The sequence below is a fragment of the Magnolia sinica genome, chromosome 13 (genome assembly GCF_029962835.1).
Source record: "Magnolia sinica isolate HGM2019 chromosome 13, MsV1, whole genome shotgun sequence".
NCBI classification, from domain to species: domain Eukaryota; kingdom Viridiplantae; phylum Streptophyta; class Magnoliopsida; order Magnoliales; family Magnoliaceae; genus Magnolia; species Magnolia sinica.
Genome location: NC_080585.1, coordinates 31016702 through 31283258, shown reverse-complemented (window position 1 = coordinate 31283258; position 266557 = coordinate 31016702). Strand labels below are relative to the sequence as shown.

Here is a 266557-nt window from a genome sequence, read left to right as displayed (position 1 = left end):
CATATGTCTTTCCACACTTTCCATCCATTTTACCCCACTCAAGTGGACTGCATAATAAGAAACACTGCAAATTAAGGGGGGTATTAGATAAGATTAGGTGGGATAGAATTACACTTGGTCCCGTGCAATTCCATATGGTGTTTGGAAAGGATGGGAAGGTTCGGATTAAGTGGAATGGAATTGCATTTGTTCAGGTGTAGGATTTCACATGTGAATGCCATTGACGCCATCCATATACACGGTTTAAACATGACATTTTGGTTATATCTATTTACAAAGGAACGACATTAGTTGTGAATTTGGTCGATTGATTACAATTCCATGGTCCACTAAACATGATTTTGCTTAATCCAATGTATATCCATAGCAAAATATTTATCCCAAGCATGAGATTAAATGGCTATATTTTCAGACATGCAATCATGGTATGGTAATGATGTTAATCCCATCTAACACAATTCAATAACATTCAATTCCACGGATCAAACATGCAAATACTTACTATGGAAGACTTCTCGGGGCTATGGAAGTAATGGATCTAGCTGACATTTGTGTTTTCCCTTTATCTAGGTCTGTGCCAACTTTTGAACCGTTTCATGACAAATAAACATCAAAGTGGCCTTAAAAAGGTAACTGGACGGTCTATCAAGGGCTCTGTTGGATCCATTGTGGTATATGTATTTTATCCATGCCGTCAGTCCATTTTAAAGGATAATTTTAGTTAATGAGTCCACAAGGAGGCAGATTGAAGGATCCAGTGGACCAAACCACTGGAAATAGTGGGGATTGAAGGCTTACCGTTGAAAACATCTTATCCTAGTGCTAGTGCCACGAAAGTTTTGGATCAAGCTTATATTTATGTTTTCCGTTCATTCATGTCTACCTGACCTTGTGAATAGGTTGGATGGCAAATAAACATCATCGGTGGGCCATAATAAGGTTTCAACGGCGAGTATTATTTATGGTGTTTTCCACTTAAGCCTTTTATCTGCCTTCTTTTTAGGCTCATGCCCTGAAATGATATGTAAAAATGGATGGAAGGAGTGGATCAAACACATACATCATGGTGGGCTCCACACATCCCCTTTGAGGACCGTCCGTCTCTAGCTAGGTGCTAGTGGGGTAGTACCCAATCCATGCCCCTTTTTCCTGTGGTGTGGTCACTTGAGCTTTTGATATGCTTCAATTTTGGGATCAGGCTGTAAAATGATCTGGAAAAACGGATGGACGGCGTGGATGAGATACATATTTCCATGGTGGACCCCACGTTGTTTACTAACTCATTACGCAATATAAACCAACCATCACGGTGGGCGTACAGTGCTTGGGATTCTCGTGAAAGAAAACGACGGTTAAAATGCAGTTTCCGCGCCCAAGTTCCTGCCACGACATCCTCGACGTGGAACGCCCTCAACCACAAACACCTTCTCTGCACTCTTCTTACGTTAAATAAACCCGCGAAATTCCTGCTTTTCTCTTGAAAACAGCTAATCTACCGGCGATTGCAATGGCGTTCTCAGCTGTAATTGCATTAAGAGCACTGTTCACTACCTTGGGTTGCTTGATGCTCCTCACTCTCATTTACAACATCTCCATCGACGGTCTTCCCTTCCGTAGAGAGCTTTTGACACCGTAAGCTTTCCTTTCTTTGAAGAGGGCTCTTCCAGAATTAACATCTACACCCACTCTGTTTGATAGATACACCCTTCCTTTTCTACCTTCTGCAATACGATAGTACACTTTTTTACTACCACATGACCAAAACGTGGTAAAGAAAGGGCGTATCTAGAAAGCAGTGGTTTCTCAGTTTCAGTAACTAAGAACAAGATTATTTCATTTGTGACGTCTATTTTGGTGAAAATTGTGGCATTGGCCATGATGTCCTACGTATCATCAAGATGTGGTATAGGAAACCAGTATTTAATGGTAATCTTGTTGATGACCTATCCACACACATATGCCACGTGTCATCCTTCTTGAGCGTCAGAAGGGTGATCACCACACATGGACTCATGCTCTCCTAAATAAAGCCTTTCCTACGAAGCTCATCAACTTGCTTCTTGAGTTCCGCATACTCAGTGGGGTTCGTTCTTTAATGAGGAAGGTTTGGGAGAGTCGACTTGAGGACTAGATCAATGGCATGTTGGATGTCCCTCATAAGTGGAAGTTCATCTGGGAAGTCGTCAAGAAAGACATCACTGAACTCATCCATCACCGAAATCACCTCACTAGGCAACTCTATACTAAGTTGGGGGTTAGCCTCTCTACTCATGAAGGCATACACCTCTGAATCTGCCCTAGTCTCTCTTTCAAATTCGTTTGCATTAATGATATGAAGAGACTTAGGTTTAGACTTTCTCGAAGTTCCAGGATCACCCTTCTTGGTGATCTCCTTTCCCAATATGCTCTTGGATGGAGGACTCAATCTAATTTTCTTGCCATCAAACATAAATGTACAAATATTCGAGCGACCAAATATTGTAACGTTCAAGTCAAATAACGATGGCCTACCCAAGATGATGTGGCCGACATCCATGGGAACTACATCACACCACAACGAATCCTTATACGACCCAAACTGGATGGGGATACAACATCGCTATGAGATTAGAATGGAGGACTTATCAACCCACGACACTCTGTAGGTCCAAGGGTGAGACTCGGCTTTCAAGCCTAGTCGACTCACGGTGCTGGTAGAGACCACTTGGCACAATTGCCACGGTCCACGATCACTTTACAATTCTTTTCTCCACACTTGGTATAAGTGTAAAAGATTGTGTTCCTACTCCATTCATCATTTTCTTTAGCTTGGGAAAATGCACATCTGACTATTACGAGAGTCTGGGTTTTCTGATTATCAAACTCCTCATCACTAGCACCAATATTAGGCTTATGTTCCTTTTTCATCACAATTGTCCTCATCATCCTCATCTGTCTCATCTATCATAAGGGCTTCCTCTTCTTTGTTTGGGCATTCATTTGCGAGGTGACTATAACCATTGCAACAGAAACACTAGATGTGCTCACTTCCCTTCGAACTAGTGCTGACTAGACACTTACCTTTAACATCTCTGTTATAGGTGGGATCACCGGTTGAGTCTTTGGTCTAACATCCAAGGTTAGGTTTGGCACCCTGAGGAGTAACTCTGCCACTGTAATCACGAGACCCAAACCAGTTCATGATCGATTGCACTAGGTATCATTCAAGCTCATCTACCCTAAGGTAGGCCTCTTCTAGTGTACCAACATCATGAAGGATGAACTCACACCTAATCTCAGAGTGCAGGCTCGTCCTAAAATGAGACAGGGTCACAGTAAGAGACTCATCGATATCACATCGCATCATGTACTCCTCGAATCTCTCGATTTAATCTGATACAGACATCGATCTTTGCCTCAAGGACGCCACTGGTCCAAAAGGTGATCACGGTAGGAGAGTGGGATATATTTTTCTTTAAGAAGTTTTTGCATCTCCATGTCGCTCTGCCTTTCGTTCTGTATTGGTCCAGAATAATTTGGCTTGACCCATCAACTTCATCTTAGTGAACCTCGCTCGACATCGATATGAAATATCATGCCACTTGAAGAAGTGGTCCATGTCAGCTAGTCAGTCAAGGAAATGCTTCGGGATCAAGTGACCATAAAAACCGGAAGCATTGACTTTGACGATTTTCATAATCCTTTCCTCAGGGTCATAACGATCCCACGACTCTTTATGGGACGCGTGGGCTTGCAGTCCTACATGACCCACTCTTTGACCAAAGTTTCTAATACGACTCCCAATGGGTTTTACTGGGACTGGACCCTGCTCAACTGGGTCCTCACCCACTAGCTCTCCTGCCTGAGACTGGTGGTCTTCCTCGGTGACAGGGGTACCATGGGAGGTAGCCTCTAGCCGCATGACATGCTGGTTACTAGCAGTCAATTGCTTGGCAGTGGTCTTATTATGCGTCTCAATAGCCGTCAAACGGTGGCTAATCTTTTCAAGAACCTCGGCAATCTGATCCGGGTTCATGGTGGGGAATAGACCAAAACCACGACCTGTTCACATTTGCATACACTAAACGACCCTAATGAGAGATAACCTAGCTGAATGTGTACTATATGATGAATGCAGTGTAAAAATCGGATTTGAAGGCGCTCAATGTGATGTTATGTGATGCACATATGTTCTATGTATGATGACCCTTAGTACCTTAAATCCTATGGACAACCCTAGAATGATTCTAATAAGGCTAAAATTGAAAATTCAGCAACTAGGTGTCTTAAAATCACTAAATCTAAAAATTCCAGCAATATAGGACTTTGAAAATACCCAAGCAGAAAATTCAGCAAGCCAAATCAGAAAATTCAGCAAGCTATATGCAACTTATATGCTCTACTATGGGTATAAGAATTTTTCGAACACCTATCATATGCTAGACCGAGGCTCTGATACTAAATTCGATGTAGGATGATGAAACTATCCTAGGATGCAAGATGAGAGATCAATTTACACATTAATTTCACCAATCAATGTGTAAAATCAAACATATCTACATGAATAGATAATGATGCAATCAAAATTCTGATTTAGGAAAAAAAAAATTAAAAAAAACTGATTTTCAGTAGGGTTTTGGATTCATGGATGAAGATTTAGGAATGGGGTTTCCAGGGATTCAAAGGATCTAGGAATTAGGGAGGTTTATAGAAAAATTAAAGAGGGAAACACCAAATGGGGGCCCACACGTGGCTGCTCGTATGAACGCACATGCATGCGTGTGTGTGCACGTGTGGGTCCACACGTGGATAAAAAAGGGGAAAGAGAGAGAAGGTGGATTGGGTTGAGTTTTGATGGGTTGAGAAGGTTGTGTGGGAAGGGGAAAAGACGATGAAAGAGAAGAATAAGAATATCTTGTTGGAGAAGAGAAAGAGGAAGAATGCACCTTGGAGAATCCACCACTAATCAAGCCTCTACCCTTCCACAATTCAATTAGAATGGAGGGTTTATTAAAAACCATAGAAAACAATGAGGAAAATTGCTTCACACAAGAGAGCTTCTTCTCTTTTTTTCTTTTTTTCTTTTTTTTCTTTTTTCCTTCTTAAATCTCCACTAGGGTTGGACGCTCCCTCCTGTGCTTTTATAATAAAAAAATCGAAATAATGACAACTATGCCACTCACTTAAGTGAAATGGCTCATTTTCTAAAATAAGGAAACTAAAACACTCAATATCAATCTCAACCATCAAATAAATTATAAAAATAACAAAAAAAAAAAAAAACCTATAAAGGAAGCAAGATCAGAGTCCAATGGGCCCAAATCCGGTGGCCTAATGGCTTGATTGGCAAGATCCAACAGTTGGATCGATACGAAATAAAATTCTATGACTTAAATGGTCTCCTAAACAACCCACATGCATCATCGCAAAGTGGGGTCTTCCTACGCACGTTCAATGCACGTGGAGTCTTCAAAATGGCTCGGCGGGCCCCATCTAGAACTCGTCTCCCATCCTCAAAGAAAGTTAAGTTGATGTGGGTGGTTACCTCTATCACTGGTACACCTGAGTAAGTCCTCTGATGTCCCCATCAAAACAGTTACCATTTCATGTTAGTAGTAGTACCAAAGCTGTGCAAGACCAAATCGTTCGAGTTCATCTAATTTCTAGTTTGTTTGTGTAGTCATATATGCATATCTTTGTTCACTTGCACATGTATATTTATAAACATGAGCATTTCAGTGCCTCAATACATTTGAAATTTCTAATTCTAATATATTTTAATTGAATTAGTGGTAAAACTGTAGAAGGCGTGATGGTTTACATGTGTCTAGGCAACCATGGCTGCAATCATGTATATGGGCATTTCTCCTTGCATATACTATCTAAATTGATGTTTTGCAAACTTCTGCAGGTGGATGGCGGCAACCCTCGTTGATTTTTATGTTAACATTGTTGCTATAGCAGTATGTCATGATGACCTTATATTTTCTTTTCCATTTAAAGAAAGCAATGGGAAGAGGTTAAAAGTTCTTCACAATGGAAGAAACCTCTCTTCATTGTATTCATTTTAGTAGTGATCATAAAGGGTTCTTATGCACTAAGGAAAACAACAATGCCATAATCTTATTTTGTACAATCTTTTAGAGCAATAGTGATTCAAAAAAAAAAAAGGATTAATCTGGAAGTTGAATGGTCTACAAGCGTAAGAATGTTTGCAATTTTCTTTATTATTTTGATCTCCAACAGTTTCAAATTGGGTCTCCAAGTTCTTTTGTCTACTGCTGAAATTATGACATTTAGGGTCATAATGTCGAGAAGTGTAATTACTCTAAACACTCTCATTTCATAGATATTAGAACCGTGGTCCTGACACATGTTGGTTGTTGCAAGACATTATCCAGGACATGAAGGACCGCAACCAAGTGGATCATAACAACTTGAATGCCCAAGGGAGCCCGATTCCAAATACTGGGTTCCACATATACCCATTGCCACATCCCTTAGCTGAAGAAGAGATGAGAACTCAACTAACGCGAACATAGTGTACCACCAAGCACTGGCCACCACTCTTTCACCCATCAAAATGGGTTAAAGTAATTTGTCATCGATCTCTAAATATCATGGATATGCAATAAAAACTGTACAGACACAGGAAACTACCTCTGTTATTAAGCAAGAAGAAACTACAACAGTTGTTGTTGATGCCATCTTTTACGACCATGGATAGTACTTGGTTCCTTGGGATTGTGAATCAAGGGTCATCCTCATTCGTCCCCAACCTTGAATATGTGATAGTCAGAGAACCAACAAAGTCACTATATTTGAGATGAAAGGATAAAGAGGGCTTAGTGATTGAGATTAGATAAGGAAAGAAGAGGAAGAAGGAAAGGTGGAAGAAGCGGAAGAGAAAAGTAAAAGAGAAGTAAACAGGGCATAATTTGTTTTAGTCTAATATGAGTATATGACTAACATTATCTTATTAATAACAAAAAAGGAGTATGGTGCTCCACATTTTTTTATGACGTTAGGGTGTCCCCACCCCATTTTGAGGCGAGACTATTCCCTGCGGATGCACGCAATCACCTGCAAACCATGCACATATGGGACTCCACATGACTACTCTATCCATGGTACATGACTCCATATATCTCTATGTATGTCTTTCTGTACTCTCCCTCAAGTTTGAGCATGAATATCGAGCATGCCCATCTTGTGACGTCTAATAAAGATGATGGTTATCAATTCCCTTGGTTAAGAACTCATCAAGTTGATCTTCAGACTTTTAATATGGCACATGAATCTCCTTTAAAGGCACTTTTTCATGAATAAAATGACAATAGACTTAATGTGCTTTGTGTGTTCATCATACAGTTGATTTGTAGAAATATGAATTGGGGCCAAGTTATCACAATCAGGCTCAATCAGAAGATTGACTAGAATGCCCAACTTTGCTAAAAGAGACTTTAACCAAAGCAACTTGCAACCCCATAAGCCATGGTGCAATGCTCAACCTGAACACTGGAATGAGCAACAATCAGGTGCTTCTTACTTTCCATGTAGCCGATACCACTGTTAGTGGTAGATCTTCGATCTATATTTGATCCAGCCCAATTAACATCTGTATATGCCTCGACATCAAGATGACCATACTTGGATAGAGTAAGACCTTTGCCAAAAGTACCTCAAGATATGGTTAACAATATTTAGATGCTTGAGTGAGGAACATGGATAAACTGCTTGACGACACCAACTGCATATGATATATCTGGTCTAGTGCTTGAAAGTTATATGAGTTCACCAAATAGCTCTTGATTAAAATACTATGTCACATTTTGGAAACACTGTCTCCACGATCTAACTGAAGTTGATTTGTTCAATTGGGGAGTCTCATTTAGTTGAGCTCTCAACCAACCAGCTTGATGCAATAGATCTATGATATATCTACTGGAATAACTATCCCCTATTTTGACCTAGCCACTTTAATCCCCAAGACAGAACGTAAAGGATAAAGGTCTTTGATATTAAATTTCTGATGAAGAAACCTTTTTAACTATTGAATTCCCTTTGTTCATCTCCAATAACAACAGTGTCATAACATAAATAATAGCAATTGTGAATTTGTGATTCCAGTGATCTAAGGGCCTATTTGATAAGTGGGAATCTATGGAAAAAGTAAGAAAATGTGTAATCGCTAGTGTTTTCCCTAGTTTGATTTGCAATTGGAATCATGAATTTTGTATATACTTATTGCACTTCTGCACTTTAAAATTATCTAGCACAAAAACCAAGGTGACCCTTGTGAGATGGAGAGGAGATTTCCACTTACAAATCGAACATATCACTTAAAATGGAATTTCCTGGAACTCATGTCTCAATAGTAGCTTCGGAAATAATGATTATGAATTCCTTTGTTTTTCCATGGATTCCCACTTATCAAACAGGCCCTGAGGAACAAAGTATGATCATTAGGATTGTGATTGTAACCAAACTTCATCATAACATTACTAAAGCAATCAAACCATGCATGCAGGGATTGTATCAAACTATAAATAGCTTTCTTGAGCTTGCATACTGAACCGGATCTAGATGATGGTATAAAATCGAGTGGTGTAACATGTACCGTATTGCTGTGAAGAAATGCATCTTTGACATCAAGATAATAAAGGGGCAAGGAATCATCAACAAGAGATAAAGCAAATGCAAAAGATTCAGTTTTGTAGAGCAAAATTTTCATGGAAATTAACTCCATCAGTTTGGGTAAAACCCAGCCACTAATTGTACTTTACATTGCTCTCTTGCTGCATCTGGTTTATACTTCAAGGTGGTTACCCCCTTACATCCTACCACATGTTTCTGGGGTTATAACTACAAATTTCCATGTCTGATTATTATATTAATTTTTTTCTAGAGCTGGCATCCCATCAATCATACATTCTCTCCATTTAGCTTGCGATAAAGCCAAAGTGACCCTAGAAATCGTAAAGAGATATGTTGTCATGTGGAATATTTCCCCAACTCATCAAGTGAAATTTCTTCTCATCCTTTGCTCATTGCCATAAAAAGTCCCACCTCAATTTCTCAAGACAAAAGAGCACCGAAGCCAAACATTGGAATAACGACATGAAATATAGAGGTAGATTGGAAAGGGCCACTTTAATAAGCGTGATGCAACCGCTAAGCGAAAGGTACCAACTCTTCCATCTAGCAAGTTTCCTTTCAAATCTTTCAACTTACCAATTTTGCCACGCAAAGGTAAAGGCCCACAAAAGTTGCCGGGAGAGACCCGGCTGCACACCCAAAAACCTCGGCTAGCTGACTTCTTCAAACTCCATTGGCACCCCATACATTTTGCTATTAGAGATGTTAACTTTAAAGCCAAACACCACTTTGAAGTATTAGGTAATCGTTCTCAATCAATTCTATCCACATGGGAGATGCATAAAAATAAAAAATAAAAACCACAGAGTATTGTATACAAATTCAAGATGAGAAATAGGAGATGGCAAGCCCTCTACACTAAAACCATTGATGAATCCCTCCTCCTACCCTTTATCAACCATTCTCCCCAGAGCTTCGACCACCATGCAAAAAAGGAACAGCGACAAAGGATCTCCCGAAGGTCCCTTGAGCTTTTAAAATAACCCTTCGGGGAGCCATTAAGAAGAACTGAGAATATAGTTGACTTCACGCATTTGTCGATCGAACTTCACCACTTGCTACTAAAACCCATACACAACATCATATAATCAAGAAATCCCCAATCAACATGATTCCAAGCCTTCTCAATATCCAATTTGCAAACTAGGTCTTTCCTTCACCCTTTGTGCCTTGAATCGAAACATTCGTGTGCTATTAAAGCACTATCTAAGAATTGTCTGCCTAGGACTAAGGCATTCTAATTATCTACTAGGGGAAGAGGGAGAAAACGCACCTATAAGTTTGGTAAGTGGGAAAGGTGGTGTTTGGGGGAGGAAATTCACCTGTAAGTTACTTCCAAGCAAAACTGCCAGGAAACTTCCAGGGGCTGGCAGTGAGAAGTCACTTCCCTGTAAGTGACTTACAGCCACAGGCCAATGATTTGATTTTTAAAAAGAGAGGAAGAGTGGGAAAATACACCTCCATGACAGCAATGCTCTAGTAAGATCTCTCTCTCTCTCTCTCTCTCTCTCTCTCTCTCTCTCTCTCTCTCTCTCTCTACAGTTAGGGTTACAAGCTTTTTTTTTTCTTATCTTTTTTAACTTTTATTTGAAGTGGGCTTGATTCGGTGAGGTTGTGATAGTGGGCCCCACACCTTAATGTATTTTTGGTATATCCACGCCCCTCATTAGTTTTGCCATTTCATTTTAGCACTTGGGCCCAAACATGAAGGAAATCCAAATCTCATGGGGGCCACACCACAAGAAACAATGGTGATTGAATGCCAACCATTAAGAACTTCCTAGGGCCCACCATAATGTTTATTTGTTGTCCAACCTGTTGATAAGGTCACACATACCTAGATGAAGGATAAACACAAATATCAGCTTGATCCAAAACTTTTGTAGCCCACAATAAGTTCTATTGGTGAGCATTCATTCACCATTGTTTCCTTGGTGTGACTCACCTAAGATTTGGATATGCTTTATTTTTGGGCCCAAGCCCTAAAATGAGCTGTCAAAACTAATGGACGGTGTGGATCTAGAACTTGGGCCTTTTTTCTTGTAGCCATTGGTTTTCTAATCTATGGATGATATGTTTAAGATCATGAGTTGTTTACAACCATAAGCAATCAACTATGGTCCCTCCAAATGGATGTTTGGAATTCTTGATTAGACCTATTATTTCCATAAACAAACTTTAATGTCCATTTTCTAGCAATTTTTTGGCTATCAACTGGATGGTTACAATCATTTGACTGGTGTGATTTTTGCTTAATGGTTCATTAATTGTGGGCTGAACTTGATGGATAGGTTCGAATCAATTAATTGGACTGTCCATGTGTCCCTATGCAACCTTTTGTTCTTCAAGCAACTGATCTTGTCTCATTTTACATGCCTTTTACATGAATCTATCTGAGTGGGGCCCACCAGGTCAATAGTCTACATTATAGAGCCATGAATTCTAGTTGTAGCATCTAATTATATAATCTAGCGTTGTTGTAGGTATTTTGAATTCGTGGGCCCATTTTTATGACCCACTCAATGATTGGTTTAGCCTAATAATCGGCTTAAATATCCATCTAGATGGACTTAATAAAATGGCATATTTGGTGTCAAGCTTTCTTCTATGATTATAACATTTTGTAATGATTTCCTACTCCAAGCTCTACTTGGTGTGAATAAACAGCTTCTCCTGTAACTAACTTACATGTTACCCAAACACAAAAACCACCTTACCCATAAGGGCCTGTTTGGCCAGTGGTATTAAGTTGTATTAAATGGGATTACATTACTAATCCCACTTTGAAATTCGGAATGGCATGTTTGGACGGAGTGTGAGATGGGATTAAAATTAACTTTGTAGGCTTTGGAAAATGAGCCTTGTGCTGAAAAGTGTGAGATGGGATTACAAATCCCATGGATGATGAATTTTTGCTTCATCCAGGTTCAATCCAAATGCAATTTGAAAGTAAATCCTAGGATTTACTTTTGAATGTGTACATTCCAAACATGGTATTAGAAAACATGGGATACACCCAATCCAGGAACAATACCTTACACATGCATTTATTGTAACATTTACAATTCCATCCACCTTAATCCCACCTAATGCGGCTGGCCAAACAGGCCCTAAGTGACTTACAGATTACATCTAAATAGGATAACTGATAGGTGACTTCCACGTACAACTTAAAAAACTTACAGGCATCCAAACAGGTCCACCAAAACCACTAAAAGCCAGAAAAAGTAACAACATTAACACCGAAATCCTAAAAAGAGACAGAGAGAGAAGTTCCTGACCTTCTTGGGCGTTACTGTAAGTGACGTAGGCGCATTCGAGGGAGGAACGCCTGGTCTCGTCCCTGCAGACCCTGAAGGATTGTATGGGACCGAACCGGCTGAAGATATTGAAAAGCTGACGTTCCGTTACGCTGGGGTCCAGATCTCCAACATACAGAGACGGTCCGGGGATTTTGGACAGTGTCGGATGCAGAGGACGGGCAGCACTTGCCATATCCGTAGCAGAGATCGAAGAATCTACGAAAGAAAATGGCAGATATGGAACAATCGACGAAAGAAAAACCAAAAGCAATGGAAGAAAGGAAGAAGGTCATTTTTTTTTTTTTTTTTTTTTTGGGTTTTGGGTATGAAATCAAAGAGCCTCTTGACCGAATGAAAGCAACTGGAAGTGTTTACAGTGGAGACTGCGTTCGTTTTGATTAATGACGCCCCAGTTTTTCTGGTTCCACACGCGCGAGTAGCAGCGCTATGCCATCCACATGTAAGAACACGTGTGGAAGATCGGAACCATTCATATTATTGGGAATAGTTTCCAGATCATATAATTTAAAATTTAGCCTGTTTCATTCCTTATATGGGCCACAGTATATATACAAAGTAAACTGACGGTTAAAATTTTCTAGCCGTTCATTTGATTTGTGTGCTGTGTGCCATCTACGAGTCCGTATCAAATAGCCTCGTTTTAAGAACGGAAGATGTAGATGAGGGTTTGGGAATTACACGTGTTCCATATTCGCATGTGGGATGGTACGTCTACATGCGAGTGGAATTAGTAACATTCGAATGACAGTTAGTTTGGGAACGCGGTACGACCCGCCATTCCCGCGCTCTGCTGGGGCTCTGACGTGTCAACTTGATGGATAAGTTTTATCCACACCGTCCATCCATTTTTCCATATGATTTTAGATTATGGGCCTAAAAATAAGATGATCTAATACTTAAGTCGACCCACCGCAGGAGTAAACAGTGATAATTACGCTCACCGTTGAAACCTTTTAAGGGCCCACCGTAATGTTTAAGGGCCCACCGTAATGTTTATTTACCATCCAACCTATTCGTAAGGTAACATAGACATGGATGATGCGAAGACATAAATATCAACCTAAAACTTTTGTAACCAACGGCAGGCGTATGTTCTCCACTGTATTTTCCACTTGGGCTTTGGATATACTTTATTTTTGGGCTTTAGCTTATATCCAGGGATGTACATTGAATCCAACAAGTCGAGAGGCCAGCTTGACTTGGCTCGGTCACTAGCTGACTTCAGCTTGAACTCGGCTCGGCTTGATCATCGAGCCTGACTAACACGCTCTGCTGAATTTGGTTAGCAGTTCAGCTCCTTCGAGCGGTGTCCGCCATTGCGGCATTTTCACATACACTTGGGGACCGTCAAAATCTCACTATATTGAGAAAATTACCACTGTAGACCCTACCTTTTATCCAGCATCTTTCTTGAAGGATCCAAAGCTTACCTTATCAACTTAGACCTTATATGTACGGCTAAAGCATTTGAGGATGAAAATATCCCTGCTTTCTATATGTATGGCTACTGTTATAATTTGTAGCCATAGGTCTACAGAAACGACAAATCACTTTGAAAAGTAGGAGCATTTTCGTCCTCAAACGTTCTGTCCGTAAATGTAAGGTCTAAGTTGGGAAGGTAAGTTTTGGATCCTTCGTAAAAGACGCTGGATAAAAAGTGAGGTCTATAGTGATAATTTTCTCCACTATATTTGAGACATGGTTTTACAAGTATTTTATCAAACACCTTCTAATCAACATAAAAATCAAGAAAAAAATGGTATTGGTTTCATATACATACCTTCCTTGCCACCTACCACACTTCTTTGAGTCATTTCATCAAACACTTGGTGGGCAACATCAATATCAAAGTAACTGAGTCACTAAACTGGATCAATTTGAGTTCAATTCAAGCTGGGTTCGATCCGAGTCGAGTCCAGCTCAAAAATCAGCTCAACTATGCTTGAACTCAGCTTCGAACCAAGTCGAATCAAGCTTTTTTGAATCGAGTCGAGTGAGCTAGGTTCATGTACACCTCTACTTATATCCTTCAAATAATTTGACAATGTGTGGACTGCGTCGATAAAACCCATACATAATGGTGCCCCTCGCAGCTCTGGATGAGCAGTTCTTATCTCACGCACATGCGTAGTGTTTCCCACTCAAATCCAAATTACGTACACCAGTTCTTTTGGTCCCTATCAAAATAATAATAATAATAATAATAATATATCAGATTTTTTAATCATTTCTTTCAATTATTTCATCCTGAATATACTGGACGACATATAAATACAACAGTGGATCCTGCGCAAAATTAACGGTAGGAAATACCATCCCAACTGTTTCCCGTCGTATGGCCCACCTTCAATTATTAAAATGACTCGGCATACCAGATGGACAGGGTGGATCTCACGAAAGTTCCAACTCATCCGAATCTTCAATCAAAGATATGCCAGAACTTCAGCAATTATGACTCCTTTAATTTCGATCACTCCTTTAATCCACTCCCAAATCAAGAGAGTCGGACCTATTCACCACGTTGTAGGCGAGTGGCAACTCGATTTGGGCCCCACCAAGTTGGAACGAGTCATCCATACCGATAACCATGACTATTATATATTGAATGGTGAAATCCATCAATTATAAATTGTAAGAGTACATGGTATTCCACTCTCTGACTTTGGACGGGGAATCCTATCAGCTTTAGGACTCTCTTTTGCCCCCAAGAAAACGACTCTAATCTCTCTCTCTCTCTCTCTCTCTCTCTCTCTCTCTCTCTCTCTCTCTCTCTCTCTCTCTCTCTCTCTCTCAGCTGAAGCGAATCTGGCATTCAACCTTTCCTTTCCTTTTTTGAAAATAGTCCCACCTTCTCAATCCTCATATAGCATTCCATCGGAATGTAGAAACCCTACGAAAACCGACCTCCTCTCCAACCCTCTCTCCTTCAATCCTCTCTTTCCCTCCATGGCTTTGGACGACCACATCGAACGAATTCTATGGACTGAGCAAGAAATCTCTGACCGAGTTTCCCAACTCGCTTCTCAGATTTTCGACGATTTCAAGGACTTCTCATCTCCCCCTGTCATCGTCGGCGTTGCCACGGGCGCGTTTATGTTCTTGGCCGACATCGTAAGGAAGATCAAGCTTCCCGTAGCTGTCAATTTCGTTCGTGCCAAATCCTATGGTTCTGGAACGGAATCGAGTGGGGCTCTGAGGATTTCTTGCGACGTTAAGATGGATATCAGCAGAAAGCATGTTATTTCGGTATCAATCTCAAGCTCCCCCTTTGATTGCTTATTGAGATTTTTGTATTTACTTCTATATGGTTTTTTTATCGGTTTTCTGTGATTTACTTTCACAACACAAGTAGCAGATATCCTAACCTTGGTTTTTGTACCTGTGTCGTGGTCGATTGGAAGGGGGTGTGGCCTTATCTGCCCGAGTGAGGAGGCTGTAAGCTAGGCTGAGTTTGACAAACTCACAAATGGGTCCACTATCAATGAGCTGGGTAGGCAATGGTATACTGCTGACAGGCGGGTAGTGAGGTCTTTTCCACTCACTGGGTTGCGCGGTCGGCAGGGGCGGCAGCCAGCTTAAAGTGTACTAGACCCCGATGATGATCTTAGAGATGTACGGTACTGATATATGGACTTATTGAGTAGGAGTTGCATACTCAGCATTTTACTCATTCATTCATTCATTCACTATCCACTCGGGTTAGTGGTGCGCAACTAACTGTTGTGTACCTTTGCAATGGCCATGATTTCGGTTGGGGCGCGCGACTAACATGAGGTTAAGAGTTTACCACATTGAGTCTGATTATCTAAATTTAGGTATGAGACTGCTTTGCATAGAAGTCCCTTGTAATGGACCCCATAGCCTACGATACTATATACTATCATCCCTACTTTACACTCGAGTTTGGTCATTTCTTTCACACTGCATATTGCATTACATCTACAATACATGGCATTTGGTTTACCATGACCTCACATGACATAGCCGATCTGCATTGCATACTCTGTTATTATATGAGTCATGGACTTGTCAGTATTTCAGCATACTCTGATATTATATGACTCATGGACTTGTTAGTATTTCTGCTTACTCTGATATTGCATTCTGAGCACGCTTATACTGCGCACACACTTATACCACCCTCTAAGCTTTTTATAAGCTTATGCATGATAGATGCGTGCAAGTGTCGATAAGACGCAACCAAGCTAAGGTAGGAGCGTGCGGCTGAGCTTGTGGCAATATTTCTAGAGACTTGTTATCTATATTGTATTTTCCTTTATGTGTTGTACTCAAAGTTTTTATTATAGTGGATATGCAATGATGTTGCCTTTGTAATTTGAGTAAACTTGTGGTTATGCTTCTTACGAGATAAATGTACGTTGAAAAATTCTACTTGTAGGATCCCAAGATCGGAATCTGGCGTATGGGCGCTGAGAGCCGAGAATGAGGTACTACGGAAGCTGTCGGCACCGGATTCGACGATCGGGAATCTTGTGAGACCGGTTTTCGAGTTTAGGGCGTGACAGAAGTTGGTATCAGAGCATAATTTGGGAATACCTGAGGATAACATCACATATCTACTCATAATTACCCTACACTGTGTGATTGTTTCAAACTTAGAATGATTAGATTCCCGAGTTCGAATAACTTAGAAACTTTCTGATATATCTCCATACCATTGAGATTGTGAGGTTGCATAAGATCCATGTTTCGATCGTTTCTGATCCGGGATCCGAGGTTTAGTAGGGGTCACCATAGTATTGATGATGCGTCTTGGGAGCGCGAGGTTGATATTAGAGAGTACTATCTTCATCCTTTTGTAGATTGATTATGCCTTGACATATATATATGATGATGCTTCCTCTTCCCTTGTCTGTTTTATAAATTTTGAGGATGAAATTTTTATTAGGAGGGGAGAGCTGTAAGGCCCATATTCTAGTCTGTACCATTCCGTTGACTCTCGCGATCTTCCCCATCGAATTTCGATGACCTGTGGTGCATAGATAACAATTGCGAGCGACTCTCAATTGTGGTCTGTGAACCCGAGTCGGCTTGACTCGAGACCTACGCTATTGCGACCGCATCGTCGTTGTGGTTCCAATGCCGTATCTTATGCGTCAATGCAACGCTAAGATCATAAGATGTGACCCACGCATTTTACTGGCAGTGAACCGCACGTTGCGGGACCTACCTACCTCTATGCACCATTCCCTAGGTGGGTGATGTCATGTCCTTACATAAGTCATGATGGCCCTCTTCTTAAGTCAACACCCCCCTTACCTAGAAATTAATGATGGCCTTACATCATCATGTCAAGCTATAACTTCCCCCCCTCTCTCTCTCTTATCTCTCTCTCCATCCCTCTTTCTTCCTCATTCTACATTGCAAGAGCCATGGACGTCCAACCCATCCCAAAAATCCAGCCCTCTCCCACCTTAGATCCTCACCAATCCAACCTTTTGTTCGTCATCTCCATCGTTGAGGAAGCTTTGTAGGAGCATTAGAGCATAAGGGAAGAAGAAGAAAGTTATGTGGGTCTCTCTCTCTCTCTCTCTCTCTCTCTCTCTCTCTCTCTCGCCCCCTAGTTTGATGGCCCCATTGATGTGTATATGATATCCACGCTATCCACAAGCGGGACAGCCTTGCTGCCACCGTCCAAGGCCATCTTGTTGCCCGTTTTTTAGTAGGCTAGGACGGTTGGGAGGACACAAATATCGGCTTGATTCCCAGCCGTGTGGCCCACCTATGTGGACCCTACCATGATGTACGCCTATTATATTCACTCCGGCCATCATTTGGCCGTCCAAAGCTTGGTCAGATGGCTGTGACCTGCTAGACGAGTTGCTGTCCAACAACAGACGTTGATGAGAGGGAAAAAATATCTACTTGATCTGGTAGTGGGGTGGCCCATTGACGTGGACCCCACCTTGATGTGCATGACCTCTATCCACACCGTCCCTCTTCAATGGTCTAGATCCACCATGTGTGGTATGCACCGTAGCAGCAGCAAATCTAGGCCGTTGACTGTCTGGATGAAGGGATGAAACAAATATCAGCTTGAACCAAGGTGGTGGGCCACACGTGTGGACCCACCTGACGTATGTCTTTTATCCAGGCCGTCCATCCCTGGACGTGGCCCTGTTGGGGAAGGGAATCCACACCGTCCAGTAGGCTGGACGGTGGGACCCAGCTCGTTGTATGTATTCTATTTCCAAGCCATCCGTCAGTTTTGGGGCGCGTGGACCCCACCTCGATGCATGATGCATCCACGCCGTTCATTTGCGTGACCCACCTGAGATATGTATTATATCCACACCGCCCCTGCACGTGGGACGGCGTGATCCACCATAATTTTTGTTAGCTTCACAGCTGCTGTAAATTTTATTTTTATTTTTTTAAAAGATGAAATCAGGGTTGTGGCCTTCACTGGCATATTGTGGATGGCTAGATGGGATACTAAAAATGTTTGGTTTGAGCATATGGGCACTTTGGATGTCCATGGGTGAAAGTCCGTAAATTCTCGTGACCAAAGGATGCTCCAACGTCTAGACCGAGTGGATATACATGACCGCCCGAGTGCCGAATACTAGTAGGCTGCGTCTCCCACTGTATCGTGGTCGGTTGGAACGAGTGTGGCCTTATCCGCCCAAGTGAGGGGGCTGTAAGCTAAGCTGAGTTTGACCAGCTCACAAATGGGTCTGCTATCGATGAGCCGGGTAGGCATTGGTATACTGCTGACAGGCGGGTAGTGATGTCTTTTCCACTCGCTGGGTTGCGCGGGCAACAAGGGCGACAGTTAGCTTGGAGTGTACTAAACCCCAGTGATGATTCCAGAGATGTACGGTGCTGATATGTGGACTTATTGAGCAGGAGTTGCATACTCATTATTTTACTCATTCATTCATTCATTCACTATCCACTTAGGCTGGTGGTGCGCAACTAATTGTTGTGTACCTTCGCAATGGCCAGGATTTCGGTTGAGGTGCGCAAGTAACCTGAGGTCAAGAGTTTACCACATTGAGTCTGGCTATCCAATTTTAGGTATGAGACTTGTTTGGATAGAAGTCCCTTGTGATGAACCTCATAGCCTGCGATACTATATACTATCATCCCGACTTCACACTTTAGCTTGGTCATTTCTTTCTCACTACATATTGCATTACATTCTCAATACATGCCATTTGGTTTACCACGACCTCACATGACATAGCCGATCTGCATTGCATACTCTGATATTATATAACTCATGGACTTGTCAGTATTTCTGCATACTCTGATATTATATGACTTATGGATTTGTCAGTATTTCTGTATACTCTAATATTATATGACTCATGGATTTGTCAGTATTTTCGCTTACTCTAATATTGCATTCTGAGCACGCTTATACTTCGCACACACTTACACCACCCTCTAAGCTTTCTATGTACGATAGATGTGTGTAGGTGTCGATAGGACGCAACCGAGCTAAGGTAAAAGCATGCGGCTGAGCTTGTGACGATATTTCTGGAGACTTGTTATCTATATTATATTTCCCTTTATGCGTTGTACTCCGAGTTTTTGTTATAATGGATATGTGATGATGTTGCCTTTGTGATTTGGGTAAACTTGTGGTTATGCTTCTTACGAGATGAATGTACGTTGGAAAATCCTCCTTATAGAATCCCAGGATTGGAATCTGGCGTATGGACGCTGGGAGCCGAGAATGGGGTACTACGGAGGCTGTCAGCACCGGATTCAGTGATCACAAATTTTGTGAGCTTAGTTTCCGAGTTTGGGGCGTGACATAACATGTCAAGCATAAACAAGCTACTTTCACAAACCGGAAAAGAGATGTGTCATGTGTGTCATGTTTACATGCAGGTAACATGTCTTCCAAACACATTATATATATATATATATATATATATATATATATATATATATATATATATATATATATATATATTACAAGAAGTAACTTTGGATATTGATTCATGACATTTAGATAATCAGTGAAATTAGAACCATCAATTCAAATTATTCAAATTCATCCGGTGGCACCTCATCTCCAACAGTATAGCACATGATATCTGAATTGGCAACCATCCAAGGCGTCACAGTGGAATTTGTTTAAGCACATTATATCTGAATTCATCACGTGACACCTCATCTCCAACTATTCACATCCAAGTCCTTCTTTTTACTTGCTATTTTGCAATCGTAAGCCTGGCCATAGTTTTGGTATGCATTTCCTTGGTTTGAGAATCTTGTTACGCTAAAACTTACTGGATTAATTTTCAAAATGTTAGCTTTGGAATATATGCTTATGCATCAAGAGCAGCTGGATGTGATGCTTGTTATGGAGCAATAATGCTATTTTTTTTTCTTATTTTTTGGTAGGTCACAATGTATAAGAGATTATATGAAAAGGAGCTTAAATCTCGTGCTTTGGCACTAATCTTTGTGCGTCTTCATTGATCCTAAATGACAATTTTCATTCATGTGCAGGTTTTGTTTCATGATACCAAGCACAAGAAAATTTATGCAACTGAAGGTTTAATGACTGAGATTTGCTAGGTGCACTTGCAGGTATGAGGCAGCTCATCTTAAACTTTTAACTCTTTTTTTTTTTTTTTTTTTTTTTTTAATGTACAGATGTTGTTATTTGGTGCCCGGCAGAAATGAACTAATTTTTGTATATATTTCAAAGTAGTTGCTTGGGGTGTATTTTGGTAGAATTCTTCTTCTGTTGATAAAAAAAAATTATACAATCGGTTTCTGTGATGCACGTCTTTGTAGGAACTTTGTTTTACTGCAATATGTCATAGCATGTAGTCTGTGCTTCTAAATTCATCATATTAGTTTTCACAACTTTGAAATAAGTTTGCATGAATTTCTTATTCCTTAATTCAAATTCATGAGGGTCTAATAGACAACAAATGACATTTTCTTGTTGTTTCAAGTTCCTGAATGCCTACATCTGCATGTTTACTAGTTTTTCTTTTGAAAATTTGTTTATTTGGATTTCATCTCTGATCAATCCCAGGTGTAATATATTAGCCAGCCAAAAGTCTGTCTGGATGTACTTTGGAATGAGAATTGAAGAGAATGAGGTCTGACCCATGTGCAATATGCTTGAGAAATACTAAGACAGTTTAGCATGACTCACCAATTTTATTATTTATTATTTATTATTTTATTTATTTATTATTATTTTTTTGAGTTAGATATGGTGGGATTCCATAGCACTTCTTTGGTCAGTCTCTCAAACAGTATTGCGCTCTCCCAGTGATTGAACCAGGGAACCATGTCCTTGTATTCATCGAGGAATGCAAGGAATGTGTCCACTGCAAATCTGAGCTACAGACGGGCTGAGTGTAGAGGCAATTTGCTTTCAATAATTTGTTATTTTTTTCAAATGAAAAACGCCGACGGCTTTTAACCATTGCGTTGGTTAGAAGACCCATCGGAAAAAAGAGTGAAACCGTTGAAGATCCCGACGGTTTCAAACTGTCAGCAAGGAACGCCGACACCCCCTTTCCCGATGGCCCTTACAACGGCTTTTAGCCATCTGAGAATGTCTTCGCCGACAGTTTCCACTTGTTGGCATTCCCTTGTTTTTTGGTAGTAATCAAGAGTTAAACCCAAGATGTTGATGATCTATTTGGATTTGGAATGGCATGCATCGGATTCGGTAGTAGATTCACTTGCTCAGGTACCTGTTAGATCTGCAACTCTTCCTCATGGGCAGGAGGTTCATTAGTTGTAGCATTAGTTGCTACAAAAGCATTTCGACCACCTCTTTGACTCATGATTTTACAGAAATTTTTCACCAATAAGTATTATCAATGTCCCATAAGTGCATTAAAATTGTTCTTTTTGTATGGCCGGTGAAAAATGAATGTTTATGATAGTCAAGTAGTTGTTTGTCCCATTATGTGTGTCAAAAATCGTTGGCACTCAATTTATTTTTTGTCACGTAAGATGTGTGTGGGCATGCCATAATCAATACAGTGACTCGATTTAAACTGATCAAGTTTGACCCCGATCGCCAAAATAGGCAGATACGTTAAACTTTACAGTATATAACCAAATCTGAGGAGATTGGTCACCTACTCAACTAATCACAGGATATCTGTAATGATCAGGTGATAATTAGAGGGTGAAGTTCTTCATTCGAAGATGGGTTGTGCCTTGCCTTTTATAAGAAATGACTTTTCAATATACCGGTGCAATCAAATAAAAGGAAAAACTTACATTTGGTCACTGAAAACAAATACAAGAATGTCTCTTGAAAGAATTGCTTGCATTGGATAAAGATCAAGTTCGACGTATGAGCATAAACTTGGCCTTCAACTAAGAATTTACTGCTACTGGATTATCATTACTCCAAGAATAAACTGCACTAAGATAAATTGTTAGATTTGATTTGTTTGTTGAATTTGGTTCTTGCTCCACTAATCTTCTAACTATTTATATATCTCTGCCACATCTATACCCCTGAACGTTTCTTCTTCTTCTTTTTTTATTTTTATTTTTTATTTTATTAGACGATTATGGCAATATAAAAGTCTCCATCTAGATCATTTTCTTATGTTTTTTCTTTTTGATTGTTCTTCTCTTAGCTAACCTCTATTCTTCTCGGTCATGGCTTGCTTTTCGACTGCGTTCCGCTCTTAGATGTCTCCGCCAAACCACTTTGTCTGTCACCTGATGACATGTAGCATTAAATCAATCCAAGCTATGATTCCGTAAAAAGCGTTCTAAATATCTCTGAAAATCTTTTCATACACCTATCTCTTGTATACTGCCACATGTCACCCTTCTATTGGCTTTTCTCAAAACGGTGAAAAATATAGTACAATAGTTAAGTAATGAAATAAGTATATATATATTTTTAATCTTCATATATCTACGATAGAAGCATACTTTGAACACTTTAATTTGATTTACTTGCACTCCAATGTGCAATTAATTAATTAATTAATTAATTTTTTTTTCTAAACATATGTATCATCACACTCCGTCAGAGTAGTTATAGTTTTTTTTCCTTTACTCTGGGGTGGTTGACTGGCTTGATTAGTGCTCTTTATTTTATTTTTATTAAATAGGTAACCTGGATCTCAAGACAGACTGATAAATAAAATAAGTTAAAATATATGGGACGCTTGGTAAGAGGGGGAAGCCGACTGCCTATTGAGTAGCTCAGCTGTCCGGCCCACCGAGAATTTATGTCTTATCCAAGCTGTCCATCTGTTTTTTCATATCATTTTATGGAATGAGCACAAAACTGAATCATAATCAATTTCTAGTGGACCACACCCCATGAAACAATGGGGATAATGACATCCACCGTTAAAACCTTCCTAAGGCCAACGGTGATGTTATTTTGTCATCCAACCTCTTCATAACGTCATACGGACATGGATGAAGGGGAACTAGAAATATCAGCTTGATTTAAAACTTCTGTGGCTGCCCCCGCTTCAAAGTTTTTGAGGGTAGGCGTTCAATTCACACTGTTTCCTTTGGTATGGTCCACTTGAGCTTTGGATATGATTCGATTTTGGGATTATGTTCTAAACTGAGCTAATAAAATGGATGGACGGCGTGGATAAGACACATACATCACAGTGGGCCCCACAGACTTAGCACGCAGTCCGATTCCGTTTAAAGCCTTGGAGGCAACTGTCATGAAGGTTTTGATAGGTTATGGTGCCACCTTACCACGGTATGGCATACCCCGATTTGCACCCTCAGTTCATCTCGAGTGATGATCTGAACCGTTAATGTTCTGGACTCTATTCTACCCAGGCCAGTTGAATGGCTGATCGTGTATGAAGATGAATAATTAATGGTTCACATTCAAAGCTCAGGATCATCAATGAAGCATGATTTTAATACCATAACTTTTATATGTTAACGAGAAAATGAATGGCTCAGATCATTATAAGGATGCAACGTGGTGTGGAAACAACCACCGCACAGTAATGGATTACGATACACCATACCTTATGGAAGCCTAACGGATTAGGGGAGTCAATGGGCCGGCCTCGGGCCTGTAAAATTAGAATTTAACATAAGGTGTTTTGTTTAAAATTGGAGCAAAGATCAACCCAGGCCCGGCCCGTTGACAAACCTAGTTAGGATGCTCCCCAGCCACTAAAACCATCCAGACATCATCCTTCCTTCCATCTCTGTTTTCGAGAAACTGGAAGCCGCTGTTGCTGCAAAACGAGGTAAGATCGTTGATATCCTCTCTTTCGTATGCGTGGTTGTACTAAATATCATGAAATTTCATTTCCACCATACCAAACTAATTAATTGTGAGAGATCATATGGGGCAGCTTGGATGCCAATTATGTTTTATTAGCTGTAAAGGGTTATAGTGAATTACAAGCTATATAAGCAGCTTACAAGTTTTAGTGTATTTGAAATAATTAGGAAAATTAGTAATTTTACTTATATATAAGTCACTTACACCTGAAATTCACTTTCAAATATAACACTTGTTTATTAACTTGAAAAGTTACAAGCATTCAAATGACTCCTAAATTTCATAATATTTGGTGCTACCAACACCCAATCTAAGTCACTGTTCTTAACTAATTAACACTTCTTCTTTTTCTTTCCATTTCTTTTCAATTCCCAAAATAAGGAAAAGGAGGTATGAAAATCAATCTTTGTGGTTGCCATCTAGCTCTCCAAAGTTTCGTTTGAATTATATTCAAGTATTTCTTTTTCTTTATGTATTCTTACATGGGATGCATTTTCGTATTTATAAGTGTTTTTTGAGGTCATGGCTGTAAATATCTCTATCTTTATTTATTTAATTATATATCAATTAGTTCAAAGCTTTTACCAACAATTATTTATTTATTTATTTATTATTATTTTAATTTTTAACCCAAGGAGACTACTAAACTAACTTTATTGAAAATAAAGATGCAGACGGGCATCAATTGGAAGAAAAAAAGAAAAAAAATTCCTTCACTAAAGGGAAAAACCAAGTTTCTACTTGTATAATATGTAAGGTATGCACTTCATTTATATCATATTATTCTGACATAGGGAAGGGCATAATGTCATGCTTCAAACTCGGAAACCGGGCTCACAAAATTCTCGATCACCGAATCTGGTACTGACAGCCTCCGCAGTACCCTATTCTCGGCTCCTATTGCCCATACGCCAGATTCCGATCTTGGGATCTTACAAGGAGGATTTTTCAACGTACATTTAACTCGTAATAAGCATAACAACAAGTATACCCAAATTACAAAGGTAACATCATCATCACATATCCACTAATATAAACAGTTGAATATAGTGCTGAAAGGGGAATATATATATATATATATATATATATATATATCAAAAATTAAAGCTCCAGAAAACAGATACATACTCCAAGCTCAACGCTGCTGCGACCTGCACACATCGTACAAAAGTTTATAAAAAGCTTAAAGGGTGGTGCAAGTGTGTGCACAAGGTAAGTGTGCTCAGGATGTAATATCAGAGTAATGCAGAAACATGCTGGTAAGTCCATAAATACCATCAGCCTTATCCAGGCTATGTGATGTAAAAACATACTAAGCCAATATCATATACTGAGGAAGCAATGTAGATCAGCTATACAATGCGGGGACATAGTAAACTAAATATCCAATACTGAAGAAGCAATGCAATATACAAATCTGGACGAGTCCACGAATACCGTCAACCTCATCTAGGCTATACAATACAGAAGCATAGTAAACCAAATGTTATGCGTTGAGGATGCAATGCAATATGTGGTGTGAATGAAACGACCAAGCTGGAGTGTGAGGTTGCGATGATGGTATGTGGTATTGCAGGCTATGAGGTCCATCACAAGAGACTTCTATCAAAACTAGTCCCATACCTAAATTTGGATAGTCAGACTCAATGTGGTAAACTCCTGATCTCAGGTTAGTCGCGCGCCCCAACCGAAATCCTGGTCATTGTGAAGGTACACAATAATTAGTTGCGCACCACCAGACAGAGTGGATAGTGAATGAATGAATGAATGAGAAAAATGTTGCGTATGCGACTCCTGCTCAATAAGTCCACATATTAGTACTGTACATCTCTGGGATCATCACCGGGGTCTAGTACACTCTACACGCGATCGCCGCCCACTAGACGTGCAACCATGTAAGTGGAAGAGACCTCACTATCTGCCTGACCAGTAGTCAGTTAATATCTATCTGGCACATCAATAGATGACCCATTTACGAGCCAGTCAAACTCAGCCTAACTATGCCCCTTCCCTTGGGCGAGTAAGGCCACACCCCCTTCCAACTGACCATGACACAGTGGGAGACCTGGCCTACTGATATTCGGCACTCGGACGCTCATGTATCCACTCAGTTTAGATGTTGGAGCGTCTCCTAGCCACAAAGGTTTAGGGACTTTCACCCAGAGACATCTATGACACTCCATGTAGAAAAAGATTTCTGGTGTCCCATCTGACCATCCACGATATACCTATAGAGGCCACGACCCTGATGTCGCTATGGCGAACAATAGTCATATCACAAAATGCAAGATGCATGAGTCATACAGTCCAATCATGCATCAATCCTGCGCATACTATGCGCTCATGTGGGCAACTCTTCCTATCAGGGAGTCCCATAATAATCCACCCTACGACATATGCAATGGTTAACCACATCTCATAACAAACATGCAGATGATGCGTATGGGCATGTATCATGATGTTATGCTATCATATACTCATAATCGGTATCGATAACTGGCACCTATAATCGGCCTTGATAATCGGCCTACATGCAAGGCAAGGTCCGTAGATGAACAGCCGATCTAAACCATAATATAAGGATCGGCCCTCGGCCGTCGATATGTCAAATCCGGTAGTATGGAGCCATCCGTCTACAGAGATGACGGACCATGCAACATCAATGGGGCCTAAAGATTTGGGTTAACCCACTTAGAGAATAATAAGAATGGGCCTAACAAGGCTTATGAGAAGGTCACAATGTGGACATTTAACCATCATTGCCCATCAATGTAGACATTAAACCAACATTGCTCCCAAGGAGTGGCCCTCATAAGGCCAAATATATAGTGGGGCCAATGGCCTCACATACAACATAATGGGCCTCACATAAGGGCCACATATACATCACATCGGGCCTCACCATATGGGCCATATATATATCACATCGAGTCTCACACATGGGCCACGTATACATCGCATCGGCCTCATCATATGGGCCTCTTATTCATCACATCGGGTCTCTTCCAAGGCCACAAACACATCACAATGGGCCTCATACGCGGGCCGCATTACATCAAGTGAGCCGCATTGCATGGGCCTCATATGCATCGCATGGGCCGCATCGCATGGGCCTCATACACATCACAATGGGCCACAACCCATGGGCCTTACACATCACAACGGGCCGCATCTCGTGGGCTTAATACACGTCACAATGGGCCCCATCGCCTGGCCCTCAAATGCATCACAATGGGCCTCATATACATCAAGTGGGCCACATCACATGGGCCGCACCAATGGGCCTCATATACATCAAGTGGGCCGCATCCACGGGCCGCACCAATGAGCTTCATATACATCAAGTGGGCCGTATCACATGGGCAGCACCATCTACACCATACATCTATGTTAGAGATCATTTAGAGCATTACCAAAAATGAATCTTATTGAAAGATCATCTGGACCATACCATAAATAACAGTGGAGATAATGTTTTTCACTATTTAAACCACACAAGGTCACCATAACATTTATTTTCCATCCAATCTATTCATAAGGTCACAAAGACCTGAATTAAGAGGAAAAACATATTTCATATTGATCCAAAACCTCTGTGCTCCCAAAAGGGTTTCAATGGTAGGCGTTTACTCCTCTGTTGTTTTCTGCACTGTGGTCCCCCTAATAGATCTATCTTATTTTTAATCTCAAGCCTTAAGACAAGCTCACCAATTAGATGGACGATTGGATGTAGCACATACATCAGTGGTGGGTCCCACCGTCCAGCCATCTGAACGGTGCAGATAGACCCATACATCACGGTCCCACAATAACTTGCTGCCTTTTAGCAGCTAGATTGATGGTGTGTGGAAAGCTAGCCAATCCGTATCCACTGTCCATGGATTGGACGGTGTCGATGCAACATATCATCACAAGGTGGGCCCCACACGCTGCCATGGTGGGGTCCACGGAATTTGCTGACGTCAATTACATCAGCTATATAGCTGGTGTGCGGGGTCCACATAGATGGATGGACGGTGCGGATATGTCCCACATACATGAAGTGGGACCTACAGACCTTGCTAACGAAATGCAGCAGTTATATAGCTAGTGCGGTACACTAGCTAGATCGATCCCCACCGTCTAAGGTCTAAACGGTGTGGACGCAAAATAGATGAATGACATGGAGGTAAAATACATACATCATTATAGGCCGCATGGGTGGCTGTGCAGTTACAACCCACACAGCAAGTGGGGTCCACGTCCAGCTAGATGGTGGAGACCCCACATGTGCAAGGTGGGTCCCACCATCCAACAATGGACGGTTGGGATATAACACAAATCGTGGTGGTCCCACAGGACTCGGTGACGTCAATATAGCAGTGGTATAGCTGCTGTGAGATGCACCAGCCAATCGTCTTCACAGCCTGGTGGCAGCTTGGTGGGTCCCACGTGTGGCCCACTAGGTATGTATATAATATAAATATATATATTATATTATATAATTTATTTAAACGTCCAGCCCTAGACGTTCATTTGGCGGACGGTTTGGATATGACTCCAAGTGGGACCCACTATCCTTGCTGCTGGATGGTGTTGTGTGCCATACGTACTGATCAAGGTGGGTCCACACCATCTGAACGGTCCGGATATCACACATACAATCATGTGGGCCCCATGTATGGGCATTTTGGATAGAACATGTACATCATAGGTCGGGTCCACGAAATGAGGGAGAGAGAGAGAGAGAGAGAGAGAGAGAGAGAGAGAGAGACGGTGTAGTTGAGGGACCCCACCACTATGGGCCCCTCTTAGATCACAACACATACATCAAAGTGGGTCCCATCATAAGTGGGCCCTAAATCAAAATCACGACCTAGAGCTATGAACACCCACTAATTCTGCTTCTTCTTGGCTCCTTGGACTCCTTAGCTCTTAGGCTTTCCCTTTGATGGAGGATGATGAGATTTGAAGGGTGGAGATAGGAGATAGAGTGGTAGGGAGTGGGCCACACTTGACTCTCTCATGGGAGGCTTGGACGTTGACTCTCCCTTGGTGCTTGGGATGGATTGAGAAATGAGAGAGAGAGAGAGAGGATGGGTTGTTGTAAGGGAGATAGGATGGAAGGTATGGGTTCTCTTGACTTTTGGGATGAGATGAATGGGCTAAGCATAGGTTGCTTTAACTTGGTGAAGAGAGGTATGGGTTGTACTTTGACTTGTGATTGATGTAATTGATTGTAGAGATTCGCAATGGGTTGTGTTTCCTTGAAATATACAGGGGCCTACAACTCTTAGCCTGGGTATCGCATCGGCGCACGAGACACAGGTTTGGAACCACGGCGACGATGCGGTCGCAAGGGTACAAGTCTCAGGTCGAGGCGACTCAGATATATGGTATGCCACTCAGGGTCACGCGCAAACGCCAGTTACAAGTCGCTGGTTGTCGGAATTTGACAGGGAGTATCACGGAAGTCTATGGAATGGTACGGTTTAGGATACGGGTCTTACATGTGATGAGGACGATCACGACTTTCTTCGAATGATAAATTCCTTGAATCAATAAGGCCCTTTTGAATCCATAAGAGAAGTTTCTCGAATCCATGAGAGGAATAAGGAAAATTTTGATAAATTTATTAAAAAAGTTATCTAAAATAACGAGTTTGCATGCTTAAATACCCTTAAACAAACCCAAGGACATGATTAGAGAAGATTTAAACAAATAAGGAAACAAAACTAAAAACATGCACAATTTTTGCATTTCGTTGATCGATCAATCGGAAGGGCGCAAAAATGTCCAAGGACTAAAACCTATAAAATCGAATTTGTTTCGATCGATTGAATGGAGCAAAAAATGCCTAGCAAGTATTTCATCTAAATCTGAATTTCAACCAATCAGTCGACCTGATCGATTGATCGATCGATGGACTCGATCGGCTTGCTCGATTGACCTCGATCGATCGAATTAGTTGAAACTTGTTAATGTTTGAACTTATTCCGGTCCATTTGAGATATGCATGTGCTTGCTCCACAGCCTACATCAGATCCCCTCCACTTGAAAAGAACTCATCCTTGAGTTATCCTCCGACTCTGGTTTATGATACTCATACATGTCCCCCACATTGAACACGCTTGAGATCTCTATACCTTCAAAAAGATCAATGGCATAGGCATTGTCAGTGATCTTACAGAGTATGAGCACAGGTCCTATCTTCTTATTCTTCAGCTTGTTATACATTCCGGTTGGAAATCTCTCCTTCCACAAGTGAACCACAATGTTGTCACCCACATTGAACACTTTTAGGCGCAAATGTATGTAAGCCATTTCCTTGTACTTGTCATTGGATGCTTGCAACTTGACCTAAACTTCAGCGTGTACACTTATGATTCAGTCTGCCATGTGTTCTACAGCAACACTCGCACCTAGCAGCTTGGGTAATGGAATCAAATCAAGAGTATGTTTAGGTACTCCTCCGTACACAACTTCAAATGGGGACTTGCTGGTGGAATGATTTTGCACATTGTTGAGTACAATTTCTGCTCGAGCCAAAGCAAAATCCCATTTTTTTGGGCTTATCACTTGAGATGCATCATATAAGGTTCCCAAGTGTATGATTCACCATGTCGGTTTGCCCATTGGTTTGCAGATGATATACATCGCCGAACTGTAACTTCTCCTTCTTGAGTAGTCGCAGCAAGTTTCTTATGAATGTGGGTTTCAGATCATGATTCGTCCCCAAGTTGATTTCAACCAAGGGATCCTGGACCTGTGGTCACATCCGCTTTTTCTTCTGAGAATTCGTTAAACTCAAAACCATCTTCCTTGGCCGATTCCTCTAATTCGACCAAGTTCACAAAACAACCCCTCATCGGTTTCCTGTAGGCTTTCTTCAAGCCTCTTTATTCTAGCTGTGAAGTCGACCCCATCTACTTCGCTCCTTGATGTCTTAATCATGGGATCTCCTCGATGACACAGTGACCAGCCAACCGATGAGGGACAATATCCTTTGGCCGAGTGGCTCAGGTCACTTTTGGGATAGCCTGCACGATACTGTCCAGGTTCTTTTTCATTGTGATCCAAGTAGGAAGACCGAGCTTATTCCTCCTGGTAAATCTAATAGGCCTCACTTCTTTGTCATAGTAATAAGCCTCATTGGCATTTGACGTGACCAAGAAAGGTTTATTATCGGCAATGACTAGCTTGACCTTGTCCTTGTTACAGAAAATCACGAACTGGTGGAGAGAAGATGGGATGCACACAAAAGAATGGATCCAATCTCTTCCTAATAATGAATTATATCTTAATGACGTGTCTACTATGAAAAATGGTGTCAGAACTGTCTTGGTACCTATGGTCAAATCGACTGGTAAGACACTGTATGTGTTCATAACATGTCCGGGAAAATTACAAATTGTTACTTCTAATGGGATCAGATCGGCCATAGTTTTTCCTAACCTAGTCATCATTCTCTTTGGTAACAAATTCACCGCAGCTGTCACGCCCCGAAATTCGAGTACAGAGTGTGCACCCTCAGACCTAAGTTTCGAGTCGTAACTTGTACACAAAGTGTACAAACTTCATTCCATTATACGATTATTCAGAGGCAAAAGTAATATTCATTTTTACATTCCAACTAGGTCCATTCACAATCATTCATACAAAATGATTTAAGCATCAACATTTGTCAATTCTCAGCATCCATAAACATTCAATCAGTATAGATTAAGCATCATTCATCAGTTAATATAACTTACCAATGAAAACTTGCTACAGACCTAGAATAATTCAATTAAATAAAATCAATCAAATGTTTTTTTTTTTTTTTTGGGGTTAGCTTGTTAGTACACACACTACATGTTAGCCAAAATCAATCAAATGCTTAAAATAATACAACTAATAAGATTATCATAATAAATAAAATTCTAATTAAATAATTAGGAATGATCCAAATGTGGCCTATTAAATCCTCTTCTGATAGGTACAACTACATCTCACGTGTGTCGTGTACCAGTTCAACAACAACTTCTTATTCCTGTGCCAACTCATCAGCTAATTGCTTATCTTTACGATTTTTCCATCAATAAAAATATAAGTTGGCTAAGTTTAGTGAGAAAACCCAGTATGGTTCATAATCATAGCAATTAAAATAATACAAACACTAAATACAAAAATGTATGCACAATGGTATGGATGCAAATGGTGTATGAATGCATTAGATGGGATGATTATCCACCTACTTGGGTTGGAGATCGTCAACCCGCATCCACCCGTTAGGTAGACTTCCACCTTTTGGTAGGCTTAGGCATAGCCCGCATCTGGTAACGCTCTACCAGAATCGACATTTCTTCTAGGGAGGGCCCCTCGGATCGACAATGCATTATGCAAATGCAATGAATGATGGATAATGTATGAATGTATCATTTTCATAACTATCATAGATACTTGTTTTGATAAAAACATTCATATGTGAATGTAATATACGATTATCATAGTTATGTAATTTAGCACAAATTAGCAAGTGATTTACCGTATCATACATTCATAGTAGTTGAATCAATAATATTGTAATAAAACACTCTAATCAGTACATCAATCAATCAAAACATCATAAACAATTTATTTTAATTCTAATAAATCATGAGACATGTTGGGTCACTTACCTGAGTTTAGTAGTGTAAAATCTATAAGGTAATTAGGTTGGTTTGAATTCAGAAATCTTATTAATTATATCAATGATATTGTTATTCATCTAGTTATATTACACGGTGGGCCCCACCTTTGATATACATCTTAGGTGGCCAAACCCTAAATGACTAAATAAATGAAATAATATGTTCATTAAATTAATTATCAAATTTTAGATTTTCTTTTTTAGATCCTGAGATTGAATGACAAATGGTTGATCAAGGTGGCCCACCAGATGATTGGATCATCCAGATTCTTGAGGTCTTAACATATCCTACCTCTACACATTGGATGAATGGTATGGATCTATCCACACATACACCGATGGCCGATCTCGACTTTCTACGCTAAGTGATACCAATCGGTTGCGCAGAAATCTAACCTTTCATTATTAAACATTTCTAGATTTGACTAGTGTGGCCCATCCGATGGTCAGATTGATCTAAAAGTTAGGGCCCTTATATATTTTGGCCTTAGGGATCGTATAATCCATACAGATCTAATTTGATCAACCAGTTGCACATCAATCAATTTCTGTGATAAAAAACTTCGCATTTAATTTTAGATTTCCGTCATCTTTACATCAGATATACCCATAGATCAATGCAATGAATGTGTGATCGATCTACACCATTCATTGCATAAATTGAGTCAAATTACATTACATGCATAAAAAAATAATGAAAGAATAGACTATAAACTTACTAAATATAAGCTCTCTAAAATCCTCTTTATTTCTCCCTTTCTTAGTTGTCGCAGGGTGCATTTTTGCTAATATCTAAGTTGGACCGTAACACCTCTTACAACACACTCCGTAAAAGGAAAACTTATTTGAGGGATTAAGACTTGAGAAATGCAAGGAGGGTTAAGGGTATATATAAGGGAGAAGGATTATGGATAGAGGTAAGATAAGGATAAGATAAATATAAGATAGAGATAAGATATGATAAGATAGAGAAAAAGTAAGGTAAGATAGATATAATATAGAAATAAGATAAGATAAAAAAATCTTTTATTATTATTTTATTATTAATTTTGATTTTTTTTTCACAGGCGTTACAGCAACCCCATTATCCACTAGTATTATAGTAATGGCACATCCATCTAGATGAGCCGATATAGATAATGGCTTAAGGTGTTGTGTCATATCACGGGTAGGTTTATCAATAATTACTCTTTCGGATGCACCGCCGGTCGCAACAGTGACCATGTCGACATGTGATGCTTTGTCAATCTTAGTTTCATCTTCCTTACCTTTTTCAAACGAAAAGGATGCATGTTGTATGATTACTAGGGGATCATATTTTTCTACATCCCCTTTCATTGTGTTTGGTTGAGTGGGGTGTGCCTGAAAGTTGTACGGCAAAGTAAAAAACCATGTTAAAATGGAATGTCACTGGTGGCAATGAACCAAACATAATTTTACCACTTAAACCTTGCCCCCCTAGTGTTTCAGATTCGACTTCTTCGATCTAATTAGGGTGTTCATCAGCCTCAGGTTCAGCCGAGAGGTTGACAGTCGGGGAACTCTTCAAAGCGTCTGCGGTCAATGAGAGGTCGTTGGCTAGCCACTCCTCTGTCGAAAAGTAGTCTTCGCTAAGGTAGTCTGACAACCATAACTATACTCCTCTTTGAAATTTCTCGACCAAGTGGTGTTATTGAGGTCATCTTGGCCTTTCTACATTGTAACTAGTATCATAGTTTCAACCGTATTCACTACCACTTGTTCATCAAGAACGAGAACTTTCCAAAATGGGTTGGGTAGCCTGACCTCTGGTCGAGGGAACGTCCCTTCCTCTTCCCTTTCCCTTCTTGCAACAACCCTTTGTCTATGCCATCGGTGTTTTTGGGTCTTTGTCAAAGTTTTCAATACTACTGGAAATTTTAGATGGAGAACTCGTCTCCATACCCTCTCTTGTGTAGTAGGAGGCTTGTCACCCTTGACAAGGGTGGTCCCCATCGTGAACGGCTATTAGAGGTCAAGTGCATAGGCCGATAGCAACCTCGACCGTTGATATGATGCTCTCTTCCTCTTTCAGGGGAATCTCCCAACTGAGACGCAATGTCCTGACTGCACTGACCACAAATTTGAGGACCGCAGTGTCTTCTTCGAATGGCTTTCGATCGATCATCTTGATGGCGAGGAACCCAACGGCGCTCTCGTTAGGGCGGCCAAACATTCTCCACAGATCATCTGAGTTGAGATCGATCTTCGGTTTCGGGCGATCCCTTAGATTGGTAGTGACCATATTTACCTCCATATGAGCTAGAAAGGGATTGATGTCAATCAATATCATCTCTTTGTTCTTTTTCGAGAACTTCAATAGGCCATAGTTAATGTGGTCCTAGATGACGTTCTTGAAAATAACACACTTTTTAGTGGAGTGGGACCGAGATCCATGCCATTTGCAGTACTCGATCCTCTGTAATTCATCGGCCAGAGATACTTTATGATTCATAGAAGCTTTAATGAACTTCCCGGCCAACATGATATCAAATATTTCTTCAGCTCGAGTGATATCAAAGGTGTACACACCTTCTGAGCCTTTTGTGTAGTCAAGGCGGTCGATTCCGCTTCGACTAATGTTGAGCATACCATTGGCTTCTAAGCCACTACTTCAACAATCGCAATTTCATAGTTAGGGTCGTTGTAGTACATCCCTAATGATGAATTTATTCGTCGAGCCTCTTCCTTAAGAAGTTCGTCATAGAGAGAAACTTTTTTATTTAGGTCGTATAAATTAATAAACTCCGTGCCTATGAATTTTTTGCAGAGCTTAAATTCTAGTCCGTCTTTTGCAAGTTGCACAAATTCAGACTCGGTCATGACCACTTTACAGTGGCTCTTTGCCCACTTGAACCATATAATATAACTCTTGCATGGTTCCCCAGGAAACTGTCAAAATCGTGCGAGATCGGCCATGGTTATTGGCTTGTTTCTGGAAAAGAATTGAGCATGAAACTTCTCTTCTAATTCTGGCCAATTACGTACTGAGTCCGGTAGTAGGTTTGAATACCACGTGAACGTCGTAGCGGTCAACGAGTGATCGAATAACTATAGCTTATGATAATCATTGTTGGCTAACTCGCCACATTGCATGGTGAATCAACCGACATGTTCGATAGTCAACTGACCGGGTTCACTAGAAAATGGAGCGAAATCCGATTGATAATTCATCGGCAATGGATATTACTGATCTACCTACTCGGGGTATGGTTTGTGATACATGGGGATAGTGTTGCGGCCCAGTACTTGGCCATCAACTTCTTACATAAGTTGTATTATCTAGTTGCAATTGACCCGTAAAGGTTTCGCAGCTGGCAGATGATCCAGACCAAATCGATTAAGATTATCTTGAAATCTAGGGCCCTACAGTGGATTGAATCTAGCTGGCAATCCATGATTTCTGTTTTCAGGTGCGAAATCCATAACCTTTTATTCAGGTCACCTGATTTCCATAGGAGGTGGCACATTCCTGACCTCCAAAGGAGGAATCGATGGTGGATTATGTTGTAACGGTGGCATAGGTGGTAATTCACTGCGTAGCTTCAGTCTAACGAGCCATATAATGATTAGTGCTCTCGGCCTGGATACAGAATTGCTCCACTTGGGCCCTTCCATATTCCTGCACCATCTGGATGCTCATTTGGACATCTCTAAGCGTAACAGATACCTCGTCTGGGAGTACAGCTCGGGACGTGGACGGTCAAACCTGATTTTCGGTTTGGTTATTATGCACATTCGATGCCTCTGGGGGTGCATGAATCGTCACCTCTTCACTCGGAGGTGGTGCGGTCGGTGTTGAAGGTTCAACCCCTGCAATTCGGGCATTTCTCCTCTGCATTTTTAACAATAGTTAAATCGGTAGTTAGTATACAGGGTCCCACTGGGCGTGTCAAAAAATTGTTCGACATTGTCTTTCTTACACTAAGTATGCGGGCATGCTAGAATTGGTTTTGCGGCTTTAATTCGAACCAAACAGCAATGACCTCGAGCGTCGAGGTAGGCAAACACGTAGTGTATGATTGAGATCTGGTGAGATCGGTCGCCTATTCAACCACTCGCTCAATGTGTAAATTAGATCAGGCGATAGTCAAAGGGTGGAATTCATCCTCTGAAGATGGGTTACTCATTTGTCTTCCATACGAAAGGACTTTTCAATACAGATTAAATGAAATGAGAAGGAAATTCTTACAGTCAACTGCTATGAACTGTTAAAGGATACCTCTCCAATGATTGGGCGAAGTCCAGCGTTTGAGCGTAAGCTCCAATTACTACTAAAGATTAGATTGTCGCTATGGATTATGCTACGGAATGTAAATCAGCAAACTCGAAAAGTAAAGGTTATGCTAAAAATATAAACTTTCTTGAAAAAGTAAGGGATTACACTAGGAAATGTAAATTTTCTTAAGAGAGGAAGTGACCAATTATGCTACGGAATGTAAATTGACAAGATAATTAAAAGATAGTGTTTGGTTTGTTTAGGTTGGCATGAGACAATTTATTTTATTGCAATGTCCTTCTATTTATAGCTCTAATCCAGCCATTTTGGACCATTCCCACATTCCGACGGTTATGGTAACCTTTTTCCATCACTTGGATTTTATATGCTTCCCACGATCTATTCCCTTTAGTTATCCTTAAGTCATCTGTCAAGCGACCATGCAATCTCAATCGCTTAGCACCTGTTGTTTGATCGTCTAAACTCGATCGCTACTCCTATCAACCGCTCAAATGACGCACGATAGAAATATTGATACGTTGTGGGTCCACTTTCCAAGATGTAACCGTACATATCTATAAGAAATCCTCTGGACGCACAATGCGTGTCCGTATAGATCACACGTAACCAACTCTAATTGGTCGAAACAAGATTCGACCGAGACGGGTACGAACACTTGCCTAACTTCTATTCAAGTATAAAATGCACTTTTGTAGATGGAATTCAAATAAAAAGGACCTTCCTTCCAATTCCCTCCTAGAGATATTCTAATTTCCCATCTGGCTTGGAATCGTCTCCAACAGTTATATTGTTGACCAATGGAGAACTACTGAATGGAGAACCAAGAATCGCAACTTGCTTGCTCTCTCTCTCTCTCTCTCTCTCTCTCTCTCTCTCTCTCTCTTACTTGCTCCATCTCTCTCCAGGTAGCAGTCATGAAGCTCCTACCCAAAGGAAACACGCACCTGTTACCACCTTTGGGTAGGAGCTTCATGACTGCTACAATGGAGGTCTGATAAAAAAGATGACGTGAGATAGATATAAGAGATGGTGGAGATGCGCTGAAGAGAGAGAGAGAGAGAGAGAGAGAGAGAGAGAGAGAGAGAGAGAGATGGACTGAGTAAGAGAGAGGGAGAGAGGGAAAGGAGAATCAGGGTGGAGATTAGGAGAGAGAAAGAGAGGGAAAGAGGAGAGAGAGAGAGAGAGAGAGAGAGAGAGAGAGAGAGAGAGAGCGCAAATGAAGGGGCTAGTTAGGGTTTTTGTTTTGTTTGGGCCCTTTGCTGGCGGCCTGTTTAGTAAAGCGTCGGTGAATGATTTCCCCAAACCACGGAAACCTCTATTGGGACGCTCGTTTCTTTTGATGGCTGGCGACCACATGAAGCGTCATCGATTCTTATATATGCTGGCGCTACGCATTGGGCATTGGGAAAAAAGTGCCAGCAATGGCACACTTCGTTGTGTGCTTGAGTTTTCTCAATCTACCATACTAGTCCACCGAAGCCTTCTTGCTACCCGGCTTAACTAGCTTTACACCTGACCCAAATTTTCCTCAGCTTACCGAGTTATACCTGCATGCTGGTCCAGCCAAAGTGGATATGCTGGATCAGACCTTTCCACACAGATCAATATCTAGAACAATACCACTCTCTCCCATAGGGAGATCTATCTGCTGGGAATCCGATACCACAGAAATATAATCAGTGTTGCTGTCATTGCCCCATAAATGTTTCCTGACGCTGCTGCCCCGAAGCACTTCCTGGTCCCTGACTTGGGATTTATCCCTAAAGAAGGGAGATAGGTCTACTGCAAGCTGCAATCCCTCTGCACATTCTCCCCTCTTATCCGGCTCAACGGTGCAAGAAGAGAAACCCGAGTTGAGTAGCTCCCTCCGTGAGTCAACCAAAACCGAAGATGGTGGACGACCTGCAGGTTGCACCGACCAGAAATCTTCCCTGACTTTCAATGGACTGCTACCTACAGACCATGCCTTCATGCCTCTACCCGGGACAGGAGAGGAAGGGTGGTCGATGCAGGGCCGCATCCCGCGATCCCAAAGAGAGGGCTCTTGCCTAAAAAGCAACTGCACATCCATGACAGTGTCCTCCCAAACCGAGTTGGGCCCTAAAAGGGGATCAGGGTCAAAGGCTCCCTGATCAGACTCAAGGTATTCAGCCCTACACGTGAGCAGCACAGGGTCCCAGAGGGTGGGAAGGGGGGAGGATTATGAAGGAATTCTCATGCCTCTCTAAGGGAACCGACCTCAAGAACTAGTATTGACATGGTACTTTTATGACAACACATCTCACATTTCATCCTTGTTACAAAATCTAATGCGTACCAAGATATCCTAGGGTCTGTTTGCGGTGGATATGTATCAGATGCACACTCAAAGTCTGTTTTATACGAACTATTGTTCACAAGAAAACTTGACTCAGGTTTCCCACCCACAATCAATGGACACTAAGAAATGCTTGGCACACAACTTCACATGGAGTCAACCAAGTCTAGTGGCTGATTCCTAATTTTTTTGAATGATCAACTTGTTAGTGAGCTAAATCTAGTAGCCTTGAATGATCTTCATTAATTCTCATCTTGAAAAATGATTCATTCTTTCTTCTCATTATTGTTGTTGTTTGGTATTGAATAGGCGATGGAAGCTGCACTTTTAGCTGTTGTTGGAAAGTGTGCATGGAATCCTCTTAAGAAACACATGGGCTATCTGATTCATTTTAATGACAATGTTAAGGATATGAAAGACCGTGTACAAGAGTTAGTGGCCAGGAGAGGAGACATAGATCGACTGGTAAGCACGGGCTGCTCCAATGGTGAAGAGATAATCGGAGAAGTCAGTTTATGGCTAATACGAGCTGCTGACATGAAAGAAGAATCAGAGACGATAGAGCAGAGAGTGGCAGAAAACAAGAGATGTCTATTTTGTCCAAATTTGAGCTGGCGTTACCGTATAAGCAAGCACGCGAAGCAAACGATGGAGAATATGGTTAAGCACCACAATGAAGGAAATTTTGAGAGGGTAACAATGCCCCCACTTATTCCGAAAGTAATAAACCAGCCAGCTCCATCAATTGATGGTTTACCATCAATGGAATCATACCTGGTACAAGTCATGAATGCTTTAGGTGATGAAAATATCAAAATAATTGGTGTATGGGGCATGGGTGGTGTTGGCAAAACGACCCTTGTGAAAATTATGAAAAATAGGTTGGAAGGCACAAAACAATTCAATAAAGTCATAATGATGACTGCTTCAAAGGATGTGGACATCAGAAGGATTCAGGGTGACATTGCGAAGCGATTGGGTTTCACCCTCAGGGATGAGGCTGAATCCTCACGAGCAAGTGACCTGAGGAATAGGTTGATGAACGAGAAGAAATTTCTCATAATCTTGGACGATTTATGGGAGCGACTTGATTTGGCCGATGTGGGGATTCCCTTAACTAATGAGCTTGGGGCTTGTAAGATCATATTCACAACCCGGTGTGAAGATGCATGCAGAGGAATGGAAAGCCAAGTTAATATTAAAGTAGATGTTCTCTCAGATGATGAATCGTGGAAACTATTTAAAGAGAAAGCAGGTGATGTTGTTGATGATGCTTCATTGCATGCAAAGGCAAGGGAGGTTTTCAAGGAATGTGGCGGTCTTCCACTCGCGATTATAACACTTGGAAGGGCACTCAGAGGTGTGAGAAATCCTAATGTGTGGGATAATGCACTGTCCCAACTGAAGATGTCTATGCCAAGAGATATCAAAGGCATGGAGGACAAGGTGTACCAGTCTATCAAAGTCACCTATGACCATTTGCGACCTGAGTTGAAACCGGGCTTCTTGTTTTGCTGCTTGTTTCCTGAAGATTATGATATTCATGTGGACAGGATGATCAGACTATGGAAGGGTGAAGGCTTTTTAGAAAATGTTGGAAGTTTGGATGAAACAATAAATAAAGGGCACTCTTGGATTGAAGAACTCAAATCTTCTTGTTTGTTATTAGAAGGTAGAATAGAAGGCTATGTGAAAATGCACGACATTGTTAGGGATGTTGCCATTTCAATTTCGTTAAAAGAAGATGAAGGCTGCAAATCTTTGGTGAGATCTGGAGTTAAACTGAAAGGTATGCCACAGGGGCAAAACTGGAAGGAATACAAGAGGATTTCTCTCATGCGGAGCGGAATTCATAAACTACCAGAAGGGTTGCAGTGTCCTAAATTACTGACAATGATGATGCCAGAAAATAAAGAGCTGACCGAAATACAAGGTTGGTTTTTTGAGGCTACAAAAGACCTTCGGGTTCTGGACATAAGAGAAACGACTATCAGTAGGCTACCACCTTCGTTGTCAAAGTTGGTGAATCTACGGGTCCTTTGCCTAAGAGAGTGCATGTTTGATGGGAGTTATCTATCAGCACTTGGGGGATTGAAGCAGCTTGAATCCCTAGATCTTTCATATAATAGTAACTTATGTAAATTGCCAACTGAAATCGGAGAATTGATCAATCTACAGAGCTTGGACTTGACAGAGACTCGGAGTCTTGTAATGATTTCAAGTGGTGTTATATCAAGGTTGACTCACTTGGAAGAATTGAAGATGTGGAACAGCTTTTGCGAGTGGGAGATTGAAGAAGAAGATTCAGGCAGTAGCATCAGCAATAAAAACAAAAACGCTACTTTGGGTGAGGTGGCATCTTTGAAAGAGTTATCTTATTTAGACATTTGGATTGGGGATGTAGAACGTTTCCCACAAGACTATCCTCAGATTAAACATTGGGCAAAGTTGAAGAATTTTCGTTTCTACCTATACCCGTCTGGGCATGAAGGAATTGTATTCGATTATTATCCTGGATTCATCCATGGTTCCTTAAGATGGATGAAGCTTGTTGGTTGCAATGCCATTCCTGGATGGGTTAGAATTCTTTTACCACATACTACCATTTTAGAGTTACTAGATTGCAAGGGTCTAAGAGCACTTGGTGGTCGTGGAGGATTCCCAAGTTTGGAATATCTTGAAATTTGGGAATGTGTTGACATGGAATTTGTTCTAAGTGCAAAGGAGTCTAATACATTTCGTAATTTACAGCGGTTACGACTAGAAAACCTACCAAATCTATATAAAGTCGTCTCTGTGGATGAAGAGGGATTGCTTCCAACCACATTCCTTGATAACCTTAGGAACCTGCAAGCGTATAAGTGTCATGGACTAAAGCATCTACTTCCAACTTGTTTATTGCAAGGAATGGACAATCTAACCGAAGTCGAAGTGTGGAGTTGTGAAGCAATGGAGCATGTGTTTGCTGGACCGCCCATGACGGTGCAATACCATCATGTTCTCACCAAACTCGAAACCTTGTATCTTCAAGATCTAACAAGCATGACAAGTATTTGGGCAATGGGATTAGTGGTGAAGCTCCAAAACCTCACTACCTTGACACTTTGGTGGTGCCATGGCTTGAAGAAGACCATTCTAACGTCGGCGCAGATGAAGGACGGGCTTCCTAATCTTGCAAACCTCAGCGTAGGCTATTGCAAAGGAGTAGAGGAGATCATTTCAGATGTGGTGGACAAAGAGGGTCTCCTACCTAAACTAAGAGTTCTGAGATTACACGCACTACCGGAATTGATGCACATCTGTGGAGGAGAGGCTGCTACCCTGCTGCAACTAGATTGGCATTCATTGGAAGAAATAGAAGTGGATAGATGTCCGAATCTTAAGAAGCTGCTGCCTCTGCAAGGTGGGGCCCACAGTGCGCCTTTGCTGCGAAAGATTAAGGGGGAAATAGAGTGGTGGGAGGCTTTAGATTGGGAAGGAGATGACACTGTTTTGTCCCATTTCCATCCATTGTTTATAGAGGTATCATATCGTAACAACATATATGATATAATTTTCTTTTGAGGATTGCTAATTGCACGAGCCGTATCCATAGATGCACGGGAACACGTGCAAGTTTAAAGCATGTCTATGAGATATGAACTTTCATCGTCTGTATTTCACTCTCCCTTATATTGGGTCGCTACACAACTCAACTCTTAACGTGTGGAATTTCTGTAGACCCATCATGATTTGTTTGTTAGATACACACCATCCCACAATTTTTTCAGATAGTATATTCTAGAGTATGAGCCCAAAAATAAATTACATCCAAAGCTCAAGTGGACCACACCACAGACAGCAGTTGGATTGAACAAACCACCGTTGAAAGTAGACCACACCACAGACAGCAGTTGGATTGAACAAACTGCCGTTGAAATCTTCCTAGGGCCAGCTGTGAGGCTTATTTGCCCTAACCTGTTCATAAGGTGACACATAGCAGGATGAAGTAAAACACAAATATCAGCTTCATCAGGGCCTTCTGTGGCCCCAGAAGCTTTGAACAGTAGCATCAATTCCTCTAGCTGGCCCCAGCAGCCCGCTCCTACCCCAGCTGCCTGCTTTGCACGTTCAGTTTCTTCAGCGGCCTGCCCCAGCTGCCTGTCTCTGTTTCAGTTTCTTCAGCGGCAGGGCCTGCTCTGCTCGTTCTCTGGATTGTAGCAGGATGGTGCTGCTCTCCCCTGCTCTTTTCTTTGCTGCAGGAGGTGCTGGTCCTCTCAGACCCATTTCTTTCTGGCTGCTTGTCCCTTTTCGTTGGCCCCCTGTCTTGCTTGTCCCCGCCCTGTTTTTTGTTATCTTATTGTCGTCCAATGTGCATTTCTGGTTTAGGAGTTCAGCATAATGATAGATGAGGCCCAGATCCTTTTTCTTCGGGCCTACCCGAATGGCTGTACATCCCCTGCTTCTTTTAATAAAATTCTGGTGTTTTGTTAAAAAAAAAAATGTTTTGTGGTCCACTTAAGCTTTGAATTTGCCTTGTTTTTGGGCTAATTTTTTAGAATTATCTGAAAAAATGGGCGGATGATGTTGATATAAGAAATACATCATTGTGGAGCCCATGTAAATTTCGCACACAAAGAAATTGGGTTGCTTGCTATGTGGTACAGCACATTGCAGGGAGAGAAGAAAGTGGAAAGCGTTGATACATGGAACTTCCATGGCCCCACCATGATGTATGTATCATATTCACAATGTCTATCCATTTTTTCATACTATTTTATGGCATGATACCAAAAAGAAAAAGAAAATAGGCAAATCAAGCTGAGAATTGGACTCCTATTGAAAACTACTTGGGGACATAGAATAATCAAGCTGAGATTTATGTTTTCCCTTTCTCCAAGTGCCCGTGATCTTATGAAGAGGTTAAATGACAAATAAACCTCATAATAGACCCTAGGAAGATTTCAACAATTGTAGTTCAATATCCACTGCTTTATGTGGTGTGGTACATTTGAGTGTTGGATGTGCCTCATTTTTTTTGTTCATGCTCTAAAATGATCTAAAAAAATTGACTGACGGTACGGATCTAACACATATATCATGGTAGGGCCTAGAGAAGTCCCATGTGATAAAAGTTGGTTTGTATAATACAAAATCCATTTAGGAGAGAAAATTGGTGTGTTTTGTGAAATGGTGTCATTAGTGATGACATGGACTAATGAGAAGTGATGACACCTAATTTTCCTGTGCCTTCAAGGCAAACATCCGCAGTGTCCATTTATTTGTTCTAGTGTGAGTATGTGTGGGGTGTGAGTGTGTGTGTAAAAAAAATAAAGAATATATATATATATATATATATATATATATATATATATATATATATATATATATATATATAAAAACAGTGTAGCACACTTGAGGGAAAGTTCAGATCTCACACTCAGGGAAAGCGGCCACCATGACAGATCGTGTGTGATACCTGAGTTTCCCTCAAAATGCACCACACCATTTTAGTTTCATTGTTTTTGCATTGTACCCCACTTGAAGAGTGAAATGGCCAGGTCATTTAACCACAAGATCTAATCAGTGTCGTCCAGCTGATGGATCAAAGCTCGAATGTCATACACATATATGATATTGGCCAATGTGGCTGGGGTCCTGCATACGTGGAGGCTTAGCAAACCTCATCAATTCAATTTATATTGTATTGTTATTACTCTTATTATTTGAGTTGGAATACGATGCATATCAGACATCAGCTAATGTTTATTTACTAATTTTTGCTGCCAGTTTTAGTGGAATTTCTATCATTCAAGTAAAAGTTTGGTAACTTCAAAGGCTATGACGGATGATGCGCAGGTACTAAGTGTCAAAATTATGGGTCCCACTTTAAATGTGTCATCAATCAAATATTGTACTTTTTTATTATCTAACTATCAGATTGGTTGCAACAGTTGGAAGTGCAGTTGACAGGAGTATAAGGGCCATGATTCCAATCCAGATGCAGAGGGACAGATGGTCTGGGTCCTAACCATTCCCACACAGAGTAGAGGAGGCAGCCGGAGGATGGTAACAGTCAAAGAAGAAAAGACCCAATTGCATGTGGGTGCTGATGGGAGAAGCCAGGTCTAAGTAACTAAGTAGATGTTGAAGGCAACAACGGAGAGGAAGCGCAATAGTATCAGCAGCTCGTGCACGGGGAACCCTCGCCCACCATAGAAACCTGCCAACATGATACACGTGTCATGTTATCTGAACTTCTAACAAGGTGTGCCACACTGTTTATTTATTATTTTTACACTGTGGCCTATCTAAGTGTGAAATGGCCTGATCTTTTAACCACAAGATCTAATCAGTGCCCTCCAACAGATGGAAAGCTCGAATTCATGAATACACACGCAGACAACATAATTGCCCATGCATGTGGCTGCATGTGTATGTCAATTCTCGCCATTTGCAGGCACATATCATGCCTTGTAATTTCAATGTGCTGTTGTTCTTATTATTATTATTATTATGGGTAAAATAAAGCTAAACAAACGTATGAGAAAAATGAACCACGCAGCGAGTTCTCGGTGATTTTATATATTGCTTGAGTGGCGGAAAATCACTCCACCTTTGGTATCGGCTACTTTCTACCTTGCCTTAGTTGTCACTTTAGTCCCCGACCCGACCCCAGGTACCTATCTCGACCTTAGATACCAACTTCGACCTCAGCTACGAAACTCAACCTTGGAATAAAAAGAAGAATCCTCTCTCTATATGGGCGGGAGTACCTCCCGATATCTCCACCGAAAATCACGCTGATCAAGGTAAAGTCGGATATATTCTTGAAATTAGAGTCTGACTCCAACACGGCCCCTCCAACAAATCAACTCAGATATGCAGACCGCCTAGAAAGTCTATAAATACATCTCCTGCCATGGATAAAAGGTACAGACAACTATCCCCTGATTCTATTATGCCTACTGTGACTTCATATGCCTGACCTAGGCATTTGAGGGTCCCCGGCCTTAACCACCACCCCCATGTAAATAAATAAAGAAAGACTGGCTTCAATTGATGCAGCCGTGTATATTGCTTTGTTTATATAGATTTACAATAGGTGAGTTTGAAGTTTGAATTATACTAGAAGATATATACAAAACAGATATTCCTATATATCAGGAGGCATAACGGATGGAGTTGTTGCATATGATAAGCATTGAGTTGTTGGTATATGAGATAGCTTCTGATCTTGTAATGAGTTATCTTCGGAAGTGGGTGATCTTTGGCTTATCTATCTAACATCCCCCCGCAAGCAAATGGGGAGAGCCATCACCAGAAGCTTGGAACGCAGCATGCAGAAGCGCACAGAACTTAGACCCTTCGTGAACACATCGGCCAGCTAATCAGAGGAGCCAAGAAATTGGAGGGATACATCTTTGTTTACTATTTTCTCGCGAATGAAATGAAAGTCAACTTCAATATGTTTTGTTCGAGCGTGGAAAATAGGGTTGGAAGCAAGTGCAATAGCACCACTATTGTCACACCAGATCGTGGGGACAGTTGGAATGGAAACATGCAAATGCTTGAGTAACATGCGGATCCAGTAGAGTTCAGCAGTAACCAATGCCAATGCCCGATATTCAGCTTCGGTACTGGACTTGGCTACCACCGATTGCTTCTTTGCAGACCAAGAAATGAGAGACGAGCCAATAAAAATTGCATAACCCGTAGTGGAGCGACGGTCATCAGGATCGCCGGCCCAATCTGCATCACAAAAGGCCTGAAGATGACAGTTATCTTTAGTGTACCATAAACCGATATCAATTGTGCCCTTTAAATAGCGAAGTACTCGTTTAGCTGCAGTCCAGTGTGAGGAGTTAGGCTTGTGCATGTGTTGGCAGAGTTGATTAACGGAAAATGCAATATCTGGCCTGGTCAATGTACAATACTGAAGAGCCCCTACTGTTTGGCGATATTCTGTGATTTGAGCCATCGTGAGTGGCTCACCTGAGTGAGAAGAAAGTTTCTGTCCCATGATGCAAGGAGATGGGGCAGGTTTAGCACCTGCCATTTTTGTTCGATGGAGGACATCTGAGATATATTTGGACTGTCGAAGATGAAGTCCAGTAGTATCTCGTGTAGCTTGAATACCGAGAAAGTAACCAAGTGGACCTAGGTTCTTCAACTTGAACTCAGCTTGCAATTTGTGAATAAGGGATTCAATCATTGAGGAATCTGTTCCTGTTACAAGGATGTCATCAACGTAGATGAGGATAAAAATGTGAGAGTGTCCATCATGATAGACAAACAATGAGGGATCTACGTGAGATGAAGTAAATCCAAATTCAAGAAGAGCAGTTGACAGACGCATAAACCAGGCTCTTGGGGCCTGTTTAAGGCCATAGAGTGATTTATGAAGCAAGCACACGTAGTCCGGATATTTGGAATCAATGAACCCCTTAGGTTGTTCCATGAAGACCTCCTCCTCAAGAATGCCATGAAGAAAGGCATTAGAAACATCAAGTTGTGTAATAGCCCAATCAAACTGGACAGCAAGAGACAGCACTACTCGAACAGTGGCAGATTTGATCACTGGGCTAAAAGTTTCTGTAAAATCAACCCCTTCCTCTTGATTATATCCCAGTGCAACTAACCGAGCCTTCAGATGTTCCACTGCGCCTGTGGGAGTTTGTTTGGTCTTATAGACCCATTTGTTGCAAACGACATTGTGGTTTGTGGGCCGAGGACAGAGTGTCCATGTATGGTTAGCCATAAGAGCATCATATTCCTCCTTCATAGCACTGCACCATTCAGGTATGAGAGCAGCTTGTCGATAAGAACAGGGTTCAAGTGGAACAGCAACACTAGATAACGCATGTAGTGGATATTTGGTAGAGTAGAGGTGATAGTCAGAAAAGGTTTTGGGTTGTAGGGAACTTGTTTGAGATCGTGTGATCATATGATGGGAGGGAAGAGAAGCATCGGAGATGGGAAGACGAGGTGCAGCAGTAGATTGATTTGAGGTACGGAGTTGGGTAGATATATGTTCTGGATTTATGGGAGGGGTGGATGAATGTGCTGGAGGCATGGGAGAGGAGATGGGGTCGGGTAAAGATGACGATGTGTCACGAAAATCTGGATCTGGGGAAGAAGATGATGTAGTGAAAAACGGGTTTTGAGAGGCAGATGTATTAGAATTTGTAAGAACTGAAAAGGAGGGAGTAGAAAAGATGATACCTGGGGAAGAGACGACTGGCAGAGGTGTAGGTGGTTGCAGTCCATTCTTAGCAGGAAACGAGCCTTCATCAAAAACAACGTGCCTGGATATATAGACTTTTTGAGTGACAGGATCCATGCATCTATAACCGAGATGATTCACACTATATCCCAAAAATATGCAACGTTTAGAACGAAACATTAATTTGTGAGAGTTATAAGGCCGAAGAAGAGGAAAACATGCGCATCCAAACGTGCGAAGTTGATTATAATCTGGTAGTTTACCATACAGTTTGAGGTAAGGACTTTGATGTTCTAGAGTTGGGGTGGGGAGATGATTGATGATGAATATCGATGTTAGAAACGCATCTACCCAGAAGGTTGATGGTAAGTGAGACTCGGCTAAAAGGGATAATCCTATTTCTACAATATGGCGGTGTTTACGTTCGGATACCCCATTTTGTTGAGGCGTATGGGGACAACTGATACGATGAATGATACCATTGCTTGTGAGATAAGATTGAAATTGATGTGAGTTGTATTCTCCTCCACCATCGGATTGAAATTGTTTTATTTTGTGAGAGAACTGATTTTCAACTAGGAGTTTGAACTTAACAAAGCATGTATAAACATCGGATTTATTGTGAATAGGATAGAGTCAAGTGAATCTAGAGTAATCATCAATGAAGAGCACATAATAGTTGCAGCCACCAAGTGAGTTAGTAGAGCAAGACCAGACGTCTGAGTGAATTAACTCCAAGGGGTACTTTGAGACACGGCTCGAAATAGAGAAAGGAAGTTGTTTCCCTTTGCCGAGTTGACATGAATCACAAAATTCCATTTTTCGATGTGAACCTTGAACAGGTAACTTGTATTTATTCAATAAGTGAGATACAATTGAAATAGATGCATGGCCTAATCTAGAATGCCAAATGGCAAGTGGTGCTTTTACTCCTGATACAGCAGCTAAGGCATGCGGTTTATTGAGAGATTTCGACTGCATAAGAAATGGATATAAACCACCTTCACTCCTGCCTTCTAGTAGTGTCTTCCCCGTTGTTGTGTCCTTCACAAAAAAATGAGAGTCGGTTAATACGAAGAAGCAATTATTATCTATGCAGAATTGATTAATAGAAAGGAGGTTGGCAGAGGCTTGAGGACAGTGTAAGACACGGTTGAGTTGGAATTGATGAGTAGGTGTATGAAATGTTGCATTACCAGTGTTTGCAATGTTTAAACCCTGACCATTACCAACTGCTACATGCTCTTGACCTATGTATGGCTGTGAAAGATTAAGTTGCTCAAGGATGCTTGTGATATGCTGATTTGCCCCACTATCTGCAAACCATCTCTCATTCTCGTTTTCAGAGTTGGTGTGGGCCACCATTGCTGCTAGTTGAGCAGGAGGATGTCTTCCTTGATAGGCATAATCCATGCGATGAAAACAGTCGAGTGCTCGGTGGCTGGACCTGCCACAGATTTGACAAGGGGAACGAGGAGAAGAAAAATGTTGGGAAGATTTGGAACCTGTGTATGATTGCTGGTGTGGAGTTGTGTTGGATTGAGGTTTGCTGCGGTGGGAAGAAAATTGTGAGTGTTGATGGCCAAAGGCTGAAGATTGGTTAGGCCTGTGAGGATATTTTGGCTTGCGGTTGAATGATTGTTGGCTCTGTTTGGGTGCAAACAAGGCAAAGCTGTTTGTATCTGAGGAAGCTGACTTGTATTGTGATTCCAAGAGAAGTTCATTGGACAGTAGTTCAATTTGAAAATCATCAAAGGAGAGGAGGTGATCTCTGGTGGCTAGAGAAAGTGAAGTCATAAATGACAAATAGATAGGGTTTAGGCCATGAGTGACATAGGTGATTAGATCGTCATCATCGATAATCTTGCCAGCAGCACTTAACTCAGCTGATATTTCTTTGGCCTCATCAAGATAAGCAGAGCAACTACGTGAGCCTTGAGTTAAGGCTTGTAGTTTGCGTTTCAGATGGCTAATCCGAGATCGGGATCTGGAAGCAAATTTCTTCTCCAATGTTTTCCAAGCAGGTTTGGCAGATGTGATGCCAAAAACCGAGGGAGCTACTTTGTTGGACAGGGTGGCATTGATCCATCCTAGCACAAATTGATCCTTCTTGTTCCACAGAGTGTACTGAGGGTTGAGTTCAGTAGTGGATTTCCCTTGATCATCAAGGAGAAACGGTGATGGGCACGGCTCGGAACCATCCACGAAACCCATCAAGTCATTGCTTTTTAAAATGGGAACCATTTGAGACAACCAAATTAGGTAGTTTGAACCATCGAGTTTGGCTGAAACCAGTTGGTTGAGATTTGGTGCAATAAATGCAGCAGCGGAATTTGAGGAAGAAGAAGCCATTGAATTGAAGTGATCAGGATCAGGATTTGCGTGAGCAGAATATCTCTGATACCATGTAAATAAATAAAGAAAGACTGGCTTCAATTGATGCAGCCGTGTATATTGCTTTGTTTATATAGATTTACAATAGGTGAGTTTGAAGTTTGAATTATACTAGAAGATATATACAAAACAGATATTCCTATATATCAGGAGGCATAACGGATGGAGTTGTTGCATATGATAAGCATTGAGTTGTTGGTATATGAGATAGCTTCTGATCTTGTAATGAGTTATCTTCGGAAGTGGGTGATCTTTGGCTTATCTGTCTAACACCCCAGTGTCTTCTCTTGTTCTTAATTAAATTGCAGGTACTTAAGAGGTGAGGTAGGATTAACCAGATTTGAGCATCAACAATTAGGCGTTGTCTGTGGGAACGATAGCAAAGCCACTTTAAAAGTTCCCTGTATATTAAGAGAATCATCAGCCTTTCATCTACTCAGTAATTTCATCTACTCAGTAATGGATAAAGGAAAGAAAAAGGCTATGGTTACCATTACTGAGTCAATACCCGTACCAGAAGACTAGCCTGAGACCTCCCAAATGCTGCAATCAGATCTTCATGCTGACCTCCATTCACCAGTGGTTGTGCAGAGGTCCTGAAATCAAGGAGGGCAGCTCGTCTCTCTAGAAAACCAAGTCGAAACCCTGACTGAAAATGTCGATTGAATCATGTGCATATTAAAACGACAACACCCCCTCCCCGACTAGGGCGCGACATCGGGAGTAGCTTCCACCCAACCTTGACCTCTATAATTGCCTCACGAATCGCATGTGGTGAAGGATCGACCGGCACGAAGCAAGTGCATCCATGTGCAAACCGTGAAAGCAACTAAGCTCGCCAAGTCCGATACGTGCCACACCCTGGAGAAGAAAAGACGTGGAAATGCTCCCGAGGCCACAATAGAAAGTGAAGTCTCATGGGAAGTAGAGATAAGGGAGATTCGAAACCAACTTGGAGACACCTAGCAGTCATATAGAGCAAAGGCCCCTGCCTCTGTTGACGTACTGCTGGAGGAAGTCGAGTCCCCATTCATTAACGACATCATGAAGTCTCAACTCCCGTTAAGGTTCCAGATGCCCCATATCACCCCTTACTATGGATTTAGAGACCCGACCAAGCATCTGGAGTCTTTCAGAGCCTGGATGGATCTTTACACAGCTTCAAGTTCAGTGACGTACCGAGCTTTCTCCCTAACTTTGTCAGGAGTTATATGAAAATGGTACAGATACCTAAAGACAAAATCCATCAATTTCTTTACTCAACTCAGCAAGGCTTTCATCACTCAGTTTATCAATGGGAAAGATAAGAGAAAGCCATTAACTACCTCCTTATGATCACTTAGAGGGAGGACAAGTTACTAAGAGATTACATTATCTGTTTCAACGCCGAAGCTGTCTAGGTCATTGGTTACACCAACCAAATAGCTCTAGCTACCATAGTAGCCAGCCTTAAACAAGGAAAGTTCATCTTCTATATTGGTAAGAACCCCCGACTACCCTCGCTGACCTACTTAACCGAGCTCAAAAATTTCTAACGCCTAGGAACTCTTCAGTTTACGAAAAGCTGCTCGAAGATGAAGCAACTCAACTAATGATAGGAAGTGAAAGAAAGAAGGGGGAGCCTTCTTCCACTAACACTAAAAGAAATAAGGAGGACAACCAAAATCGACGCCAACATACCAATCGACATCTGGAAAGTCGCTTCCATTAGTACACTTCCTTGAATCCTAAGCCAGAGCATGTACTTAGGGAAGTTGGGTTGAGCAAGAAAACTTGATGACCAAGATGAACCGGTCAACCAAACTCTGTGATAAGGCTCATCGGCCAACCTAGACCTCGACCTCATGTACTGAGGGACATATTGACTAGAAGACATGGATGCGTTACGAGGGACGTATCAATTAGAAGATATAGAGGGTAAGCTCTTACCTCACCCATATAACGCAGAGCACTTGAAGAACTACTACCCATGAAGAAATCCGACAAGTGAAACAACTATGCTCGACTGGTCGCCTCAGTAAAGGGTACTTGTATTTGACTATGAGGCACCTCTCCCAGTTTAGGGAAAAGGTCTCTTTTACTTCTATTGTCTTGCTTATCATCTTTTTCTACAAGCTCGACCATAAGGAAATCTCCCCCAGTTAAGGGGAAAAATATTTCTTTATTTATACTATTTGGTTTGCTAGACCTGCGTGCTCGACCATAGGGAACCCCACTCTGTTGAAGGAAAAATGTCCCTCATCCTATCTATTATGTGCTCGACTGTGAGTGACCTCCCTCAGTTAAAAGGAAGAAGGTGCTCTTTCTCGTTCTTAATTTTTTATATACTAGCTACATGACCTAAAAATCTAAACTCTCGATTATCGACTATAAATTTACATGCTCGACTATCGACTAAAACCCTATAAGCTTGATTATCATATCTAATAAGTTATCATACACGACCACCCACACATGAAGGCAAAACGATGCTCACCACACTGTGCACAACTCCTCGTACAGAGATATTGTCGTAATATCCTCCTCGATCACCGCAACAAGCCCATCCCTTTCTAATTCCTATAGCAACTACTAGGTAACAAAATCAAGGAACATACATGGAATGAGCTGACCTTTTCTAGTTAAAGAATCAAGACTCCTCACTCATACATTAGTTCAAAAGTTACTTCCCGAGCTCATAAAGTATAAAGTTCGAAAGTAGGTAGCCACTGTTATGGGTAAAATGCAGCTAAACAAATGTATGTGACAAATGAGCTAAGCAGCGAGACTCAGTGACTTCATATATTGCTTGAGGGCCAGAAAATCAACCTGACCTTTGGTATCGCCTACTTTCTACCTCAGCCTCAGTTGTCACTTTAACCCCCGACCCGACCTAAGGTGCCGACCTTAGGTACCGACCTCGACCTCAAAATGGAAAGAAGAACTCTCTCCGTATACAGGTGGGATTACCTCCCAAGATAATTGCAACCCTTATCATGGGCCCACCTTGATCTGTGTATTCTATATCCATTTCATCCATTTATTTTTATGGATCATTTTAGAAAATTTTAAAAGAAATTAAAAACATCTAGTTATCAAGTGGATCATAATAGGGGAAATGGTGGTAATTGAACACCCTACCAATAAAAACTTGTTAGGGCCCACCTTAATGTTTTTGTAGGTTTTTAGAGCTATACACGATTCGAACTTAGTCGAGCTTCGCCCAACTCGGCTCACCTCGGCCAACAAGCTACCTTAGCTCAAACTCAGCTCGGCTCGGTCAATAGCTCAGACCAGCTCGAGCCGAGTTCGAGTTCGAGTTCGTGACTACAAGTCGAGTCCGAGTTTAGGTTTTAGAGTTTTTAATATAATATAATATAATATAATGTAATATAATATATAAAATTTATTTAAATATATAAACATTCACAAAATATTTATATTAAGTGAACTCGATACGATTCGAATCAATTTGAACTGAGTCAAGTTCGAGTTAAGTTCCGAGCCAAGTTAAGTCGTGCTTGGTCTAGCTTGAACTCGATTCGAAATTTTTTCAAGCTCAAAAAATCAGCTCATGTAACACGCTGAACTTTTCAATACCCGAGTATTGAAAGTTCTCGAGTGTTACCATGAAATTTAACTTAATATATACATGTGTACGATACCAATCTAGCTATCCTGACCTTACATCTATTCTCCAACATGAATCTATTGAGAATAATCTTCATCCATCGATCAGGTCATCTAATTGTTGATTGTAAGACAAGATCACCATATGTCCAAGTAAACCCACTTGTGATCATCTGTTTACAAAACTGACCATACACCCACCTACAGACATGACTAGATTACTAACCATCAAGTTTTCCTATTTTAAATATGTCATCTAACCATTCATTGTGTGGTTTTGATATATGTACGTTCCTTAATTAATTTGGTGAATAACTTTTTATTCATAAGGATTTAGATATAAGTCCTTTTGTAAGAATTACTTTAAAAAGTGCCTATAACTATGCAGAATCATTTTATTTCCAAAAATCTTATATCAGCAACAATTACGAAAATGCCATTAACCTAGACCCCTGAATTCTAGATCACATGGTTCCCACTATCCATTTAATTTGAAATTTTATATCATGCCTATGTATCATAAATTAAACATACACATCGAATTTTGGTCCTTAGATCATTGTAAAAGTGACCCAATTGACAGATTAACCCCTTAACGGTTGATTTTAGTGTCCATCGAGTGAAGAAACCTCGTGAATAGTCGTAGTTAGATATTTCCCTTCATATGAATGACTTGGATTGCCCATCATATGGACCAAATGTGAAATATGAAGACCATTAAAACCCAAACTCAAACTTGGAGGCTTATCAACTCCTTATAAATCTAGATCTTCAGATCTAGCCACTTCTCGTCGTTTGTAAAACGCGGACAGCTTCCGGTTTCCACGAACAGAGCCGCAAGAAATGGAATTTCCATTTTCGTGGCTGAGGGCAGTGGGGTCCACACACTCTGTTGAATGAGAAATCCACCCTGTCCACCGGATTCTTCTTGAAAAACCATTCGGGTATGGTCTATTTTGGTTCAGATTTGATGTGGCCCACAGGCTCTTCAAACCACCGTCCATCCTTCGTTTTTCGAAGATCCTCTTGTATACGTGCACAACGGGCCAAACGGCCACCTAGGCAAGGGTCAAGCCCGACCTCTGGACACAATGAACGGTCCAGATCTTCCGAACGGATGCTAGGTAGGGCCCACTAAGATCGAACGGCAGTGGCAGCATTTGAACATTGTATCATGGGTCGAGTCAAGGCAGTCAACGATGCCTTTATGTTTGGGTGTGGCGGGAGAGTGCATAAGCTATACACACACATCGCATGTGTGGGTCCCACAGTGATGTATTTAAGAAATCCGCGCCGTCCAACCATTTTATCACCCCATTTAAGCGGTTGAAACCGAATTTGAAGCATATCCAGATATCAGGCAGGCCCCAAATTGAGGATTTATGTGCTGATCTGTTTGTTGGGCCACTTCCACGAGGATCTAATGGCTGAAATTTAACGTGTACGGTTCATATATAGTCCTTAGGTTATGTATGAAGTTTCGAGCCGAACGGATGGTGGGAACCTTGTGATCTTGCATTTTGGACGGTTTTCAGGCCACTTGAGCTTTAGTTTCTCGATTTTCTCGGATCTATGGCATGTAAATCTATCAATATTGGTCCCCTGGGGTCTGTCCCTTGCCTTTGGTGTTATTAGAGCGTTAAATCCATGCTTTAAGCATCCTGTTTCAATACAAGCTCGTAAATACACATTGTAGCATAAACACAGTTAAAATGGGCCATTAAACAATACCATGTTCGTAAATCCAGGCAATAACTGGGGTCTGATATGCAATATTTGACCCTCAACATCCATCGAGACTCAAATTTGGACCACACCTTGGCCTCATATGACTACGACATCATACAAAATTTGGACCACAATCTATGATCCCACACCATTGAACGCTGAAGCCAACTCCTTCCTTTTGACGCAAAAGGTGAAATTTCATATATAGGCATTTCTCACCATCGATCAACCACCAAAATTTGTCCAACTATCTGCCTATCTTGGTTACACACTTCCTTCAAGATTGATCCTTGATCATTAAGCGTGGGATGCTAATTGAAATTAAATTTATTTCAACGCCGCTAGGAGAATTTCAAGATAAGCTTATGTAGGTCCCGAATTTACTTCATATTTGGGCTCATGGGCCATCATGACCTAACTAGACTGATGAGTTGTAACGCTTTGAAAATCGAGGGTCGAGCATAGACTTAACTCTCGAGTTCCAATGCATCACTTATGCAACATAGAAAATGATGATTTAATGTTGTCCATATTAGTACATTAAACATGAGTGGGATTAAGCTAAAACAACATGTCATACTCCAGAGACAGTTAAATTTTGCAAGTGGAAGACTGTGATAGATATATAAAATATATAAACGTCGTAAGTCTCCAGAGTGTGAACATGTTACCAGGTTAAATATATACATGTATACTCCAAAAATGGATAAAATGAATATACATGGTGTTGTAAAAGTACAAAATAACAAGTGTAATGACACCTAATCAGCATCCCTATAACCCCGTCGATCAGAACATGGTCTACATAGACTTGCCTGATAGCTGCATATAGGAGAAACCCTCCTCATCATCATAAAAGTCCAGCTCCGTCTCATACGCATCGCCATCATCTGAAACTAAAACAGGGTCTGGTGGGTGTTTAAAACACTATCCCATAATGTGGGAGTGAGTGATCAACTCAGTGGAACAGTAAAGCAAATATTAACATATTATCAATTCAGTCAAGCAGTAATGATAACGCAATACAACAATTAGGTCCTAAGTACTCTTATTAATGCAAGAATGATATGAAATAATGATGCATGCCCTCGCCTGCGCTCCCTTAGTGACTTCATCTCACGATCGCGGCATAAAACACTTCCTCAGTGCTTGACCTGCTATGCCAAATGCACACGTAATGCGATGTATGAGCGTGATTAGCCAGGTTGCTTACTTAGGTTTATTCATACAACAGGATTGGGAAGCTAAGGTACCTCCCTTATATCAATTCCCAAACAATGATCCATTCTAGGGTCGTCAGTCCTAGCAAATCTCATACGATGTTACGGTTTTAGGTCACTACAAAGGGCTCGTCACCTGATCAGTGTAGGCCTAGTTTGTACTCTGGTTGCTACGGAAAGACTCATCACCTCAACGCAGTCTCAGAGTACACTCGAGGTCACTACCACCCACACCCTACCAACTAGCAGTCTATTTTCTAAGGCTCGTCACCAACTCGATTGGGGACCACAGCCAGGCTACGCAAGGGTAGGCCGACAGCTTGAATACAGTGTCCCATACCATCGTATTCGGCTCACGAGTTTGGGTTGCTCACTGGTCACTACGGGAAGGCTCGTCACCTCAGCGTAGGCTGACAACTCGACTACGGTGTCCATACCACCATGCCCGGCTCATGAGTCTTAGCGGATCGAGGTGCCAAGGTGAAAGGGGCCTTTCACCGGTAAGTTTGGTACCTTAGGTTCAAGCAGTAGCGTCCATACATGGTGAATATACATTAGGTTAATCGGGTTACTTGATAAGCTCGACTGGTACGAGCATACGTTGAATTAATCGATATAGAATGCATATGCACTCCTCGTGGCCTACCCACTGTCGATAATCAGCGTACGACTTAGATTCCTTGAACATATCCGTTGTGGCTAAAACAGTTCGGCCATAGATCGTAAACCATTACCGATTGCCTGGACTACATCGTAGCCCCAATCACACTTCAAATATAATAGGCATTCATATGTGCTAGTCAAAATAGTATGTAGTAATAAATTCAAATATAAATCTCATATAAGCATTTAAATGAACATCTGAAGTACATGTTAACATACATAGATATTCATCTATAAAACACGTAGTTGTAAGATAGGTTATATGAAGGGAATTGTAACTATAGATAAGGGAATTGAGAATCATATCTCAACACCCTAATTAAAGACATTTCAACAAGCATTTTCTCATTCAGGCATTTTAACAAACACTTAGACTACACATATTACATACTTGAAATAAATTAGTTAAAACACATATCGTGTCAAATCCTTCCACATAGGAATTGCCACACGTACAACCATCATGTAGCCTCAAACATAAATCATGGCAAATACAATTCATAATTCCATACTCATTCAAATATTTCAACAAACACTTGGAATGCATTAAAATCAACATAGTTTACATATATGTATAATATATGGGAAACATTGTATTTAAGCATATGAGATAGCAATCGAGTCAGTCATAAATCATTACTGACATTGAAAGCCTTGAAAACCATAACCTAAACATTTATAGTCCGCACCTTTCGCCGGTAGACTCATATCGAACTCAGTTTAAAAGCTAAGTCTTTGTCTACGGCACAACGGCTACCTGATTCATGAAATAGGTTAGTTATTTCACCTATTGCTCTATTTGGATATCTATATCAGTTTAGGGTTAGGATTTCTTACTCAAAAATGGAGTTAAAATTGACGGTGTAGCGATGTGGGAGGGTGAATCGAGGCGTGGAGTAGCAGAACAGAAGGACGGTAGCAAACTACAAGGATCTCCCTTCGATCTCCACTCTTTTCTCTCCATTTCTCTCTTCTCTCTCCTAGGGTTTGGAGAAATTCGTATGGGAGAGAGAGAGAGAGGTGGGTTTAAGGACTTTATATAGGCATAAAACTGATACAAATGGCCCTAAGGCCATGGTATACTTAGGTTATAGCCAAAATGCGTCCGTTTCGGTCCAACGGAGCTGATCTGGAGGCCACTTTTCTGCGTGCGATCGTACTTAAGCTCTCTGATATTGGATCTAGGTCGAGTTAAGTTTTCGGCCCGATCGAATTTATAGACCGACTGTGGCGGACCCATTTCAGTTCAACGGTTACCGGCACTCGATCAGGGCCACAAGTGCACTAACATGTGTTGAAATTTTTTCCTGATCCAAGGGTGTGATTTAGTTAGATTTTGACGGTCAGAATCCTTAGATTTGGCCTGCAAGTGAATGACTCAATTCACTTAAGTTTCAGTTCGTTTTCTAAAGATATTCGCGTTTCTCACACACTTCGCTCCGGGCTCTAGTTGTGCTTTTCTGGTTACTATTAGGACTTGATTTCTGAGATAGTAGTCAAGTCCATCAAGGTGGTCATAACCGTATAGTTTCGCTGTCATCAAACTTTCGACGCACGATCCAGGTCCGATACGGAGTTTCAAAGTGCTCCTGAGAGCAACTGGGTTTAGAGATTGATCCTAGGTTTCTAGGTAATGTAGCATTAGCGGTTCTACTCATTTTGGGTCTTGTGGTTCATATTTAAAGTGGTTCAAGTTAATTCTACTGAGTATTCAGTTTAGTACTTAACTAAATTACGCCCTAATTATGACAGAATATGGTCCTAGGGTAGTTCTACGCCCTTTTCTGGCACTTTTAATCAGCATATTATTTTAATTATTTTTTTAATAGTTCATCATCAAGTTTAGTTCATCTCTACCAAATTTCATTAGATTTTATTCGTAAAAAATTTCTAAAAATTCTAGAAGCAGCAGCTGTCCAAACTAATAATTTTCAGATAGTTGTCACAATGACCTATATTTAACTATATTAAAATTTTTATTATATTATTCACTTATTTTTATATGAAACTAGAGTTATCAATCTTCAATCTGGCTTTTGAATCACCTAAATCGGAGTAATAATGAGGGAGATATGACTTTTTGAAGTCGGACGAAATAACTGCAGAAAATGGCAGGAAACGGGCCACCCGGCCCGCTGGCCGGCGAGGCCTCGCGGTTGCGGTGAGGTCATCACCGCTCGCTGTCCTATTTGGGGTAGTTTCACCACCCAATATTTGAAATGGGTGTATTTTACAAACCGGAATGAGTTATTTGACATGCAATATATGTTTTTGGGGTAGGAGAAGCTTATCTATCCAAATAGCCTACTTATTTCATGAGATTCCAAAAGTTTAATGGTTAAAAACCAATTTTATGTATTTAATTATTATTCATAGAAATTTTTAGTTTAAGTATTGTTCTTCATCACCTAAACTTTAAGATTTGAGTCTAATATGAAAGTACTTAGAAAAATTTGAAGATTAAGGTAGTGAAAGGTAAGATTTTTGAAGGAAATGAGAGATTTTGAAGGAAATGGTTGAAAGGGGATTTGAGACTTTGGGATTGAGTTTTTGAGAAGTAATTAAGGTGTTAGGATCGACCCATTGCCTAAGTACGTCTAACTCCAAGTTGGAAAAAATCCGGGGTGTTACATGAGTGAAATGGATTCTCCAAAAATTCATCATAGTGGCCCCACTGATTTTGTAAAAGCCAACCAAAGGTGTAACTTTTGCATGCTAACGCACAAGGATTCTGTTATGTAATTAGCTTCTTAGGAAAATTACACCCATATGTTGTTGCATCGTGTGGCCCACCCAAAACTTGAATCCACCCCATATTTTGGCCCCTTGCCTAACATCACCTTGTAAAATTGATGAAGGGAGTAGATTTCCCAAAAACCGATCAGAGTGAACCCCACCTATTATGCACAACACACTCTTTGTCAGTTAATGGCTAAATCCATGAGTCCCGAGAGGAGTCGATGAGAGGTAGGTAACCCGCGAGAAGGGATAGGGCTCCCTATCACCACCGTCATCAGACTTCTCCAAGACATCCACCACCCGTAAATACTTCAAATCCAGATCTGATTTTAGCCTATTCGATGGGAACATCCCCTTCGATTGCACCAAGGAGGACATTTGGGACATTTTCAGCAGACATGGTAGGTTGTTAGACGTATACATCCCGACCTTTCTGGGCATTTCAAAACCCAGGGGTTTTGCATTTGTCTGTTTCAGGTATGAGCAAGATGCACTAGTGGCAAGGGATATCTTAAACGATCGTAGGATTGATGGGAGAATCGTTTCAGTTAGATGGGCAAATGCTAAGCGATACCATACATCTGGGATCGATAGGAGAAAACCCCTCCCCAATTAGGCCACTTCGGTCAGGCGAGAGGGATTTAAACCTTCGGGTTCATATGCAGCAGCAGCCTTGTTGGCCATTCCGGAGCAAAACCTCAAGATGAAACAGGGTCTCTTGTATGATGGTATCCCTTCAGATGCTGAAATCACCTCCATTGCAGACCAGACAGCGATTGCTCGTCATCTTCAAGTGTTGAGCCTTGGTGTAGTGGGTATAGTGACTGGCCCGTCTGTCTCCGTCTTGAGAGTTACGACAGCTATTAGGGCATCAGCATTTAATTCCTTTGCTATTGATGTCGCCAGAATTACTCCCACGAAATTCCTAATTACCTTCAAATCGAAAACGGAATATACAAATTTTCTAAATGACGCCACCCTTCACACACGTATGGGGTTACGTTCTCTTTTTCCAAGGTGCTCAGATGAAGTTATAGGAGGAGAAGGCTTCTGGCTCAGACTATTTGGGATCCCAGCCCACGCTCGAATGGAAGCTGTCATCCTGGACCTAGGTAGCTATTTTGGCATGATTATCCAGATTGACACAAACAGCAAATATGGCCTATTCCAAGTCCATGCTCGTATCTAAGTAATCCTTCACCCAGGAGTCAATCTGAAGTAGGTCTTGAAGCTTCGAGTGACAGATAGAACCTTCCCCATTTTTTGCAGAAATGGAATCTTTTCTTGCCGCTGGGCCCTCCCCAACCCCACATAAAGCTCCTAATAGCCCATCCATAGTCTCTGAAAGAATGAAGGATTGGGTATTAAAGAAGTTCCATGATCCCTCTGTAGGAACCATATCCTACCCAGCCAATGTTCGAGAAAATGACGTCAGTACCATGGAGAGGATGAAAGTCTCTTTTCTTTGCCTCCTAGATGCTACAGATTATACAGTTGAAGACATTCAGCCACACCCACCAGATGTTTGTTGTGTTGTCTCAAACGAACTCAATGCCTCTGAGAGGGAAAATTCTCGACAATCAGAATTACCATCATCTAAAGGGCTGACACTGCATATTCCAGATCAACCGACAGCCCTTGTTAACTCACCTTCCCTACCTCAGAACCAACCCACTCAGTTAGCATCACAATCCCTTAACCGCAATGGCACTGCCAAGGGAGATCGTGTGCAAGGTATAGGGATACACCAAGATTCCAATATCCCTCACCCAGAGTAGGCCTCCCTGGCAAGCCAGGTAGCAGCTAAAAGCATAGATAGGGAGACTCACATCAATCTGAAATTGATGAGGCTCTGATCTAGATCGGCATGGACAGAGAAGTCCAAGAAGTGGCAAAGAGGCCAGATCTTTTCTCCTTATCTCCAATCAGAACTGAGGACTTCACTCTGTTGGTTCCCCCCCCCAGCTGTGCCAACTTCGGATAAGGCATCCCTCGGAGGATCTGTTCTAACAGGAAATAGAGAGCAGCCCTTTACTTCTCCAGCCCAACCTATTGCGTGGGAAGGCAGGGCAGAAGTTGAAGTCGACCTCTCTCCATTTTTCTCCTCTACTATTAGATCAGAGGATCTAAACGTGGCCAAAGAACTTTCTGATCACGAGGCAGTCTGTATCAGGGAGTAGACTTCTTTTGGGGATCTAAACGACCCCCACGTTTTGGTTGAGCTAGAAAACTCCTCAACCATTGACTAGAGAATATGCAATGGGGAGGAAGCTCTCCAAATTTAGAATTAGAACTCATCCAAGCATACTGAGAAGAATAAGCAATCTACCCCCAGTGAAAGACAAGTATCTAGGATGCTAAGGAGATGCAAGATCCATTCGACTAGGGGAGATTGGGAATGTAGGCTATGTAGGCGAAAGCAAAGGGCCGTGAACTCCAGATGTGTCACTGATGGATAAGATCATTGTTCGGAATGCTCGGGGCATAGGAAATCAACGGACCATAAGAACAACCAAGAGACTTATTAGAGACCATAATCCCTGGATCGTATCTATTCTTGAGACAATGCTTAGAGAGGATAAAAGAGTGGGAGTTGGCCTTGCTCTTGGCTTCCACTCCTCTTGCTCTAATGGAGAGGGAGGGGAAAATTTTTTGGGTGTTCTTTAGGAACACTATCTCTTTCTCTATTTTTAATATGACTAGTCAATCTATGTCAATAGTTGTAAGTCTACAGAATATTCCTTTACCTATATCTCTCACTTTTGTTTAAGCCAATTGTGCTAGGATTCTTAGGAGAACCCTCTAAGATGATCTGGCGTCTTTGTCCTCATCCGTGTGGTATATGGGCAGTGTGTGGAGACTTCAACGCTATTGTCGACGCTTCAGAGAGGAGAAGCCGCAGACGAGCAGACAGTCCTAGCTCCTTAGAATTCTCTGCTATGATTAATAATGTTGGGCTGATCAATGAGAGCTTCTCCGAAAATCGCTTCACTTAGAGCAACAACCAAGCTGGCGCATCCCAGGTTTGGGCAAGATTAGACAAGGTCCTTATGAATGCCAGTTGGTCCTCCTTCTTCCCCGCTTTTCAGGTCCAACACCTTCCCAGAATCAACTTTGATCACGCCCCGTTCCTTCTGTTATTCCCGTCTGGCGCTTCCACCAACCCAAAGCTGTTTAGATTCCAACGAATGTGGACTGATCATGATTCGTTCCATCAGGTCATCAAGACAGCTTGGGACAAAGAGGGTTCCCCTCACCCAATTTATAACATGTTGTTGAAGCTCAAATCAGTTAAACAGGAGCTAAAGGTCTGGAGTAAAGAAGTTTTCGGTAACATTTTCAAGAAGGTGCGACAGGCTGAATGTGTTCTAGCAGATCTTGAGGCTAAGACACAAGATCCATCAGTTATTGCAGGGCCCGCAAGCGAGCTTTAAGATGACTTAATGTCAACTACTGACAATGTCCACCATCTAAAGCTTATGTAGGAAATATATTGGAAGCAGAAGTCAAGAATTAACTAGCTAGCGGACGGTGATAGAAACTCTCATTTCTTCCACGCTTCAGCCACTGAGAAGCAGCGTAGAGTGGTCATCCGTAGTGTGCTGCTCGATTCGGGGCAGTCTTTAAAGGATCTGGCAGCTATTAGGGAAGCTGCGGTGGCCTTTTTCAAGCAGTAGTTCAACACTGTGGATGTTTTTACAGACAACCAGATCCTATGTGTTATTCCTCAGTTTGTCACACAGATGGATAACAACATGCTCATGGCTCCTCCTGCTCTCTTGGAGGTCTAGAGGGTTGTTCAGTCCATTCCCATTGATAGTGCCCCTGGCCCAGATGGGTTCTCCGGAGCTTTCTTTGCATCCTACTAGGATGTGGTTAGTCAAGATATTCATAAGGTCGTGTTGTTCTTCTTCATGGGTGGAAACCTTCCTAGGGCAGTTACAACATCTTTAATTTATTTAATCCCCAAGTCACTCTCGCCCAAGAGGTTCTCTGATTTCCGCTCGATTAGTCTCTGTAATTGCTTATACAAGATTTTTTCAAAAATCCTAGCTTCCAAGTTGAGCCAAGTGCTTCCTTCACTAATCTCGCCGAAGCAAGGGGCCTTCATCCCGGGCCATTCCATATCGGAGAACATAACTCTTAGCCAGGAATTATTCAGGGAGCTGCCCAGGAAAGTTCGGGGTGGGAACATGGTCCTTAAGCTGGACATGGAAAAGGCATACGATAAGGTGGATTAGGGCTTAGGCATACGATAAGGTGGATTAGGGCTTTCTCAAATAGGTTTTGCATTAGTTCAAGTTTAGCCTTTCCTGTGTGAACATGGTAGAAAAATTTTGGGCCAAAAATTGGTTCTCAGTGCTTCTGGATGGGGAATCAATTAGATTTTTCAAGTCTTTAAGAGGCCTACGTCAAGGGGATCCACTTTCCCCTAGCCTTTTCATTCTTTCAGCTGAGGTTTTGAGTAGGAGGCTCAAATGTATGATGGATCAAGGGCTATGCCTCCCTTTCAAGATCTGTAGAGGTTGTCCAAGGGTTTCCTACCTTCTGTATGCGGATGACACCCTCTTATTCCTTAACGGGGGCCTACCTTCGCTTCACGCTACTAAAGAATTCCTTGATTCCTACCAAGTGTTGTTGGGCCAATGCATCAACCTCTGTAAGAGCTCCTTTCAATGTTCTAATAAGATCCAGGCCTCCAGAGTTAGATCAATTGAGAGAGCCATCAGCATATCCAGGTCTCCATGCCCTTTACATACCTAGACATGCCTATGGCAATGGGCAAGCTGAAGTCCTGCACTTTTCAGCCATTGATGGATAGGATTGAAGGCTAGATTAGAGGGTGGTAGCCAAGGATCCTCTCTTAGGTTGGCAAAGCAGTGTTGGTGAAGCATGTTCTGGGAAGCATCCCAATCCACTCCATGGCGGCAACTTATATTCCATCTCAGGTCATGAATTCTCTAGAAAGGAGTTTTGCAAATTTCCTTTAGAGCTGGTCAGAGGGTAAGAGGAAGACGCATTGGAAGAACTGGAAGGTGATCGCATTGCCCAAAGATGAAGGCAGCCTGGGTGTGAGAAGGTTAGGGGACTTCATGAAGGTGTTTCACCTGAAAATGGCTTGGGGTATTTTCTTCAGTAAATCTGATAGCTTGTGGTGCTCATTTATGTCTGCCAAATACCACCAAGATGTAGTCTCGACTGGGACAGCTTGTTCTGTTGGGTTTTCATCTCCATTGTGGAAGAGAATCCTCCTCAAATTCCGTTCATGTCACCCCATGTTCAGGGGAAGATTGGAGAGGGTAGTTACAACCTATGGAGTGAGAATTAGACAGGGTTGGTCCTCTTTTGAACCTTGCAGTGACGCCCATTCCTGTGATGCTGATGGAGATGTCAGTTAATTAGTTTTTGGGTTCCAACGGTCCCTATCCTCCTTCCTCCGTTTTTGGCTTCTTACTGCAGGAAGTGGTGGACTATATATTCCAGGCAGGTTTCCGCTTATCAGAAGGCCCAGATGTAGTTTTCTGGCCTCTTTCTCCCTCAGGTAACTTCTCAATAAAATCAGCTTGGGACATTTGCAGATCGAGCCATCCTATTCATGATTGTTCCAAGTGGTTGTAGAATGTGAAGATGCCCCCAAGAATTTTTCATGTTGGCTTGGAGGGTGCTGCAGAACACAGTCCCGGTGGATGGGGCGATCCAGTCTCGCAGTATCCACTTGGCGTCTGCATGCATTTATTGCAGGAATGTTGCGGATCAGTCCAAATCAGTGGAGCCCGTCAACTGCCTGTTCTTGGATAGCAAGCTGGTGTAGGCTGTTTGGGAGCAGGTTAGGGCCATCTTTGGCATCAATGTCATGGCAGCAATGTCGTTGGAAGCAAGTCTTGCGCAATGGTGGAGCTCGTACTCAGCAAGTGTGAGGAAGACAAATCTACAAAAGCTAGCACCTTTTATCATTTGCTGGGAGATATGGAAATCCATAAATGTAGCAATTTTTTACGACAGACCGATCTCATTTCCAGCTCTGTTATCAAAGGTGAAGTGGTGGATTGCTTATATCAATGGGTAGTGCAGGGAATCTTCTGCTCTAGCGTCTGCCCTGTTCAATTTAAGAGGTCCTACGGGTTCAGCAGTCTCGAGGAATCTTTTCTCTCAGCCTGCGGTGATTAAGTGGACCAATCTGTGTTCAGATTGGGTAAAGATTAATGTTGATGTCTCCTCTAGAGGGAATCCAGGTTTATCAGGCAGAGGAGGTGTATGTAGGGGTGATATAGGGGATTTTATCTTTGCGTTCTCGATCAGTTATGGCAATGGCACTAACACATGTGCAGAGCTTCATGCCATACATAACGGCCTTTCCTTTTGTTGGTGCAGGGGCTTGTCTAAGGTAATGGTTGAATTAGATTCTCAGTTGGTAGTTAGCATTTTGAATGGGGCATCCCGTGGAGCTATTGGCTCAAAAGAATTGAGAACCTCAAGCTTTTGGGTCAGACTTGTTTTGTGTATATTTTTAGGGAGGTAAACTATCTGGCTGACGCTTTGGCCCGTTTAGGAAGTGACATGTTGAGGGTCAAATATTGCATATTAGACCCCAGTTATTATCGAATTTTATGAGCATGATATTGTTAACGTCATCTTTTAAGCGTGTTTGTATTGCAAGGTGAATTCACGAGCTTAGACTGAAAAAGGATGCTAAAAGCATGGATTTAACGCTCATGAGTCACTAAGGTAAGGGATGGATCCCAATGGACCAAGATCAATGGATTTACACGCCAGAGATCCGAGAAAATTGAGAAACTGAAGCTCAAGTGGCCTGAAAGTCAGCCAGAATGCAAGATCACAAGATTTCCACCATCCATTCGGCTCGAAACTTCATGCATGGCCTGAGGACCATAAATTTACCGTACACTTCAAATTTAAGCCATTAGATCCATGTGGAAGTGGCCCAATAAAGATATTAGAGGGCGCTAGCTATTAAAGAGCATCTTGACAATCCATAAGCGATCAAGGTTCAAACTTAGGTGTTAGAAAGAGCGTAAAAGATAACAAGTCTTGGTAAAATTTTGTCTCATTTGCATGGTGTAATCAGGAGATACGAACGACAGAAGTTATAATAAAAGAGAAGGGCAAATTTGTAAATAGATGTGCATGGCATCAAGCATACGTGAAGCAATTATATTTTTAACTGTGAATGATGTCCACACATCGATTGAGCGTGTGGCCCACCCTGCAGTCGGATCTACTTCAAACTTGAGGCCATGAGCCAACACTACGTACAAGAGTCGATGGAGGGAGTGGATTTCTAGGACAGGCATCGCAGTGGACCCCACCTATTTTTGCGCAGTACATCCAAATAGAGCCGTACGAAACGTACGAAACATTCAGTGACGGACGTGTTCCCACTGGGTTTTGACAGTGGGCCCCACCCATCATCCGTATTAACTATCTGGACCGTTCATTCATCCATTGGGGTGGCAAAAACTCATGCTTAGGTGGAATAATTACAAAATATCGCGAAAATTGGTTTTCAGCCCTTCAAACGCAATTCGGACGGCGGAGTAAACTATTCTGTGGGCCACACCAAATCTAATATGAAACCAGCCATTTCTTACTGGTTTTTCGATGTAATTGCAATGGATGGAGTGGATTTCATAAAAATTGAAAGGAGTGGGCCCCATCGACAGCCAGCGCAAGAAGCGCAGGCTCTGCTTCGCAGTCCGAAAAAATCGGACGCAACGTGCAGTTGTGGGCCATCACGATGGGCCAGCTCTTCGATCCAAACCGTCCAAACATTGGATAAGTGGGCCACAACCCTTCCTATGAAGTCAGAATAAATGACGCGGACGGATCTTTTCCCCAAACTCGGGCCAGACGTAGTTGTTTTGTGCATTTTTCTTATGCAGAAACAGAAGTCTGTTCCGCTGCGATTTGGACTGCGTAAAGAGGTCGGTTTATCCAACGCTAACCGACCTCCTGCTGCTGTTATAAAGGAGAAAAGAGAGGAGAAAGGGGGTATCATCATCCACCGCTGGGAAGCTGGGCATCAGATTCAATTTGCAGCCGTGACAGTGGGCAGCTGTGGAGGGGACGTGGAGCAGAGAGAGTAATATTTATTTTGTTTATTTTTACTGTTTCTTTCTTTTAAGATGTTTAGCCTAGTCATGTCTTTTCTTGGATAAACCTCTTAGCTAGGGCTAAGAGGTGTAGCTTATAGCAAGATGGGAGACTCTATTTTATGCTTTTAATTTAACTTAAATTTATGAACTGAATTTGATTTTAGTTTGATTATTAAGGGGAATGTTTTAAGTCTTTAATGGTCTGTTGTGACTGAAATTACAATGGGTCTGCAATGGATTTGAGCATGTTCCTTTTCCTTTATATGCTTATGACGTCAAGAAGCCCTATTATTCACCATCGTCTCCTGGGCATGGTTGGATGACGGTACCCTTCTTAACATTCATATCATGTTGATTGGTTGTTAATTAGTTTAATTCTATTGTTTACTTTGTCTCCTGGGCATGGTTTGGTGATGGAATCCATTCTAATTCATATAGCTTTCATCTCTTGAAAACTATATCAAAGGAAGTTCAGTCTAATTTTCATGGTTACACCCTTCAACTGGATGAAGATGGACTCTAAGTCCAGTTGAGTTTCTGATGCAGTCATAAGATCTCCCTGATCTCTACAAGTGGATCCTCTGAATCCCTAGTTTCCTTCCTCTGAATCCCTAGTTTCCTTCCTTTGAATTTCTTAAGTTGTAGATTAGTATTTCACTATTATTCTTCAAAATCATTCGATTTAGATTTCATCTTAATCTAGTTCTAGTTCTAGTAAGTTTCAGCTTACGTACAGGTTTCAATCCCTTGGGATTCGACCTCGGTCTTACCGAGTTTATTACTACATTACAACCCTATACTTGGGGAGTGAACATGACACCCAAACCTTCTCTTCTTTCTCTTCGCTAGTTGAGCTTCCTACTCAGGTTAGAGGGATCATTTTCCTTGATAAAGTGGGGCTGGGTGCCATTAGGGAGTGTTAGTTTTCTTGCCCCTTCGTGGTGTTTGTAAGTAGTTTTTTTTTCCTTCTCTTTTCAGGTAGCCATGATAGATTTGCCCAAATTTATTTCCCTAGGCAATCCCGAATGTAAATCTTATTGATGATTGAATGAATTCAGGGCCTCGGCAAAAAAAAAAAAAACTAACGTTAAACAAATCCCGCATGTTATGACTGCATCTGAGATATGCGTGCTAGCAAGGAATTTATGTAAATCCTTACGGTAAATATCACCCACAGTTTCACAACATGTGGCCCACTTAGGACTTAGATCGGGGCCCATATTTGAGACCATAACCAAAGTTAACCTTGCAAATGTGATGAACGGGATGGATCTTACAAAAGCTATTAGAAGTGGATCCCACCTAGCCCGTGTTTTTATCAAAAACCATAAGCACACGGTAACAGTGCCAGCTAGACTCGAGCACCTAGGAAAACCTCCTCCAAGAACGATCGAACTTGGCCCTTCTATCAAATCCAAACCATCCAGACAGTGGCCCTTGCAAATCCGATCCCAACATGGAAGTCCATAGGAAATAGAGAAACTACGCACGTTGGGTCACCAAGTTTTCTGGCAGACCCGGTTGCAACAACGAATGGAAGCCAGCATCCCAATGGAGAAAGGATGCTCCACGCTGAAAGAATTCCATTCTAATACAATCCGGGCCATTCAACCCATGCCTAAGGGAGAACCGATTCCCTCCACGGTGCCTAAAAGAAAGGAAAGAGAACTGAAATTTCAGTGTCTGCCTATTCCTCATGCAAGACAGAACTGACACTACCCACGTTATGCCTCACTTTAACATTACGCAAGAAACGCCGCTCGCCTTACGCATTCCTCTAAACCTAACGTAAGAATCCTCCAGAGACATAGGAACATCTATGCAATCCCACCTCTATCACTACCAAATACATATTCCAAGAGAATCAGAGAAAGAAAGAGAGGGAAAGAGAGATAGAGAGAGGAGTTCGGAGAGGTTGTGCAAGAGAATCTAAGAGAGAGAGAGAGAGAGAGAGAGAGAGAGAGAGAGAGGAGTTCGGACGGGTTGTGCAAGAGAATTGTAGAAAGAAAAAAAGAAAAAGAAGAGAAAAGAAAAGAAAAGGAAAGAAAGGAGTCTTTCAGAGAAAGAAGGAAAGAAAGAAAAAGTGAGAGAGAGTGGCATGTTGAGTCAACTCACCAAGTTCTGGACTGAGTTAGGGTCAGGTTCAAATCCATTTTACGTCCTGCAGTGCTAAGAACCCTGGTAGGGAGCATTCATCAAGCAGAGTCATGGGATTGACAAACTGACGATAAACGTTGAATGAGGTGAATTATTTGTTTACCTAATGTCTTGATTCAAGTTTTACTTAAATAGTTAGTTAGTTAAACCCTATACTTAGGCCATGAACATAACCCTAAAATTAATCCTAACCTTATAAAGTTTGCAACAAAGGATAGGATTGGAGTTGAAGGAGTGTGTATAAACATCTAGCATCGGACGAGTACGATTCGACTTTAGATGTGAGGGTTTATTCCTTTAATCTTACAGTAATTTAAGTTGATATGTTATTATCTTGCCTTTTACATATTATGTTTGATGTTACTGGGAATTCTCCCTGCAATTATATGTTTTACCATCAATTATCTGCCCTTTGGGATTTTAGTATAATGTTGATTACATGAGATCTTTATAAATTTATGTGGGGCGATGGATACAAGCCTTGCTCTTGCCTTTATCAATTTATTGAGTTGACCCTTGCTACTCTTCTCTTTTTTGAGTTGGCCATTGCCACTCTCCTTATTACTAAGTTGGCCTTACCACTCTTCGTGTTATTGAGTTGGCCATTGCCACTCTTCGTGTTATTGAGTTGGCCATTGTCACTCTCATATTTGTTGAGTTAGCCATTGCTACTCTCCTTATATTGAGTTGACCATTGTCACTATCCTCTTTGTTATGTTGGCCATTGTCACTTTTATATTTGTTGAGTTGACCATTGTCACTCTTCTCTTTATTATATTGGCTTTGTGCTATTTATCTTTAAGGCTTGGCCATGTGTCTTGATATTCCAGAACCCCTATGATTCAGTTTACATTATATATAAGTGCAAGTGATGTATTAAAAGGTATTACAACTAGTGACTTAATTATTATATCATGGACATAATTTCATGGGTTTTTGGGTAATGATGCATAAATCGATGTGTGTAATTTACAAATGCAGTGTCAAATCACTTTTGGGATTAGATGTCGCAAATAGTCGCTCCATGATCAAATCGTGTCACATAATTCAACTGACTCATGTGTTGTGCGCCTTGAGGTGTTCATGTAAATCCACGGTAGCATTGGCCATGCCGGTGAATATCCGTAGTTATGGGATGCGGGTCCAGTCAGATTTTTTATGAATCGTATTCCACATTATGATGGTCATTATGTATGATGAGCCGCACATACTTCATTAGGCATGCATCTCATGTAAGTTATTTACGCATGCTGATACCCTCGTATTAGTGGAGTACGGGACGTATCAGACCCTTACATTACTGTTATGAATCTCTTAAATTATTGTTAATCTTAAATGATAACCATCACTATGAGTAGGGCGTTGACCCTCTCCAACCGTACAGACAATGTAGGTGATGTACAGATTGAAAACCTAGAGGATCACCTCCCTATGGAAGAATATACTGAAATAATAAGAAGATAGTTTTATGATTTAGCTTTATATTTCTGCTGCGAACTCTAACATTGTAATTAAGCTTCCCTTGAGAAGGTATTTGATTATTTACTGGATTCTTTTACTCTGATGAAATAATCAATACAATCAATTTTATTCTTGTGAATGGATACCTTCATGAATGTAACTGGATGTGATCTAAATGAAAAAAAATGGTGTGATTTTTAAAGCATTCAAGTTTATACATTATTAACACCTGGTTATCTCGGGCACGAGTATGAACTTTAGCCGCGAAAATTTGGGATGTTACAGCTTGACTCGGCTCGAACTCAGTTTTAAGTCGAGTTGGGTGAGTTAACCGAGCTAACTCGGTTCATGTATAGCTCTATAGGTTTTATTTGCCATCCAATCTGTCTATAAGTTCACGTAAGCCTAGTTGAAGAGAAAAAACAAATATCAGCTTGATCCAAAACTTTTGTGGCCCGTTAATGTTCAATCGCCTTTGTTTCTTATGGTATGGTCTGTAAGTGTTGTGCACACTTTTGTTTGTCAATTTCGATGAGACAAAACATCTTAAGTGATGGAAAGTTCACCTTCAAAAAAGATGGAAAGTTCACCTTCAAGAACAAACCTTGAAGATTGGATAGTGCAAGAATAAGTTTAAGTTTTGGATAATTCTAGATGAATATTCAAGTTCTACTACTTTTCTAGTGGAAGATCAAGCTCCACCTTTAAGTAGAAGATTCATCTTATATACTTCAATATCCAGTTTTCTCAGGTATAAATGACCCTAGAAAGATCTTAGACTTAGGTGCTTTCAAATGTTAAACTTATACGGGTTTATATACTTTGGTTAGGCTTTAGTTCGACTAGTCTAAGCCTTGGTTCGACTAGTCTAAGCTATGATTTGACCAGTCTAAGTATATCTTCGACTAGTCCAAGATTCAAACTTAAAAAACATATATTTCTAGTGGTTTCTCGACCAGTCGAGTAGACTGCTCAATCAATCGAAGAAGTACCTTCGACAAGTCGAGGCGTGCTCGACTCGAAGTCCAGCGACTAATTTTTAGCACCCTCAAACAATCGAAGCCTGCGCTCAACCATTTGAAGAGGGCCCTCGACTAGTCAAGCAGGGCCTTTGGCCAGTCGAAGAACGATTTTATCCAATCATGCCCAAATTTTGATTTTTGGTTAGATCTTAGACGAGTCGAAGGAGACCTTAGATGAGTCGAAGCAACATCATTTCAGCCTATAAATAGAGGCCCTCTCTTATTCCGAAATTACCAATCCAAGCTAAGAAAAGCCTCCATTTAGAAAGAGAGAAGTCTCCACTATCATCAAGTTATTGCACGGTATTTTATATTTCTATTATATAGCTTTTGTTTTGATTCTTTAATCTTGCATTTATGAATCTTATTTTTTTTTAAAAGAGAGTAATCACTCTTCTTTTGAGATCTAAAGGATTCAAACAAGTAGCCTGAAGTTTGAATTAATTTAAAATCAATTTAGAACCTATAACCATTGATTGTATTACTGAACATTGAACATTCTACATCAAATGAAGCGGTTCTACGTATGGGCTATATCAAGAATGTCTTTAAATAAAAGATAAGTATCATTCTGTACTTTTGTTTTTGGTTTTTTGAGATATCTAGAAAATCTCTTGTATTGGTTTTGACTGAGATAGCCAGAAAATCTTAGCATGGGGTTTTGTTTATGATAGCCCATCTAAAAACACAACTGTATAGGTTTTAAGGTGAACTTGTGAAAACCTTATTTATTAGTGAATGTCAATATCATGTAGGTTGTGATTATTAGGAGTGGAGTAAGTATGGTTGTTAGAGAACAGTTGGTGTACACACCGAACCACTATAACTCCTGACGTTTGTGGTGAATGGTTTAAATTTTTGTATATGTGGTGAACGGTTGTAATTTGTTTATGCTTATGTGGTGAATGCTTGTAATAGATAGCTCTCTCTTGTCTCTTACTTAGTTTATGATCTTAATCCTTACTACGTTCATGAAATCAGGTTGTCCTACCTAAAACTCTGTTTTTGGTGTAAGATTATCCTATGAACAAAGTTTGAATCAATTTCTCAATACTACTGCTATTGAGATTAGTGATTTATTCTAATTTATTTATTATTTCAGTACCTTGAAATTTTTATTTGGCATAGTCCTATTCCCCCCCCCCCCCCCCCCCCAAGGACTGTTAGCTCGACTCTTTCATGGTCCACCTAATTGTTGGATTTGCTTCCTTTTTTGGATAATGCCCTAAAATTATTTGAAAAAACAGATGGAAAGGGTGTATACAGAATATACACAATGAGGTGGGCACCATAGTAAGGGCCACACCGTCTTGAGTGGGGTCGGCGTCTCACCGATGGTGCAGCACGTTCCAAGTGTAGAGAAAAAACTAGTAATGTTGACATGTGGAACTCTCGCGGGCTCCATCATGATGTATATATCAGATCTACACCGTCCATTCATTTTTCCATACCATTGTATGGAATGAAAATAAAATAAATAAATAAAAATCAAGGCAGATCCAAGGTTTAAATGGGACACATTACAGAAACAGTGGAAATTGGACACCCGTTTTTTAAAACTTCTTGGGGGCTTGAAGGCTCTAATTAAGCTAATATTTATATTTTCCCTTCGCTCAAGTACGTGTGACCTTATGAAGACATTATATGGCAAATAAACCTCATAATGGAACCTAAGAAGGTTTCAACAGTAGTTGTTCAATCCTCACTGCTTTCTATGGAGTGGTCCACTTGAGCTTCGGATGTGCCTCATTTTGAGCCTATGCTCTAGAATGATATGTAAAATTTGATGGACAGTGTGGATCTAAAACTTAAGTTATTGTGGGATCAAGAGAAGTTTCATACGGTAAAATTCAATGTTGTGTAGTAGGTAATCAGTTATCTTGTTAGATGGAGTCATTGGTGTAGACGTGGACCAATGAGAACCGATGGTACTAAATTTTCTTATGTCTTCAACTCAGACGATCTGCATTCATATACAATTAGAGCTAGGCATCAAGTCGAGTCAGACTGAGTTAGAGTCAGACCGAGTTAGGGTTGACCTGACTCGATCCGGTTTTGAACTCGACCCGACCTGAACTTGACCTAACTTGGTATCAAGTCCTGCATACCTAACCCAGACCAAGTCCGACCCAATCAAAAGTATCAAGTTGGGTCGAGTTGGTACTGAATTGGATCAAGAGAGATGAGGGGGAGAGAGAGAGAGAGAGAGAGTAGGAAGAGGGTGGTGGTGGTGGTGGGTGGCTGCCTGGCTTGAAAGAGGTGGAGTATGGAGGAGGGAGAGAGAGTGTTTGGGATTGGTTCGGGGTCGGGGTAGATTAGAGATACTTAGAAATTAGAGTTTTTTTATTATATATATATACTCGAATCCGAGTTGAGTCGGGTTTCAGATCGAGTCGAGTCTGAATGAATCAAGTTTTGGGTCAAGTCAGGTCGAATTACTAGTGACTCGACTTGACTTGGTTTGAGTTCGGATTGGCGAAGCCTACTCGGTTCCGACCGACTCACCCGTCCATTCGGATCGAGTCAGGTCTGAACGAGTCGTACGAGTCAACAGAGGCAAGTGGAGTCGTCCTGGCCCAGCTCTATTAATACAATTACATATGTTGAGGTGGGCCCCACGGTTTGGGTATCACTCTCCTAGCTCTATCCCGGTCGTCGCTAGTCGGCTTTCGCCCTGTGGGCACGGGCGCTGTAGGTCAAGTCCTGTCATTGGGACCCACTTGATGTAGGCGTTGCATATCTATGCTGTCGACCATCCGTTTTGCCAGCTCATGGGAGGTCATAGTCTAGAAACTGAAGCAGAAAATACGGAACACAACACAAGAAAAAGGGATTATTGAACGCCCATCATTAAAAATATTCTAAAGTCCACCATAATGTTTATTTGTCATCCAACCTATTGATAAAGTCAATCAAACTTAGTCGAAGGGACAACAAAAATAGCAGCTTGATTTCTGGACCATGTCCTAAAATAAGCGGGCAAAACAGATAAGCGGCATGGATATAAAACACATACTGGGCCTGACCCATACAGTTGTACTCCTGCCTGACTTAATCCGGACCCTTCCTTTACCTCTGCAGGGATGTACCCGTACCTTTACCAAGTTGAAATCGGACGGACATGTGGCAATCATTTTTTTTTATAGAAGAAAAGTTGTGAGGCTTTGAGCACCAAACCCACGTGATACACGAACCATGGTTTGTCAGGTCGAAAACAGGTTGGCTACTCCCCCTGCCCCAGCCTGGTGGCTGGCGGTCGGTGCTCTGTGGGCCCCACCATGATGTCTGTGTTTCATCTATTCCGTTCATCCATTTTTAAAGATCATTTTAGGGCTTGATCCCAAAAATGAGAGGGATATAAATGTCAGGTAGACCACACCACAGGAAAATAATAGTGATTGAATATCCAACATTAAAATCCTCTTAAGGTCCACTGTACTGTTTATTTGACATCCAATATTTTGATTAGGTCATAAAGACCCATATGAAAACAAAAAACAAATATCAGCTTGATCAAAAACTTTTATGGCCCCCAAAAAGTTTTTAATGGTCGACATTCATTCAAAACTATTTCGTGTAATGTGGTCCCATTGAGATTGGGATATACCTCCTTTTTGGTCTCATAACATAAAATAATCTATAAAAATAGATGGACAGCATGGATGAAACACATACATCATGGTGGGGCCCACAGAGCACCGACCACCAGCCACTGGATGGTGGCAGGGGGAGTAGCCAATCCGTTTCCTGTCAGGTCACGCCATGTGGGTAAGGACACAGATTGTGCTAAGTAACTCTACACGCTATGGACACGGATTACGACGTTCTACCCTCCAAAGTAGAGCTGGGCTTCGGACCGAGTCGAATCGGATTGGGTCTAACTCAACTCGGCTCGAAATTTGCAGGGCCTGACCTGAACTCGATTCGATCCGGCACTGAGTCCGAGCCATCTAACTCGAACCGATCCGAACCTCTGCTGGCTTGAACCGATCCGAGTCCGACTTAGTCAGGAAACCCGAGTTGGATCAGATTGGGCAAGGTTCAGATCGTTCATTTTTTTCAACGGTGTGGAAATCATTACTCTCATTGTTTCCTATGGTGCGATCTACTTAATTATTAGATATACTTAAAATTTAGTATCAACCCCTAAAATGATCTGGAAAAAGTGATGGACGGTGTGGATAAACCAAAAAATTCAAGACGGCCCCCACATAGTTTACTCAGTAGGAGAAAAACTCACTACTTGTTTAAAGCTCACACCAGCTTATAGCTTCCTGAAGAAGCTTCAAGTACTGCTGACAGTCTGCTGTCTGTAGCTAGCTGACACCAACTATATAGCAGCTCTAGGTACGTGTTGTGCGAAGACAAGCATTGACGCTCCTCGAGCTCCGAGTTGTACGAGCACTGATGCTCCCATTAGGTGGGCCATACCAAGCTTCCTGTATCAGGAACTTCTCGTTACAGGCTTTACGAGAGTTCCTCACCTTCATGTAAGTGCAAATTCCTATGTGGGCCAAGTAGGCCCACATATGATTAACAACAACCGTCGGATAGGACTTTTACATTGTTAATAGGAACATGGCCCAAAAATAAACATGAATGTATAACTAAAAAGCCACTCAATCATGGGCATGCTAAATGGACGGTTACAGTAACAATGGTATGGCCATCAACTTTGGACGCCCTTTTTTTAAAGGTCAGGATCGTCTAAAAATGGCTGTTTTGGGTCCAATTTCAATCCACCACTGTCACTCCTATCCTGTGGTTTCACCTTGACATACGAGGCTACTTGGGCCCACACACGGTACAGGGAATTCCTATCCATTGATTTATACAAGCACACGCATATATAGACAAACCTGACATTAGTGGATTTGCTGGTAACGATAAGGTGAGATTGAGATCCATTGCTCGCCTGCTGCTTCTCCCCTGACAAAAGAAAAAAAGGTATGATGAGCTGACCATCGTCTACACGGTAGGGCCCACTAGTCTACAACTTGGATGTGTGAAGAAGTGGAGAAACTCACGTAGAAGGCGGTGATGGTGCCAGCGGAGTTGCCGGGGACGAGCTTCAATTGCATGGTGATCTCGCCGAAGAGATAGGAATGCTTGGATTGGAAGCCAGAGCCGGAGGTTTTGTCGAGAGATAGGATTAGACGATTCCCATTGTCGAGAATCTTAGCACGGCCATTACCCCACGTGATATCGAAGTCTTGTTGGAAGTTATTTGCAGAGGTTGCCATTGATGAAGTTGATAATACCAACATTACTAGCATTACTTTGGCAATCCAGGAGAAGGAAGAAGAAGAAGAAGAATCCATTTTCATAGAGAGAGAGAGAGAGAGAGAGAAATTGTATTGAGGAGGTGTGGGATGTTGATGGGTAGAAGGTCTCTATAAATATGAATGTAGAGAGAGATGAAAGGAGGGAAAGCAATATCAGAGAAGGAGAGCTTAGTTAGTTGTCTTCTTGCTGTAAAGACTTTGAAAAGCAACCACTTCAATTTCAAACTGATAATTACATATTCCACGTCGGACGGTCCGAATCAAATCCAATCAGATCGGATTACGGATCGGGTCAGTTTAGAACAGGCGTTATCCGTACCTGACCCGAAAATGTTTCAGATCTGGATGGGGCTACCCGATCTTGACCGATCCAGACCATCGGTTCTGTTCGAATCAGGTCGGATCAGGTCTGATCGGGTCGGATCCACCAGATCGGATCTAAAATGCCCAGCTCTACTCTAAGGCCGGACTCGTCCTAGCAAGAGCTTTGTAGGGGCTACAGTAACGTATGTGTTTTATCCACGCCGTCCATCCAATTTGCCAGATTATTTTAGCATATCAACCAAAAAACGAGATAGATTCGAAACTTAAATGGACCACACCACATTTTTAAAAAAAGGACTGAACGGCTTAGTGTTGAAAACTACTTGAGGCCACCGAAGTTTGATATTTGTTTTTATCTTCGTCTATGCCTAGTTCACGCCTTTAATTAGAAACAATCACCATTACGACCATATCGAAACGTTTAGGGCCTGTTTGGCCCGGCAGATTAAGAGGGATGGGATGGTAAATTTTCGGGATATGCCAAACGAGCCAAACAGACCTGATGAACTTGTCCAGGATATAGTAAACCCATGGATCTTAAACCAATCCACTAACATCACCATCATTATGTTAAAATTGATCCCATCCCTCCTAATCACGTTCAATCTTGTCTGGGGTGTGTTTGGTTGGATGGATTAGAAGGGATTGGAAGGTAAAATCCTAGGACAGGCCAGGTGTGCCAAACAGACTCGGTGAACTTGTCCCGGGATATAGCAATCCCACGGATCTTAAACCAATCCACTCACACCACCATCATTACCTTAAAATCCATCCCATCCCTCCTAATCCCATGGGATCTGTCTGGCCAAACAGGCCCTTAGGAGCGTGGATTTGGAACCCCATGGGGCCTGTTTGGGAGCGTGGATTTAGAACCCCATGGATTTGCAATCCTCCCAGTGCGTTTAACACCATGGAGTGTGAATCAACTTTAATCCAAAAGTACCTATCCATGGCATATTCACCGGGGTTTGAATTTAATTGTTAAATTAACTTTAATATTTCTAATTAGTGAGATATGTAATTTTTTACACAATGATTGTGATAAGCCTGCTGAAATGTATGCTTTACCTGAAAGTAATGAAATTCCAAGTCTTAGATGGGCCACAAGCACAAGGTCATGTCTGAGTGACTAACCAACGATTTTTAATCATTGATTTACATGGACAATGTTTGAACGGTGCTGGACAATGTTTGGACGGTGCTAATTTACATGGACAATGTTTGGACGGTGCTGATCATCATTGGTGAGCCATGTGCCCTATAAAATGATAGTATATAGTGACACACATGTTACACCTGCAACTATTGAAATGATTTCAGGTGTAATTCAAGCTCTCACTGTGGATTACAAACCCCCTCAAAGAGGTTTAGTTTAAGGGAATGATAAATTACTTGGGGCTTCAATAAGATGTTATGCCTGTTAATTGTGACAGGTGCTAAATTAATTTGGGGAAGAACTCGGTTTATCATTTTAGAACTAAACATATTGATGTGAGTCATCATTTTATCTGATAGGTGCAAGATGAAGGCAGTGTGACTCTCGAGAAGATATATACAAGCATGAATCTTATGGATGTGCACCAATGTGGTTTCTAAAGAGAAGTTCAAGTTCTGTGTGACTTCTTGTTTGCTTACCTCTAAGTGCAGAAGTTTATAAGTAATATCCTGTGAATAAAGGGTTGATCCCACGAGGAGATAATTTATGAGAATGAAAAAATTATATGCAAAACTAAGTAATTGAAACTAAACGAATGATTTAATTTTGAAGGTTTTAAATGTATGGAATTTAATTAATTTGAAAACAACACCCAAGCTTTAAAGTTACACTCATAGGTTAATATTCCATTAGTCATGATGACTTTGATAACACAATTAGGATCTAAGCAATATTGTCAACTTAATCGAAAAATAAAACAGTTTAAATATTTTTAATAAATGATACAAAATATTAGAGAATCATGGATTACTACCATTAATTTATATTCTCAAGAGTCAGTGATTTTAAGCATTTAATATCCATGAGATAATGAATCAAAGAAATATAGAAGGTTGAGAACATCTCCCATCTAAGAAATCTAACTAATCCAGGTTAAGCCTATCCATCAATATGGATCTCATATGATGGAAACATATGGATCTCACATGAGGATAAAAAATCTAAACCTAGATAATTGATAACATACATACATCATTCATCTCATCATTAAAAAAATCATTCATCATAATTTATGATATCATTAAACCAATGTGCTTCCCTTCTAGCTTGGGCTAGAGGGAACTAAAAAAACGTAACAAAATTACAGAATAGAAAAGCAACAAGAAAGAAAATAAATAAATAAATAAATATCTAAAAAAAACTAGTAAAGATCTAAAAACCCTAGATCTTGTCCTTGAATGCTTTGAATGATATTTAGGAATGCCATGGGAAGCCCTATTTGTAAGTGGGGAACTCCCTCCTTTAAACTGGTTTAAAAAATTTGAAAACTGCCTCAAATTTTCTCACTCCGCGTAGGCTCCGCATAAACACTTCGATGACATCGAGCAGCCTTCAATGTCATCTAAGACTAGCTTCGACAACATCTTTGATGTCATCGAAGACTGTATCCAATTTGTCTAGTAACCAACATGATTTTCCTGTAATTCTTCGATGTCATCTAAACTCTTTGCTGGCTTCGATGACAGCTTCGATGTCATCTAAGCTCAAATCCTGCGAATTTCTACACTTCCATTTCCACTTAATTTTCTTGACTCTTGAGGTCTTGAAATCTTTAATCTTGATTTCCAAAAGTCCATTATTTGCCTTGGTGATTCTTGAGCATTAAATCCACACTTTTAACATTGTTTTTATTCTAAGCTCTCAAATTCACCTTACAATACAAACATGAGTAAAACATAACAGTAAGCAGGTTCATAAAACCAAGATATAGATGGAGGAAAATATGAAATATTTTCCACTCAACACTTCTCTAGGTCTGGCAAGGATAGAGTAAAGGAGTGTGCACGAGAAGTGATGATTGTAGAGTTATGATAGAGACAAAGTAGATATTGAGGATCGAAACATGATATGTTGCAGTATAAATATTAAAGTCATGGTAGAGATTGTTGAAAATCATATGCCTCAAATGTATGTTGAAACATGTGCCATTGATCAGTCGATGGTCTGATCGACAAGTCGATGGATATCGAAGATATTCGATTCATTTTGTAAAATTCTCTGGACTATTTTTGTCGAAAACTCTATTTGACAAGTCGACTTGACCAATCGATGCATCTCGACCGGTCGAATAAACAAATCGATGGATTGCACAATTTTGAACATTTTTGTGCGGTTTGTTTATATTTTCATTTTACCTTTTATATATATGGATGTAATTAGAGGATTGTGGTTAAGATTAGATGTACTCAAGGGTTTGAGAGGATTTTGGAGAGAGAAAAAGCTAGGTTTTTCTCTTGGAATTTGAATCGGTAAGGTTTCATCTCTTATAACTTTCTTATTCACCATGCATTATCGCTTTGTGCCGTAGATAAAACAAGGGTTAATAACCCTTGCTTTTCCTGCCTGCTAATTGTGATTCACTGACGGCCAAAAGCTGTTGGGGAAGCCACCATACAACCTACTTTGGTCATTTTTATTTTATTTTTTGTGTTACTTTGTTTGATTAATTCCACTTTTTATTCTAAGCTCTCAAATTCACCTTACAATACAAACATGAGTAAAACATAACAATAAGCAGTATAATGTTCATAAAACCAAGATATAGATGGAGGAAAATATGCAATATTTTCCACTCAACACTTCTCTAAGTCTGGCAAGGATAGAGTAAAGGAGTGTGCACGAGAAGCGATGATTGTAGAGTTGTGATAGACACGAAGTAGATATTGAGGATCGAAACATGGTATGTTGCAGCATAAATATTAGAGTCATGGTAGAGATTGTTGAAAATCATATGCCTCAAATGTATGTTGAAACATGTGCCATTGATCAGTCAATGGTCTGATCAATAGGTCGATAGATATCAAAGATATTCGATTCTTTTTGTAAAATTCTCTGGACTATTTTTGTCGAAAACTCTATTCGACAAGTCAACTTGACCAATCGATGCATCTCGACCGGTCGAATAAACAAATCGATGGATTGCACAATTTTGAACATTTTTGTGCAGTTTGTTTATATTTTCATTTTACCTTTTATATGTATGGATGTAATCAGAGGATTGTGGTTAAGATTAGATGTGCTCAAGGATTTGAGAGGATTTTGGAGAGAGAAAAAGCTAGGTTTTTCTCTTGGAATTTGAATCGGTAAGGTTTCATCTCTTATAACTTTCTTATTCACCATGCATTATCGCTTTGTGCCGTAGATAAAACAAGGGTTAATAACCCTTGCTTTTCCTGCCTGCTAATTGTGATTCACTGACGGCCAAAAGCTGTCGGGGAAGCCACCATACAACCTACTTTGGTCATTTTTATTTTATTTTTTGTGTTACTTTGTTTGATTAGAATGTGGTGGTCTACCTCTCACAATCATAACACTTGGAAGGGCACTCAAGAGGTGTGAACGATCTTAGGGTGTGGATGTACTATCCGGACTGAAAAAGTCTGCCCAAGCGATATGGAGGGCATGAAGGACAAGGTCTACCAGTCCATCAGAGTAAGCTACAACCGTCTGCTCCCTGAGTTGAAACCTGGCTTCTTGTTTTGCTGCCTATTTCCTGAAGACTATAATATTGATGTGGATGACATGATCAGATATTGGAAGGGGGAAGGCTTTCTGGGAGATGCTGAAATTAAGTTTGGAGGAAACAATGGACAAATGATACTAATGGGTTTAACAACTCAAAGCTTCTTGTTTTTTATTGGAATGTAAGGGCAAAAGGTTTGTAAAGATGCACGATGTGTTTAGAGATGTTGCCATTTATATTTTGTCAAAAGATGATGAAGAATATAAATCCTTGGCAAGAGCTGGTGTAGGATTTGAAAGGCTTGCCACAAGGGAAAAAGTAGGGTGAATACAAGGATTTCTCTCTTCCAGAGTGAAACAGGAATTGCAGGAAGGGATGTGTTGCCCTAAACTGCTAATATTGCTAATGGGAGAAAATCTGAAGTTGAGCGAAATACCAGGTTGGTTTTTGAAAGGGACAAAAGCCCTTCGGGTTTTGGATCTAAGCAAAACTTCTATTAGTAGGCTGCCAACGTCACTGTCAGAACTGAAGAACTTAATAGGTGCTTTATTTGAGTAGTTGCAGGTTTGAAACAAAGGGTTGTCTGTCACCACTTGTGGGACTGAACCAGATTGAATCCCTTGATCTTTGCTGTAACAAAGACTTGCATGAGCTGCCAGATGAAATTGGGGAACTGGTCAGCCTTAGGAGATTGAACTTGTCATTTACAGAGAAACTAGCAATTGTACTTCGTGGGTGGTTGAAGATGTTGAACAGCTTTAGCAAGTGGGAGGTTGAAGGAGAAGACACAAGCAGCAGCATAAACATCGCACTTTGGATGAGGTGGCATATTCGACCGGCTGACGATAGATCGACAAACGGCGAAAATTTATGCGTTTTTCAGAATTTATTTTTTTATTTGATTAGAAGTGTTTTAATTAGTTTTAGAGTTTGTTTAAAGTTATTTAACCATGCTAAACTTGTTTATTTTGGGTATCTATTTATTAATTAAAATTCTCAGGATATTCGAATATATATATATATATATATATAATGGATTCAAGGCGTTTATTGATCGAGGAATATGGTAATCGACCTCAGCACGTCATTCCTGCGTAACTCTTGTTTCATGTAGCATGGCCCTCTTGAGTTTTTGGAATATTACTATGATTTTATCGGATAAATAGATTGGATGACACAAAAATATGATTATTGTAAAGTATCAGAGCATCATGGATACACATGTACATAGATTGCTGACGTTAGCATCATATCAATTTAGGATTGATTTCCACAATATCGAGTGCCAATCCAGCCCAATGGAAGCTGGAAGGGAAATTATACATATGTCCAAAAATGATTGCCGGCGGATTTTCTGGGAAAGCCTTCCGCAGGAGGTTACTGCGCTGAAAACCTAGGTGGGCTCCTCCGTGATGTTTGTGAGAAATCCACCCCGTCCATCCGTTTTTTAGATCATTTTAGGACATGGGACCAAAAACGATCCAGATCCAATACTCAAGTGGGCCGAAAACGTGAGGATTGAACGTCCACAGTTGAAATATTCATGGGACCAAAGAAGTTTTGAATCGGGCTAATATTTGTGTTTTCAGTTTCTCTCAGTAGGAATGACGTTATAAACGGAACGGATGGCATGTAAAAATCACTGTCAACACAGGGAAGTTTCAACGGTAGGAATTTCCTTACCCACCTTTTCCTTTAGGGCGGCCCACCTGAGTATTGTATCCTTCTCATTTTTGGTCTCAAGTACTAAAATGATCTCACAAAACGTATAAATGGGATAGATTTCTCGTAAACATCACGATGGACCCCACCTAGAAACTTCCTGTCAAAGGCTTCCACAGGATATCCACCTCCTACGTTATTGCGTTTTCTTCACAGCCGACCACGGTGCTAAAAGCAAGTCAAGTAAAGTCAATAAAGAAAAAAATAATAATAATAATAATAATATTATGCAAGAGTGCCTGGATATTCTCCTTTACTATGAACAGTGTTGGTTTCAGGCTGCTTTGGGCTGAGCCAGGTGGGTTAGACCAGGGCGCATTTTGGGTTGAGTATAAAGTCCCACGGCTGGACTGGGACACGCTCATAATGAAATTGGATTGCGTAGGCTCTTATCTCACTGAGTAAACTCAGTTGGGCCCACCTTGAATGTATGTAGTCTATCCACACAGTCCATCCATTTTTTCATCTAATTTAAGGGGTTTAGCGCAAAATTGAAGCATACCCAGAGATCAATTGAATAATACCATAGGAAACAGTGGGAATAATGATTTCCACCCTCGAAACCTTGCTAGGACCCACAGTGATGTTTATTTGTCATCCATTCTGTACATAAGATCATGGAGACATGGATGAAGGGAAAACACAAAAATAAGCTTGATCCAAAACTTCTGCAGCCCCCAAGAAATTGTCTACGGTGGACGTTCAATTCAACTGTTTTCTGTAGTGTTGTAATGTGGTCCATTTGAACATTTTATATGCTTCGGTATTGGGCCCAAGCCCTAAAATTATCTGGTAAAATGGATGGACGGAGCGGATAAAATACATAAATCATGGTGGACCTCAAAGAGTTCACTCAGTACGCTAAGCGTAGTGATCCGCTTCTCTGTCTATGTTATCTCAGGCAATAGGGCATGGCAAGACTTATTCGAGAGCGGTCCGGTCGCACCCAATACGGTGTGGACCTTAACGTGGGGCCCATATTGATGTATTTATTATGTATCCACACCGTCCTTTCATTTTTTTAGATCATTTTAGGACATTAACCCAAAATCGAAGCAGATCCAATTATCACATGGACTATACCATAAGAAACAGTGATCAACTGACCATTAATGGCCCATAGAAGTTTTGGATCAAGCTTATATTTGTTTTCTTCCCTCATCCAGGCTTATGTGACCTTATCAACAGATTAGATGGTAAATAAAAACCACAGAAACATTAATCTGCTCCCTAAGAAGTTTTTAATGGTAGAACGGTCAATCACCACTGCTTCTTATGGTATGGTCCACCTGATAATTGGATCTGATCTATTTTTGGAATAATGAACTAAAATGATCTGAAAAAACAGATGGACAGTATGGATACATAATACATGAATCAAGGTGGGCTCCACGGTAAGGGCTGCAACTTCCCGGGTGAAGCCAGGGTCTCACCTAATCCGCTCTCAAGTCATTCCCTACTTTCCAAAACAAACTACCAAGCTCAATCATTGCTATTTGTAACATTTTTCACCCATCTTAGTTTCTTCCCTATCTATATTCTCTATTCTCAAACTGAGGTACGGTCCTTTCTCGATCTTTCCTCCTCTATGGTTCTCTCTTTTAATTTAATTTTATTTTTTCAAATAGTCTTTTGATGAACAATTTTACTGTTTCTCTATCTTTCCTCCTCTCTGATTTTTTTTTTTTTTTTTTTTGAATTAGTGTTTGGATGAAAATCATTTTTGATAAGGTGACTTTAACCATCAGACCTATCGTTAGGAAAATGAATGCTCCAAATTAATTATGTTGAGAAAGGTTTGATAATTGGTGTAGACATCTATTATGTATGCTCCACTTTTGATTCACCATATGCCTTGGGTGAATTGGTAAGGTGATTTTAACCATTTGATCAATGGATGGGAAAATGAAAATTTTAAATTATTATATTAGAAAATGTTTGAGCATTAATTTAGCTGTCTATTAGCTATGCTACACAGCTGAATGACAATAACCTTATGAGAAACGCTTCAATAGGTAATACTAACCATTTGATAAATGACCAAGAAAATTAATGGTCTAGATTGATTAAAGTAATAAATTTAATCATTGATCTAGAAAGTCTAATGCCCAATAGAATGGATTTAAAAATCATTTTTTATAAGGTGACTTTAACCATCAGATCTATCGTTAGGAAAATGGATGCTCCAAATTAATTATGTTGAGAAAGGTTTGATAATTGGTATAGACATCTATCATGCATGCTCCACTTTTGATTGACCATAGGCCTTGGGTGAATTGATAAGGTGATTCTAACCATTTGATCCATGGATGGGAAAATGGAAAATTCAAAATTATTATACTAGAAAATGTTTGAGCATTAATTTGGTTGTCTATTAGATATGCTACACAGTCCAATGACAATAACTCTCAAGAAATGCTTTGATAGGTAATACTAACCATTTGATAAATGACCTAGAAAATTAATGGTCTAGATTGATTAAAGTAATAAATTTAATCATTGATCTAGAAAATATAATGCCCAATAGAATGGATTTAAAAATCATTTTTTATAAGGTGACTTTAACCATCAAATCTATCATTGGGAAAATGGATGCTCCAAATTAATTATGTTGAGAAAAGTTTGATAATTGGTGTATACATCTATCATGCATGCTCCACTTTTGATTAGCCATAAGGCTTGGGTGAATTGATAAGATAATTCTAACCATTTGATCAATAAATGGAAAAATGGAAAATTCAAAATTATTATACCAGAAAATGTTTGAGCATTAATTTGGCTGTCTATTAGCTATGCTACACAGTCAAATGACAATAACCCTAAAGAAACGCTTCATTAGGTAATGCTAAGCATTTGATAAATGACCAAGAAAATTTATGGTCTAGATTGATTAAAGTAATAAATTTAATCATTGATCTAGAAAGTCTAATGCCCAATAGAATGTACATTTAAAAATCATTTTTTATAAGGTGACTTTAATCATCAGATCTATCGTTGGGAAAATGGATGCTCCAAATTAATTATGTTGAGAAAAGTTTGATAACTGGTGTAGACATCTATCATGCATGCTCCACTTTTGATTGACCATAAGGCTTGGGTGAATTCATAAGGTGATTCTAACAATTTGATCAATGGATGAAAAAATGGAAAATTCAAAATTATTATACTAGAAAATGTTTGAGCATTAATTTGGCTGTCTATTAGCTGTGCTACACACTCAATGACAATAACCCTCAAGAAACCTTTCAATAGGTAATACTAACCATTTGATAAATGACCAAGAAAATTAATGATCTAGATTGATTAAAGTAATAAATTTAATCATCGATCTAGAAAGTCTAATGCCCAATAGAATGGATTTAAAAATCATTTTTCTTAAGGTGACTTTAATCATTAGATCTATCGTTAGGAAAATGGATGCTCCAAATTAATTATATTGAGAAAGGATGATTAAAGTAATAAATTTAATCATTGATCCAGACAGTCTAATGTAGGCAATCAAGGCTACTCATACTTGACCTGCTCTTTTGGTCGGGTCTCTATTTTTTCTCTCTATTTATGTTGTTATATATATATATATATATATATATATAGAGAGAGAGAGAGAGAGAGAGAGAGAGAGAGAGAGAGAGAGAGAGATTGGTGGTCTCTTGCGCACCCTAATGTAGATGCATTGTGCACTCCTATGCTGACTCACTTGGATGGGTAGGGCTGGGTTGGATGAAGTGGGCCTCACCATGATAAGTTCATGAAATCTACTCCAATCATTTGATTTGTAATATAAATTTAGTAGTAAGGTTAATAAAACAGGAATATTTGTGATTTAACTGAGCCACACTACCAGAAACAATGGGAGAGTGAATGCCTATTATTGAATCTTTACATGGCATACCTTGATATATACATGAAATCCACTCCAACCATTAGCTGATTTTGAAAATGCCTGCTGGGGAAAATATTTAGACCCATGGGTGATTTACGTAGGCCACACCAAGTGAAAACATTTGGATGGTGAGTGCCCCTGTGCACTGTTTCTACTCATATTACCCGCCTGAATAAGGGATTTGGGTGACTTCATCCCCATGGATTGCTAGTTGGTGGTCATGGCCCCAAAATAATGTACTTGTTTTATCCAAGCTGTCCATCTATTCTATCATCTCATTTTACAGCATGAGCTAAAAATTGAGCCAGATCCAAATGTCAGATGGACCACACGGCATGAAAACGGTGGTGATAGAACGCCCAACATTAAAAACTTCCTAGGTCGACTATATTAATTAAGTCATATACAAACGTGGATGAAGGGAAAAAAAAAACAAATATCAGCTTGATAGAAAACTTGTAAGCCCTCTGGGAAAATTTTTAATGGTGGTCATTTAATTACCACCTTTTCCTGTGGTGTGGTCCACTTGAGAGTTGGATCTTTCTCATGTTTGGGGTCATGCCCTAAAATGATATGAAAAAAGGGATGGACGGTGGATAAAATATACATATATTATGGTGGGGCCCACGTTATACTTCCAGCACCTACTAGCAGAAGTTACTGCTTGCAGGCCGTCTGGTCAACATGCAGAGATGGGTGGGAATACTGAGGGACGGGTGGGGGTGGCCCAATGTGATTTGTAAGTGAAATCCACTCTAAATATATGGCGGCCTGTGATGACAATTTGGTAATAGGGTTCAAACATCATCCTCATTTATAATTCATGGTGGGCCATGTTAGCGGAAACAGTGAAGGGGATGCCTGCCATCCAAACTGTTTCACTCAGTGTGGGGCCACATAAATCACTTACAGGCATAAAATTTGGTTCACATGTATGGATCTTCACAGGGTGGATACTGGTTGGAGTGGATTTCACATAAACATCAGTAGGCACAGTACAATTTCAATGGTAGTTATTCCCTTCTCCACTGTTTTCTTTGTTTGGCACACTTAAATCATGAATCCGACTGATTGATGAGCCTACTGGCTAATTGTAGCATGTCTGGCTATAATGGGCGGAGTGGATTCCATGAATACAATATGATGGAGCACACCCCAGCTCTACCCTCTAAGCAAGCCTAATGGCTAATTTTAGCATGTCGGGCTATAATGGGCGGAGTGGCTGCTGTCTTCCCAACCAAAGGGGGTTACGTGCGCATGAGACCACCACTCTCTCTCTCTCTCTCTCTCTCTATATATATATATATATATATATATATATATATATATACCTTTTATTTCTATCTTATGACCTATTTTGGTCTTTTATATATTCTTCATGATTAATCTAGTTATTATTTGGCCCAATGTTTTCATATCTTTCATAAACTGAGATGATATACCTTTAAAATTTGACTATTTATAGGATTTTTGGCGATCTTTCCATCCATATCGCGAAAGATATAAGCTCCTCTATGGAGAACATTTACCACTGTAAATGATCCATTGCAAGTGAGCGACCATTTGCAGAACTAGGCATCCTTAGTTCCGAAAGGCAATATTAGTTTCCAAACCATACTATCATCTCCAAAAGCCTTCTTTTTCACTTTCTTATTATACACTCAAGTGACCCTTAGCTTTGTTGGATACAATAGAATACAACGCCTTCAATTGTATTTTATCTAAGTTCTTGAGTTTGAGCAACATAGCCTCCGTGAACTTGGCTGGGGTCAAACTAGCCTAATAAGCCACCCTTAATAATGGCACAATCACCTCCAAAGGCAACACAACATTATGTTCATACGTGAGCCTAAATGGACTCATCCATGTACTCGTTCGAAACGAATTTAAATAAGCCCAACAAGCTTCCAATAATTTAATATGTCATTCTTTGGGATTCTCGTTAATTATCTTGCGCAAAATATTCTTAATGACCATGTTACTATCCTTGGCCTGGTTGATGGTCTGAGCATAATAAGATGATGAGTAACAGTTTAATTTTATATTGATCAATCATCGCTTTGACTTCTTTAGATGAAAAAGGTGCACCTTGGCCCATCATGATCGTTTCATGAATTCTAAATATGAGAATTATATGAGTATCAATGAACTCAATAATCTCTTGATGACCGATTCTCATCATAGGTTTTGTTTCTATCCATTTGGTAAAGTAATCAGTGGCCACAATAATGAAACTGTCCTCTAGATGGATGATAAAATTTTCCTATCAAATCAATAGGCCACCCTCAAAATGGCTAACCGATCAGCATATTGGCTACAATCGGCTAACATTTTGGCATGTGCAATGCCGTGGAGATGAGATGGATTGTACAAGCGTCCCAGCATAACAAACCTCATAATTAAAGCTGTATGCGAGTTGAACCGAGTCGAGCTTGGTACAGCTCGGCTCAGCTTGGCCATCAGTTAACCCCAGCTCAAACTCAGCTTGGCTCGATCTTCGAGCTTGACTGGCCAGCTCGGTTCGGTTCGATTCGGTCAGTAGCTTGAGCCAGTTCGAGCTGAATTCAAGCATGTGAGACATTTTCTCAAACACATATAATGCATCTTCAATCTCTCACATAATGCAAAACAGTAACAACACTTCACATGTATTTCATCAAACACTCATCAAGCAGCATAAAAAACAAAATATGAGGGCAGTTCTATAGTGTAATTTTTTATATATTGATTTGTTTTGTATCCATTCTTTCCTCGCCACCAGCCGATTCTGCGGAGAATGTACACATCTGAAACAACATTTAGTTGAGTCATTTCATCAAACACTTGGTGAGCAGCATCAAGATAAAAATAACCAAGTCAATGAGTCAATTCGATTCGAGTCAATTCAAGCCAAGTTGAGTCAAGCTTGGGCAAACTCAAACTCAACTCGAAATGTTTTCGAGCTCCAAAAACCAACTCAACTCGGTTTAAATCCAATTTCGAGCTTTTCTGAGTCGAGTCGAGCTAGCTGACCGAGCTAATTTGACTCATGTACAACTCTACTCATAATAACAAGGGATTTTTAATGAAAAATTCTTCAGGAGTTGGGATTTTACATAATAATGTCTCAAGGAATGAAAATTACTCGGAGATGCTTTTCAAATAGAGCAATTACAAGAATGCATTCAATTATTTTTGTTTAAAAAAAAGTGGTAGAGAAAAAAATTGTGGGCCCATTGTATGTATATGGTATCCAATTACAAGAATGCATTCAATTATTTTTGTTTAAAAAAAGTGGTAGAGTAAAAAATTGTGGGCCCATTGTATGTATATGGTATCCCCTAACTGTCCAACGTACAAACTCTCAACATGCATTCACAAGAATATCTAGCCAATGTATAATCATCAAATAGGCTTCATGTGAATTTGGATGTTTTTGGGTAGCGTATCGTTTTTTTTTTTTTTTCGTGTAACCCATTCAGTGTTTTAAATATCGACGATATCGGCCGATATATCCCACGATATATCTAGTATCCCACCTGTGCGATATGAAACATACAAGTAGTGGGATATATCCCACGTGTTCAATCCGGTGAGCATTTTTATTTTATTTTTTTCGATCTTTTTTTTTCTGTAAATCATGTTAAATCATTGTCAAATTGTTACAAATCCATGATTTTTCATGTTTTGAACGGCATGAAAAATAATGGATTGGAACTTCGAATTTGATATTTGGAGGAGAAAGAACAAGTTATGGAAATTTGAAAAAAAAAAACCAAAATCAAAATCAAAATGAAACATGTATGTAACCTAATCTAGTAATTCTTATTTTGCCTTTAAATGTATTATTTGTGTTTCCACACGTCTTCTTACATTTATAAATTATATAAATCGACTTTAAATATACTTGCATTAATTTAGTTAGACAACACAGATTAGGATCCCATACAAAGCAAACCTATTATGTGCACTTGTTTTTATAATGTTTTGATTTGTATGTATTAATGTCTTTTTTAACAATCACTGAAATTTTGTTGAAAAATTCAACTAATTTCTAATGTTTCCTCATGTTCCCAACAACGGCGATACATTATGCGATACAACCGATATATCCCATGCGATAACCTATATGAATCTGTATCCCAAGGGTGTGATACGTAATGTGATACCAATATTTCAAACATTGAACCCATCTTATGATTCAATCCTCTAGAATTTAGCTCGTCACCACAGTTCTTGACTTCACCACTTATTAAAAAAAAAAACCAAGGATTTTGGTATTTGCCCCCTTGGAAACAAATTAAAAAATGAATCACAATCAAGTAACAAATCTTGATTGTCAGATTGTGAAGATTATGACAAATAAAAAATCCTATCCTGATTCTTCATGTTGTCGGCAGCTTCCATACCCTTCATGACCTAAAACATGCTGCCCTTGAGGGGATCATCGCTGCCGACCCCAGGTCCCAGAACAGATCATCCAAATTACCCATGTCAATCTAGCCATCAACTACCTCAGTGGTACACTCACAAGAGTTTCAACACGAGGTCATGGGTTCGAGTACCCATTGTGCTGAAATCCCATTGTGGTGTGAGTGCGTGAGTGTGTGTGGAGTGTGAGTGCATCTGTAAAAAATTAAAAATAAATAAATAACAGTTTTTTATCTGCTCCGTTGGGATCAAGACTTCTGACTGTAAGCGCTAATGCCACTCAAACTCTAAAGCAGAATTTTGCAACTCCAAAGTTTCGTCTACTACATAATGGATTCATGTTAACAACAAAATCTCTAATACATAATTACCATTAATTAAAACAAGGTGAACTCAATTTTAGGCATCTACCAATTTATTCCTTAATGTTTAGATGGGCACCACAAAACTCAGCTTATGCACCGCACAGTCGTCAGGGACTCTAGCTGATGGGTCCTTAGCTTTTAGAATCTTTAGTCATCAAAGGAACAAATATCATTCCCTTTCCATCGCTAACACCCATCTTTAAAATAAAATAAAATAAAATAAAAAAGAATTGTTCCGCCTCAGGAAGGTGAGCATGGGCTGCACCTCAGGGCCCACATGTTGATCTTATGATTTGAACAACCCATCTTCTAAGTGCTGATATAAATGAGCTATTGTAGAATAATGTCACTTAAAAAACAATCCAGACCCTTGACTTTTGAAGTTGGATGTGAGCCATCAAAAACTTTCTTTTCATTTCTACATTCATCTGCATATAATGATGGTCAGAATGATCCATTCGTAAGTTCTTTATAATGACCCATATATAGTATGTAGTGAAGGAATGTTGTTGGTCATCAGACCATCAGCATGCAGCCCAATGGGGTGACAAGCTGGTGATCATCAGTCATGACACAGGCACAACCAACTCCTTATGCAATATCTCAAACCTGATGGTTATTGTTTATAATGTCATTTGTGTTGAATAGGAAATGGAAGCAGTGCCCTCAGTCATCGTGGAAATTGGAAAGTGTTTATGCAATTGTCTTAAGAAACATATGGGCTATCTTGTTCATTTAAATGACAATGTTAACGATTTGAAAGACTGCTGTGAAGAACTAGTGGCGAAGAAAAGTTCCATACAGAATTTGGTAAGGACCGGCTGCTCCAAAGGCGAAGAAGAAACCGTGGAAGTTACTCTGTGGCTAACACGGGCAGTTCTCATGGAAGAAGCAGCAAATAGGATCCAGGAGGGAGCAGGACAAAACAAGAGATGCCTGTGTTGTCCAAATCTGATATGGCGTTACAGTATAAGCAAGCAGGCAAAACAGATGGAGGAGAGCATCAGTACGCACCTCAAAGAAAGAACATTTGAGAGGGTGACAACGGCCTCTCCCCTTCAGACAGTCATAAACCAGGATACTCCATCGATCGCGGGTCTAACATCAGCAGAACTAGCTATGAAAGATGTCACAGATGCTTTAAATAATGATAATATCAAAATAATTGGTGTGTGGGGCATGGCGGGAGTTGGTAAAACTACCCTCGTGAAAAATGTGAACAATCAGATGAAAGGCTCTGAACGTTTCGATAAAGTCATAATGGTGATTGTTTCCAAAGACGTGGACTTAAAAAGGGTCCAAGGTGACATTGCAGGGAACTTGGGTCTGAACCTTGGGAATGGGCTCAGCAACAGTGAAAATTCTGAATTCTCTAGAGCAAATACCATACAGAATGCATTGATGAAGAAGAAATTCCTTATCATATTAGATGATTTATGGGAGCGACTTGAACTTGCCGATGTAGGAATTCCATGTGATAATCTCCCCGAGGGTTGTAAAATTTTATTCACCACACGAAGAGAAGTTGTCTGCAGACAGATGGAAACCCAAGTTAACGTCATGGTAAGGGTGCTCTCAAATGAAGATTCATGGAAATTATTCAAAGAAAAGGCAGGTGATGTTGTTGATGACCCTTCACTGTGTACAGTGGCAAGGAAGGTTCTTGAAGAATGCGGTGGTCTTCCTCTCGCAATTGTAACACTAGGAAGGGCGCTCAGATGTGTGAGAGATCTTAGGGTGTGGAAGTATGTACTTTCACAACTGAAAGAGTCTGCCCCAAGCGAAATCGAAGGCATGGAAGGTAAGGTGTACCAGTCCATCAAAGTAAGCTACGACCGTCTACTCCCTGAGTTGAAACCTGGCTTCTTGTTTTGCTGCCTGTTTCCTGAAGACTATAACATTGATGTGGATGGCATGATCGGATATTGGAAAGGGGAAGGCTTTCTGGGAGATGCTGAAAGTTTGGAGGAAACAATGAACAAAGGGCACTATTGGGTTGAACAACTCAAAGCTTCTTGTTTGTTATTAGAAGGTGATGACAAAAGGTTTGTAAAGATGCACGATGTGGTTAGAGATGTTGCCATTTATATTGCATCAAAAGATGATGAAGAATATAAATCCTTGGCAAGAGCTGGTGTAGGATTGAAAGGCTTGCCACAAGGGAAAAAGTGGGGTGAATACAAGAGGATTTCTCTCCTCCGGAGTGAAACAGAGGAGTTGCAGGAAGGGATGTGTTGCCCTGAACTGCTAACATTGCTAATGGGAGAAAATCGGAAGTTGAGCGAAATACCAGATTGGTTTTTGAAAGGTCCAAAAGCCCTTCGGGTTTTGGATCTAAGCCAAACTTCTATTAGCAGGCTGCCATCATCGCTGTCAAACCTGAAGAACTTACAGGTGCTTCATTTGAGTAATTGCAGATTTAAAGAAAAGGGATGTCTGTCGCCACTTGAGGGACTGAACCAGCTTGAATCCCTTGATCTTTCCTATAACAAAGACTTGCATGAGTTGCCAGAAGAAATTGGGGAATTGGTCAGCCTTAAGAGATTGAACATATCACATACTAAGAATCTAGCAATTGTACCACGTGCCATCATATCAAGGTTGACTCGTTTGGAAGAATTGAAGATGTACAACAGCTTTAGCAAGTGGGAGGTTGAAGGGGAAGATGCAAGCAGCAGCAGCAGCAGCAGCAGCAGCAATGCTACCTTGTCTGAAGTGGCATCTTTGACAAAGCTGTCCTGTTTGTTTATCTGGATTGCGGATGTTGACCGTTTCATGAAAGAGTATGCTCAGCTTAAAATTTGGGCAAACCTAAAGAAATTTCTTTTCTGCATGTACCAATCAGGTTACGAAGAAATTGCATTCAAAGTCACTAAGAACGACGAAGTTCATTTCAGAATCAATATGGAAAACAGCTACGAATGCAATGGAGGGATGGTGCTTACTTGTTGCAATCATATCCCTGAGTCGTTTAGGACATTCTTGGCACATACGACGAGATTAAGGTTATGTTTTCAAGAGGGACTAAAGACATTTAGTGGGATTGAAGGGTTCCAAAGTCTGGAATATCTTTACATATACAGCTGCAAAGATATGGAATGCATTTTGAGTCCAAAGGAGTCTCAGGAAATTACGTTACATAATTTACGGGAGTTGGAATTATCTTACCTTAAAAAGCTAGAGAAAGTGGTGTCTGATGATGAGGGATCACTTCCTGCCACATGTTTTCAGAAACTAATGTTCTTGAATGTGCGTGGCTGCCCAATGCTAAACCATTTACTTCCATCTAGCTTATTGCCAAGAATGGAGAACCTAAAACAAGTCAACGTGCGGAGATGTAGCGGATTAGAGCATGTGTTTGCTGGACCGACTCTGCTGCAACAAGATGGACTACTCTCCAAACTCGAACACCTGATTCTTCGTAATCTACTATACATGAAGAGTATTTGGGTGATGGGGATGGTGGTAACACTCCAAAACTTGAGAAAAGTGAATCTTTGGAACTGTCATGGCTTGGAGAAGACTGTTTTCTCATCCGTGCAGATGAAGGGGGGTCTCCCCAATCTTGTCTTTCTCAGCGTAATAGACTGCCCAGGAGTAGAGGAGATAATATCAGAGGTGTTAGACAATGAGGGTCTCCTTCCTAAACTAACAAATTTGATTTTAGAGGACCTACCAGAACTGGTGCGTATCTGTGGGGGAAGAGGACAAAGAAGAGCTGACCAACTGCAACTGGATTGGCATTCGTTGGAAGAAATTTATGTGGTGGGATGTCCCAAGCTCACCAAGCTGCTGCCTCTACAAGAAGGGCGCGATGGTGTACCTTCGCTGCAGAAGATTGGGGCGGAAAGGAAATGGTGGGAGGGGTTAGATTGGGACGGAGACGACACCGTCAAGTCCCATTTCCAGCGTTTGCTTCCGCCACGGTGATCTCTTCATGTGTTTTATTTTCTTTTTTTTACCATGTACTGTAATTTCATAAGGTCTCCTAAGCCCACACACGTGCACAAAATGGCCCGCGTGGGAGGTCTCAGCTTTCACCAGGTGTGACTCGCTGTTTAGATCTCCTTGCCTAACTATATCGCTCCTCAATTGCGCCACGGTGTGTAAGACAAATGGATGGCTAGAAAGAATTGCTTCAGCCGTAGATTTGTTTTCTACATTGTGACCTACCTGAGGAGTGAAATAGCTTGATTTTGTAGGCCATAAAATTTAATCAGTGTCCTCCACCAAATTGAAAGCTTGGATTTCACACATGCAGACCATTTTGTCGTGCGTGCATGGCATGTGCATGGCAGGATTCACACGCTTGTGAGCTTATTAAACCACTTTTGTGTGTGTGTGTGTGAGACAGTGTGAGCACTATCGTGGTCGTGGTTGTTGTTGTTGTTGATTGTTGACTATTGTTGCTTGAGGTTTGATTTTGATTGTGTGTGCACTTAGCTAAGAAATGTATCGTATTGCCAATGTCAGGGACAGTAATTCTTAAGTAATTTCATTGTTGTGTTGGTTGGGCTAAACCATTTTTAGTTAGGATTGTTGCTAAACCACTTAGAACTAAGGCAGGAAATGGGCTAAACCGCAGATGGGGTTTTGTGGGTCAGGCATGGACCTAACATTTCAGCCAGTTGATCAGATCATTGCGTGATAATCAATCTTGGTTACTAAATGAGCCAGACTTCTGGCCAGTTGCTGCAATATCTTACATTGAAGCATGGCTAGAGCTTGGAAACAGACCCGTCTTGAAGCTGGTCCATTACCATGCTTAGTTCCAGTGAGAAACTGTATGCCCTCACATAATTGTACCATATAAGCAGTCCATGAATGGTATCAGAATAGGAGGTCTCGTGTTCAAGACTTCTCACCAGAAATGATTAATGCAGGGACATTTTCACACAGGCTCGAGTGGAGTGGTTTGTGGGATGTAGGGGCACGTTCCATTCTTATCCAAGGGTCACAATAAAAAAGTTAATACTTTCCTATGAATGAAATTTCCAGGAGCATAGCCCATCAAAAGTGGTGACTAATGGATGAAAGGCCTACCTCACTAAGCCACGGGCTGCATTTTACAATGTTTAAAAAAAAAAAAAAAAAGCACATTAGGATTTTATAATCCCTTGTCAGATATGTTTTCCAACAATTTTCAGATTGAAAATCATACGAGGGACTATAACCTTAATAAATTATTATTATTATTATTATTATTATTTTGGAAAGTAAGAAAGACTCTCTTATTATTTACTCAGGGAAAAGCCCAAAGAAATGCAAGAAAAAAGAGGGCACGAACCCCTGTGGACAAAAAGAAAAGGGAAGAAAAAAATCCCCACACCCCGGGCCGAGGACCAAAAGCCCACACTTCAAGTTAAGGAGAGAACAAAGGGGGAAAATAAAGGACAGAAAATACAAAAGAGGAGAAGACACCCACTCTCTTAACTAAGGAGAACCCACATCCCAGGCCAGGAAGCTCTGTTGCAAGGATTAGGTGGCTAGATGTATCTAACGGAGCATTAGTAAGCTTCAAAAGAGACCCCTATGGTGCTTTGAAACAATACTAGTCTGGCACCCAAAGCAGGAGACGAAGGTGTGAACTCGGTGAGCATATAAGCGCATCTCCCAGGAAGAAGCTGAAAGATCTAATAAAGCACACAAGATGCACTTGGATGCTAGCACCTACAATATAGGCAGAATTTAGTCTGAAAGTACCAAGAAAGAAAATTTGGAAGCTTTCGCCCCTTGGTCCTAATAAAATTCTGATATAGTGCCATGAATTTCAAGTGGATCTATTGTGGTAAATGTTGGAAGACTGGTTTTCCAAATATGGACACTAAATACAGAGCATACAAGGTGGGAAAAGACGTGATCCAATCGAGCAAAGGAGGAGGAAGTGCACTGTACTTGTAAGGATCAACATTTAAACCAGGGATGCATGTGAAAAAAAAATGGTGAAAAATTCAATTAGGCATTTGGACTTCACCAAACCTATATTCCAAATAGATTTTATACTGTAATGGTGTGAGGTTTGCAAGCCCCACAAACACTGCCTCTCAAACGTTTTCACATGGCACATATGCCTATGTGGAAAGTTTTTAGAAGTGCGAGAATAATCAAGTTTTCAAAATAAAATGACTAAAATGCTTCTACAGCAATTATTTGTATAACATATGCAACCATTCATTATGGGTGCATGTATCATTTTGGTGATAGAGACAAGCTCCCACACAGGTTATGCCCAACCTCAGACGGTGATTACATCTAGCGCTAGAGTTTAAGGATTCACACAGATAAAGAGGCAAGATCTAAACATATCTGCCTATTGAATTATAACATTTATATTTCAACTATTATAAGAATCCAGGATGATAATGCATATGGAATCAATAAATTCGATCACCGTTGTTGATCATTGATGTGAACCAGAGAGACGAGTGGCTCAAATCTATGATTTATGTGATGGATAGGATTAAGATGCACGCACATATGCAATCTAAGAATCTAGAAAGAGAAACTCAGATCATGATGACGCCCACACTTTGCGGATCTTCTTGGAAAAGATGGGGTCCACCATACAACAATATAGTTAGAGATTATCACAATATTAAAATCCATAAGCATGTTTCACAAACCTAAAATTTCATTATTAAATTTTTTTTTTCATGGGTGCATACATCGATCATCATCTCACAAGAGATCCAAGTGTTTCATCACAAAAGGGGACCACACAATTGGAAAGATCTTGTCAAAAAACACTTCGCCACTATTTAATCATGTCCTAGATCAGCCCACAAATGGCCTATTAAGGTTTCCATAGTGATTCTCTCAAGAGAGACTGAGCGCGGTTTCAGGCCGCCCACTTTTACACATAAACATAGGCCTTGCACAAGTTATCTAGATGCCATTGAACAACACATGATGGTCTCCCTTTCATAGCAAATGAATGTCCCAATAATAATATCACAAAAACCATTGAAAGGCTATGATGATGGTAAATGAGCAGAAACCCAAACTTGGGCCCACATAATTAAGAAAACTGTAGACAACACTTAAACAACAATTGGTGTTGTGCATGGCTTTCACTGAGTGGGGGCCCACTATTTACAAAAATTGGGCGAAAAGGATGCAAAAATCCTCTTGATCAAGCAAAAAAACGAGCAGGCTCACCTTTTAATTATGATGGCCTATTTCCCAAGCCCACTATATTTCATCATCTTGTTCTTTAGGGACTCAAGAAACCCATCACCTATTTCCTCTCTCACAGCAAGATAACCACGGCTACCTCTGGTAGTGTCAATTGGCCAGGTAGAGGCGTATAGGGGTACTCGGATCCAAACCCACCAATGGGTACTAACCCATACCCATATCCATGTCGAGCCTCAAATGGGCACCTATACCCATAACCTCTAGAGTGTTGTACTCATTAGGGTATCATTGAAATTTAAAACAATCACCCATACACACATCATTTCCTCTCAGAAGATTACATTTTATAGTAGAGATTAAGAAGAAAAAAACTACAGTTTTTCTTAAACAAAACATAAAATATAGAATATGATAGCATGTTATTTCGAATTGGTGAATGTTTTTGGGATGGTTAGAGGTCTAAAAAAAAAAAAAAAATCCAATGGTCCTATTTTAACAAACAAGTGTTAGAAGTTAGGATTGTTTGACCAATATAATTTTGGGATTGTTACCTAACGACTATGATTTCCACAATGTACTTAGTATTCGTTGAGTTATTGTTTGTCACATGTACAGTTTCTGAGTGCTTGTGTATCGAGCGTCATATACAGCCCGAGTATCAAATAATTCCACATTTTATTATGACTCTTGATTTGGTACGTAAATTCTACATGGAGACTTTTGATTTAGTAGATAAATTCTACAAATCCTAGCACTTCTACAACATGCTAATTTACATCTCAGATGGGTCACATGCGTAAAGTTTGATCTAGAAGGTCTGTTGTTTTATATATATATATATATATATATATATATAGTACTTACATCTCGGTACCTTTTTGAAAATGTTTTCAACAAGCCAACTCATTAATTAAGTAATTATCATCGGACTACCTCCATCATATTTCTCATATTTCTTAACAAAAATTAGGGTTCATATTTCTAAACAGAAGTTAGGGTTGTGTTGGCAGTTTGGGTGGGCCTGGCTATGACGTTTATGTGAAATCCACCTCTAACTACCGGGTTGTCACTTCATGTTAGGCCCAGAACCCAAAAATCAGCCCCTTTCATGATTTGAAAAGATCACAAGATTGAAAATAATGTACAGGGCAATGTTCACCCTCCAAACTATTTCCCTTGGTGTGGTCCACCTGAATCACGGATGGGCTTATTTTTGGGGATCATGCCTAAATTTTGGTGTGGCATCTAATGGTTAGAGTGGATTTCATATAATCATCATGGTGGGCCTCATAAAATTCAAGGGTGGACATCTCTCTCAAATGTTTCCTTTATTGTGGTCCACTTGAATCACATGTTAGCTTAATTTGTTGGTCCTAGGCATAACATTAGATTACATGTCTACTGGTTGGAGTGGATCAAACATACACAAAACAGTGCGCCCATCAAAAATCAAGGGTGGATGTAGCCTAAATTATTATTTTTTTAATATCTCAGCAGAAATTGGGAATAATTGGAGAGGGTGCCCACTGTGATGTGTATGTGAAATCGACTCCAACCATTATATGTGTAATCCCACATTAGGACCAGGGCCAAAAAATCAGGCTGATACGTGATTTAGTTTGGCCACACCAAAGAAAATAGTTAGGAGAGAGACGCCCACCCTTGATTTTTACAAGATCACCATTATGGATAGATGAAATCCACTCCAACCATTAGATACCACACCAAAATTTAGCCCTGGGTCCAAAAAATAAAACTCATTCGTAATTCAAGTGGGCCACACCAAGGGAAATAGTTTGGAGGGTCTGCGTTCCTTGTACATTGTTTCCAATCATGTGGTTCACCTGAATCATGGATGGGGCTGATTTTTTAGCCCCAGACCTAGCATGGGGTGATGCACCTGGTGGTCATGCTGGATTTAACATAAACATCATGGTAAGGCCAACTCAAGCCTCAGATTTCCATTGAGAGATCTAACCGAAGATACACTAATGATAATTACTTAAATTAATGCGGTAGCTTATTGAAAACCTTTTGAGAAAGGTATCAAGATGCAAGTACCATATGAAGTAGTATTTTGTAAAATTCCCTTGTTGATTTATATAATCAGGTTTGGTGGGGTTAAGAGTATAACCACACCTGATTCATTCATTAACCGGGCTAAAAAATAACCCAAACCCACACCCACAACCTTATAGCTACACCCATACCTGACCCATGTTGGCCCAGGCTGGCATACCCATTGGGTGCACCCAGCTGTTGACACCCCTAGCTACTGCATCTCTTCTCACAGGAAACAGAGGGACCAGCAGAGGTGGTTGCCACGGCTGCCACTACAGTAACTGTCGGCTTGGCTATTGCTATTAATTTTTCTGGAATCCAATCGACGGTGTGATTCCATAGGTAAGATCATGAAACATATACATATGCAGAGACATCAACTAGAAAGCCACAAACTAGAAGTGTAGTTATACACATCCTTTGAGCCATGCCGATCCAATGATGCACGACCCTCTAGGCTAATTGAAGTGCGGTTAGCCACAAACCTTGGCCTGTAATTGGATGGCAATTGATGCGCAGTTGTACAAGATGTCCCCCATTTCAGAGCCAAAGAGATCCCATCACATGCCAGAGGTTGCGGACTAATTGAAGTTGACAGTGTATGAACCAAACGGCTCTTACTGCACCTGGAATTGATGAGGAGAGATGGCAGCCACAACTATCACAGTGAGAACTTCACAGTTGCTCATGGCCTAACTAGCATGAGACTTGCAATGACACCATATAGTAAAGAACCTTTTAATTTGTTGGGATGATTACTGATCACAAACATTATTTGAAAACACTATCCTCTTCAATCAGAATTTTAAATTGGATCATTTCATGTACAGACTCTTTGTGATTACTGGACATTCGAGTTATGAATTAGCACATCAAAAGAAACTCTGGCCATTTCATGTGCTTCATTTGGTGAATGAGCACTCATGTCCATTTATCTTTATGAATAACACTTACCAGCATGTGCGGCCTGTCATCCAATTCTCTCCTCTTCAAAAAAATGAACAGCCTGTGATATCTTTCAGATGGATGGTTTCAGATCTCTAGAGAGTCCCATGAGTACCATAACATAGATATCACCAATATTCATTGCACGAGCATACTCCATTCTTGAAATGATGGAAGCGGTTTTGATCCCTAACAATGATTTCACGACCGTAAAGTTTTGATACAAGTTTTGTAACGGAGTGGCAATCAAGGCAGACCCTAAGGTTTTTCACTATGCGTATAGTGCTGCCTGGGATAGTATTTATCAAGCCAAAAGCAATTGCTAACTTTTCACTGTGACGATATAATGCAGTCTCCTTCTCTTCCTCATCGATATCAGCCAACACTTGAGAGGTATCAGGGGTATAACCTTCTTCGACCTTCAACCTTTGCCCCATCTCCTCTACTGTAGCATATATCTCTTTGATCTGAGGATGAGACATGTCCCCTGCGTGGAACTCATGGGCCACATTATCCAATTCAATCGAACTACAACCAGCTATCTTCTTCACTCCCCTTTCTTTCATCAAGTTTCTCACTTTGCCAGCATCCACCCATCTGCCTACAGATGCATACAGATTTGCTAGAAGCACATAACAACTACTATCATCAGAAGCTAATTGAAGAAGTTCTCTACCAATGCGCTCACCTATGTCGACATTCCCATAGACCCTACATGCACCTAGAAGGGTCTTCAAGACCACCACATCCGGCTGCCCACTCATACTCCTCACCAACCCTTCCGCTTCTTGCAACCGTCCAGCACGACCCAAAAGATCAACCATGCACCCATAATGCTCTGTTGTTGGTTCGAGCTCATACAAGTCCTTCATTGCCTCAAAGTACTTCAACCCTTTATCCACCATCCCTGCATGACTACACGCCCTCAGCACACCTACAAATGTAACATCAGTAGGCTTTGTGCCGCTTGCTAGCATCTCCTGGAATAGCTCCAATGCATCCCTTCCATGTCCATGCATCGCCAATCCACCAATCATCGCATTCCACATCACCACATTCCGTTTCGTGGGTCCCATCTTCTCAAATAACTCTAGTGCATTTTCTATACTACCACACTTGGAATACATGTCCACTAGTGCTGATCTCAGGAAGATACTCGATTCCATACCTGAATTCTCAGCATAAGAATGCACCCATTTTCCCAAACTGAGCGCACCCAAGTGAGATATTGAAGGAAGCACACTCACTAATGTCCGCTCATCAGGCCTAAATCCGGACCTCTGCATGGTTTCAAAAACCTCCAAAGCCTCTATAAATCTCCCCAAATGCACAAAACCTGTAATCAATGCCGTCCAAGCAATTAGTGTCTTTTGGGGCATTTCATCGAACAGTCTCCGAGCCATTTCCATGTCCCCAGATTTTGAATACCCATCGATCATCGCATTCCAAGAAGTGATGGATCCAAGGTCTGACTCAAAAGCTCGATGAGCAGAGTCTAGATCTTGAATTTCCGAGTAGAAACAGATAATGGAGCTTGCCAGATGAGCGTCAATCTTCCCAAACTTCAAGATCTGGCCGTGGATTTGTTTCCCTTCTTCAGCCGCTTGTGATCTCAAACATGCTTGGATCAAGAACGAGAAACCAAATTTGTTGAGCTCGAATCCTTCACTCAGCATCCGAACGTAGAAAGTTATCGCCGATAGAGGGAATTCGCTCTGTGCGTGGCCTCGGATCATGAAATTCTTGGCAAAGAGAGTTGGATGGGGAGTTGTTTCAAACACGGATAGAGCATAGACGAGATTTTCATGAATGACAGAGAATTCGATGATGGCGTTAACGGCGGACATGTCATGGATGAGAGAGGTTTTGATGAGATTGGCATGGATCTGCTGGAGTTCTTTCATGTTCTTACAGAGCTTGAGCAGGGATATGATGCTACTGCTGCTCCTGGATCGATATGATCTTTTATTTCTTGGATAATTTGGGATGGTGGGGTTTGTTGCTATTGATTTTACTGTTGTTGCCATTTGAATTTGATGACAGAGAGAGTTGCATGGGGTGCTTTTTGGCGGGAGGTTCGTTCCGAGGAAGAGAGGTTGAGTTGGGAGATAACGATTTTATGATCACAAAAAAAATTAAGGGTTTATTAAAAAAAAACTGCCTGCATTTTAGTCGATTTTCAAGAACACGCCTTCATTTAAAGTATTTAAGATAATCCACCTATTTTGGGCCGTATACATATAACCGTTTCGCATACGATTTTAGAACCGTATTATCTAAAAAGTGAGACAAAATAGTGCGAACAGCAACGTCCGCCGTTGAAACCTTCCTGGAGCTAACCTTGATGTTTATATACCATCAAACCGTTCATAGAATTATTACCAATCAGATAAACTGTAGGAACAAATATCATCTTGATACGAAACTTCTTTCACTGTCAGGCGTTCAATCCCCACTGTTTAGTGTGGTATGGCCCACATGAGTTTTGGATTAGCCTAATTTTTAAAATCCTGTCCTATTGTGGTCAGGGGATTTTTCACAGACATATCTTTGGACCCCCACCGCTACCGGCACAAAGATATCTATGGGCCGGCGGTCACAGCCAATCTAAAAATCACGGTGGGCCCAGAAGGTTCAAATGTTGGGCGTCTCCATCCCCACTGCTTATTTTAGTATAACCCACTTTGAGCTTTTGATCTCTCTCTTCTTTCAACTCGTGTGTAAAATGAGTTGATGAATAGATGGGATGGAGTGGATATATCACAATTTGTGGTGGGCTCCTTGGAGCTTTGGGTTAACCGTCGGTCTCAAGTAACTGCACCCCAGAAAAATCGGGATGGGCTTAAATTTCAGCCCTATGTTGTATTTAGGATCATTTTATAAATTGAGCTAAGGAAATGGATGGACAGAATAGTTATAGCCTGATACTAAACTGGGGACACCATAATGCATGTCTTTCCACACTTTCCATCAATTTTACCCCACTCAAGTGGACTGCATAATAAGAAACACTGCAAATTAAGGGGGTATTAGATAGGATTAGGTGGGATGGAAATGCATTTGGTCCTTACAATTCCATATGGTATTTGGAAAGGATGGGAAGGTTCGGATTAAGTGGAATGGAATTGCATTTGGTCAGGTGTAGGATTTCACGTGTGAACGCCATTGATGTCATCCACATACACCGTTTACACATGACATTTTGGTTACATCTATTTACAAAGGAATAACATTAGTTGTGAATTTAGTCCATTGATTATAATTTCATGGTCCGACCAAACATGATTTTGCTTAATCCAATGTTTATCCATATCAAAATATTTATCCCAAACATGAGATTGGATGCCTATATTTTCAGACATGCAATCATGGTATGGTAATGATGTTAATCCCATCTAACACAATTCAATAACATTCAATTCCACGGACCAAACATGCAAATACTTACTATGGAAGACTTCTCGAGGCCATGGAAGTAATGGATCAAGCTGACATTTGTGTTTTCCCTTTATCTAGGTCCGTGCGAACTTTTGAACCGTTCCATGACAAATAAACATCAAAGTGGCCTTAAAAAGGTAACTGGACGGTCTGTCAAGGGCTCTGTTGGATCCATTGTGGTATATGTATTTTATCCATGCCGTCAGTCCATTTTAAAGGATAATTTTAGTTAATGAGTCCACAAGAAGGCAGATTGAAGGATCCAGTGGACCAAAACACTGGAAATGGTGGGGATTGAAGGCTTACCGTTGAAAACATCTTATCCTGGTGCTAGTGCCACGAAAGTTTTGGATCAAGCTTATATTTACGTTTTCCGTTCATTCATGTCTACCTGACCTTGTGAATAGGTTGGATGGCAAATAAACATCATCGGTGGGTATTATTGGATGGTGTTTTCCACTTGAGCCTTTGATATGCCTTCTTTTTGGGCTCATGCCCTGAAATGATATGTAAAAATGGATGGACGGAGTGGATCAAACACATACATCATGGTGGGCTCCACAGATCCACTGTCAGGACCGTCTGTCTATAGCTAGGTGCTAGTGGGGTTGTACCCAATCCATGCCCCTTTTTTCTGTGGTGTGGTCACTTGAGCTTTTGATATACTTCAATTTTGGGATCAGGCCGTCAAATGATCTGGAAAAACGGATGGACGGCGTGGATAAGACACATATTTCCACGGTGGACCCCACATTGTTTACTAACTCATTACGCAATATAAACCAACCATCACCGTGGGCGTACAGTGCTTGGGGTTCTCGTGAAAGAAAACGACAGTTAAAATGCAGTTTCCGTGCCCAAGTTCCTGCCACGACTTCCTCGACGTGGAACGCCCTCAACCACAAACACCTTCTCTGCACTCTTCTAACGTTAGATAAACCGGCGAAATTCCTGCTTTTCTCTTGAAAACAGCTAATCTACCGGCGATTGCAATGGCGTTCTCAGCTGTAATTGCATTAAGAGCACTGTTCACTACCTTGGGTTGCTTGATGCTCCTCACTCTTATTTACACCATCTCCGTCGACGGTCTTCCCTTCCGTAGAGAGCTTTTGACACCGTAAGCTTTCCTTTCTTTGAAGAGGGCTCTTCCAGAATTAACATCTACACCCACTCTGTTTGATAGATACACCCTTCCTTGAGTTGGCCTTACCATGATGTTTATGTTAAATCAACAAAAACACTGCATGTGCTCACCTCCCTTCGAGCTAGTGCTGACTAGACACTTACCTTTAACATCTCTGTTATAGGTGGGAATACGGTTGAGTCTTTGGTCTGGCATCCAAGGTTAGGTCTGGCTCCCTAAGGAGTAACTCTGCTACTGGAATCACGAGACCCAAACCGGTTCATGGTCGATTGCACTAGGTATCATTCAAGCTCCTCTACCCTAAGGTAGGCCTCCTCTAGAGTACCAACATCATGAAGGATGAGCTCACGCCTAATCTCAGGTTGTAGGCTCGTCCTAAAACGAGACAAAGTCATAGCAAGAGACTCATCAATATCACATCACATCATGTACTCCTCAAATCTCTCGATGTAATCCAATATAGAGATCAACCCTTGCCTCAAGGACTGCCACTGGTCCAAAAGGCGATCATGGTAGGAGAGTGGAACATATTTTTCTTTAAGAAGTTTTTGCATCTCCATTTCGCTCTGCCTTTCGTTCTGTATTGGTCCAAAACAACTTGGCTTGACCCGTCAACTTCATCTTAGCAAACTTCGCTCGAAAGCGATATGACATATCATGCCACTTGAAGAAGTGGTCCATGTCAGCTAGCCAGTCAAGGAAATGCTTCGTAATCAAGCAACCATAAAAACCAGAAGCATCGACTTTGACAATTTTCATAATCCTTTCCTCAGGGTCGTAACGATCCCGCGACTCTCTATGGGACGCGTGAGCTTGCAGTCCTACATGATCTACTCTTTGACCAAAGTTTCTAATACGACTCCCAATGGGTTTTATTGGGACTGGACCTTGCTCAACTGGGTCCTCACCCGCTGGCTCTCCTGCCTGAGTGATCCGGGACGATCCTAACTACATTTTTGCACGTTGCTGATTTGTTTCGGAATGAAGAAGCCCACTACGTGGGACGTGGTGGAGAGCATGACAACTAACTCCTAAGTTGTAGGAGAAGCCCACGAATGGAGAGATTTGTGAAGAAGTCTGTTATGGTTCCTTAGATTAAGGGATCACTGCCAAGTAAACCATAAAAACAGGGAGGCAGATAGAGGGAAACGGAAGAGTGATTGTAATACTTGAGGATTTCTGTTTGTATTCAATTACTAATGAGAAGAAGTAGTCGAACATTTTCTGAAATTCTCAAGCTCTCTCATTTTATCTATCCTTGATCTTTCAAAATTCATAGTGTTATATTATTGGGTTTTGTTTTAGATCACCCACATTGAGGGAGAGTAGCAGCAAATTCAGCAACATGAATTTTAGGAGTGATACACTGGTTGATAGTAGTTAATTGCGCGGCAGTGGTCTTATTGTGTGTCTCAATAGCCGTCAAACGGTGGCTAATCTTTTCAAGAACCTCAACAATCTGATCCGGGTTCATGGTGGGGAATATACCAAAACCACGACCTGTTCACGTTTCATACACTAAACAACCCTAATGAGAGATAAACTAGCTGAATGTGTACTATATGATGAATGCAGTGTAAAAATCGAATTTGAAGGTGCTCAATGTGATGTTATATGATGCACAAGTGTTCTATGTATGATGACCCTTAGTACCTTAAATCCTATGGGCAACCCTAGAATGATTCTGTTAAGGCTAAAATTGGAAATTCAGTAACTAGGTGTCTTAAAGTCACTAAATCTGGAAATTCCAGCAATATAGGACTTTGAAAATACCCAAGCAGAAAATTCAACAAGCCAAATCAGAAAATTCAGCAACCTATATGCAACCTATATGCTCTACTATAGGTATAGGAATTTTGTCGAACACCTACCCTATGTTAGACCTAGGCTCTGATACTAAATTTGATGTAGGATGATGAAACTATCTTAGGATGCAAGATGAGAGATCGATCTACACATTAATTTCACCAATCAACGTGTAAAATCAAATATATCCACACAATAGATTTGGAAATTCAGATTTATAATACGAAAGTCCTAGGTTATCCCATACGCAGTGTACGGAAATATAAAATAATTCAAGAGTGGCCTACTTAGAAGTAGGGACTTCCAATCTAGCATGGGTAGTGCAACAACCACATGAATAGACGATGATGCAATCAAAATTCTGATTTAGGAAAAGTTTAAATAAAAAGAAAAAGAAAAAAAGATTTTCATTAGGGCTTTGGATTCATGGATGAAGATTTCTAGGGATTCAAAGGATCTAGGAATTAGGGAGGTTTAGAGAAAAATCAAAGAGGGAAACACCAAACGAGGGCCCACATGTGGCTGCTTGTATGAATGCACATGCGTGCGTGCGTATGCATGTGTGGGTCCACACGTGGATAAGAAAGGGGAAAGAGAGAGAATGTGGATTGGGTTGGGTTTTGATGGGTTGAGAAGGTTGTATGGGAAGGGGAAAAGATGATGAAAGAGAAGAAGAAGAATATCTTATTGGAGAAGAGAAAGAGAAAGAATGCACCTTGGAGAATCCACCACCAATCAAGCCTCTACCCTTCTATAATTCAATTGGAATGGAGGGTTTCTCAAAAACCATAGAAAACAAGGAGGAAAATTCTTTCACACAAGAGAGCTTTTTTTTCTTCTTCTTCTTAAATCTCCACTAGGGTTGGATGCCCCCTCCTGTGCTTTTATAATAAAAATTCGAAATAATGACAATTATGCCACTCACTTAAGTGAAATGGCTCATCGTCTAAAATAAGGAAACTAAAACACTCATTATCAATCTCAACCATCAAATAAATCATTTTAAAAAAAAAAAAAAAACCCATAAAGGAAGCAAGATCAGAGTCCAATGGGCCCAAATCCGATGGCCTAATGGCTTGATTGGCAAGATCCAATGGTTGGATCAACACGAAATAAAATTCTATGACTAAAATAGTCTCCTAAACAACTCACATGCATCATCGCAAAGTGGGGTCTTCCTACGCACGTTCAATGCATGTAGAGTCTTCAAAATGGCTCGACGGGCCCCATCTAGAACTCGTCTCCCATCCACAAAGAAAGTTACGTTGATGTGAGTGGTCACCTCTGTCTCTGGTACACCTGAGTAAGTCCTCTGAAGTCCCCATCAAAATAGTTACCATTTCATGTTAGTAGTAGTACCAAAGTTGTGCAAGGCCAAATCATTTTAGTTCATCTAATTTCTAGTTTGTTTGTGTAGTCATATATGCATATCTTTGTTCACTTGCACATGTATATTTATAAACATGAGCATTTCAGTGCCTCAATACATTTGAAATTTCTAATTCTAATATATTTTAATTGAATTAGTGGTAAAACTGTAGAAGGCAAAATGGTTTACATGTGGCTAGGCAACCATGGCTGCAATCATGTATATGGGCATTTATCCTTGCATATACTTTCTAAATTGATGTTCTGCAAACTTCTACAGGTGGATGGCGGCAACCCTAGTTGATTTTTATGTTAACATTGTTGCTATAGCGGTATGTCACGATGACCTTATATTTTCTTTTCCATTTAAAGAAAGCAATGCGAAGAGGTTAAAAGTTCTTCACAATGGAAGAAACCTCTCTTCATTGCATTCATTTTAGTAGTGATCATAAAGCATTCTTATGCACTAAGGAAAACAACAATGCCATAATCTTATTTTGTACAATCTTTTAGAGCAATAGTGATTCAAAAGAAAAAAAAAAAGGATTAATCTGGAAGTTGAATGGTCTAGAAGTGTAAGAATGTTTGCAATTTTCTTTATTATTTTGATCTCCAACGGTTTCAAATTGGGTCTCCAAGTTCTTTAGTCTACTGCTGAAATTATGACATTTAGGGTCATAACGTCGAGAGGTGTAATTACTCTAAACACTCTCATTTCATAGATATTAGAACCGTGGTCCTGACACATGTTGGTTGTTGCAAGACATTATCCAGGACATGAAGGACCGCAACCAAGTGGATCATAACAACTTGAATGCCTAAGGGAGCCCAATTCCAAATAGTGGGTTCCACATAAACCCATTGCCACATCCCTTAGCCGAAGAAGAGATGAGAACTCGACTAACATGAACATAGTGTAACACCAAGCACTGCCTGCCACTCTCTCACCCATCAAAATGCGCTAAAGTAATTTGTCATCGATCTCTAAATATCATGGATATGCAATAAAAACTGTACAGACACAGGAAACAACCTCCGTTATTAAGCAAGAAGAAACTACAACAGTTGTTGTTGATGCCATCTTTTACGACCATGGATAGTACCTGGTTCCTTGGGATTGTGAATCAAGGGTCATCCTTAGTCATCCCCAACCTTGAATATGTGATAGTCAGAGAACTAACAAAGTCACTATATTTGAAGTGAAATGATAAAGAGGGCTTAGAGATTGAGATTAGATAAGGAAAGAAGAGGAAGAAGGAAAGGTGGAAGAAACAGGAGAAAAGTAAAAGAGAAGTAATCAGGGTATAATTTGTTTTAGTCTAATATGAATATATGACTAACATTATCTTGTTAATAACAAAAAAGGAGTATGGTGCTCCACATTTTTTTTATGACATTAGGGTGTCCCCACCCAATTTTGAGGCGAGACTATTCCCTGCAGATGCACGCAATCACCCGTAAACCATGCGCATATGGAACTCCACATGACTACTCTATCCATGGTACATGACTCCATATACCTCTATGTATATCTTTCTGCACTCTCCCTCAAGTTTGAGCATGAATATCAAGCATGCCCATCTTGTGATGTCTAATAAAGATGACAATTATCAATTCCCTCGGTTAAGAACTCATCAAGTTGATCTTCAGACTTTTCATATGGCACATGAATCTCCTTTAAAGCCACTTTTTCATGAATAAAACGAAAATAGACAATGTGCTTTGTGTGTTCATCATACACTTGATTTGTAGAAATATGAATTGGGGCCAAGTTATCACAATCAGAAGATTGACTAGAATGCCCAACTTTGCTAAAAGAGACTTTAACCAAAGCAACTCGCAACTCCATAAGCCATGGTGCAATGCTCAACCTGAACACTGGAATGAGCAACAATCAGGTGCTTCTTATTTTCCATGTACCCAATACCATTGTTAGTGGTAGGTCTTCGATCTATATTTGATCCAGCCCAATTAACATCTGTATATGCCTCGACATCAAGATGACCATACTTGGATAGAGTAAGACCTTTGCCAAAAGTACCTCAAGATATGGTTTACAATATTTAGATGCTTGAGTGAGGAGCATGCATAAACTGCTTGACAACACTAACTGCATGTGATATATCTGGTCTAGTGCTTGTAAGTCATATGAGTTCACCACATAGCTCTTGATTCAAATACAATCTCACATTTTGGAAACACTGTCTCCACTTTCTAACTGAAGTTGATGATTTTGTTCAATTGGGGAGTCTCATTTAGTTGAGCTCTCAACCAACCAGCTTGAAGCAATAGATCTATGACATTTCTACTGGAATAACTATCCCCTATTTTGACCTACCCACAAATCCCCAAGACAGAACGTAAAGGATAAAGGTCTTTGATATTAAATTTCTGATGAAGAAACCTTTTTAACTATTGAATTCCTTTTGTTCATCTCCAATAACAACAGTGTCATAACATAAATAATAGCAATTGTGAATTTGTGATTCCAGTGATCTAAGGGCCTATTTGATAAGTGGGAATCCATGGAAAAAGTAAGGAAAAGTGTAATAGCCAGTGTTTTCCCTAGTTTGATTTGCAATTGAAATCATGAATTTTATATGTAATTATTGCACTTCTACACTTTAAAATTATCTAGCACAAAAACCAAGGTGACCCTTGCGAGATGGAGTGGAGATTTCCACTTACAAATTGAACATATCACTTAAAATGGAATTTCCTGGAACTCATGTCTCAATAGTAGCTTTGGAAATAATGATTATGAATTCCTTTGTTTTTCCATGGATTCCCACTTATCAAACAGGCCCTGAGGAACAAAGTATGATCATTAGGATTGTGAGTGTAACCAAACTTCATCATAACATTACTAAAGCAATCAAACCATGCATGCAGGGATTGTATCAAACTATGAATAGCTTTCTTGAGTTTGCATACTGAACTGGATCTAGATGATGGGATAAAATCGAGTGGTGTAACATGTACTGTATTGCTGTGAAGAAATGCATCTTTGACATCAAGATAATAAAGAGGCAAGGAATCATCAACAAGAGATAAAGCAAATGCAAAAGATTCAGTTTTGTGACTGGAGCAAAAATTTCATGGAAATTAACTCCATTAGTTTGGGTAAAACCCAGCCACTAATTGTACTTTACATCGCTCTCTTGCTGCATCTGGTTTATACTTCAAGGTGGATACCCCCTTACATCCTACCACATGTTTCTGGGGTTATAACTACAAATTACCATGTCTGATTATTATATTAATTTTTTTCTAGAGCTGGCATCCCATCAATCATACATTCTCTCCATTTAAATTGCAATAAAGCTAAAGTGGCCCTAGAAGTCGTAAAGACATATGTTGTCATGTGGAATATTTTACTTGTTCATTGTATAATTGTAATATATTATGCAATCCAATTGTTCTATTTATTATGTTATTTTGTCATACGGAGTACCATACGGTATCTTTTTTAGATTAATAAGAAGTGATAATTATTTTAGGCTAGCACATCATTTTTCCCTAATTACTTCTCTCTACACCCCGGCCCCTTCTTCACTAATCCTTCCAATCTCTCCTGTATTCGGTCTCAGCTTTTTATTAGAGCATACTGTTCCTGAGCTAATTGATGTCAATCTTAGTTCGGTCCACTGCTGGCATTATCATGTTGTGTGACCGATGTCAATAGGAGGCTGGTAGAGGATGATTTTAGAAGATTCGAGGTGATGTTTCCAAGAATGCTTTTTGTAAGTATTACAGGGTGTTTTTCAGATCTAGAGAAAATTTGGAAGAAAAAAAATTCGGGTTTCACATATGGAATACCATTTTGAGGTTTGGTAGTCAAAAGGTGTGGCAAAGATATTGAAGTAAGGAAAAGATTATTTGTAAGCGATGGGAAAAAAACCTTGTTGTAGGAGGATTTGTGGGTTGGGGAAGGCCCTTTAGTTCAAAGATTCCAAAGATTTGTGTTGGGAAAAAAATTCTTTGGTTTGTTCAAGAGTAGTAAATATCAAGGAATGCTTTGAACTCATGGGGAAGGGTGCTTTGGATGCGTAAGTTCTAAAGAAATCTTTGGTACAATGAAATCCCATGATTGTAGAGCTTTTGTCAGTGCGTGCAGAGGTTGAGTTGCCAATTAATGACTCAAACTAGAGGAGTTGGGCATCTTCACCAGATGGCATCTTCTTCATAAAGGTGTCCGCTAATGCTATTTGCCATTTGAATCCTCACCCTTGGTGTTTTGCCTAAGTTTAGGGCTTCCACGCTCCCTCAAGAGATGATGCCTATTGTTGGACAACAAAGGCGAATGCAATTTTAACCTTGGAAAACCTTAGAAAAGAAACATTGTTCTCCCGAGCATTTGTTTCTTTTGCTGGGAAGACAGAGTTAGCCAATCATCTCTTCATCCATTGCATGACAGCCTAGGAAATTTGGTGGTTTTTACTTAAAGCTGTTGGATGTATGTTTGGTGATCCCTAAATCTGTCAAGGATCTCTTTGAAGGTTGGAGGGCTGACCTGTTCAAAATTCAAGGCAAAATCCTTTAATGCTTCCTCATGCCATTTTATGGTGTAGACGGAATCAGCAAAATAAGAGAATTTGGCATTTTCTTAATCTATTTGATGTTTGTTGGATGATCTCGAAATCTGTCATGAATCTCTTTGAAGGCCGGGGGGATGCTTCCTCATGCCATTTTATGGTGCATATGGAATGAGTGAAATAAGCAACACCAGTTATTCGTATAACCAAGATAATTAAGATTGTTCTAATCAATTAAGGCAGAGCCGCTAAAGTATTTGCTAAAGAATTTAAAGGCATATTGGTGACTGAATTAGATAGAACCTGGTATGAGGTTTCTAATGATGCTGATTATCCAGAACCTACTGACGGATCTTGGTCCTCCCCACTGTTGGGATCGTGGAAGTTAAATATGAATGTTTCCTCATGTAGAAATCCGGGGTGCTTGGGCATTGGGTGTGCTCGCATATGATCAGCAAATCATTGAACTTGTCTTTTCTTGGATTTTGCTTGTCTAGAAATGCTATTGATTCCCTTGACTGTCTCATCAAGGGCAAATGGATCTTCTTGGGTTCCTTGGAAGCGCTTGTTTTTAAATGAGATGAGAGGGCTAATAGCTCCATCCTTTCTTTCTTTCTTTTAAATTTACTGTAGTTCAGTGTCTTAAATAGCTACACTCTGTAGCGCATCCTTTCTTTCTTTCTTTCTTTTAAATTTACTGTAGTTCAGTGTCTTAAATAGCTACACTCTGTAGCGCATCCTTTCTTTCTTTCTTTCTTTTAAATTTACTGTAGTTCAGTGTCTTAAATAGCTACACTCTGTAGTGTGTAGCTTACGCTACATAGCATAGCTTAGCCTTACTGCCTTGATGCTACGTAGCTCATGAAAATGCTTCAGTTGTGTATAGCCTATGCTACATTATAATTTGTGTATGCTAGACACTACATAGACTATGCTACATGCTACGTAGCTCACATTACAAGTTATTTTTCACTACAACACTAAAATCAAATAATATTTCAATGATTTGTTACATTTTTCTATTTTCAGTAAAAATTAGTTAACATTTTCAATGCTTTGTTACATTTTTCTATTTTCAGTAAAAATTAGCTAACATTTTCAATGCTTTTAGTAAAATAATACAAATAACAATATTAAATTAATTTTGTTGCTCTTTCTTTACCTTTATACTTAATCATTACCCTTTCCTATTACTTTAGGTTGCGTTTGGTTGCACCAAATATCATGAAATTTTGTTATATTTCATTATTAATCAGTCTAATTTGGTGTAGAATATCATGAAATTGGTGCAACCAAGCGTAACCTTGATTAAAAATCTATAAGTAGCATCTAGTGATTAGCTACACGATTCAGAGGGGTGAACGTTGCGCTCCACGCTGTTCACTATTTAAAACACTATTGTAGTTCCTAGAGTAGCTAATGCTATGACAGATGACCTGGTTAGGTGTGATGCTTCTAGACATTCCATGCTTGTATCTGATTCTTATCCATTGCCTTGATGGATAGAACCATTTTCCTCCATTCTTAAAAAATTCATAGTTCCTTGTAAAAATGGTGTTTTTGGTTTTGAGTTCAATTAATGAGAGAGAAGTTGGAAACTTGATATTTAAATGGAATATTTGAAAATAAAAGAGACCAATCGAGTTCAAAGGTAAAGAGGTGACCCCTTTTTTTATGGAAAATGTTCTGAAATTTTCAGAAATGAAGGAATGGGAGAAATAGCAATGTAGGGGTCAGTTTGGAAGAAAATCGGAGTTGGCTTTTTGTGAAAGGTGGATTTCTGGAATTTGAAGAAAATGGGAGATCTGAGGATGAAAAAATATATACATATATATATATATATATATATATATATATATATATATATATATATATATATATATATATATATATATATATATATATATATATATACATATATATATAGTTTTGAAGAAGAATAGGGTGATCAAAGGAAGAATAACAGAGGAGAGATTACAAGACGAGTGAGGGATCTAAATGAGAGTATGGATATGAGACACAGAGGAAGAAGAAAAGAGGAAGGCAGAAAAGATGAAGGGAAATAATGTGATACCCTTGATGTGATGTGGATGTAGAAGATAGCCTTTATCAATTCCCCATGCTCTGATACTGTGGAAACGTATCACAAGTTTATAGAGTGAAAGAAGAAGATGGGAAAAGGGATTTGATTGTATTTCTCATTACTTGGCTCAGTGACCTATTGTTTTTTTTTTTTTAAGGGTGATAAAATTTTATTAAACAGGCCACAAGCAACAGCAAAACGGGGAAAGAATGCAAAAAAGGAACAAGAGGGCCCAAAAGCTGCTATTTGCACAAAGAACACTGCGACGTCACACATATACATAATTGAGAGCGGCCAGCCATTCCAAGACCAACAAAGATATGAAACCACAATAACTTCAACAGGAGAAGAGTTACGAAACCGCCGTCGATTCCTTTCGCTCCAAATGACCCATGATACAAAGAAACGTAGATGGGAGAATTTCAAGTATTACAACAGCCATTATTGAGTATAGTGGTCCAGAATACTTGACATTGCAATGAACAAAAGATGTATGGTGATTCATCCCTTAACACAAGTTACATAGGAGCTGATGAATTGTTAAATTTGAGACACCCCTTTCGGCATGGATTACAAGTTTATCACTACATTTATTTATGGCATTGAACTCTTTTGTATGCCTCGGTGAACTATTTTGAGGGTGTATTTTCGTAGTTTTGTTATTATAATTTGACATTAGTTAAACCATTACTGGTAATCTAAGTCAACTTCACCATCTTTTATCATTGACTGTTGTTTACTATTTACTGTATTTTTCTAATACATTATATAAGAATGTGGTAGTATATAATTTTAGTATAAATGTCAATGTACAAGATACTATTTAATGGGTACTTAGTGCTAGTATTTTTATTACCTTATGGTATTCAAAGGAACAGATATGCACAAGAATGATGTACTCTTCTAACATATCAAGGTCATGCATTTACCTTAAGAGACCTCAATTCCTTCATGAAACTATGCTCTAAACTAGAATGTGTAACCTCAGGGTTTCATCACTGGGCATTGGCATATTGAGTTGTGACCAACTACTGTAAGTTCATACTTTCGTGGCTTGAGCGGAATCAAGTATTTGATCTCAGCTTGCAACTCTTACAATCAAATCACAAGGGCATAGGAAAGTCTCAGACCACAATTACAAAATAAAATGTGAAAAATGTTCCAGTGGCCAATTATAATTACAAATCTCTTATGTATCAAAGTTAAGATTCACATGCTATAATCTATTTGTATTTGGTGACTTTGCATAGATTAGCTGGAAACTTGGGGCCAGTCATGAATATAGGCGACATTGGTTGAGATCAATCTGGAATTAATTGCAATTTCCTAATTCATAAGCATTGTTTTGTTGTTGTAGCATATGATGATGTACACAGTGTCAGTTGCAAACTAGTTAGGACAAATTGGCTTTTTTATGCATGTAAAATTTTCATTAGCTTGTTATGCGAAAGAAGTTCATTTAAATTATGGCAAAGGTAGATTTATTTTGTTAGAGGATTCAATACTAATTTAGTTTTCATATAAAAGCATGAAATCTCACATGTTATATCAATCAGGTTTGGGTTGCATACAAGGAAGCAACCTGGGTCGGTGCAGTACTTTGGATAATTTTGTTAGTATGTTTTGGCAGGTAGGCCTCCTTTGTATTCCTCTATGTTTTGATGTTCAATTTGACATAATAAATTGCTAATGTCTATTATTTATTTTAGTTTTGGTTTGAGCTTTCTATTTTTCTAGTTGTACTAAGAGTTAGCTTGGGTCTACAGTATGTAATTTGGCAGAAGCTGACAAAAACAGCTTTAACATAAACTTCCGGCAAGTCCTTTGATAGTTTCACATAGTGTTAGGTGATTTGCTTGTCTTTTCCGTGTATTGAAGGTGTGCTTCTTTTATTTGTTTTGGTGGTTAAGCATTTTATAAAAGATTGCACTTGATGAGTACTTTCTTGTTACCCAGCATTTCTGTTTTTGCATGGACTTTTTGCTGTTTTATGATTTTTATGAAATGTTTTAGTTGTTTGATGTTGTTGATTTTTCTCATCTTTTTGTTCTTCTATGCGGATGCAGCTCTAGTTGGGCTCCATGCAATCAGGTTCATGATAGGGGGCCCATTACTATTTTATTTAGTTCTATTTGGAGTTATTTTATATTGAAAAAAAAAAAATAGCTGGCATTATTCTACACAATCAATGCAAGTACCCCAACCAATCCAATCCCTAATGAAGATAATATATGAACTCAAATACATGGTAGTCTCTTAGATTGTTTTAGAGGAGCATAGAAGGAACTGGAGACCAAAGTTGGAGGCTTGGTGCACATGGACATGGTGGAGTTAGGTGAGTACATACCATTCTAATCCAACAACTAGCATCCTTGTGAATGGTGAGATCTACCATTGGATCTTTTGATAGCTGGAAAGGATTGGGAACCTGGAAATTGAATTTGACATTACTGAATTCAGTGGTTATTTCCATTTATAAGGCTTCCTTGATTGGCTTTGCAAGGTTCAGAAGTATTTGAGTATAAAAAGATGGCTTAATGCAAAGAACGTGAACCTTGTTGTGGCTAAGCTCTCGGGGTGCGTGTTAGTATTGAGTGATCACTTACAAGCCAATTCCCTTTGGATGGAAAAGGAAAAGATAACAGTGCACAAGAAGATGAAGACGAGGCTTTGACTGAAGTTTCTACTGGTTGCACCTGTGCCTTGTACCAACAATGCCAAGATCTTGATAAATGGAACAAAACAGTAGGTCAACATGTTGAGGAAGTTTATATTTTTACACAAGCTGGTTTTGACCAATTTGAAGACCAAGACATTAACAATGGAACTAAATGATGTGTAGCCATTACACCGTAGCATCAAAAGTGGAACAAATAATTAGTTGGGCCTCAGGGAGGAGGCTTGGGCCTTGGGGTGCATGACCGTCATGAATAGTGGTCGTGCAGCAAGATAATTTGACATTTTACCCACAATGGACCGCCGGTGGATCATGCAAATGTGTGATTGATCAAGGGGTATTTGGAATTAGAAATGGTGAAGTGAGGGGCCTGTTGACGTGTTTTAGGCACAACCAACTGGACATTAGGCATTTCATCTAGCCAGATGACATGTTGGAGCATGGTTATGATGGGTAAGAATGCAATGTAATGACAAATTTGGATATATAATAGCCCTATGAGGGAGAAAATCAGTTCAAGGAGGATGCGGATGTCTTTTGAGATAGAAGCTGGGAGTCTGGGACCTTAATTATCCAATGGAACATTCTCTCTAAACTAAAAATTATGGATGATGGAAGGTGATTACAACGTAATATTTTCCACACTTTGTGCACATCAAAGGAATAATTTACACAATCTTAATTGACTGGGTAAGTAGTGAGAACATAGGGCCATTGGAAATGGTTGATAAGTCAAAAGCTGAAGAAACATAAACAATTAAACATTAGCATATTCAGTGGCTTGAGAAGGGAAGTTCAGTGCTGGTCCTCACTCAATGCTAGTTACTTTCAGCATGTCAAGTAGAGGTATGAGGTTTGATGTGGCATGGTGCAGATAGACACTTCTCTTTTTCTATTAGGCCAGTAGGTGGCTGTATGATAGGGATATGTTGCAGCCAATACAGTCAATTTCCTATTCCTTTATTGAGGATGGTATCAAAATCACACCACATTATTTGAAAGAGCTTCCCATGCCCAAACCTTCAAAACGGGAGGGTTGGAAATTCGTGAGTGCGCAGAATTTCAAAAAGGACGGTAAGGTTACTGTTGCGATTTCTGTGGGTGTTGCAATTGACGGCCAAAGCAAAAGGCAGTTCTGAAGCCCAAGGAGGATTTACTTGAAAAATATCTTGATTTAATGCCAAATGTGATGCCTGATGGACTCCCAACTTTGCAAAATATTGGAGGACTCCCACCTTTGCAAAATATTCAGCACCATGTCGATTTGCTGCCCTCTTTGATCCTCCTAGTCCTAAACTTAGCACGCTGCCAGATGAGCACAATTGACCATGTGGAGTTGTGACCCAAATCATCAAATTGCTTAAAAGGTGTTGGTTTAGTAATGCATTTTGAAGTGCGCCAGTCCCGCTTTACACCAAAGAATGATGCTTTGTGGAGGATGTGTGTCGATAGTTGAACAATAAAGCGAAATATTGTCAATTACTAGTTCTTCATTTTGAGACATGATTACAAGCTAGATATTCTCCATGGTGTAAAGATGTTCTCTACGATCGACTTGCCAAACAGTTAAGATCAAGTTTGGATACCATATAGAAATGAGTTGAAGATTACGTTTAAGACGTGGACCCGACTGCATCAGTGTTGTGTTATTCTACTGTCCTCTCCAATGCTTGTGCACTTTCATGTGCCTTAAGGGCCTGTTTGGATAGAATGCAAACTGAGGACTACAACCGGCTTGCATTGACAAGACATTTTCATCTGTTTGCAAAGCAGTGGTTGCTGCAGCAAAGTGTTTGCATTTGTTTTCCCCTCTTTAACACGAGAGTACAACCGCTTTTTTTTTTTCCTTCTTCTTCAAAAAGTCAAATGGAGAGAAAAGAGTTTGCCTCTAATGTAACATTTTAAATGGCAATTTTCGACAGAAAAAGGTTTATGGGATTGCACTCCAAACAATTATAAATTCAAACGAAAAGCATTTTCCAAGACTTTTCCTTAGTAAAACAAACATGTCTGGAGTGTTTACTTCCCCTAGCACTGATGCCACTTTTCATTCCGCTTACGTCACAAGTTTGCTCTGCATCATCTTTTCCGACTTTGCAGTCTACCCAAACAGGCTGTAATGAGCAGTTAATTCGACCTTTTATCGGAATGTTTCTAGTTGTTTATAGTGATGATATATTGACATTTTTGTAGTATCTTGGATGTGCACCTAGAGTACTAGAAACAAGTTTTTTTTTTTTTTTTTAAAAATTCTACATGGATCTCAGTGTTCCTTGATGGACTATGTTTGTGTTCTTAGATATGTAGCAAGGTATTCCATAACGGTAACAGTGGGCATAACGGTCTCCACCGTTACCATTATAGGAACGGCCATTACGGCTGACACGCCCCCATAACGGTCATTTTTTTCCCAAAAAAATACAAAAGTCATATGTTTCATTTTCAAAATATCTTTTATGAATGATTCAATATAAATAATATAATATGAGCACCAATGATGGATGTAATAACAATATAATTAATTTTATGTAACCATGGACAATGTGTTATAAATACGAAAATATTACAGATTTATAATTTACAGTTTCAAACACCATTTATATCTCTCACCACCAGTCCAGTAATCTAGTCATCACTAGAAAGAAAATCTTCCTTCTTGTGGCTGATCAACCTCAACGTCTCCATCATCCGGATTCGGCTGCGGCTGTGGAACAGGCACCACATATTCATAATGATCAGATATGGAGGTGAAGATCACATCAATATATCTCGAGGATGACTGACCACCACCATAGTCATACTCGTACCTCTACCCTTGGTATTGCTTGTATGGGGACTGAGAGTGAGACTAGGATGATGGGTATCTCAGATCCGGCTTGGAATATTTGTATCCCCTATAGAGCCTTATGGATCAGATTGAATATTTGTATCCCCTATAGAGCCTTATGGATCAGATTGAACAGGACTAGTCCAATGTGAAAGTGCCTCAGCTGGTTCCATATATTCTCTATGATCATATGATTTGTATCCATATCCATTAGTAGTTTGATGTCTTGATCTCCATCTCCTGCGGTGCCACTGGGGCCCCCCCCCCCCCCCCAGCTGGTTATGTCCCAACCCGGTAGAGTTATAGGTGACCAGCCTCCTCTACCCTGTCGATGCTCACTGGTCTCGTGATCAGTAGACGATTGTATTCTCGTTTGCTGAGCAACACCAAAATTAGGACCAGTAGGTGGTGCATCGTCCTCGTTACCACCATCGTCATCCGTCTTGGTTGCACTACTGCTGTCAGTACTTGTCCCAGGTCAAATCTTCCGTAGGCGAAGCCCTTTCTAAATCCAAGACAGTTGTATGACTCTTTTGCTGCCCAACATGTAATTCTGGGTTATCGACCTTGACTTCTTCATCGTCCTCTTCTACTTGTTTCTTCCTTTGTTCTAATCAAGGTAGACTTGGATCCTCATCATAAATGTGGTCAATAGTGAAAACAGTGAAGCCAAAAGGTTCTCTGTATTTGAGACAACCCAATGGGGTTGAATATATAGAGATTACAACCATCTATGCAAGGAAAACAATAAACTCAGAATCTTCTACCCATGGAAACAAACTATACAAGGTATACTAGTTATACATGGTATGTGAGCTGTCTAACATCCCCCCTCAAACTAATGATGGTCATCTACAAGGAATAGTTTGCCAACTAGAAAAGAGCGACGTGCAGAAGTGAGGGACTTGGTGAGAATGTCGGCAATCTGATCATGGGATGCAACATGTGGAAGAGAAATGAGCCCAGACTGAAATTTCTCGCGGATAAAGTAATAATCAACTTCAATATGCTTCATCCATTCATGAAAAACCGGGTTAGAGGCAATCTGAATTGCACTGAGATTATCGACATGGAGTGGAGTAGGATTCTGTAGAGGAATGCCCAAGTCTGAAAGAAGTCCATGTAACCAGACGAGCTCACTACACGCAGCAGACATCGCCCGATACTCGGCTTCTGTGCTCGATTTGGAAACAGTGGCCTGCTTCTTACACTTCCAAGAGATGAGAGAAGTGCCGAGAAAAACACAGTAGCCAGTGGTAGATCTTCGTGTGAGAGCGCAACCGGCCCAATCAGCATCCGAATAAGCACGAAGGTCCAGAGTCGCCGTGGAGGAGAAGAACAGGGATCGATCTAGAGTTCCACGAAGGTACCGTAGGATGCGCAACACCGCAGTCATATGAAGAGTCCGAGGAGCAGAAACAAACTGACTGACGACTTGGACAGCGTAGGCAATATCAGGGCGAGTCATAGTTAAGTAAACCAGACTCCCAACCAAACGGCGGTATAAGTCGGGCTGTGCAAGTAGATCACCATCGTCACGGCCATAGTGAACGTTAAGTTCTAAGGGAGTCTGAACTGTCTTCTGATCCGTCAATGATGCCAAGGCGAGAAGATCCTTGGTATATTTACGCTGGCTGACCAGGATCCCACGGTTGGAACGTGAAAATTCAAGTCCAAGAAAGTATGTTAGATGGCCGAGGTCTTTCATCTTGAAGGATGATTGCAGAACTTCCTTTAAAGCTGAAATGTCAGTAGCATCGCTACCAATCAGGAGAAGGTCATCAACATAGACCAGAACGATGATAATTCCATGAGCAGTGGTGCGCAAAAATAAGGATGGGTCATGACCACTTTGAGTAAAGCCAGCACCCGTAACAACATCGTGAAAGCGTTGGAAATGCCCGAGGTGTCTGTTTGAGGCCATATAGGGCTTTCTTTAGGCGACATACCTTATTGTTAGGGATTAAAGAGCCAAGAAGAGGTTTCAAATATACGGTTTCTTGGAGGTCTCCATGAAGAAAGGCATTTTTCACATCCATCTGAGCGAGTGGCCATGAGCGAACAGAAGATATAGCCAGAAGAGTACGAACAGTTTTCATCTTAGCCACGGGAGTGAATGTCTCATCATAATCAATTCCGTATTCCTGTTTGTATCCCTGAGTGACAAGTCGAGCCTTGTATTGATCCAATGATCCATCAGACTTGAGCTTGACAGAATAAATCGATTTGCTACCAATTAGCTGTTGATCAGCGGATCGAGTGACAATGTCCCACGTATGATTATCATCTAATGCCGCAAGTTCTTCTGACATAGCCTTCTTCCAACAATCATGAGGGGCTGCCTGAGAGTATGAAGTAGGAATAGAAATAGTATCCAGAGTAGCATTCATGGCAGACATAGAGCATATCAAGCGATCAAGCGCTCGATGTTCACAAGCGGAACGACATATCGAGGTAGGTTCGGGATTTGCAACAGGTACAGTAGGTTCGGGTTAAGTAATAGGTGGTGGATCTGTACATGGTCGACGTGAGTAAACCTGCAACGGACGAGGGAGAGTACTTGAGGCAAACGGAATTTCAGGAAAGACAGTTAGACCAGGAGAGTTTGGAGTATGCGGATGAGGAAGAGATGAATGAAAGGCAATGTGTTCAAGAAAAACAATATGTCGTGAAACCCGAACACGACGAGAAACAGGATAATAACATTGAAAACCCTTCTGAGTTTCCCCAAATCCCAAGTACATACATTTGACCGATTTTGGAGATAGTTTGTTACGTTCACATGAAGTCAGGTGAACATAACAGATACAACCAAAAACACGAAATGTAGAATATGCAGGAGGTAAGCCGGTGAGAACAAAGTAGGGAGTTTTACTATTCAGAACTTTAGTTGGCATCCGGTTAATCAAGTAGACTGAATGTAACATTGCTTCCGCCCAGAAAGAACGATGAACACTCATAGCTGTCATTAGGGTGTTGGTAGTTTCAAAAATATGACGATTTTTTCATTCAACCACCACGTTCTGTTGTGGAGTCCGAAATTAAGTCTCCACCATAGTGGAGTCCGAAATTAAGTCTCCACCATAGAGTGAAATAACTTGAATTTTTCAAAAACCTATGACTTCGACTGCAGAAAGTAAATCCAAGTGTAACGTGTGAAATCATCAATGAATATAACATAGTATCGTAACCCAGAGAGAGCCATAATTTGTGATGGACCCCAGACATCCGTATGCACAAGTTCAAACATAGAAGATGATTTTGTAGTACTTAGAGAAAAGGGAATACACTTACTTTTTGAAAGACAACAGGAAGAACAAGAATAATCCAAATCATTTTTATTAAGAGAAATATTCCCTAACATGCCAGAAGAAATTAACTGAAGTAACCGATCGGAATGTGGATGACCCAGGCGAAAGTACGACAGTTTCCACAATTTATTTGCCGAACAAATATCTGATGAAGATGGAGAAAAGAAACAACGAGGCAGAGTGACAGATGGATCAAAGTCTAGCACGTACAGACGACCATGCCGCCTACCCATCCCAAGTGCCTTCCCCATTGCCAGATCCTGCACAAAACAACAGTTAGGAAGAAATATGACTAAGCAGTTATTTGATGTGAGTTGACCAACTGAAATTAAATTGGAGGAGAGGTTAGGGACATGAAACACATCACGAAGAGTATACTGGTGATGAGCAGAATGAGAGAAAGCCAATGATCCAACAGACTGAATAGGTAATCTAGTGCCATCCGCAGTAGAAATAGCCTGATTGCCGGTGTAGGGACGAATGTCACGAAGATGGGATACAACATTGGTCATATGAGTGGAAGCACCCGAATCGAAGAACCATGTAGAAGATGGGGATATACCTGACATAACGGCCGCAGAAAGGGCCTGAATGATTTGCCGGAGCATCGCAAGAGTCAACGGAGATGAAAGACCTTTAGCAGAAACAGTAGATGCAGAATTACTATCAGATGGCTCGGAAGAAATAGTGGCAGCAATAGCAGAAAGAGCAAGACCACGGCCACGACCACGACCACCAAATCCACGGCCGAAAAAAGATGCATAGGCACGTGTACGGCAGTCCTGAATGCCATGACCAGTCCGTCAACAATAAGTGCACCATTCTTTACATTAAGCGACAACATGACCCACTTTGTTACAGCCGCGACAAGTCAAAGGAGTGAAACCACGTGTTGGTGTAGTGGTGGACACAACAAGCACCATATCAGATGATCCCGGAGTTGAGGAAGGAAGAGAGAGAACTTTCGGTCGTTGTTCCTCAGCAAATAAATCATTAATAACCGAATTCAATGAAGGAGTAGGGCTACGGTTCAAGATAGCAGCCCAACAATGCTCAAATTCTGGACGCAGCTTCATAAGAAACTGTTGAACTTGCGCACTCTCACGCATAGTTTGGAATATCTTAAAGTCATGAGAAAGTGTTGGATCCATCATAGTCATTTCAGTCCAAATTGTGACGATTTTGGAGTAAATTGATTGAATATTGTCGTCACCCTGAGTAAGGTTAACGAGATCCTGTTCCAGGCGGTATAACCGGGCCGCATTACTCTGTTGATAAATTGTCTAGAGATGCATTGCTCCCACATTGCCTTGGCAGTGTGATGTGGCGTGAGGCCAACAGCAATTGACCGATCGACCGAATCGAGAATCCAGGTAATAATCCGTCCATTTTTCATTTCCCACTCAGCCACTTTGTCGGCATCTGTGGAAGTGGGGACAGGAACAGACCCATCAATCAGTCCCCACAAACCATGACCCTTGAGAAAACTCTGAAAGTGGATGGCCCATAGATTGTAGTTGGTACCATCGAAACTACATCGTGGGGCCTCTGTACGGGATTCTTTGTCCATAGTTAGGAAGCGATATAAACCACACCAAGGAAGAAGGTACCTCTCAGCAGGATCTCCGGTAGCAGTGACAGGCAATAGAACAGAGATGGAGGCACAGATCAACAAGAATGGAACAACAGAGACGCAGCAGGGACATGCGCAACAGCAGGGATGGAGCAACAGAGACGCAGCAGGGACGTGCGCAGCAGCAGGGACGCAGTGCAGCAGCAGGGGCGTAGCAAGGAAGGGGTGTACGGGCGTGCGCAGCAGGGAGGCAGCCAGGGCGTGCGATCGGACAGGCCTGGGGAGAGCGGACGGGCTCGGGGAGATCGGATGATGCAGAAGGAGTGCAGGTGTTGTCCAGAGCAGGGTTTTCTGACGCAGGAGGTGGTGCCGGTGACGAGGGGGTGGCCGGATTTGGATCAGTAGGGCTTTAATACCATGAAAACAATGAAGCCAAAAGGTTTTCTGTATTTGAGACAACCCAATGGGGTTAAATATATAGAGATTATAATCATCTATACAAGGAAAACAATAAACTCAGAATCCTCTACCTATGGAAACAAACTATACAAGGTATACTAGTTATACAAGGTATGTGAGCCGTCTAACAAATAGTAATAAAACATCAGTTTATTTCCTGGAGGTGTCTGATTGACTGCTCTTTGTGCAACTGCGTCGAAGAAGTTGCGCTTGCAAAGTGCATATATTTCCAACCGTGGACGATATGACAAAAGCCATAAAACATTTACATTGTTTAAAAGATGGAAATAACGAAATTAAAGACCAATAAGTAAATACTTGTACTATGTACTTCGTTCAACACTCTTATTTGTTTATCTAAGTCAGGCTCTAAATCTTTTTATTACATTCTTTAACCCAACACGAACCTCATCATTCTTGACATATGATGGAGAATATATATTTCTTGGATTTAAATAGTATCCTACATTACAATAATGAACTTAGTAATAATCAATTTAGTTAACAATCAAAGACAAGAAGCCCATAATAACAAAGAGTTTACCTGCTATATGAAGATAGTGGTGAAGCTGATGTATCGAAAGCTCTTCGATCATCTTCCAGTAATCTAAATAGTGTTTATACTCCCGATGAATACAAGCTTCGCATTATCAGTGGCATCATAGAGGAAGCCCATATTAGGTATCTCGTCGGATTCGACTAGACGACAGATTCTCATCAACAGTTTCATCACCTTGAGGATGTGTGAAACTTTTTTTTTTCAATATTTGTTATCCCTTAATCAGTACCCACGATATCTTCTTTCCATATTTTGTGTTGGGCCAATCCTAGGAAGCAAACATCTTGCTCAACTCCTCGATTCTTGTACAAACTCTGAAGTGGTATAGAGTTTCTCACAAATCTAGTTGATGCAGGCCTAAGAAGCTCTCCCGTTCATGAACTTCCTCATTTTGACGACTAGTTGTTTGTGGTTGTAGATGAATGTTGTCACTTCCCTTCCCCTTTTAACCAATTTTGCGACATTCTTCTTCTTTCAAATATATTGTAAGATGAGGTCGATGTAGTGTGTGGCGCATGGTGACCAGGACAAATGTGTTCTCTTCTCCATTAACTTTTTCCCGCTACCTTGTACGTTGCTTCATTATTGGTCACAATCTACACCACATTTTCCTCTTTGATTTCATCCACCGTCCTATCTATAAGGTTGAATATGTAACCAACATTCATCGTTGCCTCCGATGCATACTTCATTCACAAGTGGCAGTACACCATGAAATTGATCATTCTACGCCTGGTTAGGCTAGTTCAACCATCGCACATAATAGTGCATCATTTGGTCTACCATGTTGGTCTAAAGATGGCCACATATGTCTTCACATCCCAATACTCTACATTTGTCCACTTTCCCCAGATGTCACGAGCTATGGGTGCCTTCACTTTTCTGCATGCCTCTACTGCTGCATCAATTACCATTTGTTAATAGGGGGAGTTGACAACATTTAAAGCTATGTTGCCATGTATGAATAGCTTGGTTGTTGCCCTACCAAGCTTCTCAACTGCAGTTCTAGTCTACATATGTTTAATTTTCTTTTCTTTTGTTGTTTCCGTCGTAAAAAGAACTGATTCGCATGAGGGTCTCTCAGGCTCTACCACATTATTCACGTTGTCATTTACAATGGGAGCACGTGGAGTCTCTTTTCGGCTAAAGGCACACTGTAAACCACCAAACATACTCCCACTCCCACTAATATCACCCCTAGTCCTCTCCCAACTCCCTCCAGCTCTACTTCCACTCATACTCCCAGCCCCGCTCCCACAAACACTCCTACTGGCGTTCCTTACATCACGAATGGACCCCCTCCCCCCAAACATGCGTCAATGCTCTTCATCTTTGTGAGCGATGCACATGCTCTCTTTCCTTGTTAACGTGACCCGTGGATCTGAATCCTCACCGGACTCAACAATATCATCATCACCATCACCATCGTCCATATAGTCAGGACTAAATACCTCTTGTCGGGCCGCATCAAGAGCATCGTGTTTTTTCTTTTACACCATAGTTTTGTTTTGTTTTTTTTTTTTTTTTTACTCTTGCAAACTTTGTTGAATCATAATAATATATCTCTCTTGGTACACTGTTGCACCCCACGACCTGTTCATTTTGATGTGCCAAATGCTGCTTCACTCACGTGATTCCTTCAGGTATTACTCGACCATAGTGGTTGCACTTCATCTCGTGCCTACCCCCACCTACTCTCATAATGTTGCCATCCAATATCATCGCTTTCCCGTTGAGCCGCCATCTTCTCTAACACGCTACTTTGAAGTCTAAAATATAAACAATCAAGCTTTCCTGTCTACTTTACCAAATTATGATCATATAAACAAATCAAATCAATTAAAAAGATTCATTTTTTCTAATTCTTGTCATTTCAATATTTGACTAAAATTAAAATATTTAAAGGCATTCAAATAACTGATCCGATGCATGTGATTGTATATGCAATCATTGTACATGTATTCCAACCATAAACCATCGAATTCAAAAGAAAAAAAAAAACCATTTTTCCTTAAGTTTTTAAACTGTCACTATTCATTCCAATATTCAACCCATGTAAATTTTTTACGTAGGACAGGTCATGGACGACTTCATAGTGCACGAGCATAGAGAGAAATCAGGCCGGGATTCAATCTAGAGCGAAAAAAAAGGCTTAATTCATAAAGTACAGCCCTCTAACATTTCCTTTCTAGAAATAGATTAGTGATACAAGCCTTATGTAACCAGGATTACAGGGATTGGAAAGCAACTCCTTCAAAATGGCAAAGGCCTTATGAGCATATTGACAGTGTAGCCGATCCATCATATCTACCATGAAGCTAATGGAGTGATGGATACTTTGGCAAAATCTGATGTCTCGGGTTATAGGGAATTGACCCACAATCTTCCATCCTTTTTGATCGTGTATTTGTCAAGTACTCTCCTTTAGTCTAATAGAGTTTTCAGCTTTACCAAAGAATAACAAGATGAAAAAGAAAGAAAAGAATTGCAAAAAATAAAAAAGTTGCCAAAAACATCTTATTTGGATTGTCAATATAACTTTGGGCAAAATTATAGTTTTCATGGTCCATCTTCTGGAGTTGGAGAAATTGTTTGATGATTAGGATCGTCCAGTAAACACAATTCTAGGTAGTGGCCTATCAAAGAGGTGGCCATTCTAAAGGATGGTCCATATCAAAGAGCACCTTTTTTATACACTATTATAACTTCCGACGACCATAACTTTTCCCATTTATCAAAATAGCACATATATTATGTCGTTGGAAAGCTATTGACGAGGCCTACATCATGGCCAATGCGCAGGGGGCAAGGTGTTCCGTAACGGTAACGGTGGCCATAACAGCTACCATCGTTACCTTTACGATACAGGGCATAACGGCTGTTACGGCCATTACGGTCTCTCTTTTTTATTTTTTTATTTATTGAAAAAATCCCCGAAAAACCTATATCTGCCCCGTAATGTTGATTAAAAAGTATGAAAAACCTGTATATGTCCCGTAATAGACCATTACGGGGCTATTATGGCCTTTATAGGGGATGTAACTTGCTATTAACGCTAATTACAGGTCATTTTTTTCATAACGGCTGTTACAGCCGTTACAACCCCGTAACGTGTAACGGACCGGTTGCCATTGTTACCTTTAGGTAACGGCCTTTGCGGCCCCGTAACGGCCTTTACAGCACCCCATGGCGGGGGGTTCATGGGCATCTGAACGGTTTCACAAAATAAGTTGTTTTAGGGGTCAAATTTCCGTTTGAAGTTGAAATTCACGACTTTTAGTAAGTTGAAAATTTTGCGACTTTTAATTGTTTTGAGGTTTGAAGAGTCCAGTTATGACTTAAGGTCTTTGCTTGAGTAATTTGATACAGTTGAGTCAGTTTAGAAATATTTACTATCCTTAGTAAGTTACTATTTCGGCAAAGTTTACGATTTCTGTTAAGTTTAGGAGTTTAGGCTTATATAACACATCAATTGCATTGTGAATGAACAATTCATTCATTATCAATTCTATTCTTGTTTTTAGAGATTTTTTACCTTGTGGATTCGAGGATTATCATAGAGGAAGAAGATGCGGATCTTTTCCTCCCCTTTTCAACTTGCATCTGCTGCATTAGTTTTAGTATAATATACAAGGCTTTAGTCAATTGATACCTTTGACTAGCATAGCTCATTGTTCTCCATCTCTTGTTATTATGCTGAGACTGTTTCATAACTGGCACATTTACATGTTCATGGGTTAGTACTGAGTTTTGCTTCTTTTTTTCAGCATTACCACATGCACATACATTGTCGTGCAACTTTTCAAGCTCTCATCAGAAAATATAAAACAAGATCCTTTACATCATGTTTTGTTGCGCTCTCCAAGCAGGCAAGTCACCTACCACTTTATACAAGTAATCTACAGAAAGGTATTGGAGTTTGATTGATTTCCAATGCTCATTTCACTTCCAATGACCTCAACCAGCCCTTTGTAGCACACAACAACATTCTATACATCAATTGAATAACTAGAAGTTATGGCGCAGGTCATGGATCCTGCATATTGTATGGATTATGAATAGTTTGATGTTTCAAATGAGAACTAAGATTTAGCATGTTTAGGAACTGTTATGCATGTTAATTCTCCTACACCAGGAGGTGCAAGCGAATTCTAATCTACAAATTTGCAACTAATGTAAGTTTGCTTAGAAATTTGAGGAAATAACTGATAATTTTGATTGACTAGTGGAGTGACATTTTTTATTAATGACGTACTTCTGGGAGTATTCTGGTACTTTTGAAGAACATATTTACTTAAATTTGTGAGCAAGATGTATTTCTTAGCCTAGTCAAAGGCAGATATCTCCCATCAAAATTTGTATATAAGCTAGCATTTCTTTCAACTGCTTTCACTTGTTTCCAGTCAGAATTATAGTGTCCAATCCCATCCGCCCCACCCCCTCCAAATCACTTTTGAACAATGTCGAAGGTGGTGTGGTGTGGCATGTTATTTCACCTATTTCATTTTCATGTCTATCGTTAGGTGCATATTTTCTCCCTTGAGAAAGAAATGAAAGACCATCAGTAGGTGTCCTCCTGAAGGTGAGCTGCATCCTGCATGGCCAATAATGACAAGTCTGACAACGATCCATTTTGTTTGTTTTATACTATTTTATACTAAAGCTATTTTCTGCAGTGTTTGTTAGTCCTTGGGGCTAACACCTGTCAAAAGGGTCACATTTTTACTAGCTCAGTGGTGTCATGTGTCCCTTACTCCCTTTGTTTTGCATTTTCTATCTAGAAAACTTGTTTTCATGGAACCTGTCTTATTACATGATACTTGGCACCTTTTTTCTCTACATGGTGTTATGCCCATGGGTGAAGTATTTCATAGTTTTTAAGATGCTGGTCACATTTCCAGTTGCTCTTAATTTATGTTATGTTCCCGGATTATGATAAAGGAAATAGTCTTGACGGGGATATGTATTCATTTTCTATTGCTGACACAAAGTTTGTTCACCTTGTTATGTTTACCAAACATTCTACTTGATTGGTTTAGGATTTTTAAAAGTTTCAACATATTCTCCTTTTTAATCTTCTGTTTTGTGCTAACAAGTGATTTACATTCTTAACCTTTCTAGTTCAATGGTTACATTGTTGAGTCCTTGTTTAATAATCATTTTCTAATTTCTACATCTTAACCTTTCATAGCGATTTCGGAGGTTACTTCTATCTATTTTGTACTGTATTCATTCTTTTGTAAATAGTATGAAAACCCTCATTGTTGACATGAATAAACATGGTCTTTTGACATGGTGAGCCTCTGGTTTTCATTAAAGCATGAATATTGCCAATCCACAATTTGTTTCTGTTTGGATTTTGTCCCTTTAGTATGATTCACTAATCAATTAAGAATTTTTTATTTTTTATTTTTTCTGTAGGACTACTATGGAGAGGAGAAAGTTTTCCAGTGTTTTGGTTGCAAGAATTATATTTAGTGCATTGGGTTGCTTGATGTTTGCAACTCTAGTTTACACTCTTTTAACTGATGGTTCTCCTTTCCGCAAGGAGCTTTTGACACCGTGAGTTTTTCTTCTTCTTTTTTTTTTGTTTTTTGCCATTTCTTTTTAGCTTGTGATCGTAACTAATACATATTAGAATATTAGTACAAATGAAGAAAGCTATTTAGGATCTTAAGAGCTGAGGTTGGTATGGATTGAAGAATAAGAAATTTTCTCTGATAGGTTCATTTTTAGAATATTAGAACACAGGCCGATACTTGTAAGAGTTTTTTTTTATTAACTAATTCTCTTAAAAAATGGTGTGAAATGTGGTTTATGATTAAATTCTGCTGGATTTAAGCATAAAAACATGAATTGAAGCCACGAGCACTGATTTTGAGAAGAGCTTCATGAGAGATAAAAGCATTATTTCCCTTTCCATTTTTTGTTGGATGTGCATGTATTTCACATTTTCACCATAACATAAAATGAACTAAAACAAAAACAAAAACAAAAACCAAAAAAAAAACATCCATTTTTTAATGAGATTTTCTTAAGTTGACATGATTTCATAATTTGGCTTCATTTTTCTTCTGATTTTTTGCTTTTTGTTTTTTGCTTTTATTTTTATACTTACATTATGTAAATATATTATGTTTGACACCTAAATCTATGTAGTTGCTTATTCTTTGATCTATGTAATTATGTATTTTAAAGCATTTTAGGAATTTTTTTTATGGGATATTCTTCTTCTTCTTCTTCTTCTTCTTCTTCTTCTCCTTTTTTGGTTTTAACTTCTATTGTGATTTTTTCTCATCAGATCTTTGATCTACATATCTTCATGCTATGTAATTAGGACCTATTTACGCTTTTTTTAAGATTTGTGTTCGCAATTCTTTTATATATGATGTTCAAAAGCCGCCTCAACCTTCAATGTCATATAGATTGAGAATTGAGGCCACTTAAATACTTCTTGGGAATTGAGACTGCTTGATCGAAGTATAGGATATTTGTCTTACTGAAATACACGTTGGATCTATTGAAAGACATATGTTGGGGAAAAAGGCAATGGGATACATTGATAGAACAAAATCTTGGGCTTCATGATAGTTAGGATGAACTTATCGTATATCTAGGGTGCTATAAAAAGATGGTGCGCAAGCTCATTTATCTGACAATAACTAGATTGGATATTTTATATGTGGTTGTGTTGTTCGTCCGTTCAGGCATGTATCTCGATCATTATTTACAAGTAAATCTTTTCAACATTTTGTTCTGGACGATCAGCCTTTGGATCACATCAAATAAGCTCTCAAAAAATCATCACCAGGAAATCAGCTAATGTGCAGCTATAGCAAACTACGCACTGCTCCGGTGGTCCATCTAATGGTTAAAAAGTCATCCTCCCACTATCTAACTTGGAGGGCCTCTTTTTGGGTACTAAGGAGTCAGAATTTCATGAAATGTATTTTTTGTTTGAAAACTTATAGAGTTTCTAATAAGTCCAAAAACATGCAATTTGGACACCATTTGAGAAAGTTATGGTTGTTTTACTGAGAGCTACTTGCGACAGTCAAGTGTCATGGGATGGAGGTAGTTACAAATTACAATCACCTTTCCCTACTTCCATTTCAAATCCATACTTGCATGACAGTTTCTAGCAGCTTCTCTCATTTTAATGGCTACAAATATCCTCAGAAAAGAAGAAGAAGAAAGGCATTCACAAAAAATATGAGAGAAATTATATGAAATCTTCCAAGAAGTAACATCACTTTGCCAGAGAAAGATCTTGCTGCAGTGCACGACTTGCAGTCCACAGATGGCATATCAAATTATCGTAGCATGACATAAAATTGGTACCATTTGAAAGCTAACTAGTCCAAGATCACATAATCCCGTCACTCTTTGTGGGAGTTATGGCTGATTTGGTAAACGCCTGCCATAGGACAATGGACCGTTGTGCAGCAGTCAAATTATGGAGTATTTTTGGGATATGAAATGATCTCGGAAGAACATCTATTTGGTACCATTTGAAAGTTTATTGAATTATGTTTCCAAAGAATCCAAGATTGCATAATCCTAATGCCTTTCGAGAGAGTTACGACAGCTTTCTTGGACACCTATATGGTAAGTTTGACAGCAACAAGCCATCACATGATGGAAGACTTTAGTCAGCACTTTAAGGGATCAAATGATCTCCAAATGGCATGAAATTTGTCTCATTTGAAACCTTATCAAATTATCTTTCTGATAAAATTGCCCAATTTTGACAGTAAAAGATGGAGTTACGGCCAATTTTCGGAACCACTGTCACACAACAAAATCAGTGCAATTGGAGCATATTGTTGCACAACAGACAACTTGTGGCTTATTTTTGAGATATCAAATGATTTCAGAATGACATGAAACTGGTTCCACTTGAAAGCTTATCAAATTATCGTTCCAATGTGCCCAAGATCACATGATGCTGACACTGTTTGAGTCATAGCCAAATTTTGTCGATATCTGTCATGACAGGCGAGTTAGTTGTGTGACCAAGTCGTAGTGAGGTGCGATGGTGGCAGTTATAATTGCCATTCTCCAGTTTTAAAACTTCCAGTATTAAATGTGCACAAGATGGTATTAATTACCAAGAAACTTTACTTCATGCATCATCTTTTAATATTCTCATCACTTCTAATTCTTGCACTCTAACTGTTTGACAATTTATGATAGTTGGCTTTTCATTTTATGTGAAACTATTAGATTGACAAAGTTAACCGAGTACCGTAGAAAGGTATTTTGGTCTCTTTTTTAGAAAAAAGTGGTCAATGAGTTTTGGAATTTCTAAGTCAACTTCTAAAGAGTGGTTCACCCAATCCCCAATTAGTAGATGGAAAAGTATTACACCGTCACTAATAAGAATGACTAAAAAGTATTTGAGTAACATCCCATGGATTGTGTTCACTGAACTCATTTAAGTCAAGACCTAGAATCTGTGTTGAATTTATAATACAGTTAATATTGGGAACAGTCTCATACCCTCATCATCATTTACATAGTAATAGTCCATTCTTTGCCATGCAACTCAACCCACTTGTCTCGTAGTTTCAATTACTTCTTTTGCCATTTCCATGAATCCATGCTCATCTCCCTACCAATTCGGCGAATGCTTGTATAAACGAACATTAATGATAGGGAGGATAGTCGCTAGTGTTAACATCCCATGGATCACTTTCATTAAACTAATTTAAGTCAAGACCTAGAATCTGTGTTGATTTTATATTACAGTTAATATTGGGAACAAAATTAGTTGCAAAGCCTTAATAAAAGTTTAGTTGATTGCTTCAAGGAAGTAAAGCCAAATGATGCATTCTTTTGGAGGTAGAATTAGACTAAATTGAAGAATGCAAGGCTTTGATCAACTTTATGCTGAAATTTTTTTATGGTTGTAGCAGTTCTTTTATAAAAGAAACATCTTTTATCCAATCAAATTTTCTTATTTTTGGAGAAATTCAATGACACATTGTCCTTGATAGAGTGGAGTGGCGGAATAGGATTCGTGTAGGCAAGCCCAAGCAGTTGGGATAAGGCTTAGATGATGATGATGATGATAATGATTCAATAACATAGGGTCATATCATAACCTTACTTGCAAGAATTTCTACTGAGGTGCATCTCCAACTTGCGCTTTGGATGTGTGCTCCCAGTCTTGGTTAGGCTTCTAGACTTGCTAACATTTTGAAATAGATGCTTCTTGCTCACTCAACTGAATCCCCTCCTGTTTCCTCACATTTTTGCAACTAAGACCATAACATTTAAGTTGCTGAGTTCAAGAGATTATAATAAATTCGAGTCTTAAATGAGAACCTAAAAGGAGCTTAATTTTTTCTAATATTAGGACCACTTCGCATCTTATTGTGTGAAAAACGTGTTCCTTTCTAAAGAATGATAGAAGAAGAAAAATGAATAGAATAGAGAAATGTGAAGAAGGGGAGAAGGATTTTTCATATATCTTCTGACTCTCTAATCTCATCTATTTAAAAGGCAAAATATTACAACTGAAGATAAGATATGCTAGCCGTAAAGCTTAGCTAAACTAATTAGAACTGAAGAGATGTTAGCTGTAGCTGAAGATAAGATATGTTAGCTATAAAGTTTATGTAAACTAATTACAAATTTTTTGGTACACCACAGGTGTACACATAACTGTCAACTTTCCAAGTTTTTCGTTTTCGTAACGAAGATTTATTTTTTATTTTTAGAGATAATCTAAAATGAAAAGTTGAAAAATGAAGGAACAACCAATGACTTCTTGCACAAGTGAGTTGAAACCAAGTAGTGCTAACATTACTAGAACATGTACTATACTGGTGTTAATAGCTTGGAACATAAACAACACACATGACGAATGCTTAGAATGTGAAATTAACTTTATGCAAATTCACATGGAACCCATATTATTTGATCCCCCATCATTCTTGAGTCCTCAACATCTTAAAAAACCAAATCCACATTAATAATTTACAATATTAAGTCCACAGCACAATTGACATTAAAACAATGCAAACTAGACAGTATGTCCTTTTTATATTTAATTTACACGGGCTTACCTAGGACAACACCATCATAAGAGATGAAAAAAATCATATCTATTTAAAGGGTCTTAGATCCTCTTGTCATGATCACAGAGTTAATCAAGGTGTAGGTTGTGTAATTGAGAGCTCTAGTCTTATAGGATGAGCTGATTTTCTTTTAATGTGAAATAGTTGTTATGCACTCACAGATCTGAACAAGAAAAAAAATAAAACAAGCAAAAAAATTACTTGAGATTTACCCTTCTACTTGTGTTCATATTTTCTTTGTTTAGGATTCTTTAACATGGTATGAGGGTATGCTTGATTTTGTCCAATGTGTACTATTCATGGTTTCTTTCACTCCAAGGAATTTTTACACATCATAACTGTAAAATGATGATTCCTTCTTTAATATTTATCGTCATTAACCACTGATGTTTGTTATCTTCACCTTATTAACTGATGTTGATTCTTTAACTGATGTTTGTGTGCCCACACATATGAACCCACATATATTTACGTATACACTGATATGAATGTAGGAATTTAGGAAATTTATTAATTTGTTAAGCACCATTGTTATTTTAGAATTATGGAATGAGGTTATATGTAGGTGTCTATATATTTCTGCCTATTAGTGCACACGTTTTATGTATGCAAGAACATACTGATTTAAATTGTTTCATGAAAAACATTTGTAGGTGGATGACTGCAACTCTGGTAGATTTTTATGTTAACGTTGTGGCTATAGCGGTATGTGAGTCTTGCTTTATGTTTCGTTGATCATTTCTCCATTAAATATATAGAATGCAATTTTCTTGAAACTTCCACGTAAGTAATGACTTTTCTTTTTGAGTAAAAATTTCACTTGAGAAAAGTAATAGAGTGACTTACTGATTTTAGACACCCTTATACCTCATTAAAGCAATGGTATGGATAAAATCACATCATACCCCTATGTAGAAAAAGTAAATTGAATGCAAATATGGGACACAATATGCCTCAGTAATGGTCAGGGCATTTGGGGATATATTGAAATTTTAACTTGTTTGTGTGTGACTAAATTCCATGTGTTGGACTTGGATTCTAAATTGAATATTAGAACTTCCTAGTAATAAAAAATTTCAAATCCTCTAAGTTTCCCTCCAGAGTTTTATTATGTGCAGGATGATTACTTTCCTAGTTATGTAATAATACGTGCTGCTCATTAGGAAACCCCTTGATTAATACGGAAAACCAAGTCTTGTGCCTAAGGCTTTACAAAAGCAATGGGTGATGATTTCTGTTTCATTAGAGTGTCATGCAGAAGCATTGTTTTAATAGCAGCTTTGCAGTGTGACTCACATGGACACTGAAACCTATACAACTCGCCCCAGCTCAATCCGTTTCGGTAGGTCCAGTCCTCATTTCTGTTTGGTGACTCTTCCTAGTCTCAAACAAAACCAATATGACACGAGTGAAACCTAGTCATATGACTCATATCCAACGTTCAGACTATTGGTACCGTTACATGTATCAATGACTAAGGATACATAAACATTTACCAATATCACCAATATTATCGTCAATGCTCAGAAAAAATATTATTGACTGAGGGAAACATTGGAAAAAGGGTGGAATTTTTCAATGAAACTTCAAGAGATTTTAAAAGACATGTTTTCACGTTTACAAATCAAAATATTGCAAAAAAGAACTACGCATAATAAGTTTCCATTTTTTGGGACCTAGACTTGTTGTCAAGGAAAAGCAGTACAATTATATTAAAAATAAGTTAATATCATTCAAATTCCATACAGTGCAAGTAATAAAACATCAATTCTCAATTTAAGGGGTAAAAATGGAGGAAATTAGGACGGCCCCAATTTCCACCATTCACCCACTCAAATTTTGATTTATATTTGCCATTAAATTCATTTCAATGCATGAGAATCATGCATAGACATTGCCATTCATTTGGGAAGAAAAAAGTTTCTATGGATTTTTTTATCACCTTTGCATTTTGGCCCGTCTCTGCTTCTTGTCAAGATTTATTCCCCAAATGCAAGCTTTGATTCAACAAAAACCAAAAGGAATGGTCAAATCACATAAGGAATAAAATAAAAAATAAATAAATAAACCTGCAAAAAAATGATTTTTTGGGGGGCTTTCCTGATTTTCTCATGAATTTCAGGCGTTTTGCAGAATGTTCACTCCCCAAGTATAGGGTTGTGATGTAGTTATAAACTCGGTAAGACCGAGGTCGAATCCACAGGGACTGATACCTGTACGTTATCTAAAATCAAGTAGAAATAGAACTAGACTAAGATGTGATCTAAACCAAATATAATTTAGGAAATAATTGTGGAATAATTATCTAAGACTTTAAGGAATTCAGAGGAAGGGAACTAGGGATTCAGAGGATCCACTTGTAGAGATCAGGGAGATCTCATGCCTGCATCAAGGATTATGGAAATCAAACTGAACTTACTTGATTTGGATTTCAAGAGATGAAAGGTGTATGAATTAGAATGGATTCCATCACCAAACCATGCCCAGGAGACAAAGTAAACAATAGAATTAAACTAATTTCCAACCAATCAACAATGTATAAAGATCAGGAAGGTACTGTCATCCTACCATGCCCATGGGACAATGATGAACAACAGGGCTTCCTGACTTCATAAATATAAAAAGAGGAAAGAAATATTCAAAGCCATTGCAAACCCATTGTAATTTCAGTCACAACGGACTATTAAAGACTAATAAAAATCCCTTAATTATACTCAAATCAATCTTAATTCAATCTAAACAAAAGGCACAAGCAGAAAACAAAATCTCCCATCAAGCTACAGGCTTCACCTCTTAGCCCTAGCTAAGAGGTTTAGTCACACATGATATGGGCTAAGTCAAAAAAAAAATTAATAGAATTATGAAGGAAAAGAAGAAGAAAAAGAACCAGAAGAGAGAGAAACCAGCTTCTCCTTTTTCTTCCTCACGTTCAAAACCCAAAGACCCAGCACCTTCACGTTCTTCAATTAGCCGCACAGCCTCCCCTTCTTTTCTTCCTGCTGGCGTCCTCACGCTGCCAGCAGCAAACCTTTGCACTGCTTCTCTTTCTCTCTCCCAGCAGCCAACGTCTCTGCCTCCCACGTCCAGCCTTCCTTGTCGTGCAGCCCCTCCTCCTGTCTTCACTCTTCCAACCCTTTTCCCAACCACGCACAGCAGCAGCAGAAAAACTACCTGTTGCAACGTTTTCCCCCCTTCCTTTTGTCTTTTCTTCCTTTTTAAAGATGGCCAGCTCCCCCCTGGTGCTGTGGAGTCCCACCATCAATAGCCTGCGGAAATAGTCCTTCCGCAACAAGGAATACACGTCCTCTGCTGCGGAATACCTTACGCAGTCCGGAGTTTCCTGTCTCCCTTCTTTTTATTCTTTGCTTTTTTTTCAAAAGGACAGCGTCCCCTGGGAGATTTTTGGCCCACCTACATGATGAACGGTTCAGATTATCGGTCCGACCGCCCCCAAGGGCGTACAACCCGCCGCAAAAGTCGGACGGCGTCCGGCTTTCACGAACGCCCATAACAGGGCAGCGCTGACGCGTGGTGGGGCCCACTTCACTTGTGTTTTAGGAAATCCAAACCGTCCACCAGATTCCCTTAAAAATTTCAGTCGAGTATGGGTCATTTGGATCAGTTTTGGTGCGGCCCAGAGAATCTTTCTTGCTACCGTTCGTTCTGTGTTTGAACGGGTGGAACCTTATCATTTCTGTTTCTTCGCATTTTGCCACCTAGGCCTTAGTGGCATGGGCCATACGAAACTCATGGACGGTCCGGATTAGCTCATTGCATCACGGTGGTGGGCCACAAAAATCACCCGCAACCCCTGTTTCTTCCGCTGGACGAAGTCGAGTTGGAGAGGGAGAGCTCGGTCAATGGACCGTTTGACCGAGCTTTGTGTTGCCGTGCACGGCCAGTGCACATATACACCATGCACACTCATCTCATATGGGGTCCACGTATGGATTTTTCGAGAAATCTACACCGTCCATCTGGTTCTTCATATGATTTACGGCGTTGAGAACGAAGCTGAGGTGTATCCAGTGATCAGGTGGGCCCCAGATCAGTAATTTGTGGGCTGGTCTGTCCGTTGGGCCACTTTCACAGCGATCCAGGAGCTGAAATTTTACGTGTACGGTTAATTTATGGTCCTCAGGCTATGTATGGAGTTTTGAACTGATCAGATGGTGGGAACCCTATGATCTTGCATTCTGGACACTTTTCAGGCCCCTTGAGCTTCAATTTCTTGATTTTCTTGGATCCCTGGTGTGCAAATCTGTCGATCTTGGTCTCCTAGGGTCCGTCCCATGCTCTGGCGCTTTCAGACCGTTAAATCCATGCCTTTAGTACCCTTTCCCAGTCCAGGCTCGTGAATATGCCCTACATCACAAACATGATTCAATCAGGCCGTTAAACAGTATCATGCGTGTAAATCTATACAATAAATGGGTCTGATATGCAATATTTGACCCTCAACACAACCCCCAACCAGCATTTTGCTAGTCCCGAGCAAAGTATGCGAAAAATAAGTTGAGAATTACAGAACAATTTATAAACTCGAGTGATTTTTGCAGAGTAATCCAGATATGAGAATTTTTAGATTCATGACTGTTGGATATTACTTTCTCCTAGACTCCAGTACACGGTAAACTTCATAATCAAGTTCAAAGTATTATTCCATTAATTAGAAAAATTCTAACCATTGAGATCTATGAATGTATAATCTAATCTCGACTTGTCAACATTAAGATTCACTATGATATTTAAGGATATCATTGGTAACAACTAAGAGAATTCACGATAACTCAACTTGGCTTACATTATCTTTTTATTCTTTTAATAATTTTTTTTTTAAATTTTTTTTTTTTTCAGAAGTAGTGCCAAGAAGAGGGATCAGATCCTCACCTATAGGGAGCAAACCTATGGTAAAAGACTGTTCACCCAACTCTTTCTCAAATATCATCCATGGGGAATCGAATCCTCACCTATAGGGAGCAAACCTAAGGTAAAAACCATTCGCCCAATCTTTTCAATTTCTCAAGTTGGTTCCTTTCATGTTTAGTGATTACCAAGTTAATCCTTTAATATCGAACTGAAACTTTACTATGCAAGCGAGATGTGTCCTGCGAATTCATGACTCAACCAATGTTTACAAATTCTAATACTGGATTAATAATTCAAACTTAGCTGTGAAATTTAATAGATAACTGAATCCAAGAGTCATAAAGTACCAACATCACGCATCTTGAAATTCTAAGTGCCCTAGATGGCCATCAAAATCACTTTGACTTCATCAGAAGTCCTAGAAAATTAAAAATTTTCACAACTTTTGCTCAAGACCAAGAAAACACTGATTAGGAAACCTAATCTCCAAACAACCCCCAACCAGAAATCTACATTGTCCTCAATGTAAAAGAAATAGGCATGCAATGCACATGGGACAAAATGAGTAAATGAGAAGTAATGGGAAGATAGTACCTGGAGGATGCATAGAGAGACACTTTCCGAGAGATCACAGCATGGGCGTCGGTCAGCATGAGAGAAAGGGCAACAAAAATAACACAAAACAAAATCCTACCTATACCACTTTCGTAGGTGCTCTCGATTGCATTTAGCGTATGCAACAAGCCTTTAAACCCCTAGGTTACGCCTAGTGGACGAGTTGTAGTCTCGTGAGGGTTTGCAGTAATGTTACCCACAAACATTGAACTAATTATCGAAATTAAATAAAGAGTTGGGTTGCCTCCCAGGAGCGCTAAGTTTACTGTCTTCAGCCAGACAAATAAGGCAACTACTCTAGTCCTAGAAAAACAGGAAACCTACCTATACCTCCATCAGACTAGGAGATCAATCCTGGTAAACAGGATCAGTCAGAGGCATGGACATGTCCTCTGAATCAAATTTCTCGACAAATGGTTTCAATCGATGGCCATTGACTTTAAACTCCTTGCCATTGTCGGGATCTCTTATCTCAACGGCCCCATGAGGAAAAACAGTGACAACAATGTAAGGGCCGGTCCAACGAGATCGAAGCTTACCCGGAAAGAGATGTAATCGAGAATTGTACAAAAGGACCTTCTGACCAGGCGTGAATGATTTTCGCAAAATGTGTTGGTCATGAAATGCTTTCATCTTGTCCTTGTAAATTCTCGAATTATCGTACGCATCATTCCGGATTTCCCCCAATTCATTCAATTGAAGTTTGCGTAGCGAGCCAGCGTTGTCCAGATTGAAATTAAGATTTTTGATCGCCCAGTACGCTCTATGTTCCAGCTCCACAGGAAAGTGACAAGCCTTCCCATAGACAAGTCTAAAGGGAGACATTCCAATATAAGTTTTAAATGCAGTACGGTATGCCCATAAGGCATCGGTCAATCGGATTGACCAATCCTCACGATCTGGGTTGACCGTTTTCTCCAAAATGTGTTTGATCTCCCTATTGGAAATCTCAGCTTGTCCACTTGTCTGAGGATGGTATGGGGTGCTCACCTTATGAGAGATACCGTATTTCTTCATTAAGCTCTCGAATGGTCTATTACAAAAGTGTGAGCCCCCATCACTAATGATGGCTCGAGGCGTTAGAATCGAGAAAGGATGTTTTCTTTTAGGAATTTAATGACCGTGCGATGGTCATTCTTTCGACACGGAATCGCTTCGACCCATTTAGTGACATAATCCACGGCGAGCAAAATATACAGATTTCCAAACGATTGGGGGAATGGTCCCATGAAATCGATGCCCCAGCAATCAAATGCTTCAATGATAAGGATGGGATTCAAAGGCATCATATTTCGACGGGACAATGCTCCCAATTTCTGACAACGCTCACAAGCTTTGCAAAACTCATGAGTGTCCCTAAACATTGTGGGCCAGTAAAAGCCACATTGTAGAATCTTGGCCGTGGTCTTTTTAGCGAGAAAAGTGACCACCACGAGGCCTCGAGTGAGAAGGAGATGATGCTCGATGCTCGTAAATGCGGTACACATCTCCTTAGAATTTGATTGTAGGCAATATTTAAATAAATGAGGATCATCCCCAGAAGAAGTTGCGCACCTCGGTGAAAAATTTCTTCTTATCTTGCGCAGTCCACTGTGTCGGTATGGCACCTGTAGCAAGATAATTAGCAATATCAGCGAACCAAGGTGAATGGGAGACTCTGAACAGCTGTTCATCAGGGAACATGTCATTGATATGGGTCGCCTCAAGGGAATCAGAGGTATTATGGCGACAAAGGTGATCGGCCACTACGTTCTCTACTCCCTTTTTATCTTTAATTTTCAAATCAAATTCTTGGAGTAGAAGGATCCATCTTATCAGGTGGGGCTTAGAATCATTCTTAGAAAGAAGATTCTTGAGTGCCGTATGATCTGTGTAGATAATGATCTTGGATCCGATCAGGTAGGACCTAAATTTGTCCAAGGCGAACACTACGGCTAAGAGTTCCTTTTCCGTAGTCGAGTAGTTCACTTGGGCAGGATTTAGAGTCCTACTTGCGTAGTGAATGACGTAGGGCTTCTTGTCTTTTCTCTGGCCTAGGACCGCCCCAAGAGCATAATCAGAAGCGTCGCACATAAGCTCAAAAGGAAGGTTCCAGTCGGGTGGCTGCATGATAGGTGCAGTGGTTAATGTGCCTTTAAGCTTGGTGAAAGCTTCCTGGCATTGCTCAGTCCACTCATACGGAACATCCTTTTGAAGAAGATTACATAATGGACGAGAGAGGAGACTAAAGTCCTTTATGAATCGCCTGTAAAATCCTGCGTGTCCTAAGAAGGATCGCACGTCTCTGATGTTCTTGGGTGGAGGTAGGTTAGAGATAAGATCGATTTTTGCCTTATCTACCTCGATTCCTTTGGCCGAGATGATATGCCCAAGGACAATTCCCTTCTGAACCATGAAATGACACTTCTCCCAATTAAGTACCAGGTTCTTTTCTTCACATCTTTTCAGCACACATTTAAGACTTTCCAAGCACTTGCTGAAAGATGGACCGTAAACAGAGAAATCATCCATGAAGACCTCTAGATATTGCCCTACCATATCAGAAAAGATACTAAGCATACATCGTTGAAAGGTGGCGGGGGCATTACATAGTCCGAATGGCATCATTCGATAGCAAAGGTGCCGTAGGGACATGTAAATGTGGTCTTTTCCTGGTCTTCGAGGGCTATCTCTATCTGGTTTAGCGAATACCCGTCAAGAAAAGCGTAATAGGAATGACCATTAACCTTTCCAGGATCGATCGATGAATGGTAAAGGGAAGTGGTCTTTCCTCGTGAGGGTATTAACTTTCCGTAGTCAATGCACATTCTCCATCCTGTTGTGAATATAGTTGGCACGAGTTCATTATTAGCATTGGCTACGATGGTGATTCGGTACTTCTTAGGGACCACTTGAGTTGGACTCACCCATTGACTATCGGATATAGGGTATATAATACCCACATCCAATAGTTTAAGAACCTCGGCCTTAACCACTTCCTTCATGTTGGGATTTAGTCTACGTTGTGGTTGCGGCGGTTTTTGCATTATCCTCGAGGTATATGTGATGAGTACAAATCGAGGATCGATTCCTTTGAGGTCCGCTATCGTCCATCCAGGGCTCCTTTATGCTCAATGAGAGTAGATATAAGCATACTCTCTTGTTCTTTCTCTAGGTGGGCAGAGATCACCACCGGGTATGTCTCATCTTGACCTAAATAGGCATATTTCAAATCAGAGGGCAAAGGTTTTAGGTCAAGCTTCGGCGGCTTGAGGTTAGACGGTAGAGGCACTACATCGGTTTGTGGTAATTCTCCAAATTGTGGCCTCCATCGGTTAACTTCAAGTACCAGTGCAGTATCAAGCAAGGCGCACGTCTCCCTAAGCATGTCATCATCAAAATCATGGGAGTGGGCCAAGCATGTCTCTAGATGGTCGGAGGATAAGGTCAGAGGTGTCTTATCTTCCACGAAAGAGTCAATCATGTTAATGTCGTGGAAATCGTCATCATCCTCTACGTTGTTGCCGTTATTGAAAAAAATGTTTGATTCCAATGTCAAATTTTCAAAAGACATAGTCATAACACCATTCCTGCAATTGATAATTGCATTTGACGTGTCAAGGAATGGGCAACCAAGAATGACGGGAATCTGAGTGCTCATGTTATTGATGGGTTCGGTGTCCAGGATGATAAAATCTATAGGGTAGTAAAATCTATCAACTTAGACCAACACATCCTCAATTATCCCTCTTGGTACACGAACAAAGTGATCAGCAAGTTGTAGTGTGGTTAGGGTGGGTTTTAATTCACCCAAACCTAACTGTTTGTATACCGAGTAGGGAATCAAATTGACGCTCGCTCCTAAGTCAAGAAGTGCATGATCAATTCGATGGTTCCCGATTACACATGATATGGTTGGGCTACCGGGATCCTTGAATTTCTGCGGCACGTCTTGCTTCAGGATGGCACTCACTTTCTCAGTCAAGAAGATTTTCTTTTGAATAATTTTCCGTCTTTTGGTCGTGCATAAGTCTTTCAGGAATTTGGCATATGAAGTTATCTGTTTAACGACATCAAGTAGAGGAATGTTGACTTTCACCTGTTTCAACACCTCTAAGATATCCTGAGAGTTAGAGAGAGGTTTTGGTGAAACCAACCGTTGGGGGAATGGAGCAACTGGCTTCTCTAGAAGTTCCGGTTCTACTTTTTGTGGGGCATCACTGGATCTATCATTGTTGTCCTCTTTTAGTTCTTGAGGCTTTTCGGGCCTAACCGGAAGAGTTTTATCAATGATCTTCCCACTCCTAAGAGTGGTGATGGATTTAGCATGTCCCATCTGATTTGAAGAGCTGGGATCATTATTCTCGTACTGCGGTTTAGGATTGGGGAGAGGTTGTGCGGGAAGCATCCCCTTTTCTATAACCGTCATACGAGAATCTATCTTTTGCATAAAATCTGTGATTCCCCGCATTGCCTGAGCCAGCTCTTGTATGGGATTTTGAACCGGTTCCTCTTGAGGTTTCACTTGATTTGGATTTTGATTGAAGAAACCTGGAGGAGTCGCCGTTTGTCCATTCCTCCAACTAAAGTTTGGGTGATTTTTCCAGCCAGGATTGTATGTGTTGGAGTTAGGTCCAGTAAAAGGTCTTTGATAGTTATTTACGGCATTGGCTTGTTCATTCAATACTCCTTGAAAGGCAGGTATTGTAGGACAATTTTCAATTGTGTGAATGTTATAATCATAGATGTCACAAACAATTTCATTAACCTTATCCTTCTTTCCTTCCATGGCCTCAACTTTCCTTATGAGCGTAGTCACTTTACACTTGAGATCATCCTCTTCTTTCAAGAGATATAATCCACCTTTTTCCTTTAATTGAGTCGGCCTAGACGTGGTGTTCGACTTTGGATAATAGTCCCAAGATTGTGTTTTTTCAGCCAAACTGTCGAGGTAGTCCCATACCTCGTCGACATCTTTATTAATGAACTCTCCATTACACATTGTCTCGACCATTTGGCGCATGGAAGATGTCGAGTCCATCATAGAAAAATTTGTAATGCGCCACGTTTCAAATCCGTGTTGTGGGCATGAACTCTGACCAAATCTTTGAACCTTTCCCAACATTGGAAGAATGTTTCATCTTCCTTTTGGGCAAAGTTCATGATCGCTTTACGAGGGTAATCGTTTTATGATGTGGGAAGAATTTTTTATGAATTCCCTCTGCATATCGTTCCATGTGCCAATGGATCTAGGACGCAGTGAATGTAACCATGTCTTAGCTTTCTCTTTTAAGGAAAAAGGAAAGAGTTTCCTAATTGTATCCTCGGATACATTAGGAAAACATAATGTAGTTATAATCTCATCGAACTCTTTCAAATGTAAATATGGACTTTCTGATTCAAGTCCATGGAATTTGGGAAGGAGTTGGATAACTCCTGGCTTGATGTCCATTTGTCCTGTATTTTCAGGAAAAATCATGCATGAGGGCGTACTCACTCCCGCCGGTTGTAGATAATCTCGTAAAGTACGAGGCGGGGGTGCTGTTGCACCTCATTCTCATCTTGGGTATCCTCCACCCTGGGTGGAAGTAGAGGAGATTGGTCTTCAGCCATAACTTTACTTAACTCAGGGGATTTCGAGTGGTGTCTAGTCTGCGATGGATAGTCAACCCCTCAACCAATCCTCCTTCAGTCAAGAGACGTCGAGTGTCGTCACGGGCCCACTTGGGCATGAAAACACTCGCAGCCCTCAATTAAAAACTTAACCCTAGGAAAATCTAGCAAGAAAGAGAGAGTTGGAAAGAAATTACCAAATTGGAGTCTTGAGTTAAAACCTGCAAAATAAAATAAGTTAGATTCTAAAAAGAGAAGAACAATTCTTTAAAAGAAAGATAGAAGTGAACTAGCTTCTAAAAGAAAGAATTCCTAAAAGAAAGTGAAAATTTCTAAAATAAGTTAAGAGAGTCCTAAACTAGAAAGTAGATTACTAAAAGAGAATTGAAAAATAGAAAGTAGGGAAGGAGTGTACCGAATTAGAGATTTCTATCTTAAAGGCCTACAAAATAGGAAGGTTAGTTTCTAAAGAATTCTAAAAATAAATTAAGAAACAAAATTAGATTCTAAAAGTGCCAGAATTAGAAAATTTCTAAAATTTAAACCTTAATTCTAAAAATATGAAAAAGTAGAGAGATTAGGAAGGAATTACCAATTTAGAAACTTATGTCCAGATCCTAGAAAACAGGAAACAAGTTAAGTTCTAAAAATAGAATAAAATAAAATAAAAACTTCTATCCTAAAGTAAGTAAAATCCTAATCCTAACCTAATTCTAAAACTAATGAATTTCAGAAAAACGTAACCGTCAGTCCCCGGCAACGGCGCCAAAAACTTGTTCACTCCCCAAGTATAGGGTTGTGATGTAGTTATAAACTCGGTAAGACCGAGGTCGAATCCACAGGGACTGATACCTGTACGTTATCTAAAATCAAGTAGAAATAGAACTAGACTAAGATGTGATCTAAACCAAATATAATTTAGGAAATAATTGTGGAATAATTATCTAAGACTTTAAGGAATTCAGAGGAAGGGAACTAGGGATTCAGAGGATCCACTTGTAGAGATCAGGGAGATCTCATGCCTGCATCAAGGATTATGGAAATCAAACTGAACTTACTTGATTTGGTTTTCAAGAGATGAAAGGTGTATGAATTAGAATGGATTCCATCACCAAACCATGCCCAGGAGACAAAGTAAACAATAGAATTAAACTAATTTCCAACCAATCAACAATGTATAAAGATCAGGAAGGTACTGTCATCCTACCATGCCCATGGGACAATGATGAACAACAGGGCTTCCTGACTTCATAAATATAAAAAGAGGAAAGAAATATTCAAAGCCATTGCAAACCCATTGTAATTTCAGTCACAACGGACTATTAAAGACTAATAAAAATCCCTTAATTATACTCAAATCAATCTTAATTCAGTCTAAACAAAAGGCACAAGCAGAAAAAAATCTCCCATCAAGCTACAGGCTTCACCTCTTAGCCCTAGCTAAGAGGTTTAGTCACACATGATATGGGCTAAGTCAAAAAAAATTAATAGAATTATAAAGGAAAAGAAGAAGAAAAAGAACCAGAAGAGAGAGAAACCAGCTTCTCCTTTTTCTTCCTCACGTTCAAAACCCAAAGACCCAGCACCTTCACGTTCTTCAATCAGCCGCACAGCCTCCCCTTCTTTTCTTCCTGCTGGCGTCCTCACGCTGCCAGCAGCAAACCTTTGCACTGCTTCTCTTTCTCTCTCCCAGCAGCAAACGTCTCTGCCTCCCACGTCCAGCCTTCCTTGTCGTGCAGCCCCTCCTCCTGTCTTCACTCTTCCAACCCTTTTCCCAACCACGCACAGCAGCAGCAGAAAAACTACCTGTTGCAACGTTTTCCCCCCTTCCTTTTGCTCACGTCCAGCCTTTTTAAAGATGGCCAGCTCCCCCCTGGTGCTGTGGAGTCCCACCATCAATAGCCTGCGGAAACAGTCCTTCCGCAACCAGGAATACACGTCCTCTGCTGCGGAATACCTTACGCAGTCCGGAGTTTCCTGTCTCCCTTCTTTTTATTCTTTGCTTTTTTTTCAAAAGGACAGCGTCCCCTGGGAGATTTTTGGCCCACCTACATGATGAACGGTTCAGATTATCCGTCCGACCGCCCCCAAGGGCGTACAACCCGCCGCAAAAGTCGGACGTCGTCCGGCTTTCACGAACGCCCATAACAGGGCAGCGCTGACGCGTGGTGGGGCCCACTTCACTTGTGTTTTAAGAAATCCAAACCGTCCACCAGATTCCCTTAAAGATTTCAGTCGAGCATGGGTCATTTGGATCAGTTTTGGTGCGGCCCAGAGAATCTTTCTTGCTACCGTTCGTTCTGTGTTTGAACGGCTGGAACCCTATCATTTCTGTTTCTTCGCATTTTGCCACCTAGGCCTTAGTGGCATGGGCCATACGAAACTCATGGACGGTCCGGATTAGCTCATTGCATCACGGTGGTGGGCCACAAAAATCACCCGCAACCCCTGTTTCTTCCGCTGGACGAAGTCGAGTTGAAGAGGGAGAGCTCGGTCAATGGACCGTTTGACCGAGCTTTGTGTTGCCGTGCACGGCCAGTGCACATATACACCATGCACACTCATCTCATATGGGGTCCACGTATGGATTTTTCGAGAAATCTACACCGTCCATCTGGTTCTTCATATGATTTACGGCGTTGAGAACGAAGCTGAGGTGTATCCAGTGATCAGGTGGGCCCCAGATCAGTAATTTGTGGGCTGGTCTGTCCGTTGGGCCACTTTCACAGTGATCCAGGAGCTGAAATTTTACGTGTACGGTTAATTTATGGTCCTCAGGCTATGTATGGAGTTTTGAACTGATCAGATGGTGGGAACCCTATGATCTTGCATTCTGGACACTTTTCAGGCCCCTTGAGCTTCAATTTCTTGATTTTCTCGGACCCCTGGTGTATAATTCCGTCGCTCTTGGTCTTCTAGAGTCCGTTCCTTGCCTTGGTGCTTCTGGAGCGTTAAATCCATGCCTTTAGTACCCTTTCCCAGTCCAGGCTCGTGAATATGCCCTACATCACAAACATGATTAAATCAGGCCGTTAAACAGTATCATGCGTGTAAATCTATACAATAAATGGGTCTGATATGCAATATTTGACCCTCAACACAGAAGTATCCCTGATATCAGGGATACGATCACTGTTATCATCGATACCATGGAACTATCATACTATTCAGAGACCAAAGTATCATTGGTATCACCTAATATCGTTGATGATATCTAAATTATCAACTATATTTGGAATTTTATATCTTAAGAGTTTTGGTACCCCTGACCTAGTGATACCGATAATATAGGTGATATTATTGATAACATCGCCGATATTCAGAACACTGGCTGTTTCAAACATACTTTGAACCATATGAGGAAGACACCTCTAAGGGTGCTAATGCACCTAGTCACCATTTTGATGTTGAAGGTGAGCTCTTTGATGGACGCCTGTTCTCATGGACAGAAATGAACCAATGATTCTAAGGCTTTGCCCCAAGTGATGGGCAGAATCCAGTCCAAAGGATCTCTTAGTCCCTTTCTCACCGTCTTTTAGGTAAAGAATGTTTGTGTGGCACTTTTTTGAGTCAAAGGGATAACATAAGGTATTCTCTTGAGATGACGCTCAAGGTGGATTCATTCCCCTCTTACACATCTAAACTGTAATTAGAGAGAGGCTAACAGTTAGGTTATAACTTAATGCATTGAGTAGTCATGTGGTATCGATTTAAAGGGGAAGGAACATGTCCTTGTTGGTAGGATAGGAAGAGGGCTGCTATCCTTGTGTGAAAGAATCATCTTGCTGAAAGCATGTGCATTCATGATTCATCCACATGGAAATCAAGGATAGTAGTCCCCTCTCCCTCCCTCCCTTGTTAAACAACCATTTACTCTAAAAGCTTAAGCTGTCAGAGTGTGGTGTATCAATGTATATCAAGAGACTTTTATCACTTCAACACTCCCCCGCACGTGCGAGGTGGGAACTCCGCACGGGAACATATTGACAAAGGTGGAGGGACACTCACACCATAAATAAGCCGGGCTTAATTTCCCGGTCCCTGGGCTGGACCTGATTTTCCTAACCCCCCATGGGAGAATAATATATTAGCAAGGCATATTTGCTGCTCTCGAGATTCGAACATAGGACCTTCTACTCTGATACCATGTTAAACAACCATTTACTCTAAAAGCTTAAGCTGTCAGTGTGGTGTATCAATGTATATCAAGAGACTTTTATCACTTCAACATCCCTACCTCTCTCTCCATGAGAGAGATGGTTTTGATATATTTTTCCTGCTTAGAAATCATTTTTTATTTTCCCCCTTTTATTACATGATCACATCCGACACTCTAGAGCTTCCGTCATCTCTCTCTCTCTCTCTCTCTCTCTCTCTCTCTCTCTCTCTCTCTCTCTCTCTCTCTCTCTCTCTCTCTCTCTCTGTGGCAGACAAGCATCTGAATCCAAATTCTCAGGATATGGTATGATGAGGATTGTTTACTGCTATAAGCATTATCCCAGCAGATTTAGATTTCAAATCTCCAGGATGGTGGACCCCAGTATCCATTGATCCTTACCTTATATGAGTATTCAGGTATTTTGACTTGGGTAGACCATGTTTTCAAGGATCTGAGTACTGTAGGCATGTGCTATATTTTCAGGATTTTTGCACCCAGTCAAAGTGACTTCTTACTACCACTTACTTTTAGAACTTGTGGATAATTTGATTATTATCAATAGATTATTTATTTATTTTGTACCTTAACATCTTTATCAAGAAGCAAGATAACTGGGTAGATTATTATCAATAAGATCGTTCCTTTCTTTAATGCCATCATTTAAACATGAAGTCTCACATGCTCTTGTATGCGTTTATCATATCAGGTTTGGGTTGCCTACAAGGAAGCAACTTGGATTGGTGCATTCGTTTGGATAGTTCTACTGATAGGCTTTGGCAGGTGGTATTTTTATCCAGTGCTCATAGTACCTTACTACATATCATCAGCCATACAATACATACTATTGTGATTTTATCAAAATCTATATGTTACTCCATTTCTCCTAGGCAATGATTCTGTTCTTGTGATAACATCACTGAACACATCTGACATTAATCTGTTTATTTGAGTGGTCAATATATAATGAGTTGAATTAAATCAATGCTTGTCACTTCCCTGGTTCATTGATCTATCTGACTAGAATGGGATTTCAACATTTTTTTTTCCTTTTGGATTTTAAGTTGTCAATTATACTAATTGTTCGGGTCTGATCTGCCATATTGTTAGCCATCAGCTACATAAATTCTATGAGCCAATATCCTATTTTGGAAGCTATAGTGTTACATTACGATTCCAGCTGATAATTTGATATTGATTTTAGTGGTTATCAATTCCTCATTTTTTGATGGTTCAGTTATTAATTATTAGTTGATTACTTTTAGTTTCTCTTACATAAGGAATCTTCAATATCATCATCATTTTTATATAAATCTAGTATCAATATTTGATCATCTGCTATTGTGGATTTAGGCAGTCATCATTATTTGATCATCTGTTATTATGGATTTAGGCAGTTGTCCCCTTTTGTTTGTAGGTTCTGACCTTTTCCCTCTGGATTTCAGCATTACTACATCTGCCTACATTGTGATACAACTATTCCAGCTTTCGTCCCAAGATCCATTGCACCTTGTTTTATTGGGCTCTTCCAACAGGCAAGTATTAAAGACACTCACCCTAGTGATATAGATGCACACACATTGGTCATTTAAGTTCATAACGTAAGTTTCTGCTTGGTTCTCTTGGTAACGAGACTATTATGTATCCCTGGCATAAAGGAAGTCATTGCGCTAGTCATATCTCATCTTGTATATGGTTTGTTCCATGATGAAGGGTGCTAATATAGGGCTTGGGGCTTGTTACCATTTGAAAATAATGTAAATATCTTGTAACAATGTAATATACATAGCTTTTCATTTCCTTTCTTGCTCTTTTTAATTGCGAGGAAGAAGTAAATGTTATGCAGAATGAGAAGGCTGAATGCATTAGGAAAGTGGCGAAAAATGTTTTAGTAGTATCTAGAGGGGAAAGCCAACCATATAAGGAGACTTGATGGCAGAATGACGACGTACTAAAAAGCATTCATGAGGAACGTTCATGTTTCAAAACCTAGTAAGGGACTAGAAACGATGATTTTTTATTTTTTTGAACGAAATATAAATGCCAAAAAGATTCTAAGTAGTAAGTGAGGCTACACGTAAGGCTTATGATGATCTTTACAATAGATTGGGAACAAGAGAAGGTGAGAAAGAGTGTATTTGAACTTGAAAAAATGAGAGAGAGGATAGGGACCTAGATCATGTTAGATACATTAGGTGTGATAACTTAGAGGGTACTAGTAAAAGACAATGAGATCAATGAAAGGTGGAGAAGCTATTTTCAAAACTTTTGAAATGATAACCACTCTAAAAACAGAGGAATAGAAGGAACCATAAACTCAAATGACATTGGAGACCATAGATACTTACATAGGATGATATCTAAAATGAAAGAAGCTTTGAGAAAGATGAAAATAGGGAAGGCCCAAAAGGACATGGATGGAGGTAGTAAGCAAAGACTTGATGACCTATGGTCCAACTAAAGGTATGGCCCTTGATAGAGTGAAATGCCGAAACTAGATTCATGCAGCTGCCCCAATTTATTGGTATGAGGCTTAGATGACGATGATGATGACGATGCTCTTTTTACCACTTAGTTGAGATTAGTAGTTAATACCTACTACTTGCGTTACTCTTTAAAATATATGTATCTACTAGAGTAATCATGTATTGCCAGTTTGGTAACCGATCAAGTTGCCTTCTTGGTAGCATTGTCTAGAATATGTGACAGTTGGAGTGGCTGGCTAACCACGGTTTGTCTATGCTACCTTGGTTCAAGAACCAACACTAATAAAGACACTTGTATCCATAAATATGACCATTAATGAGGATAGTAGAACCTACAAAAAGTAAAGAAGGTTGTGTCCAACCTTATCCCCATCTAGGTACACCACAGGACTATGATCAGTGGTTCAACCACACAACATGTGGAAATGTGCCACCGTCCATCTTCAAGCATCCCATATGTGCCAAATAGGGGGTGGCCATCCATGGTTTGTCTACACTATCCTGGCATAAGAACCAGCACAAGTAAAGACACTTGTGTCCATAAATATGACCTTTAATGAGGATGGTAGAATCTCTAAGAAAGTAGAAAACGTTGTGTTCAACCTCATTTCCATTTGGGGACACCATAGACTATGATTAGTGGTTCTACCAAATACCAAGCCACGTGTGGCACCTTCCATCTTTAAGCAACCCGCATCAACCCGCATGTACCACCACCATCTTCAATCACCCCACCCGTTTCTACACGCACCATGTCTACCTCCATCTCTCCTCAAGTGCCCCTACATGTGCCACATCAATCTACACATGCTTCGTATTTGCCAATGGTCATAAGCGCCACATGTGGTTATCCATCCATCCCTATTTCCATGTGTTTGAAAAACAATATAAGGATAACATTATAGCCTGTCAAGGACAGATGTGACCACAAAGGCCTATCAAGGACAGATCTGTTTTGACAGCAAACTTGGGTGGTACCAAACAGACCCTTTCTTTCTTTCATCATCAATTGTTAATCTCTACTACTTACGTAAAAGTTGTTAAGGGGGATACGGTGATTTGTACTTCACCCACTCTTGTTAACCCAAATTGGCATTACTAGGGTTTGGAAGTTGATGAATTAGTGTACTACTACTAATGCATCAGTACATGACTAGTTTGTTTGATGTACCTGGTCTTTTTAGGTGGGTTCATGGTTCCCTTTGATTAACCAATGAAAGTTTTGAGACTTGAGATCTACATCTAAATTGTAAAGCATTTGATTGATAACAACATTTGTATCAAACAATAGCACTGTAGACGAGAAGCATCGCTTTTGATGATCTCAAAGTATAGAGAATTATGGTGAACTTTTAAGTTTGTATCTCGTGTCAGTGATTTTGATTCCAAGCTTCACTGAAATCAATTTCGAATCTTTGGACAATGGGTTTTTCTTTTTTCTTTTTCTTCTTCTTCTTCTTTTTTCTTTTTTTCTTTTTTTTTTGTTGGTGCCACGGGCGGGGGGGGGGGGTATAGGTCATGAGGTTCTGCGATTGTTTCTGTTGTCAATCTTTTCAAATTTGTTTCATTTTGATATTGAGATAGTGTGAGATAGTGGAGACAATTATCCTTAACCATGTGCACAGTTACCCTTATTTATTGTGAAGATTGTCCTTTTCGCTGAATCTGATCTAACTGTTGTAACGTAACATACTTGAGGATCTAGTTTGACCATGGCATCATTACCAGAGTTCGGTGGACACACCATAAAGATTGAAATTGCTTCCAACAATGTTTGTTTGTGGGGTGCTGGGGGTGTTTGCTATTTGGTTGAACTTTCTCAATGTTCTTTATAACCCAGCACCTGTGGCTCTCCCAATGAAGCTAAATGGAGCTAATATCTATAATGGTCACAGGTAACTGAGCTCTATCTAGGGGGAGATCGTTTGTGGTGTTTTATCAATATATTGGATCTGTAGAGTACAAAAATTACAGTTTTAAGTTCTCAGAGAGACAGAGTTCCCAATTACATGTTTCTTTATATGATTCATTTCAATTAAATTTCACAATTATATGTTTCTTTATATGATTCATTTCAATTAAATTTCACAATTACATGTTTCTTTATGTGTGAAATACCAACAGACTTGTAACATGTATTTCAGTGATTGTATATACTATCTAAGGCCTGTTTCTAACATCATAGCCCATGTGATGAGTGGAACACTTTGATTTTTAGGCAAGAGTATCGGCACTATTGGACACACCTGATGGACAGCTTAGATGTTGCAGCTGTCTGCCCTGCTGTCAAGTAGATGGTATGCCTTGTACTACCTGTGGGCTCTGCAGAGCTCATACATACATAATATGAAAGGTCAACTACTCGCTAATGTTATAGTGAAATACCCAAAGAATATTGTTGATTGGAAAATTGATTGATTTTGGTTCCAAGTTGTTATTCAAAATCAGGGACTAGTAACTATTACTTACTGACAGGTGTACTGAAATCCAGCATTCCGTTGCTATTGTCGATAGATTTCGAAATGGATGATTGTGCTGATGCTAGACCTTATGACATTAACATCACTCACTTAGCTGTAGGGGTGTACACCGAGTCGAGCTGGCCTCAGCTCTACTCGGCTCGGCCACTAGCTGACCCCAGCTTGAACTCGGCTCGGCCACTAGCTGACCCCAGCTCGAACTCGGCTCGGCCTGGTCTTTGAACCTGACTGGCCAGCTCAGCTTGGGCCAGTTCGAGCCAAAATCGAGCCTCTGCAGCATTTTCACAAACACATGCTGTGCACTTTCAATTTCTCACTGTATGTAAACCAGCAGCAACTGTTTACAAGTATTTCATCAAACACCTTGTAGGCAACATCAAAATCAAGAAAAATGATATTTGTTTCATATACATACCTTCCTTGCCACTAGCCGACACTTCGTTGAGTCATTTCATCAAACACTTGGTGAGCAACATCAATATCAAAGTAACCGAGTCACCGAACTAGTTCGATTCGAGTCGGGGTTCTATCCGAGTCGAGCTCGGGCAAGCTCCGGTTCGGATTTTTTTCGAGCTCATAAAATCAACTCGACTCGGCCGAAGTCAGCTTCAAACCGAGTCGACCGAGCTAACTCGGTTCGTGTACACCCCTACTTAGCTGGAGGGCTGTGTGACCGACCATGCAAGATCCAATCCGGTGCCATTCTGTGATAGCCCGGGCTAGTTTGGGGAGCTGATTAGGTGGAACCTGGATCCACTGAGGTGGGTGGGACCCCTGACTGTGGGGCTCATAGTGATGTATGTGCTTTAAATCCACACTGTCCAACCATTTCGAAAGCTTATTTCAGGGCATGATCCGAAAAATAAAGCTGACTCAAATATTAGGTTTACCACACCATAGGAAACAGTCGTGGTTGAATCCCCACCATTAAAAACTTCATGGATTCCACTGGAATGTTTATGTGCCATCCAACCTGTTGATAAGACCACAGACACCTAGATGAAGAAACCACACAAATATCATCCTGATCCAAAGCTTTTGTGGCCCACAAGAAGTTTTTAATGGTCAATCACTACTTTTTCCTGTACTATAGTCCATCTGGAATTTGGAACTGCTTCATTTTTTTGGATTATGCCCTGAAATTAGCTTTCAATATGGATGGATGGCGTGGATGTAGTCACATGCATCACAATGGGCCCCACAGTCAAGGGTCCCACCCACCTTGGTGGATCTGGGTTCTCACCCAATCCGCTCCCTCTAGTTTGGAGGATTCTACAAGCTCATTTCAATTCATTTGACGGGGCTTGTGAATTAGCAGTGGTTAACAACTTTCGGCCTCTTGGAGAGTGAGTTGTGGAGGAATGCTAAGTCCACTTAAGGGACTGGACTTCAAGTGCAGTCACCTCACAGATGGGACGGAAACAAGGAGCATGTGTGTGTGGTATGGGAGCTTCTGATCAAGTGATTCCAACTGGATAAACCCATGTCTAAAAAATCAGGCTAGTTATGATCAAGTGGTCCACACAGGTAGTCAATAATCAACCACTGGGAGATTGACCAACGTTCCAAATTCTACATAAACATGTGGCCCAATGAATCATGTGGTGATCGATCGTGTGATGAATGGCTTGTTGTATTTTAAATTATTTTAAAATAATTAAGTGTTTCAAAATATCTGTTGGGATGGACCATGGCTGTGGCCATAAGTACACATGTGCCCGACGGATGTGTCTTTTCACTGAAAGGTTATATCCTTTCAATTTTTGTTTTGAAAAGTTGTGTCTTTTAAAGCCTAAGGGTCGCACCACTTAGGTTTAAACCCAATAGTCACAATCCTTTGTGAAAGGGTGTCTTCATAAAGTCTATAAATAAGCTCTCTCATCTATTTTAAAAAAGTAAGAAAAAGTTTGTTTTATATTAAAAGTACAGTTTAAGTGTTTTCTAGTTCGGGTTAAGACTAAAAAGTGGTTCAAGGCCGTGTACAGTGAGTGCACTGCTGGGACCGGGTCATAATCGTTGTATCCTGGAGGTCGATTGCTCTGGAAATCTGTTGCACTTGGGACGCTGTCCAAGGGGAGCAAATTCGATTTCAAGCCGAGTGACTCATGTCACGCCTCGACTTCTATAAACCGATAAGTTTTCTCTTTTTCTCAATTTAAATTTATTTTATTTAAATAGTTTTTCAAACTCCATATACCAACAAACTCCATATACCAACAATCTTGAAGTCGAATGCATTTGAAAAACTATTTAAAAATTATGGTTGCATCTATTTGGTTGGAATAGCCCAAAATGAAACCACACCAACCCGATTTGTGAGTCATGACTCGTATAATCTAGAGTTGACATATCCCACCTAATGGTCAAGATCTTGTAGATACTTGTTATGTAAGTTCTTTGGACCACATGTACAAAAGTGAATGTATGCACCGACTGAAAATGATTAGAGTACTCTAGATCTTAATATCTATAAATGAGAATGGTTAGACTATGATCAAACATATAAGAGGCCTGAATTCCTGAATAATTGGTCGGGTTCGTTGTAACCCTCGTTAGCACAAAGTATAATTCTCAAGTTGTCAGATAGGTCAGGCTAAGGCTATCTTGGGTACTAAAGCTATAACTTGCATATGGTTTATGTCCCAAAGACATGTCATTCTATTACACACATGTAAAATCCAAAAAATCTATAGTGCCTACCTCTTGGATAATGTCAGGCCCTGTTCACTCATAAGAAAGCCTGCATTTAGTAGATTTTCTCAAAATCATAATATGACATTAAGGAGCATTTCTTTTTAGATCTCAAAATTTTCGATTTATTTTCTCATAGCTTGAGCCAACTTAACCTTCACATGAAAATAAATCAAACTGTTGCACCATACTGAGTAGGATATACACTGATCTCAACATCCTTGTACAATAAAGATCAACCCAAAATGCATTTCAAAATGGGATTTTGTATTGGGATTCTCATCATATCAGGAATTCTTCTTTGTAAACCACCATGCATGGTTGGTTAAAAAGAAAACTTTGGAAAGAAAAATGTGAAAGAAACAAAAAAATGCAATCTTCCAAAGTATCTTCTAAAATCGGTCTGATAGGTTGATGATGTGGTCACTATCTCATAAATCTGCTAGTTACTCACATGTGGATGGGTAATATTCATTGTACAATCAACCGGATGAAGGATCTAAATCCATCATGTACGTGGCAGAAATAGAATTCTTGATATTGGGAAATGTAGTTGCCAATTATGTGCATTCCCATCATTTTCAAGTTGGTGCAACCCTTAAGAAGGGTTCTAACAAGGAATATCTGGTGGTTATAACCATTCTATCTAAACTTGACATGTTGCATGAGAGCAAACAGCATTCTGATGACCCTTGATCTAGTCAACTGATTTGATGGACCTCACATGGGAACAAAATCACCAAACATGGAAAGAGTTGAATGTCCCAATAATGAAATTTCTTAGACAATCTCATTAAATAAATAAATGAATAAGGTGGAGACGGCTCAAATCCAAATGGGTTTAAATGAAAAAAAAAAGTAATAATTAACCAATACTCTAATCACTTGTTCAGAAGAAATGAAGTGGACAATTATGATCATCTATCTTAATTGCTCGTGAGTTTATTCTCTTGTGAGTTTGTTCTCCTAGGAAACCTTTAATATTCTAACAGAGCACCGCGGTTCATACACATGCAATCTATAATTTTATATGATATATGTCTTTGGATAATCTAATCTGAGCCCAATTTTGATGATCAAGATTATTCAATTAATATGTCGGACCATATATAATGCGTATCACCAAATTATTCTTCCATTAAACAATCTTACATGTCCAACTTATAGACTGCAAGTGGATGGTTTACTGTCTACTTTATGATAGGAGATTTTGGGAAGATATTTGATGGCGACTGATGGTGGGTAGCACAAGAGTGCATGGTCTAAATTGTGAAAAAATTAGGCCTACTATATCACTGGTGCTAGAACAAATATAACATATCATTTTAATCAAGTGCATGTTAAGGAATTGATTTTTGTGTGATTGATGCGCATAGAATGAATATTTATATTGATGTTAATCTTTAGAAATACAGTAGAATGCACGGTTTCACACTAAGGCGTCACTGCACACATGTTTGTAACATAAATAGTTCATTAGTGGGTTATTTTTTGTATTTATAGTGACATAAAAATTAAGTTATAACGTGAACCAACCATTAGTATGAATAACTTTTATAATAATGAGTGCACATAAGGAATAAATGAGTATGTTATATTGAACTTAATAAGATCAATGACCAAGTCTATCAAACCATGGGCTCACTTATCAATGTGTATTTATAAACAATGCACATTATTCATTTTATATCATTGCATGTATTTTGTGTCCTTTAATCCATCTTATGTGGATTGATGATTGATATGTTTGAATCTTATATCCATGTGTCATATGTACAAAATATAATCTTCCTATTATAATATGATACATTAGACAATGTATGACACTTGATACGTAGACACTTAGAAATTGTACATATGTGGAAAACATCCCATTTATAAAGATTTGAAATTGTTGGGGTTAAGTACTTAGATGCACTACAATATTCCAAAGTTATAAATTTATACAAATATTATATTGGCCCATCTGAAATGATTGGACTGGTGTATTTTTAAAATATTACCTTTTATAGACCCAATAGATGAAAGGTCTAGATCTTGCATATATGTTACTTTTATGAATATTAAGTACTTAATAACTCACATTATATGATGCTCGTATCTCTGAAGTTTGACTTACCATGAAGCAATAGCTAGCTTGAGTTTATTAAATGGACTTGTAGTGAATGTGCCTTAATTCAATATTAATTCTGACTTACATTTTATTATGTACAAAGTGATATTATAAAATATTGGGTACAATAACAGACGGACCGTCGGTACATATCACTTAAATGTTTGACACACTTATCGTTGCTTTTATATAAACGATTCATATTATTGCTCTTATACATAAAGTTGTTGATAAGGTGACTAATGTATATGCCTAATTTATGAGACAATTACATTCACTTTTGACATCATTCACAATATTTTTTAGACAATATTACTTAGAAAGGTAGAGGAAATGTTCAGTCCATCTGATCATGTGCCAATCTAAGACACGTGTTAGTCAATTCATACGATGGTTCCTACGAAAGATTAATTTTTCTTAATAGATTTATCAGGTGGGGCATAGATATATCTATCAAGGCTAAATTTGAAATTGTGGGGGTGCACTCGGATGCATAAACCACTTAACGCATGGAATCCAAGTTTAGTCAATATGTATTTGATAAATGGGTTGATATAAAATTGAAGATTTACACTAAGGAGACTATATGTTGAATATTATAAATCAATATGCACATGTTTTATGTTGATGTGTAGGTCTTTAAGACAAGGTGTCTAGAATTAAGCATATTGCATATTTTAATAATCTAATTGGTAGCCATCAAATAAATAGTTAAAAGAATTGTTAGTGATTTGAATTCAAAAAATGATTGTTGGATCAATGAGATTTTTAGGTTATATTTTATTCTCATTAGAGGCTAGATTTGGACATTTGGGATTAGTATTCATATGAGACTATAAGTTTATGTAATGAACTGTGTTGTTTTACCATCAACAAATGTATCTAATGGCCAAACTTATGCACATATGGAGCTCATTGTTCAATCCATTGATCAAGATACTTGATAATGAACTTGGATATTTCTTCTCCATATTCAGTTGTCAAATATCCATTGATTGTATTGTTCTCCATATTCAGTTCCCAAATGTCCATTGATTGTATTGAATTCTAATCACTAATTGATAAATTAGCATGTGTTAGGGAACATATGATAACATGATAATGTTGCGATTTGATTATATGAAAGTTATATTCTATTTTAGTTGTCATATATCTATGCATGACAAATTACTCCAGCATCTTTGTATTACAGATACAATAAGGTTGATTGACTTTACCACCAGTTAGTTAAATGGCGGGCTAGTGAAGTTGCCTGAATTGTAAGAGTACATTCAAGGCTAAGAAAGTTGATTGTATTCAGAGCCGGTAATACGACAACTATCATAATAAAAGTGATGTTCAGTATTTGTTATTTAATGAAGTCGTAATTATTGACTCTGTAAGGTTAGAAATGAATTTGGTATGCGTTGGCTTGATATATGAATAGTCAAAGAGGATACGGTTGACTGCCGAAGACTTCACTAAGGAGCAAAAGGAGGAATCCGCCTAGGCAGAGGTTCATTTATGAGTAGCTAGTTGGTGAGGCAATAGCTTGCTAATACGATGATCCCTAGCTGATCTGAAAGGATGATTAGCCACAATGAGACTAAGACATGACCAAAATCGTATGAGAAGAAAGCTTGACGAAGCAAAGACGGGTGGAGGTAAAAGGCATACGGGTCATAAATCCTCTAACCAAGTAATTATCTAAAAGATTAGTCAATGATATATTGAAGGAAATGGGGCTGAGCCTAATATATGAGCTACCAGTTTTGGCAACCCAACCTATACGAATAGAGATCCTATTAGATAGGTTCAATGGGTAAATAACAAGACACGAGGTAGACGATGCACTGATGTAAGTGAATCCCTTCTATGGTGTACAGTGCGAGTAGTAATGAAGAAAGATGAGTTTTTGAACTCTTAATGAATTCATAGCCATATATTTGGTGGTGTATCCAATTGCTGCGTATACTTGATGGAATTCACCTATATGGGTATGGAGGTGGAGGCCGCTTCCTATGAGAATCTAGACGAATTCTCTAGAGCAATCATGAAATCCAGGTAATGGTGTATGGCCGAAACGCAGCAAACCGCAGAATCACTTGTAGCAGAAAAGTTGTGTGAGTGGCATGTACTTGCGATTTACATCAAAAGGAATCAGGTTCAAGACTATGGTGTTACCTGATTCCTGTATACCTGTCATGTTGACTCTAATGTTGGTTCAAGTCTATGATGACACTGACACCATTGCATAACTCTTTCATATTAACCCGAAATGTCAAAAATTTTAAAACATGTAGGGGATTATTGCATTTTAAATTATGTTTAAATAATTTAGTGTTTCAAAATATCTGTTGGGATGGACCATGGTTGTGGCCATAGGTGCATGTGCCCTACGGATGTGTCTTTTCACTGAAAGGTTATATCCTTTCAATTTTTATTTTGAAAAGTTGTGTCTTTTGAAGCTTAAGGGTTGCACCACCTAGGTTTAAACTCAATAATCACAACCCTTTGTGAAAGGGTGTCTTCACAAAGTCTATAAATAGACTTTCTCTCATTTGTTTTAAAAAAGTAAGAAAAAGTTTGTTTTATATTAAAAGTACGGTTTAAGTGTTTTTTAGTTCAGGTTAAGACTACAAAGTAGTTCGAGGCTGTGTACAGTGATGCACCGTTGGGACCGGGTCATAGTCGTTGTATCCTGGAGGTCGATTGCTCTGGAAACCTGTTGCACTTGGGACGCTATCCAAGGGGAGCAAATTCGATTTCAAGCCGAGTGACTCATGTCACGCCTCGACTTCTATAAACTGATAAATTTTCTCTTTTTTCTCAATTTAAATTTATTTTATTTAAATAGTTTTTCAAACTCCATATACCAATATGGTTATAATCGATGGCCACGGGTAATGCAAGTGAATTGACATTGCATTGCTCTCGTAGCTAAGCCAAATTCTAAGAGAGGATGCTTTTTCTAACCTTTGTTTTTAGCTGATCATGGTATCCAGAGATCACATGATGGGCCTTTGGATATGTCTGGCATTGTCCATTGATGATGGGGATATCAGATAAATGGCTTGGATAAACCAACCATGGGCCCCACGTGTACAAACTTGGTGCACAGCACCCCTATTCATCACAAACAGGGGAACCTGGCCTCGAAAACTTTCATTTGCTTAGCTAAGAGAATACTGGCGCCTAGGAGATCCTAGCCATCCCACGGTTCAGTTTCACTTTTAGATGCGTTAGTATAGAAATCAGGGTGGTCCATTTATTAATCATTAGGTGAGGCACAGAAAAGAAGTGGACGGATGGGAAGAGCTTGTCGAATTTTTTATTAGCTTTGTCCATTTGTTTAATGCATTGTGGCGCACCTGATGAGTAGGCCAGCTTGGTTTTTTGGGTCAGTAAATCTAGGATGAGGGACTCACCTCAATGGTGTGGATGTCGGCACTGTGCCCTCCCTTGCAGCTTACTTCCTCTACACATGGCAGTGGGACAGGTCATTTATCAAAAAGTATTGGTCACCAAAGTAGGATGCCAAAAAATTGAGACTAATCCAACCATCAAGTGTCCCAGCATGTGAATTTAGAGGATTTTGGATGGTTGTCTATATTGTTTTTTATGGTGTGGCCCATCTAATGATTGTACGGGCCCTTCTTTTTCCTCTTTCTTTTTTCTTTTTTCTTCTTTTTTTTTTTTTTTGGGTGATGAAGCTTACTTGATAATGAGGTGTGGTCAAATTTAAAGTGAGCCAAACTTCTAATTCACATGGTGGTTCACATGATGGTTGAATCAGCCTAATTTTAAGACATCCCAATTTTATGGTGGGGATTCTTCTGGACAGGTCAGATGCAATGATAACTTTAAGGTGGACCTCACTTGCAAGAGTTGTAAAATAAGCTCATTCTACAAGGTTTGCAAGGATTTGGCCTCTTATTAGGAAGCATTTTAGCATGAATATACTTAGGATTAGGGTTGTTAGTGTGGCTGGCTGGCCATGGGTTTTTGGGCTAGGCAGGCATTCGGATTAGGTTTGGGCACAACTTTCAGGCTCACGAGATAGGCTTTGGCTTAGAAATTAAAGCCCCTTCAGTTTCAAGAAGAATTTGAAGCAACCTTGGCTCATCCTGGTCCAAGCTCGTATATATAAAGCCCTCCATGCATGTTGTTTATACATATGTAGCATATATGGGTTGATCCACTGCAAGTAAGCATGGCTGGGCAGACCTGCCATGGGCATATAAGCTGTCATTTAAGTTATATAAGTTGGATTTATTTGTTTTTTTCTCCTTCTATTAAATGGGTTGAGCTTCATGAACCTCTGGCTTTGCTGGTTGATATCCTTGAAGGAACAATGTAAAACCACAACTACAAATATAAATTCACCTGGTTTGGCATACATGAGTTATGGAATGACCTTTTATTGGTAGGTTCCGTTATCTTCACGGGGATATCTGATTAATCGATTGGATCTGATATAGACAGAATGGATGGCCACACAATTTGGAAGTTTTGGGCATCTCCCTCCTGATTGCTTATTGTTGTTCTCTATGGTGTGGGCCACTATTATTTTCGATTAGGCTGATTTTTAGGATTTGGACCTAACTTTGGAAATACATCTAAGGGATGGGATGAGTTGGATGGCACAAGCACAAAATGGTGGATGCAACAGCCCTATTGTGCATCCAAAGCTGTGTGATCATTACATTGTCTTAAGGAATTAAACTAATAAAGTAGGAGATTAATTTGATACTCTAGCTAGCATGAACATTAATGTGCTGACACTCAGAATTTGTATGTACGCAGCATGCATTATCCCCGACTAATCCTCAGAAATAACTATTCAGTAGTATATTGGTTGCAGTGTATTTGCCACTTTATTAAAATGGTCATTATTTTCTTACGAGTGTGATCGATTGGCCAAGTCATTCACACATTGGGGCCCACCTTCACAAAATGGGCAACTAAAGTAGGATTTTCGATGGATCCCCATAATGTCAACATTTTAAACCACCAATCGATAGATACCCACGTTTGTAAAGGGCATACTTGGTAGCTTGTATTTGGAATACTTATAATATCGACTCTCTCAATCACTGATCGATGATCACATGTATACAAAGGGCTTGTTTGGTAGCCACGTCTGTAAAAGACATACTTGGTAGCTTGTATTTGGAATACTTATAATATCGACTCTCTCTATCACTGATCGATGATCACATGTATGCAAAGGGCTTGTTTGGTAGCTTGTATTTAGAATACGTTGGATTTGAAACATCCTAAATTCTAAATATTCTTGTTGTTTTTGGCACCACATATTTGAAATATTTCGGATTCGAAAAATTTTATTTGTCAATCTATATTTGAAATGCATTCAAATTTTATAGTATATTCGCAGAAATTTAAAGAATATGGTAAATCATGTACAATACTAGCGGTTAACATGCGTTACAAAATAGATACTTATTCCAAAAAGTCCATCAAAATATACATTTTTTAAAAAAAAAAAAAAAAAAAAAAAAAACAAGAAGAAGAAGATAATTCCTAACTTCTAGTGCCCACAAAAGTGAGTCCACTTTTGCATGAAGCAAAAGCTCATATGTTAGGGAAAAATGTATTTATTCCAATGTGTGCATAATCCAAACATACATAATGCAAATTACATATGAACACCTATTAATAAAGAAAATGATAGAAAGAAACAAATATCAAATGTTTAGAGTTATATAGGTGGAAATGTTTAAAATTAACAAAACTACGTGATGAAAAGAACGTGACATCCTCAATCTCCTGTCATGTTTTCCAAAAACTCATATCTTAATTTAGCAGGTCAATAGACGAACAATTTCACTAATCTTTGTTTGTTATGAGATGCTTTAATGCTCTTCGTTGATATTTATCATGTTCATTGAATATCTTATTATGTACAACTCAAAGTTGCTTTTGTCATTGACAATAGCATTATGCTTTTGCACAAGACTACCAAGGGAGTCTCGCATGCCCCTCATTATGTCCATCTACTCCCTGGCAAACAAGGTTAAACATGGATCTCATCCATCATTTTGTGTGGAACTATGGCTTTTTTTTTTCTTCTTCTTCTGTGGGCCTGTCAAAGATCATTTTCGCCCTTTGTGGTCATATAATATGTAACAATTATTATTCTCACCATGGATGCAACATTATAAATCATCGACATTGTGAATGCAACTATAGTTGTTGATGTAAATATAATAATCATTTGCTTTGTTACATAACCTATATCTAAATTCAAATCATTCAAATTTAGTATTCAAATGGACATCTGTTAAAAGTAAAGTGGTCAAATTTTATTTTATGCTTGATGAGATGAATCATGAATCTAATCACTAGTCCAAACCTGTGACATACAAGCTACATGATATAAGAAGTCCCATTTTTTTTTGTCCCTAAATATTTCTAAATTTAGGAGAGTTTAAATCACAAACCAATTGACCCTAAATCCAGTGATTACATTCAAGCTGGGCGCATTTGAACTTTTTTATTTTCAATTTGAGGCTTTTAGTTTTTACAAGCGGAGCTTATAGTTCCATGATCCAAAATTATTGAATACCCAATGTTTCCTACCGTGTGGCCTACTTTTGTATCTGCCTCATTTTTTACCCCACCACTTAAAATGATCTATCGAAAGTGATGGACGTGGATTTCTCAATAACATTAAGGTGGGCCCCACAATCATGTGAACTCTTACACATTTCCGAGGAAACCGACAGATCCAGAGATGTGTTTATGCGCATGATTCTGACTCCGACGGCAGTGATATATGTATCCTATATCCAGAGTCCATCCGTTTTACCAGCTCAAATTATGGCATGAGGCCAAAAGTTAAGTGAATCTAAATCTAAAGTGGACAAACTCCGCTAATTGAACGCCCACCATTAAAAACTTCCCAAGGCCCACCGTAATGTTTACGAGCTTGATCCATCTTTTTTGCCTATAGGAAGTTTTTAAAGGTCGATAACCATTATTTCCTATGGTACGGTCCACCTGAGATTTGGATCTACTTCATTTTTTGCCTCATGCCCTAAACGAGCTGGAAGAACAGATGTACAGTGTATATATACAACACAGAGAGGCCGGGCGGACCTATTCCACTCCCTTCCAGGAGAGACTGTCAATCACAGTCGTGACTTCAACGGTAGGCGTTTAATGACCACTGCTTCCTGTCATGTGGCCCACTTTAATATTGGATCAGGGTCATGCATTCGAATGATGTGGCAACACTGGTGGATGGGGTGGATTTGTTACAAACATCATTGTCAGGCTCAGGTGTTTTAACAGTGAGAGTTCTGCGTCCAGCCGTGTCTACTATATCCTTCCTTGTAGCCCACTTGAGCTGCTTCATAATTGACCTGCCGAAACTGATAGATGGTGGATTTCTCAAAAGACATCACAGTGGACCCCACTACTTGAACGGTGACCATTATTAGACCTAACGTTCCTAAGAGGAAAGGGGTAAAACAGAGAAATATTCAGTGACACGGGCAGAAAAGTATTTTTTTTTTTTCCAGTCAGTAAAAGTTTGAGGCATTTCTTCTTCGTGGGGGTATGAAAAAGGCAACCTGTTTTATGAAAATAGTTTTAAAGTATGAAGTGTCCGATCCATAATCCATTGACCAAAAGTAGGTGGTTTTTACATGGCCCAAAAGTCGGACAGTTTTATGGAAATAGTTTTGAAGTATTGAGTTTTTCAATCAATGGCCCAAAAGTCAGGCAGCAATATGGAAAAATCCATAGATTGAACTCAGTCATCCAGCGATAATGATAATGAGCCAAGCTGATCAGCAACATCAGAACCTGTAACTTGTGGAAACTGGAAAACTTTCATAGCTTCAGCAAGATTGGTGCCAGTAACTAGTGCAAACTGGAAGATTTCCATAGCTTGAGCAACTCTCCTCTTCAGAGCATCTGGGGACTCTATGAGGTGGATTAGCTCTGACTGGTCCATCTTAAGCAGCATCCAAGTAACTTTTGCTGCAGAATCTTGCTCCAGGCGATCAACAAGTAAGAACAATTGTTCACCTAGCATCTGGTATTCCAGAGCATGGAATGCGGTAAGGAAACAAGACAGCCAAGAAAAAGACGGAAAGCAATTCAACAAACTCTGGATATCGAAAGAAACATATTTCCAAAAGAGGAAACTTCCACGCATTAGAGTAGGACCATCCACTTGCTCGCCCAAAGCTATTTTCCTCATGGCACACATCAATCCAACCCGTCCAAAACCTCAGCCCCAATGTAGGGAGGACATGGCCCTAAAATCAGATTGATAGAGCAACCATTACATAATGGACATTTGTGAAATTTGGGCTATTCACTTTTTTCCATTTAAACTATCAATTTTATGTCTACCAATCGGCGGGGATTATTCATTCAGTTATTTTTATTTTTTTTCCCCCTGCTCCAGGCTATCATGAGTAGGCTCAAATTTGTGAACAGTTTGGATTGAGATACTTCCATGCAAAATGCAATGGCTTGGGCATTTCATATTGGTAGACATACCCATCCAGCATATCAAGTACATCCTCTTTAAAAAAATGAAGTAATATCATATTCTCATGCAATATCCTCATGGTTTGCCGCAACAGCCATTACGTAAAGGTAATGGTGGCAACCGTTACATGTTACTGGGTCGTAATGGAAAAAATGACCTGTAACAGCCCGTTACACCCCCCTATAAAGTTTGTAACAGTCCATTACAGGCTGATATAGGTTTTTCAGATTTTTCCAGAGAGAGAGAGAGACTATAACGGCCGTTATAGCCCATATCATAAAGGTAACAGTGTTAGCCATTATGGCCACCATTACCATTACAGAATACCTTGAATATCCCGATTAAAAATATATATTCTGCATTTCTTTTCATCTTTTCTGCTGCATCATCACCTTGTTGAAAGAAGGCACTCAGTGAAATGCAAAGTCAGTCAAAAGCATTCACAGTAGCAATAAAAGAAGAAAGAGTAATTACCAGCCTTTGCTGCTCGGGACTTGCCGAAGCTAAAGCAGAGGCAAGTTTTGTAATTGCTACAGGCTGAGATCGGGCTGCATCAATGGGAAGAAATGGCAAACCAAAAACATCACATAGCGAAGGCGTCATGGGACCCTGAGGTGCAATTGAAGGTTCAACCCCGTTATGAGCATTGCATTGAATTAACTGAGATTTTTAAAACATCCAGCAAAAAAGAAAAAGAAAAACATCAACAAAATACAATATCTCATTACGCATGCCTAACCATCTATCGAGCACAAAAGAAAAGTATTTACAATGACAAAGGCTTTTTGACTATCAACGACCTTAATTATGAAAACAGAAAAAAGCATATAGAGGAATCTATAGAAACAATCAGAAACAACAGAAAATCTGCAATTCCCCGCTTGCAATGAAGGAAATAGTGGGAGGGAATGAGATAGTAAAGTTTAAGGCTGATATCGATGCAAAGTTTCTCCATGTGTACAGCTCAGCAGTCAGCCCCAATACAAGGTCCACATGTTCCAACACAGGACCTGTTAAACAGGTGAGCAATCCATCAGGCGGGTCTCACCACATAGATGCCCCCTTCGAAAGACCAGGTGGGTCACCTTGTCAGGCAGACCACAATGTACGAAACAAAAATGAACAGCTAACCCAAGCTTCGTTGTTCATCCATTTGTTTTGTACACAGGCCGGCCTGGATTGGACCAGCCTGATTTTTGGGTAACTTGATAAGCTATCAAATGACACTAATTTCCTATTGTTCAGAGAGTATTCGGTACCAGAAAATTGGCCCCAAGGCGTGAGTGACAAAAATCAGTTCAATCCCATCTCATCACAATGTGCAACCCTAGTGAGACCATGTTTAGACCATCAAGTCAATGATTTGGGAAGTGATTGGGTGGATCAAGTAATAGCTCAGGTAGCATTTATGGAGCCATTTCCAGGAGATCCTAGATGATTATTGCTGTGACTTGTATGACTACAATAACAGAAAAGTTGCAACGTGTTTATCCCAGAGGCTCCGTAGTCGAGAACCAATCCTCATGTATCACATTAATCATCTTAAGCCATGGCAGCTTTTAAATAGCAGATTGGAAAAAGTTTTACACTCAGCCACCCATCAGACATCAATCTTCCTCTTTTAACCCAAGTTATGAAACCAACATTGGTAGAGGATCGCATACAAAATCCCCAATGAATAGGTTATTTAAAGGACCTATAGATCAATCAAACACACAGAAATAAATATTGATACAAAGAGAACAACCTTTGAATAGAAGGTTTAATGGAACAGATTTTGCATGCACCGAGAGCCAGTTGCACAGTTATCTCCCACCTTCCAAGGACGGTTGGCAGGAATCCCAACACGATTTCAGAATGAGATTTTTGAAATCCCCCTTGGCATGTTTTGTATTACCACCCAATCTTTGGACTGGGAGATATGCTTGCACCAAATGTGGGATCAAAGTCAATTCTAATGTACTTGAATGTATTATCTTACTAAAATCAGATTATTGCCTACACATTTTGCTTCAGCAAAAACAGCCATCGCTGAGACCCATTACGGGGATAGAAATTCAGAGTTGAGCACATAACCAAGCAACACAATTAGAATTCGCAGTCAGAGCAGCTCACCTCCAGCCTTGCCTTTCTTTCATCCTTCCGCTGAAAGACAGCCACATACAGAGGTTTCCTTCCTATCATTTTCCCGCTCATTTCATTTATCTAAATGACGGCCCATTAAGTATAAGAATTGCCCCATTAAAATAAAATAAAATAAAATAAAAAGAGGAAGAAAGAAAAAAGAAAAAAGAAAAAACTTCATCAATAAACTAAACAACAGCAGATAGTTGTGCCATAAAGAAACATCTAGAATGACTTGTGGATTAGAAATCACCGACTTACAGCTCTGTTAGCTTCTTCGGGGGTTGAAAGTGCCACAAAACCAAAACCCCTACTCTGTCCATGTGAATCCAGCTTGACCTGTAGAAAGACCAAATTTGTTTACATATAAATGCACTGACAAAGTGTTTATAAAGCCGATCTTATATGTTTTAGATGCTTCCTTAGTGTAATAAATACCTTGCAGGATGTTACAGTGCCAAATTCAGAAAACAACTCCTTGAGTTTTTCGTCATTGATATTATGATCGAGATTTTTCACATATAAATTAGCCCCTCGCAGTTCTTCCATTCTGTCCCTCTCATATTTGGCTTTCAATTCCGCCTCTCTTTCAGCTTTCTTCTGAGCCATTCCAACATACCAATTTTTCTCACCATGGGAAGTACTCTCAACTGCGGCAGCAGCATCGTCAGGATTCTGAAAATTGACAAAGCCAAAGCCTCTATTTTTCCCATTTGAATCCCTCATAATAGCTGCACTAGTAATCAGACCATAAATACTAAAAACTTTCCTAAGGTCCTCGTCGGTAGTTGTTTCAGACAAATTTTGTACATATACATTAGTGAACTTTGGTGTTCCATCTGTTTGATTTCGCTCTTCACGACGAACAAAAGGGCCAACATAGACTTGTTTATTATTTATCAGCATGCCATTAAGTTGTTTAATGGCATTCTGTGCATCTTCCTCCATAGAAAACTGTACAAACCCATATCCCTTAGACTGACCACTGTTATCAGTGGCCACCTTGATAGAAAGGACAAGACCAAAGGTAGAAAAAATCTCATACAATCCTGCCTCATCTGTTGTAGTGTCGAGGTTCTTGATAAATACATTAGCATATCCACTTTTCCGTACATTAGCATATCCACTTTTCCGGATGCCAGGATCCTGATGTGAGAACATGATCGTGATTGGTTTTCCACTGATAGGAGTAAAACTTAGAACCTCCAAGGCACGACTAGCTGCAATTTATAACAAATCAAAAGATCAGGTTCACAACAATCCATGTTAGAAAATCATTTAAATCAGTGTATGAATGAGATGGTAAGCAACATCGTTCTCAATTGCATGATGTGGTTGAACTTACGGCAGCTAAATAAATTGGAATAATTAAGAGTAACAAATAACATTTTCAAGACATGCAACATCTACTTTATCAAGATAAGAGAATTCAAGGGGGAAAAGGGACAAGTGACGTAAGAGAAAAGAACAGAGAGAAACAATTTGCATGAAAATTTTCTCCCATGGCAACAAGCCAATAACTTCAAAATATCCTATAGAATGAACTAGCAAATCTTCAGTTCAGCAAAATTGTTGCATGAATATGGCATGCTTCTTTTTTTTAGAGGATGAATATGGCATGCTTCTTCAACATGTGTAAAGAAATAGACTATTACATTTAGCAAATGAAAGCAAGGTTACAAAGCTTGCCAAGTTGAAATGTCATTTACCTGACTCCACTCTTCTATCTACTCTCTCTACCTAGTAGAAAGTGATATGGCTAGGTTGGGTGAACAAGAATGCATCATTCAGCTGAGTTTAGCATAACTAACCAAGGCATGCTCATTTCTTTCTTTTCAAAAGATAAAGACAAAGGGGAAAAAAATCACCACCACCACTATTTCCTTGTATATATCATACCTTTAATATCTAGATAAAAAAATATATATGAATCATCAAACGGGAAAACATGTAGGCAAGAAAACTGTGAGGCATGAGTTTTTAAACCTTGAATGAAAGATACTCAACATGATAGAAGGACCCAAGAGGAAAAAGTAACCAACTCCTGACCAGTGGTCTCATTTCCTCACGTACTCTGACCCAACCCCCACTCTAATTTTCATCACAAAGTATTTGCTGTAAGTGTCACATAGATCTGGTGCATGTGGAAGGTATACAAATGCTTGCATGGGTAATAATGGGGTCAGTGAGAGGGTGGGGGACCCACCACCAGCACACCAGCAATTATACTTTGTGTAGCTGCTTGGTTGAGATATTCTCTATGGGATGAATGCTAGCTGACTACAAAGAAAAACTTAACATTTGTATCTCCAAAAACTCCTGCAAGATTAAGGATGAATAGTTCAACCTTAACAAGTGAAGGACTGGTGCAACCGGTTATCGAGTCAATGAAATCTCAACACCCGAATCGCAAAGAAGTAGACGAGTACACCCACAAAAATGGCGGAGTAAAGAAGGTGAAATAACTTTTTTGATGGAGTACCCCCATTGTGCCATAACCATTGCCCTCTGTCAATCACCCAAAGCGTCGTTAGCATAGTCCATTGGCTAACCAACAACTCACCATATCACCATACACATCTACTACACCTTCCCCAACTTGTGCCCCATCCTCATATGCATGTTCTTCATATTTTGTGTCATCTTCAGCTTTCATTTGCATGCGGTCATAAGTATCTTCAACATATTCTCCTTCCTTGGCCAAAATCACTTTAATTATGGAATGATGCTCAAGCATGTGAAAAGAACAATGTCCCAATGACCCACACTTAAAGCATGTGAAAGAAGTGTGTTTCCCCATCTTGAGCGTGCTAAGCCTCCCGTGCATAACTACCTCCTCCCATTTTGGGATTTGGCTTCGTTGTTAGACGTTGGGCCATTGTCCCTCATCTTATATGAGGCCCTGTGGTTGCCTACACGGGAAGTTAGTATGCTGCTCCATCGTTGATAACAGTCCACGTGGGGTGCTAAATCATCTCCCAAGTCCCCAGCTTATTATCTCCTTGGCTTTTAATGCAAGTGTGTATGCATTGCATCTTAAATAATATTTGAAAACCAATTCATTTCTAACATCTGGGTTCAGACGATTAAGATATCTTGAGATATTTTGTTCTCCATACCCATGACACCTTGCCTATAACGTCAATGTATGAAACTCCTCATTGTATTCACTGATTGATTTTCTTGACATAGATTGTGACATTTTTATAGCATAAGTCATGGTTAGGAAGTTTCTTTTTAACTTCTTCTCTTTCTTTTTTTTCTTTTTTTTTTTTTTTTTAATTTTTTACCAACAAGTTAATTTCTCCTTACCTTGACTGATTCATTCGGTTTGGAGAACATCCCACCATCAGTGTTTTGCGTATCGACGACATCGGCTGATATATCCCACGATATATCTTGTATCCCACCAGTGGGATACAAAACACACAAGTAATGGGATATATCCCATATGTTCGATCCGGTGAGCATTTTCAATTTTAGATCTCTTTATATATATATATATCATGTTAAATTAGTGTCAAATTGTTACAAATCCATGATTTTCATGTTTTGCATGAAAAATCATGGATTGGGAGCTTCGATTTCAAAATATGGAGGAGATGGGCCGAGTTACGGAAAATTGAAAAAATCAAAAATTTCCAATTTCTTTCAAATCAGTTGCAATCTTTACGTCCAAACATAAAATCAAACATGTATGTAACCTGATCTAGTGATTCTTCTTTTGCTTTTGAATGTATTACTTGTGTTTCCACACGTCTTCTTTCACCTATAAATTATATGAATAGACTTTGAATATATTTGCATCAAATGAGTTAGACAATGCATAGATTATTAGTTTTAAATATGGCAAAACAAGTATGAGCAGGCTTATCTAATTATTAGTTTTTCCTTTTTATCACCTAATCTCCCACAAAGCACACTTAACAGCAGAGCTCTGATGGAATTCAGTGGTTTAAGAGTCATCCATTCGCATTTCAGGATTAGTGACTTTGAAGCAACTTAGAATTGAGTTTTATCATAGTCAGTCAAATACATGGAAACCTTCCCACAAGAAACAATTCACCTAAATGAATAGCTTTTTGCCTAATTTAGAAATATGGACAGATCTGTTACCAAGAACCATGAGCCCATTAGAAAAAGGCTATAAAACTTCAAGACTTATTTCTGCATCCACGCTTTAAATTCTCATCCTCAAACCTCCACTCGCAGATTAGGCCCCTCCAAGATCTCAATATATCTAGTGACAAAAGCACAACATGTACACATCGTTACCTTCTTCCATCACTAGACAAAAGTACTCATTAATTGCTGAGGTATCGCTTACAATTGGATAAGGATGAACTGGGTGAGCTCCCTGATGCCTTGAAGCTTTTGGACTCCAACTCTTACAATGCCATGAACATTCAAGCACAAATATCAGTAAAGAAGCTCTAAAACATAAAGATTCGTTCAAAGAGAATATGAGTCACGAATCACCATTGACCCTTGGTAATTACAGTTGGGAATGTCTTTTAACCTTCCCCACACTTTTTTGAACGTCTTTTTTTTTTTTTTTTACCTCTCCTATACTCATTGCAACTCATTGATCAATCACCTTGTTTTCTTATATCCAGCCTAAAGCCTTCTTCCTCTGCTTTTCTCTTCTATCTTAAAATCATTCAATCACTCTACTTATTTTATAATAATAATAATTATTATTATTATTATTATATAAAAAAAAAATATTATTATTATTATTAAAAATAATAATAATAATAATAATCAGTCTTACATAGGTATTGTGACCTATAACCAGTGGCTCCAACAATACTGTTTACTTTGAGATATATTATATATAACCACATGTGCAATTCATCAATGCATGCTGATGAACCATCACACTCTGTGAGAATGTCAAATACCCAACTAGCAATATGGTTTCAGCTTCCAATATCCAAAGAGAACACAACATATTAAGAAAAGCATCCTAAAATCCTAACAGGGATGACAAACAGACTTTAAGATATAATTGTATCGTGGAAGGAGCCCCAGTACAGCTGATTCATGACATAGTGACGAACCTACCACGTTTTGAATTCAGCTGCATGAGAAATTACAGTAACAGGACAATAGGCAAAAATAATTGATAAGAAGGCATTCAAGACCTTTTTTCTTTTTTTTTCTTTTTTTTGAGAGAGAGAGAGGTAATGAAAACTTTATTAGAGAAGAAACCAAACAAGGCAACAAAAGAAAAGGGGCACCAAGACAGCAACCCGAAAACTACCCAAGGAAAGCAATTTTGAGAGAGAGAAGTAACAAAAACTTTATTAAAGAAGAAACCAAACAAAGCAACAAAAGAAAAGGGGCACCAAGACAACAACCCGAAAACTACCCAAGGAAAGCAAAATTACAATCCCTCAACTTGGGGACACATGAGGCCCATTCGATGATCAACGACCTCACCCTATTGGATGTGGCTTCCACCAACTTCCTATCATTGTTAAAGCACCTTCTTTCCTCCCACACAGCCCACCACAAAATAATCAGCCCCATTCTCTAAAGCCTTCTCTTTCCCAAGCTTCAACCCCATGCCACAAACATAAGAATGAGTTAACCATACATGATGATGACCATGACACTTGGAAATGGCCCAAGAGATCTGCCCTAATCCTCCCAACAAACGGGCAATGCACAAAGAGATGATCCACCGTCTCCCATCGTTCATACACAAAATACAAATATTGGTAATCATCATAGCCCCTTTTCGAAGATTGTCAATGGCAAGAACTTTCTCCCTACCTAGCAACCACCCGAACACCGCGAACTTAGGAGCATGTGATAGCGCTACACAAACTTGGTGACCATAGCCTCTCTTAATGGAGTGCCCCCACAAATAAGAGAGTAAAAGATATCACTAAAAATGATCCTGACTTGTCAACATTCCACACCATTTTGTCAGAGTTGGTGTTAGACATGGCATAATAGAGAAGAATTCGATCTAAAAGGGCCACATATTTCTCAATTTCCGCATCTCAATTTCCCCAACTCATCAAGTGAAATTTCTTCTTATCCTTCGCTCATTGCGATAAAAAGTCCCGCCTCAATTTCTCAAGCCAAAAGAGCACCGAAGCCAAACATTGGAATAGCGACATGAAATATAGAGGTAGATTGGAAAGGGCCACTTTAATAAGCGTGATGCAACCGCTAAGCGAAAGGTACCAACTCTTCCATCTAGCGAGTTTCCTTTCAAATCTTTCAACTTACCAATTTTCCCATGCAAAGGAAAAGGCCCACAAAAGTTGCTGGGAGAGACCTGGCTGGACACCCAAAAACCTCGGCTAGCTGACTTCTTCAAACTCCATTGGCACCCCATACATTTTGCTATTAGAGATGTTAACTTTAAAGCCAGACACCACTTTGAAGTATTAGGTAATCGTTCTCAATCTATTCTATCCACATGGGAGATGCATCAAAATACAAGGAAAAAAAAAAAACTGAGTATCGTCTACAAATTCAAGATGAGAAATGGGAGATGGCAAACCCTTTACACTAAAACCATTGATGAATCCCTCCTCCTACCCTTTATCAACCATTCTCCCCAGAGCTTCGACCACCATGCGAAAAAGGAACAGCGACAAGGATCTCCCGAAGGTCCCTTGAGCTTTTACAATAACCTTTCGGGGAGCCATTAAGAAGAATTGAGAATATAGTTGACTTCACGCATTTGTCGATCGAACTTCACCACTTGCTACTAAAACCCATACACAAAATCATATAATCAAGAAATCCCCAATCAACCTGATTCCAGGCCTTCTCAATATCCAATTTCCAAACTAGGCCTTTCCTTCACCCTTTGTGCCTTGAATCGAAACATTTGTGTGCTATTAAAGCACTATCTAAGAATTGTCTGCCTAGGACAAAGGCATTCTGATCATCTACGAGGGGAAGAAGGAGAAAACACACCTGTAAGTTTGGTAAGTGGGAAAGGTGGTGTTTGGGGGAGGAAATTCACCTGTAAGTTACTTCTAGGCAAAACTGCCAGGAAACTTCCAGGGGCTGGCGGTGAGAAGTCACTTCCCAGTAAGTGATTTATAGGCCAACGATTTGATTTTTAAAAAGAGGGGAAGAGGGGGAAAATACACCTCCATGACAGCAATGCTCTAGTAAGATCTCTCTCTCTCTCTCTCTCTCTCTCTGCAATCAACGACCTCTCCCTCTCTGCAATTAGGGTTGCTACGTGCATCTGTCTTCCCCTCTCTCCCTCTTTATAGTTAGGGTTACAAGCTTTTTTTTTCTTTTCTTTTTTAACTTTTATTTGAAGTGGGCCTGATTCAATGAGGTTGTGATAGTGGGGCCCACACCTTAATGTATTTTTGGTATATCCACGCCCCTCATTAGTTTTGCCATTTCATTTTAGCACTTGGGCCCAAACATGAAGGAAATCCAAATCTCATGTGGGCCACACCACAAGAAACAATGGTGATTGAATGCCAACCATTAAGAACTTCCTAGGGCCCACCATAATGTTTATTTGCTGTCCAACCTGTTGATAAGGTCACACATACCTAGATGAAGGGTAAACACAAATATCAGCTTGATCCAAAACTTTCGTAGCCCGCAATAAGTTTTATTGGTGAGCATTCATTCACCGTTGTTTCCTTGGTGTGGCCCACCTAAGATTTGGATATGCTTTATTTTTGGGCCCACTCCCTAAAATGAGCTGTCAAAACTAATGGACAGCGGGGATCTAGAACTTGGGCCTTTTTTCTTGTAGCCATTGGTTTTCTAATCTATGGATGATATGTTTAAGATCACGAGTAGTTTACAAACCATAAGCAATCAACTATGGTCCCTCCAAATGGATGTTTGGAATTCTTGATTGGACCTATTATTTCCATAAACAAACTTTAATTTCCATTTTCTAGCAATTTTTTGGCTATCAACTGGATGGTTACAATCATTTGACTGGTGTGATTTTTGCTTAATGGTTCATTAATTGTGGGCTGAACTTGATGGATAGGTTCGAATCAATTAATTGGACTGTACATGTGTCCCTATGCAACCTTTTGTTCTTCAAGCAACTGATCTTGTCTCATTTTACATGCCTTTTACATGGACCTATCTGAGTGGGGCCCACCAGGTCAACAGTCTACATTATAGAGCCATGAATTCTAGTTGTAGCATCTAATTATATAATCTAGCATTGTTGTAGGTATTTTGAATTCGTGGGCCCATTTTTATGACCCACTCAAATTTATTTTTTTTTAATTTTTAATGCACGCACACACACCCCACACACTCACGCCTTAGTGGAATTTCACCACCAATGGGTACTCGATCCCTTGACCCGGTGTTGAAACTCTCGAGAGTCTACCACCCGAGCAAGAGTAAGGACCCACTTAATGATTGGTTTAGCCTAATAATCAGCTAAAATATCCATCTAGATGGACTTAATAAAATGGTGTATTTGGTGTCAAGCTTTCTTCTATGATTATAACATTTTGTAACGATTTCCTACTCCAAGGTCTACTTGGTGTGAACATACAGCTTCTCCTGTAACTAACTTACATGTTACCCAAACACAAAAACCACCTTACCCATAAGGGCCTGTTTGGCCAGTGGTATTAAGTTGTATTAAATGGGATTACATTACTAATCCCACTTTGAAATTCGGAATGGCATGTTTGGACGGAGTGTGAGATGGGATTAAAATTAACTTGGTAGGCTTTGGAAAATGAGCCTTGTGCTGGAAAGTGTGAGATGGGATTACAAATCCCATGGATGATGAATTTTTGCTTCATCCAGGTTCAATCCAAATGCAATTTGAAAGTAAATCCTAGGATTTACTTTCAAATGTATACATTCCAAACATGGTATTAGAAAACAGGGGATGCACCCAATCCAGGAACAATACCTTACACATGCATTTATTGTAACTTTTACAATTCCATCCACCTTAATCCAACCTAATGCGGCTGGCCAAACAGGCCCTAAGTGACTTACAGATTACATCTAAATAGGATAACCGATAAGTGACTTCCACTTACAACTTAAAAAACTTACAGGCATCCAAACAGGTCCACCAAAACCACTAAAAGCCAGAAAAAGTAACAACATTAACACCGAAATCCTAAAAAGAGACAGACAGAGAAGTTCCTGACCTTCTTGGGCGTTACTGTAAGTGACGTAGGCGCATTCGAGGGAGGAACGCCTGGTCTCGTCCCTGCAGACCCTGAAGGATTGTATGGGACCGCACCGGCTGAAGAGATTGAAAAGCTGACGTTCCGTTACGCTGGGGTCCAGATCTCCAACAAACAGAGACGGTCCGGGGATTTTGGACAGTGTCGGATGCCGAGGACGGGCAGCACTCGCCATATCCGTAGCAGAGATCGAAGAATCTACGAAAGAAAATGGCAGATATGGAACAATCAACAAAAGAAAAACCGAGAGCAATGGAAGAAAGGAAGAAGGCCATTTTTTTATTTTTTATTTTTTGGGTTTTGGGTATGAAATCAAAGAGCCTCTTGACCGAATGACAGCAACTGGAAGTATTTATAGTGGAGACTGCGTCCGTTTTGATTAATGACGCCCCAGTTTTTCTGGTTCCACACGCGCGAGTAGCAGCGCTGTGCCATCCACACGTAAGAACACGTGTGGAAGATCGGAACCATTCATCTTGTTGGGAATAGTTTCAAGATTACATAATTTAAGCCTTTATCCTGTTTCATTGCTTAGATGGGCCACAGTCTATATACAAAGTAAACTGACGGTTAAAATTTTCTAGCCGTCCATTTGATTTGTGTGCTGTGTGCCATTACGAGTCCATAGGAAATAGCCTCGTTTTAAGAACGGAAATGAAGATGAGGGTTTGGGAATTACACGTGTTCCATATTCGCATGTGAGATGGTACGTCTACATGCGAGTGGAATTAGTAACATTGCAATGACAGTTAGTTAGGGAACGCGGTACGACCCGCCATTCCCGCGCTCTGCTGGGGTTCTGACCTGTCAACTTGATGGATAGGTTTTATCCACACCGTCACTCCATTTTTCCATATAATTTTAGATTATGGGCCTAAAATAAGCTGATCTAATACTTAAGTGGACCCACCACAGGAGGAAACAGTGATAATGACGCTCACCGTTGAAACCTTTTAAGGGCCCACCGTAATGTTTATTTACCATCCAACCTTTTCGTAAGGTCACGTGGACATGGACGAAGCGAAGACATAAATATCAACCTAATCCAAAACTTTTGTGACCAACCGTAGGCGTATGTTCTCCACCGTGTGGTCCACTTGAGCTTTGGATATACCTTATTTATGGGCTTTGGCTTATATCTAAGGATGTACATTGAATCCAGCGAGTCCAGAGGCCAGCTTGGCTTGCCTCGCCTACTAACTGACTTCAGCTCAAATTCGGCTTGGCTTGATCCTCAAGCCTAGCTAGTGTGCTCGGCTAGATTTGGTTAGTAGTTCAGCTCTTTCGAGCTGAGTTCGCCGTTGCGGCATTTTCACATACACTTGAAGACCTTTAAAATCTCACCGTATTGAGAAAATTACCACGCTAGGCCTCACCTTTTATCCAGTGTCTTTCACGAAGGATCCAAAACTTACCTTATCAACTTAGACCTTATATGTACGAACTGAACATTCGAGGATGAAAATATCTCTGCTTCCTATATCTATGGTTACGGTTATAATTCCTAGCGATAGGTTTATAGAAACGACAAATCACTTTTAAGAGCAGGAGTCTTTTTATCCGCAAATGTTCTGTCCATAAATGTAAGGTCTAAGTTGGGAAGATAAGTTTTGGATCTTAGCAAAAGACACAAAATAAAAAGTGAGGTCTACAATGGTAATTTTCTCCATTGTATCTGAGACATCAATAATGGTTTTACAAGTATTTTATTAAACACCTTCTAAGCAACATAAAAATCAAGAAAAATTTGGTGTTAGTTTCATATGCATACCTTCCTTGGCATCTACCACACTTCTTTGTGTCATTTTATCAAACACTTGGTGAGCAACGTCAGTATCAAAGTAACTAAGCCACCATACTGGATTGATCCAAGTTCAATTCGAGCCGGGTTTGATCCGAGTCAAACCGGGCCAGCTCAAACTCATTTTCGAGCTCCAAAAATCAGCTCAGCTTTGCTTGAACTCAACTTCGAATCGAGTTTTTTTGAGTCAAGCCGAGCGAGCTAGGTTCATAATCACCTCTACTTATATCCTTCAAATAATATGCCAATGTATAGACCGCGTAGATAAAACCCATACATCATGGTGCCCCTCACAGCCCTGGATGAGTGGTTCTTATCTCACGCACATGGGTAGTGTTTCCCACTCAAATCCAAATTACGTACACCAGTTCTTTTGGCCCCTATCAAAAAAAAAAAAAAAAATCAGATTTTTTAATCATTTCTGTCAATTATTTCATCCTGAATATACTGGTCGGCATATAAATACAACAGTGGATCCTGTGCAAAATTAACGGTGGGAAATACCATCCCATCTGTTTCCTGTGGTATGGCCCACCTTCAATTATTAAAATGACTCAGCGTACCAGATGGACATGGTGGATCTCACGAAAGTTCCAACTCATCCGAATCTTCAATCAAAGATATGTCAGAACTTCAGCAATTATGACTCCTTTAATTTCGATTACTCCTTTAATCCACTCCCAAATCAAGAGAGTCGGACCTATTCACCACGATGTAGGCGAGTGGCAACTCGATTTGGGCCCCACCAAGTTGGAACGAGTCATCCATACCGATAACCATGACTATTATATATTGAACGCTGAAATCCATCTATTATAAATTGTAAGAGTACATGGTATTCCAAAAGCGTACTTTGACTTCCTATTTCACTAAAATATTTCTCTCACCGAACTGATAGAGAGTGGAAGGTCTAATCTACCATTAACATAGAAGAACTGGAAATCTCGTATAGGAAAGGAATTACGCTTATAAAAAACGGAAAAGCTATCTATGGTACTATATTTCTGAATTCCAATCTGATCACCAGTTATGTTACTTTAGGCATGGTATAAAATATTAGGCCTAGGTGGACCATGGGATTGGAAATAATGTACATGGTGATGTCCACTCTCTGAGCTGTTTATTTCAGTGTGGCCCACTTAAGAATCAGTGATTATCCTGACTTCTGAACCCCAAAAGTAAATGTTTTTTTCTTTTTTTAACATTTAATGGTTGAAGAGGATTTCATATAATCATTACAATGGGCACTGTAAAAAAATCAATGGTACTCATCTCTATCCCAATTATTTCGTTTAATGTGGCCCATCTAAATCACAAGTTAGCTTAATTTTTTTTGTTTCGTGAGCCTAACATTTGGATTACATGCCCAATGGTCAAAGTAGATTTTACACACACATTATAGTAGCTTCACTAAAACTTCAGCAGGTGCGTCTATTTAAAAGCAATTTGCCCTTTTGGATGGACGTGGATTGCGTCCTACCGCTGCCCATCTCTAGCCCCCCATGGGCAGTTCTATCGGCAGACCCACTATGATGTATTGGTTTATCCATGTCGTCCAAAGCTCGTCTAGGATAAGCACAAAAATGTGGCAGATCCAACTCTTAAGTGGATGTCTCATTTTTTTTTTCAAAATCTCATTTTCTTTGATCAAGCTTCTTAATTTATTTTAAAATACAAAATCTCAATTTCTATATAAAAATCTATATTTTTTTTCGAACTTCTTAATTTTATTCAAACTCCTCATTTTTTTTAAATGCTAATTTTTTTAATTCAAACTTTGATTTGACTAGTCACTTGCCACAATTGTGTTTCGGAATGATAAAGATATTGGGGGGACAATATTGATCAACAATATAATAGGCCATATCTTGTGATTCAATGGTCAGATTTCAGTGAAATGTAATCTAAAAATTTGAAGTTATTTACTCTTTAATTTGGATCAATCAGATTGTCCAAAATCTGTCTACATGTAGGCAAACTGATCATACCTATTTAAAGAGTGTTTTGGATGGATTTGATTCGTTTCGAGTTATATTAAACTGGTTTTTATTTTATATCCTAATTAATAGGTCCTGAATATATCTGGCCATTCAAATCAACCTTAGGATGGCCTGATCATAGAATTTGATCAATCTCATCATTATAAGTTTCGCTATACTTGGGCCATCATTTTTCACAAGTGAATCTGTGTGGGCATGAATGGTCAGAGTAAAAATTAGTAGATGTCCCTAGTAATTTAGTAAAATAATCTCAATTTTTTTTCCACGGATAAATCTTAATTTCTTTTTAAAAATCCCATTTTTTGTCAAAATGTCATTTTTCTATTAACATGGCCAAATTTTTAATCTTAACTTCTTTTTTTCAAAAATTTTAACAAAATCTCATTTTTGTTAACTTTTCAATTTTTCTCTTAAAATACAAATTCTGAATTTATTTTTTTTCAAAATCACAATTTTTTTTTTCGAACTCTTCAAAAATTTCACGATGCCAAATTTTTTTTTTTTCCTAAAGCACCATTTTGTTTTCAATGTTTCAATTTTCTTTTTCAAAATGACATTATTTTGTCAAAATCTAGGTGGTTTTTTTAATCACTATTTTTTTTTTTTTCAAAATCTCAATTTTTCTAGAAATTTTTATTTTTATTTTTCAAAATCACTATTTTTTTTGAACTCGTCAATTTTCCTTTCCAAATTGTTAGTTTTTTGTCAAAATCTCGATTTTTTATCTCATTTTTTCTTCAAAATTTCTATTCTTTTGAACTTCTCCATGTTCTTTTTTAAAATATTTTTTTAACTTGTCATTCTTATTGAACTTTTCAATTTTTTTTTGTCAAAATACAAAATCTCATTTTCTTTTTCAAAATATATTTTCTTCAAAGTTGTCAAAATTTCACAAATCTTTTTTAATCTTTTCAATTTTCTTTTTCAAAATATCATTTTTTTTTCGAAATCTATTTTTTTAATGAAAATTATTAACTTTATTCAAACTTCTTAATTTCTTTTAAAAGTCTAGATTTTTATTAAATCACTTTTTTTCAAAATCTCAAATTTTCTCCAACATTGTTAATTATTTTATTAAACTTCTCAACTATTTTTTCAAAATCATAAATTTTTTTGAACTTCTCAATTTTCTTTTTCAAAACATCAATTGTTTAATGAAATCTCGATTTTTTTTAATCTCAAAATTTTTTCAAACTTCATTTTCTAAAATTTTGAGTTCTAATAAAATACTAAAGATGCAAAGTGAGAATTTTCATGTGATATTGCGAAGCATTTAAATATCAGTTTTAAAACAAATATATATATATAATTAATTAATTAATTAATTTCCACTTAATATAAAATTAAAAAATAACTGATGCATTCAATCAATTAATACAAAAATGATCTTAGATACAAATAAATACAATTAAACCACTAAAATTCTATTAAAAACACTTCTTAGGCTATAATAAAGTACAATTTTCCACCAAATTCTTAAAAAAATAAATAACACAGAGGTAGGGGACAAAAGTAAATTTACGACAGATCTCTTATATCTCTTTTTAATCTTATGTATAATTGAATTCAATTTTAAATTTAGAATTCGATTTTCGGAGAGACTTGTGTTAGAGTAACATGGGCCCATTAGATGTGGGTACGACAACTAAGCTCCACGGCCCACTGTTATGCCAGTGACACCTTCTTCATCTATAAGGAGTGCCCCTAGCTGTTAGGACCTAGGGCCAAAACTTAGTCCCATCTACAACTCTAGTGGGTCAAACCATAGTCACAACTTAGTAGGGGATGCCAACCATATGCATTTGTGCTGATTCTGATGTGGTGTGTATATTTCAACTGTAGTGTTCGTTAAGTGCACTTCACTTGAATGAACAAACACTAAAAAACTCAGACCGATCCAGAACTCAGATCAGCCACAACCACTTGAACTCACATGTTTTAGGCATGATTTCACATTGTTTCCCATGATGTGGCCCACTTGAGTTTTGGTTCAAGAGAGAAAGCTCACATAATGCATATAGTTGTAAAGTCACAGTGGGCCCACAGAGTGTGTAAAGTTAGGGAGGTAATCTTAACAATTTCAGGCCACTCCTTCCTATGCCCTGAAATAAGTGAGTTGGATCTTTGAGCATAGGAGCTTATCAGGAATGGTCCATCCATGGTGGGTGGTGGGACACAATAAATCAATGGCCCAAGTTATCATGGGGCCCACTCTGGAGAATTGAAACCCATGAAAACTGTGAAAAGCATGGCATGGGGTGTTTATGGGTTAGGCTAATGACTAGGTTGATTAAGTCCATCTAGGACGTAGGTTTGTGTGCAAATTTGGAATCCATCAGATCTGGATTCAGGTCCTAGGCTTATCGGATTTAAATCAAAACCACCAGAGCATCACCCCAACAACTAGGGTTGGTAATGGGCTGGGTTTGAGCCCAGTCCGACTAGGTATGGACTGGCTCAGTATTTAGGCTCAAGCCTGGCCCAGAAACATTTGTTGGGCTTCGGCCCATTCCAACCCACCTTGTTCAAAAGTTTATAATCACCATTTGTGATTGGAATTTTCCCAATCTATCAGGTCATCAAGTGGGCCACACATGCACAAATAAATAAGAGATTTAAGAGGAAGTAAACTAAACTCTCCATTCAATATATGGGGGTTGCCTCACCCAGGATTAGAATGGCATATTAGTGGTAGGAATATGGATTCTCTGCTTGGTGCAGGACAGTGAATCCTGTTTATTGTAATGTGATTGGGCCACATCATCACATTGCATTTAACGCAGCATTGTTGACAATGTAGGCTAATCATAACCAAACCTCTATCTGCCACGAGCAGGAGAATCCTGTTTGTTGCAATGTGATTGGCCCACATCATCACACACTGCGTTTAATGCGATACTATTGACAATGTCAATGATGACAGGAACCAATCACAATGCAAGAAAATTAGATTTTACTACTTTTGACTAAAAGATTAATTGGGCCATGCATGCTAGGAAACCAAGCCTGGCCAATGTACTAAACAATTGTGATAAATCTTATTCTCTACAATTTCTCTATGCAATTTCTTAGCTGATTTTCAAATTTTGATTTGTTTTCTCATAATATTATTGGGAAAATTTGGTTGAAAGTGAAGTTATTTAAAAATATTTATTGTCAACTAATAAAAAATATTAAAAAAATTCAATAAAATATTTATATAACAACCATTTCAAGTATTTTCTATTCTTAGAATCAATCCTGCAATGATATCGTAATAAAAACATGATATTTGAAAATATGCTGATAGGGACAAGATTCTTTAATGTATTTCTAGCCATATTATCCTTGAATTTTTTTTCAACCTCACCCAAAGTCGTCACACCGGGCTAAACTAGTCGGGCCCATGCGACCCTTAGGGCCTGTTTGATTTCAAGGGAATTGGAAAATACCCTTGCAAAAGTTCATTATTACCTTTTTCCCTGTTAGGATTTTCAAATGCAAATCCACCTCGAAAATTGGTTCAAAAAAGTTGACTTACATTTGTGGACCCCTCAGTGATGTGTATGACATATCCACACCGTTCATCTACTTTATTAGAAGATTTTAGGGCCTAAGTCTAAAATTGATAAGGGATAAACACAAAAATCAGCTTCAGCCAAAACATCTAAGTGCCACAAAATTTTTATACGGCAAACATTAAATTTCCATTGTTTCCTGTAGTGTGGTGCACTGGAGCTTTGGATCTACCTCATTTTTGAGTTCATAGCCTAAATGAGGCTGACATACAGGATGAACGGTGTTGATATATCATGTACATCACAGTGGGCCTATATTCCTTTCAAAGCCATCCTCGATTTTAACGCCAAAAGGCTACGCCATCGAATCAGCGCACAGGAAACGAGGGAGAATTCGCTGGTAAGTAAGTTTTACTTATTTCCCAGCTAATTCCCACTTACTTCACAAATCAAACAGGCCCGAGGGGACGCGGATTGAGCACCATCCCACTTGCTAAGAATGGACAGGGGTCTCAGGGGCCACCGTGATGTATGGGTTTTATCTACACTGTCTATACATTTTTTTAATTTCATTTTAGGATACAAGCCCAAAAATGAGGCAGCTCCAAGGCCCAAGTGGACCATGCATTGGGAATTAAACACTCACCGTTTAAAGCTTTTTGGGGGCCTCAGAAGTTTTAGATCAAGCTGATATTTGTGTTTTACCTTCATCTAGGTCAATATGACCTTATCAACAGAATGGAAATTAACCATCACGGTGGGCCCTAGAAAGGTATTATTGGTGGGTGTCATTATCACTTGTGCTTTCAGTGGTGTGGTCCACTTGAGCATTGGATCTGCCTCATTTTTGAGTATTGCAAAATAAGTGGATAAAACCCATACATCACAGTGGCCCTTCAGAGCCCCCTGTCTTGACACAACCCGGATCCATAAAGGGTATGCAATCGGGTCAGAACCGTGTAGACCCTTACCCAACCCATTCGCACAGCCGCACCTCAAACGGTCACACCCAAGTGGCGGGGAATCCTATCATCTTTAGGATTCTCTTTTGCTCTCTTTCTCACTCTCTCTCTCAGCCGAAGCGAATCTGGCATTCAACCTTTCCTTTCCTTTTTTGAAAATGGTCCCGCCTTCTTAATCCTCATATAGCATTCCATCGGAATGTAGAAACCCTACGAAAACCAACCTCCTCTCCAACCCCCTCTCCTTCAATCCTCTCTTTCCCTCCATGGCTTTGGACGACCACATCGAACGGATTCTATGGACTGAGCAAGAAATCTCTGACCGAGTTTCCCAACTCGCTTCTCAGATTTCCGACGATTTCAAGGACTTCCCATCTCCCCCTGTCATCGTCGGCGTTGCCACGGGTGCGTTTATGTTCTTGGCCGACATCGTAAGGAAGATCAAGCTTCCCGTAGCTGTCGATTTCGTTCGTGCCGAATCCTATGGTTCTGGAACGGAATCGAGTGGGGCTCCGAGGATTTCTTGCGACGTTAAGATGGATATCAGCGGAAAGCATGTTATTTTGGTATCAATCTCAAGCTCCCCCTTTGATTGCTTATTGAGATTTCTGTATTTACTTCTATATGGTTTTTTGTTTTATCGGTTTTCTGCAATTTACTTTCACAACACAAGTAGCAGATATCCCAACCTTGGTTTTTGTAACTGTGTCATAACGATCACTACAACGGTATCAGGGCAACCCTTCAGCCCTTTTACACTATGGTGGCACGAAAATGGCCTGCATCGTGACCATGGTTCGACTCTTAGTCTGATTGTGGCCTTACTAGAGCTATGAACATGTATGTTGATTCAATCGATATCTGGTTGCTTATTGTTATATGCCGATGAGCTAATTTTTTCTCAATCGTTGCTTGCATATCATGGTTTGCATATCCGATTATGGATGATTACTGGGTCCTCATAAGAGGACATGTAGCTAGGTGATGCAGGGATGAATGTGATGAGGTTGAGCACCGTCTTCCTCAAGGATAACTACTCCGAATCCACGGAGCTTTCCTCACAAAGACTTCTCGAATCCACGAGGAAAAAGCAAGAAAAATAGAAATAAATTCTATAAAATTCATAATTTGATTGATGATTGAAATAAACGAGTTCGTAAACCTTTAAATAGGTATACTAAACAATGGAAGAAATTTTAGAATCAAACTACAGCTAAAACTCTTAGAATTCGCAACTTACTATAAATAGTAAACTTACTATTTATAGACGGTCGTGATGCCTACTAGTGCGCAAGGTTTCGGCCAAAAATAGTAAGTGTCTTATTTGGCTTCACAATGCTGTTCTCCTAATTATTATAAGCACTTTTCATGTTGGGCGCAACTCCTAAAGCCCAACGGATGAAGAATTATAATCAAACTAAAACTTACTATTTATAGTAAAAATGGAATTAAAATAGGGAAACGACCGTTGATCTGATGGTATTTTGCAAATCCGGCTTGCGCAACCTGACTAGCGAATTGGGTGGCTAAAGTAGCTCGTCCTACACCAAAATCATATATGGTACGCCGAATAACTCATTCCAGATTGCGAGATACGCCCGATTTAAGGTCTAATGGTCCGGATCACTTCTGTCGTCGACTGGGCCTTTTCTAATCTATCTTGGCCATGAAACTGTCTGCGACCCGCTCTACATCACTAGGGGATGAATCCATTTGTCATTGAGGGTGTGGCATGGTTAGCCTATTAGCTGTAAAGCTCATGTTGGGGAATAAGGAAGTGGATGCCTTATCTAGTTGCCAACTTGCATTGGGTTCAATTATGCGATTGGAGTGCATAAAGGAGTAACCCATTAGGTTGAGGCTTTACACTGGACATGTCCTTGATCTCACTGTTAGATTGTCCGTGGACTTGATAATTAACTAATCATAGGGATAATCATTCACCGTTTTGATTTAGACCAAGTTCTCGTCACCTCTGATGGTGGATCTTGTTGTTTTGGATAGATAAATGATAGATCTTGAAGATCAGGAGGATCTGTAATGAAAATCACTTCCTTAGCCTTGTCGATAATCGGCACGTTGGATGGATTTAATTTCCTTTGTTAACAATCGAATATGTCTCATGGATGTTGATTAATGATGAGTAGATGCCAATTGTTCCAAATTCTTGTCCTTGTGAAAACAAGTATTTACAAAGTGAGAATTGGATTTTCCACACGAATAAGAAAATGAATTGGATTTTTCATTATTTTCTATATATATTAATATTAATATTACAATTAGTGACTTAATTATTGGTATTGATGATGTATTGCACCCTTGGGATATAGAAACATATTAAGTATCATGTGGGAAATATTGCATGCATCACGTAATGTTTCGCTGTTTTTGGGAAACATTGGGAAATTGGTCGAAGTTTTCAATGAAATTTCAGGGGATGTTAAAAAGGCATTATTATAAACGTAGAACTCAAAAGGTCACAAAAAAAAAGGTATATATCATAAATTTTCTTTGTATGAGGCCCTAAAATATTCATTGTCGGATTTCCTCAAATTTTCTTATTTTCTCCAGATTTGAGAATCAGAGTATGGTTGATGTTAAGATCAGTCAACACTCATAAACACATAAATATTAGATGTAAATAACATCTGGTTGATAATAAATAAATAAATTATTATTTTTAATTATGTTTTGATATTTTTAATTAAAAAAATATATTTTTTCAAATATTCCAAAAGGTTCCTTCAATCTGTAGATAAGCCTCCAAGTACTCTAATGTGATTTTCCACGTTCTAATGTAAGTTAGGTGAAATGGGAAATATTTAAATTTTTCCTAAAATTTCAATTTTCTCCATATCCATAAATTGGAGGTCAAAATCCATGTTTGAGCATCTGCAAAACAGGCAAAATCATGGATTATGAACTTCATTCCACTGCTTCCACATGATTTAAGGAAGAAAAAATGGTTTAAATTCGCAAAAACTCATCGATTTCGTTTCTGGCCACCCACTCTTCGATCTTGATTTCTACACCCAAGTCTCCTTTTCCTCCCCAAACAATTGAAAAGGAATGGTTGAAATCAGCTTAGGAAGGAATTGGAAACAAAAAATTTCAGCAAAATACCAGTTTTTGGGGATTTTCTTTTATAAATTTTTTCAAAGGGGATTAATGCTACTGATTTATTGTTAATACATATCGATAGCATTGACGATACATTCTAATTTATAGCTATGATATTTACAAAATATCTCAATGTATCAATATTTCGGTGATACATTGTAATATTTTGGGAAATATCAAACGGTACTTGGGGGAAACTGAACTTCCGATGTGTTTCATACCGCCCAGGTGCGATATCGATAGTATCAGCCGGTACTATCAATACTTAAAATCACTGATTACATGTATGGAAATTGGAAATTCTTCTTCTTCTTCTTTTTTTTTTTTTTTTATTATTATTATTATTAAAATTTTTAATTAAGGAATTTGGAAACTATCATTGCAGGGAGATGAGAACTTGAATTTCTCACCATATTAGAAATTGAACATGGGAAGACTTCCCGGCTTATTAGGAAGTGACGGGATTGATATAGGCATCTTTTCAAAAAATTTCACGTACCACAGAACACCAACCCAGCATACAGTTTCTTTCTAAATAATGCCCACTATTCTAATTGTGATGTGCAATTTGAAACCGCCTTATATCTAGATGTGGTTGGGGTGACTTGCTTTTCTTGTTCCTGCATGTGTACATACTGCTTTATGATGGAAAAATGTTCTTGAGTAAAAGCTTCAAGACTTAACTGGGCTGTTGCAACTCACTTGCTTCAGTTGGTAGCAGCAGACAGTGGTAAGTGATATGAATCACCTTACATAGGTGACTGGTAGACCATTGTCAGGACACTTTCTACAGCCGAGGCACATGTGTGACTTGGTAGTTATGTATGGGGGTGTATGCCATTTCACAGAACTCAACAGAAATTTAGGTAAATTTGTTGAGGAAATTGGTAAATAAATTGGTGATTACTGTTTTAATTCTGTACTTTCTTGCCTCTCCTCCTCTGCCCTTTTCTCCTAGTTGTTTTGAAATTTTCATAGGTTATCTATGAGAATGGACTTGGCGCAACTTGATCAAGTCAGCCTACAGTATTGGGTCATCAGATCTTTGCATAATTGACTAAATTTTCTATAAACCCTGCTCTTCTCATGATTATTTACTTGCCTTAGGTGGAGGACATTGTAGACACAGGAAATACTTTATCTTGTCTCATTTCTCACTTGGAATCGAAGGGAGCATGCTCTGTATCGGTTTGCGCTTTCCTTGATAAACCTTCAAGGCGGAAAGTTCATTTCAAGTTAGTGGGTGAAGGAAAGTTTTACCGTGGATTTGAGGTAAGAGTTCCTTTACTGTTTTGGACTCTTAAGTAGGCTCTTTTTTGTAATGATACTGTAAATGATGTCTCTTTTTGGAGGTTTAACATGGTTCCTGATGTAGCACTTGTTCATGCTGGCCCATAATACACATCTATTAATTAGGAAGCGCTTTTGTTATATATGAAGTGATGCAAATCGGATCTCAGTGAATTTTATTTTTTATTTTTTAATTATTATTATTATTGTTTTTTTTTTTTTTTTTGTATTTCAAATCTAACTCTATTAAAAGGATGAATTGCAGTGAAAATGGCGCTGCCCTCATTTTCCATGTTTGTAGGGAGGCAAATGAGGGGGCTGACTCTATCACCAAATACGGGGTGTCATGCCTTGACATCTATGTTGGATTTATTTTTATTTTATAGATTATGTTCTTGCTTCTCTTTGTTCTTTTCAGTTCATTTATTTGCATCATGAGCAGTGAGAGTTGGTTTGCACATTATCTCCCACCATTATGGGAGTAGGCATTTTGAAAAGTGCTTTTAGCATCAGAATTTTCAAACCTGCGGACCACTCATAGGGAGGTTTACATTGCAGAACTGCAGAGCCATCCTAGAATCATCATAAGAGCTCCCACATCGGAAGATCCAAACCCTCCCACATCAGAAGATCCAAACACTACGATCAATGGTGTATTAATATACAATTAAGAAAAAAGGACAGATCAAAGGGCTTGGATCTTTCAATCTGGGTCCCATATCGAGTTGGGCAACATTAGGTCAACAGTTTGGATCAATGAAACATGGACCTCACATGTATGGAAATGAAGGCATCAGCAAACTGCATGTTTTCTGATGCTTGAGGCCCTATTATAATTCTTCATAAGAAACCTCTAGCATGAAGGGGACAAATTCAGAAAATGACGTTTATGATATAGGTTAGGTAACAAACCATATATTATGCTAAGCTACTGTTCTTGTGGTAAATTCGTTACCTAAATGTTTATGTGCAGCGCACACACCTGCTTGTATTTTATGATGTAACATCTCAAATGACAGTCCATTGGATGTTAAACTCTCCTGCAGAAATTGTATTCTGTATTTCAGCAGTTAATTTTAGCTTGGAGTGGTCTTGGAGTGGTCACGGATCACAGCCATCAGCTATCATGATAATGATGATCACCTTCTTAGCATTCTCCCAGAAATCTGCAGTCTGCTTTCAAGTGGTAGATTGGCAAGGGTTTTATGTTCGGCTGCCTGCCAGACATCAACCTTCCTCTTTTACCCAGGCTCTTGGAACTGGCTTTGCAGAGCTTCACATTGACACCACTCGCATGCTAAATGGTTCTGCCCAGTACTAATCCCCAGCTGTACTATGCATTTCTCAAAGGGCAAGCGAGCAAAGTAGGGTTTTGGAGGGTAGTTTGCAGGAACTGCTTCGAAGCACAGGGAACACAGACACATGGGGGGTCATGTTGGAGCAGTTGGCTTCACCAAATGGCAGGAAGCCCACCTATACATGAACTATATACTACTCACATTCCAACACAGCCATACCCCATGCTGCACCTCAGCCCAACTATTTTGCACTACATACACAAGTCTGCTAAGCACATTCTCCACCATTGGATAAAAAAATGGAAAGGACATGCTCAAGTATCTGGCTGCAAAAACTAGCAGGGAGCCCACCAACGCATGTTTACCAAATACAACTCACATGCCAACACAGTCACACTGATGTACCATTGCCCTAGTATTTCACGCTACCCACAATGTGGAATTTGTGGACTGTTAAGGTCTAAAGTATCCAGTGTCAAATGAGCCTGCTAAGGCCTCTCTTATAACCATCTACTGTTAAGGCTTTCAATGGTCTAGGCTCGGGCCAAGAAAATCAAAATTTTGAATACGCCTATATTGAACAGTTCAAAATCTGGGCGGAAGACAACCCCAGGCCTGGCCTATTGATAGTGCCCTATCCACTGAATTTTATATTTGGAATCTTACTATAATGAAGTCATTCTTGATTAATTCTAACTGACATGAAAATAGGAAGATCTCATTATTCTCTCTGTGTGCAGTGCCCAGACTATTTTGTTGTAGGTTACGGCATGGACTTTGATGAACTTTATCGTAACTTGGCCTATGTTGGGATCTTGAAGCCTGAATTATACAAGTGATTTGATATGTTAGTATGTTATTACATAACATTATTCATATATTTTAAACAGATTTGTATTGGGTGATGGTGTGATGCAAATGATACATTCTGTTATAGAACAATAAATAAATGCAAATGATACATTCTGTTATAGAACAATAAATAACAAAGCATGTGGATGTGTTTCTAGGCTTTCATGTATGTTCGGTCAGACTTACTGCCAGAAGGCTTCCTCTTCAAGTGAAAGAATGTTTTTTTCTCCCAGCTTTCTATTTTAATCAGATAAGAGGTTTGTCAAGCAATCATGAGAATTCCTGTTTTGACCGTAATTGGCAAAATAGGACGGATTATAGCTACCCTATATAGCTGGGACAAGATAATGCTAATGATGATAAAATCTAGATATGTTTGCTTGCTCATCTCTAGCATCTGTCCTGTACATGTGGTGATTGTTGAGAGTGACGGAACTGGTCACCACCACATGCATGGGCCATAGTCTATAAATCACCGGTCATTGAACCATCTTAGCCATCACATCAAAGGTGTGCAAAAAAGGTTAAAAAAGGAGCCATGGTCCACATTCATTGGGTGAAATTCACCAAGATCAGATGCCCCTGTTGTCTATTCACTGTGATTTTGGGGGACATGATCCATTCAAATAGTGATTTCTGCATTCAATTGAACACACTGAATGATAGGGTGCTTGATAGCAGTGCAAATGGGTTGGGCAGGTCAAGGGATGTTCTAGAGCCAACCTTTTTAATTTTATTGGGTCTAGATATCAGCCCCAAACCTGACCTATGAATATGTTGGTTGGATCCAACTCAATATAAGCTGGATCTGGTTGGGTCAGGGTTGTTTTAGGTGAAATTTGGACCAAAGAGGGTCTGGATCTGGAGTCTGGACACAGGTACGGTCTGGGTTAAGTTTGCCTAATTTCGAATCCCAATTTAATGTAGGCTACTAGACTTTCTTCTAAGCATCCTACCACAGTTTTTTCTTGGCCAGGTTTTTAGTTTTTAGTTACCTGCTTGACTTGAGGAATATAAAAACAAAATCAACTATCTTTATGATGTTTGCTTACACAAACTATATGAGGTGATTAAATAAAGTGTAAGATATATTAGGAGTTGGATTGGGTCAGTTCAGTCTGGGCTGGGTCCATTTTTGAGTGGTCAAAACCTTAACCCATTCACAAGTTGGGTCTAAGGGCTTTTGAGAGGTTCTAGACCTGACCCATTTGATGACCGGTGCAGTGCTTCGAGCCAGACTGACCCAATGGGTCCCAACTCAGTTTGAGGCTCCCTTATTGGGTCAGGGCTGATGGTCCATGAGGTGGATCTGACCCCTTTGCACCTCTAGTGCTGGCAATATACCATAACAAAGATGCTGGTTGCCTGCCCTACTGTACATGTGGCACCTTCCTCTAAGTTCCCTACCAAATAGCAGAACCTAGCATAGATTGGTCATATCTCCAAAATCAGATTTTAATTCAATGCTCCCTACCCATGGTCCATTGCCATTTGTTTGTTGATTTTGGACCCATTACTACTTTTTCTTTGTCTATCAGATATCCAGCAACCAGCCAGTTTGGATCAAACTTCCAATGTACTTCTTGGGTTATGAATTCATCTGTGGTGGGTACCACTGTTTGTGTGGTTCAAATTTGAGGTACATAAATTTGAGGTACATGCCACTCCAACAGTAGGTGAGGCACCCTGCACCATAGTTACAATATAGTGCACAAACCCTATGATTCCCCCAATTGAATCACCTGGTCCGGGTCTGGCCTGGACTAATTTGGACCGAGTCCAACCCGGTCACAAGTACTGAGTCGGGTTGAGTCGGCACCGAGTTGGGTCGTGTGCAGCAAGTATCCACGGGCTGAAATCACAACTCAAACCCCCCCCCCCACACACACACACACACACGAGTCGAGTCAGTATCCAGTTGGATTTCGGATCGAGTCGAGTCGAGTTACTGGGTGACCCGAACTCGACTCGGTTTGAGTTTGGATTGGATGAAGTTTACTTGGTTCAGATTGACTCACCCACTCAGTTCGGATCGAGTTGGGTCTGAACGAGTCGGACGAGTCGAGTTTGCCGAGTCAAGTCGTCCCATGCCCAACGCTACTGCAAATGTAGGTTCTACTAATTCCCAAATTGTCCCCATCAGATTAAACAAATAATACCCGCCGTTCTCTTATTATTTAAAACTAATCTGTCCAAAGGGTAGGATGCAGTGCTTAACAGGTTCTGTTCATTCCCATTTTGCCCCCGTCAGGATTAAACAATATTACTCTTATTCTCTCTTCTACAACTTCTGAGTAAGGATCTAGTGCCAACTCTAGTAAGCCATCAATCTCTTACTCTTGCCATTGTGGACTATGAGATGTAGATCATTCATTTGTTGGGCCCTACTGTGGCTGGACCATATGCAAAAGAAATGATTAGATACAATGACCATATCTGATACATCCATTTTGTACAATATCCAATCTGTACAAAAGGTGGGCCAGACCTTGAGAATCACCTGATATGATCCACTCAATGTGTGGGTCACAAAATCAAAATCTATGGACGTGATGGAATTACTGTGTACTTATGCATCTCTGTTGTACGTGTGGCACTTATGTATTGTAATCAGGACCATTGATTTGGTGGGGCCCCAAGTGGATGGATCATCCAAGAAATCAAGGGAATTGAGTTGCTGTAGGAGCCATCCAAGCAGTGGCCTGAAAGGGAGATAGTTTGCTCAGAAGAGATCAATGGTTCATTCTAATGGGCAAACCTCACATAAAATGGATTTGTCAGTGATGTTTGATCCCTGGAGTTTTGGTATACACCCATGAACAGTGGCCCATCAGACCGACAGTCCTGATCATCTCACATGTTGACCATGTGTGTGACAAGGATGGAACATGGAGATATAAAAAGCAACAGAAAATGGAAAGAAAAATCCATGCAGGGATCTTCAAATCAACCACATTTCTAGAACTGTACAACATGCAATATCCAACCTCTAGGTCAGCCAAACGCTCCCTTCCAACTTACCAGAATCTTAAACTCCTCATTTTTCCATTGAAAACAAAAGAAAATCATTTTCAATGCATTTGCAGAACACAGTAAAGAAAAAAGGAGAAGAAAAGAGAGAAATCTATTAGCTCTGGCTCACTTGCTTTATGAGAGGCTGTGAAGTCTTACCCCATTCTTCAGGTGGACTCTTCACTTCCATCAACAGTGCCACCACTTCCTTCATGGTGGGCCGCTCTGCTGGCAATGAGTTAACGCAGAACATTGCGATCCCGAGTGTTTGGAGCATCTCCTGCACCATCTGGTCAGGCAGGCCTTGGAGTTTCGAGTCCAACACATTGATGGCGGGTTCGAAAGTCCCCATCTTCTTCTTTACCCACTCGACAATGTGTAGCCCATCGCCGACCTGTGGTTCGATAGCGCTGCGACCGCTGAGTATCTCTAGCAGGACGACCCCATAGCTGTAAACATCGCTCTTTTCTGTAATGTTCATGGTGTAACCATACTCTGTTGAAAATCAATACAAGCAATACATCATTAGTGGATTTGCTGCATATGAACAATCATGGTTCCTGATTGAGATTGGAAGTAAATCAAACATGGATAAATGTGATTCATCGAAAATTCTTAAATGGAAGTCTCCCATATGGGCTAATCCTTTTCCTTCTATAGGTGGCCAACAAATAGACAATCAAGAAGGAAAGCAGCATTCATCGGAAATTCTTAAATGGAAGTCTCCCATATGGGCTAATCCTTTTCCTTCTATAGGTGGCCAACAAATAGACAATCAAGAAGGAAAGCAGCAGTGGTCTAAATGATTTCAATCTCCTTTAAGAACTATATGATTATCATCCCAAGCTCTAATGAATCACATGATCGAGTCTATCACATTATGCATGGGTTTTCGATTCTGATGTGGGGCATATGCTTCAGTAATCCCAACCATTGATCTGTTCCATCCCACCAAGGATGGACTATGCTCCGAAATCCTCATTTGTTGGACAATCTAAACCTTTCAATTTGTGGCATACAAATAAATTGTCAAGAGGAGAAATACAGCGGTCCACATTCAACTGAAAGTCCTGAGATTGGTCGCTGAGATTTTCCAGTCTGGTGATTCTTGAGGCATGGTCCACCCATGATGGAACACCAAAAGAGTAATGGTCTGGAATACTGAACCATGACACAGTTTCAATATGGGAAAACCAAGTTCTCATCAACAACCAACACTTGCAAAAGAGTCGAATGATCAGTTATCCTGTACAAAGCTGACACAGCTTAAAAGAGAAACCCTGATAAGTAAAAGTGCAAGGAAATTGATGAAAGTCTGTGCGGAAGAGTGGACCCTCAGGATTTGACGTTCTACACAATATGAGACCTCCATGAAGCCAATGGGTCCAACGGTCCACCTAACTACTACTGGAGTAGATGGGTCTAATCACCTCTCTAATTTTATAATATAGATGACATCGGATTATGATCTACGACTATAGAGAGAAAAATGGATTTAAAAAAAAAAAAAAAAAAACTAGAGGCTAAACCTCATGGGACCCACCCACTAGTGATTTGCCCACAAGTGGGCCCCATAGGCCTATGTCCAACAATTGAAACAAGAATTTATACACCGAGAACAATCATTTCAAAATAGAAATGGGTTGAAAAACTGTGATACAAGTCATGAAGAGGTAGAATCCTGCAAAGTTACTCTGCTACTGAAAGACTTTTAAGGCTGCGTTTGGATGCGCAAGCGAATCACATTTGAAACATTTTGTTTACTCTAGAGGAAATTATAGTGACGATGTTCCCTTCTATTCATACCAAGGGAATCTGCAATAGCCTTTTATTGTGTTTTTCTGGTCCAACTTGAAAGTAACGAAATTGCAATTTCGAGCCCAGACACTGAATGTGAATGCTAAGGGAGAGAACTACAATTTGGTTATATATTTCCACTTATTTTAGACTGATAATCATAATTCAATTTGATAGTGAATCCAAACACAGCACAAATCTCATTGTGTTAGTGAAATTCTAAGGCCAAATCAATGCAACACAAGCTATAAGTAAACAGAATTTCTTGAAACATTTAAGTGTGAAGGGAAGAAAAGAAAACAAGCAAAACCATGATGAAGAACTACTTGCCTGGCGCTATATACCCATAAGAACCCGCAACTCTGGACATGGCATGGTGGAAATTCGGTGAACTCATCAGTTTTGCCAGCCCGAAATCCGCCAAATAAGCTTCGAACTTTGAATCCAACAATATGTTATTGCACTTCACGTCTCTGTGAAGAATTGCAGGCACACAGTCATGGTGTAGGTAAGCTAGACCTTGTGCTGACCCCACTGCAATCTTATACCTTGCTTCCCAGTCCAGGCTCCTGTTTTCCTGCAACAGCTGCTGCAAATTACCGTTCGAGATGTAATTATACAAAAGGAGCTTCACGCATTTGTTCGAACAGTAACCCAAGAGCTTCACGATGTTCCTATGACGGATGTGTCCAAGAATCTGAATCTCCGAAGCAAAAGCATCAACATGTCCATCATCCTCCTTGCTCGATTTCCAAAGCTTCTTGACTGCGATCACTTCCCCATTCGGCATCTCAGCTCTGTAAACGACCCCTGAACACCCTTTCCCAATGACATTCTCATCTTTCAAGCAATCCAAGATGCTGTCGACAGTGAAATTCAGCTTCTGAAATGGGGTGAATGTCCATGGATATGAGAAATCATCGGCTGCTCCCATCGACGAAGATGAATCCAATGAATTATCAGCTGCTGATTTTCTATTTCTATTTATTAGAATCCAAGATGCGAAAAGGGACATTGTCACACAACCCAGAATCAAACAGACCAAAGCCACTATTTTCACAGCTTTAAGCCTTGATCTACGGACGAGAGTAGAAGAACAGATGGACCCATCAAGAGATTGGCATAGATTTGGATTCTGAAGGTATGCATTAGCTGATAGAGTCCGGAAAAATGGCGTTACTGGAATCGGTCCGGAGAAATTGTTGTATGAGATATTCAGAGAAGTAAGACTTGTTAACTGACCCAAAACCCTGATTCCTCCTAACAGCGAATTGTGTGAAAGATCCAATGACTGTAACTGTGTCAAACCTGAAATTTCCTCAGGAATTTTGCCTGTGAATGCATTTGAGCTCAAATCCAAGCTAATCATCAAGCTCGTCACATATCCAATCTCAGCAGGAATAGGCCCAGAGAGGCTATTGGAGCTCAAATCAAGCAATGTCAATTTCTGCAAGTTCTGTATGGATTTCGGCACTGACCCAGTTAATAGATTGCTGTTAAGATTCAGCTTGTTCAAGTAGCTTAAATTACCAAAACTTGACGGTATTTCCCCAGAAAAGTTATTGTGGCTAAGATCAAGCTGTTCTAGATTTATCAGCTCACCTAACTGAGCTGGGATTTCTCCAGTTATGTGGTTGTTGTGTATATCCAACAGTTCTAAAACCGTAATGCTTGCAATCTCAGTGGGCAGATTCTCTGAAAAGTGGTTTGTGTACAAATCCAAGAAAACAAGATTCTGTAATTTTCCAATCTCTTTAGGAATCTGTCCAGAAAGCTGGTTCTCTCCAAGCCTCAATCTCACCAAAGACTGGCAGTTTGAGATATTTGAAGGCAACCCACCTGAAAGTGCATTCCCCAAAAGCAGAAGCTTGCTCAGCTTCTTCAATCCAAACAGCTCTTCTGGGATAGACCCGACAAGGCAGTTTTTGGAAAGATCAAGAGCATACAGTTCAGTGCAGTTTCCGAACGAGGCGGGTATGGTTCCAGATATGGAATTACCCCACAAGAAAAAGCTCTGTAAAAACTTCAAGTTACCAATCTGCCATGGAATAGACCCAGATAACATATTCTTATCAAGCTGAAGAGCTGTTAGGCTAGTGCAGTTACTCAACTGCCATGGAATTGAACCTGTCAGCAAATTGTCCGAAAGGTGAAGCTGTTCCAATACTGTTAGTCTTCCGAACTCACCCGGGATTTCGCCCGAAATCTTGTTTGCTGAAACGTCGAGAATGACCAGCGACGAACAGTTGGAAAGCTCGGCTGGGATGGGCCCAGAGATTGAATTACCCCATAGAAGCAAGCTTGTAAGCTCCTGCAGCTTACCCAACTCAGCCGGGATCGAACCGGCAATCTTGTTGGTGTATAAATACAAATTCCGCAGCTCAGAGCAAGAACCCAATTCAGGCGGGATCGAACTGGAGACTTCAGTGTTGTATAGAGCCAATGTCTGAAGATTCATAAGATTTCCGAATGTGGATGGTATTGGGCCCAAGAGGCCAGTGGCGGCTGCGCCGAAGGTGGTGAGATTGGTGAGTGAGCCTAATTGGGCTGGGATTGCACCAGTGAGGAAAGGATTCCCGCCAATTCGCAACTGCTGGAGGGAGATTAAAGAGCCGAATTGTGACGGTATCGATCCATTGAGGAGATTGTCTTGCAGGCAGAGGATTTCAAGTGATGAGAGGTTGGAGAGCTGGGGAGGGATGGACCCAGATAGGCGGTTGGAGTTGAGGAGGAGGAATTGGAGGGAGTAGAGAGTGCCCAGCTGAGGCGGGATTGGGCCTGAGAGGGAATTGGAGGAGAGGTCAAGGAGGCGGAGGTTGGAGAGGAGTCCAATGGATGGTGGGATGGTGCCAGAGATGTTGGAGGAGGAGAGATTGAGGAGTTGGAGGGAGGAGAGGGAGGTGAGCTTTGGAGGGATGGAGGTGAGGTTGAGGAAGGTGTTTGGGAGGGAGATTGAAATGACTCTTCCTTGTGGGGAGCAAGTGATGCCTTGCCATGTGCATGGGGTAGGATGAGATGGGTCCCATGATGGGAGGAGAGAAGATGGAGAAAGGAGAGAAAGAAGTGCTTGGCCATCAGGGGAGAGGTTGGAGGATAAGGTGGTGGTGAAGGACAAGAAGAAGAAGATGGCCATGATCATGATGGTGGTGATGTGGGGTTGGGATTTTTTCATGTTGGTGGGGTTTTTTTTAGTTGGGTGGTGGTGGTGGTCAGTGGATGGTTGGTGGTGTTATGGTGGTGGTGGTGATGTTATGGGTGTGGGAATGTGGTGAAGATGGTTTTTGAAGTGAAGGAGAAGAGAGAAGGGAGCATTGCATGTGATGGAGATGGGGTGGTGGGAATGGCAATGCTTCAGGTTTAAGCTAGAGAGTTAAAAGAATGCATGTGGAGGGAAGCTGGGGTTGGAAGGGTGAAAAAAATGAGGGTGGAGGGTGTTTAAGCTAGGAAACACTTCTATGGTAGTTCACCACCATTTTTAAAATGGTGGTGACACATCCTCCCTCTTCACATTTGGAGCTCATGTGTAGCTATCCATACTATCCAGTTTGTGGGGCATGGTGTGGATGGATTACATGTCTAAAATCACACTCATTGAGCAATCCTAACCATTCAAATAGTAGCTAGAAAACGCATGGTTAAAAGAAGAATAGGAATTAGTCCAAATTCCATTGGAAAATCAGATGGTTACTATCATATTTTATGTGTATGTTTTCAGCTGATGCTCCATCTACGATTGGTTCAGGGGTTTTGGACGGTCTGGATTTCTATAGAACTATTCATGTGTAGGGTTGAAGAGAGTCACCACCACTTTTAGCATGCTGGTGACCTATTTCTGTAGTTTGAACATTTTCACCACAAGGAGCTTTGGTTGGTTGTTTTATGATGTGGTGAAAATCTTACTAAGTTTTTCATTGGTAGTGGTGATGGTTGGAGTTAGAGTTAGTGAAAGTTTGTGAAGTTGGTTAGTGTTTGAAAATTGTGGGAAAAATGTACTTAAACGTCACTGCTCTATGTAAGGTTTGTAAGAGTGCTGGTGCTACTCAGATTTTTAATTTGCGTGCCGTTAGGGAGAGTAGCCGATCTTCTTGTTCTCATGTGTGCCAATTAGAGAGCGTGGATGAGATCAGAACGGTTCATTATATGTGGGCCCCCCTTGTACGTTCCATGGTCCAAAACTAGGGGAGAAATGGATGGCTAAGAAAAAATGATTGATGATCACGGTTAAGTTGACAAATCTGGCTCATTTAACGACCAAACCTGTCTTATTTTTTACCAGAAGGAAAAAACAGTGGGACCCACCTTATGAACGGCCCGGATCTTGTACGTGTCATATTGCGACGGTTGGGTAGCGAGTAGCCATAACATTGCTCTTTTCATTTTTCAATGTCCCGTTTTCCCGCGACTAAACATCACGGACGCGGATTTCCAGCGAAAGAATTTCGCAGGAAATTCCTGCGAAAGGATTCTCGGTGAGAAATCCAACCCATCCATCAATTTTTCAAGCTAATTTTAGGATATTCATAAAAATATAAGGTGATCCAAAATTCAAATGGGCCACACGAGAGGAAACAGTGTGTATTTAGTAATCACCGTTGAAACATTTATATGGCCACAAAAGTTTTATTTCAGTCTAAGTTTTTGGTGTTTTCACTTCATCTCAGTGAAATGACCTTATAAACGGTTTGGATGGCATATAAACATCAAGTTCGAGCCTAGGAAGGTTTCAACGGTAGGCATTCCTTTCCTCACTGTTTCATCTCGTATGGCCCACTTGAGTTTTAAATCATCCCCATTTTTTGCCGCATGTCTTAAAATTAGCTCGAAAAATTGATAGACGTGTTTGATTTCTCACAAACATCGCAGTGGACCCTACCCAGAATCCTTGCTCAGGTATGAATGATGCCATCAGATCCAACAGGTAGAGATGGTCCATTAATAGGAACCGTCCATGCCTGAATGTATGAGTTTGAACGTCCACATGTATACTTCTCATTCAACCACAAAAATCAATTACTGTCATCATCATCATCCTCTATATGATTGTTTCATCACGCAGCATTTTAGATGATAGACGGCTCCGATTATCACACCATCTCTGAATGTGGGCCCCATAGGGCAACGTATGTAAAATGAACTCGTGCAGCTATATCTTAAAACTTCCAATGGGCTAGACTCCTATTTCAGTTTTGCTCCATTGTTTTGGTGGTCACTCATCCTCACATATGGCCCTGACCATCCAGACAATCCAAATCATGGGTCCGACTTTGGATATTGCTGAAATGATACTGATCAATCAATCCTAACCGTCCAATTAAATACCTATCAACCGGATTGTTAAAAGTAAAATAGTGAGTGGCTCAAATTCAAAGGGAAAAAATCAAGTGGTTAATATTATCTTCTAATGAAATTATCTGTTATGCTCAATCGACAGTGAGGTTGGTAATTTGGACGGTTTGGATTCTTACATCTATTCGTACGTAACTTTCAACATTCGATACCATTATTAAACAGAGATTCTCAGACAGCGGGCGTATGATAAAGTTATCATACATCCATTTTCCCGCCAACATGTCTTGTGTTTAATATCCAATCCGTGAAAAGGGTGGGTGACACCATTATTATTATTATCTGACACACAAAGCAGGCCTATCCACTCATTGGGTGGACCACACCATCAGTCTACTTAGCCATACCATTTGTTGTCCATAGATTTTGATGTTAGTTGAATCCTTACTCTTGCTCCGGTGGTAGACTCTTAAGAATTTCAACACCCCCTCAAGGGTTCGAGTATCCATAGGTGGTGAAATCCCACTTTAGCGTGAGTGTGTGGGGGTATTTAAAAAATAATAATAATAATAATTGATGTTGATTCTGACTGAGAAGGTGGACAGGACGATGATGCTTGTAACCATACAATATTGTATTTGTTTTCATTTATTTTGGATCATTATTTTAGCATGAGGTAAAAAATAAGACTTATCCAAATCGAAGTTAGATCACATCAAAGAAAAATAGTGAGGCTTGGATGCATAACATTGAAAGCTTCTTATGCCACTTTAATGTTTATTTGCCATTAAACCTATCTATTGAGCCACAAAAACTTAGATGATCGCTATTGTTTCCGGTGGTGTGGTTCACATGAGATTTTGATAAACCTCATTTTGAAGCTCTTAACTCTTTTTTTTTGTTTTTCTTTTTCTTTTTAACACACGCACACACACATGCCATAGTAGGATTTCACCACCTATGGGTACTTGGACCCTTGACCAGGTGTTGAAACTCCTAAGAGTCTATCCTCCACAGGAGTAAGATCGAATGAGCTGAAAAAATGGTTGGATGACATTGATAAAATTAACCACATTGCTGCTGATGGTGTTAGTAGGAAATCCATGTGGCAACAGTTGTATAATTAAATGCATGGTGGGGCTCACCATGATGCTTGTGAGAAATTCACCTTGTCCATCCATTTTTCCAGCTTATATTAGGGCATGAACTGAGGGAGATCCAAAATTCAAGCAGGTTGCATGATAGGAAACATTGAAGATTGGACATCCACCATTGACACATTCATGGAGCTACAAAAGTTTTGAATTAGGCTATTGTGTTTCCAGTTCATCCCAATAGAAATGACCTTTATAAACAATTAGGATGGTATATATAAACATCAAGATGAACCCCAAAGAAATTTCAATGGTAAGCATTTTACTACTCACTTTTTACTCTAGTGTAGCCACTTGATTTATGGATATGCCTTATTTTTAGGCTCATCTGGTAACATAAGCTGACAAAATGAATGAGTGAAATGGACTTCGCACAAACATCATGGTAAGCTCAACCTAGCTTTTCACAGCAGGAACTTCTTCTGAAAGGGTATTATCATAGGCAAGCCGCATCCATCCATCGATGAATGAAACCACCTGGTTCTGGTATCAGGTGACCATAATGCTGGGCTGGTGGGGTCCACATTTGTCACGGACTGGATATTCATATTCTACACATGTACATGTACTATTATAACCTATGATACAGCTGCTTTATCTGATCATTTCTCTTTTTTAAAATGGGACCCAAATAACTTTGAAGTTTTAACCTATCTCTAATCTCTTAGGTACAAAATGACCAAAATCACCCCGCATGAATTCCATCCTTGCCAACTATTAAAAGGTTATTTTCGTCGTAAAAAAATGAAGCTCCTCCATGTGGGTCAGATTTTCCGGGAAAGGGTGTCAGATACTCCGGTGTCCGGCAGGGGTGCCTTGGGAAGAGAAGTTTTTGATGATATGAGAGTGAGGCAGCTTAGGAGATTGTGAAAGTAAATGGGTTGGAGTAAGCAACTACTTCAATGTTTTTTCTATATTGAAATCTGGGCCTTTTTATATATATATAAAAATGGGGTGGGCGGGAAAATAGAGGCAGTTTTTAGAAATTTAGAAAACGCTAGGGGGGTAAATGAAATTTTTTACCGGTGTAGTGTAAACTATGTGGGAGGGATTGGGTAACCGAGGAAGAAATCGTGGGGGTGTTTTGGGAATCGGGTAAAATATGGAGGATTAGATTTTTAGATTAGGAAGAGTCGGGTGGCTATGTTGATAGTCTGCCACTGATTTTTAAATGGTGGTGAATTATTAGTGGACGTGGGCTCGCCACGTATGGAAATCTGAATCGTCAACTTATCTTCAAAATGAGAATCATTGAAGATTTCTAATGTGAACAGTTATAATAAAATGATCTGTTACGTGAATTCAATGGGTGAAAATGGATGGTTCAGATTGCTGGATCAGTATGTTGTCGGGTTATGGTCCATTGGCTTTAAAGATAGCGATTTGGAAGGCCCAGATTTATTAAAATAAATGACACGTGTACAGTAGACTGGTCGCCATCGTTTAAGGGATGGTGATCAACTATCAACATAGTGAAATGGGGAATTAAGCCCTCATTACTTGCCTCTGCAGGCACTGCATTTTCGTGCCTTAAGATTGTCTGCCGCACATGTGCCACACGTGTATGATGATCCAAACCATGGATCCAGTGGTTTCTGCAGGTGATTGGTTCATTTTTCAAAATTTACTCTGATCGAGATAGATTTACTATTAAAAATTGGACATTTTCCCACCTAACAAGGACCGTTAATGATTTTTGTCCTTTAGTGTTTGATTATCTGCCACCATTAGATGGACCGTCCGATGACTATGATATTTTGAGCATTGCCCATGAAATATTAGAAATTCAAAACTGACAGTCTAGATCTCAGACATTCATGACACGTGTGCACAAATGACATGAAGAGACGACAATGCCGTGCATGCGGAAGCACTGAATCCGTTCTCGGGAAGTTATATGGCACAAGTCACGACTAGGAATTTTTGAGTTGATTAGGATTTTTTCAGATATTGAGTTTTGACCGTTCTTGTACGAGTCAAATTTAGACTTACTTTGTAAGTGTACTCACCTCGCACGTGAGAGCAAGGCACATGTGTTTAAGATCAGAGTCACTCATCAGACGAGCCCAACTATTCAGATGACATGTCTAAAAAATCAACGTGAGATGATCAAGGTGGACTGCGTGTGTACAAAACAAATGAATGGTTAATAGAAATTAACCATTGGAATAAATTGTATGTACTTGTGGGGTCCACTTGATGATGAGATCAGCTTGATTCCTGATGCATGTCACTAAACGGCCTGGATTACTTGATGAGCAGTTGGAACCTTATGCATGTGTGCTAGATTTCTACGTGTGAGGATCTTTTGGAGGAAATACAGAAATTGCTTGGCCAAAACACTGGCCATGAATGGTGAACCTTTTGGTGATCCAAATCCTCGCCGGGACGCTAATCCATCTGGGCAGGTGACGCAGAGGAGGACGTGAGGTCGAGCACCGTCTTCCTCAAGAGGATAACTATTCCGAATCCACGGAACTTCTCTGGACTCCTCACAGAATCCACAAGGAAAGAAAGCAGAAAATAGAAATAAATTCTAATAAAATCGAAATTGATTAATGAATAAATAAAAACGTGTTCACAACCCTTTAAATAGGGGTACCAACCAATGGGAAAGAAATTAGAATCAAACTACAACTAAAACTCTTAGAATTCATGACTTACTATAAATAGTAAATTTACTATTTATAGACAGCCGTGATGTCTACTAGTGCGCAAGGTTTTTGGCCAAAAATAGTAAGTGTCCTATTTGGCTTCACCAAACCGTTCTCCTAATTATTTTAAGCTCTTTTCATGTTGGGCGCAACTCTTAAAGCCTGACGGATGAAGAGTTATAATCAAACTAAAACTTACTATTTATAGTAAAAATGAAATTAAAACAGGGAAACGACCGTCGATCCAGGGGTTTTTCGCAATTCCGGGCTGCGCAACCCGACGGGTTGGTTGGCTAAAGTAGCTCGTTCTACCCCAAAATCATATATTTTATGTCAGATAACTCATTCCGGATTATGAGATACGTCCGATCTAATGTCCGATGGTCCAGATCACTTCTGTCATCGACCGGGCCTTTTCTGATCCATCTTGGCCATGAAGCTGAGCCAAAATGTGATGGGAGGTACTCGAAGAAGCACACTATTTCATGATCCTAGCAACCAAAAGAATCAATGGTTGAGATTAGCAGAAGATAATTGTAGCCGGTAGCGCTCCTTTACATCGTGAATAAGTGTGAGGTGTGAGACCCATAGTTAATAGTTATGAGGGTAAGATTATTAGTTTATTTGAAAATATTTTTATTTTTTATTTTTATTGTGGATCCAACGCCCGACACATTGCAAAGGCATGCATGCACAAGATATTTTTATCTTGGTGTTGGTCCTTAATCTGATGAGAGACGGATTAGCTACAACCTCTAATCCAGCTAAGTGGGTGTGACCCTATTGTGGGGCCCACCTTAATATATGCATTATATATTCATGTTGTCCATCCATTTTGCCACCTCATTCTAGCATATGTCCCAAAAATAAAGCAAATACAAATCTAGTAAAGATGACACCATAGAAAACAATTGCCATTGAGCAACTGCCATTAAAAACTTCTTAGGATTCATAATAATGTTGCCATCCAACCTGTTGATAAGGTCACACAGGCCAAAATGAAGAGAAAACACAAATATGAGTTTCATCCAAAACTTTGGTGGCCTCAAGAAGCTTTTAATAGTGGGAATTCAATCCTTACCTTGTGGTCCACCTTATGTTTGTATATGTTTTATTATTGAGACCATGCTCTAAAATAAGCTAACAAAATGGATGGACAATGTGGGATATACAATGCATACATCAAGGTGAGTCCTACAGTTAGGGTCACACCCACCTGACTGGATCCATGGTTGCAGCTAATCCACGTTCGACCTAATGTGATCTTGTAATAGTAGTGTTTTCCGGTAACCTATGCTTTAACCAGAGATTTCAGTCAGGGGTGTCAATTGGTTAGATTTGAGGCTTGGAGTAGCCCCAAAAAGGCCCATGGCCCAGAGCCACTCAAGCCTGAACTTGAAAAAAACTGTTTAAACCCGGCCCAAAAATTGATCAAATCTCTACTTCTCACTTTAAATGTTCCTAATCCCGTTGGCCGCACTAGATCCATGTGTTGTCCAACGGTGATACGAAGTTAGAATGGCATATGCGTAGAATAGAACACATGCACACTTGAAGCCGCGCAGGTTAGGCTAAAATGATTCAAGATCATGCCTAACCTGAGAATTGACAGGTTAATGCATGCTAGGCCGAAGCTGGTGTAGAGCGGGCTGAAGATACTTTCATGGCAAATGTAGACTAGAGAAGGACTGATCGGAGATGGAAATGATCCAGACCATCGAAACTTTAAAACAGTAGTACCTCGCAGATTAGGACGAGTTTTTTGACATATCGTATATGATTTCAAAGTATGAGAAACTATTTTAGCCAACCAACCTGACTATACTAAGTTGCCCACACTAAATTTGCGAGATTCCATTAGATAGATGGTCAAAGTCCATTTTATTTTTGTTTTTACTCTAAATAGTAATTTTTATTTGGAATATAACTTTTGATCTTTGAGTTGGAGGAGTTGTGCCTGACATAAAAAGGGCTTAGAAAAGCTAGGAGATTAATGTGGTAAGGCTAAATTGGAAACTTCTATTTTTAGGCAAAAACCAAAAACTCTAGTATGGATGACAAGGATGTAGATTGCGTCCTACCCCAGCCCATACGGATTACCGTCTGGGCAGGGCTCTGTGAGGTCAACTGTGATGTAAGTGTTTTATCCACGCCGTTAATCATTTTTTTCAGATCATTTTAAGATGTTATGAAAGAAATTAAGCAGGTCCACAGCTCCACTGGACGACACCAAAGGAAGCTGCGGCGATAATGACACCCACCGTTGAAACCTTTCTAAGGGCCACAATGATGTTTTTCTACCATCCAACCTATTACTAAGGTCATGTAGACGTGGATGAAGTGAAAAAACATATATCAGGTTGATTTGAAACTTCTCTAGCTTCCAAGAAAATTTTAATGGTGAACATTAAATCCCCACTTTGTGGTCCACTTAAGAACTATACTTGCCTCATTATTTTGATAATACCTTATAATTATTTGAGAAAAATGATTAATGGCGTGGATAAAACATTTACATCACAGTGGGCCCCACAGAGCCCTGCCCAAATGGATTACATTCCGGGCGGGGGTAGAACGCAATCCATGTCCGAATGCCAACCGTCTATAAATAGTAAGTTTAGTATTTATAGTAAGTCACGTTGTTAGGGTATTTGAGTCTAAGGTTTGAGCTCATTATTTAAAAGATTATAATTTTATTTTTTTATTATCAATCAATTTATTAAAATTATTTCTACTTTTATTTCTCCTTGATTCAAGGAAGCTTCTTGAGGAGGAGCTCCTTGGATTCGGAGTAGATATCCCATGAGAAAGATGGTGATCCCTCATCACATCCCTCGTGTGAGAAGCTTAGCCACAGGCCGAGCTAGTAAGTTCAAGCTTGGTCTGAAGCTAGGCTGGGCTCATGGGGCCGGTAGCCTCCCCGGTCAGCGCTTGTTTTTGAGTCTAAGCGGGTGGTGAAATCCCACTGTGTGCGTGTGTGCGCGTATGTATGCGTGTGTGCGCGTGTGTAGAAATAAAAAAATAAAAAACGAAAAAATAATAAAAAAAGAGGCTAAGCCGGGAACGCCTTGTCTTCTTGTTTGAGCCAGGGCCTTTCACCTATTTTTTCAGTGATATTTTAGTGGTGCTAACATCTAGGCTTGTTTTTAGTGCAATAAAGAGATGTACACAGGTTACCATACGAAGGATGGAACCGGCTGTTTTAGTGAAGGGACCATCCCATACATGTGTGGGTCCCACCATCTCAACTAATGAGGGCTTATGGCTTGCCACATGATATCGTATGTCCCCATATATTATCATAAAACCATGCTAATACAAAAGATCCAAACCTGAAATAATATCATTTCTTATGTTCATAGATTGGACCGTCAAATTCAAGATTAAAATTTGAGCTTTAGATATTGACTGTCACAGACACGTTCCTAGCATGGTTGGATTAAAAGAAGGTGGACCATTAATTGATTATAAATTTTGATCCGAATATCGTTGTGGGACGCACAACCTATCAATCTTTACTGAAATGGGCTATCTGAGGTGAACCGACCCACGTTGTGGGTCGCATCTGTCCGTTTCGTCAAAAAAGGCGCGCTTTCAGCTCAAAAATGAATTTTTGCTCAAAAACGAATTTTTAGGAAAATTTTACTAATTTTAGTAATTCCGATTTTTTAAATATTTTTAGAGCTTTAGATTTTCTTTCCTTTTAGAAATAAATTTTAGTTATACTAGGACTCTTCTAAAGAAAGTTTATTTGTAATTTTTATTTTTAGAAATTAAGCCTTAGAAGAGTTTTATTAGAATTAGGATTTTTATTAGAATTAGAATTTTGCTATTTTTGATAATTACGAATTTTAATTTATTTATTTTTCTATATTAATAGTGGAAGGAGACACATTAGGCAATTATCAATTATTCATCAATCAATTTCGAATTTATTAGAATTTATTTCTATTTTCTGCTTTCTTTCCTCGTAGATTCGAGAAGTCTCTGTGAGGAGTCCAGAAATAATATCATTTCTTATGTTCATAGATTGGACCGTCAAATTCAAGATTAAAATTTGAGCTTTAGATATTGAAACACTGTAAATTTTTAAAAGAAACTTCACCAAATCCAGGGTTATAATATATCCACTCCAAGCCACCAGCTCCAGAGACCAGTTGGCCATGTTTGAAAATCAACCCAGTCCACTCATCAGGTGGACCACACTCTTATGTTGTGTGTGGATCACTTGCCAATTTTTCTTTAGTCTTTAAAAAAAAAAAGAAAAAAAAAAGAAAAAAAAAAACCTTTTTTTTTCACGTCGAAGTGGTCCATTTAGGCTGATTGTTGGCCGTCGTCGTCTTCCTGGTGGGACGCATTAGATGGTTTCCATGCAAAGGTGCCTGTGGGGCTAGCAAACCTCACTTTGTGTAGGTCTGCTAAAACGGCGAGGGGGGCGCTTGGAGACATTTCTAAATGTGCCTCTAAAATCGTGCCATTTAAGTGCTACTATTTTCTAACGTCTGTCTACGTTTGTCTTTAATTCATGGAGCCCCAAAACCCTGTCAAGGGCAGGTTCTCATCCTGCCACTAGCCTTTTTGTATATCATATTATACCACGATGGTCAACTAGACTCGGTGACCCGGACTGACTCCTTCAATAGCAAGCTGAGCCAGGGTTCATTCAGCCTGACTCGTCCAAATCAGTAGTGTGGTAGGTGACATGGGCGGTCCTGGAATGGGTCAGACCTAGTCCGAGTCGACTCAGACGAGTTTTCTCAGCCGTGCATTTGTTTTGCAAACTGTGGTTCACCTGGCGAGTGGATCAATCTGATTCTTGGATTATGGCATCAATATAGTGGTACCATTCTGATGGATGGATCATATCTTGGATTTATCATGCCTAGGGGTGTGCACGAACCGAGCTAGCTCGACTCGGTTCGAAGCTGAGTTCGAGCTGTTTGTTGAGCTCGAAAATGAGTTCGAGCAGGCCCCAGCTCGGCTCGACTCATATCAAATCCAGCTCGAATCCAACTAGTTGGGTGACTCAGTTACTTTGCCATTGATGTTGCTCACCAACTGTTTGATAAAATGCCTCAACGAAATGTGGCTGGTGGCAAGTGGTAAGGAAGGTTTGGCTGGTGGCAAGGAAGGTATGTACATGAAACAACTACCTTTTTTTTTTTGGGTTTTTATGTTGCTTAAAAGGAGTTTGAGAAAATACATGTAAAATCATTGCTCTTGTTTATAAAACAGTGGAATTTTGAAGTTATAGTTCAGGTGTTTGTGGAAATGCCTCGATGGTGAACTTGGCTCGAACTTGGCCCGAGTTGGCCCGAGCTACTGACCGAACCAAGCTGAGGTGGCCAGTCAGGCTTGAGGACCGAGCCGAGCCAAGTTCGAGCTAAGGTCAGCCACTGTTCAAGCCGAGTTGAGCTGAGGCCAGCTCGACTCGATGTACTACCCTAATCATGCCATGCCAAGCAAATGTGTAGCATATGCATGAGCTTTTATTGTACATACATGTGGACTTAGCGGAGCTAAAAAAATTGAAGTCTTTTTGAGTTTGCAACTCTTGACATACTTCTGATAAATATTCCTTATATTTTCTATTTAAGTACTTTAAGGCCAATTTAGGTGTCATTTAAAAATGAGTTCATTTGATTTTATTTACATTTTTTTTTTAATGAGTAAAAATATAATTGTTAACTAATATGAACCAAAGTTGTTACATGTTTTCTTATAACATTATATATAGAAATGGTAATATGAGGTCGATCTCATGAGAACTTCCCATGAGGTCAAGCTGTGTGGACCCCACCATGATGTGCGTCAGACATCAACACCATGCATTTGATGGTCCCCTTTAGTTTATCTGATATCTCAAAAATCAACCATATATGGAACTCAGGTGGGCCATACCATCTAAAACCATGTAAAGACATACCTAAATTATATAAATCACTTGGTGGGGCCCACACAACTCGGCCTCATGAGAAATTACCATGAGGTCGACCTCGTAGTATATATATATATATATATGGATGCGGATTGCGTCCTACCTACGATCGGACAGTAATATGTCCCGGTAGGGCTTTGTGGGGCCCACAATGTTGTTAGTGTTTTATCCACATTGTTAAACGTCTTTTTTTGATAATTTTAATATGCGAACCAAAAAATGAAGCGGGTTCAAGGCTTAAGTGGACCACAAAGTGGGGATTGAACTTCCACCCTTAAAAAATTCTTGGGAGTTGGAGAAGTTTCGGATAAGCTGGTATTTGTGTTTTCACTTCGTCACGTCTACATGACCTTATAAATAGGTTGTATGGTAAAAATAACATCCCACTATATATATATATATATATATATACACACACACCCACCCACCTATGTACCCATCTCACAAAAACTCGCGAGAAGTTTTTCAAAACTCATCTATCATTGTATAACCATCCCAGCACCCCGTAAAACCTCCTAATCTCAACTTTTATCCTAATCCAAAATTTTGGTGGAACATGACAAAATAAAACAATTATCATTTCCCATCTCTCTCTCTCTCTCTCTCTCTCTCTCTCTCTCTCTCTCTCTCTATATATATATATATATATATATATATATATATATATATATATATATATAGTCATGCTCCCCTGCGCACCTACGCACGTGCGCACCTTTGCACACGTGTCATGGGTGTCTAATCTGAACGGTCCATGTGATGCGGAATCCCATGAAACCCCATGTGACAAATTTTCACCCTAATCTAAAATTCTGGTGGGCCATAGCAAAGAGAAATGCAAATCAAGGAAGGAAATTGTTGTAATTTTTTCATGGCCTATCAAAGCTCTAGATCAAACTAAAACTTGGCCCTGGGGGGTTTCACGAGGTGCTTCTTCACATGAACGGTTCAGATTTTAGATCCACATCACGTATGATGGGTTCTCAAAAAAGTTCGTATGTAAGAGGTACGAACTGGTTCGCAGGTGAGCGTTTTCGTATATATATATATATATATATATATATATATATATATTCTAATTTAAATCCATTAATTAAAATCCGTTTTGGAGTACGTGGTTCCTTGGCAATTGCGTTATTAATGGGGTAAGATTCTCCTCCATGCTCTAATTTTTCAAAGTAGCCGGTGACATACTAATAATGTAAAATTAGAAAGGTTAAGGGCCTGTTTGGGTGACACCCTGTTTTTAGGGCATCAACAGACTGGGTTATGACCCGTCCAAGATCTGTCCCAGCCTGGCAGCATTTGCCAAGATAGGCATAAACCCGGATCAGGCCCATGATGAGCCAAAATAGTTCAGCCCAGAGCCAGACAGAAGAGTTTATGTTGGGACTGAGCCCAGCCCAAGGGCTTATTTGATTGGAGCATAAAGATAAAGGTGGAGATGAGGGTTGTGGGTTGTTTGAGTAACATGAGGCGTGAATAATGATTTCTTGCATATTGTCTATATGACAAAATTGCACTTGCAAGTCCTAATAGGATCAGGTTGATGGGTTGTTCTAGACGGACCAGACCTGGCCCGATTTGAGAGAGGGCCTGAATTTTAAGCCCGACTCGGACCAAGGCAGGCTAGCCCCGCCAGGCTAGCCAGGCCATTGACAGCCTAATCTGCTTTTATTATTCTACTTTCACGCTCTATGGTATCTCGGGCAGGCCAACATAGACGGACAGCAGCTCCCCTGTTTTCCCCCGAGGTTAGTTGGAAACGTTTTGAAAATGCACGAGTCCTGGCACATACGATGAGAGATCCAAACTGTCCAACGTGACCATCCTGGAGGGATTATACGTTACCTGTAAAATCATCAGGAACCGGTCGTTTGGAGTTAAGATTAATCATCCAATTACGGGCGGGCACCCAAACACGCCGTAAGCCTTAGGGTTGAAAGTTGGGCGGGTTCAACCCGACCGACCTGTGACCGACCCGACATTGGGTTGGGCTCGGGCAGGATATATCGGGTCCGATCTCAAGCTTGGGCTATACAAACACCAACCCGATAAAACTTGGGTTGGGCTTGGGTTGAGGTCTCGGGTTGCCCGACCCAACCCGAACCCTTATAAATTATAATTGAGTGTGGATCATTTGTGTCGAAGGCACACTAGTGATGTCGGGTCTCATTTGTCCACGTCATTTTCAAAGACTCAAGGTAACAAGATATGCCGGATTTCTCTCCCCCGAATAGATTGTGTGCTATGCTACATGACTTTTAAAGGAGTAGGTGTCCTATATTTTAGCTTGTTTTTTTAAAGAAAAAAATGAAGTTCTTTATAACGAATAATCACATATATAATTAATAAAATCATAGATACAAAAAGTAAATCCTATATTATATTGAAATATAATAAACTAATGTAATAACGAAAATATTAGCACTTATACCCAACCAACTCGACCGAGCCTGCTTGGGTTAAGAATTACCAACCTGAGGTTGGGTTGGGTTAGGGTTGAGGTATAGGAACCTTGGGTTGGGTTAGGGTTGAGCACCAACCTGACCCAACGCACTCGACTTTCAGCCCTGGTAAGCCTCTCTTTTCTCCTTAGACAATTATGCTAAATTTCATTTGTGAAAGAAAGTTCACTTGCCTCACATGTGGAAAACAAGTCACGTATGGTTGACTACCTTGTCAGGTGATCCTCATTGGCTAGATCTTATTTCATCCCAGGTACGAGCCATGACATCAAAAGCAGGGCTTGCTTGCTAGGAACCCTGGATCTTTGCACAAATGAATTACGTCGGGACATGTTGTATGTCTTGTTGTATATGTATCCATGCAGTGTAATGCGGGGGCATTTTTACATTGGGCTCGAGTGGGTTGGTCTATGGGATGCAGGGATACACTCGGGATGGGCGATCCGCGTAACCCATAGATTTGGGGCCTATGTGAGGCGGGTGACTCATGTAAGGTGGAACTCATGGATTTAAAGCCCACGAGAGGGTAAAACCCATGAATTTGGGCCCACGAGGAGAGTTCAGCCGAGAATTTAACTTATGAATTTGGGACTTGGGCTATGAGATAAAGAGATTAATTCACCATGCTTCATTAGTTTAAACTTTTAAATCATGTGGCTAATTGTCCTGCATTACAATGCCGAGAGCTAAGATGTGGAATGTGTTCACTCCATGTGCCAATCTCTCTTTCACGTTTAGGTAGTTTGTTTTTCCTTTTGCGTTGTAAATACAATATGAATGAGTCGTCATTACTTATATAACTAATCCACGGTTGACATGACAACTCCTGAGCTCAAGACAAAAATACAGGACGTATGATGTTTTGGGTGGAAAAATTGCAGAGCAGACCGTGATGTATATATGTCATACCCTTGCTGTCCATCCGCTCTGCCACGATTTGAAGGCATGAGCCCAAAAATAAGACAGATCCAAAGCTCAAGTGAACCATACCACAACAAACAGGGGGAAATAGACACCTATTGTTGATAACTTCTTGGGGGCATTGGAGTTTTGGATCAAGCTATTATTTGTGTTTAACCTCTATCCATGTCAGTATAACCTTATGAACAGGTTGGATGACAAATAAAAATTAGTGTGGGCACAATAAAGGTTTTAGCTTTCAACAGTGGAGGTCCGTTCAAACCATTATTTCATGTGGTGTGGTCTGCTTGAACTTTGAATTAGCCTAAAATGAGCTGGCATGGATATGAGTGGGCTTCATGGTTTCTATCGGTATAGAGACACGTGGAATTCCTTGTTTCAGGGGAGATGATTAACACAGGTTTCAAGGCAATAATTCCTTCCCGGGGCAAACAATGGTAAGAGACAATAATGAGCTATTTGCAAGTATTTATGACATAATTGGAAAAATCAAAGAACCCCTTAGTTATTGTTCAAACGTTATATGAGGTATATAAAGAAAATGCTTCATACTCAATAAAAATATCATGATGGTTGACAGTGATGCACTAAGGTATTGTTCATATCCCATTCTAATTCAAACCAAACCGTTCCAATTATGAACTAAGTGTTAGATGGATGATAAACCCGAACGTAAACTAATTTGATTAGCTAATTGACGGGGATCATGTGTTGGACAGTTGTAATAAAATAAAGGAATAAAAAACCAACTATATAAGAATTCAGAAAATAAATATCCATGAATCAAAGTTTAAGATTATTCTGACAGTATTTTCAAAGTGATTTTCGTGTGGTGCTTTCTACTGCATCTCCTTTACCCTTCCGACTTTTTCATACTCTCTCTCTCTCTCTCTCTCTCTCTCTCTCTCTCTCTCTATTTTGAGAAATATAAAAGAGGTTTTTGATGTACTATGTAAGATTTTTATTAGGCGGGCCTCCACGATCAATGGTTGAGTCTAATCAAATTTATTGATCGTTGGGTGTTTGGACTGAGCATAGAGATTTGTGATCAGTCCAAATACATAAGGGGTGGCAGGCATGGACTTTACTAGGTATTCAAAATAGTTTAGATAGACATGGACTTTAGAGTATTTTAATGAAACATGAACTCTTACAAAGACATGAACTCCTATGGTGTGGAGAATCCCGGTAAATGAGTAGTTGTGATAAGTAAAACTACTTCAAACATCTTTTCTATAAATATAAGTTTCAATGCCTTTACCCACACGGAAAAGAAAATTTATAGTCCATGTCGGGTTTTTAGAAAGGAAGGAAGTGCCGAAGATTAAAGTACAATAGCATTGTCAACATCAATAGAAATAACTTCCCATTCAATTATGTGATTAAGATTAAGTGTGAAATCTAAAATTATTGCAACAGGGATCCTCAACTCAACATATTGAACTAGATTTTAAAGACTCATTTTTTCTGTTATGTTTTAACTAGAAATTTAACAAGTGATATTAGAGCGGTCCTGAAAATTTTCAGTGATATGGTCAATGTTTGTTTGATATTTGGACCATCCAAATGATATATGGTTCTCTAGAGGAGGATCGATTAGAAAAATAATTTAAGTACAAATGGACTTTCAGCTTGAGAGATCTGATCATTTTAATTTCACCATGTCACTAATGGTGTAAAATAAAGGATGGATTGATTTTTGGCGATCTAAGCCTATTTTTTCCCATTGCATATTCTTTTCTTGTATTTATGTGATGAATGACGAGTGTTGATTTAATTTGTAAATTTGATCGATGATGGTTTAATGATTCTATTTTTTTCTCATGATTGCACGGCATGCAAGAGGTGGCTGATTTTGGCTCATTTTTAGTCGTGTTCTTTGGGATCTTGCATCTATTATATACAAGGCCCGTACAAAACGTCACCTATCATATGATGTGGCGTACCTGAATTTTATTATTCCGACCACATTGACCTTTCTCTCAGGTGGTGCTCTTTTAGTTGTAGGCATGCCCCCATGTGACTAGGCCTGGTCAAGCTAGTGCTGTTCTTCCAGAAAATGTTTTCCCTGCAAAAATATGTATTATAGTCAAATGATTAACATTTCTTGGAATGTTGTGATGTTTGCACAGTACCCTTATGTGTGTTGGACTGTCTAAGTAGCATTATAACTTACAGTGCGCTCTGAGAGCATGGAGCATTACTCCAAACACATTACCATGCTCTAAACAAAGGTTGGAAATGGGACTTGATATGGTGGCATCTCCATTCCAATCCAACCCTTCCCCCTTCTCAATCCGGTTCAAGTTCTCCACCAACCTCTCTTCTGTTGATTCGATCCGACTCTGCAAGTATGAATGCAAAAATCTAGTTAGAAAATCAGGCCATGTGGACCATATTTTTTAAAAAAAGTCAAAAAAGGAGCAGCTAAAACAAATTGCCTTCCGGCTTATTCAGTGTAGAGCACACGAGGAGTGGAATGGCCTGATTGTCGGCAATAAGATCAAAAGATCGTGGCCTACCTGATGGAGAGCTCAAATCTCGCACACGTGCTCCAGTTGGAACATGTGCCTGTACGTGGATGCACAGAGGCTTTTGCGTACCCAGTAAACTCTATAGCGCACTGAGTAAAGTCAATGGGGCCCACAGTGATGTATGTCTTATCCACACCGTCCATCCATTTTATCAGATCATTTTAGTACATGAACCCAAAATTGAAGTATATCCATATGTGAAGTGGGCCACACCAGAGGAAACAGTGCGCATTCTGTTGAAACGTGAGGACCCCACGATGATGTATGTGTTTTATCCATGCCGTCCATCCATTTTGAAAGATAATTTTAGTGCTTGATCCCAAAAAATGAGGTAGATATAAATATCAGGTGGACCACACTATGGGAAAATAATAGTGATTGAATGTCCACCATTAAAAACCTCCTAGGGCCCACTGTAATGGTTATTTGACATCTAACCTGTTGATTAGGTCATACAGACTTGGATAAAGGTAAAAAATACATATCAGCTTGATTCAAAACTTGTGGCCCCAAGAAGTTTTTAATGGTGGTCGTTCAATCAACACTGTGCGGTCCACTTTAGATTTGGATCTACCTCATTTTTGGGCTAATACCATAAAATGATCTTGAAGAATGGGTGGACGGCATGGATGAAACACATACATCATGGTGGGGCCCACAGAGCACCGACCACTAGCCATTGCCTAGTGGTAGGGTCAGTAGCCAATCCGTTTACCCGAGTTACAGCTTAGTGGGTGTTAACCCTACCTTAGGGCCCACCTTGATGATGTATTATATATCAATGCCGTCCATCCGTTTTTCCATTTCGTTCTAGAATTGGGTGACAAAAATTATGCAGATCCAAATCTCAGGTGGACCACACTAGAAGAAACAGTGGTAATTGAGTGCCTCACCATTAAAAAATCCAAAGGGCCCATCGTAAGATTTTTGTCAGTCAAGAAGATCTGGATGAATGGAAAATAGAAATATGATATTAATCCAAAACTTTTGTGGCCCGTAAAAAGTTTTTAATGATTATTCTTCACTGTTTCCATTGGTATGGTATAACTGATATATGGATTTTCTTATGATTTAGAATTACATTCTAAAATAAGATGTAAAAACAGATGTTGGAAGGATATTCTGCTTCGGAGGATGTAAAAGGGCAGATGGTGAAAGATTTTGCTAATGACTGTGGTGTTTTGGTGTCAGCAGTTCAATCTCTGGTTGAATCGGTGCAGATGAACCGGCGAGATCCTCAATTAGGTCAGGTATCAACCTTTTCTTACTCCGCTGTTGCTGATTGTATGGCAGAGATCGCGGCGTCTGCTAGTGTTGGAGTGGGAGTCAGGGAGCTTCTTTGGGTGGCTCGGTTGATAGCCGGACAGTCCAGTTCTGTTATCTGTTCATCACGTGGATGATCTTGACCACCTCCCCAGCCATGGCTTTATTGATTCCCAGGTGGGCATGGTGATAGATGAAGAGATTCCTTCTCCCCTGTAGTTTGTGGGTGTCCTGGTAATAAACTGGATGGGATGTAGCTGGAGAACAGTGTTTTGCGTTAATGAAGAGGCATTTTCACACTGGGCTTGAATGGGGTTGTGGGCACATTCAAGGCAGGTGGCTCATGTGAAGCGGAACCCGTGTGAAGTTGACGTAGGGGAGGACGTGTAGAGGTCGAGCTCAATATTCCTCAGAGGGATAACTGTTCCGAATCCACGGAACTTCTCCGGACTCCCCAGAGAGATACCTCGAATCCACGAGGAGAGATAAACAAATAGAAATAATTCTAATAAAATTCGTAATAATTTGATTGATGATGAAAAATGAGCTTATAACCTCTTAAATAATAATAATAACATAAACCATTGGAAGAAGTTTAAGAATTAAAATATAATTAAAACTCTTAGAAATCATGACTTACTATAAATAGTAAACTTACTATTTATAGATAGTCGTGATTCCTACTAGTGCGCATGGTTTTCGGCCAAAAATAGTAAGTGTCCTATTTGGCTGAACAGCGCAGCTCCTAAAGCCCAATGGATGAAGAGCTATACTCAAACTAAAACTTACTATAAATAGTAAAAACGAAATTAAAACAGGAATTTGACCATTGATCTGATGGTATTTCGCAAATTCGGTGTGAAACCTGGCATAGCGGGGTTGGGTGGCTAAAGTAGCTCGTCCTACCCCAAAATCATAAATGGCCCGTCAGATAACTCATTCTGGTTTGTGAGATACATCCGTTTTAGGTTCTGACAGTCCGGATCACCTTCGTCTCCGATCAGGCCTTTTTTGGTCCATCTTGGCTATGAAATTATCCACAACCCGCTCTACATCAGAAGTAGGGCTCACGAGGGGGTTCGGCCCAGGTCCTAACTCATGGGATGTGGGGCTTGATTCGTCGTGCTCTATCAGTTTGAGCTTTTAAAGCAAGTGGTTAATTGTCCTGCATCAAAGTAGTATCTGCTCTTGCTAGTCCTGGCTAGGTCTTAACTTTTTTTGGGTATCCTGGTGATTCCTTGGAAGTCAATGTAGCTGGAAATCAGTGTTCTAATCGTCTGCTGTCTGCCTTTGCTGGTCATAATCAATATGTAGCTGTTCATGGGTGTCTTGGTGACTCTTGGACTGAACATGTTGCTGGAAATCAATGCAATGCCAATCCATTGTCTGCTCCCTCTGGTCATGGGCTGTATGCTAGTGGTGGTATGAATGGCATTGTGGAAGGGTTTCATGAGAAGCAGGGAACTTATCTGGGTGCAACAGTAGGCAATGTAATGATGCAGCAAGGGTCAGTAATGCTGGGCAGCTCCATTTTGATCCCTGATCATCAGGTGGACCTAGACCACCTACTCTACCATCACCTTCTTGCTAATTCCCAGGTATGGAATTTCTTTGCTAGTTTGTTTGAAATGAAATTAATTAAAAGCCAGTCCATTCATCGAAGGATCCGACGTTGGTCCTGCAAAGCAGGTAAATCCTCTAGATTTCTAATGCTTAGAGGCTTTACTAAATGCTTTATCCTGTGGGAGTTATGGTTGGAGCGGATCGTGGGGCTCATTTTGATGCCTGTAAATGGGGCTAATTGTAAATGATTTACAAGTAAATCATTTACAGCCTGTGTTTGGATGCTGAAAAATGCATGTAAATGATTTACAGGCTACAAATCATTTACAGCTTTCAGCCCCATTTCATTTACGGGCAAACATCTGTGATTTCATTTACCGGCTATCCAAACACAGAGAATCATTCACCACTTAAAACCATTTACTGGCATCTAAACAACCCCAAAAGATTAGAAGGCAAGGTGAACTCAGCGGACAGTGTTATCTCTATGATATCTGGGTGCCTCAGATCAGTTGGGGGTTGTTTTCCTGGTTTACGCCTTTCAGAAGAAATAGGGTTGGGGATTTTGCATCTCCGTGGCACAAGAGGGATTGGGATGAATTTTGAGGTAGTGAGATGGACCAGTCTGGTTGAAACTGAATGTTGATGGGTCTTCTCAGGATATCCTGGAGAAGGTGGAGGGGGTGGTGTATGCAAGGATAGTTTGGGCAAAATCATCTTTACCTTCCACAATTCAAATGGTAGGGTCTCCAACACAGTTGCTGAAGTTCAGGCATTTCTTAACGGTTAAGGATGTGTGGAGTCTTTGGCCTGAATTATATCATCGTTGAGTCTTACTCCTGGATAGTGACAGAAGCTATCTTTACGCACCTGGCCCCGTTCCCTTGGTCGATTAGGTACAAACTGGGGTCATTCATCGCTTGAAATCAGAGATCAATTTGAGAGAAGGGGAAATAGTGGCATATGATCTTGCTAGGCTAGGGAGCAGTGGGGCCCCAAATCGTCTGTTCAGATGTAAAGAGGATCTTCCAAGAGAGATCTTGGGAATGGCTTTCTTGGATGGCACAAGGCTGGGCGTGGTGAGAAAGAGGCATGCCCCTGCCTAGTTTGCCTTGGAGCTGGTTTGTTGCATGGGCCCTTGTTTCTTGGGTGGTTGGGGCTGTGGCTCTTTTTAGACATTGGCTTGATTGGCTTATTTTTTGGTTATGCATTGTTTCTGGTGTCCCTTATGATAAGTGGGGTCTATTCTCTTTGTATGGTCCCCTCCCAAAAGCCTATAAAGTTTTAATTTTCTGAGCAAGAAAGTTACAAGTAGTGTGCTCTCACCTGTCTGGACAAAAAAGGAAGGTTTCAATGGTGGGTGTCATTATCTCCACTGTTTCCTGTGGTGTGGCCTGCTTGAGTTTTGGATATGTGTCAATTTTAGGCTCATCCCTAAAACAAGGTGGTAAAACAGATGGACTGTGTGGGTTAGACACATACATCACGGTAGGCCCCACAAAGTTTAATCAGCATGCTATAGCATACTGAGTTACTCAGTACGCAATCCGCTTCATGGAAACATAATGTAAATACAGATACAGGACAATGATTGTAGCTAAAAAATAAAAATAAATCATGTAAATCATATTACCTTAGCTCTGTAAACAGGCATTGGAAATGGGACTTGATGGTGTTGTCTGCATCCCAATCTAAGCCTTCCCACCACTCTCTGTCTCCCACAATCTCTTCCAGCGACTGCACAGCTAGGGACCCGCCTTGTAGAGGCAATAGCTTCTTAAGCTTGGGACACTGATGCACTTTAATCTTTTCCAATGAATGCCATTCTAGTTGCAATGGGGAAGCCGCCTCTCCTCCTCTTCCTCCACATATACGCACCAATTTTGGCAGGTGGCTTAATATCAGCACTCGGAGTTCAGGAAAGAGACCCTCATTATCCACCACCTCTGATATTATCTCCTCTACACCACAGCAATCATGTATGGTGAGCTCCACAAGATTGGGGAGCCCGGTTTTTATCTGTACTGATGATAAAACACTCTTCTTCAAGCCATGACACTCATAAAGCTCCAAAGAAGTAAGGTTTGGGAGTGCTAACACCAACTTTATTTCCCAAATACTCTTCATTTTTGGTAGAGTATCAAGTATCATGGTTTGGAGATTGGGGAGCATGTCATCGTCTGGTAGCACCATTTCGGGTAGTCCACCAATTACATGCTCCATTCCTTCACATTGCTGCACCTTGGCATTCGTTAGATTCGCCATTCTTTGTAATAGAAAGTATGGGACTAGATGATTCAGTTTAGGACAAGAGGAAACATCCAAATGCCTTAGGTTCTCAAGGCATGTAGCTGTGGCCTCTTCCATTTGCAAAACACATTCCATGTCATTGCAGCTGTATATTGAGAGAGATTGCAAACTTTCGAGTCCTCCGCCCCTACCGAGGGTTCTTGGTCCATTGCATGAGGCTAGTTTTAAGATTGTGGGATGTGGACAAAGCTTCCGTACCCATCCCACCAACGATCCACAACCTTCAATGTCTATCTTGCTAGTGGTGCGGTCATAATCTAGTGGATATGATGGCTGGTGTATGTGAAGGTTAAATTTCTTATCTGGCCAACGTTGGAGCTGAACATTGTACTCCGCGGGGAAAGGCTTCTGATACTCAATTTCGAGGAATAAACAAGATAACTTTGTCAAGGATAACACCTCAGCCAAGGTAGCCTTGTTCTTGCCACTGCTGTTGCTTGCATCTTCTTGGATCCCTGACCATCTGAAGCTGTTCTTCATCTTTAGTTCCTCCAAGCTAGTCAACCTGGATATAACCTCGTGGTGTATGATTCTGAGTTTTTGCGTATGATTCAAGTTCAAGCTCCGTAGTTTTACCAGTTCTCTAATTTCTTTCGGCAACTCTTGTAATAAAATGTTATGAGAAAGATCGAGGATTTCAAGCTGCTTAAGTCCCTCAATTCCGGCTAGGGATCTCTTTGTCACAAACTTGCAACTTCTTAGACAAAGCACCCGTAGTGTCATCTGCTTTGACAGGGATGATGGTAGATTGCTAATAGCAGTGTTACTTAGATCCAAAACTCGAAGGGCTTTTGTCTTTTCAAAAAACCAGTCTGGTATTTCGTTCAAGCCCTCATTTTTTTGCATCATCAATGTTAGCAGTTGAGTGCAATATGCACCTTTTGGCAGTTCCGTGATACCACTATTCATGAGAGAAATCCTCTTGTATCCATGCCACTTCTGCACTTGGGACAAATCCTTCAATTCCAATCCAGCCCTCACCAAAGATCTATACTCATGATCTCTTGATGCAATCCAAATGGCCACATCCCTAACTATGTCGTGCATCTTCACATGCCCTTTCCCCCAATCTAATAACAAGCAGGAAGATTTTATTTCTTCAACCCAAGAGCGCCCTCTCTTAAATGTTTCATCTAAACTTCCAACATCATCAAGAAAGCCTTCGCCCTTCCAATATCTGATGATCAAATCGACATCAATAATACAGCCTTCAGGAAACAAGCAGCAAAAGAAGAAGCCCGGTCTCAACTCAGATCGCAAAGAGTCGATGCTTAATTTGATAGGCCTATACACTTTGTCCTCCATGTCTTCGATGTCGCTTGGTGAAGCCTTCTTCAGCTGTTCCAGTGTATTTTCCCACACATCAAGTTCTGTTATACCCCTTAGTGCCCTTCCAAGTGTTGTAATCGCTAGAGGAAGGCCACCGCATTCTTTGAGAACATCCTTTGCTGTCGTATGCACAGTAGGGTCATCAACAACATCACCCGCTTTCTCTCTGAACAGTTTCCATGATTCATCATTCAAGAGAGCTTCTACTTTGATGTTAACATCGGTTCCCATTTTCCTGCAAACAGCTACATTTCTTGTGGTGAGTATGATCTTACAATCTTCAAGGTCATCGTCACGGGGAATTCCTACATCGTCCAAGTCAAGATGTTCCCATAAATCATCCAAGATGATAAGGAACTTCTTCTCCTCCTTCAATGCATCCCTTAGCTTACTTGTGCGCAAGTATTCATTCCTTAGAGTGAACCCCAATCTATTTGCAATGTTGTCCTGGACCCGTTTGATTAGGTCCCCCTCTTTAGGGACAGTTAACATTATGACTTTATTAAAATGTTGCGTCCCATACATTCGATTGTTCAAAATTTTCACAAGGGTAGTTTTACCAATTCCTGCCATGCCCCACACACCAATTATTTTGGTTTTTTTATCATCTAAAGCAGCCATTACTTTCTTCATTGCTAGCTTTACTGATGGTAGATCCTCTGTCAGTTGAGCTGTATATTTTACAACTGGTGGGGTGGTCTCTCTTATGACTATATTTTCAACCGATTCTTCCAATGCTAGATCCTTGTTCAATAGATTTCGCTGGTTTACGACTGATGGGATAAGCGGTGCCATTGTCACCCTATCAAATTTCCCTTGCTCATGGTGCTTAGCAATGACCTCTGCCGTCTCTTTTACTTGCTTCCTTATTCTATAGCGCCAGCTCAGATTTGGACAGCATAGCCATCTCTTGTTTTCTCCCACTCTCCGCTCTAGATATTTTGCTTCTTCTATGTAGTCAGAAGCTCGACTCAGCCACAATGCGACTTCTTGGGTTTCTATTTCTCCAATGGAACATCCCATGCTTACCTCTTTTTTCTTATCATTTCTCCTCGCCTCAAGATTGTCTGCTTTTTCTTTCAAATCTGTAGCATTGCCGTGGAAATGAGTAAGATAGCCCCCGTGTTTCTTAATAGGAATCCACAAACACTTGCCTATTTCCACAAGTACTGAGCTAAACGTTTCCATTTCCTGTTAATACAAGCATAGAAAACAACAAGCACAAGTCACAACAATAGCAATTCATTGTCTGATGATAGTGTTAGAGAGATTTTCCCAGGTGACCAAAGCTTATGAAAACTTAAAAAACAGTAGTACATTTTTAGTAGCAAGAAATGTTCTATCCCTGACAGGCCATTCTGGACAACTTGTCCAGGATGATGCATATCAAACACTGGACTAAGGAATAGGAAATTGAAGTTGGCACATGTGGGGAGGTTAAAGATGGAACTTTGGCAAATAGATGACACCTTGGGCATGTTCACTTGTCACATGTGGGTTTCATGTTTTTCGCTGTAGTATGCAACTTCTACACCTTTTAATTTCTATTGGAACAAGCCATCCTCAATAAGTGGGAAGAAGCTATGATAAGCTTTACATTTTTCCTTTATTTCTATGAAAAAATTGGCCTACCAAACTAAGAACAGGCTCTCTGTCCTAGACAACCAGTCCAAGATAGAACTTCACTTTCTACCCAACGCCCCAATAGAACTCAGCCACGGTAATTACTCAATTAGGGCATGTTTGGGTACCCCCTAAGTAACTTCTTTTTTTACTTGTAGCAGAAAAAAAAATGTGTGTGTGTCTATACACACACACACACACACACACACATTTTTTTCTGCTATAAGTAAAAAAAGAAGTTACTTAGGGGGTACCCAAACATGCCCTAATTTAGTAATTACCGTGGCTGAGTTCTATTGGGGCGTTGGGTAGAAAGTGAAGTTCTCTCTCTCTCTCTCTCTCTCTCTCTCTCTCTCTATATATATATATATATATATATATATATATATATATATAATGTTTAGTTAGTTGCATAAGCATTATTTTAAATGTAACTTGACACTTAAAAATTCTTGCTTTTTAAAATTATACTTTTCTAATCTCTCTTATCTCTCCACATAATAGTCCATCTATATTAAAGGTTGCCCTGCATGATAGATGCCCCACATCGAAGGTGGGCCCACACTTTGGATGGTCTACATCAAAGGTGGGCTCCACATGATGGGCAATGGACATTGAAGGTGGGCTCCACATGATGGACAATTAACATTGATGGTGGCCCCATAGAATGGGTGGCCCACATCAAAGTGTTTACATCCGATCTGACCATTTCATATCCAACGGCTAGTAAGCTGATACGTGGCGGCACCATCGTATGTAATATCAAGACGAGATCCTTACAGCCGGCTCAATTGGCAGGAGGAGATTGTGAAGCACATGGAAGGCAGTTAACAGGAGATGTTTCACAAGCTTGAGTAAAAGCTGTTACAAGACACGTGATAAAACAAGAGAGCCATAGGCTCTATAATGGCCCGGAGGGGACATTCATAGCCACACTTTTAGCTAGTGGTGATCCTTCTCATGATATATGGCAGAACACAAGGGGCTACACATATAAGTGGAATGCTTTAAATTGCATGATTAGCTAAGGTGGTAATAAAAAATGACACATGATAGAACATAACTGGCCGTGCATGCTTAGAAGCAAGTTGATTATGTGAAGCTCACAAAGACACATTTCAAGATAGAAATATAGCCACACTTGCCAAACAATTGACTGATTATAGGAAAATCAAGAAGACTTGTCTTGAGTTAGAAGTATATATAAACGACACGTATGCTAATTGACCAATTAATCTAGAGAAGATCATGGAGGTCAATTCCAATACGAGTCTCCAACAAACCGTTTTACACTTTTATAAATTCACTAGAGAAAGAAGAGATCGGGACCCACATCACTCCAATACAACACAATACTACTCTTTTAGCGCCGCACTGCTTATCCTTCGTCCGCCATGGAGACTTATCATCATTATTATTCAATATAACTCTTCCTCTAATAACCAGCACCATGTTGCAAACGGGCTCATATTGATTAGATTAAAACTAATTAGCTTGCCACCCTATGTCACATGTTTACATCATTGGACCTAAGAAGATCTCTAAATCTCGAATGGATGGCCACTAGGGCCATCTTGCTGACCCTAGGGATTTTGTTGACCATCTGGCAACAAAGTTCGGTGAGATTGACAAACATACCACTGTTTAACTATGGTTGTCTCTCTACGAAGCCAATACAGAGTGACGGTAGGTGGTCGAATCATGACAACCTTGCCTATAGAGTGAGTTTCAAGCAACAAACGGATAGTTGTTCCCATAACCACCTTGCCACGGAGTGAGGACTCAAAGCGACGAACATGTTGTTACCCTTCTAAACTTCTTGCCACAAAGTACGTGGTTGAGTAACGAACGATCGGTCGTCTAAACCACAATAGACTCACCCTCGAAGCTTAGCCATGCAAGTTAACAAACAGACTGTCGTTTTCAATGACTATCTCACGAAAAAGCAGAGTCGTGTGACGAATGGATTGTGGAAGATCCACTTGCCATTGGCCGTCTTGCTATGGAATCCAGACCCACATAATGAACAGCCAGTTGTCTTCAACGACTCCCTTATTATGAAGCCAACCGAGAAATGAATAGACGACCATTCTTCCCGTGAACCATGATTGTCTCGTATAATGAAGCCTAGCTGCACGACGAACGGATTATCGTCTACTACGACCGTCTCGCAATTAAGCATGCAATCCAGCTTTCGTGCTCCAAGTCCTTGCCTACAAAGCCTGGTAGAAAGCCTGATATTCTACCAGACAACGTATAGATTGTCGTTAGATATCCTTTTTATTTAACTTTTCCACAAATTGTAGTTATATTTACATTATTAATTTTATTAACTTCGGCCTAATTTATTTCTTTTAAGTTATATTACCTTATTGGTGAACAGTGCAAGCTATTACGCACTTTATTGTAACTCCTTCCTCTGAAAGTAAAAAGAACTTATTAGAAGGACGACCCATCCCCTTTGCCAATTGTGTGATTCTTCGAAATTAATGGCTGGATAAGTTGTCGATCTTCATAGATCTAGTCTTAATTGGTCTATTTCGGCATCTGGGTCACAAGGCGTTCAGTACAATTTGAGCTGCATTTGGCTTTACGCGCCCGACATACACACATCACAGGAACGACGGAAATTGAGCCAAATATCATTCATGAGACTAAAATCTTGCCAGCTGCTAATACATGGTAGGTGTTTTTGGTTGTGCATAGCAATTGAAGGAAACACAATGTGTAAAAAATGAAAATGAAAATTATATTTATATTTTTGTTATCATAAGATTTTTTATATTTTCGTTAAAAAATTACAAAAAATGAAAATTATAAATAAATTAGATTTTTTTTTTTTTTCATTTAAAACTCATTAATCTTCCTTTTGCCATCAATCTGCGTCAAGTTATAGTTATACCATGTCATGATCGTGGTAAAGGATTCATATTCCTTTAGTTTTTTATTTTTATTTTTTGTCTTTCAAAAGGTTTTCCTTAAAAAAATACAAGGGTCCTTTAAGGCCTGTTCGGATGCTTGTAAGTTCTATAAGTTGTAAGTGACTTACAAGTACTTGACTTATAGGTGATACTATTTGAATGTAAGCTGTAAGTCAGTTACGGGTAAATTGGCTTTTGTGTTTGAGTAGATGTAAGTTATTTGCATGTAAGAAGCTGTATATTTACAACTAAGCAAAGCTTGGAGTAGGGAATCGTTTCTTGGCACCAAATATTTCATTTTGTTAAGCCCACTAAGAGGAATATTTAAGCCAATTCTTAGCTTAATCCATGGTGGGGCATTTTTGATATTTTATTTGTACATGGTGTAGTGTAGCCCTGCAATTCCCTTACACCTTGGCATATCTACAAAAATATGACAGCCATCCATCTGGTGGGCCCAATCACGCCCCATCACATAGATATTCCAATACCTAGAAATATGTGTCCATTTGTTTCACATAACATGTTATGGCCCGCATAATAATAATACTAAGAAAACAGTGAGCCTAGAAAATACACAATCTAGATGCATTAAAATAATTAAATATATATTTTTTTAAAAAAATAAAGAACAATGGTCCACTTTGATAGACTGGACCGTGGGGCCCATCTTGATATATGTATGGTATATCCATGTCGTCCATTACGGTGGGCGAAGTTGATCATCTGATCCATCATCATGACCAACGTCTGCAATATAAATGATCCCAGCCATCCAATTGGTTGTTTGTAAATAAACATATGCAACTCATCAGATAGGGCCATGTATACTAGAGTTCAAATGAATAATGTCCTGATGTTACAACTAGAATTCATGGCTCCCTAATCCAAACCATCGACCTGATGGGCCCCACTCAGATAGTGTCATGTAAAAAGCATGTAAAAGGATACAATATCAATTACTTCAAAAACAAAAGGTTACGTAAGGATACATGGACGCTCCAATCAATTGATCCGGACGTTTGTATTAAGTTCAACTCATAAATAATAAACGACCAAGTAAAAATCAGAAAATCAGATCAGTTAAATTGTTGCAACCATCCGGTCAATAGCCCAAAAATTGCTAAAACAATGGATAATAAAGATTGCTTATGAAAATAATAGGCCCAATCAAAAATTTAAAGCATCCATTTGGAGGGACCATCGTTGATTGCTTATGGTTGTAAGCAACTCCTTCGATGATATGCTCCTAAACATATCATCTATAAATTGGAAAACCAATGGCTATAAGAAAGAAGGCCAAGTTCGAGATCCACGCCGTCCATCAGTTTTGTCAGCTCATTTTAAGGTAGATCTAAATCTCGGGTGGGCCACCCTACATAAGACAATGGTAATTGAATGCTCAGCAATAAAACTTCTTGTGAGCCATAGAAGTTTTGGATCAAGCTGATATTTATGTTTTACCTTCATCCAGGTATGTGTGGCCTTAGCAACAGGTTGGATAACAAATAAGCATTAAAATGGGCCCTAAGAAGTTTTAATTGTGGACATTCAATCACCGTTATTTCTTGTGGTGCAACCCACCTGATATTTGGATGTACTTCATGTTTGGGCTTGGGTCCTAAAATGAGCTGGCAAAACTGATGGATGGCGTAGATATATTAGAAAAAAACACATTACGGTGGCCATATTGTCACAGCCTAACTGTATCGGTCTAATCCAATAAAAGGGAAAAAAATCCCAAGCCTAATTGCATGCAAAGGAGACAGGGGAAGAGAGATGGGCACACAACAACCCTAATTGCAGAGGGACAGACGGGGAGCCGGACAACACCATTGCGGAGAGGGAGAGAGGGAGGTGCATAATGCCATGTGAGAGAGAGAGAGAGAGAGAGCATCTTTAATGGTTGGAGCTTTGCTACAATGGAGGTGCATTTTTCCCCTCTTCTCCTCATTTCAAAAAATCAGACCATTGGCCTATCAGTCATAGGGAAGTGACTTCTCACCCCCAACCCTTGGAAGTTTCCTAGTAGTTTTGCTTGTAAGTGACTTATAGGTTGTAACTGACTTACATGTGAATTTCCTTCCCTAAACAACACTTGTAAGTGACTTCCCTACAAGTCACTTCCCACTAACCCAACTTATAGGCATCCAAACAAGCCCTTAATAATTTATTTTCTTGTTACCTTTCTTGAATGTGGAATGATAGTGGAAAAGCGGTCTCTAATATCGTAGACCAACGAAAGAAGATGCTTTGATTTCTAAACATTGTTCCATAATACATAAGTCAACATGATTGTAACCATCCATAAAAATATTACAGGTAAGTCATACATCAATCTGGTGTTTCGACCTATTGAGAAGTAAGAAATCACTAAAAATAATTTTTAAAAAATAATTGTTAAAGCCCCCACCAATTTTAAAACATAAAATGAAAGCCAATTGAAACTTTAGAAATAGAAGAGACCAAGTATAATTTGAATGGTAAATTGTATCATAGAATCATATATGCCTGCATTTGGAATGCTTCTAAGCCCAAATGAGCTTCTTGTTCGTCGACGTTACCACTATTTCTGGTGGATCGATGACTCATTTTATCAAATTGCTCAATTAATAATCACACACCTGTCCCACCGAGCATGCTAAAAATGGTGTTGCTCTGGAATTCGGCCACCCGGTACGCATGTGAGATTTGTGGGCATGCTAGAACCGATTGGGTCCGATTCAAACCGAAACCACTGACCCCTGGCATCGGGATAGAGCAATGCTTGGTTGGAAATGCAACCAGCTCTCTATTCAACCAACTGTCGAGTGTGATATATTAGGCTATTTGCGGAGATTGAAGATATTATTCTACTGAGTTCTTTTTTTGCCTTGGGAATCAAGGACTTTCGAAGGTACAACAATTGTTTGATTGAGTAGAAATAAGTCGAAAGATGGATGCGGAAGGGCAAAACTTACCACTAAAACAAGATTACCAACCTGGCTGAGAGTGTTAGTGCACTTATTTGCACCCATGTTTGTCAATTACGTGACTAGTTATGTCTTATAGTTGGATGAGTTCTTGGCAAGTGAAGACCGGTGACACAACTGGATCAGAAGCATTAAAGCCACATTGAAGACAAAGAACTGCTTCTGGGATCTTAACCTTGCAAATAGATGATCCCAACCCAAATAGGAATACCTACTTAGGTCATCTATTCTAAGCTAATTTCAAGTCCATATTTTATATCCTATAGTGTTGGCTTATGCATATCCTAAGTTGTTGAATGATTAAAAGAACAAATGGAAAAATCTGTCTACTTTTGGTAGGAAAAAGGTGTCACCGAATGGCACCTTTGGTATCACCGAAGATACCTTCGGTGTTACCAAGGTGCTCGAAACTGTCCAGCAACATTAAGACTACAATTCGGTATCACCGACTGGATAATTCGGTGACACCGACTGCCACCAATGAACAAAAATCGATGTCACTGAAAGGGACTTATTTTGATCAGCAACTCGAGGAATTAATTCGGTACTACTGAATGGTATTTCGGTATCACCAAAGCAAGTTTGGTGATATCGAAGATGACTTTGGTAGCATCGTAAACTAGCCATTTTATAGCTGTTTTCTATCCGTTAGAAGCTTTTATTTATAAAAGCGGCTTGTAGAAACTTGTAAAATTAGTGAAAATAAGCATCATAGAGTCTCTAGTGTATCCCAAGCTTATCCTAGCTCATTTAAACTCTCTCCATACGAGTTCATGTTTTCTTCATTGTGATCCTTCACTCCTATGAGCATTCAAAGCTCCTATTTAATGAAGAACATGAACTCGTGCCTTCTCTAGAGTACAAAGACCAAACCAATAGGAATATCCTTGGTTCTTTGATACTCTAGAGTGTCCATAGGTTGAATCCCTTAGGAAATCCACTCATTATCCTAAATAGGAGATTCAACCAACTCCCATAACCTTAGTCACCTTTTTAGGTACATCTTATGCAAGGTTCTTGATCGTGAAGTTGAGCCAACAGGTAAATCCAAGCTACACGATCGGGGGAGCACCGAGAAGCTGATTCACGCTCAAGAGCGCGAAGATTTAGCAACCCGAGACAAGCTATAAGAGAGAACTCAATCTGACAAGCAAGTGTCATTTTACGAGTTCAAAAGTTTAGTCTCTTTCCTCAGGTAGGATTGAGGCTAAGAGTTTGCTATCCACAAACTCGATTAAGTTCTTAGTGTGGGACCTTGGCCGGTGGGCCTAAACGGTAGGTGCCTAGTATGGGACCTTAGCCGATGGGCCTAAACGTGGGTTTTAGGTGTAGGATCTTTGCTCTTGTGGAGAGCATAAATTGTGTCCTTAGTATAGGACTGTAAAGGTTATTGGTGAACTTGTTTAAAACCATTGATAGTGAAATCTGGTGCTCTCTGGGATTGAGTGTGGATGTCGGGAGTGGAGTAGGCACGTAGCCGAACCACTATAAATGCTTATGTTTAGATTTGTAATTTGCGTGTCTGTTTAATCATGCTTATATATGCTTGAATGTAATATACATGATTGAATGAATGTGATTCATTGATAGGAAGCACATTCCACACATAAGCATACAACACTAGGCTAGTTATTATATCTGCATATCTCTAATAGCCTTTGTGATTGGATCCTCTAATTGGCTTGGAAGCCATTAGAGTTATATTGCCTTACTTGCTTTAAATTGAATAATCGTTTGAGTTAGGCAATCAAGTTTTTAAATAAGAGGAAATAATTGAAAAGTCCTATTCACCCCCCTCTAGGACCTTAACTTTAGATTCCTTCTTCAGTATCAGCAGTGTAAATCGCAATTTCAATTGGTATCAGAGTAGGTTCTTCTTGAAGGGTTTAACAACTTGAGGGAGATCTTGACAAAAATGGAAGATACGGATACCGAAGAAATAATTGAATATCAAATCAATGAGGAAAAAGAAGAAGATGAAAAAGAAAGTATACATGATGCTTATGATCAACTCTACATACATAGCATCAATATTCTCATAAAACTTGGCATTTCAGAAAATAAAAATAAACAATTGCAAAAAAGATCTAGATAAAACATAAAAAATTAACACACAAACGATAAATGATCTTCAGCAATATCATATTGAAAATGACAAGCTTGAAAGAACTTCCATATTCCTTAAATCTGAAAGTTAAAAACTAAATAAACAGATCAAACTTTTAGAATCAGAAAATGAAGAACTTAAAAATGAAAACCACAAACTAAGATTGGATTTAGAAAAATCTAAACCAGTAGGAAGATTAGTCTAAAAAACTAATAGTCCTTCAAAACGTACATCATATGAAGGAAGAAAATATCCTACTCCACCCAAAATAACTGAAAGGATGGTGGAGCTATTGAATCAAGTGGATCAACTGAATAATAAAAAAAAAAAACTAGGGAACTAATGAAACTAAGAAATCTGGCACAAATACCTAAAAAATCCAAACAACTCCAAAATGAAGATAAAGTGACATCTCCCAAGAAAACTATCACCAAATGGGTTGCAAAGAACAAGAACAACTATCTTGTAATTCACATTACACTTAAGGAAGACAGTAGTTCTAAGTGGTATCTTGATAGTGGATGCTCCAGACATATGACAGGTGATCAGACCCATTTTTGTGAGTATCCAGAATTTGATGGTGGGTCAGTCACTTTTGGTGATGGAAGCTTGGACAAGATTGTTGAATGAGGGACAGTAATTGGGCCTGGCTTGCCCAAGATTAAAGATGTTCTTTGTGTAGAGGGACTGAAACACAATCTCCTAAGCATATCCCAAATTTGTGACAAAGAGCATTATGTAACCTTCTCCAAAAATGTGTGCAAGATCTCAAATCACATAGGTAAACTTGTTATGAAAGGTCTTCACATAAGTGACAACTGCTATGTAATTGAAAGTAGTGGAGAAAGTGTCCCATTCACAGAATGCCACATCACCTTAAATAATGAATCTAAGCTGTGGCACCAAAGACTTGGGCATGTCCACTATCGAAATTTGACGAAGTTAAGCTCAAGAAATTTGGTAAAAGGTCTCCCTAAAATCAGGAAAAAGGAGAAAATTGTGTGCGGTGATTGTCTAAAAGGCAAACAGATAAACGTTGGACGCAAAAAGACAACTACCGTAGCAACTTCCAAACCTCCTGACCTATTGCACATGGATCTAGTGGGATCTACTAAAGTTGAGAGCCATGAGAAAAAGAGATATTTTTTGGTAGTAGTGGATGATTATTCAAGATTCACTTGGGTTGCCTTTCTTCGGGAAAAATTCGATGCATTTGAAGAATTCTAGAAGTTGGCAAAAAGGATTCAAAATGAAAAAGGGTATTTCATAAATCGAATCAGGAGTGATCACGGAGGAGAGTTTGAGAATGATCGATTCGAATCAAATTGTGATAAGAATGGAATTCGACATGAATTCTCAGCTCCAAAGACACCACAACAGAATAGAGTGGTTGAAAGGAAAAACAGGGTATTATAGGAAATGGGCTCAATAATGCTAAGTAGTAAAAACATGGCTAAAAGTTTCTATGCCGAAGCCGTCAACACAGCTTGCTACATAATTAATAGAGTATATCTTAGGGCAGGACTGAACAAGACTCCATATGAATTGTGGAGTGGAAAACAACCTAGTGTAAAATATTTTCCTTGTCTTTGGTAGTAAATACTATATTCTTAAAGATAGAGAACATCTAGGCAAGTTTGACTCTAAAAGCGACGAAGGTATTTTCCTTGGATATTCTACTAACAGTCATGCTTATAGAATATACAATTTGAGGACACTAACTATTCAAGAATCAGTCAATGTGGTTGTTAATGACCAACCACACGATGAAAATAATCCTGAAATTGATATAGAGGATGAAGTAGACACGTTTATAATGGGCAAATCAAATAACAAAGTCACTACACCTCTTGAACCTCAATCGTTGAATAACCTGCTCTTCATTAAGGACTACCCCATCAATCATATCATTGGAGATCCTACTAATGGTGTGAAAACTCGACGCCAACTTGAGGACATTGTTAGTCATCTGTGCTTCACCTAAAAAATCAAGCCTAAAAATGTCATAAAAGGTCTCCAAGATGAATTTTGGATAGCAGCTATGCAAGATGAGCTTCATCAATTTAAAAGGAATGAGGTGCGGCAGCTAGTTCCCAGGTCACATGATAAAGGAATGAGGGGTGGCAGCTAGTTCCCAGGCCACATGATACAAATATCATTGGAACCAAATGGATTTTCAAAAACAAATCTGATGAATCTGGTAATGTAGTAAGGAACAAGGCTAGACTCGTGGCATAAGACTACTCACAAATTGAGGGCATAGATTTTGATGAGACGTTTGCCCCTGTAGCTCGCCTAGAGTCCATACGAATTCTCTTGTCTAATGTGTGTGCGTTAAAATTTAAACTGTTCCAAATGGACGTTAAGAGCGCCTTTTTCAATGGTGTACTTGAGGAAGAAGTGTACGTAGAACAACCAAAGGGATTTCTGGATCCTAAATACCCTCAACATGTATACAAATTGAGTAAAGCGCTTTATGATCTAAAGCAAGCTCCTCTAGTATGGTAAGATTGCTTAACGCAATTTCTGCTCGACCATAATTTTTGCAAGGGGAGTGTTGATAAGACGCTATTTACGTAAAAGACTGGGAATATCTTGCTCATTGCCTAAATTTATGTGGATGATATTGTTTTTGGATCCACTTGTGAAGATGCAGCTCATGAATTCGCTGAATTGATGAAATCTGAATTTGAGATGAGCATGGCTGGTGAACAGAACTTCTTTCTGGGATTACAAGTGAAATAAATGGCTAATGGAATATTCATATGCTAGTCCAAGTATGCAAAGGATCTAATAAAAAGATTTGGACTTGATTCTAGCCGCACTTATAATACTCCCATGTGCACCACTCTTAAACTTTCTAAAGATATCCATGGGAAGAGTGTAGATTAACACTTGTATCGCAGTATGATCGGCAACTTGCTTTACCTAACCACGAGTCGGCCAGATATCTTGTTTAGCATTGGTTCATGCGCTAGATTTCAGGCCAATCCTAAAGAATCACATTTATCCGCGGTAAAAAGGATCATACAGTTTGTGGCTGAGATTACTGACTACGGCTTATGGTACCCCTTTGAGACATCTACCATTATTGCTGGGTATTTAAATGCCAACTGGGCTGGGAGCATTGATGATCGCAAATCAACCAGAGGAGACTGTTTTTATGTTGGTAACTGTCTTGTATCATGACATAACAAAAAGTAAAATTCAATGTCATTATCCACTGCTGAAGCCGAATACATTGCAATAGGTAGTTGTTGCGCACAACTTCTATGGATGAAGCAAATGTTGTTGGATTATGGTATTACACAATCTATAATGACACTTTTTTTGTGACAACATGAGTGCCATCAATATTTCAAAAAATCCAGTCCAATATTCTCGCACAAAGCACATAGACATATGATATCACTTCATTCGTGAACTTGTCGAAGAAAACATCATTATACTGGAACATGTGCCTACCGAACAACGACTCAGCTGATATATTAACAAAACTGTTAGATGCCAACAGATTTGGAAATCTTCAAAAATTTGTCGGGATACGTGCGATATAAATATAACCAAATAGCCCATTTGCACTAACTGCCAAATCTGAGGAATCTCGGCCTCAAAGTTTCTTTTTGAACATATATGTATATTGAATTTTGATCCTTGAAGTTCCATTCACATTTTGAACATATATGTTATCCATTTTGATACCTTTTTGAATGTACAAACTCAAATGAGTAATATATATACTTGTACATTTTTGGATATAGTGAAAAATTCACTTTTGAGGGAACTTCGGTAACACCAAACTAACTTTCGGTGATACCAAAATCGAGCAGGGATGTTTATAAGAGTCAGACCCAAAACAGTCCATTTTTGTCCTATTTTGCTTTCTTGCTCTCCCTGGACTTCGAGTGGAGGTTTTTTGCTACCGACTTAACCATTTCAACAGTACTTCCTAGGTAAATCCTTTCATTTCTCATATTTTGTGGTAGTTGTCTTCCTCCCCTTTCCTCCATTTTTGTCATTTTCCTTCCTTCTCTTCCATGGATGACCAAGAGTATACACCTCCAATAGAAGGTCGCATGAAAAAGAAGCACGATAAGGGTGAGACCCCTAGAACAAAGACAAAACAATGTGCTGTAAAGAGAGGTCGGAGTATTCATCAACATACCCAACATCGGCAAGAACCCTCTCCTCCACCGAGTCCCATCGCGGCCCGTTTTGCCACCTAAAAAATTATTTGTGAATGGACTATTGACATTTCATATCTTCAATCTTACAATGTATGCGATATCCTTCACAATCGCAATTGGGACCCGATTCTGTCATTTGGAGGGGATGTTGATGTAAACCTCGTCAAGGCATTCATGTCTCATTGTACACAACCAGATGACCATGACTCTCTGGTCTTTGTTGTCAACTATCGAGGGAAAACCTATCAAGTCACTCCAGCTAGGATAGCCTCTCTCATCAAAATCTCTCTTTTGCAATGACCTAGCATCTGAACTCGATATGACAGCCGGTGAAAAGCGAATTGTTTGGACTGAGTTTCTATGCAATGGTCGCAATGCCAAGTGGAACAAGGGAAATGCTCTCCGAACGACTGAGATGGCTCATGATTACTGCATCCTCCATGTTATATTTGTTGCCAATGTCTATCCTCAAGGCGGTAACACCACCGAGCTTACGCCATTTATGGTCAAAACCTTATACAAACTCGGAACGGGTGAGCCAATGTGTCTCCCTGCCATGATCTATGATCAACTCGTGTGCCTTTGAGTCCAATTCTGGTGCGATACCGTTTGGTAGGTTGATCTGTCGGTTAGCAAACCTATTCGGCATAAAGGGAGAGTAGGGCACAGTTCTTAAAGCCCCCCCGATTCACCACTATTAGCCTTATCTGAATGCAACTTGCCTCTGGACAAGGACCGAGTGCTCATGCCGATGAAGAGGAAGCTCCAGAAGAAGTTCCTGTGTGCCCAGAAGAGGCTACGGCTGCACCTCCTACTTCCTTTGCCTCATTAGAGGTCACTTTCGCTCATCTCGTCGAGCAGCGGCAGGAACTCAATGAACGCTAGTCTTGGCTAGAAAGAATGGTTGCGTCTATCCAACGAACAGTGCAATGCATTGCAACCCATCTCTCGTGTTGCCAAGCTGACTCCATCGATGCTTTGGAGTCCAGTCCTCTTTAATCTTCTGCCTTTATGTTTGTGCAGTTAAGACTAGTCTATATAGATGGATGTTTTCATGGCTTGCCTCACACTTAACCTTTACAGCCTAATATTTTGATAATCAATTAGGTTATATGCTAATCTGGATTTTCTTTTGTTTGTTGTGGTATGCCCTTAAGGGCCTAGTTTTTTTTTTTTTTTTAATTATCTTTTGGATAATTGTTAAATCTACCTAATCTTGGGGTAGTAATTTTGATAAATTCTGTTAGATATTCTTCTTATGATTATCCTTTCTATCTAACAGATGGTTTGATTGATCATGATGATATATTTTACTGTATGGATGATGATCTTTATGCCCATATCATCATATGATCTGACTGTTCTATTCTCTTACCCTTTGGATTATCAATTCTCATGTGTTATTAGAATATTTCTTGGTAAACTCTTTGCTAATAACTGACAAAAAAGGAAAGAAGAAACCTACCCACCAAAATAATGTTATTTCTTGCAAAAATTGTTTGTTTCCCTTATTATAGGTTATTCTTGGTAAACACTAAGGGGGAGTAGCATGATTTTGTATTACATGTTAAGTCTTGAGTTGTAAATCTATATGTTTGATATATATAATTCCTTTTGTTTTGGTATGTCATTGGTATGGACCATGACACAGTCGTAGGTTAGATTAGTTTTGTCACGCAATTGATAAAGAATGAGATTATTAGTACACTTATTTGCACCCATGTTTATCAATTACGTGACTAGTTGTGTCTTATAGTCGGATGAGTTCTTGGCAAGTGAAGACCGACGATGCAACTGGATCAGAAGCATCAAAGCCACATTGAAGATAAAGAACTGCTTATATGATCTTAACCTTGCAAATAGATGATCCCAACCCAAATAGGAATACCTACTTAGGTCATCTATTCTAAGCCAATCCCAAGTCCATATTTTATATATTATAGTATTGGCTTATGCATATCCCAAGTTGTTGAATGATTAAAAGAACAAATAGGAAAATCTGTTCACTTTCGGTAGGAAGAAGGTATCATCGAATGGCACCTTCGGTGTTACCGAAGGTGCTCAAAACTGTCCAACAATATCAAAACTATAATTTGGTATCATCGACTGGATAAGTCGGTGATACCGACTGCCACCGATGAACAAAAATCATTATCACCAAAAAGGACTTATTTTGATCAGCAGCTTGAGGAATTAATTCGGTACCACCGAAGCAAGTTTGGTGATACCGAAGATAACTTCGGTAGCACTGTAAACTAGCCATTTTATAGCCATTTTCTATCCGTTGGAAGCTTTTATCTATAAAAGTGGCTTATAAAAACTTACAAAATTAGTGGAAATAGGCATCATAGAGTCTCTAGTGTATCCCAAGCTTATCCTGCCCCATTTAGATTCTATCCATACAAGCTCATGTTCTCTTCATTGTGATCCTTCACTCCTATGATCATTCAAAGCTCCTATTTAATGAAGAACATGAACTTGTGCCTTCTCTAGAGTACAAAGACCAAACCAATGGGAATATCTTTGGTTTTTTGATACTTTAGAGCGTCCATGGGTTGAATCCCTTAGAAAATCCACTCATTATCCTAGATAGGAGATTTAAGCAACTCTCATAACCTTGGTCACCTTTTTAGGTACATCTTATGCAAGGTTCTTAATTGTGAAGTTAAGCCAACAGGTAAATCCAAGCTACGCAATCGGGAGAGCACCGAGAAGCTGATTCAGGCTCGAGAGCGCGAAGATCTAGCAACCCGAGACAAGCTAAAAGAAAGAAATCAATCCAACAAGTGTCATTTTAAGAGTTCAAAAGTTTAGTCTCTTTCCTTGTGTAGGATTGAGCTAAGAGTTTGCTATCCACAAACTCGATTAGGTTCCTAGTGTGGGACCTTAGCCAGTGGGCCTAAAAGTAGGTGCCTTGTGTGAGACCTTAGTCGGTGGGCCTAAATGTAGGTGCCTTGTGTGAGACCTTGGTTGGTGGGCTTAAACGGTAGGTGCTTAGTGTGGGACTTTGGCCGGTGGGCTTAAACGTGGGTTTTAAGTGTAGGACCTTTGCTCTTGTGGACAACATAAATTGTGTCCTTAATGTAGGACTGTAAAGGTTATTGGTGAACCTGTTTAAAACTATTCATAGTGAAATTCAGTGTACTCTGGGATTGAGTGTGGATGCTGGGAGTGGAGTAGGCACATAACCGAACCACTATAAATGTTGTGTTTGGATTTGTCATTTGCGTATCTATTTAATCATGCTTATATATGCTTGAATGTAATATACATCATTGAATGAATGCGATTCATTGATATGAAGCACATTCCACACACAAGCACACAACACTAGGCTAGTTATTATATTTGCATATCTCTAATAGCTTTTGTGATTGGATCCTCTAACTGGCTTGGAAGTCATTAGAGTTATATTGCCTTACTTGCTTTAAATTGAATAATCGTTTGAGTTAGGCAATCAAGTTTTTAAATAAGAGAAAATAATTGAAAAATCTTATTCACCCCCCTCTAGGACCTTAACTCAGATTCCTTCTTCAATATCAGCGGTGTAAACCGCAATTTCAGAGAGCAGCAGGGTGCTTCATGGAGTAGCGCGTTGATCATGAGTGAGGTCTGAGTAATGCTGGGGTTATAACTTACTGTCAACCCAATGTATGAGCGTAGGTAGACGATTCTTAAAGCTACAACCTTCTTTTAGATCTGGCACGCAGGTGCAAATGGAAGGGTATTATAGCTACTGGAGACCACTAAGTCAGTTCGACATGATCGTAGGGACAGACTGGACTACTCCTAGTGACTAAGGGTTCCACGGTTGCTGATTGGTGGAAGAATCTAAGCTAGATGCCCCGAAGGACTAGATAAACAGTGTTACGCTGGACTAATTGCTTGTGCTATGTTTGGTTGATTGATCGTGGATCTCTTTTTGAGATCTTTTGCTTTTTATAAACTTCCTCATGAAGTATTGAGAATAACCATTGCCTATGTGGTGCTCTCACATGCTTCCAATTATAAAGTAGCGGTTACGTCTATTCAATTGTGGTTGCCCTTTTTCAAATGTGTTCTTATCTCGTCAATAACCTTCAACATATTCTTATGTTAATGTAGTCTTAACGGTTATAAGACCTTATCTTTAAGTCACGTGCTTGACATTTTTCTTCAGAGATTTGCTCATCCATGAGCTATCTTATGTATATTCAGCCCATCACATGAAGATATCATGTGCGCCACGCGGCCATATCTACCCTGTCTATCCGGGACTATCAGATCTTGTCCAAAAATGATGGTTGCAAGGAAATAGTTGATTGAATTGTATTCCATTTTTAATAAGTTGTAAGTTTTTATCTTTTTATCTTATATATATATATATATGCCCCGTTCTTTGGATTAGCTATATTATATATATATATATATATATATATATGTTTATATCTCAATGTTCATAGCTAATAGGAGGCCTAGATTAGCTATATCTTAAATAATTGTGAACTAATGATGCGCATATGAAGATTAATGTCTGAGTATATCAATGTCGCATATTTGACTTATGGTATGTATACTAGTATGGTGTACCAGTAGTCTCGTTCGAATACACTAAGAAATCTTTACACAACACATAAATAGGCCCTTGCGTTAAAGAGGTTTAGTGCGATGCAACAACTTCTTCTTAAGAATGACCTAAGTGTACGGAGATGGATGTTTGTAGACGTATGAATTATGATATTGTGAATTGAGTGTTGACTCATATTATGGACCCCAAATATCATTTACTTTTATTTTGATAAATGTTGATTTTAGTATTATATGCAAACTTGTCATATAATGAATGTATTTCAACCATTACATCAGGATGATTCATACATATGCATTATCATTACTATGGAGGATAGTGGACTTATGGAGTTGGACTTTTGAACCTTGTGATAAGTTGTCGTCAATTTGCCCCAACACTTTGGACTTTCATTGTTGAGTCGAATGGTAGGTACAAAGGTAGTCCACTGCCAAGGTCAGGTAGTGACAGGACCGGCGGGCTGAGTGGATGAGTGCGTGGCACTCCATTGACGAGGTCAGGCAGTGATAGTACCGTCGGGCCATGTGGGTGAGTACAGAAATACTCAATTGTCGAGGTCGGGTAGCATCAGTACTAGCAAGCTAGGTGAGTAAGTACAGAGGTACCCCACTATCGAGGTCAGGTAGTATCTAGACCAGTGGGTCAGGTGGGTGAGTACATGGTACCCCACTATCGAGGTCAGGTAGTATCTGGACCAGTGGGTCAGGTGGGTGAGTACATGGTACCCCACTGACGAGGTTGGATATTAGCATGAGAGATAAACCATTTGAGCCAGTATGGCTGACTGTTTATTCTAATTAACAGTATTGAGAGGTGGTAGAAATGACTTTCATTAGCATTGCATTCATACTTGCATTGCATTCATAATCCTACCTCACTAATGATTAGTATCATGATACATGTATTTACCTTATTATACATTCTGATTATTATGCTTTCTGTGATTCTATCATTCGTCCTGATTCGACATGTATCCACTGAGCTTATAAAGCCTACCCTAGTTTTTGTTTAACCTTTAGGGAATTGTCGCTAACCGAGGTAGCTGGCTAGTAGCGGATTACATTTTCTTCTTTTTACTTAGATTTTATCTAGGAATGTTGTAAGTGCTATAATGTACAAAGCACACTCTTATTTGTCAAATTTTGATGGGACAAAACAACTTATGATATGTTCACATAATGTGATGGAAAGTTCACCTTCAAGTACTAGTAATGAAGTTGGAAAGTGCAAGCATAAGTATTAGTCATGAAGTTGGAAAGTTCAAACTAAAATGAATTTAAGTTCTACTACACTTCTAGTAGAAGATCAAACTCCACCTTCGACTGCACTTCAAGTAAAAGATCAACTGTATACTATTGAAGATTCAAGAAGAAGATTCAAGCTTTACACTTCAATATCCAGTTTTCTCAGGATTAATTGACCCTAGAAAGACATTAGACTTATGTGCTTTCAAATGATAAACTTATATGGGTTTTTATACTTTGATTAGGCTTTAGTTTGACTAGTCTAAGCCTTGGTTCGACTAGTCTAAGTTGTGGCTCGACCAGTCTAAGATAGTCTTCGACCAGTCCAAATTTGAAATCCAAAAGCAAATATTTCTAATGGTTTTCGACCAGTCAAGGAGACTACTCGACCAGTTGAAGAGGGGCCTTCGACTAGTCGAGGGTTGCTCGACTCGAAGTCTAGTAACTATTTTTTAGCACCTTTGACTAGTCAAAGGCCCTGCTCGGCCCGAGCAGGGCCTTCGATTAGTCAAAGAACTATTTTATCCGTCACACTAAAAATTTAAAATTTGGTTAGATCTTAGACGAGTCGAAGCAACAACTTTTCAGCCTATAAATAGAGGCATTTTCTCAATCCGAAATTACTCATCTAAGCTAAGAAAAGCCCTCACTTAGAAAGAGAGAAGTCCCCACTATCTTCAAGCTATTACGAGGTATTTTAATATTTTATTTATATAGCTTTTGTTTTGATTCCTTGATCTCTTTTCATGAATTACTTTTTAATAATCACTCTTCTTTGAGATCTTAAGGAATTTAAAAAAGTAGCCCTTGGTTTGAATTAATTTAAAATCAATCTAGAACCTAGAATCTTTGTTTGTGTTACTAGGCATTGAACGTTCTACTTCAAACAAAGCGGTTTTACAGGCTACTTCAAGAGATTCGTCTTCAAGAAGAAGATAAATACATTTCTATATTCTATATTTTTAGTTTCTTTGAGATAGCCAGAAAATCTCATGTTTTGGTTTTGATTGAGATAGCCAGAAAATCTCATGTTTTGGTTTTGACTAAGATGGATAGAAAATCTCAGCGTGAGGTTTCTGTTTGTGATAGCCCTTCTAAAATCACAATTGTGTAAGGTTTTAAGGTGAACCGGTAAAAACCTTATTTTTAGTGAATGCCAATATTACGTGGGCTGTGATTATTGGGAGTGGAGTAGGTGTGGCTGTTTGAGAACAGTTGGTGTACACACCGAACCACTATATCTCCTGGTGTTTGTGGTGGATGTTTAGTTTTTGCATATGTGGTGAATGATTGTAATTTATTTATGCAAATGTAGTGAATGCTTGTAATAGATAACTCTTTTGTCTTGCTTGGTTTGAGATCTTGATCCTTACAAATGTTCGTGAAATCAGTTGTCCTACCTAAAACTTTATTTTTGGCTTAAGGTTGTCCAACGAACTAAGTTTGAATCAATTTTTCAATACTAATACTATTGAGATTTCTGATTTATTTATTATTTCAGTACTCTTTAACTTTTTATTTGGCATAGTCCTATTCACCCCCCCCCCCCCCCGGACTGTTAGCTCACCTTTTTCGAATGTAACAATGTAATTGAACTAATGTGTATTTCTGATGGTATCATATCATACTTTGGATGATGCCATATTATACTTTGAATGTTCTGATATATTGTTTTGGATGTCCTCATATATCATTGTTAAGAGGAGATATTATCGAACCAATCATCTTTTAAAAAAAAATCTCCCCAAGACACATTAAGAGTAAAGCCAGGGGCCTAGGCACCATTTTTTGGGGCGTGACATGACATCCAACTACCACACTACTAACTAAAGAGAACATAACCCGTGCATGGTGAATATTCTTCTATTACGATTTCTTATGTAATCTACATCCACAAACCTAACTCTAAAATTTTCCTAATATAATAGGTAGTTATCTCCAAAGTACCCTTCAAGTAAGTAACGAATTATCTACTTCACATAGTATAATGATCTTTTCTTGGGTTTGCTATGTATTTACTAAATGCTCCATTGCTTATGCAATGTTTGATCTAGTGCACACCATAACAAACATAGGGCTCCGGATTGTGGATGAATATGGTACTTGAGACATATATACTTTCTATGCTTTTGTACTTGGGACACTGATATGAAAATAACTTACAACTAGAAAAAAATGGACTACTAACTAGTTTAGAATTTTGCATATTGAAGCTGCACATAACTCTTTCGATATAACCTTTTTGAGTTATTCAGACTTTCATGTTCTTTATGTCTTTAAGTATGATCTATTAATGTGTTGATTTGTGCATCTTTTTTGTTAATTATATGAGTTACATGTCATATAGTCAATTGAACCCTTGGAAGTTAAAAATTGAAGACACAAGATGTCATAAACATAAAGGAACAAAGAACTGAAAAATGAGGTGTCTTAGTGACCCTAGCCCTTAACCCATAACAACCCTTGAACCTTTAGATGATCCTTAACCTTATAGATAAACCTTATTGATCATCCCTTGCATTAGAAACTTAATTGGAATATGATAAATTAGGCTAGAAGAGGTGCAAAGCTACTATGAAATCATATACTCAAAACAACAAACTTTCGAGTAGTGCTCGATCTCATCGAGCAAACCTTGAGTGGTCTTCGATGACATCGAAGATTCCCTCAATATAATCGAGTAGGTAACTCAAATATGTCTAGTAGATATTGATTTTTTTATCTGAGTTTTTTAATGGCATCAATGACCCATCGAAGGGTCTCATCGATGCCATCGAAGACCACTCAATGACATCAGGTAGAAGTGTGTAAACTATCCAGCAACATTTCAGTTGGAAACTTAATTTTCTCGATGCCTTCGAAGACTTGCTCGATGCCATCAACAGCCGTTTTTTGCCCCTTTTTTTTTACCGTTGGAGCTCGAACTTTATATATATATGACATTTCGTTTTTGGGCATTCAGATGAGTTTTTGGTGTAATAGAAGCTTATATGACTTTGAAATCATATCCCTCATCCTAAGCCTCTAAACCAATGAGTTCTAAGTAATTTTTCTTGAGATTAACACTCTAATGAGCATTCCAACCTTCACCTTGAAGACATGCTTGAACTATACTATTTTCTAAAGTTTAGACCCAACCTTTATAGGTATACCATTGTCTAAATCCTCTAGAAGGCCCATCTAGATGAATTTTCTAGGATTACAATATTCCCATTGGTTGTAGGAGAATTCACCAACCTCCTATCACCTTGATCACCTCAAAGGAGCAACATATGCAAGGTGGTTGATCTTAGAGCTGAAGTATTGGCAAAGCATCGACATCATGATTGGGGGAGTAAAGGAGAGATAATTGAAGCACAATAGAGCATCGATCAAGCAACCCAAGAATGCGCTATAAAAGGAGCTCAATCTGGCAAGTAAGTTGTCATTTGTAAGAGTCCATGTATAATCCTTCCTTGTGTAAAGTTAAGTATAGAGTTTGAATTGTCAAACTCAATTAAATTCTTGTGTAGGACCTAAATTAAAGTCCTTGTGTAGGCTACCGGACACGGGTGTGTACATGTTAGCTCCGAGTGAGCCTCTAGTGGGAGTAAACATAGGTCCTTGAATTAGAACTGAAGTTCGTAGTAAACCTATAAAAAATGACTTAAGTCTCCGAGTGAGCCGGTCCTTGTGTAGGATTGTAAGGTTAGAGGTGAACCTGATTTAAAATCTTTGATAGTGAAATCCGGTACACTCATGGGTTGAGTGCAACCGCCGAGAGTGGGGTAGGGAAAGCGAATCATTATACATGCTTGTGTTTGAGATTGTCTTTGAGCACTTATTTAATTATCCTTATGTGATTAAATATTTAATTATATGTATGTATGATTAAATGAATATTAGGAGTTTATAGGCAGCATATCCCAAACACACATGTACACTATCATTTATAGAATAATTACTTGAGTGACATATCATTTGTAGTTTACGTGATTAGACCCTTTATTGGCTGAGGAGCTTTAGAGTTAATTGTCTTACTTAGTCTAATTCACATATTAGTTTGAGTAGGAAAATGTGTTTAAAAGATGAAAATTTTATTTGGTCCAAATCACCCTCTCTAGGACATAACCTTTATTCTGTAGCTCAACCAAGCTTCCGTGTGTTGTTCTATCCTATTTCATGCAATTTCATGGTCATCTCAAAAGTTTGATTAACGACACCTAAATCCTTCATTTCGAATTCCCTAGCTAAACAAGATTTTAAGGCTGTAATAATATCTCTACTAGTATCTACAACCAACATGGCATCCATATATAATAACAAAATAATGAAGCCACCATTACCATTGCTACAGATATAGGTACAATGGTCTGCCCACATTTCTGAAATCTCAAGTTCACAATGAAGGAATTAAACTGTTTGTACCAATACCTTTGTGTCTGCTTTAAATTATAAAGCTTTCAGGTTGAGTCATATAAATTTCTTTATCAAAATTCTCAGGCAGAAAAATAGTTTTACATGCAACTGCTTAAACTCCAAGTCAAGCATTGATATCATACTCAAAACAATATGAGTAGTACTTAAATAGATAACTATGGAGAAAATTTCAGTAAACTCAATAACCGATTTCTAAACATACTTTTTTACCACTAATAAGACTTTGTATCTTTTAATATTTTCATTAGTATCTTTCTTTTTCAACTTATAAACTCATCTGCAACCAATAGCCTTCTGCGCTTTGGGTAATTCAACTATTTTCTAAGTCTTATTTTTATATAGAGCTTCCATCTCCTCATCCATGGACGCTCTCTATTGACTAGCATTTACAGATTGACATGTCTCTCAATATAAACAAGGTTCACACTCCTTTGTAATGCAAACATAAGTAGTAAAAAAAAATCCTTAATTGAGTAAGCCAGCGTTCACTTCCCTTAGACTAGGTTGTCAAGATTTGCTCGCAAACAAGTAAAACAAAAGGTTTTGTAGCTTCATTCGGTTAACATTAGATTATTTTGAGTTTTAGTACCCAATATCTCATATGCATGCTCTTCATCCGCTTCATCTTCAACTTACTGATTTTGTGAATCTGTAGGTTGATTTTGAACATTATTTGGCTAGCATTTGAATATTCTAATTCAATTATCTCTCATAACTCTAAGTTTACTAGTTCCTTATTTTTTTTTTTAAAGATTGAATTTCATTAAAAATAACATCTCTACTAATCACCAATTTGTGGGTAGTAGGGTTCTACATCTATACCCCTTTGTTTCATTTACATAACTAAGAAAATACACTTTTTGAGCCATACATTCAGCTTAATCTTTTTCTCTTTAAAAATCCACACAAAATTGTCACAACCAAAAGTATGAAGGAACGAATAGTTAATAGGTTTTTTGAATCATATCCCTTTAGGGATTTTGCAATTTAGTGCAATCATAGGAGAACAATTTACTAAATAATAGGTTGTGTTAACGGCTTCCTCTTGAAAAAGCTACTCGAGCTTAGTTGATCTTAACATGCTCCTACGACAATCCATAAGAGTAACTTTTCATAGTTTAATGACTCCGTTCTATTGTGGAGTACGAGGAAACATTTAGTGCTTCTCAAGGCCATGTGCACTACAAAAAAATTATTAATTTTTTTTCTCCTTTATTATCAGTTCTCAAACACTTAATATATATTCTCTTTTCTTTTTTATTTTCAACTAATGCTTTAAACTTAATGAAATAAGTAAAATCACCATTCTTCCTTTTTAATATATAAACTCATACTTTCATAGAGAAATAGTTAATAAGATAAATAAAATGCTTCAAACTTATTAAGGATTCAAGTAGAACCTCATAAGTATTAAAATGAATTAGATTTAAAAACATCCTTCTTTTTTGTAGTAGTTGAGGCAAAATGAGCTTTGTATTGCTTTCCAAACATGCAATACTCACAAAAATATAAATTAATAAACTTTAAACCTAGAAGAAAATTTTGATTAAGAAGTACAATTAATCATTGCTTACTTATATGGCCTAATTTCCTATGCTAGAATTTATTAGAGTTTGTCACAACATTAGTAATAATAGCATCGTCAATCACAGTATCTCCGATCAAATTATACAAATCACCCATCAACTATACCTTACAATCTTCAATTGATTTTTTTTTACTAGAAAAACTATAATAATCTTCATCAAACTTTTTCAATGATAAAAGACTTTTCTTTAGGTCAGGTACATGTTCTATACTAGAAATTGAACGTGTGATACAATCAAACACAGTAATTCTGACATCTGAAATCTTCATAAATTTACACATGCTATTATCACCCATGTAATCTGTGTCGCCATTACATAATCGATACGTGTATAAATAATCTTTATGTAGAGTCACTGTAAGACCCGTATCCTAGTCCGTATTGTTCCGTTGACTCCCGCGATCATTCCCGACGAATTTCGGCAACCCGCGACCTATAATCGACGTTTGTGCATGACCCTAAGTCGTATCTTGTAGATTTGAGTTAGCTTAATCAGAGACTTGTATCTTAACGACCGCACTGTCGTCATGGTTCCAATGCCGCGACTCGCGTACCGATCTGATACCCAGGTCAGAAGATGTGGGCCCACGTTTATTTCGAAGAAACACCATACGTTTGCAATCCTAAGAGAATCTCTATAACATGTCCCATTAATCAATCGCTCAATCAATCAATCAATCACCTCATGTTAAGTACAAAAGCAACCCCAAAGTCAACTCTCCCTCACCCTCTCTCTTACACACCTATACATGTCAAGTACACCTATCAACTCATATCCATCACTCACATCCATCACCTCTCTCTCACAACCACCATTTCTCTCTCTCTTTCTTAACACATTTTCCAAGCAACAAAGTGGTGGACGTCCAAGCAATTTCAAGAGAGAAAAGTGTGTTGTGTGGCCCACTTCCTCTCCCAAGATCCAACATCCGAACCCTTCATTTCTCATCATCTTCCATCAAAGAGGGACACAAGGAGCTCGATGTTCCATCAGACCAGGAAGATCGAACGGTGGGTGCTTTATAGGCCTAAATTTAATGCTTTGATGATGGGTCAAGTGAGGCCTACCGATTGATGGTATGGATCTCACCTTGGACCCTAGATGTGGTCGATGACCCACTATGATTCATATGATCATTCCATGATGGGGCCAATCTCCATGGACCCCATCATGATATTTACTTTCTAGTTTGAATGAGGTCATCTAGACCTTTCATTTTAGTGGAGGAGGAATCTCCACCGTTGATTTTTGATTTGGTGGGCCCACATGTTTTGGGACCCACTTGATGTATAATTGAATGCATGGAAGGGAGGGCTCATAGTGGCGGAGCCCTCCATCATACGTGTCCCTTTCCCTCTCTCTCTCTCTCTCCCACTCTTTTTCTTTTGTGTGATGATGGGTCCCACCTTGATGTATGTCTTATCCACACCATCCACCCATTTGGTGGCCCACCTGAGTAGGGCCCACCTTAAATATGTGTGCGCCCAAACTGTCGAATGTCCAGGGATGCTGGATGTGAAATGAAAACAAAAATATCGGTTTGATTTAAAACTTGGGGTGGGCCACTCGTGTAGGCCCCACCTTAATGTATGGATTTAATCCACACTGTCCATCCTATTCCTTAGCTCATTTTAGGCGTTGAACTGAAAAATGAAGCCAATTCGATAATCAAGTGGGCCATACCATAAAAAACTGTGATTTCTACCGTTCAAATCAGTTAGGACCCACCTTGATTTTTCTATTCGCTAAAACATATCGAATATTGGGCTTATTCAGGCTGTCTTGAGCCATAAAATCCAACGGCTGGGTCGGATTCTTCGGATGCGGGCCCCACCTGCGAAAAATCACGAGAAAACTATTTTTAAAAAAAAAAAACAAAATATATAGCAGCTGACGCTGCTGCTGTTGTGAGGACGGTGCAGTAACGTCCTCTACGCTATGGACGGATGGGCAGGGACCACGGGCCCCAACTGTGGGCCCCACCGTGATGTGTGAGGACATCAACACCGTGCATTTGATGGGGCCCCTTTTTAATGTGCCCTCCCCTTTTAAAAATCAGCCGTATACAAGCTCAGGTGGTCCATACGGCAGGAAACAGTGTTGGATTGAACGTCTGCCATTGAAACCCTTTGTTGTCACATAAGTTTTGGGTCATTATGAAATTTGTTTTTCCTTTCATTCAGGTCCCTGTGACCTTATTAACGGATTGGATGGAACGTTATGGTGGGCCCCACGTGGGACCCACTGATCTATGTATTGTAATCCACACCTTCCATCAGTGTGGAATGCACCATGAAATATGTACTTTATCTATGTCGTCCATCCCTATGGGACCCACCATGATGCATGTGTTGCATCCAAACCGTCCAACCGCTTTGAAAGATAATTTTAAGGCTTGAGACTAAAAATAAGATAGATCTAGGATCAGATGGACCACATTACAGAAAACAGTGGGTTTAAACGTCCACCATTAAAATCCTTGGGCTCCCAAGTTTGGACCAATATGATATTTGTTTTTCCTTTAAATCCAGGTCTTTGTGACCTTATGAATAGGATGGATGGGGAATAAACCTTATGATGGGGCCCACTAGAATTTAATCATGGAAATTATTATTAACACGGTTAAATATGGTACGGTCCAGTTGATCTTTTGATATGGTTTATTTTTATATAATACTCTATGTGGATCTCTAAAAATAGATGAGTTCGACTCGGCTCATTTGAATTGGCCCATTTAATTCGGCCTATTCGACTTGGCCCATTTTGTTTAGTCCACTGATTCGGCTCATTTGATTAGGCCCGATGTGATATATGAGGCCCGTTGTTGAGGCCCACCTTAATGTGATGTATGAGGCCCGTTTTTTAGGCCCACCGTGATATATATGAGGCCCACGTGATGCGGTTCATTTGATGTGTTTGAGGCCCATGGGTCGAGGCCCAATGGGATGTATATAAGGGCCATTGCAATGTATAATTCTACCATTGTTTATGTAATGATGTTTATGGTGGGCTATGTCTTGGGAGCAATGATGGTTTGACGTCCACATTGTAAGAATAATGTTGGTTAAATGTCCGCATTGTAACTTTTCCTAGGGCCTATTGACAGGCCCATACTTGTTGTTTGTAGGCCGTCTAAGCCCATCTTCGTTATGAGGATAGTTCATCACTTTATAACATGCTTAGTATAATTCCATGACTCATACCATACGCATCATATGTATGCTTGATATGAATAGTGACTAATCATAGCATATGCCATTGAGCAGATTATTCATGGGACTCACTAATAGGAGTTACCCACATGAGCGCATGGTACATGCAGGATTACTGCAGGACTGGATAGTGTGATTCATGCATCTCACATTTGTGTGTCGTGATCATTGTACTCCCTAGTGACATTAGGGTCGTGGCCTCCACAGGCACATCGTAGATGGCTGTATTGGATACCGAAAATACTTTATTCTAGCACTGTGGGCACTTAGGATGTCTTTGGATAAAAGTCTCAGAACCTTTTTGGTACCAGGAGATGCTCCAACGTCTAGATCGAGTGGATACACGAGTGCCCGAGTGCCGAATACTAGTATGCCGCGTCTCCCACTATGTCGTGGTCGGTTGGAAGGGGGTGTGGCCTTATCCGCCTGAGTGAGGGGATTATAAGCTAGGCTGAGTTTGACCAGCTCGCAAATGAGTCTGTTATCAATGAGCCGGGTAGGTATTGGCAGACTACTGGTCAGGCGGATAGTGTCGTCTATTCCACTTACTGGGCTATGCGGCTAGGGAGGCGACAGTCAGTGTGAAGTGTATTAGACCCCGGTGATATCCTAGAGAGAAACTATACTGATATGTGTACTTGATGAGGACTGACATGCTTGCTTTGCATCTCGCATATGACGTTTGGCTACATAGGCCTTACATCGCATGGTCTTGGTATGACCAATAGCATTCATGCCTTACATCACATAGCCTCGGTATAACTGATTGTATTCATGGACTTACCCGCATATTTTCGCATTACTTTGATATTGTATACTTGGCACTTGCCTTGTGCACATACTTACACCATCCTCTAAGCTTTTATAAGCTTATGCACGACTGTTGCGTGCAGGTGTCGTTGGATCATAGCAGCGCTGAGGTAGGAGTGCGTATCGAATTATTTTGAAGCTTTTTGATCACCTTGTATTTCTCTTTCCGCATTGTACTTAAATTTTTTGATATAGTGGATATGTGGCGATGTTGTTTTGTGACTTGGTTATGCTTGTGGTATGCTCTATTACAAAAAAAAATTATACTAAAAATCTTCCTTGTAGGATCCCAAGATCGAAATCTAGCATATGAATGCCAGGAGCCGAGAATGGGGCATTACGGAGGCTGTCAGCGCCGGATTCGGCGATCGAGAATTTTATGAGCCCGTTTTTCGAGTTTGGGGTGTGACAGAAGTATGGAATGTTGCGCTCGAATCTAAGGTCCATTTATTAGGGCTGAAAGTTAGGCGGGTTCAACCCGACCGACCCGACATTGGGTTAGGCTCGGGCAGGATGTATAGAGTCCAATCTCGGGCTTGGGCTATACAAACACCAATTCGATAAAACTTGGGTTGGGCTCGGGTTGAGGTCTTAGGTTGCCCGACTCAACCCGAACCCGATCAATATAAAAGTTACTAATAAATTGTAATTGAGTGTGGATCGTTTGTGTTGAAGGCATAGGAAATTCTAGTGTTGTTGGGTCTCATTGGTCCACATCATTTCCGATGACTTAAGCTAATAAGATATGTCGGATTTTTCTCTCCCAAATAGATTGCGTGCTACACGACATAACTTTTAAAGAAAAAGTTATCTTATATTTTAGCTTGTTTGTTTTTTTTTTTTTTTTTAAAAACGAAGTTCTTTACTATAAATAACTACATATATAATTAATAAAACTATATATACAAAAAATAAGACGTGTATTGAAATACAATAGACTAATGTAATAATGAAAATATTGTCATGTATCCAACCGACCAACCCGACCGAGCCCGCTTGGGTTGAGAATTCCCAACCCGAGGTTGGGTTGAGGTACAGGAACCTTGGGTTGGGCTAGGGTTGAGCACCAACCTGCCTGCCTTTCAGCCCTACCATTGATTACTCAGATTTTCTTATAAAATCAATGTTGACAACACTTTCCATTCTCAGATTAATCGTCTTTCTCAACTAGGTTTCCTTAGGAACACTTTGAATCTGATGCTTGATCATGCAAATTAGGTTTGGAATTTTTTTGGTTTACTTTTTTGAGTTTATAATTTTTGCGCAAGTGACCATTTCTTTTCACAATTCCAACACTATATTGTTTCGTGCCTGTAAATGCCCTCATGCGCGACCGCGGATGCAATCAGCATGCTGCAATTCCCCACTCTTTTTCTTTCTTAAGTGTTTTTAGGTGATAGTTACATGTTCGAATCTCATTCATTACTTTGGTTGTGCGATGATACTGGATGCTTGTTAGATTTAGGTAATTTAACTGGAGTCATGACTAGCCAAACATATTCCAGAATTTACGGTAAATTAGAAATTGTGGAATCGTTCATGGACTAGGAGATTAGTAGATTTTCCGTCCTACGTGACTCCTATAATTTATCTACATTGTAGATTCTGGGTAACAACTTTGGTTATGGAATAGGACTGTTGTTGATCTTTAATATCCACCCAATAGGACTGCTAATCTTCAGTATCAAAAAATTCATACCATTCATCTCCAATTTTATCAAATTCAGACCATTTGACTTTGATAGGAATCCAATCATACTATTGATTTTGATATTAGCCCTATTTGCCCAATCATACCTTTAATCATCAATAATGACCCAATCGAACCATTCATCTCCAATCTTGGCCCCATTACACAGTTCATCTTTGATGATTGCCCAATCATATTGTTAATCTTCAATATTTGCACAATTGGAACTTGTCTTTAATATTGACCCAATTGCACCATTTATATGTTCACATTTGTTATCGGTCCCATCATACCGTTGATCTTCAATATCTACTCAATCATACCCATGATCTTTAATACCAAACTAATGATACCTTCATCTCCATTTTTGGCCAAATTATATCATTCATTTTTTATAATTGTCTAAACATTCAGTTTATGTTCTAGTTAGGCCTTCCAGAACAATATTTATCATCAATATTGGCCCAATTGGTCCATTCAACTTTAATATCATCGTACTTTGATTATGTTTGCCCAGTCAGGCTTTTGATCTTCAATATCCAACTAATCAATCCATTCATCTTCAATTTTAGACAAATTTGGCAATTCATCTTTGATATCGATCAAATCATAGGGCTCGATTGGGAGCTTATAAATGTAAGTAAATGGCAAAAATGGATTTAGAGGTAAATGAATTGGGAGCAAATGGCTTACTCAGTTGTTTTTGGATTAGAGTAAATGAAATAAATTTGTAATTAAAATATTATATTTTAATGGAAGTAAATGGGAGGAGTTAAAATGCATTTAAAATTTTCAATATATTCACGGGAATATATGTGATATCCCAAATCGGCTTGAATATCCCAACTTAGTCTACATGTGCCATATTTAATAGAATAATTGAAATAAGCCTATTGAAATATATACTTCATCCAAAAATGCAAAAATTTCAAGCCTTGGCGTAGGCCACAAATATAAGGATCACAAACAAGCAACTTGCCAACATTTTTTTATCCCTTAGATGACTATCCTTTGGTCGGTTTGAATTATTCTTTTGGTGTGATTTTAGTGATGTAGCCAATATTTGAATTGTTTTGGAGTATCATTAGTGTGACAGGTGTATGGTATACATGTGCATAGAGGACATTTGTTTACACATGAGACTCTCCAAGAAAGCTCAAAAAGGCACTTCACCCCATTTACTTCCAAATCCTCTCTCATAAGGAAGATTTCATTTACATGCACATGTACTCTCATTTCATTTTATTTACATGCATTTACTTCCATCCGAGCACACCACAAACACCATTTACCTCCACTTATGCCCAATTCCACCCATTTACGTCCATTTACTCCTATCTAAATGCCCCATAGAGTTTGTTAATGCAGAAATCTGCTTAACCCTCCTTGGACCTTCAAATATCTACACACAGAGAAGACAAAGGAGACCTTAGCTACAGCAGGGGGCCCTCCGATGCCTAAGTCAGGTAGGGAATCTGGGTCTGGTAGAGAATAGGATTTTTAGGGTTAGGATTGTGAGTACCTTTCAACATTAATGATGCTTTATTTATAGTTGAGAGAGGGCAATGGCGTAGATTACGATCTCCCTACTTAATAGAAGCGTATTGTAGAGGGATTCACATCCTGAACGTGTCGTGGATATCTTCCGGATCTTCGGTTGAGATCTCGGAAAGGTCTCTCTGATATGATCTGAGTGGCTAGAATCGGGAGAAACATGTAGTGGTAGGATGAGGCCGAGTAGCCGAGGTGGCTTGTCTGGCCCTGGACCTTCTTCATCAGTCCAGACTTTACCGACCTACTTCTTTTGCTGCTCCTGGTAGGTAATAAATTGTAGAGATGCTTGGGTAACATAGGTTTTTTGCTAACTTTGAGTGTTCTACCATGCAGACATGGTCGAGCCGTCGAGGTTTGAGAAAAGGGTCCGTCCTCCCCCTGTCACTGAAATGGTTGGACGGAAGTCAATCGTGAGGAGGAAGGTGATGGTCCCTTCGACCATATTGGCTGGAGCCTCCGCTATGGCGGAGGTGAGGCTGGAGCTTGACACCAGGGGGTCCTCGGTAGAGCAATCGCTTCCGACTGTATCAGGTGAAGGGGCACGTGATGCTCCTGCCCTGGATGTCCCTCCATAGTAGGCGGTTGTGGAGGTGGCCTCTCCAATGGATGAGGAGCCCGAGCTCCAGCCCGCAACCATCCGTGCCCAGGCCGAGGAGGGGGGTGCCTCAAGCTCCTGGGGGGTCGAAGAGGGTGATTCCTTGGGCTCCCGAACGACCAAGGCTGGGGGGTCAAGTTCTCTTCCCCCGGGGCACCATATGAGTGACCTGGCCAATTGGGCAGCCAAGTATGCCCCGGAGGATCAGATTGTTGATATGATCAATACTCATCTGGAGATTCTTCTGAGAGACGTGGTGGCATTCTTCTACCAGGTATATTCTTTCTTCATTGTTGTGCTTGTTTGCTTTCGTTTGATTTCTAACACGCTCTCTTTATTTCAGCTAGTGCCCTCTCTTCTGTCCACTCACCAAAAAATGAGGCAAGTGGTGGACAAGTGTGAGTAGGCGGAGACAAAGCTCCACATCAAGACTGTTGAGGTCAAGGCCCTTCGATGAGCTTTGGAGTCAACTGAGGAGGAGAGTACTACTCCAAAGATCCAGTTGAGCGATGCTTAGCAGAGGGAGAGCTCGGTGTTGACCGAGGTGGAGGGGATAAGGTCGCATCTCTCTTTAGTCAAGAAGGAGTGATCTGAAACGATAGCCAAAGCCGCGGTGCTGAAGGCTGAGGTCGTGGAACTGAAGGCCAAGCTGGCAAGGGAGAAGGAGAGCTCAACGGCTAAGTTGGCTGAAGTAGAGGTGACTTTGGCTGCTCAGTTGTCCGAGTCTATGGTGGCCATACCAAAGATCAAGGTCGCAGCTGTAGAGGAGTTC

The 266557-nt window shown here is 39.7% G+C and overlaps 10 protein-coding genes and 2 long non-coding RNA genes across 15 annotated transcripts; 6 read left to right on the top strand and 6 right to left on the bottom strand.

Moving 5' to 3' along the window:
* The first annotated feature begins 1294 nt into the window (after window positions 1–1294).
* LOC131223458 (uncharacterized) lies at window positions 1295–8660 on the top strand. The gene is made up of 3 exons (XR_009160460.1): window positions 1295–1632; window positions 5891–5942; window positions 8510–8660. It is a non-coding gene; the product is annotated as an uncharacterized LOC131223458 (long non-coding RNA).
* Window positions 8661–14906: 6246 nt separating this feature from the next.
* Window positions 14907–22666, top strand: LOC131224203 (uncharacterized). The gene is made up of 2 exons (XM_058219740.1): window positions 14907–15206; window positions 22568–22666. The coding sequence occupies exons 1-2, from the start codon at window positions 14907–14909 to the stop codon at window positions 22664–22666; spliced, it is 399 nt and encodes a 132-aa protein (XP_058075723.1).
* A 1400-nt stretch (window positions 22667–24066) lies between these two features.
* On the top strand, window positions 24067–45906 carry LOC131223457 (disease resistance protein At4g27190-like). The gene is made up of 4 exons (XM_058218884.1): window positions 24067–24178; window positions 39751–42963; window positions 45211–45279; window positions 45375–45906. Exons 2-3 carry the CDS (start codon window positions 39754–39756, stop codon window positions 45214–45216), a joined length of 3216 nt encoding a protein of 1071 aa, XP_058074867.1. The 5' UTR covers window positions 24067–24178; window positions 39751–39753; the 3' UTR covers window positions 45217–45279; window positions 45375–45906.
* An 18637-nt stretch (window positions 45907–64543) lies between these two features.
* LOC131224202 (xyloglucan endotransglucosylase protein 8-like) lies at window positions 64544–78996 on the bottom strand. The gene is made up of 3 exons (XM_058219739.1): window positions 78781–78996; window positions 78613–78682; window positions 64544–64683 (listed from the first exon to the last, which is right to left on the bottom strand). Exons 1-3 carry the CDS (start codon window positions 78994–78996, stop codon window positions 64544–64546), a joined length of 426 nt encoding a protein of 141 aa, XP_058075722.1.
* An 8124-nt stretch (window positions 78997–87120) lies between these two features.
* Window positions 87121–98916, top strand: LOC131223454 (disease resistance protein At4g27190-like). The gene is made up of 2 exons (XM_058218883.1): window positions 87121–87321; window positions 95070–98916. Exons 1-2 carry the CDS (start codon window positions 87136–87138, stop codon window positions 98349–98351), a joined length of 3468 nt encoding a protein of 1155 aa, XP_058074866.1. The 5' UTR covers window positions 87121–87135; the 3' UTR covers window positions 98352–98916.
* On the bottom strand, window positions 92217–98238 carry LOC131223455 (uncharacterized). Its single transcript, XR_009160459.1, has 3 exons — window positions 98098–98238; window positions 97590–98008; window positions 92217–92432 (listed from the first exon to the last, which is right to left on the bottom strand). It is a non-coding gene; the product is annotated as an uncharacterized LOC131223455 (long non-coding RNA).
* Window positions 98917–104411: 5495 nt separating the features above from the next.
* On the bottom strand, window positions 104412–106702 carry LOC131223453 (pentatricopeptide repeat-containing protein At5g48910-like). The gene has a single exon (XM_058218882.1). The coding sequence runs from the start codon at window positions 106589–106591 to the stop codon at window positions 104693–104695; it is 1899 nt and encodes a 632-aa protein (XP_058074865.1). The 5' UTR covers window positions 106592–106702; the 3' UTR covers window positions 104412–104692.
* A 2130-nt stretch (window positions 106703–108832) lies between these two features.
* On the top strand, window positions 108833–160615 carry LOC131223452 (uncharacterized). 3 transcript variants are annotated; one of them, XM_058218880.1, is made up of 9 exons: window positions 108834–109119; window positions 112601–112652; window positions 120495–120568; window positions 134112–134213; window positions 135766–135906; window positions 141083–141134; window positions 156371–156444; window positions 157107–157196; window positions 160043–160326. In XM_058218880.1, exons 1-9 carry the CDS (start codon window positions 108995–108997, stop codon window positions 160044–160046), a joined length of 714 nt encoding a protein of 237 aa, XP_058074863.1. In that variant the 5' UTR covers window positions 108834–108994; the 3' UTR covers window positions 160047–160326. The 3 variants fall into 3 exon arrangements, with proteins under 3 accessions (XP_058074864.1, XP_058074863.1, XP_058074862.1); XM_058218879.1 differs by lacking the exon at window positions 160043–160326 and adding an exon at window positions 160366–160615 and having other exon boundaries at window positions 108837–109119; XM_058218881.1 differs by lacking the exons at window positions 134112–134213; window positions 160043–160326 and adding an exon at window positions 160366–160615 and having other exon boundaries at window positions 108833–109119.
* A 12380-nt stretch (window positions 160616–172995) lies between these two features.
* Window positions 172996–185658, bottom strand: LOC131223451 (polyadenylate-binding protein 2-like). Of its 2 annotated transcripts, none has more exons than XM_058218877.1 (6): window positions 185208–185658; window positions 176503–177284; window positions 176326–176403; window positions 176056–176145; window positions 174415–174600; window positions 172996–173475 (listed from the first exon to the last, which is right to left on the bottom strand). In XM_058218877.1, the coding sequence occupies exons 1-6, from the start codon at window positions 185419–185421 to the stop codon at window positions 173191–173193; spliced, it is 1635 nt and encodes a 544-aa protein (XP_058074860.1). In that variant the 5' UTR covers window positions 185422–185658; the 3' UTR covers window positions 172996–173190. The 2 variants fall into 2 exon arrangements, with proteins under 2 accessions (XP_058074860.1, XP_058074861.1); XM_058218878.1 differs by having other exon boundaries at window positions 174415–174549; window positions 185208–185650.
* Window positions 185659–193601: 7943 nt separating this feature from the next.
* LOC131223449 (uncharacterized) lies at window positions 193602–200229 on the top strand. Its single transcript, XM_058218876.1, has 3 exons — window positions 193602–194072; window positions 197734–197898; window positions 199955–200229. The coding sequence occupies exons 1-3, from the start codon at window positions 193773–193775 to the stop codon at window positions 200051–200053; spliced, it is 564 nt and encodes a 187-aa protein (XP_058074859.1). The 5' UTR covers window positions 193602–193772; the 3' UTR covers window positions 200054–200229.
* A 2964-nt stretch (window positions 200230–203193) lies between these two features.
* On the bottom strand, window positions 203194–208832 carry LOC131223448 (LRR receptor-like serine/threonine-protein kinase RGI5). The gene is made up of 2 exons (XM_058218875.1): window positions 205206–208832; window positions 203194–203573 (listed from the first exon to the last, which is right to left on the bottom strand). Exons 1-2 carry the CDS (start codon window positions 208045–208047, stop codon window positions 203194–203196), a joined length of 3222 nt encoding a protein of 1073 aa, XP_058074858.1. The 5' UTR covers window positions 208048–208832.
* Window positions 208833–225381: 16549 nt separating this feature from the next.
* LOC131224200 (disease resistance protein At4g27190-like) lies at window positions 225382–239856 on the bottom strand. Its single transcript, XM_058219738.1, has 4 exons — window positions 239800–239856; window positions 234699–234779; window positions 230290–233486; window positions 225382–225641 (listed from the first exon to the last, which is right to left on the bottom strand). Exons 1-4 carry the CDS (start codon window positions 239854–239856, stop codon window positions 225599–225601), a joined length of 3378 nt encoding a protein of 1125 aa, XP_058075721.1. The 3' UTR covers window positions 225382–225598.
* Window positions 239857–266557: the final 26701 nt, after the last annotated feature.

Coding starts and splice junctions, on each gene's coding strand:
- LOC131223451 (XM_058218877.1), bottom strand. CDS start 185,421: ATGGCGAGTGCTGCCCGTCCTCGGCATCCGACACTGTCCAAAATCCCC. Junction 176,146..176,325: donor CCGAAGAAGCTAACAGAGCT/GTAAGTCGGTGA, acceptor GCCGTCATTTAG/ATAAATGAAATGAGCGGGAA. Junction 174,601..176,055: donor AAAGAAAGGCAAGGCTGGAG/GTGAGCTGCTCT, acceptor TAAAAATCTCAG/TTAATTCAATGCAATGCTCA.
- LOC131223454 (XM_058218883.1), top strand. CDS start 87,136: ATGAATCAAGGTGGGCTCCACGGTAAGGGCTGCAACTTCCCGGGTGAA. Junction 87,322..95,069: donor TTCTCTATTCTCAAACTGAG/GTACGGTCCTTT, acceptor TGTGTTGAATAG/GAAATGGAAGCAGTGCCCTC.
- LOC131224203 (XM_058219740.1), top strand. CDS start 14,907: ATGGCTTTGGACGACCACATCGAACGAATTCTATGGACTGAGCAAGAA. Junction 15,207..22,567: donor GCAGAAAGCATGTTATTTCG/GTATCAATCTCA, acceptor TTCTTCTCTTAG/CTAACCTCTATTCTTCTCGG.
- LOC131223449 (XM_058218876.1), top strand. CDS start 193,773: ATGGCTTTGGACGACCACATCGAACGGATTCTATGGACTGAGCAAGAA. Junction 194,073..197,733: donor GCGGAAAGCATGTTATTTTG/GTATCAATCTCA, acceptor TACTTGCCTTAG/GTGGAGGACATTGTAGACAC. Junction 197,899..199,954: donor AGTTTTACCGTGGATTTGAG/GTAAGAGTTCCT, acceptor CTCTGTGTGCAG/TGCCCAGACTATTTTGTTGT.
- LOC131223453 (XM_058218882.1), bottom strand. CDS start 106,591: ATGGCAACAACAGTAAAATCAATAGCAACAAACCCCACCATCCCAAAT.
- LOC131223457 (XM_058218884.1), top strand. CDS start 39,754: ATGGAAGCTGCACTTTTAGCTGTTGTTGGAAAGTGTGCATGGAATCCT.
- LOC131223448 (XM_058218875.1), bottom strand. CDS start 208,047: ATGAAAAAATCCCAACCCCACATCACCACCATCATGATCATGGCCATC. Junction 203,574..205,205: donor TTATGGGTATATAGCGCCAG/GCAAGTAGTTCT, acceptor GATTTTCAACAG/AGTATGGTTACACCATGAAC.
- LOC131224200 (XM_058219738.1), bottom strand. CDS start 239,856: ATGGGTGCAAATAAGTGCACTAACACTCTCAGCCAGGTTGGTAATCTT. Junction 234,780..239,799: donor TTGGTAATCTTGTTTTAGTG/GTAAGTTTTGCC, acceptor GTCTTGTAACAG/CTTTTACTCAAGCTTGTGAA. Junction 233,487..234,698: donor TCCTGCCAATTGAGCCGGCT/GTAAGGATCTCG, acceptor TTGTATTAACAG/GAAATGGAAACGTTTAGCTC.
- LOC131224202 (XM_058219739.1), bottom strand. CDS start 78,996: ATGGCAACCTCTGCAAATAACTTCCAACAAGACTTCGATATCACGTGG. Junction 78,683..78,780: donor GCACCATCACCGCCTTCTAC/GTGAGTTTCTCC, acceptor TTCTTTTGTCAG/GGGAGAAGCAGCAGGCGAGC. Junction 64,684..78,612: donor AGCAAATCCACTAATGTCAG/GTTTGTCTATAT, acceptor AAACATCCACAG/TGTTGAACTACTGCTTGAAA.
- LOC131223452 (XM_058218879.1), top strand. CDS start 108,995: ATGGCGTTCTCAGCTGTAATTGCATTAAGAGCACTGTTCACTACCTTG. Junction 109,120..112,600: donor CGTAGAGAGCTTTTGACACC/GTAAGCTTTCCT, acceptor AAACTTCTACAG/GTGGATGGCGGCAACCCTAG. Junction 120,569..134,111: donor TTGTTAGTATGTTTTGGCAG/GTAGGCCTCCTT, acceptor TCTTTTTTTCAG/CATTACCACATGCACATACA.